This window comes from Cryptomeria japonica, chromosome 3 (genome assembly GCF_030272615.1).
Source record: "Cryptomeria japonica chromosome 3, Sugi_1.0, whole genome shotgun sequence".
In the NCBI taxonomy this organism is placed as follows: domain Eukaryota; kingdom Viridiplantae; phylum Streptophyta; class Pinopsida; order Cupressales; family Cupressaceae; genus Cryptomeria; species Cryptomeria japonica.
The window spans coordinates 439,448,661-439,737,018 of record NC_081407.1 but is presented as its reverse complement, the minus strand read 5'-3'; the positions used below and the strand labels follow the sequence as shown (position 1 = coordinate 439,737,018).

The 288,358-nt window shown below is 36.9% G+C and overlaps 1 protein-coding gene across 1 annotated transcript; it reads left to right on the top strand.

Annotated features, from left to right (window-relative positions):
- Positions 1-105,743: 105,743 nt before the first annotated feature.
- Positions 105,744-122,488, top strand: LOC131874233 (uncharacterized). The gene is made up of 2 exons (XM_059217513.1): positions 105,744-105,948; positions 122,232-122,488. The coding sequence occupies exons 1-2, from the start codon at positions 105,744-105,746 to the stop codon at positions 122,486-122,488; spliced, it is 462 nt and encodes a 153-aa protein (XP_059073496.1).
- The last annotated feature ends 165,870 nt before the right edge of the window (positions 122,489-288,358 follow it).

Genomic DNA, 288,358 nt, shown 5'->3' with positions numbered 1-288,358 from the left:
TGATAGGTGGCCCTTGTGTTCTTTAGTCCAAAGGGCATGACTTGATAGCAGAATATTCCCCATGGAGTGGTAAAAGTTGTTTTATGTTGATCTTCTTCTACAATTTTGATTTGGTTGTAGCCAAAGAATCCATCCATCAAAAGTGTTGGAGCTCAAAATTATAGGTTGCTAAACCTTAAAGGTATGCCAAGCCTTATGTTCAGGTTCAACATTCAATTTTGGCCAACTGATGGAATAAATTAATGTGATTGTAATTCCCTACTCTTCAGGCTTTGCTAAACCTAGGTGGGTGCACCTTCCAATTAAACAGATTTAATCTTCCTTTAGTCTTTCTTCTATCTCTATCTCAGAATGGCATGGACTTTTGGATTAGATTAATTTAACTTCTAACCCTACTCCTATCTCCTACTTGCATGAAACTGAAATTGAAAAGTATATGTAATGATTTGGTTGATCTTGAATTAAATTTTATATGTAATAGACCAATGCCTTCTTTTTTGGGGGGCTACAGAGTCACCCTCTTCCAGATCCTCACGTATAACTCTATGAGACAATTTTTAAACTCACCTCTTAGATGAATCTGTCAGCTAATCTAACCCTCAATACTATTTAATTATGTTGGCCACAACAACTAGTCCAATTGAATTTAAGTTTCCTTGAAAGACCAATTAGACAAGAAACATAAGGACAAGGAACTCAAAAATGATTCTTGTTTATCAAATTTGTATGACAACAAATAATTCTTTCATAAGAAGATTTAAGATAGCACTCATTTACATAAAATGAAAATCACATAGAACTGATCTCGAACAAAGATTTTCCACAACACAATTGAAAGGAAAATACTGATTGTATTACTTAAAATAATATTACATTTTATATTCTCTTTTATTTCCCCCCCCCCTCTAATTTTATCTTACATATATACATTACATTTTTAGGGTTATGACTCTTCACATGAGTCGATGCACATTTCCATTTAACAGATTAGAATATTTTTATTTTAATCCTCACACTTCATAATAATATTCCTCTTGTGTTGGTAATCTTCGTACTTATACCTTTACCAAAAATAAACCCTTAAGATGAAAACAGCTCCAATATTTGATACTTCTTTAATCACTCTAGTGAAAAATGTTACTTCTAAGTGAAATAATTAATACCTTCACTCACGGATAATCATATGCATATTCGATAAAATATTTTAATTGTTCACCTTTTGATTCTCATAAGATAATTTTCATTTGATGGAAAATAATTCTTCCTTTTGCATTTTGCCAATTAACTTATTATTTCCACCCTATTTTAACCCCTTGTGAAAAATCCCTTTTCTACAATCCTCTTCTTTTATTTTATGTGTAAGTATTTCACCTCTGAACAAAACATATTTTTCTCCTCAATTTTACTTGTGCATACATTATATTATACTTTGATTAAAAAACTTACTTTCCCATTTTGTCATAAAGTTATCTTGGTACAAAAATTTTGAATTCAATGGCTTTCCTTATTTCACTCTCTGTAGAAATAATACCCCTTGTATTTATGGATTTTGACTATTAAATGAAACAATTTACTTCCTACACATTTGTACCCTAATCCTTTTCATATTACACCAAGAAATACTATCATGTTCTTTTTCTCCAATTTTGGCTAAGATTCATTATATTGAGCCATCAAATAGTTTTATCAATTGTTTTTGATTAAGTAAAAACAGGTTTTAAGGGACCCGAAACCCAATTACATTCAAAATATATTCAAGAAGGAAACAAAACAAAACAGCTACAAAAGACCACTAGAAAAACCAGCAGCAGGGAAAAGGATAGAAAGAGGCCAACAAGAAATTGACCCCAAGCCCAACATTACAAGAAAATTAAAAACTCTTCATGGTTTCCTCAGCATTCTGCACCAAGAGCATCATTGCCTTGGCCGCTTCCCTCAAGTCGGTGTTTTCTTGAACAATCTGACTCTCTTTCATTTTCACATCCTTCTCAGCAGTAGTCTGCCTGGTTCTGCACCTAGGGGTCTGGTGGGTTAGGTTGGAAGTTGGAGCATCTTCTATAATTACTAGGTTCTTCTCCTAGTTTTTCTTTTCTAGATGATCCACCAGTGCATTCATATTCTAGGAGGAAACTTTAAGGACCTGGAGGCTATGGTTCATAAGGATTTTTAATGCTTTCTCATTACAGGCCATCTGGGTGTTGACGTTGTCTTTGTCCTCCTCCACCTGTTCTTTAATAGTTTTAATAACATCCTCCAAATGTTTCAGGTCACCTTTTATCAGATCTTTCTCTAGCCAGTCCTCCATCTCCATTTCCTCCTTCGCTTCACTATTTTCCGTCTCCTCGTTCTATTTCCTAGAGTCAGACATCTTAATTAGCTTATTGATCTTATCTTCCAGCTCCCTTTGCTTACCCTGCATGTTGGTGATGCTTTCAACAACCCACTTCTAAAAATTGAAGAATTCAAGGATTCAATTGTGGGCAGTGTCTAGGATGGTATCCACAAAGTCCTTTCTCTGTTCAGTCTCCTCAACATTAGGGTTGTCACCCTCCTTAGGATTCAGAGCCTCATTCTCACTTTCTGAGCCCTTAGGGTTGGAGTGAAGATTCTCAGAATTTCCCCCTTCCTCCCCTTCACCACGGTTCTCCTCCTTGTTAGGCTCCATTTTAGTATCAGTGTCCTTATCCTTTCCCTCTTCTTCATCACAATGCACATCCTTTTCTTCATGCTCTGTTTCAACCTTCCTTTTTTTATGTGTAGGGGTGTTGGGCTGATCCCCATTCGAATCAAAGTCTTTGCATTTCTCAGATATCTGAGCATTGATGATCAAAGGATCATCCTTGGTTGCCCTATCCTTATCCTTAATATGTTCATAAATAAGTAGAATGAGTCCTTGGTGTGCTAAAGGATAGGAGCTAAGCTTTTTGGCATGGTCGGCAAGGCTCTCGTTTAGAGAGGAGGCTAAATAGAAGGGCAAGGATATTTTAGCCCCACAGCAGAAATGGTTCAGGATAGTGAAATGATAGTTATAAATTTTTGTAAATCTACCATCCACAGTCAAATATTCCATTAAAGCCCTAAGAAATTTTTGCCAGAAAGGCTTTACCTATTAGGGGGTGTAGTAGGATATGTTGAACTTTTACCATTTCTTGTTGATAATTATCTCAAACATTATTGGCCCCTTTCATCTCCTGACATTTCATTTACATATATTCAGTCATGTACATATTAGTTCACCTGCACTATCAATGATTCACATTATGTACCATGGCATTTGTGACTGCAACATCTGACAAAAATGTGCTTATGTTTTGATAGAAGTTTATCCATATATCATATTTCAATGAAAATATTTTGCCTTCACCAGATATTCAATGTTATACCGATGAGTTTATTTGCCTTGTTCCCTAAATAGAGTTTTTTCACTTATTTTATTAGGGAAACTATATCCTTCAATGAGAGAATTTAAAATCATCCTGAGCATTGAAGTTACTCCGATGAAGGTTATGTAAGAACAAGCCCACCATATGGTTTTATCTAAAATATAATTTCTTCTTGAAAATGAATTGTCTTCATATTTCTTCTTTTCTTGTAAAGATACTAAATAATCGGTGGGGCCCCGCTCTTACCTCTTGTAGAACAATTAATCTTGACTCTTTAATAATCAAAAAATTTAGGAAGGCCCAAGCTTCCTTGAAATAATTATAATTTATTTCTAAAGATGCTCTCAATATTTTTGCCCCATTTCTTTCCATATTTATATTGGGAAGTAGTATCATAATGCAAATATACTTTTGCCAAGTGGTCATTAATTTGTTATTTAAATTACAATTATTGGACTTTAGAATTAAATTTAGATAATGACATACTAGAAACTGTATGCTGGGCTCTACCCTTATGGGAGCTGCATTTACCCCACATACAATTTAAACATATAATCCACTAATCAATATGAGTTTTAGTAATCTTGGTGAATTTAAATATTGATTTAAATTATCAACTTTAGAACATTCACCTTTGTAAGAGATTTAAAATCAAGTTCTGAAATGAAGTTGAGTCCCCCTGTGTTATTATTATAAATCTGACTCGCTATTTATGTCCTTCATTAATGAACTTGTAACAATAATAACCTCATCTGATGATCAAATAAACCATTCTTCTTGAGCCAATATCCATAAATTGGAAAAGCTTGGTGTCAACAAAGAAAACTCCAATAACTTTGTGAAAGCGCTCTCCCTGGTTAATCAAAAACTTGGTGATAGCATGTGTACAAAATATCAGAAAGTGGCTATTTGAAGGACTTTCAATTTTTTTCATTTTAGGAAACGCTAAATTTTACCAAAAATTTAGGGGTCCAACAGAAAGAATCTTATGCCCAGAAGTAAGGTCAACAATCATGTTATTAAGAAAAATAAAGGCAAGATAAAGGAGGAGAGGGTGATGGAGAATTTTCTATTGGAGGCTACCAGAAGTCAGGAGCAATGTTGGAAGTGGGTGGAGAAGGAAATTGGATCCCTAAAAGATGGGATTAAAGGAATTGTTGACACCTTCACGGAATCCGCTGGGCCCAACAAGCCTGAGATGATCATGAGTATGATCCAGAAAATTTCATAGGATGTGGAAACCATGAAGGTTAACCAAGAGCACAAAATTGAGAAGCTGGAAGAGGATGTGAGTGGAAATCAGTAGGCAGATGATGAACAATAGCACCGATGGCTTGGAAAATGTTAATTCCATGATGACTGATTATAGAACCAAGACCATCGCCAGTGACCCTCCCATGGGTGAAAAGTAGAAAAAGATTGCTTCGGAGGGTGGATATAGTGATGTTGTTGGGAAGATTAGTTTGGGTCTGTGTACTAGAACTAGAAGCTAGAGCCAGGACTAGGGAACCTCCAGATTCATCATGGAGGACTTGGAGAAGATTTATAGGAGTATTATTTAGAAAAACACTAAATTGATGCACTCTCTTAGTTGAGTGTGTGGTCCTATTTTTTGGTTCAACTTTTTTGTTTTTTGTTGTCAGTCTGTGTGGGGCTCATCCCCTGTTCTGCTTAGTTTTTTGGTCTTGTTGGCTGCTGGCCTTGGTCTATAATATTTTGGGTTTCAAGTCCCTGTAAAACCGATTTTTCTTTATCAAAAACAAACATGCTAATGTTTGGTAGGGGGAAATCATCCTTAGGACACACTTTGTTGAGGTCCTGAAGTCTATGTAATTATGTATGCCCCATTAGGATTTCCAATAGGTACAATATTGGGGACCCACTCTGGATAGTCAATGGGCCCGATGAACCCAACATCAAGCATCTTCTATAATTCTTATTTGATAAGCAAGGCAATCTCAGGGTGAATTTTCAAAGTTTCTATTTGATTGGTTTTGCATTTTGTCTGACAAAAAAGTTGTGTACTACGAGCTCTGGATCTAGGCCTGGCATGTCAATGTAAGAAAAATAAAAGTTGATTTGTGCCTCCTTGAGGCCTTGAGGAAGTTTACAGTATTATGCTTTTCCTGATCTATGAGGGTCTTAACAACAAGCACATTCTTTGGATTGTCTTTGGTACCCATGTTGATGGTGTCATTCTCTTCAATGAGGAGTGATGATCTTTTTGGTAGTGGAAAAAACATGGTAAGTAGGTCAAGTCCCTCATCTTCTAGTGCTTGATCTAGGTTTTTGCTAGAAGATACATCCTTTGTTTTTACTTTTTTGTGTGTTCGAGGGTGCCTCAAAGAGGTTTTCACCAGGGGACTTTTAATTTTTCTTTTTTATTTTCACTTTTGCGACTAAGAGAGTTGACCTGACTACCAAATTATGCCTTCTTATTTAGTTGGATTCCATTCACAATCATGTGATCTTCAAGGTCTTGCATGTTTAGCAATGCTAAGAGGGCATGATCATCAACATAGATACCAAGAGTTGGTGGCCCTTGTTGGTCCTATTCAATGAGTTTTGAGTATTCAAGCTGTAGGTCTGATGGGGTGAAGGAAGTGATAGGGGTGATGGTGTTTACGTAGGCATCGCCAAATAGGTCATCGTGGTATTCAAAAGGCACTTTATGGAATTCCTCTTCCTCAAAGTATTCAATGTTAGAGGGAGGGTCTATCAGAGCACCAATGATGGTGACCTTAGGCACTAGGGAGTAACCCAAGCCTCTATTGTATTTGTATGATGCTGGTGAGATGGGTGATTTTCTTCCTTCTTCCTTAGGTCCAAGACCATGTCCTTTATAACCCATCTTGTCCACTATAGCTGATGCCTTAGGATACATTTCTTTAGGAATGTCTATTTGTGCTTCATTTTCCTCTCTATAGAGTTAGGAGGTGACATCATGATTCTCTTCATCAAGTGGGCTCCACTACTGAAAGGTGGTCTTTTTACATTGCATGGTAGGTTTCCTTTTTGTCTCAATTTCCTTAGGCCTACCATAGGATTTTGGAGAAGGAGTGAGATGTCCCACATAAACTACATTTTGATGGGTATATTCTCCATAGTCCTTGTCAACTATGTTGAACTTGATCTTGGTTTGGGTGGAGGTGGATGCGACATTGGAATCATCTAATGGTGGTGGTGGAGTAGGTGTGTTGAGTGGACAATAGTAGGGATGTTTTCTTTCAAGGAGTTTGCAGTACTAAGAAGGTTGTGGACCAGCTATGATGGCGATTTGTCTACCATCATAAGTGAACTTTAGGCATTGATGATAGGTGGATGAAACAACTTGGATGGAATGGATCCATGGATGACTAAGGAGGATATTATAGGAGAGATCAAGGTCTAAGACTTGACAAGTAGTTTCCACCAGTGGAGGGCCCACTTGAAGAGGTAACGTGATAGTGCCTTTGGAGACCCTTTCTACATCATAATATTCTTTTATTGTGATTTTAATAGATGTATCAACCAAGTCTTTAGAGATAACTTGTTGTTTGATCAATTTATATGTACAAAGATTTAGTAAAAATCCACTGTATATAAGAACTCCATTTATTTTGTGTTTTTGTACAATGTCTTCGATATGGAGGGGTTTATTATGAGAAGGGTGAACGATGGAGAGTCTTTGGAGGTGAGGAATAGATGGTTCTAGGATGGAAGACTACCTATCAAGGCCTAGAATTGAGTGGCATTTATGTTGTTTAGAACATGAGATTCCAGGATGGCCTGTTCAAGGATCTCTTTTTGGATGGGTGAGTTATTGAGAAGCTCAAGGATGGAGATCTATATAGGTATCTTTCTAAGATTGTCAAGGATATTATAGCAGTTTGTAGATGATGTGGAAACTTGTGGAGGAGGAGGAGGAGCTCCTTGGATAGTTACTCTGCCTCGATGGGTGGTGACATTGCAATTGTTCTAAGGAGATGATGTAGAGGTTGAAGCACCCTAGATGACTATCTTAGGTCTTTTGGATGGTTGAGTGGGAGGGGCAGCCATAATGGTTATTTGAGGTTTGTGAGGAGTGGATGTGGGGTTAGCTCCTTGGATAGTGATGATGTTAACATGAGTATCAACAGGTTTAATGCAGCTTACCAAGGAGTAAAATTTAGTGATGTTATTGGTGTAATCATAATGGACCTCATGAGATAATGAGATTTTATCCTTACCATGCTTGGGGAAGGGGTCCTGATATATTTTAAGCTTTTCATTTGAATTTCTAGGCTTAGCATCTATAACCTCAACATCACCCTTGCCAATCAGGTCTTGGATATAATTCTTAAGTTTCATACACTTCCGTGTATCATGGCCCTGGACGTGATGGTATTCATAATATTTTTTCTTCTTGTACCATCTAGGTTTTGGTTGATTATCCTCATATGGATGGGTCATCAAGAAGACAATAGCACCAACTTTGGCAAGATTATGGAAGATGACCTCTATGGGTTCAACAAGTAGAGTGTACTCATGATGGGGTTGATTGTTGGGACAAGAGGATCAACCAGGGATGAAGATGTCGTTGCAATGTTTAGATTGGTTTTGTGAATCAAATTGGTTTTTGGGTGGATTAGTGGCGGTAGTAATCTTGGTCATGATATTCATAGTCTAGACACAATTCTCATCAGTGACCCCATTGTTGATAATATTCTTGTTCTTAGACCAAAACCTAGGCTTGTCATTTGATGAGGAGGACCCTGGGGAGTCTTTATGATAGGGCTTTAAGATACCTTGCTTTAGGAGGACTCTTTCTAATGATAGGCCCTTTTTAGTGACTTTCTCAAAGGTTTCATGACACTAATAGCTCAGATGGTGAGACATCTCAGGGATGAGGTTACATTGGAACTATGTGGGGGAAAAAGTGACACTAAGAGAACATGCCCTAATCTCACTTTCAATCACACACTTGTGGAATACAAAAGAGCCTAGAGGTATCACACAATTGGCTACTTCTTTTTTGTGGAAGAGAGAGCCACGGGCTACCTATTAGGATTTCTATTCCTTTGTTGCAAATGATAGATAGAATGATGCAAGTTCAACTATTAACCCTAAAGTGTAAGTATGAACTAGTAACTTTGAGCACAAGATTGTAGAATTGAGATTCAATGATGAACAATTGTAAGGATAAGAGGAGAAATGTAAATGTGTACCTTGAATGGATTTGATTTTGCAAGATCTGCTGCTGAAGCCGGAAGCCTGAAGTACTAAAGCTGCTACCTCTGAAACTGCCAAAATTCACTGAAATGGACAAGGACTAGGGCACCCAGTGCCCCTGTCCTAGTAGGACCAGGGCGCCCCACACCCCTGTCCTAGCTTTCTGGGTTGGAATTTGGTGTGAAGTTCTATCTTGGCCCGCTTCCGTCGGATCTACAACTTGCGGTGTCCTTCGAATTCAGAAATTTGCACTTATATCTGAAAAGGGTTGTAGGTGGCTATATAGGGTTTTGCCTTAGTCAAACCCCCGCTTTGGTGATTTCCACCTCCACGAATAGCCAAGTTGTATAGTAAAAGTTGTGTGTGCAGACCTTGTATGTATGCAAGATCCTAAAATGCAATTAAGCAAACTAGAGCAACCTAGAAAGTAAACCCTAATTGCTTGTAAATGATAATGTAAATGCTCCAAATCAAGATGCAAAGTGATCTAAAGCATGAATACAAATGATATAATGAGGCTTATGCAAAGACATGAAAACAACATGAAATCATACCCAACCCCAAGGGAGGGGTACAAGCCAATCTTCAGTCGGTGATCCCCTATTGCTCTTCAATGTCTTCAAAGCCCTAAATGGATGAATGAAATTGATGAATGGTTGATGGATGGATGTTGAATGTTGTTGAAGTCTTCAAAGATCTGCTCTTTCGCTGCATAGAAGGTCCCTGAAACCAAAATTCTGATCCTTTCAAATGAAGAAAGAGATCTCTTATATATGAAACCCTAGGTCTTAATTTCAACTTTTGGCCGACCTAGAGATTGAATCTCCCACCAATTTCTTGGGGTTAAGCTTTATTTTATGATTGGATTGCGCTCCTAAAATTTCGAGAAAAATGTCCGGGACCATGTGCACTCCGGGCGCCATGGTCCTGACAACTTTTCACCAAATTTTCAGGGCCATCGGATATGATGATTTTAGAGAGAATCCCGAAGTTACAGGTGATTTCGAGATGTTTTGACCCCCAAAATCAAGCCCCCAAGTTCAAAATAGGACCTAATTAGGGTTTTTGATTAAATGATGTATTGGAGGAATAAAATGAAAGGGGCACACTTTAATGAAAAGGGCCCAACTTTATGCTATGGGAGATGATGAAATAGGACCTTAGACCTAATTAATTTGATTAATTAAGTGCTAAAGGAGAAATGCAATGCAAAATGCAAAATGCGCCAAGGTAGGTGCTAAACTAGGTGTGAAATTGTACCACCCTAGCAAGTGCGTACAATTTATGACGCTACATTTAGCCCCCACTTTAGCTGTCATATGAACACTACGTGCATATGCAAGCTAAAGTACAAAAAAGTAAACATTATTTGAAAAAGGATATATCCATAAGTCTGTCGAACGAAGCCCCCAGCGGTATCTGCAGTACACAGTTAGGAATTGCACCCTACAAAACACACGTTAGATCACAAAATCATCTAATGCTTACTAAGGAAGGTGATGAAAATTCGAGGGTAGCTCTATGCCCCCCCTGTTTCGGCTTGCTAATTTTAGTGAGTTGAAACAGGGTATCATGTTTACCACTTCGAATTGTTAAAGAATATTGATGACAAATGCTCACAAGAAGATTTGATATGAGATCAAAAACTAATGGAGAATCATTTGGTAAGAAAGAGGACTAAATCTCAATTCCAACACAACAAAGAGTGTGAGGATTTGAGAGTTATCTAACACAAGATGAAGGATGCAAATGGAAACAAAATGCAAAGAGAAAGAAAGGAAGAAAGCATGAATACACACATTGGTGATCCATGAGAAGAATAGTGAGAGAGAAAACATGGACTTCTCACCCCTAGATCTTGTCTAGGTGATCCATGGGAAAAAGGACATGGAAAACTAGCCCCTAGAGTCTATCTAGGTGATCCATGTAAGGGAGGAGAGTGAGAAAGTCTAGCCTTATGCCACTAGTTCCACTCAACCTCGTGCATGTGTGTGTAAGGGAGGTTAGAAGCACCTCATAGGAGTCTATGCCCGAGTATGCTACAACCTGTATATGTATAGTACAAAAGTGTGACATCTCGCTCTAGTTCCGAGAATAATCACCTTGCATAAAAGAAAAATGGAGACATCTCGCTCTAAGAGTCTGTGCTCTGGTTCCGAGAATGACCCATTGCTCAAAAAGTGTAATGTTTATGTCATAAGCAAAGTAGAACAAGGATACCTACCTTCATCACAAAAGAAGATACCCCAAAAATGCAACAATGTCATAGATCCAAGCAAGAGAGTTTTGCACTCTTTAAGCAAGGATAAGATAGTTGAAAAGGGATATCTTGTAGTATGTGTAAAGGAGATCCTTAGAGGAAAAGAGATCTTTGTACAAAAGACACCTATCCCTGAGAGGAATTGTCTCAGACAAATATAACATCTTCTATAATAAGACAAATAAGAGAATGAGAATGCAATACTTCCTTCTTTTGTGAGGTGAAAGTGATTCTTAATGAAGGATGACACTCTTTTTAACCCAATTGGGAGAGTGAATTCATTATGGATTTATTTTACCAAGTGTGAAAGAGGTTGTAGTCAAGGACTTACACCTCTTGTAAGAGAGAATCCTTGAACAAACAACAACAAATGCATACAAGGAATAACATCAAGTAATAAAGTTCACACCATCCATGAAATAGGAAAAAGTGGATCCTTAGATAAAAATAAGGAAAGATCATTGCCTCCCAAGGATAAGGACAATGAGAAGGACTTACATTATCTTCTAGGGAGAGATTTAGACATAAGAAAAATGTACTACATACTCACATGAGTTCATGCAAGCAAGACATTAGTGTATGTAAAATTCTCCTCACAAGAAGTGGGTAGGATAAGAAAGAGAATACACATCTTCTCCCATATCGAGGAAAAGAGGATTCTAAAGAAAAGATGATCAATATTTCCACACTATTACCCCAAAGGGAAATTTTAACCAAAAAAAGAAGAGATATATGAAATCACTCTTGTCCCCATAGGAACAAGAGATAACATAGAAAATTAGGCTATTATGTTGCTTCAAAAATATGATTGCACTTGAAATTGTACCATCATGAATGACAATGAGCCCCCAGTAAATGAGCTAACAATGTCACATAATGATGAGCAACATAATAGCCATTAATGTTATTTAAAGACATGATAGACTGAATGAGGTATTTGAATATGACATGCTAAATGCTTGACTATAAGTGAGATCAAAAACATGTATAAAATGATAAAAATTGAAGAAGAAAAGCCACAAGAAATCTTAGAAGAGGGATGAGTGTAATTTATTAGAGCCTTATCCCTAGAGGAAAGGACTTTATGATGGATAGGAGATAAAGATTCATAAGTGGATTTAGAAATTTGAGGGGAGTCATAAAGAGATTTGTTTATCGCCAAGATTTCCTTATGAGGGGAATGAGAGTTGATAGAAGTAGAAGATGATTTAGTTGAAGTGAGATCATCATCACTACTAAATATAGCATTCACATTGAGAGATGGTCTTTTAGATGTTTTGGTGGGCTTAGAAAGATTATATCCAAGTCCAAATGAATATTCATGCATGTTATGTTCTAAAGGGACTTTAATTCCTTGTTCATTTGTGCCACAACCATTTCCACTATAGCCACTCTTAGCCAAAATGTGAAAACCACGACCATAACGATTAGCCATTTCAGAAAGAAAAGGTGGTTTTTCATAAGACAAAGAATCAAATTCTTCAGAATTAGAGGTGTGAGGAGAAGAAGTTTGAGAAGCGGCCACAAAATTATTGCTCATAGGTTCAGGTAAGATTGATTGATTTTTAGTTTCTTCCTTCCTTTTAAATTTAAGCTCTCTAGGAGGAACCCTATACTCACCTACAAAGGTGGGATTGAAATCAAGAGATACCCAATCATCTTCTACAAGAACCTTCTCAGGATCAAAAGCCTTTTCATGTGTAGATTCAAGTTGAGAAGAATCTTCTTCAGAAACTTCAGGCTCATCCAAAGAATTTTGATTATCAGAGGGTAATGATTCATCCATAGGTATCTTGTTTAACGAGTCATCACTAGAAGAGGAAGGCTTAGAAGAACTCCCTTTGGAAGTAGATGTTTGCAAACAAGTTTGAAAATTAGTATCACCTATCAAAGTATATGTCTTATTGTTATAAATAAATTTAACTTGTCTATGCAATGTAGAGGGGACAGCTTGCATACTGTGAATCCAAGGTCTCCCTAATAACAAGTTGTATGTTAGATTTCCTGACATAACATGGATAGGAGTAGGCAAAGTAACAGGTCCCACTATGATGGGTAAGGTGATAATACCTAATGAAGACTTAGCCACATTATCAAAGCCTTGAATGGGATGAGAGTCAGGCTCAATAAGGGATGTATCCACATTCATCTTATGCAATAGATTAATGCTACACACATTAAGGCCAGAACCATTATCTACCAGTGTTCATCTTATAGCAGTGTCATTTATGATAACCACAATCATCAAGGGATCATATTGATGTTGAATTTCACTAGTAGGCAACTCATCTTGAGTAAACACAATTTGAGCTTTAGGATTCATCACAGAGTTAACCAAAGACACTATATTACTAGATGTATTAGGTGGAGGAACATTCAAATCTTTCAAGGCATCTTGTAACATTCCATGATGAGTGGAAGAAGTTTGGATCAAATCCCAAAGGGATATCTTAGCAGGGGTAGCTTTAAGTTGTTCTATGAGATCATATTCCTTACCGAGAACTTGTGAAATACGAGGAGCTTGAGGAAGAATAGGTTGGGAAGGAGGAAGTGAAGTTGGGATAACTGGAGGAGGATTAGGTTGCCTATTGTTTCTTGTGTTATAGGTATGAGCAACCGCATTATAACTCTCTCTAGTTAGTTGCTTAGCATACTCATAAGGTCTCTTAGTAGAATAACCTCCTTGCACAGTAATAATAGGTTTCTTAGGAGTGTAAAAAGAATCATTAGCATAACCACCTTGAACCACTAAGATAGGCTTATTTAAAGGTTGAGAATTTGAGAAGGACAAGCACCTTGGATAGTGAAGAGAGGTTTGTTAGGTGTTTCATTCACATGTATCAAATTGATTGAGGATGGTTTAGAGGAATGAACAAAAATGTTGGAAGAATTGTTGATAGTCTTCTCTTGCACTAAAATCTTATCACGGATTAAATCCATTTTAGGAGAGAGACAAGGGGTAGGCATTGATATTCAAGTAGGAAGAGTAATACTAGGAAAGGTCATATCATCCTCTATCATCAAAGGATTTACATGGGGAATAAACTCTCTAGGAGAAGGATCAACATTACTTTCTAAAGTCTCACTTTTGAGAGGGAGATCTTTGAAAGAGATGTTAACCATCTTGCTTTGAACTAGGGTATCCTTATGAGTAAAACCAAGTTGAGGAGAGGGAGATGCTTTATTTTTAGAGGGAGAATGATTGAGATTCAAGGAAGGTGAGAAACTATCAAGGGAGTTTTCAATCTTGATTTCATCCCCTTTGGCTAGGGTTCTCTCATGGGGTAGAGAATAATCTACACTTCTCCTAATGGTTCATCCCAAATAGTGAGGTTGTTGAAAGGAATGTTTGAAGTATTGTCAATTTCGGGAGAGGGGATAACATTGTTTATTAATTTCTCATCCTTAGGAGGGACAACATCAATAGATGTGTTAAACTCATCCTCTTTCCTCAAAATATGTTCAGTATGATCTTTAGGGGAGAGAGAATTCAGGAAATTGCTTATTATTTCATCTTCTTTCTCTAAGGGATGCTTATGGGTAAGACAAACTTTAGGAGAAGGGTAAGAATTTATCATTAATTCATCATCTCTAGTGGGAATTTTGTTGGAAAAGGAAATGCCATCACTAGGAAATGTAGGGATAATGTCATCTTCTTGCACAAAAGGATCCTCATGAAGGGAGTATTTTTTAGGAGGAATATGAACATATTTCTCCAAAGATTCATGCTTAGGAAGGAGATCTTTGAAAGAAGTGTTCATAACCTCTTGTTGCACTAACATGCCCCCATTGGAAGGACCAACTTTAGGAGAAAATAAGTCAATGTCCATCAATACCTTTTCACTTAGAGAGGCATCATGTAGGGAAGGTGAAGTAACATTAAGACAGGTGTTTATGATATCATTCTCTTCCTCTAGGATAGCTAAATAGGAAGGGCACATTTTAGGACAATTGTCAAGATCACTCTTAAAGTCTTCATCCTTAGAGCATGGGAGAGTCTTGAAGGGATTGGTAGCAACTCTTTTAGGCACTAAAATGTTGTTATAGATGGGGGGAGGTTCTTTAGGAGAAGGAAAAATTGAAACAAGGGAAGCTAACCCATTATCACATCTATGAAATAAATGCATCATGACAACCATTTTCCTCTTTCAAATGATAACACATGCAAAATAGAAGGAAATGTTTAATTTTAACCAATGCAAGAACATAGAATGTAGATTTAGAAAATGAAATTTATGATTCAAATGAGTTCCTAAATCAGATTTGAAATTATTGATCCCAATTAAGCTATCCACAAGTTCAACAAAATTAGGGTTTTAGCAAAAATTTCCTCTAAATTTTTGAATCTTGCAAGAAATTAAAACTTGTAAATACAAATTTGAATTTGAAATAGCATAAACACTCACATTTGAAAACATAAATCAGAATTAGAGAAGATTGGAGTTCACGTCGGGTTCACCAAAATGTGTAGGGGAAAAAGTGACACTAAGCAAACATGCCCTAATCTCACTTTCAATCACACACTTGTGGAATACGAAAGAGCCTAGAGTTATCACACAATTGGCTACTTCTTTTTGTGGAAGAGAGAGCCATGGGCTACCTATTAGGATTTCTATTCCTTTGTTGCAAATGATAGAATGATGCAAGTTCAACTATTAACCCTGAAGTGTAAGTATGAACTAGTAACTTTGAGCACAAGATTGTAGAATTGAGATTTAATGATGAACAATTGTAAGGATAAGAGGAGAAATGTAAATGTGTACCTTTAATGGATTTGATTCTACAAGATCTGCTGCTGAAGTCGGAAGCCTGAAATACCGAAGCTGCTACCTCTGAAATTGCTAAAATTCACTAAAATGGACAAGGACCAGGGCGCCCAACGCCCCTATCCTGGCAGGACCTGGGTGCCCCACGCCCCTGTCCTAGCTTTCTGGGTTGGAATTCGGTGTGAAGTTCTGTCTCGGTCTGCTCCCGCCGGATCTGCAACTTGCGGCATCCTTCAAATTTGGAAATCTGCACTTATATCTGAAAAGGGTTGTAGGGTGGCTATTTAGGGTTTTGCCTTAGTCAAACCCCCGCTTTGGTGATTTACACCTCCACGAATAGCCAAGTTGTATTGTAAAAGTAGTGTGTGTGCAAACCTTGTGTGTGTGCAAGATCCTAAAATGCAAGTAAGCAAACTAGAGCAACCTAGAAAGTAAACCCTAATTGCTTGTAAATGATAATGTAAATGCTCCAAATCAAGATGCAAAGTGATCTAAAGCATGAATACAAATGATATAATGAGGCTTATGCCAAGACATGAAAACAACATGGAATCATACCCAACCCCAAGGGAGGGATACAAGCCAATCTTTAGTCGGTAATCCCCTATTGCTCTTGAATGTCTTCAAAGCCCTAAATGGATGAATGAAATTGATGAATGCTTGATGGATGGATGTTGAATGTTGTTGAAGTCTTCAAAGATCTTCTCTTTCGTTGCATAGAAGGCCCTTGAAACCAAAATTCTTGGATCCTTTCAAATGAAGAAAGAGAGCTCTTATATATGAAACCCTAGGTCTTAATTTCAACTTTTGGCCGACCTAGAGATTGAATCTCTCACCAATTTCTTGGGGTTAAGCTTTATTTTATGATTGGATCGTGCTCCTTAAATTTTGGGAAAAATGTCCGGGACCATGTGCACTCCGGGTGCCATGGTCCTGACAACTTTTCACCAAATTTTCAGGGCCATCGGATATGATGATTTTAGAGAGAATCCCGAAGTTACAGGTGATTTTGAGATGTTTTGACCCCAAAAATCAAGCCCCCAAGTTCAAAATAGGACCTAATTAGGGTTTTTGATTAAATGATGTATTGGAGGAGTAAAATGAAAGGGGCACACTTTAATGAAAAGGGCCCAACTGGAAGATGATGAAATAAGACCTTAGACCTAATTAATTTGATTAATTAAGTGCTAAAGGGGAAATGCAGTGCAAAATGCCAAATGCGCCAAGGCGGGTGCTAAACTAGGTGTGAAATTGTACCGCTTTAGCAAGTGCGCACAATTTACGATGCTACACATGGACAACCCAAATAGGTAAAAACCACAGTGAGATGAGACTCACAAGGATAGCTATCTTAGCTCTTCTGAAGTTCGCCCTGTTAGGAGGCAAGCATGTTAAAGATTTACAATGTCTTGTCAAGAACTAATTCCGGTTAGGAATCACCTGGTTAAGGGATTTACAAATATGCCTTGATGAAAAGCACAATACCCTATTAGGAGTAACCTCACTGGAGGATTTAAGAATACAAGCCAATGGACCACCTTGTTAGAGGATTTAATGAGTAACCAAGCTTGTTAGAGCTTACCCGGTTAAGGGATTTCACTTCTGTTATAATTGTTAGAAAACAACAGGTTTTATTGATCTGTCTAAGTAGCACTACATTTGCTTGATCAGATCCTCCTAAGATTCAATCTGCCTTTACTAAAAGTGTAGATCCATTCACTGGTTAGGCAACTACACACTCAACAGGTTTCTATCAATCTTGCCAACCATCTTTACAAACAACTTCATCGACCTTAAATACAAATCAATTAGGTCGGTAACACAACAAAAACCTAATTCTCATCATCGAGATTACAAACAAGTCGGTACAATCTTGACCATTAGAAATCATGACAATCTCTTCACATTCTTCAAGAAAATTCCAACTTCTCCACATCGGAATTTGTAACTCATCATGCGTTGTGCATTAGATGCAATCCACTTTTCTCCTTCCCTAGACAATAAACAAACGTGCCAAAACAATTTGAACTTATCCTCATACAATGATTACACATGTCTCCATCATTACTGTTTATCAGATAATAAACCAACAAAGTTGATCAGTTAGTGTTTAACAGCTGATAGGGTTTACCAGTTACATTACATAGAAAGGTTTAACCCTTTATACAGGTTTACCAGTTTACAACATCTTTCATAAAGCTCTTTTTACCGGTTACTAGCTAATATAAAAAACAACAATATCAATAATAACACGAATACCATTACTAGTTCAATTAACATCAATGATAACATATAATTAATGCAATCTCTATGCAAAATGTCAACAAACTAAAAATGGCAACAAAAACAATATAAAAAGTAGCAAATGAGGGAGAGGAAGGTAGAATGTGGGGGATATCATATAGAAATAAAAAGAATCAAGGTGGAAAAACATATAAGAAAAGTGCAAGAAGATAAGGAGGGGCTGATTAGAAAAGAAGAGAAGGTAATGAGGGAAGAGAAGACCAAGGTTGAACAAGAATGAAAGATAGCTGAAAAGAAAGCAAAGCAAGTAGAGTAAATAAACATGGGTACGATAGATGATCCTCTTGTTGGCAAGATACACTACATAGGTCATCCAGTGTTATCATTGATGGAAAGCGAAGTCAGATATCTCATCCGTAGTAATCAATTTTCCTATACTGGAAGTCACTATCAAGATTTGGTTAAGTTCAGTGAGTTAGAATAAAGCATCCCATAGAATGTCTGTGTAGGGGAAAAAGCGAGACTAGGACAATGTACCCTAATCCTAACTTTTGACACACATTGCGGAATACGAAAGAGCCTAGAGATATCGCACAGTTGGCTACTTCTTTTGGTGAAAGAGAGAGCCATGGGATATCTATTAGGATTTCTATTCCCTTGTTGAAATTGTAAAATCAAGTAATGCAAGTTCAAACCCTAATCCCAAAATGCAAGTATGAACTAATAACAAGATTGCAGAATTGAGACTAAACAATGAACAGCTGTAAATGTAAGGATAAAATGAGAATACAGTTATGTACCTGGAGTCGAAATCAGACTGAAAATGTTCGGGATGGGGGCGCGGGCGCCACTGTCCTAAAAACTGCACCGGAAACCACTGTTTTGCACCCTGAAACACTGTCTGGAAACTGTCGGAAAGCTGTCTGTCCGGAGGACCAGGGCGCCCAGCGCCTCTGTCCCAGGGACCAGGGTGCCCAGCGCCCCTGTCCTGGCAGGACCAGGGTGCCCAGCGCCCCTGTCCTGGTCTTCTGAGCTGCAATTTTACATAGGGTTTTGTCTCAGTCTCCTCTTTCCGGATCTGTGTCCTGCGGCGTCGTCCGAATCCCGAAACCTGCAATAATATTTGAAAAGGGGGAAGGGCGGCTATATAGGGTTTTGCCTTAGTCAAACCCCCGCTTTGGTGATTTCCACCTCCACGAATAGCCAAGTTGTTTTGTAAAATGTATTGTGTGTGCAGACCTAGTGTGTGTGCAAGGTCCAAAATGCAAGAAAGCAAACTAGAGCAACCTAGAAAGTAAACCCTAATTGCTTGTAAATGATAATGCAAATGCTCTAAATCAAGATGCAATGTGATCTAAAGCATGAATAAATGATATATCAAAGCTTATGTAAGGACATGAAAACAATATGAAATCATACCCAACCCTCAAGGGAGGAGTACAAGCCAATCTTCAGTCGGTAATCTCCTATTGTTCTTCAATGTCTTCCAAGCCCTAATTGGATGGATGAATGAATTTGATAGATGCTTGATAGAATGATGTTGAGTATTGTTGAAGTCTTCAAAGATCTGCTCTTTCGCTACATATGAAGTTCCTGGAAACAAAAATCCCATCCCTTCCAATGAGGAAAGAGAGCTTTTATGTATGAAACCCTAGGTCATAAATTCGTATTTTGGCCGACCTAGAGATTGAATATCCCGCCAATTTCTTGGGGTTAAGCTTTATTTTATGATTGGATCGTGCTCCCAAAATTTCGGGAAAAATGTCCGGGACCATGTTGCATGGGCGCCATGGTCCCGGCAACTTTTCACCAAATTTTCAGGGCCGTCGGATATGATGATTTTAGAGAGAATCCCGAAGTTACAGGTGATTTCGAGATGTTTAGACCCCGAAACCAAGCCCCCAAGTTTGAAATAGGACTTAATTAGGGTTTTTGATTAAGTGGTGTATTGGAAGAATAAAATGCGAAGGGCACGCTTTAGTGAAAGGGCCCAACTTTATGATGTAGAAAATGATGAAATAGGGCCTTAGACCTAATTAATTTGATTAATTAAGTGCTTAAGGAGAAATGCAATGCAGAATGCAAAATGCACTAAGGCGGGTGCTAAACTAGGTGCGAAATTGTACCACCCTAGCGAGTGCGTACAATTTACGATGCTACATTTAGCCCCCACTTTAGCGGTCATATGAGTACTACGTGCTTATGCAAGCTAAAGTACAGAAAAGTAAACATTATTTGAAAAAGGATATATCCATAAGTCGTCGGACGAAGCCCCTAGCGGTATCTGCAATACACAGTTAGGAACCGCACCCTACAAAACAAATGTTAGATCACAAAATCACCTAATGCTTACTAGGGAAAGTGATGAAATCTGTGAGTAGCTATATGCCCCCCCTTGTTTCGACTTGCTTATTTAGGGAGGTGAAACAGGGTAGCATGTTTACTTGCGACAAATTGTGTAATAGAGTGTTGATGAGGGGTGTTCACTAAATAGGCTTCATCAGAGCACTTTTTGGAACATCCCAAGAGTAGGAGAAGGAAAATACGATTCCAACGCAACAAACGGCTCGAAAATTGCATCTCCCAAACCCAAGTTATGATAAAATGAATGATAGGGGAAAAATTAGGGTTTCGAGAAGTAAGAATAGACAAACGAGAGTATATACTTCGAAAGTGACACTTGTATTCGTCACTTTGCCAATTTCAGGATACTATTCAGTGCAGTGGAGCCCACCTAATCATCATGCCTTCACGACGACCGGAGCATCCCACGAGGATCGAGATCCTGCGCCAGGCCGTGATCGATGACGAGCCACTAGACGAGGTGAGTTGACTGAACGTTTGACTTTTGATTTCTCGCATGTTTGACTTTTCCGTGATCGAATGCGGACCCTAAACGCCGATCGGGGCCCACCTAGGGTGCCATGGTCCCTGAGGGGTGCCCTGGTCCCCCCAGGGCGCCATGGTCCCTGACAGGGGCGCCATGGTCCCTGCAGGGCGCCATGGTCCCTGCAGGGCGCCATGGTCCCTGACAGGGCGCCATGGTCCCCTCAGGGTGCCATGGTCCCTGACAGGGCGCCATGGTCCCCAATTAGGGCCTGGTGAGGGGTTACAAGGCAAGCATTCAATGTTCAACAGTTTGCATTTGCGATTTCGATGATTGAGTACTGATTTTGGTCATGTTTTCGTTTTGCAGGGTCTCCCGTACATGAGAGAGCATACAGCGGGACACATCCTTCGCACTTTGCGAGACTAGATTCCACGGCTGACTCAGTCAGAGAGAGACACCCTATCGATAGTAGGATTGTGGTACATGATTCTTATGCCGGCCATTCAATTTCATCCTGCGATGTTGATGGCACTGATGGAGAGATGGGATCCTGACACCTGTACCTTTCACCTTCCGGTAGGAGAGTTGACGGTCACACTCGAGGATGTGTACCATATACTGCATCTTCCTATCAGAGGAGCGACAGTCACATATGCGACTGATCGGGTAGCAGAGGATCATCAGAGGGAGCAGATGTACTGCATAGGGAGAGTCATGCCGAGCGAGACGAGAGGTCATATCATGGTCAGCTGGCTCTTACATCCTACAGGAGAGATACCACTTCTGAGACGCCTCATGATAGCCATCATAGCACTAGCCATCTGCCCTAATGGGTGAGGGACACACATGCATGGGGGCCTCACATGGTGTATCAGAGGGATGGAGAGACATAGGAGAGTTTATGCATGGGGTCGGAGTATGCTTGCACATCTCTATCACGACCTTGAGGAGTATGTATTCGAACAGGGTTGTAGTTTGATGACATGCACACTTCTGCAGGTGTGGATCTTAGAGCACTTCACATGCACCAGGCCCGTCGGCTATCCACTGAGTATAGTGAGCGAGCGACCTAGGGTGTTCGCTTATCCACTGACCAGCGAGTGGAGATTTGGGGATTTGTTGTATTGGAGAGGGACTATTGACAGACTGACATCTGAGGTGATAGTGTGGAGACCTTACCTACTGATGCACAGATGGGATGGTATGGAGAGACAGTTAGCATGTTTACAGAGGAACCCCCTACTGCGAGGACGATAGGCACACATCATAGTCCCCTTCTACTTCGACCGAGTATGGAGGCAGTTCGGACTAGAGCAATGTGTTCCAGCCGATGTGCCCATCTATACTCGACACTCACGGGTCCTTCCCAGACCTAGAGCAGTAGCGAGACCTACGGTGGATGATATCGAGACGACAGACTTGGAGGGATCAGATCAGGATGTAGTCACTGACTATTCTGCAGAGCCTGGAGCACAGCGTAGATATGTTTCATGGTTCATGAGATCATATCCAGGTCCTATCTTTCCACCAGATCATCCGACAGGCTATCCAGGCCCATGGAGACATGGAGACCGAGACGAGGACGAGGGATCCAGGTCAGAGGAGTCAGATGAGGGAGAGGGTCATGAGGAGACGGGAGATCCTGATCCACCTACAGGCGATCAGCCTAGTGACGAGGAGGAGGAGGATGCAGATAGAGAGGAGGATGAGGAGGATGCAGGTGATGATGCGGATGAGGATGAGGATGATGAGGAGGACGATGAGGAGGATGATAGAGATGATGAGGAGGATGATAGAGATGATGAGGAGGAGTCGGATGCAGCTCCCCACCATTCAGGAGATGATACCATAGCTCTAGATCCACCTTTTATTCCCCAACAGGAGGAACAGGAGGCAATACGGAGACCTGTCACCAGTACCGTTCAGCCTACACCCATCGTGGATAGAGTATTCGAGCAAGGGGAGCCTAGCGGTTCCCAGTCACAGATGCTACCATATCATGATCCCTACTGGCGCGAGGGAGATCCAGGTATAGTAGGTTTATATTGATTTGATTAATGCTTCGATGATATAGAATGGTACTAACAAAGATCTATTCTACTGCCACAGCTAATGTGCAGGACTGGCGTTCCTTGATTCAGCAGGCAATGATAGACATCTCCATGATAGCACAGATTCCTAGTTCCTCACATATTACGTATAGGCCTCAGGGGAACGCGGGTCAGCATGAGGATTTGTTTTTCCCATTCCAATTATAGGTAGATATATGGAGGGAGAGAGAGAGAATCCTATCAGAGGATCTTCGTCAGGCACGGCAGAGAGAGGGAGTCCTATCGGAGGATCTCCATCAGGCGCGGTAGAGAGAGAGAATCCTATCAGAGGATCTCCATCAGGCGGGGCAGAGAGAGAGAGTCTTATCAGAGGACCTCCAGCAGGTGCGGCGAGATCTAGTAGCGGCCCAGACCGAGGCTACCACCTATCGTGCGATCCTCATGGATAGAGATCGTAGGAGTTCCTCTCGGAGTCACTCACGATCTGTATCGCGCTATACACCCATGGGTCCACCTCCACGGCCAGATCAGGAGGGAGCATCCAGTCGACACTCTCCAGCCACTAGCCCTAGGGATAGGAGATGATTGTATGATGTAAGAGAGAGATCACATTTTGGATATACAGTGACCTATGTTTGTATACGATCCACACATATATATGTATATATACATGCTTCTCGTTCTGTCTCAAATGTGTTATCTTTAATGCCTAAAACAATGTATATTTTATTTTGATTAAATCTAATATATTTGGTAAATGTACATGTATGTTCAGAATTTTAATTTCTATGTGATTGATTTCTCAATGCTCCATGATTAAATTGATACATGTGTGACTTAATTAAAATATTTAATCAAGTACGACATTGATGATAAGGAAGAAATATGCATTAAGTCTAAGAATCATATAACTAATGTGATTTAATTGTGAACTTAAACACAACATGATACGATTCTACTTAACACATAAAAACACTGTATAATATGCTAGCATTATAAAAATGTAAACCTTTTACAATGAATTCAAGACAAACTATAAAGTAAGAAGAAATGCTTGTCAGGAACGAAGCAATATAGATCAAACATCATAACATTTAATTCTATTTTGCTTTTAATTAAGAAACACTAACATATTATCCAATGTTGAAGAAGATAGATAAGAAGTGAAGAATTTAAGCATAATATCTACACAAGTGCATAGCATTGATAGGTTCTTTAAGAGGCGTACCGTCTACATCCGCTATTTTGTAAGCACCTGATCCATAATCCTCAATAACGATATATGGTCCAAGCCAATTAGGACTAAATTTTCCCTTTTCGGCCGGCAAGGCATTCACATTGCGCTGATTCTCATAAAGGACTAAATCACCTGCTGAGAAGGAACGTTGAATGACCTTATCATTATAGCTTCGCTGTAGAGTTTTGTGATACGCTTGAATATGCTCAAGAGCGTTTATACGCTGTTCATCAAGCATCTCAAGCTGTTGAAGTCGTTGTTCTCTATAGGAGTCATCATCTACTATACCTTTAAGAGAAACCCTAAGTGATGGAATTTCTAACTCTAAGGGCATAATAGCGTCAGCACCATAAACAAGATTATAAGGAGTAGTTCCCATAGCAATTCGTACACTCATTCGGTAGGCCCAAAGAGCGTAGATTAGCTGGTTACTCCAATCCTTACCATGCTTATTTACGGTTTTACGAAGAATTTGCTCAATTATCTTATTGGATGATTCGGCTTGACCATTTGACTGAGGGTAATACGGTGTAGAAAATCGATGTTTGATATGATACTTCTCGAGGAATTTCTTCACATCCTTGTTCTTAAACGATGTTCCATTATCTGAGATAATAGTGGAAGGTATCCCAAATCGAGAAATAATGTTTTCTAGAAGAAATTGACAAATCACTTCAGCAGTAGTAGAGCGAAGAGGAATAGCTTCTACCCACTTCGTAAAGTAATCTGTTGCAGTTATAATGAAGGTGTGTCCTTGAGATGAAGGAGGAGAGATTTTTCCAATAAGATCCAAACCCCATGCGGAGAAAGGCCAAGAAGCTACTTGAGAACGAAGTTCTTGGGCAGGAGCATGAATTAGATTATTGTGTTGTTGACATTGGTGACATTTCTTAACAAATGAGAAGGAATCCTTCTGCATAGTTTGCCAATAGTATCCCATACAAAGCAACCTATGAACCAGGGATTTGCCCCCAAAATGCCCCCCACAGGCACCCGAATGTGCCTCTTCAAGAGCAATAGGGATTTCCGACTTGTTAAGACAATGAAGAAGGAGACCATCATAACCCCTTCGATAAAGGACATTAGAAAGGATGATATACCTAGCAGACAACTTGCGGATTCTAGCCCTAGTGTTCCTATTAGCAGAATCAGGGAAGGTACCATCGGTCAAATATCTTACAATATGCGAGAACCATTCATCTGAGTCTACAAAGTCACAACATGTTACCAAGCTAGAATCATCTTCAATAGCTGGAGAAGTAAGATTGTGAATAACGAAGTTAAGATCGACCATAGGGTCCTCTAAAGATACTAACGAAGCCACACATGCCATCGCATCCGCATGTCAGTTATCTTTTCGAGGGACCGGTTCCATGGTATAAGAATCAAAATTTTGTAATAAAGATATAGAAAGGTCTTTATATTGTGATAATTTGTCTTGTTTTGCTTGATATATTCCTGTTACTTGTCTTATAATTAATTGCGAATCTCCATAGATATGTATGTGTTTTATATTAAGAGCTAGGGCTGCTTTTATTCCTGCTATAAGAGCCTCATACTCAACAATGTTATTGGTACACAGGAAATTTAGACGATATGATAAGGGAATAGGTTTCTTTGTAGGAGAAACCAAAACAACCCCTGCCCCCGATCCCGTACGACACTTAGAGCCATCAAAATATAACTCCCAAGTTTCATCTTTCTCTATAGAAAGAATGAAATCATCAGGAAAGGACTCAGGGTTAGGGAATGAAAAAGGTGAAGGAGCCTCAACTAAGTGATCAGTCAACGCTTGTCCTTTAATTGCTCTTTGTGAAACAAATTTAAGGTCAAATTCAGTTAACATCATAACCCACTTAGCGAGACGTCCTGATAAATCAGTTTTAGAGAAAAGATGCTTCAATGGATCAAACTTAACCATGACATGGACTTCTGAATTTAAAAGATAATGTCTCAATTTCTGAGTCGCAAACACCACGGCCAAGCATTGTCTTTCTATCACAAAATATCGGGTCTCATAATCGAGTAAGATACGACTTATGTAATAAACCGGACACTCCTTACCATCTTTATCATGTTGTGCTAACAATGCTGCGAGAGCATGAGAAGAAGCAGCTGTATACAGGATAAAGGGTTTAGAAAGTTCAGCAGGTTGAAGAATAGGAGGACTAGCCAAATACACTTTTAAATCTTCAAATGCTTGCAGACAATCCTCATTCCACTGAAAAGTGATATCCTTTTTAAGGAGTTGAGTAAAAGGAAAAGTACGATCCGCAAGCTGAGACACAAACCTACAAATAGCCTGAATCTTTCCTTGTAAGCTTTTAAGTTGAGATACATTTCGAGGAGGTGGCATGTTAACAATAGCATCTATTTTCTTAGTGTCCACCTCAATCCCACGATGCGAAACTATGAACCCTAATAGTTTTCCACTATCCACACCAAAAACACATTTTCGGGGATTCAAGCGCATGTGATATTTACAAATTCTCTCGAAGATTTGACGAAGGACTTTAACATGATCCATGCGAAGAAAGGATTTAGCCAAAATATCATCAACGTAATCCTCTAAAATCTTATGCATATAATCATGAAAGATAAGGGTCATCACTCGTTGATAAGTTGCACCGGCGTTTTTAAGTCCAAAAGGCATCATTATCCAACAAAACGTACCCCAAGGAGTAGTGAAAGTGGTTTTGTATTGATCTTGAGGGTTAATGAAAATTTGATTGTAGCCTGAAAAACCATCCATGAAGGATAAAAGGGCATGTCCTACCGTAGAATCAACTATCATATCAATGTTTGGAAGAGGGAAATCATCTTTTAAAGAAGCCTTATTTAGATCCCGAAAGTCGGTACACATTCTTATTTTGTTATCTGGTTTAGCCACAGTGACAATGTTTGAAATCCATGGGGAATAGTCAATAGGGCGGATAAATCCAGCCTCCAATAACTTTTCAATCTCAGCTTTAACAAGCAGAGCTATCTTAGGATTCATTTTTTGAATCTTTTGTTTCACGGGCTTAGCATCAGGTACTAAGACGATATTATGAGTAACAATCTTAGGATCTATACCAGGTATGTCAGAATATGCCCAAGCAAAAATCTCAGGGAATTCATGCAATAGTTCTTCATATTGTTTTTGTTTCTCTTCATCCAAACATTTTCCAATTTTAATGATTTTTTCTTTGTTGCAAGGATCCATCTTAACATCAAGGGTATCACTTATGAGGAGATTACTTTGTTGAGTAGTATCCTTTATCTGAGGGAATTCTTTCACGGTCTTATCATTATCAATCTCTTTTCCAAAATAAGCTTCAGTGTTCAAACAATAAGGGAGTCCCCTATTGTGATGATAACGAGGAAGAGTGTCATAGGCTCCCAAGAACTCAGCTAAAGCATCGTTGGTAGGGAAGATATCTAGAGCACAATCACCCGAAGAATCCTCATCAATATACTCAGGGTGTTGTATTGATAAAGATGTAGAGACGGCATTAACACTAATGCATGGTCTTTTAGAGGCTTTAGTACGTCTGCAGGGATTATAGCCAAGTCCAAAGGCATAATGTTGAAAATTAGTCTCTAGAGGAACTCTAATCCCTTGTTCATTAGCACCACAACCTTTTCCATGATACCCATGCTTAGCAAAAATGCAAAAACCACGACCATAGCGATCAGCCATTTCAGGAAAAGAAGGTGGTTTTTCATAAGATAAAGAATCAAACTCTTCATAGTTATAGATGTGAGAAGAGGAAGTTTGAGAAGCGGCCACAAAATTATTACTCATAGCTTCAGGCAGGGTTGATTGACTTTTAGCTTCTTCTTTCTTTTCAACTTTGTGATTTCCAGCTTCTTCCTTCTTTTCAATTTTAAGTTCTCTAGAAGGAATCGTATATTCACCCACAAAGGTAGGGTTAAAGTCAAGAGATCCCCAATCATCTTCTACAAGAACCTTCTCAGGATCAAAATCCTTTTTATGTGTAGTTTCAAGCCGAGAAGGATCTTCCTTAGGAATTCCAGATTCATCCCAAGGATTTTGATCATCGGAAAGCGAAGACTCATCGATTGGTTTCTTGTTTAAAGAGTCATCACTAGATGAGGATGGCATAGAAGAATCTCCTTTGGAATTAGATGTTTGTAGACAAGCTTGAAAATTAGTATCACCCATCAAGGTATATGTCTTATTGTTATAGATGAATTTAACTTGTCTATGCAATGTAGAGGGGACAGCTTGCATGCTGTGAATCCAAGGCCTCCCTAATAACAAATTATATGTTAAATTTCCCGGCATAACATGGATAGGAGTAGGCAAAGTAACAGGTCCCACTGTGAGAGGTAAGGTGATGATACCCAATGAAGTCTTAGCCACATTGTCAAAGCCACGAATAGAACGAGAGTCAGGCTCCATAAGAGATGTATCCACATTCATCTTATGCAATAGATTGATGCTACACACATTAAGGCCAAAGCCATTATCTACTAGTGTTCATCTTATAGCAGTGTCTTTCATGACAACCACAATCATCAAGGGATCATATTGTTGTTGGACTTCACTAGTAGGCAACTCATCTTGCGTAAACACAATTTGAGGTTTAGGATTCATCATAGAGTTAACAAAAGATGCTATATTACTAGATGTATTCGGTGGAGGAACATTCAAATCTTTCAAGGCATCTTGTAACATTCCATGATGAGCGGAAGAAGTTTGAATCAAATCCCAAAGGGATATCTTAGCAGGGGTAGCCTTAAGCTATTCTATGAGATCATATTCCTTACCCATAACTTGCGAAATACAGGGAGCTTGAGGAAGGATTGGTTGAGGATTAGGAAGCAAAACTGGAATAACAGGAGGAGGATTGGGTTGCTTATTATTTCTGGTATGATAAGTATGGGCAACCGCATGATAACTCTCTCTAGTTATTTGCTTAGCATAATTATAAGGACTTATAGGTTGTCTTCCTTGTACAGTAATGATTGGTTTATTCGGAGTACAAAAGGAATCATGATCATACCTCCCTTGGACAGTAAGGAGAGGAGTCTTAGGAATTTGAAAGGTGGGAGAAGGATAAGCACCTTGGACTTCAAAGAGAGGTTTGTTATATTCATTCAAATTTATCATGTTAACCAACTTAGAGGTCTTGTTTTTGTTTATAGGTTTCGACAAGGCCACAAAGTCATCAAGGGCATCATCCAACAAAGCATAATCATATCGGTTAAGAGGTTTGTCTTTTGATTCAAAAGGAGACATCTCCTCATAGAGGGGATTATTGAAAACAACCATGTTACTAGATTCAGGGGAAGAGTGGATAGGAATGTATCCTTGAGAGGAATCATTCGACTTATCTTTCTCATCACACCTAAATGGCATAGTAACAAGGTTTATGAGTTTTTGGTAAAATGAAGGTTTAGCATCCTTAGGGTTTAAAAACTCATCTAAAGCTTCATCTAATTCATCTTGGCTATACTCATAATAATCATCAAATGCATGAACATTTTGCAAATAAAAATCTGACATTTTGAAAAGATTGCATAAAATTTAAACACACAATGCAAAGAAACACAAGTTCTCTCTCTTTTTTTTTTTTTTTTTTTCTTTTTCTCTTTTAATGAAATGAAAACACACTAAATCTAAATCTAGATCTAACACATGCAATGCAAGAGGAAGCAATGATAGATTCACGTCGGGTTCACCAAAATGTGTAGGGGAAAAAGCGAGACTAGGACAATGTACCCTAATCCTAACTTTTGACACACATTGCGGAATACGAAAGAGCCTAGAGATATCACACGGTTGGCTACTTCTTTTGGTGAAAGAGAGAGACACGGGATATCTATTAGGATTTCTATTCCCTTGTTGAAATTGTAAAATCAAGTAATGCAAGTTCAAACCCTAATCCCAAAATGCAAGTATGAACTAATAACAAGATTGCAGAATTGAGACTAAACAATGAACAGCTGTAAATGTAAGGATAAAATAAGAATGCAGTTATGTACCTGGAGTCGAAATCAGACTGAAAATGTTCAGGACGGGGGCGCGGGCGCCACTGTCCTGAAAACTGCACCGGAAACCACTGTTTTGCACCCTGAAACACTGTCTGGAAACTGTCGGAAAGCTGTCTGTCCGGAGGACCAGGGCGCCCAGCGCCTCTGTCCCAAGGACCAGGGCGCCCAGCGCCCCTGTCCTGGCAGGACCAGGGCACCCAGCGCCCCTGTCCTGGTCTTCTGAGCTGCAATTTTACATAGGGTTCTGTCTCAGTCTCCTCTTTCCGGATCTGTGTCCTGCGGCGTCGTCCGAATCCCGAAACCTGCAATAATATTTGAAAAGGGGGAAGGGCGGCTATATAGGGTTTTGCCTTAGTCAAACCCCCGCTTTGGTGATTTCCACCTCCACGAATAGCCAAGTTGTTTTGTAAAATGTATTGTGTGTGCAGACCTAGTGTGTGTGCAAGGTCCAAAATGCAAGAAAGCAAACTAGAGCAACCTAGAAAGTAAACCCTAATTGCTTGTAAATGATAATGCAAATGCTCTAAATCAAGATGCAATGTGATCTAAAGCATGAATAAATGATATATCAAAGCTTATGTAAGGACATGAAAACAATATGAAATCATACCCAACCCTCAAGGGAGGAGTACAAGCCAATCTTCAGTCGGTAATCTCCTATTGTTCTTCAATGTCTTCCAAGCCCTAATTGGATGGATGAATGAATTTGATAGATGCTTGATAGAATGATGTTGAGTATTGTTGAAGTCTTCAAAGATCTGCTCTTTCACTACATATGAAGTTCCTGGAAACAAAAATCCCATCCCTTCCAATGAGGAAAGAGAGCTTTTATGTATGAAACCCTAGGTCATAAATTCATATTTTGGCCGACCTAGAGATTGAATATCCCGCCAATTTCTTGGGGTTAAGCTTTATTTTATGATTGGATCGTGCTCCCAAAATTTCGGGAAAAATGTTCGGGACCATGTTGCATGGGCGCCATGGTCGCGGCAACTTTTCACCAAATTTTCAGGGCCGTCGGATATGATGATTTTAGAGAGAATCCCAAAGTTACAGGTGATTTTGAGATGTTTAGACCCCGAAACCAAGCCCCCAAGTTCGAAATAGGACTTAATTAGGGTTTTTGATTAAGTGGTGTATTGGAAGAATAAAATGCGAAGGGCACGCTTTAGTGAAAGGGCCCAACTTTATGATGTAGATAATGATGAAATAGGGCCTTAGACCTAATTAATTTGATTAATTAAGTGCTTAAGGAGAAATGCAATGCAGAATGCAAAATGCACTAAGGCGGGTGCTAAACTAGGTGCGAAATTGTACCACCCTAGTGAGTGCGTACAATTTACGACGCTACAATGTCATATTTTGGTTGGCATTTCATTTGTGTTGAATATTTTGTGTTGCAGAGCTAGAGGAAGATAGTTAGATGTCTGGAGTACTATTTTCACAAAAGTTGAACCTGCTTGATGAACAACCTTGATCATCAACCTTGTGCAATGTGGAAACAACTTCCCAAGTGTTGGACTTGTAGAAGTGAGGTTGAGTCTCTGGAGAAGGCCCACTTCCTCTTCAATCTGATGCAAGTGTTGGACTAACCCAACATTGAAATATCTATTCTACTTGTCTGGTAGGGAAAAGGGTGAAAGAGGGGATGCTTGAAAGAAGGGAAATGAGATTCACACTATTACCAAATTTTTGTACATGCTAAACTTGGTGGCCTAATGAGGCCTTGCTTTCATTCATATTGAAAAGTGCCAAGCAAATCAACAAATATCAGGTCAAATCATTAGCAAGAAATCAGATATGCACTATTTTTAAAAAAAATTGTTTGCTTCATGTGCAGATACATGAAAAGTAAAATATAGCATGTGGGTTAAAATGTGGCTCCCACAATTGTTGAGCGCATCATGCTGATGGAGATGGGTGTTAAAAAAATAAATAGATCACAAAGATTTTCATGCTCCCTTGCACTTTCAAGAATGACGTGGCTTATCAAACCTTTGGGTAAATGCATTACTGTCGGGCGTAAAACCAACACAACTCTTTCTAAATCCTCCTTGCTATGTGATGAAATGGCATTTTGACAAGGCTCAAGCGTAGAACACATGCAATAGCAGGGGATGTGTAAAACCATTTTATCCCACATTTGTGGAGAAGATTATTAATATTTAAATACAAATCCCCACGCATATCAAGTGTCAAAGCTTTCGAGCTTTTGACAAGGAGCGGCTCAGCAATGCTGGGTCTCCCGCATGTGCATGCATCTCAAGGCATCCAAATTTTGTGATAGGTTGGCAAAGAGGAGGCTAATGGTCGGGCAGATCAGACGCATGTCACAAAGATCCAATGGGTGTTTCTATGTTGCAATGGTTAACTGATCGCCAAATATCATTGTGACTTGGCAACTGGTGAGGTGGTGGTCTAGTGGCTGGTGAGGTGGCGTGCCCAGGACCAAGCGATGGGGTTCGTGAGAAAGATGGGTCTGATGTTGCAGACATGGTAGGTCAGGTGGCACCAAGGTGGACTCTGAGGAAATCACAAGGTGTCACGTGGTGACATGCAACAGAAGAGGTGGAAGGTCCAACAGTGATGACGTGACAGAACAGGTGGCATGTCATCAAAATGAATGTCAAAAAAACCTTGGCCCCAATGGATATCTAAATGGTTTTGCTGAAGGCATCAGTTCCATTGACATAAGGTACATCGAAGAAAACCGAATTGGTCCTACCAATAAAATTAAGACATCGATGAAACTACAGGTTTGATGAGACATGTGAATGACTCGTCAAAGGAGTAGTTTGGCTGAAAGAATGATATCCAATAGGACCAAGCATAGTGGTAGGTCCAAGTGGTGACCAAGCGGATCTCATGAGTGAATCAAGGTGTGCCACATGGTGACATGTGGCAAAGGGGAGCAGATCAGCTGGGGTTAACGGTTGGGTAGATCAAGGAAGATCGAACGATGATGCGAGAGATCTAACAACGGTCGCTATACCATGATAGAAATAAGCTCACTAGTTATCCCCGTGACTTGGCGACAAAGCACATGCAGAAAAGTTGAGCGACTCAAGTGATAAGGATCAAGCAGTTTGAGGGAAGATCAATGGCTATCGCTATACCGCAAGATGAAGATGCTCGCTGGTTATCTCCCATGACATAGCAACTAGCGAGGTGGCAATTGAGGTGGCAATTGAGGTGGCTATCCAGGTGGGCTCAGAATGAATGAGGATGTACAACATGGTAGAGAGTAGATGAAGAACCAAGGCAAACCAAGTCCAGTGGTAGGTCTAAGTGGTGAGATAGGCAGATCTCATGAGCGAATCAATGGCTGACACGTGGTGACACTGTGGCATAAGAGAGAGCCGCTCAGAGAGGCTAAAGGTTGAGCATATCAAGAAAGATCAATGGTGATCAAGAAAGATCCAATGGCTATCACTAAGGTGCAATGATAAGTTACTTTCCTAGTTATCACCATGACTTGGTGACAAGGTGAGCCCTGAAAGAGGTGGGTCTGGTCTAAAGTCTTGAGGCTTTTAAGTGGAGCCCAGGTGGATCCATGGACAAATCAAGTTGTAACACATGGCAAGGGTCTATAAATGAGTGAATCAAAAGTGGGCCCACCTATCCCTTTTCCAATTAAATTTCAAAGTAGTTAAAAAGTGAAAAGGTTCTTGAAAATCTAGCAGCTATCGCTATACTGCAATGAAAAGGTGCCTGAAGGTTAATCCTTGCGACATAGTGACAAGCCATTAGTAGTCCCGATGGTTGAATGTTAATCTGTCATGTGCTAATGGTTAATGCAGGCGGTTAAATCAAATGGTCAGGTAACCAGTAGCATCCAGGTGAAATCAACGCAAAATGACAAAAAGTCATCAGTTTTAGAGAAGTTTTTCTTTCAGTTAGAGTCCTGATTTGGTGGAGAGATGACAACACATATTTTTTGGAGCCAAAATTCATTTTTGAATTTTGAAAAGTTTACTTGTATAGGGGACTTCTTGTCACTTATTTCTTGAGTTCTGGGGTTGGTACTTGTTTAGCAACAGAGATCCTTGCTCTTGTAACTCATTACTTATGAGTATTTTCAGATTTCTCATGAGTAATATTCAGATTTTTGTAAGCAGTTCTACAAATTTGGAATGCAGATAGCTCCTGATTCTGAATAAAGAAGTTGTTTTCCTTCTCATTATTCTTGGTTTTTCAACTGTTGTTTGTGAATTTCATGGTAAAATATTGTTTTTATCATTTTTTTTCATCAGATTCCTTCAAATTTGAATGCTAAGAATGTTATGTCATAGTACAGATCTATGTTAGTGTTTTTCATTTTTTTACCTCAAAACTGTGAGAACCTCATTGTTCTCCTTTTTCTATATGTCAAAAAGTCAGAGCCTTTCATAAGAATCACCTTTGCAGGCATAAGTAGCAGAGTTGTGAGATTGTATAGCTTCAATACTTGAGCATTTTTGTGAGTTTGTAAGCATTTTAGATCATTTAAGTCATTGGTGGATCATCTTTTTAGCAATAGTTTCAGTTTATGCATATTCTTCTATCCCTTTTCCAAGTCAATTTCAAGTTAGTATTAGGTGATCAAATAGGAAGCCAACCTATAATCTGAAGGTCTGCTCTCATAATAGGATACCCACAGCCTCAAAGTAGTCCAATGTGTCACTGGATTGCAAGAATTTAAAGCTTACATCAGGTGCAAATCCCAGTGACAATAGTTTTTGGCATGCTTGGTGAGACCGTTGGACTTTATAGTTCATAGAAGGCCACCATATGCTATCTTGGTCTATGCAGCAACAAATTATTTTTCACACCTAGCGACTCAAATCTTTGGTATTTTAGCAGTCCAAACTTCCTAGCTTATGAGAAAATGCCAGACTAGGCAAAGTGCAGCCTCAGTCAATCATACCCAGCTATCACCCCCAAAAAGGAGAGCTAGGGTAGTTAACAAAGTTCCAAATCTAGTAGTTGGTGTGCTGCTTGTTAATTCTAATTCTTACCCTGCTATTACAGCTTATACCAATCCACTATTTGTAAGTTCTTCCAATCAGAATACACCAAATACCACTAGTACTAATAGTGTTGCTTATTCTAACAACAATCTAGCTCATAATCAGCCCCTAAGGGTTCATCCATTTGTGCCTTTTAATCAGGTCAGTCCTTTAAAATTGGTTCAGCATGATGACATACCAGCTGTAGCACTTATGAGTTTGCCATTTTTCACTGGAGAGGATCAAACAACAACTATTGAACATATTAGAGATGTGGCTTCCTTGTGTGGAGTTAATCATATTGTTGCAGAAAATGTTGCTTTGATGCTTTTGGTAGCCTCTTTCAAAGGGAAAGCCCTTCAGTGGTTTAGGGGCTTGCCTGCAAACTCAATAGCTACATGGGATGAGCTAGGATAACTTTTAAATCAACATTTTGAAGACAAGTTAGATCATCTTTCATTGGTGGAGCAGCTCACTACCATCAAAAGAGCTCCACATGAGCATATGATGGATTTCAACTACCGGTTTCAAAGGACTTGGAATCAGATTCTAGCATTAGTAAAACCTTCTAATGATTATGCTTTTTTGTTTTACATAAAGGCTTTGAATAGTGATATTTCACTCATGATACAATCTATGGGGGGAAATACTTTACCGACAACATTCGATGTTGTTGTTAAGGCTGAGAATAATCTTATTCAAGTAGGGAAGATAGCACTTAGGCCTCCCATGCCAATTTTTGGTGATATACAACCCATTGTCCCTATAGTTCCACCTGTTATAGCTGTTGTACCTTCATTTCCAACATATAATGCTCAAGTTGTAGTTCAAGAGCATGTTGTCCCTAGTCATTTGTAGGAGATAATAATTATTAAGGAGCAAAATGCTAACCTATAGAAGATTGTGCAAAATTTTGGTAATGAGTTGGTTAATATCAAGAAAGCCAAAACACAAACACCTTACCAAATTCCTTTCCAAGCTCCCTACCAGGCCCTGTACCAGCCAAACTCTCAAGGTCAAAGAAGGAATTTTAACCAAAGGCCCTTTCAGTAGTATAATCCTAATACACTTAGTTCCTCAAGGGATATTGTTCTAGTCCAGAACAACTTGGTAGTTGACTATGAGTGGTGTTTTCCTTGCAACCAACCACATAACCAATCTACATGCTCCAATGGCATGTTAAATTAGGCATTGATGGTGCAAAACAGTGTTGTTGTTCCAAGAAATTAGTCTCAGGAAGTTAATGAACAATATTATACACCCATGGAATAAGGTAGTCTTGATGTTACTTTGATGAATTGGCAAGGTGAGGAGTTTTGTGGGGTTAATCAGCCTCAAAATCATTCATATATCCCTGTAGAAGCCAACACAAGATCCAAGGAAATGGTTGTCAACATGGGGCAGTAGACTGATAAGAATAATAATCAGCCTTTCTCAAGTACCCAAGCTCAAGCAAGGTCTTTCTCCACTCATAATACACAAATTCTTCAGAGATCACAACCTCTGGTGACCAAAGATCAGCCAAAAAGACAACTTCTGCTAGCACAAGTGCAAAAGGACATTGTTGTTACTAAGGGACAATAGAAGGTTAGTATGGCTGATTATAATATTTTGGATCAGTTGAAGAAAACTCATGTTAGCGTGTCAATGTGGGATTCACTAGCTCTACTTGGGCAAAAAGATTTGTTACATGGTGCTTTGTCTAACCTTTCCTTGACTTCCTAGCCATCTAATCAATAAGCTTCAAAGGTTGTTCTTACCAATAAGCCTCAATAGAAGAGTGAACAACATTCTCAGCAGTCCAAGGTAAATAAACCACCTCCCTTTTATGTCACTCTAATCATTGGCCAACACCTAGTGCATAACTGCATGATAGATTCAGGTGCAAGTAGCTCATTCATGCCCAAGAAGTTGGTTGACCAGTTAGGATTGACTTATGAGCCATTGAATAAGGGTGTAGTATAGTTAGATGGGACTTCTATAAATACTATAGGAGTCATTAAAAATTTGAGTCTAACACTCCATGCTTGCCCCAATTTTTCTATTCCGCAAGATGTATATGTGATAGACCTGCCACCCTACTTTCCAATTTGCTTATCAAGAGACTTTACAGCCAAATTAGGGGGTTATTTGTCATCTGACTGGTCACATATGTTTTTTAGGACTAGGTATGGAACTAAAGTTACTATAAAATCAGAATCTTTAGCTAATGATCACATAGAACACTATGTTCCTAGTGTTGTCAATGCCAATTTGACCATTCATGAGCAAGATGACCAACCCATTCTGCGTGATCCAAACACCCCTATTGATGACATTCCCGACATTATTTTGGATGAATGGGCAGCTGAGAATCTTGAGGAAGATCCTTTTAAAAATATGGATGAGGTTAACCTTGGAGTCTATATGTTTCATGAACAAGGTTCTGTTATCCCAAACTTGATGAAGGATGCTGGACAATAAGATAATCAACATCAAAATGAACTTTGGAAGCTCTATTTTGATGGGTCAAGAAGTAAGAATGGTGCTGGTGGTGGTTGCATGTTGATTTCCCCTATTGATGCTAAGTATTATGCAGCTTTCAGGTCTTCTTTTTGTTGCACCATTAATACAGCTGAGTATGAGGCCTTAATTCATGGTCTTCAATGGGCAAAGAAGAGAGGAATAAACTATTTGTAGGTTTATGGAGATAGTGAATTGGTTGTCAACCAAGTAAGAGGTCTCCATACCACTAAGAATGATCTTTTAAAGTCTTATAAACATAGGGTATGTGATCTTATTGAAGATTTCCAAGCTTTCAATCTGTTGTCTATTCCTAGAAATCTTAATAAGCATGTTGATAGACTTGCTACAATAGGAGCACAGTATGATATTCCAAGTGATAGAAGAAATATTAATAAACATCAATATGTAAAAGTTATTGTTAGGTCTTCCATTCCTAACAATGCCGATCATTGGCAAGCTTTTGATAGTGATCAATAGATTATTAACTTTTTGAGGGAAGAGGCAGAGTTTACAAATACCAACCAAGAGAAGCTTAAGCAACAATATGATGATCAGGTCATATAGCTGAAAAAAAACATGCTACCTAAGGGTTTGGTCACATTAAAGTCAATTTTCAATGAGGATGATCAAGTGAGAAAAGAAAAATCGAGCTTGCAGATCAAGGAGGAACATTATGAAAATGTTGAGATTTTGAAGGATAAGTTGTTAAAGCTTGGCAATGTGTGTACTTTAGAGGAAAGGCATGCATTTGTTTTACTATGCCAAGAGTTTAGTGGCATATTTGCTTGGCAATATTCTGATTTAAAAGTCTTTGACCCTAGTATTGCCCAACATACCACAGAGCTTGAGCCAAATGATAAACCTGTGAGGCAAAAACAGAGGCCTCTTAATCCAAAGCTTGAGCCCCTTATGGTCAAAGAACTTACTAAACTCATTGAGAGAAGAATCAATTTTCCTATTGAACACACCTCTTGGGTGTCAAATCTTGTCCCAGTTAGGAAAAAGAATGGTAAAATCAGACTTTGTGTTGATTTACAAGATCTCAATAGAGCCTCATTCAAGGATAGATATCCACTTCCCTCTATGGAGTAGATTTTGCAAGTTGTTGCAGGTTTTGAGAGATTCTCCTTGCTAGATGGCTTTGCAGGTTATAACCAAGTTTTAGTGAAGGAGGAAGATCAATTTAAGACATCATTTACAACTAAATGGGGCACTATGGCATATAAAAACATGCCATTTCATTTGTCAAATGCCGATGCCACTTTTCAACATGCTATGGATATGGCATTTCATGGTTTGATGTATAAATTTGTACTTGTTTATTTGGATAATATCACTGTTTATTCCATAAATTCAGTTGAACACCTAGCTCACCTAAAGAATTTTTTTGAGAGGTGTAGAGAGTATGGTATATCTCTTAACCCAAAGAAATGTGTGTTTTTAGTTCATGAGGGTAAGCTTTTGGGCTATGTGGTGTCAAAAGAAGGTATTACTATTGATTTGAAGAGGGTAAGTGCTAATCTTTCCTTACCTCTACCAGCACACAAGAAGGGCTTGCAAAGCTTCTTGGGTAGGATTAATTTTATTAGGAGGTTTATTCCAAATATTGCAAAATTATTAAAACCTCTAACTTCTATGTTGAAAAAGGATATTCCTTTCAGCTGGTCTAAGGATGGGAGGAGGAGTTTTGAGCTTATAAAAGAGGCACTTGCAATTGTTCCTACTTTGCTAAAACCATATTTCTCAAAAGACTTTATTTTGTATGCTTATGGCAGTATTGACAACATCTCAGCTATATTGGTTCAAGAAAATGAGCATGGTTTGGAGCACCCTTTGGCCTTTTTCAGTCAAGGCCTTAAGGATTATGAGGAGAAATATTATTTTATTGAAAAACATGTTCTTGTTGTTGTTAGGAGTTTGAAAAGGTTTAAGCATATGCTATCTAACAATAGGATTAAGTTGATGGTTTCTCACCCCTCAGTTAAAGAGTTTTTGATCAACAAAGACTTAAATGATAAGAGGGCTGGTTGGGTGACTAAGGTGATGAAATTTGATGTTGATATTAAGATCACCAAGCTAGTTAGAGGTAAGGGACTATGTGAGTAGCTTGCTGATCACACAAACAACACTGAAGAGGATGAGGAGAAGGTTGTTTTAGCCCTCCAAAATGAAGAACAAGTAGATGTTCTTGTTCCTCCTACTAGCTGGGTACAAGAAATGACTCATTTCTTGCTAACCAGTGAGTGTCCTCATGGGTTGAGTAAGTAAAAAAGAAGGTATTATAGACTTCAGTCCATTCCCTATGTACTCTTGAATAGTTTTCTATTTAGAAAGGATTTTCATGGTGTATTATTGAGGTGCATAGATGCTGACCAGGTTGATAAGGTATTGCATGAGTTTCATGAAAGATCAACAGGATGATACTTTTCAGCAAGAGCTACAACTCTAAAAGTTATGAAGAGAGGCTATTATTGGCCTAATTTGTTTAGAGATGCACATTCTTGGGTTAGAAATTGTAAAGAATGTGTCATGTTTGTAGGAAAAGAGAGGTTGGCAGCACTGCCATTGCAGCCCATTCAGGTAGAACAACCCTTTTTGAAGTGGGGTTTCGATTTCATTGGAGTCATAAATCCACCTTCAAGTGCTGGCCACAAGCGGGTGCTCACAGCCACTGATTATTTTACTACGTGGACTAAGGTTGTAGCACTAAAGGAATCAAACAAGATAGCTATTTTGAACTTTTATGATGAGTTGATAACTAGATTTGGTGTCCCTGAATCTATAGTTTCAGATAATGCTCTTGCTTTTGTAGGGATCCAAATATTTGATTGGGCAGTAAAGAATGGTGTTTATCTCAACACCTCATCTAACTATTACCCTCAGGGCAATGGACAAGCTGAGTCCACAAATAAGAATCTGTTGAGAATCATCAAAAGGACCATGGAAGGAAATCAGTGAGCTTGGCATACCAAGCTGAAATCAACCTTATGGGCTGCTAGAATCACACCAAAGAGGTCCATTGGAATGTATCCATACATGCTTTTGTATGGGAAGGAAGCAAGGTTGCCTATTTCACTTGAGTTTCCAGCCCTTGATCTATCTAACCAACTGGATATGATTGAAGAAGAGCCTATGATAGTAAGATTGGCTCAGCTGATTGAGCTAGAGCAAGTTAGAAATGGGGTAATGAGGCAAATTGAGCATCACCAAGATCAAATGAAAAAATCTTTTGATAAGAGGGCTTCTCCTAGAGTGTTCAAGGAAGGTGACCTTGTCTTGAAATGGGATGAATTCAAGAGAAGGCTAGACAAGCATACAAAGTTTGATACTTTTTGGAGTGGGCCTTATATAATTTCTGAGTGCAAGAAGCACAATGCCTTCTAGCTGTCTAAGTTGGATGGTCAAGTTGAACTAGTCCCAGTTAATGGGATTCACCTCAAGTATTTCATTTGAGGTATGCCTAAAATTTGTACATATTTTAGTTTTTCTAGAGGTAATAAGTGCTTTGCATAGTAGGTCAATTTGTAGTTTTGTTTTCCCTAAGTTCCTAGTGCACGGTTCTGAAGGAGTAATAAGAATGATACTGCTGCAATCCATCAAAGCTAAAGAAGAGAGGTGTCCATTATATGAAGCAAGGAGTATGTTTATCCCCTATCACACACAAAAGGCATCTCCCTCATATAGCAGTAATAAATTGTTGCAACAGAGTTTTTCAGAGTTCTTTTGTTGTTACCCTGTCTTATTTTATTGATTACAACCATATCATTCATGATAGCAAGCTGTTCCATCTTACTGTCACAAGCCACACTCCTATAAACAATGAAGTTGGATAGGTTTTGAGCAGTTTTCAAGGTTCCTACTATGTCAGTTGTGTTTTCAGTTTTCTACAAGTTTTAGTGACTCTGTGCCCAATAGATAAAGTTACATAGCTGGTCAAGATGTTTAGTAGGCAAACACTCTGCAGAGGTCGCCAAAAATGTTAACAAATTTTTGCACATGCTAAATTTGGTGACTTAATAAGGCCTTTCTTTCATTCATATTGAAAAGTGCCAAGCAAATCAACAAATATCAGGTCAAATCATCAGCAAGAAATCAAATATGCACTATTTTTTTAAAACTTGTTTGCTTCATGTGCAATATATAGGAAAAGTAAAATACAACATGTGGGTTAAAATGTGGCTCCCATGAGGGTTGAGCCCAACATGCTGATGGAGATGGGTGTTACAAAGATAAATAGATCACAAAGATTTTCATGCTCCATTGCACTTTCAAGAATGGTGTGGCTTATCAAACCTTCAGGTAAATTCATTATTGTCGGGTGTAAAACCAACACAACTCTTGCCAAATCCTCCCTGCTGCATGATGAAATGGCGTTTTGACAAGGCTCAGAAGTTTTCAAACAAAGGCTCAAGCATAGAACACATGCAATAGTAGGGGATGTGTAAAAATATTTGTCCCACATTTGTGGTGGAGAGGAGAGTTTTAATATTTAAATACAAAGCCTCATGCATATCAAGCGTCAAAGCTTTCAGGCTTTTGACAAGGAGCAGCTCAGTGTTGGTGGGTCCCTCGCATGCGTGCGCATCTCAAGGCATCCAAATTTTGTGATAGGCTGGCAAAGAGGAGGCTAAAGGTCAGGCAAATTGGATGCAAATCATAGAGATCCAATGGCTATCACTATGTCATGATGGTTAGCTACTCGCCATATATCATCACGACAACGACTGGTGAGGTGGTGGTCTAGTGGCTAGTGAGGTGGCGGGCCCAGGACCAAATGATGGGGCCCGTGAGAAATATGGGTTTGATGTTGCAGACATGGCAGGTCAGGTGGCACTAAGGTGGACTCTGAGGAAATCAAAAGGTGCCACGTGGTAACACACAGCAGAAGAGGTGGAAGGTCTAGCGGTGATGACGTGGCAGAACAGGTGGCATGTCATCAAAATGAATGTCGAACAAACCTTGGCCGTGATGGATATCTAAATGGTTTTGCCAAAGGAATTGATTCCATTGACATAAGGTACATCGAAGAAATCCAAATTGGTCCCACCGATAAAATTAAGGCATCGATGAAACTATAGGTTTGATGAGACATGTGAACGACTCACCGAAGGAGTAGTTTGGCCGAAAGAATGATATCCAATAGGACAAGGTCCACTTATAGGTCCAAGTGGTACCCAAGTGGATCTCATGAGTGAATTAGGGGGTGCCACATGGTGACACGTGACAGAGGGGAGCAGATTAGCCGGGGTTAACAGTCAGGCAGATCAAGGAAGATCAAAAAGTGATGCAAGAGATCTAACGACGGTCGCTATACCGCGATAGAAAGAAGCTCACCGGTTATCGCTGTGACTTGGTGACAAAGCACATGTGGAAAAGGTGAGCGGCTCAGGTGATCAGGATTGAGAAGTTTGAGGGAAGATCAATGACCATCACTATACCGCAAGATGATGATGCTCGTTGGTTATCTCCTATGACATAGCGACTGGCGAGGTGGCAGTTTAGGTGGCCATCCAGGTGGGCTTATATAAAATTTGGATGTGCCACGTGGTAGAGAGTAGATGAAAAACCAAGGTAGACCAAGTCCAATGGCAGGTCCAAGTGGCGAGACATGCAGATCTCATGAGCGAATCAATGGCTGACACGTGGTGACACCATGGCATAAGAGAGAGTTGCTCAGAGAGGCTAAAGGTCGAGCATATCAAGGACGATCAACGGTGATCAAGAAAGATCCGATGGCTATCACTAAGGAATAATGAGAAGCTGCATGCTGAGTTATCACCATGACTTGGCGACAAGGTGAGCCCTGGAAGAGGTGGGTCTGGTCTAAAGTCTTGAGGATTTTAAGTGGAGCCCAGGTGGATCCATGAAAAAATCAAGTTGTAACACATGGAAAGGGTCTACAGATGAGTGACTCAAAAGTGGGCACGTCTATCCTTTTTCCAAGTCAATTTCAAAGTAGTTAAAGAGCGAACAGGTTCCTGAAGATCTAGCAGCTATCACTATACTGCAATGAAAAGGTGCCTGAAGGTTAATCCTTGCGATATAGCGACAAACCATCAGCAGTCCTGATGGTTGAATGTTAATCTATCATGTGCTAACAGTTAATGCAGGTGGTTAAATAAAATGGTCAGGTAACTGGTAGCATCCCGGTGAACTCAACGCGAAATGATGAAAAGTCATCAGTTTTGGAGGAGTTTTTCTTTCAGTTAGAGTATTGATTTGGTGGAAAGATGACAACACATATTTTTGGGAGTCAAAATTCATTTTTGAATTTTGAAAAGTTTACTTGTATAAGGGACTTCTTGTTGCTTAGTTCTCAAGTTTTGGGGTTGGTACTTGTTCAGCAATAGAGATCCTTGCTCTTGTAACTCATTACTTATGAGTATTTTCAGATTTCTCATGAGTAATATTTAGATTTTTGTAAGCAGTTCTTCAAATTTGTAATGCAGATAGCTCCTGATTCTCAATAAAAAGTTGTTTTCCTTCTCATTATTCTTGGTTTTTCAACTGTTGTTTGTGAATTTTATGGTAAAATATTGTTTTTATCATTTTGTTTCATCAGATTCCTTCAAATTTGAATGCTAAGAATGTTATGTCATAGTGCAGGTCTATGTTAGTGTTTTTCGGTCTTTTGCATCAAAACTATGAGAACCTCATTCTTCTCCTTTTTGTATACATCTGAAAGTCAGAGCCTTTCATAAGAATCACTTTTGCAGGCATAAGTAGTAGAGTTGTGAGATTGTATAGCTTAAATACTTGAGCATTTTTGTGAGTTTGTAACCATTTTAGATCATTTCAATCATTGGTGGATCACCTTTTTAGCAATAGTTTCATTTTATGCATATCCTTCTATCCCTTTTCCAAGTCAATTTCAAGTTAGTATTAGGTGATCAAATAGGAAACTGACCTATAATTCAGAGGTCCGCTCTCATAATAGGATACCCATAGCCTCAGAGCAGTCCTATGTGTCACTAGATTGCAAGAATTTTAAGCTTGCATCGGGTGCAAATCCTAGTGACAACACACATCTAGATTTAAAGTTTGATCTTCCTATCTATAATTTCACAAGACATCAATGAAAATCAAAAGGAGCTACACTTAGCTCATAGATGAAGTTCTAAGAGGGATCAACATAGTCGTACATACTTAGAATACAGACTAGAATGCATCTCAATAAAGAGTTAAAAGATATTACACAAATTATCAAAACTGAAAGTAGGCAAGATAGTTAGCTTTATTAATGCAAAAGCAAGAAAACATTTATTGTTGTAGAGAAATAAGAATTTTGCAAGAGAAAAGAAAGAATATCCTAAGGAAATATACAAAAATTGCCTTTATAGTTGAGGCATATCTCAAAATTGAATCATAGTTGAAACCCTTCCTAGGGTTAGGTTACAATATATTCAAGAGGAAAAGAAGATCAGATCGATAAGCTAATCTGATTGCACAAGGATAGCTCTACAAGTGGTCATCATCCTAAAAGAGGCAAATGGTCTTCAAAAAACATTAAAGGGGCATGGGGTGGCATCTGAGATTAGCCTCAAGGTCACTTCTGGAGTAATGGTGAAAATCCCCGGTGCTTCTATGCAAAAAGGATTAGATATTGAGTACCGACTGAGCGAAAAATGTCCTTGACCATCGGGTCGACAAACATCCACCTGCAGAGCTTTAAAATTCTAACAGTCATTGTAGCTTGAACATCAATCATCAATCAAGAGATCTTGTGTGCAAATGGACACACAAGATCTTTCCACATAAGCGCTCAAAAACCTAATTAAAGATTAAGTTATGACCATTGGATTGGGATTAAGTGATCATCAACAGTGAAAAAAGGTTGGGCCCACTACATCTTACATTTTGTTGAGACTAGGCAATTTGGAAAGACCCCAAAAAAGAATCCTATAGCATGTAAAGTTAGGCTGAAAAGGCCTTTGCCACTCAGGGCCCACCACATCCATCACCTGCAAGCATCACTTATTGCCTTGAAAATTCATTGTGGGATGGTGGGGAGAACCTTTGTCTTCCTTGTTTTTTATATCCTACAGTCCCTTTGCTTCCTTGAAAACCATTATGAGATGGCGGGATGACTATCCGACCAACCCACAATTACCCCACAACACCCATGAATTGATCATTTTTGCCTTGCGAGATGGTGGGGAAGCTTGTCGCTCTTTGTTTCTCCTACCCCACAAGGTGCCATTAGGCACTCTGAAATGTCTGTGGGGTGGTGGGGAAGCCCCCCCACATTTCGCCAATACATCGCCTATCAGATAGACAAAATAACCCTCGCATCGCCCTAGAAATCTATGCTGAAAATAATACTGATAAGAAAATAATAATGCAGTAAAGAGAAACTACCTGAACGGATCCCTTACTAGTGCTGGTTAAAATAGAAGCTACCCGATTCACCTCCGAAAGGGTGATAATCTTTGTGCAAGAGAGATAGTAACTCTCCCAAGACACTTGCCATATCGTGCCCCCATTAGCATTTGGAGTCGGATAATACGGCGTTGAGAATCCATTGTGTGAGACTCAGTGGCCGTATTTTGATTAGCTATTGGGTGTATACCTAAGTCAGCAAGCAAAGGTTTTCATTCTCAACCAACTTCCTTAGGGTTTAGCTTGATTGAGAGTCATGTATCACATCATGTGTTTGCTATGTATTCATCCCTAAAATTGAAAAACCAGACACTTAAACTGGAAAACCAAGGTAAAACATCAAAATTCAGTGATCCAAACTCAAACAAGCAAACAATTTTTATCACTGTTCAAATACCCGTCGTACGAGTCAGGAGTCTCTATCGTATTGCTGGATCTTCTTTCGTACGAGTCAAGGTTGTATGTCATATGAAAAACTGATGTTCACATGAAGTCACTAGTCTGTCATTCTATTTTGTGTCTCTTGTCGTCCTAAGCTGAATCTTATGTCATACGAAACTCTACATTTGTTAGTCCAGAACTATGTCTTACATGCCTGTTTTAGACTTATCATTTCTGCCTGATCAATTTGCAGTAAGCATAAACACCTATTATCTGTCAATCTATGCTTAAATTGTCTGCTTGGTTTGCTTGGTCAAGTTATCACTCGTCAAAATCAGACTCTAGAAAACATAAACACCTCAAGATTTTCAAATTGTTCACCCCCATCAAGTTCAAGATCTAAACATCTCAAAGTGCATTAGGACCCTCTTTAGTAAACTGATCACTCGGACATAGTTTCTCATCAGGATCAATCATCCTTTATCATGAAACTGAAACGTTTGGTCAGGATAACCTTGTCCCACATCGTAGGATAGATCGTTCCTACTAGACTTGGTTCTTATCAATCATCATCATTGCACTCCTAAACCTAAGATCGAAAAACTTGCAAACCTTTAAGCACTTGAATCCTCTTTTAGTGTCATATCACTCTATGACCTTGAAATTGACTATTGATCACTTACCAAAACAACCTTTAAACAATCAAATCTTAGCACAATATCAAACACAATGCCCATTTTAACAAGAGAGCAGAGACATAAGATCACTAAAACATTTGAAATAGCTAAAGATCATATTGACATGACATACCAAAGCAAAACACAAGAAGAAGACATAACAAGCCAACATATCAGAGCAATCAAACAAGTTCAAGATCAGAATCCAACTATGTTAAAACCTTACAAGGATTCAAACACACCTCAAAAGAAAGGTGGCTCTTTTATGCACCTCTTACAGAGATCCCTAAAGGATTTGGCTAAAGAAGATCAAAATCATGCACCTATATCTAGCAATGATCCATCCATCCATAAGAAAATTAACTCTCCAGAGGCATCTATTCCTACACCTCCTGAAAGCTTGCAAGAACCTTCCATAGCATCCTTGTCAAACAATACATCCGAAGATGAAATTTCTCAAGTGATTGCCATCAAACCTATTTCAGAGGATCCTATTCAAAGCTCATCTCCCTCATATCCAAGCATTAATTCCTTGCAAAATCCTCATAGTGCTCCCTTGCAAATTGAAGTCCTCATTAATAGAATGCTTGTTAAACGTGTCCTAATAGATGGGGGAGCTAGCTTGAACATTTGCTCTACGAATCTTGTCCATGCTCTAGGCTATTCAGAAGATGCAGTTGATCCCAAGAAAAAGATAAAAATCAAAGCACATAATCAAGAAGAGCATTCATCTAAAGGAATGGTGATATTACCCATCACAGTGGGACCTTTGCAGAAGGACATACCATGCCAAGTTCTAGATGTGGACCTACCATACAATATACTCTTGGGGAGATCATGGATTCAAGACATACAGGCCATTACATCAACATGTAATCAATGCTTAAAGTTTCCATACAATGGACAAGACATACAGGTCATTGTTCTACATAACAAAGAGGTAGCAACTTCAAGCACACAATCAAAGGAACAATCATTTGAATCAATTTTGTTAAACATAGAAGAACAAATGCAGCTGAAAGATCAAGGAAACAGAGAATATTTGCTATCATGGAAAAACAAACAAGAGAAACTTCAAATTGAGAGGGATGAAGAAGAAGATATAGTAGTCGATGTAGTTCACACGTATGTAGAACAAATGTTAGGAACTAGCCTACTTGAATCAGAATCACATTCAACTAACATGGACTTAACCGAGGACGATCAGGATTTTCTTATGCGAGGCCATTCTGACGAGAGTACCGTTCTAGACATCGACATGCATACTGAAAGCTCTGACATCTCTATCATGACCCCTAATATCTTTGAAGCTATTGAAACTGAAGATCCTTTATCCTTAAGCTATCGTAAACCTATGGACTGGGAAAATGAAGGACACACTGCTATTGATACCTTACTTAATGACCATGCCATATCCTTATATCTTGATGAAATCAAACCTGCAACAACTTTCACCAGGGATTCCACTAACGTATCTTCAAGTCAAATGGATGTCAAATCTCCTAGTCGCAAAAGTGAAAATCAAGAAAACAATATCAGGTCTAATGTTGAAAACCATTTCTTGGCAACATTAGACCAGTAAAAAGTAAAAACAAAGGACACATCCAATGGTGAAAACCTCCTTGAGGCGCTAGAAGATGGGAGATTTGACACCTTACTTGAATGTTATCAAGAGAAGTTATCTATCATAGTAGCACCAACAAAGGCAACTATCATTGGCACAACTAATCTACATCTAGTAGTAGCAATCTCTCTATCAAAATTAGCAAGGCAAAAATATTTTGAACCATTCAAAAGATGGCAAGTCAATTTTACCTGGTCATATATAGATGTTCCAGGGTTCGATCCATATCTTACAATACATCATCCAAATATCAATCCAAGAGAAAGCATCAATAATGGAATACATCATGGATCAAGAGCAAGCATCAATAAAGGAACACAACATAAATCAGAAGCAGGCATTCTATTCATCAAAATGGCTGTAGAATGGAATATTAAGCAACTTCAAGTCTCGGCTTGTCATTAATCAAATCAATGATGACTATCAAATAAAAGATGACAAACTCATGCCTTACAAAAAGATGGTGGATGATATCAAGAAGTACTTTGTAGAAATAAATTTTGAACAGTTTCCCAAAAATGACAACAAAGCAGCAGCCGCCATGTCTACACTTGCTTCTCTATTGTAGACACAGGAAAATGAAGAGTGTTATAAATTCCTAGTTGAAGAGTTGTTTCATCCCGCCTATAATTGTCCTGATTCCCAAACCATCTATCAACTCATTGGACATGATTCCTCTCGCTATGGCCAAAATTACACATACTTGATAGATAACATCTTACCTCTTGACTTATGAAAAATCAAAAGAGAAATTTTATTTGCCAATCCTCCCATTATACTCTTGTTGCAGATACCCTATATAAATGAGGTCTAGATGGTACTCTCTTAAGATGTCTTGAACAAGAAGAATCTAAGAAGGCCTTACATGAAGTCCATAATGGCATTTGTGGCACTCATTCAAGTGGTCTTACCCTTTCAAAAAAACTCATACGCTTGGGCTACTATTGGCTGACTATGGAATGAGATTCTTTTAAAGTAGCAGGAACATGCAAATAATGTCAAATCCATGGGAACTTGATCCGTGCACCAGCACAAGAACTACATGCTTTAGCAACATCTTAGCCTTTTTGTCAATGGGGACTTGATCTAGTAGGAAAGATAAATCCTTCCTCATCTAATGGACATAAATTCATCCTAGTAGCTACTGAATATTTCACAAAATGGATTGAAGTTGTACCTCTCATCAACATCACAGGAAAACAAATTGCTGCATTTATCTTGAACTATATCATCTGTCGCTATGGAATACCAATGACCATTATCACTAATAATGGGTGACCATTCAAGAATCAAGATGTACAAGAGCTATGTGAGAAGTTCAAAATCCAACACAGATTCTCCACACCATATTATCCACAGGGAAATGGCCAGGTAGAAGCATCTAACAAAACTATCCTGAAAATTCTTAAAAAGACAGTGAATGATGCTGGGAAAGATTAGCATATTCAACTGAATCCTGCTCTATGGGCCTATCGCACCAGTATCCACACACCAACAAGTGCCACACCATTCTCTCTTGTATATGGATCAGAAGCCATATTGCCAATCGAAGTAGAGATACCCTCTCTTCATGTATCACTAAAAGGACTCATCCCAGATGAAGAACAAAGAGTATCTAGACTGCAAGAGTTAGAACTAATCCATGAACGTAGATAAAATGCCTTTGATCATCTAAAGGTATATCAAAAAGGAATGTGTTGGAGCTATAATCATAAGGTTAAACCAAGAATCTTTCAAGTGGGAGAACTAGTGCTAAAAGAAAATCCACGCAACCAGGCAGATCGAGAAAAAAAGGCAAATTTGAACCAAACTGGTTAGGTCCGTTTGTGGTCACAATAGTATTTGGATCAGGAGCATATTAGCTATCAACATAGGATGGAGATCAGCTCGAGGAACCTATCAATAGCATGCACCTGAAAAGGTTCTATGTCTGAAAAATCAGAAAAATCAAAAAATAGTGAAAAATCAAAAAAATCAAAAAACAATGAAAAATCAAAAATCAAAAATAGTGAAAAATCAGAAAGAAATAAAAAAATAGGGAAAAATCAGAAAAATCCTAAAAAGTGAAAAGCAAAAAATAAAAAATAAATCAAATATCAGAAAAAGTACAATAAAAATAGATGGTGAAAACCTGGCAAACAGGCGCTATCTGTCGGCTGGCTCTTCCATCTATTAGTTCATGCATTTTTCTGCTTGCATTCATTCTTCCATCAACATTGATCATCATGAAGCCTTTATACATACGCAAGCATCCCAGGTGGCTTCTTACCATGGTTTGGATCATTGGATATATCATAACGAATTTGTTTCTAGGCTTGGGGCAAAATCTTACACCTAGCTGGGGGCAAACTTTTGATCAATTTTGAGCTTAATCAAACAAGTAGACCAAACAGTTAGACAACTCTTATCAAGCAAAAACTGAGACACATCCAACATTGAACACAAGATCAGACTATCAACTATCAAGCTATCATGAAATCAATCTAAGCACATCACACACTTTTCAGTGGATAATATCTTTTTGAATGATTGATTGTAGCATGATTGTTCAACTTTTCTATATTGCCTTTCGCTATCATGATTTCTGAGTGACTTCGGGATGTCATTGACTAGAGGAACAAGGAAGAAACATGATATTTTTCTTGTCTACTGTCTAAAAATTAATCATGAATATGTGCAAATTTGTCTCGGGACATGATCATTAGAATATCATTGAAGACATTTCCAATTTGCATATTGAAATGATTAATACTGCCTGTTTTACGCAAACAACACTCAGGTCATCTTGGTTCAATTATACCTCGATGCTTGTGTTAACTTGCTATATCAAAATCTAGGAAAATAGTGCTCAGGTCATCATGGTTTAATTATACCATTGATGTTTGCACTCACTTCCCACATTTCAAAAGCTCAATGATGACAAAAATGCAAAATAATCCAGTGACTAGTTCGGTCATAGTTTTGCATTTCATTTGCATTTTAGCTTGCATTTCATTCTTGCATGGATCCCAAAATCTCCTTCTATCCAAGGCTAACTCTATCACAGGAATCATCAAAGTATCATCACAGGTGTATACATAATCAGAATGATGATTCATATCTCTCGAGATATTGTCAACTTAGCAAAAATCTTATGCTATCTCCCTCAAATGCATCAACATCAGCATATCCAAAAATTCCTGCAATTGATATCAACAAACTATTAGTTCTTTATCTAATCAACCTTATCAATTCTATCACATCTAATATAGGATGTATCCTTCCTGAAATCAGACGTGATCATCAATGTATTATATAGGATGAATCCTTCCTGAAACTAGACGTTATGATCATCCATGTCTTATACAGGATGAATCCTTCCTGAAACCAGACTAAATCAAATCAATCAAGACTTTTCAATCTTACCGATCTAGGCAATCAAGCTAATCAAAGAACTCACATTTTCATCAAACAAAAGTTGCAGAAATCAAGTCAAATCTATCGGGATATCAATCTCGCAAAAACTCCAAAGATCAATTATCTCAATTGATCTCCCGAGGGGGCATCATTATACCAAAATTTAGCAATCAAGAGCTGGAGCATCCTATCAAATCAATACCATCATCAAAATGAGATTATTCTTTGAATCAACGTGTCATCACACCTCGCTTCAAAGAGGGGCAAAATGTATACACCTAAAAATGGTCTAAAGATAATTAATTAAATAAGCAATTATTTAATTAATCTCTCCTCCCCAATTTAATTGAATTCACTAAGCAATTTGATTAAAAATCTCTTATTCATCTACTTATTAATAAATCTAAGGATTTATTAAATAGGTTCATTTCACCCCTTTAATTAATTAATTCAAATTAATTAATTCCCTCCACCAAAATCATTTCTTCCAACTCCTAATTAATTAAAACAATTCAAATTCATGAGTTGTTGAAACTGATTAGTCATTTTCCTAATATTTGAATTTCTAAATTCAAATTCTCCTAACTTCTACCACTCCTAAACCTAACCATTACTAAACCTAACCCATTCTACCTACCACCTTGTCCCCTTTCATCCAACATCTTCTAGAACCTTTGTGACACTTGTCACTAAGTGTTCCCTTTAATCCAACTCCCTTTGCCAACTTCCTCCAATTTAACCATTGATATCTTCAGATCAATCTCAACTGTTGATTCATGCCAACTCACCCCTAGCCTTGGGAAATCCTATAAATAGACCTCATTTTGGAGCAATAAGGGTCCCAATTTGATTTCATCGTTTGCATTGTTATTATAGGCATCTAGCTTATAGTTTATCATTCTTAGCAATGTTATCATGCTCAAATTAGCTTAAATCTTAGCTTAATCATGCTAGGATAATCAATCATTCATATAGCTTAATCATGCTATTCTTGCTAGATCATGCATTTTCAACATTCAAATCCTCCATCTAAGTGTAGTGAAGTCACTGGAATTGGCATACTAAGATTTGAGAGCAAAATTTATACTCACATTTACTAGGAGGCAATAAGTCGATTAGCTATGGTTTTGTCTTCCATTGTTTCAATTTTCTAACCATTGCTTGTAATGATTTATTGAGTGCATTGTGGTTGTAGGTACAGGTACACTTCATAGAGCACGACACCAAGTATCTAACAATTGGTATCAGAGCATAGTCCTCTATTTATAGAAGCCTAACAACTTGAGGAAGATTCTGAAACCGATACCAATGGAAAGTTTGAGATAACAATTGGAAGGAGCTCTTGAAGATTTTGATGTAGAAAAATTGAAGAATATCAAACTAGAAGATGAACTCAGATCTTCTCTCGAATTTATCAAAGCACTTCAAGATAACCTGGTTATAGAAAAGAATAAGAGAAAATAATTACATGTGCAACTACAAAACCAAGATGATGAAGAAAAGGAAACTCTCAGAGATATTCCAGAGAAACTGAGACAAGAAAATAGTAACATGAGAAATGAGATGCAAGATTTAACCATGAGACTATGTAAGGATATTGAAGATAGAAAGAAGAATGAAGAAGATTTCACTAGAAGACTTAATGAAAGATCAAATGAATCTCTAAGGATAAGTTATGAAAATGATATGCTTAAAACAAATTGGATTCACTTGCAACATGACAAAGAGGAACTTATGAGATAATTTAGTACTTTGGAAAGTGAGTTGGTCGCTACAAATGAATACAAAGACAAATTCAAAAAAAGTTCAGATAAGCTTGATGATATGCTGAAAAATCAAAAACTTGATGGAGAAATAGTTGGACTTGGATTTGAACATGGAGAAAGTTCTGAAACTACAAACAATCATGATCACAACAAACTAGTAAGGCAGCCTAATGCTTATAAATTCAATGGCAAATGTTTTAATTGCAACAAATTTGGTCATAGAGCAAATTAGTGCAGATTTAGGAATAATCAGAATACAAACTCACCCACTGGTCAATGTTCCAAATGCAATAAAAATGGTCATAACTCAGACAATTGTAGAATGAATGTAAAATGCTATGTTTATGGTAGATTTGAACATCTATCTAATCAATGCAGAACTCAAAATGGTCAAGGTTATGGAAAAGCTATTCAAAGAAACAATGTAACCTATTATGCATGTAACAAGATTGGGCATATTGCAAGATTTTGTAGAAGAAAGAATGTATCGAAAAATAACATAGGATCTAATGAAAAAGGCAAAGAAAAGGTGAATGAAATCAATCAAGAATTCACTAAACAATGGATTAGGAAGAGAGATCAGAGGAATGATGAATCTGTCTCTGCACTGACAAAACATGGTAATCCTACACCAATAGGAGATTCTTCATCTAACTAAGGAATAATCCTTAGGGGTAAGGAAACTAAATGAAGATCATGCATTTACCCTCAGTTGGTGGTAAGAAGTCACATTTCTTCTTTACCGGCACATATGTTGGAAATTCACTTCACCGATGAAGCATTTAATGCGGTTGTAAGTTAAAATTTTTGGTTATAAAGAACTTGAATTTCTCATTTCGACTTACCAAATCATTCAAGCATTCAAAGAGCGCAGGAGTTGAGCACCAACATTGAAGAAGCAAAGAAGCAAAGGTTTTTTCAGGGAATCCAAGGTTTTCACTTGCTTTCGACAATCAAAGGTATTTATCTTACGACATGGCTTCTTCATCTTCCATTCCTGAATTCATTGCAAACCCTACTATTGTGGAAAATGTCAAGTGTCCTAGACCAGTGTTCAAAATCACCCCTTAGATAGCTATAGAGAATGATATTACTATGCAGAAGCAAAGGAAGAAAATAGAAAAAATAATAAAAGATGCTTCAAAATTTGTTGAAGTTGTTAAGAAGGGCTTGTTGAAACTTGATCCCATGAAAGATGTTGCTGAACAAGAAAGAAAATCAGAACAACAATCGGTAGCACATATTTCTCCTATGGGTACCTCATCTGATTCTAACAATGATAAGGCTACTGAATTCAAAAGGGTGGATAGAAAGAAGAGAAAACCCTCACCGATACCTACTCCATCTCCAAAGAAATCTAGAAAACTCAGGAAGAAACAACAGGCTGTGAGAGAGCCCAGTGGTCAAAAGAAGAAAGTCACACCAAAGAAGCAACTGGAACAAAAGGAACTGGACACTGTTTCACTGACAGAGCTAATAAATGAAATAACTCAAGAAGGAAATCTTAGTAATGTTAATAAATTCTATCATTCTTTTAAGGATCTAGATAAGGATACTATTGAGGAAAGTATAATTTTGTATCTAGATATATAAAAGAAGGTTCTTATTGAGGTTGTAGATATTCTTCCTAATGAATTATACTTGAGACTTGAAGCAAAGAGAATGTCTATTATGGAGTTAGATAAGAAATTGAAGGTTGAGACACTAATAGCCATTCATCCTGTTAATTCTAAGCAAGAAATAGATGACTTAATATCTAAAGCTAACATGACTATTTTTGTGAGTGGTCACCGGCAAGTTAGTCTTATGACCGACAGAGTAAAAGAGATTGCAGATGAAACAACTGATAAATGGGATACACTCTTTGTTGAGAAGGAGAAAAGAGAAGAGAAAAATATACATAAAATTGATAAATCATTTACTAAAGTATATCAGAAAACTGATAAGGGCAAGAGTAAGGTTGGCAGTGTACCTGACATCACAGTTAAGGACAACTTATCACCACTAGCACATGACACCCCACCAGTAGTATTAGAGGCACCGATAGAAATGTAAAATGAGCCTAAAAAAGATATCAGAGAAAGTGAAAAAAGATATTGTTGATTCGGAGTTAGACATTCTATTCATAATGAATGTTGACACTCAAAACATCAATATTGTATTGGACAAGGAAACTGTAGAGGAGAAGAAGTTTGAAGCTATAAATGTTGAGAAACTTGAATCACCGGTCAAGACTATTGACACTTAGCAAAATATTGAGATACCTACAAGAACATAAAAGGAACAAGAACAGACACAATCAGAACTGATAGTAAATAAAAATGACAATAAGAATGAAAATAAGAAGGGGAAACTGGATAAAGAAGAGGTTAAGGTATCCGGAGAAGAGAAGAAAGTTATTGCAAAACCTAGAACTCCTCCTAGTACTTCTACTATGTATTATTAGATTCTATTAAGAAGATAACAAAATTCAATGCATTAGCATTTAAGGCTATTGATGATTCTTTACCAATTTTGCAGATGATTGCACTGACATGCAAGGTGGATCACATTGTTGGGTCTATAGGTAAATTGGACACATTGTCCAAATTCATTTCTTCTAACATTCAAACTGTAGATAAGATAAATGAGGAGACCATTAAGGAAAGATTTAATAAGGAGAAGGATTATTTCTTTGATAAAACAATAAAGGATTGTACATGACATATTGATTCATTGTTACCGGCATTGAGTTCCACCATTTTGGAATACAAGGAATTGTATAGGGAAGCATGCAAACCTTGCCACCTAACAAAAGATATTGATGAGAAAATAAAGAAAACACAGAAAGAAATTGATTGCATTGATGACAATATGATTGGTTCTTCAGAACTCACATCCATTTTGGATTAAGAGATGGCTACTTATGAAGAGAATATTGATAAACTGAAAAGAGAAAAATCAAGGTTGAAGATGAAAACCCAAGAGTTAAAGAACAAGCTTGGTCCTAGATTGGATAACTTTTTAATACACCAGAATGAGCTATCTAAGGCAACTATTCAAGGGGACAGATCACTGGAGCAACATATGCATTATCTCACCAGAATGATCCGACAAACAGAGACTATAATTTCTGACAATACAAAGTTCTTGCAAGGTCTTAACTTGGTTTTGGCAGACATTTTTCAGATTGTACATAACCGGCTACAAGTTTCTAGGTAAATTTTGAATTTTTGATACTTTTGACATCCTTTGTCATTGATGTCAAAGGGGGAGTTGTGTAATGAGAAAAATATACAAAAGGAGATTACTTGCTCAGGGGGAGCACTCTTAGTTTTTGGATTTCAAATTTTAAATATCAGTTTTGATTTTTCTCATGAGTGTTCCAATCAATGCCAAAGGGGGAGATTGTTGGCATTATACACTCAAATGAGAATGGTTGATGCTGTCATTGATGGCAATCAACTGGTAATAGGGTTCAAAGGTTATACCAACAACAGACCTCACCTACCGACACCGACAGTCACTTCAAGGTTTATTCGCACCGACATCTAGTTACATCGACAACAGATTATACCGGCAGTCCAAGACAACTTGGAAATAATATTATTTATGTGAAATGTATTGTAATGTAATATTATTTGTATGGCCAACATGATGTATTGTAAAGACTCATATATGTATGAGATCTTGTAGGTCATTTGTAATGTATGTAAGTATATGATAGGTAATGTAAGGAAGCGGTAATATGTGATAGGTTATGATAGTGAATAATTGTATATGCACTTTGATGTATTTATCTTGAGAGCGAATAAGAAGCAGAGCATAGAAAAGCAAGGTTTTGGTAGAAGTATCAAATAGAGCTTAAATCGGTACTGAATCCAGCATTGCAGATGCTATTTTAAGTAGTACATTGTTATTGGATTTAACAATCCAATTGTGTAGTCAATGAGACTCCATTTTTGTATTGAGCAGTGAGCTCTAGACAGTTGGCCTTCCTGCATGTGCAGGCACCTATTGTACTAAGCAATACTTATTCATATTGGCCAGTGAGTAAATATTATGGGTCATAATTCCCACCAAGTTTTTTCCCTTGCCGAGTTTCCTCGCCAAAAATATGTGTTATGGTGTGCATTGATGCTTATTATTTTGTTTCTCTTTATTGCATTATTATTTACTTACCAGTATATTAATTTGGGTTGTAAATATGGAAATAAGTTTAAATCTTTCATCCACCAGTTAGACACTGATTCACCACCCCCTCTCAGTGTCTTTAGGACAAACCAAGTATCTAACAATAGAGTATGAAAAATTTGTATATTGTGCTTAACCATGACTATACCCAGGCATTTTTAGATGTTGTTCAATAGTTCAAGTTCTCTTACAATCATTTGTAACTCATTTTAGGATAGTGAGTCTTCCTAGGGTTGTATACCTTGATATTTTAAGTAGTGAGCTCTAGGCAATGTGCCTGAATGCATGTGCATTCCCAACATAATATTTCTATACTCTTGCAAAGTATATTTATATTGTGGGTTCATCGCCACCGTGGTTTTTCCCTTAACCAAGTTTCCATGTATAAAAATCTTGGTGTTATGGTGTTGTGGATATTTACTTTGTGTTTGCATCTCTCTCTTATTAATTTGCATTAAGTTCTTGAAGGATCAATCTAATAAGGATACAAATTGCAGAACACTGATTCAACCCCCCCCACCACCCTTCTCAGTGTTCCTTGATTCCAACTCCTCTACCCCCTCAACACCCAGTTCTAATTGATATGATAAACCTCTTGTCCCCAACCTTTGTAGATGTAAAAAATATGCAAGTTGGGACTGCCCCAAGATACTCATACCACTTGCAACTAAATTTAGATGTGAACCAAGCACTATTTGTTTGTATAGAAAGTTTCCTACAAGCCCCTCTTGACCAACAAACTCCACCTACAAGTGGAATAGAGTGTGCTGCCCATGGATATGCGATACCTTTATTTCTTACCCGTATGGACAATTGATTAAGTTTGTGATGAATTTTTCATTTTGATTGATGTTGCAGCATATTTTGGGCATTTGTTGTACAAATCAGTTTAGATCTTTTTGGTTCATACATATTGATTTTGTGCTATCTGATATGATTATAAAATGTCATGTTGTTGTTGTTATATTTGGAAATTGATTTGTCTATGTTTTAGTCAGATATATTATTGTCAATGTTTTAGTCATATATATTATTGTTTATTGGTACTGGTATTACAAATTTTAAAAAATAGGAGATGGGGGTACTTGGAGACACCAATTTTTTTAATATAATTTAAGAATTTCTAAAATTTATCTTGATAGAGAACTTTGAAGACAAGAATACTGGTAAATTTTAACATTAACATTAAAATTGAACAAAAATTGAAATTAAAATTGCTTATACTGTTGGTGCCATAGCCAAAGTAAATGGTTTAGTTAAAGTAAACTAATATATGTGTTAAGCACACTCAATATTGTTAGCTAAATAGCAAAGGTGGTTTCTCTTTAGACCATTAGAATGACAAGAAATTAGTTGTACAACTATTTATTGTTAGAATATAAGATACAAGAGGAAAACTGAGAGGGGGGGGGGGGTGAATTAGTTTTCCACAAATTAAACACTTAATGTAGATTATAAACCATTTACCAGAGAAAAATATATAAACAACATAGTGAAAATTAAAGCATGAAAGCACATAGCACAAAACACCAATATGTTGACGTGGAAAACCTGGTAAAGGGAAAAACCATGATGGGAAACCATACCCACAATTAGTTAATACTTCTGCATCAATATGTGAAATAATTACGATGGGGATTGCACATGCAATCAGGCCAACCGCCTAGAGCACACTGCTCAACACAAAATGGGAAGTCTCATTGACTTACATAAACATCAAACTACAATCCAAAGAAAATGAACTGTGAAAATAACATCTCTTAATGCTTGATACAGTTTCGGTTAAGCATAGATGTCTTCCCTGCAATACCAAAACCTTCACAACCCTTCATTGAATGATATAACCTTATTCACACAATTACCTCTCTCAGGTAATGCATACATAACCTTTGATCTCTATCAATACACAAATTACATGAATAAGTCTCCTATAAATATAGATCATCAACCTTGATAACAAGGTCAGCTAAACCCTAAACCCATAAACCATAATTACAAAAATTACATCACATGATACCACCAGAGCAATATTATGATTTACATTACATAACATGGACCTACTTAAAATTCCCAAATAATTATATCCATCATAAATTCAGCTAAGACCTATATCAACACGTTTCACCAACCAGTAGAAACCCTCAGTGTAATAACACAGAATAACCAATCGGATCCAAATAGGACCACCAAATCATCATGCCATCCAATGCAATGTTGGCATTAGTGCAAGAGTATGATGACATGGTGATATTGTATGTTGTTATTGATGTCAATATGTTGAGAAGTGAACTGGTATATTGAAGTTAAGCAACTGGCAAAGAGAACTGATATGGTGGTGTAAACCAGTATATGTGCAATAAGTGAAGTGGTATGATTGTCTAAGTGAACCGGTATGATGTTGTTAACTGGAACTGGTATGTCAGAACGAGAACCGGTACATGGAATGTGGTAGGACTACCGATTGGTAGTCTTAGCTTCAAGATTTCTGATTGAAGTGTTCCAAACCCAATGACATTGTGTGATGAGTTAGCATTGTAATGAAGATCAGACCGTGTTGCCACGTCAGTCTCATGTAGGTGAAGGATCTTGCATGAAGAAGATTGATCCTATCTACCTCAGGAATGTGCAAAGTCTTTGCAAACAGTGTAGAACGCGTGATGGGTTATCACCTCCATGAAGTGGTGAAGAATGAATGATGGAGAATGTATTGACATCTGTTCAAGACCGTTGTATTCAAATGCAAAGTGCTCAATGGTCAAGGTTGAACTGATCAATTGCTTAACCTAAGTGTTTAGGGTTTAGGGTTTATGTTGCTGACCTATCTGTGTTCTATAAGGTCGATGTTGTGTTTCATGTTAAAGTTGTTGGCAAATGTTGTGTGTGTATCTAAGTGTAGAGATATGTGATTCTTGCCAGACCAGATAAGAGGATTGATACCTGCATAGTGTGTGTGCAGAAGGAAGGAACTAAAGAGGATCTGCATTGGCATTGAGTGCTATTACCAGATCATTGTAATACCTGTTGATCTTTAACTACTTCAACAATTGGAAAATCCCTTAACCGAGTAGCTTTAACTAGCTTGCTATAAATCCTTTAATAGGGTTACTCAAAGCCATTGAGTTCATAAAATCCTCTGACAAGGTAACCTCTAATAGGGTTTAACCCTTAACTAGGTGATCCCTAATAGGATCGGTTCCTAACAGAACCTGTTGTAATAGTCTTTAACAGGACTAGGCTTCTAATAGAGCAGACTTCAAAAGAGTTCAAATCAGCCTGTGGGTATTCATCCCCACCATGGTTTTTCCCAGTTGGGTTTCCACGTGAAAAATATGTGTGTCATATGTGATGTCTTTTTCATGTGATGCTTTGTTGTTTTTTTTTCAAGTGGTGAATCATGTTGATCTAGCAAGTTATTATATTTCTGATGATAGATTATCTATTTATGCACAAGGATAAAGTGGAAATGAGGGAGTAGGTTGTGTGGAAAGCTAAGAAGACTGACCGGTTCATGTCTTTCACAGTTGCACTATGTTTAACCAGTAGTAGTCTGGTTTGGACTAGTGTTAGGGATTTCCAGTAGTTTACAGTCTGCAATCAAACCGGTTCATGAGAAGTTTTTGTTTGTGCTTGTACTGATTCACCCCCCCTCTCGGTACCAGTTTGGTACTCAGTTTTCATCATTGAGTTATCAATTGGTATCAGAGCATCCTCCAGGTCCTCTGTGTTGTAAGCTTAACCACTTGAGGGAAAGATCCTATTGTAATGATGAAGAGGGAAGGTCCAAAGTTCAACAGAGATAACTTTAAAATATGGAAGGATAGAATGAAGATATACATCAGAAGCATGGGTGCTCAACATTGGAGCTGTGTTGAGAATGTTTATGTTATCCCTACCGGTACTCTCACCGATGACCAAAAGAGAGAGATTCAAGAGAATGGGAAAGTCATGTAAGCCCTAATCAGTAGCTTATCTGACATTGAGTTTATTGATGTCTAGGATTAAGACAATCCCAAAGAAGTATGGGATACTCTTGAGAATATCTATGGAGGTGATGAACATGTAAAACAAGCTAAGGAAGAAAGCCTTAGAGGGAAGTTTGAAGACATGTGGATGGTTAAAGGTGAGACCATTCAACAATATGGAATATAGATGAAACTGTTGTTGGAGATATCAAGAGTGTAGGTGGTAAAATGGAAGATTCCACTATTGCTAGCAAAGTTTTGAGATCCCTTTTACCGGTCTATGCAATAAGGGTTGCTGCTATTCAAGAGTTGAGATCAATAGACAAGACTAAGGTATCCCTAGACTCCATCATTACCAAATTAACATCCTATGAGCTAAATAGTTTTGATGGCAGTGTTCAGAAGACTGAATTAGCTTTTAGAGCATCTATTGCACCATCCAGAAAAGGAAAAGAAGCAAGCACCAACGGTGAACCAAGACAAAGAAGAGAAATGGATGATGAGGAGATTATGATGGAATTTGAAGCTCTTCTTGCCAAGAGACTTCCTAAGGGAATTGACAAATACAAAGGTAAGCTTCCTTTGAAATGATTTTCTTGTAGCCATATAGGACACATCGCTATAAACTATCCTAATGGTGATAGCAAGGACAAACTGGAAAGGTTCAAGAAATTCAAAGGAGGAAACCAAAGAAACTATTTTGTAGCAGTTGATGAAGGTGTCACAAATGAGGAATCAGAAGATGAAGAAAATGAAGATATTGTGTTTGTTGCAATCAAGGAGGATGTGTTAGACAAGAAGGCTCTTGTCTCTCGCTTTGATAATTCTAATGAGTTGGTTATTGATAGTGGTTGCTCTCACCATATGACTGGTGACTGAAGAAAGTTTATATCCCTGGAAGAGTATGATGGTGGTGTGGTTCATTTTGGTAATGATGCACCATGTATGGTCAAAGGCAGAGGGTCCATCTCTCTAAATGGAAAGAGCAGTGCTGACAATGTGTATTGGGTGGAAGGTCTCAGACACAATCTATTGAGTGTTGCCGAGCTGAATGATGGCGGACTCACTCTGGAATTCAAAAATGGAGTGTGCAAAATCAAAGGAAACAATGGTGAATTGATGTCCAATGATATGTAGACCAAAGGTAACTTATTTTAGCTGAATGCAAATATAAGTACATGTCTTATGGCTAAGTTTAATGATAGCTGGATATGGCATAGGAGACCTTGCCATGTAAAATTTGATAACATTGTGAACACTAGTAAGACCAAGGCAGTTAGAGGATTACCTGTACTGAGCATATCGGAAAATCCTTTGTGCAGAGAATGTCAACTAGGGAAAATGTCTTCCTCAACCTTCAAAGGTAAATCTTTCACTGCTAACAATTTACTTGATCTTGTGCATACTGATTTTTGTGGTCCTATGAAGACTAGGAGTGTGCAGGGAGATAGGTATTTTATGATTCTTATAGATGATTTCTCAAGAATGATGTGGGTCACATTCTTGAAGGACAAGTCTGAAGCCTTTGGAAAGTTCAAAGCCTTCAGAGCACTAGTAGAAAAGGAAAGTGGTAGAAGAATCAAATGCCTTAGAACTAATCAAGGAGGGGAATTCACTTCTGGTGAATTCAACAAATATTGTGAAGAGAATGGCATCAAGAGGCAATTTTCATCCCCTCGGACTCCACAGCAGAATGGCTTAGCAGATAGGAACAATCAGACTGTGGTTGAAGTGGCTAGAACTATGCTAATCCAAGGAAAAGTCACTGATACCTTTTGGAGAGAAGCGGTGAGCACTACAGTCTACACAATGAACCAGGTACTCATCAAGAAAGGTAAGGATAAGGCTCCTTATGAGTACTAGACCGGTAAGACACCATTGGTAAGCTACATTAGAGTGTTTGGTAGTAAATGTTACATCAAGAGGACTGAACATCAGATTAAGTTTGATGCTAAATGTGATGAGGGAATATTCCTAGGATATTCCACCAAGAGTAAAGCTCTCAAATGTTTCAACAATAGGACTCAGAGAATTTTTGAAAGAATCAATGTTAGGGTTGATGAAAACTCTGAGAAATTAGAGGAAACTGACAGAGAGCATGTAGAAGATGAACCAGTAGTAACCTTCTGGGAACCAGTTGCAAATTTGCCCAGTACCAGCAACTGTGCTCCTACACTGGTAGATGCTGATGAAGACGAGGATGATGAAGAAAAGCAAGAGGAAGCTGTTAAGAATATACCTAGGTATGTCAAACTCAATCATGATCCAAAGCAAATCATAGGAGACAAGGATGCAGGAATCCTTACAAGAAGAAAGGACAGAGAAAACTCATGTATGATCTCTGAATTTGAGCCTAAATCATTCAAAGAGGCACGTAAAGATGAAGATTGGATCAAGGCAATGGAAGAAGAACTTGATCAGATAGAAAATGATGGTACATGGTCCTTGGTACCTAGACTAGAGCATAAAAATGTCATTGGTACCAAATGGGTTTTCAGAAATAAGCTAAATGAAGATGGGACAGTGATAAGAAACAAAGCCAGACTGGTGTGTAAGGGGTATGCTCAAGAAGAAGGAGAAGACTATGAAGAAACCTTTTCTCCAGTAGCCGGATTGGAAGGAGTTTGTATGCTTCTTGTATATGTAGCTTTTAAAGGATTCAAGGTATACCAAATGGATGTAAAATCTACATTCCTAAATGGAATACTTGAAGAGGAGGTGTATATAGAGCAACCGGATGGGTTTTCCCTATCAGAAGACAATGACATGGTGTGTAGGCTACGTAAAGCCTTGTATGGACTAAAGCAGGCACCTAGAGCATGGTATGAACACTTGCACTCCCATCTTGTGAAGATTGGATTTGAAAGAACATGTGAAGATAGCAATATCTACTTAAAATCAGAAGGAGATTAGATTCTAATCTGTGAAGTATTTGTTGATGACATCATCTTTGGAGGAGATGACAAGATGAGTCATGATTTTGCCGATGAGATGAAGAAGGAATTTGAGATGTCACTCATAGGGGAGATTAAGTTCTTCATTGGACTATAGATTTAACAAATGAAAGATGGAATCTTTATTACTTAGTCCAAGTATGTCAAATAGGTGTTGAAGACCTTTGGCATGGAAGATAGTAAACTGGTTAGTACACCAATGGTGACCGGTTGTAAACTATCAAAAGAAGATGACTCAGCACTGGTAAATGAGAAGGAATACCGATCAATGATTGGTAAGTTGCATTATGTAGTGCATAGCAGACCGGACATTGCACATGCAGTGGGTATTATCACTCAGTTTTAACAAAGCCCAAGAGAATCCCACTTGGTAGCAGTCAAGCAGATTCTTAGATATCTGAAGGGAACTATTGACTATGGGTTATGGTATCCATACAATAATAATTTCAACCTAAAAGTGTTCATAGATACTTATTGGGCTAGTAATGTAGATGACTGGAAGAGCACAACCAGTGGTGCATTCTTTCTCGGTGGTAGACTAGTCTTATGGATGAGTAAAAAGCAAAGTTGTATCTCTCAGTCTACAGCAGAGGTGGAGTATGTTGTAGCTTTTATGAACTGCACCCAAACTATTTGGATGAAGCATGTATTGAATGGCTTCAAAGTTCCTGTATCTGAACCGGTAAGTATATTCTGTGACAATACAAGTGCAATTAACATTTCCAAGAATCTGATTTTACATGCTAAAACCAAGCACTTTGAACTCAAGTATCATTTCTTAAGGGAAAAGGTTCAGAACAAATAGGTTGTATTGGAACATGTTTCCAGTAAGGAGCAGTTAGCAGACATATTCACCAAGCCTCAACCAAAGGCTTCATTTACCTATTTAAGAGGTGAATTAGGGGTGCTACCCCTTCAAGAGGTGAACTAAAAGTATGTGCTCCACATCAGTCAGGTATTGTAGTGTCAATTTTTTTTTTCAAGATTGATGTGTTGAAGGATGCTACTCCTTAGGGGGAGCAACATAGTCAAATAGGGAAGCTTGTGTCTCCACTTTGGCATTGTTGTCAAAGGGGGAGAAGATGTGGAGTGGGGAAGATATCTGTAGCAATAGGGAGAAGATGTGATGCTGAGTGATATCTTTGTATATTGCCATCAATGCCAAAGGGGGAGATTGTTGGCAAATGTGCAAGATTATGATGACATGGTTATATTGTATATTGTCATTGATGTCAATATGCTGAGAAGTGAACCAGTATATTGAAGTTAAGCAATGGGAAAAGAGAACCAATATGGTGGTGTAAATTGGCATATGTGCAATAAGTGAAGCGGTATGCTTATCTAAGTGAATTAGTATGATGTTGTGAACCGGAACTGGTATGTCGAAATGAGAACTGGTACATCGAATGTGGTAGGACTACCAGTTGGTAGTCTTAGCTTCAGGGTTTCTGGTTGAAGTGTTCCAAGCCCGATGACATTGTGTGATGAGTTAGCATTGTAATGAAGATCAGATCATGTTGCCATGTCAGTCTCATGCACGTGAAGGATCTTGCATGAAGAAGATTGATCCTATCTACCTCGGGAATGTGCGAAGTCTTTGCAAACGGTGGAGAATGCGTGATGGGTTATCGCCTCCATGAAGCGGTGAAGAACGAATGATGGAGAATGTCTTGAGATCTATTCAAGATCATTGTATTCAAATGTAAAGTGCTCGATGGTCAGGATTGAACTGATCAATTGCTTAACCTAAGTGTTTAGGGTTTAGGGTTTATGCTGCTGACCTATCTGTGTTCTATAAGGTCGATGTTGTGTTTCATGTTAAAGTTGTTGGCAAATGTTGTGTGTGTATCTAAGTGCAGAGATACATGGTTCTTGCCAGACCAAATAAGAGGATTGATACCTGCATAGTGTGTGTGCAGAAGGAAGGAACTAAAGCAGATCTGCATTGGCATTGAGTGCTATTACTAGATCATTGTAATACTTGTTGATCTTTAACTACTTCAATAGTTGGAAAATCCCTTAACTGGGTACCTTTAACTAGCTTGCTATAAATTCTTTAACAGGGTGACTCAAAGCCATTGACTTCATAAAATCCTCTAACAAGGTAACCTCTAATAGGTTTTAACCCTTAACCAGGTATTCTAGCCATCCCTTAATTGGGTGATCCCTAATCGGTTCCTAACAGAACCTGTTGTAACAATCTTTAACTGGAATAGGCTTCTAACAGAGCGGACTTCAAAAGAGTTCAAATCAGCTTGTGGGTATTCATCCCCACCATGGTTTTTCCCAGTTGGGTTTCCACGTGAAAAATATGTGTGTCATATGTGATGTCTTTTTCATGTGATGCTTTTTTTTTTTTTTTCAAGTGGTGAATCATGTTGATCTAGCAAGTTATTATATTTTTGATGATAGATTATCTGTTTAAGCACAAGTAGAAAGTGGAAATGAGGGAGTAGGTTGTGTGGAAATCTAAGAAGACTGATTGGTTCATGTCTTTCATAGTTACACTGTGTTTAACCAGTAGTAGTCTGGTTTGGACCAGTGTTAGGGATTTCCAGTAGTTTATAGTCTGCAATCAAACTGGTTCATGAGAAGTTTTTCTTTGTGCCTGTACTGATTCACCCCCCCTCTTAGTACCAGTTTGGTACTCACTTTTCATCATTGAGTTATCATGCAAAGCCACCAAACAATTAGGACATGATCAAGAACACCTTCAACATATTAGGAAACATTTCTATAAGCCAGACCAAAATCACTTAACCAAATCATCGAATATCACCAACTAGTAAAGCCAACCGGTACACAGAATATCAACCGGTAATATAGAACATAAGTGATAGCTTCCAGAGCACCAAATCATGAACCAACTAAATGTGACAAGCATATAGCCATCCTGAATAACCATCCAATACCAAAACAACCAATCTGATCATACTGGATCAAAAACTCTGATAACCAGGTCCAACCGAGATAGCAGTAACCAACTAGAGTACAATGTTGACATCAATGACAACACATAAGAACCAACAAAATATCTCTCTCCCTAATTTTTTTTAATTTTCACATGAACACCTCTCCCCCTTTGACATCAATAACAAAGGGTTGCTACAAAACCAAACAGCTGACTACTCCCCCGAAGCAGCAACATCATCCCATCAACCTAGATAAGAAGATGTTTATGATAAGCTCATCAGGTTGATGTACACATGTATCTCTAAGTCTCTTTTGGAGGGGTGGTAACTGCCAAATGATCTTTGAGATATTCAAAAGTATTTTTAGGCAATGGTTTAGTTAGAATATCTGCAATCTGTTCCTTAGTAGGCTCATAAACCAATCTGACTTCCTTTGCTTCAACCTTTTCCTTCAAGAAATTATACCTTATAGAAATGTGTTTTGATTTGGAATGAAATAATGGATTCTTTGACATATCAATAACATGAGTATTATCATAGTGAATAACAATAGGCTCATCATAACTTACCCTTATATTCTTCAAGATTTTCTTCATCCATAAATCTGAGTACGGTTAGTTGCAGCGGCTACATATTTAGCTTTGACAATAGATAATGAAGTGCATGATTTTTCCTTGCTAAGCCATGAAACCAATTTATTCCCATGAAAGAATGCACCACCCATAGTGCTCTTCTAGTCATTAGCATCTAATGCCCAATCTAAGTCTATATAGGCACAAAATCTGAAATCATCATCCTTTGGATACCATAACCCATACTCTATTGTTCCTGCCAAATATCTAAATATTTCTTTAACAGACATATCATGACTTCCTCTCGGATTAGGCTAAAATCTAGAAGAAATGCAGACAACATTCATTATATCCGGTCTACTCTGAGTTAAGTACAACAATCCACCAATCATTAATTTGTATCTAGATGGGTTCACTCTTGAAGATTCATCTTCTTTAGACAATTTGCAAACCAATCTAGCCTTGTTCCTTACAACCTGACCTTCCTCATTTAATTTATTCCTGAAAACCCATTTAGTTCCAATAACAATTTTATCTTTAGGCCTAGGAACCAATTCCCATGTTTTATTCTTTTCTATCTGATTCAATTCTTCATCCATAACTCTCATCCAATTCTCATCTTTACTTGCTTCAATAAAAGATTTTGGTTCAATTTGAGAAATTAAACATACCTCTTCAACAACTAACCTTCTTCTTGTCATCACACATTTCCTCTTATCTCCAATGATCTGATCTTCAGAATGATTCAGCTTCACATACTTGGGAGTCTTTGAATTATGTTGACTTTCTGACTATTTATGCTCATCAACGGCCACTGTGGAATTTTTTGATGTTACCGGAGCAACTAGATCATAGCTCTAAACTTATTCTTGCACAACCAGTTTTGATCTGACAATCTCATCTTTCGGTCCATAGTCATATGATTTGATCTGATTATTACCTTGCTTATCCACTTTGACATTTATGCTTTCCGTTATCCTATTCAGTCTTCTGTTATAACATCTATATGCTTTTCTCTTAGTAGAATAACCCAAAAATATTCCTTCATCACATCCAAGATTAAATTTACCTAATGCATCATCTCTTTTGATATAGCATTTACTTCCAAAAATTCTAAAATATTTGATAGTAGGAGTATGTTCAGACCATTATTCATAAGGAGTCTTACTAGTATCACCTTTTATGTGTACTCTGTTGAAAGTGTATACCACATTATTGATAGCTTCTCTCCAATAGATATCAGACAATATGGCTTCCATCATAATTGACCTTGCAACATCTAAGATAGTTATGTTCTTTCTTTCCACTATTCCATTTTGCTGTGGAGTTATAGGTGTAGAAAATTGTCTTTTGATTCCATGCTTCTCACAAAATTTGTTGAACTCATTGGATGTAAATTCACCACCTTGATCTGATCTCAAAAATTTTATCTTCAATCCTATTTTTGTCTCAACCATAGCTTTGAAATTTTTTAATTTCTCAAGAGCTTCTATTTTTTCTTTCAAAAATGCAACCTACGTCATTCTAGAGTATCAATAAGCAACATAAAGTATCTATCACCTTGAAAAAATTTAGTACTTTTTGGTCTACACAGATTTGTATGAATAAGATCAAGAATTTTATTAGATTTATCATGTATGCTTCTGAAAGAAGTTCTAACTTGATTACCCATTTGACATTGTCTACATATCGTATTATGAGGCTTGATAATCTTGGGTAAATCTCTGATAGCCTATATTGAACTAATCTTCATTATGCAATCAAAATTCATGTGACACATCCTCTTATGTCATAGCCAAATTTTATCAATCTAAGAAATCAAGCATGTCTTCTCACCAGAGTTCAAATGAAAGATATTTTCTTTGGTCTGAGTTCCAGATGCAATTTCCAAACCATATCTATTGATAATCTTGCATTTTCCATCTTTAAATTGCAAATGAAATCCTCTATCCACTATCTGACCTACACTCAAAATATTATGCTTCATACCTTCAATATAATAAACATTATCAGTATTAGTCTTACCATCCAAGGATATTGTTCCTTTGTCTTTGATCCTACATGCCTTGTTGTCTCCAAATCTAACTAGTATGCCATCAAATTCTTGCAGAGTCAAGAATTTCCTCTTGTCACCAATCATATGATGTGAGCATCCACTGAATATAACCCATTCATCCTTTTCTTCAATTTTAGCAGCCAAGGATTTCTCCTTAGTATGATTTGTATAAATGACAGGTTCTGGAGAATCATCCTTAATAGCAATAAAGACCCAATCTTTATCGAAGCTTCCATTACCGGATCCACTCATAGGTTCATCATCATCATCATCATCATCATACTAAAATCATTATCACCAACATAGAAAGATGATTTATTCTTATTCCTTCTAAATATAGGTCTGCTTTGATATTCCAGATTAGGTTTACAATTCCTCATAAATCTTTCTTGATTCCTAGCTGCTCTTTCAGGACATCTAGAAGCAAAATGACCAATCTTATTGTATGAAAAACATTTAAAAGGAACTTTTCCTTCATACTTACTTCCAACCGGTCCTTTAGGGATTATTCTAGAAATTAGGGCTTCCAACTCTTCAAGTTCTCTATCTTCTCTCTCAATGTCTTACAATTCTTTAGCATATATATCCTTCCACTCTATCTTCTTATCAAAGGCAGATGCATTAAATGCAGTCTCAGTTTTAGTAGCATTCTGATCTCCAAGTTCTTCAAGTTCAAAATCCGTCAACTTCCCAAGGAATGCATCTCTAGTAATAGGGGTATTTGACATTGTCCAGAGTTTATTTATTGTAGTAGCCTTAATCTTGTAAGCCAAAGGTAGAACTCTTAGAATATTTGAAACAACTTCATCCTCATTAACAATTCCACCACAACATTTGATTCCCATTAAAATCTCATTCACTCTCTCCATGAAAGAACTTATCTTCTCATCTTCTTCCATCTTCAAAGTTTCGTATCTCACCCGACAACCTTCAAGTTTTGTAATCTTTACTGCTTGGTCACCTTCATAAAGAGTTTCAAGCTTCAACTAGATCTGCTTTGCATTTTCCATCTCTATGACATTCAACAACTTCTCATCTGATAGGGCACTTAACAAAGCTTCTTTCGCTCTAACATCATTATCAACATTCTTCTATTCATCAGCAGGTGCCGAAGTTCCATAATTATGATCATGAGGTGTATACCTTTTCTCTATTATCTCCCAAATTTCAGCTCCAAGACATCTCAAATTAATCTTCATTCACTCCTTCCATATTTTGTAATTTGTACCATCAAATCTGGGACTCTCCTTCCAACAGGGGCTAAATGTAGAAGTTGATGCCATCGGATCTCCTCAAGTGGTTAAGATTCTGCAGAGAGTACCTTGCTTTGATACCAATTCTTAGAATCTCAGATACCAGAGTAAAACTGAGAGGGGGGGGGGGGGTGAATTAGTTATCCACAAATTAAACACTTAATGCAGATCTTAAACCATTTACTAAAGCACAATATTGTAATGTCACCAAAATGTAATGGTGGGTGAAAAATGTGTGAATGAGAGATCAAGAGGAAAACTACCCTTTCCCTCCAAGGAGAGATGAGAGTGTCACTACAGATTTCCCTTCAAACACTTTTCACGCATTACATTGGAAGAGGGTGAGAAAATTAACTAGATTCAACCTCCAAAGAAGAAAATAGAATTTTGAATGAAATGGGAATGATAAGTTAGTCCCTTGTTCTATTTGGAATGGAAAGGAATTGATTGAATTATGTGTAGAGACTAAGTACAAAAGTGACAAAGAACTGGTAATAACTCAAGATCAGAGTGTGGGATGAAGTTGTGCACCTGGATCTAGCAGTAATATGTCAAGACGAAGCCGGCCTGCAAATTTGAGGAAAAGTTGCCTAGACTATGGCGGGAATGTACATAGTCCTCCAAAAAATCCGTGAATCGAAAAGAGTTTTTCCACCTCTGAAAATGGAGTCAAAATCTGAAAGTACAGCTATGCACCTACAACCTACACATAGAAAATGAAGAAGTTGAGGAAATACAACTTCAGAGATCACAAGAACACCTGCATGCAAATACTTGTCACAAGAGAAGAATGGAAGCACATAAAGCAAAAAAGCATAAATGCTCTGAAGAAGAAAATTATCATTCAGAAAGGGAATAAATTTAATTAACAAGTACAATACAATCCTTATAAAAGGATAATAGCAACCCTAAAGAAACCCTAAAAGGATAATGTGTATTTAATAATTAGAATAATTATTAAATACCTACAATATTTATTAAATGCCTAAGTTTAGCTTAAGCATAGAGTTTAATATACTAATAATTAAATAAATAATTATTAGCTAATACAAGATAACTCTAACACCCCCCCTTAAGATGAACTTAGGGAGTAGCTAAAAAACTAAATGCATGAAGCAAAAAATGCTACATGATGAAGGCAAATTTGGGTCCTAGCGACAAGGCCTAATGAGGTCCCAATCACAACCAAATCTCTATGAAATGGAGAAATAGAGAAAACCACGTGGGAAAAAAACTCTACTCCAAAAAGAGATGGAAAAGAAAGAACGCCACTGAAGCAGGAAATAGCTGCAAACACTGTCAAAGAGTAACTGTTGATCTAAAGAACCTCCATTGAAATAAAACATGATCAGGTAAAGAAGATTGTAATCTGCATGAGTGCCCTCAAATGACACTACTTGAATTAGATGGCAAACAAAGGCAAACAACTAAACTCGAAGATACAAATGGCATGAGACACCAAAGCCTGAAGAGCTGATCAATCGAACCAAGGAAGCATTAGAACCAATAGGAAAAACCTCCCCATAATGCTGAAAAGGGAGAGGGATAGGAACACTGAAAAGAACGACCAACAAGAACTGCATGATGACGAACCAGGAACATCGAGGGTGCAGAGAAAGTACATGGTGTTGTGGAAGGAACACTCACTTAACACACATCATGAGATGAATGTCATGGAAAGAACACTCACTAGAAAATGGTAGATGGTAAATGAGGTCCGGCTCGGAACCAGCTTTCCGACGCCTATTCGTTTTCAAAAGAATGACTCCGTATGCCCAAGATATGGCCAAAAGAAAAAAACCCCTCTTTTTAGGCATAAAAAGGGTAAAAAAATTATTTATTTATTTATTTTTGATGAAAATTTTCTGACGCATTTGCAAGTACATCCGTATGGATTTTTGTGCCTCGTAAAGTGTGCTAATGAAAAAATCATGGCCTAGATGCACTTGTAACCGAAATAGGTCGAATTATATATCGAAATGAATGGAAACACCCTTCAAAAGCCAACGGTGAAGTCTATTTTGGCCCAAGCTGCTCTAATTTTTTTTTATGATATTTTTTTGGTGAATTTTTTGAAATTTGTGCCAAAAAAGGCAAAACCAAAGAAAAAAATTTAGAACCCAAATTTGTCAAAATTTGACAAATTTTATATGGAAATGGGGGTTTTGGGGCATTCTGAGCTAAAAATGAGTTCCGTTTGAGCCCAAAATGATCAGAAACAAAACAACTACCACAGATCCAATAAAAAACTTTGAAAAAACTTGAAACCCTCCTCCAAAAAATCTTCTGAAAAATCAGGAACAAGTAGTAGTAGATGTAGGCTCTGATACCATGAAGAAGTTGAGGAAATACAACTTCAAAGATCCCAAGAACACCTGTATGCAAATACCTATCACAAGAGAAGAATGGAAGCACATAAAGCAAAAAAACATAAATGCTTTGAAGAAGAAAATCATCATTCAGAAGGGGAATCAATTTAATTAACAAGTATAATACAATCCTTATAAAAGGATAATAGCAACCCTAAAGAAACCCTAAAGGGATAATGTGTATTTAATAATTAGAATAATTATTAAATACCTACAATATTTATTAAATGCCTAAGTTTACCTTCAGCGTAGAGTTTAATAGGCTAATAATTAAATAAATAATTATTAGCTAATACAAGATAACTCTAACAAAAAAGAGAGGAAAAGGGGTGGGATTGGGGGTTTGCCTTCAGGTCAAACCCCAATTTTGGAATTAACCATGTAATGAAAAAAAGTACTTGCAAGTAAATATAACTGAAAGACTGTAATGTAAATCACCTCATAGATAGAATGTAGGTAGAAATACTTGTATGAAGTTGAATGTTGGAATGAATCTCCTCCTTAATGGTTGAATCCTTGACTTGAATGCAACACCTAGCCTTGAAGGGAGACTTTAGAATGCTAAATGCTAGAAAAGAATGCTTGAATGTGTGATCTCATGTATCTGTCTTATCACTTCACCCACTCTATGCAAATGAGAGGGCAAATACAACTTTTATACTTGTCAATTAGGGTTAATGAAACTGATTTTCATCACAAGTCGACATTGAGGAAGTTTTCCCTGTCACTGCACAACCTTCAATGCTAACTTAGGAAGGATCCTACCCCAAAATAGGGTAGGGATAGGGGTGCCACACCCCTATCCTAGGGGGGATAGGGGTGCCATGCCCCTATCCTACCCTTTTCTCCAAGGCAGAGTGCCGACAGGGTGGTGTAAAGGGCAAGGGAGAAGTAGTTTTTAGGGGTTGAGCAGTCTCCAATCTCCAATTAGGATAGGGGATTTGATTTCGCATGCGTGAGGACCCTAATGTGGTAAAAAATTTCTAGGGTCGCAATTTTATGACACTACATTTAGCCCCCAATTTAGCGGAAGTATGAGCGTACACCAATACTATTAGTAAAGTACAAGGAAACAAGATTGAAAGACTTTTACCATGTCAAGTAGGCAAGATGCGCCAAACCCCCAGTGGACTTAGGATCTTATGACTTCGATTGACAAAGTAAAAGGGAAGATCGAGAAGGTGAGAACCATGACTGCAAGTAGTAAAGTTCCCTTCACTATGATTCATGAAGGAAAGGATACCAAAGATTACAAAGCAAAATAAATTTCACTAAGTAATTCTAAGTATCAAGAAGGAAAATATGAGCGGAGTGTATGCCCCCACGTTAAAGTGATCACGCATGCCTTATCGGGAGCAATTTCTTTAAGGTAGGATACACACAAGAGAGAGAAAAGAGAGGGAGCACATTATCGCAAGGATTTAGCCCCCGATCAAGGAATAAACCCAAGGATAATGGACATAAAACACAAGGTAGTTTTGCTTTCCTCGGGGTCAGTATGTTGTATGATAACTTAGGTATATCATATATGTATGTGCATATAATAATCGTCATTCCCCCAAAAAAGAAAACTTCCTTGGAAGAAAGGGAAGAGAGGATGTCTTTTGAGTCAACATGAAAGAGACCAAGAAAATATGTCAATTCTTTGCATCGTCCCCAACTAGACATTAAGGGGATAATAGAAGAACAAGGATACACATAGAAGAATGGTCAAAAAAGAGAAGATCTATAGTGCTAATATTAATAGTCTAGCATGACATCTGCCTCCCAATATTGTTGATCACTATTTTAGGAAGGTGAGAAACATGCCAAAGGAGTGACATCAAGCACAACAAATGGATCTATCACAAGATCCAAATAAGGACCATGCTCATGTTGTAAGTCACTTTGTTCGATTCTAGGAGCTAGGATTAGGGTTTGTGAAAATTCAGTTGATGAATACTTGTCCACATTGACATATTCATACTCACTATTAGAAGCATTAGGAGTTATATTGCCATCATGAATAACATTTTCACCCATTTCTTCATCAAAGTTTAGAGAAAGAGGAGCAAGAACATGAATAGGAGTAAGTCCATTACATGTTTTGTGCAACTTATAATTTGGAGATGTAGGTTGAACATCTTGCTTAGGAGAAAAGGGAATCATGTCAACTGTTGGAGTCTTAGGAGCTTGAGTATTTTGAGGGACAACTTCACAAGCTCAAACACAACATCTTCGGCAGTGTTCTCTCACACAAAAATTTTGTTGAGTCTTAGTGGAAGGCTGAGAAGGAGGAGAAACACTTGAAAAAGTAGGAATGTTTCTCTCCTTGATAGTTGAAGGTTTAGGTTAAGGTTTTTTAGGTTGAAGAAGAGGAGAAGTAGGCCTCTTCTCCCAATAAGAGGAAGGAGGTGGAACTGTGCCATATAAAGGAGGAATGTTAGGTGTAGGAAGAAGACCAGGTCCATCATGAGGAGGAGGTACATGTCTAACCTTAGGAGGAATATTGTTGTTCTTCTTAGGAGAAGGTATAGTCACATCCATAGGAATAGATTGAGGATCTTCCTTAGGAGGGAGATTAGTTCTATCCATGAGGGGAAGAACCTCATCTTCAAATATGATAGGAATGTCAAGTGTTGGGGATCTAGGTTTACTTAAGGATAATATCATATCTTTCTTCCATTTGTGATAAGATTGAAAAAGAGCATCGCTCCTTGATGGAAGAGATTTAAATTGCTTAGGCCAAAAGAAATCAATAGGAACATCGGGGTTTCTTTCGGATGGATGAAATAAGCTATGGTTCATGGTTATGATTTCTCCATTGTGAGAAAATTTCAGACACTTGTGGTTTGGAGAAGCAATAGCCTTCATGGAAGATAGCCAAGGATAGCCCAACTTCACACGGAATTGGTCAGAAGAGGGAATGATAACAAAGTTAACATCCATATATTTAGTATGAACTTCAATAGGAAGAGTGATAGGGCCAATGGTAGGACAAGAGAATCCATCAAATAACTTCAGAACCACATTAGAAGCATCATATATTGGTTTATGCAATCGTAAAGTGAAAAGATACTCTTCAGTTATGATATTAACCATGCAAGAGGGATCAATAAGGGTACCATGGCAAGGTATATCCTTAACCTTCTTAACTATATATAAAGGGCCATCAGGTGCTCTAATAGTCTCACTAGGGTCAAATGTAATACAAGGATCCTTATGCATATCTTGTTTTTCTACCATATTTACCAAGTTCAGAGCCATAGAGGTGAATTCGTTAGAAGAGAAAGAAGTAGGCACAATCTCAATAATGTTAGAGGTATGAGAAGGTTTAAGATTTTGATTACGAGTAGGTATGGATTTATTCCCTAGTTCATTCACACTTGCCACAAATATATTGTTATTATCAATCAAATCTTGAGTCTTATTTTTCAATGCAAAACATTTCTTAGTATCATGACCAAGCCGATGATGAAATTGACAAAATGAGTTGTTATCAAAATAAGGGGATGCAAGTTTAGAAGGATCAAATGGTTTTATAGGAGGAAGTTTGATAACATGTCTTTGCAACAACTGAGACATAATACTATCTAAATATTCATTCAAAGGAGCAAATTGTCTTTCTCTTTGGAAAAAAATAGAAGTAGGAGGCATGCCTATTGTAGTATTCACATTGTGGTTGTTGATTGTATTATTGAACTTGATGAATCTTTTTGTTGGTTTGAACTTCACAAATGGTTGTTGAACACTCTCCCCCTTAGCACTTGGATCCATAGGAGTGGATTGGTCCATTTGACTCACAGCTAGTTGATAATTGTGGAGTGTTGTGCACAACTGCGGAAAGGAAGTAAACTTAGACAAAAGAAGGTTTTCTCTGATATCTTTTTGTAAATTAGAAATGATTTTTTTTTTAATATCATTATCTGGTATAGGAAAAGAAATTTGAGCACACAAATTCTTATATCTACCAATGAAATCAATCACTTTTTCTTTAACACCTTGTTTACAATGCATTAAATTAGTCAAAGTGATTTTAGGACCAATGTTGTTTTGAAATTGTTGGATGAAAGCATTTGCCAATTGTTGAAAGGAAGTGATAGGATAAGAAGGCAAAGAGAAATACCATTGTAAAGCCTTATCTCTTAGTGTTCTTGTAAACAATTTTGCAAGCAATCTTTGATCACCTTTTCCATTATAGGGTTGTAATTGAGGGACCTCAACATATTTAGGTGGCACAAATTTAACAATATCAAGAGAAAGTGGGCTCGCAATATCAAAGGTGGGCACACTAAACTTGGATTGACTCGTAGAAGCAATTTGTTGTTGTAAGGAAGACACACTTTGAGCAAGATTGTTAATTGTCACTTCGGTAGAAGAATTGATGTTAGACATAGTTGATTGAGAAGGTCTTGTGATGTTATTGAAAGAAGGCGTGGACTAAGAATAAGGTGGTGGGACATTATGATAAGTAGGCATATGTGATGATTGGGTAGGAAAAGGGACACTTAAAGGAGAAACAAAGTTGTTGAAGGAATTTCCCCCTTGTGTCACATTGATTGGTTGAGGGATAACATAAATACTTATGGAAGACATAGGTAAATATGGAGGATTAAATGAAGAAGAGGGATTGCCTCCATGACTAATTGTTGCAGGAATGACATTTTAAGTTGATGTAGTCATGATGTTGGAGGTAAAAATAGGAATACTAGTCATAAGAGTATTCAAAGGAATTGAAGGATTGACTTGTGTTGAAGGTTGTGAATAACCTAGGGTTTTGACACAACTTTTGATAGGCATGACATTAGAATCAACAATATGTGCAATGCCACGCAATATATCAATTCCATTCTTATCACTTTGAATCATGCATATGAGACCTTCAATTAATGGAAGAGTTTCACTATTAGGGTATTCTTGGGACATCCATTATTAAAAGTTATCAAATTGATTATCCAATGTGGAAAGTTGATCTATAGAGACCCTAGTTAAAGCTTCTTCTTCATCATGGGATTCATCAATGGGGTGAATAGGCACAAGATTAGGATGGGAAGAATTAGCATGATCCTCATTAAAGAAGTCACCCAAATTAGGCTCCATTTCCTTGGTAATTAAAACTTGGGAGGCCTTAATTCTAATGCTTTGTCTAACAAGGATAGTGTAGGTAGGACTAATAGTGGTGAAACTCATGCACTAGAGGGAAAATTTGAATTTTGAATTTTCGAACAAAGCTTACAAAATTGATTAATGCAGAATTTAAGAAAATATTGATTAAACAATTTGAACTTTGTTGGAAGAAGATGATTACACAATTTCCAAAAATTAAAGGAAATCAGAATTTTAAAATTAGGGCCAAGGGAATACCACTTAATTTTAAAATCAGAAATTTTAAAATCAAGCCAGACTATAATGAACCTCTTAATTTAAAATTTTTTCTTGAAATTTAAAATGTTGAATTTTAAAGGTATTTTCGATTCTAGAGGGATCAAAAATTGACAAAATCAGCCAATCTTCTTGATTTAGGCTATTAAATACAGTCATAACAGTCTCCCAAAATTTTAGGAAAAAAGCTGAGGATCGTGGCGGTAGTGCACATGGTCCGACCAACTTTTTTTGAAATTTTCAACAATGAATATTACGATGATTTCAAAGCTAACCACAAAAAATCGGCAAATTTTACGATTTCTAGATGGGTGAGATTAAGGTTCAAATGTAAAAATAGGACCCTATTAGGGTTTTGAAGAAAAAGAGGAATTGAATTGCAAATTTGAAAAATGTCAAACCTAATGGATAGGGGCACCTTTGAAAATGTTTGGAAATCTGAATTGGAATGAAATTGATTGAAATTTGCACAAAATCCAATTAAATTTGAAAAATAGGGTTTTATGACCTAACCACTTAATTTTGAAATTTGAATTTTGGGATAAAGGAGGGAAATTGAAAATTTTAATTGTAGGAATGAAAACAAATCTGAGAACAATCAGAAATTTGAAAATTAAATGAAAATCTAATTTTTGCACAAGTTCAAGATGATTTTTGAAAAATTAGGGTTTTAACAAGTAACCGCTTAATTTTGTAAATTTGATTTGCAAATTGAACAAGACAATGAGGAAATTGAATTTGAAAATCAAAACAATTTTCAGATCTAAGATAACCACAAGCAATTTTTACAAATCATAGGTTCAATTTTAATTTTAAAAACTAGGGTTTTTAATGATTTAAGCACCAAGTTTGTAGAAATTTGAAACTTGCAAATGAAAAATATGCAATTTTGTTCAAAGGAAAGCATGCAAGACATCGGGCTCACCAAAATGTAATATCACCAAAACGTAATGGTGGGTGAAAAATGTGTGAATGACAGATCGAGAGGAAAGCTACCCTTTCCCTCCAAGGAGAGATGAGAGTTTCACTACAGATTTCCCTTCAAACACTTTTCACGCATTACATTAGAAGAGGGGGGGGGGAAATTCACTAGATTCAACCTCCAAAGAAGAAGATAGAATTATGAATAAAATGGGAATGATAAGCTAGTCCCCTCTTCTATTTGGAATGGAAAGGAATTGATTGAATTATGTAGTGACTAAGTGCAAAAGTGGCAAAGAACTGGTAATAACATAAGATCAGAGTGTGGGATGAAGTTGTGCACCTGGATCTGGCAGTAATATGTCGTGACAAAGCCACCCTGTGAATTTGAGGAAAATTTTCCCTGATCGTGGTGAGAATGTACAAGGTCCTCCAAAAAATCTACAAAATGAAAAGGGTTTTTTCGCCTCTACAAATGGAGTCCAAATATGAAAGTACAGTTGTGCACTTGCAACCTACACACAAAAAAGAGAGGAACTGGGGTTGGGATTGGGGGTTTGCCTTCAGGTCAAACCCAAGTTTTGGAATTAACCAAGTAATGAAAGAAAGTACTTGCAAGTAAATGTAACTGAAAGACTGTAATGTAAATCACCTCAAGGGAGGTTGTAGATAGAATGTAGGTAGAAATGCTTGTATGTAGTTGAATGTTGGAATGAATCTCCTCCTCAATGGTTGAATCCTTGACTTGAATGCAACACCTAGCCTTGAAGGGAGACTTGAGAATGCTCAATGCTGGAAAAGAATACTTGAATTATCTTGAATGCTTGAATGTGTGATCTCATGTATCTATCTTATCGCTTCACCCACTTTATGCAAATGAGAGGGAAAATGCAAGTTTTATACTTGTCAATTAAGGTTAATGAAACTGATTTTCATCACAAGCCGACATTGGGGAAGTTTTCCCGCTCACTGCACAACCTTCAATGTAGACTTAGGAAGGGTCCTGCCCCAAAATAGGGCAGGGACAGGGGTGCCACATCCCTGTCCTACCCTTTTATCCAAGGTAGAGTGAAGACAAGGTGGTGCGAAGGGCAAGGGAGAAGCAATATTCAGGGGTTGAGCAGTTTCTGGTCTCCGATCACGCTAGGGGATTCGATTTTGTATGCATGAGGACCCTAATGTGGTCAAAAATTGATAGGGCTGCAATTTTATGACACTAAAAATATAAACAACATAGTGAAAGATAAAGCATGAAAGTACATTAAGTTAAGTTAATATTATTACATATTGAATAGAGAGCTCTTCAACCAAGGCACACAAATGGTCCTTGGCTGCAGGTTGACTCTCTACCTGGGGGCTCCCAGACCTAGTGGGAGGCCCCCGCATTAAACTTTATTCGTGCCTCCATTAATGAAGAAGAAAACTGGCGGTGAAGGGATTAATACCCACAAACCCTCTGCTAATGGCACAAAATCATTTAGCAAAGCTGTTCAAGGGCATCGCATGACCATCCCGGATGAAGCAAGGTTCGAACCAGAGACAAACTAGGATACAGTAGCAAATCTCGAAGAAGGTGAGGTTGCCTAGGCCCCGAGAGTCATCATTAGACCTAATTCCTCTATGACTGAATGTATTTCTAAAGAAATTTCTAGGTTTAGGGATTTTGCAATTTTTTTAGCAACCCTTGATGTAGATAAAATGCCATCTAGACAATATCTTAATAAATGGTTTCATGATACTTGGTCTGTTAAGCTTGGAATTCAGTTTTCATTCTACAAAATGTTACAAAAAGGTTTATTTTTTATTTCTTTAATGATAAAGAGATCCAAAAGAAGGTTATTGAAAAACAATTTTGGAGTATAGGCAATGCCTATTTTAGGGCCATCCCCTGGACTCCACTTGCTTGTAATGAAGGAATAATGGCACTCTCCAACCCTAAATAGGTAGTTATTAAAAATGTCCCCCCATTTTTGTGGAATTGTATTGCTAAAATCACGGAGTCGCTTGGAAAGGTTATTAAAATTGATTCCTCAGCCTCTCTGCTACCTCACATGGATGTGAGGGTTCTAATTGCATTCAACCCTGGAGTAATCCTCCCCTCGGGTATTGGCATCTGTATAGAAAACCAACTCTTCTCGTGTCCCTTAGAATACTTATGAGGGATAAATGCATGTCATAGATGTAGAAGAAGTGGCCATTATTTGAAAAAATACCCTCTGATGGTGAAGAAATATGGTACCTCCCTCAAGAAGACTTCCAACAGAAACCGCCCTCACTCAGAGTGAGAAGAAACAAAATAGACTATTCCTATTCCCTCTGCTTCCCCACCCCTTGACCCCTCCCCCTAACCTAGGGTTGTTGAAACTCTCCCCTCATCTGATCCTTCTCGCCCCCTATCTCAACCCCAAACCCTCCCTTGCACATCCACTTCACCTCCCTCAACTGTAGAAGCTATTCTCAAATATTAGTTGGCATTAAAAGAAGCTAATCAGACTATTAGGGAACCTGATGTTCTAGAAATAGATAAGAGCAAAATCTCCATTCCTACTGGTGAACCTAGGAAGCAAAATGCTCAGCAAATTATCCTTGAAAAGCTGAAGATGGCGGCAGATCATAGAAAACAACTTGAACTAGCATTAAGTAATCAAAAAATGGAAATTGAGTCATGTACCATACCCTTCCTCCAAGAGTTGATCGGAGGGGAAGATGGTGGGACCCATGTTGTCACCAGTGCTACCGAGAAGGTTAGTCACTCCCTTTATGGACCTAAAATTAATATGAATGGCCCCACAAAGGATATGAGCACCCCTCATATGGAAAATATTATAGAGGAGACTAAGACAGGAGGTGACATAGAATCCAGTAATCAGATTAAAATAACCTCTGATAACACTGATGGGGAGGTGGAGCCCACCACTTCTCCTTCAGACCAACCCCTCGAGAAAGGGCATGGTACTGAACCTGGGGTACAGTCAGCTATAACAGTGAATAACGATATTGTGAAGGGAAATTCTTTCTCCCCTGATCCTAAAACCTTTGAGGTTGGAGCCAATGATGGGGGAGAAGACCTAACTGGTAATAAAACAAAAAAAAGAAGAAGGAAAAGATCTCCTAAAGTTGGTAAAGATAATTCAGCCAGGAAAGAATCCTTAGGACCTAATCAACTCTCTGAACTGAGGAAAAAAAGAGGGAGACCACTATCAACTGTGGCCTTTGATGCCAGCCACCTCTCTAAATCTGAGGAATGACCCAAATGTTTTGAAGGGTTTAAAGCCCTTGGGGACAATTCTTAAACAACCCCTCAATGATGAAAACCATCTCATGGAACATCAGGGGATTAGAGGCCCCTGACAGAAAATATGTGATCAAAAGATTTCTAAGTATGCACAAGGAAATTGATTGCCTTATGCTCCAAGAACTAAAATCAGTAGGATTTTCTCTAGAAATTGGGCTAAAATCCATATGGAGGGAAGCCACCCCTTTCTTTACCAAACACCCTAAGGGTAAGGGTGGAGCTGCAATATTACTAAGTCCTAAATGGAAGAACAAGATTCTCAAATGGGGACAATCCCCCTGTGATAGGGCAATATGGGTTATAATAAAGAATGATATTAAGACATTTGGTCTCTGATCAATATATGCTTCTAATGACTACCAAGAAAGGGGGGAGATGTGGGAATGGATTGCAAAACTAGAAGACATCCCCTGGCTCTTAGGAGGTGATTTTAATATGGTACTCAATGCACAAGATAAACAAGGGGGGAACAAGGTGGAATGGAAAGGAGCGGAGAGGATTCACTGGGAGAGGATGGTCAACAAGTTGAGGTTGATTGACCCAATAGCAGGTAAAAAAAGAGAACACAACTCAATATGGTACACCTGGTGTAACCACCAACAATACAATAATAGAGTGTACTATAGGCTAGATAGATTTTACTTCAACAGGGACTATTTTGAAATTATCAAGAATGAGGAGGGGGTTCAGTATGATGTCATACCATATACACTATCTGATCACCACCCCATTATGATTGGGCTGAAGATAACTAATAGTAAAATAGCCCTAGCCAGCCCTAACTTGAATTTTAGAATGAACACTAGCTTTCTAAAAGATGGTGATCTCAAGTGTGCAATATACCTGGTTAGAATGTACAACAAATGTGGAAACAACAAGCTATCAAATATTGAAAGGTGGAACCAAAATATTGAAACCTGGAACTCACTTTGTTAGGTGGTAGGTAAAAAGAAAGCTAAGGACACCAGAGAAACTGAGATGCAATTGCATAATGCATTACAAGTGGTAGAATCAGAACTGCAAGGGGATTTGGAACGTGCAACACTCACTTGTCAACTCATTAGGGCCAAAAATGACCTTAGAAGGCTACAAAACCAAAAAATTAAAGGTTGGAGAGCAAGAGCTAAGCTCAACTGGTTAGATGCTGGGGATCAAGGATCCAAGTTTTTCTTCCAAATGCTCAAAATGAAACAAGCAAGAGAGAATATAGATTCCATATGGGAAGACAATAAAAATCTCTCTGAACCAAAGGAAATTCTAGAATGTTTTGCCTAGTACTACAAACAATTATTTTTTGCAGAACCAGTTAGGAAGGAATAGGACAATGCAAGGAAATTAATCATGTCCTTAGTCCCCAAACTCCTTGACAATGAGGATAGCAAGATTCTTGAAGCTGCAATTTCCAAGAAAGAAATCAAAGAAGCTATAGAGGCCCTCAGTAATGACAAGTCCCCTAGACCCGATGGATTCCCAGTAGAATTTTACAAGGAAAATGTTGAATGGATTGTGGATGATCTCCATGAGATATACTCAGAGGCTATTCACAAGGGATCCCTGGGAGAAAATATAAAGCAAGGTATGATCAAACTCATCCCCAAAGAGGGTGATAAAACCCTTGTTAAAAACTGGAGACCCATTACACTGTTAAATGTATCATATAAGATATTAGCAAAGTTGATAACAAGCAGATTGGAAAATATTCTACCAAAGATCATTAGTACTACACAAACAGGGTTTGTCAAAGGTTGCTATATATTAGAGAACTTAATCACATGTTGGGAGTCACTCCATTGGACTAAAGAAACAGGTCAGAATGGGGCAATGCTACTCATTGACTTTGAGAAAGCCTATGACATAATAGAATGGGAATATATTATTCAGATGCTTCAGACTCTAGGATTCCCCTCTGGGTTCTGTAAATTGGTCAAAACACTATTATGTGATGCCAATGCCTCAGTTGAAGTAAATGGAATAAGATCCCCCAAATTTGCACTGTCCAGGTCAATAGGCAAGGTTGTCCCCTTGCTCCTGCCTTATTTGTCATAGTTGTTGATGCAATGGCCCATTTAATCAAAGACTCCTCTATCACTCCTCCTATCAGGGGCATATCCTTACCTAATAAAAAGGAAATATGTAATGTCCAATTTGCTAATGATACTGCAATGCTAATTAAACTTGATGAAGAGAACCTTACTGCTCTGCTAGAAAATATAAATGTTTTTTGCCTAGCCTCTGGAAGTAAGATTTCTATGCACAAATCTAACCTACTTGGCTGGGATGACAGACCCCTAGACTGGCTCACAAAATTCTCCCTCAATTGGTTGGGTCCTTCCCATATGGTGAAATATCTAGGTATCCCCTTCTCTGTTCTTCCAAACCTAAAGGAAATGTGGGAATGGGTAAGGAATAAGATAGAGAAGAAACTCTCCAAATGGAATAGGAACTATTTATCTCTGGCTGGAAGATTTCAGGTTTGTCAAAAGATCTTGGCATCATATAACATCTATTTCTCTGCTACCTGGCTCTTCAAGAATTATTAGTTTAACCATATCCAAGAGCAGATAAGGGAATTCCTTTGGTCTAATGGGAAAGGCATCAGGAAGTAGCATGCAGTGAAATGGGAATGGTGTACTATGCATAAATTGTATGGTGGGATGGGACTAAAAGATCTTATAACTCAAGGGATAGCCCTCGCTTCCAAATGGAATCTCAAAGCCATAGATGGTGAGGAGCCATGGAAAGTCCTAATAAGAAACAATATATCATCCTCAATTCCAAAAAAGGATAAGAAGTGGAAAGGCCTCCCCATGATCGACCTTCTTCTTGGACAGATGGATATAGCCCCAGCTGGATCAGGGGTCTACAAATCCCCATGGAAAGCCTAGGAACAGGTGAAAAATTTGGTGCAATTCAATCTGAAGGAATGTAAACAGGGATAGTTCACTAGTGATAGATCTATCTGGTAGAATCTAATTTATCATGGAAAACCATTGGCAGCCCTTCAAGGTTGCTCTGCTCTTAAATGGAACAATATGGGAATTAGGCACTTTGAACAGATTCTGGAGAATGGCCAACTAAGAAAATGGGGGGATTTGCAACTTGCCTTCGCTATTCCAGTATCCCAAAGTAGAACCTATAACATGCTTAGGTCTGCCTTATCCAATGCTCTTCCCCAACCGCACCTTTCTCATTCCATCTTCTCCTCCTCTACAATTAGCTGGGTTGATGGAACACCTCTTTCCTCTCTAAAATCCAAAAACATTTATGCATCACTCACTGAGGCAGATACCATTTTTCTTCACCTAAATAATTGTTGGGAGCTAAACTGGGAACTTGGGGTATGGAAAGATAGATTAGGTAGATTTTGGATGACTCCAAATGAACCAAAAAAATAGTTCTTTGGCTAGAGACTGCTATTAAATAAACTCCCTCTTAAGGATAATGAAGGCAACCACCTAAACTGCAAAAGTTGTAGAACTCCTCAAACTGTGAAACATATCTTTTTTTACTATCATTTTGCAAAGGAGATCTAGAACTTGTTTGGTCTAAATCTGGATGCTAATTGTGATGAAATCATTAATGTTGTTTTAGGTTACATTAAGGGCTGTAGGAAAACTGAAAATATCTTCTGGTCTTGTTTATCTTTAGAAGTTCTTTGGCTCATTTGAAATACCGTAATGATGATGTCTTTAATAACAACACCAGGCACCTCACTGAGTCTCTTAGGAGACTCATTTTTCATACTGTCTCATTGCAGGTCACTGTGGTCATGAAGTTAGACTCAGAAAAGTTTGACAAGTGGATCAAGGAAGGAGCTACAACTTTCTACATTAGAGAGCTATCCCACGGCTTCACATGGGAGAGAGATGAACCAAGAAAGGCGACATTTGAGCAAGCACTCATGGCCTTCATGAGATAGATTGATCGCAGACACCTACATATGGAAATTTCTTGGGAGGAAGCTGACCAGATTCACCAGAGCACCTCACACCCTCATAGGTAGGACATTCTTGATGGCCGTATGGAAGTATGACAAGATGGAGAGATGGATTGGGTGGCTTGGATCCCACCAGTGGGAGTCAACTCTTCTCCACACTTTGAAATTTCTTTCATATAGGCTATTACTACTTTTTAGTTTATCTATTCTATTCATATAATATGATGTAATTGTGGTTATCATCTCCCGATATGTGGTGATATTCATAGAATATTATTATTTTTTATGACTGCACCTTCCTATGGTGCCTTGATGTGGTTATACCCAGATAGTTATGGTGATTTGTAATGACTTTTTGATATATAATCCAAAAAAGAATGAAATTACATAACACACAACACCAATATTTTGACATGGAAAACCTGATAAAGGGAAAAACCATGGTGGGAAACCCTACCCATAGTCAGATAATACTTCTGCAACACTATGTGAAATAATTACAATGGGGATTGCACTTGCAATCGGACCAATCACCTAGAGTGCACTAATCAACACAAAAAGGGAAGTCTCACTGACTTACATAAACATCAGACTACAATCCAGAGAAAATGAACTGTGAAAATAACATCTCCTAATTCTTGATACAGTTTTGGTTAAGCACAGATGTCTTCCTTGCAATACCAAAACCTTCACAACCCTTCGCTAAAAGATATAACCTTGTTCGCACAATTACCTCTCTCAGATAATATAGACATAACCTTCGATCACTATCAATATACAAATTACATGAATAAGTTGCCTATAAATACAGATCATCAACCTTGATAACAAGGTCAACTAAACCTTAAACCCATAAACCATAATTAAAAATATTACATCAAACGATACCACCAGACCAATATTATGATTTACATTACATAGAATGGACCTAATTCAAATTCCCAAATAATTATATCTGCCAAAAATTCAGCTAAGACCTATATCAACATATTTCACCAATCGGTAGAAACTTTCAATGTAATAATACATAATAACCAACCAGATCCAAATAGGACCACCAAATCATTATGCCAGCCAATGCAAAGCCACCAAACAATTAGGACATGATCAAGAACACCTTCAGCATGTTAGGAACCATTTCTATAAGTAAGACCAAAATCACTTAACCAAATCATCGAATATTGCCAACCGACAAAGCCAACCGGTACAAAGAAATATCAACCGGTAATCTAGAACATAAGTGATAGATTTGGGAACACCAAATCATGAACCAACTGAATGTGACAAGCATATAACTATCTTGAATAACCATCCAAAACCGAAATAACTAATCTGATCATACCAGATCAGAAACACTGATAACCAGGTCCAACTGGGATAGCAGTAACCAACCGAGATAGCAGTAACCAACTAAGATAGAACAATATCCAACCGGAGCACATTGTTGACATCAATGACAATAGATAAGCAAATTCAGAATATTTCCAACATCTATGTGGACATCTCAAAAAGTCTACATTGTCAGTAGATCCAATCACTTAAACTATGTATGGATTTTTGTCTTCATAGGATATAATTTTCTTATTACTTATTTCCCTATGACTTTGATTTATTGCAAGCTTATTTTATTTTTTGCTTTCCTAATTTTACCTTATACTACATTTTTGCCTAATTTTTTTTCTAGAGACATTAATTTCTCATTAGGAGACGACAAAAGACAGTAGGGGATGGCAACTAGAATCATCCTATGCATAAAGAAGTTTATTAAGACATCTTCGGTATCGAAGATACATCTCCATCTCTAAGATGTGTCTCCAGGGGTAGTAGAAGGGTCTCCTAGCAACTATGGTTTATTGTTTTCATAGTTTATTTTCTATGTTTCAATTATATATGTGTGTGTAAATACACATACACATACACATACACATACACATACACATACACATACACATACACATACACATACACATACACGTACACATACACCTACACATACACATACACATACACACACACATACACATACACATACACATACACATACACATACACATACACATACACATACACATACACATACACATACACATACACATACACATACACATACACATACACATACACATACACATACACATACATTTATAATAGTAGATCACAAACATATATACATTTGAGTAAACAAGAGAACAAACATATATACATTTTAGTATATGTAATAACCCACCAAGGAACCCTAGAGGATACGAGAAATTCACACAAGAAATGCATGGAAATATTTTTTTAGAAGTAATAAAGTGTCATCATACATAACAATACAAGTATAACACTCACCTCAAGGTATCATTAATATTGTCGATAATTGATAATGCACAAGCGAAAGACTAAACACTAAAAAATCTAAATGATCAAGGGTAAAGGTCTCCCAAACATTAGGAAAAGGTATAAGAGGTGTTTAGGATCACATAAGACCATTCCAAAAGTTACCAAGTTTGATATGTCAAACAAGACAAACTGTAAGGTCCTAGGTGTCATAGATAGGCTCTGATGAAACCCTTAAATAAAAAAGATACCCTTGACACTATTTGAACTCACTCAAAACCTACTTAAGGCCCCTCAGAGGGTTCCTTGACATCACTACCATTTCAACGCATCCAAAACTAGGTCAAACTAACCTCTCTAGCCCCTAGAATCATGTGTGGACTGAATGAGAAAGTACGAGATCCTATACAACAACTAAGTGTCCCCACTAAACACTAGCACACTAGAAGGACACTAGTGAAATGTGTTGGTGTCCTCTTCTTGGGAAGGTGTTCAAGGGACACACTAGTGTCCTCCAAACTGGTGAATCTACACTAAAGTCCCTAAGACGCGTGTTTGTCCAAAACCAGTGAGCTTCCTGAATGGATTATTCAAAGCCCTAGAAATAATAAAAACTCCTAATGGAGTTAGGATTAACATCCAATCCTTGAGTTGAGAGAAGTGGGAAAATAGGTGAGAAAATGGGTCAAGTCTTGAGACATTGGGTCACCAGATGACTCCTACAAGACAAGGGAGAGTCCAGTAGGACTCACTTCACTGCAACCTGACCCAATTCACCCAGAACTATCACAAAGGGAAACTTAGGTGTCCAACAAAATTAAAACCCACAATTGGACCCTAAGTAACACACACTAGGTAGTTCTGATTAAGATCAAATTGGCTGCCAAGAGCTTAATCCAACAAGGGCTTGGTCAACATCTCATGACCACACTAGGAGATGATTATATCAATCTTTGATAAAATAGGAACCACATCTACATTCATTTTAAGATCCAAACCAAGTGTTCCTTTGATAATATCATATAAATCATCAAATGAAAAGCATACAAGATTATGCTTGGTGGCCGGTACCAACACTAGACTATATAAAGATAAATCAATTCCTTACAATAATACAATTACATCCATTTGGACAAGGGTAATCTAATATAAAAATCATACATGATTAGAATTCATACATTCAAATACATAGCTTACAATTGCAAGAAATGAGAGTAGGAGAAGAAAAAGAGTTGAGGATGGGGATGGAACTCTTCAATCGCACACGATCCAAGTCCTCTAGTTCCCAATGATGGTTGACAATTCTACCCACCCATGTAGAACCCATCAATTCAATCCCCATTATGGTCATGGAGATAGTCACACAACCCAAATAGTCACACACTCAAGCAAGGGAGACAAACATGCTCACATAAGAGTAAACATGGAGTAACACTCAACATGAACATGCAATCAACCAAGAACATAATGCCAAATCAATATATATACAAAAATAGGCATGACCTCCAAACAAACCATATGTAACATAAGCATGAAAGTACTCAACAAGGAGTATCAATACCAAAAACATCAAGAATAATCCAATCTCAAAAACCAATCACCAAAGAGATCACAAGGCCAACAAGCCATCAAATATGGATACCTCTAGAATCCTTAATAAGCACAATCACATGGAAGGCAAATCCTCTTCTAGGTTCTACTCATAACTATAGGGCTAGGTACATAGTAAACAAGAGGGGGGAGTGTCAGCACATAGCTCAAAGGTTTGACTCATACATAATCAAGTAGTCATCTCATATGAACAAGGAGACTCAATCATGCTAGATCAATGCCCCATAGATGGCTAGGCCTTCCCAACTAATCTGTAGTCTCAATGAGCACTCAAGGCCATTATAGGGGCATCTAATTATCTTGGTTGATTTAATTAATGTGTCTTGAAATTTTACTTGATTACACAATGTCCAACGAGTTACCCTAGCTGTCCCTTTGTACTCTGGCCAGAGATTGGACACTACTCCCATCATTGGTCCTATTACCTTTCCTAGGCTCAAGTAAATCAAAATATTAAACTCATAACAAAATGTCAATATTTAAGACCATATACTACCACAATCGAGCCCAAGAACTACAAAAGCCGTCAAATAATCACAATATGAATTGACATATCAATGTGCATCCAAAGCATACTTGATTGGCCCTAAATTCCAAGAGAACGGATCCAAATAGATCCAACAATTAAATTTGCATATATAATATTATAACTCCACATAATAATGTCATATTAAAAACACTAGTTTCACATTTCAATCAAATGCTCAAAAACAATAAACTAGTAATGGATGCCATCCACCTTTGATGGACCTCCAAAAAGCTCATATTTTTAAAATTTTCCAATTTAAAATTCAGGAAAACCCAAGGTGAACAACAACTCATTCATGCAATAAAATCTAAAATCTGGGAATCCAATAAAAAATTCTAGCAAATTTTCCTTTTCTAAAACTATGTTTTCAATTTTGAAAAATCAACAGATTAATTTCTTGACCAAAATTCCAAATTGAAATTGGAAGAAGCTTCTAAATCCAATTACTAACTAGTAGAAACAAGAATAAGATAATTTCATTGAGAATCGAGAGATAAATTTTAGAAACATATCTTCAAGTTGATAAAACTTTAAAATTGAAAAGAAAGCCAAATTCACCAGGAGAGCTCACAAAAAAATAGGTAGCATAAAGAGTTCACCCTCATGAATCCAAAGAGATTCTACCCACAAAATTTCTCCAAACCAATCCCTCACAATCAAAATTCCAAAAATCCCATTGAAGGGTTGGAGAGCTCTGAATTTTAAAATAAAATGAAGTCCCAAAAATGAACTTAAAAAATACAATATAAACCCACTTTGGAGCAAAAATATAAAAAATATTAAAATTTAAATTGGATAAATCAATCGAATTACTCCCAAAATACCCCAAAATAATAAAATAATTCAATCCACATTAATATGAATATATATAAGCCACATTTCACAATTAGGTATTAAATTGCCACTATATTTTTTATAAATCATTTAATATATACACTAAACAACAACAATTCACATATGACTCACTATGCACAAATTGTCTTCACTGGTCATTCACAATAATGCATTGGGGTAACCGAACATTACCAAGTTGGTAATCAGAGGTATAAATAAATAAAATTAAGGAAAATATGCCAAATTAGGAACTATGGCTATGACTGGGTAACATTAATGGCCAGTGTGGTATCTCATATAACCACCATCAAGGATATGAGCACGCTTATACTTGTGGAGCTAGGTGGAGTTGATGCTCTGTACCTACACCAACCGAAGCATACAAACACCTATGCATACATATACATATACATATAATTGAAAACATCAAATTAACATTCCCCAATCGAGGTCATATAATAACATTGTTAGTAACATGATATCTCATCAAATCCATATAGCATCATCAAATGAATATACTACTAAGCATTTGATATCTTAAAAGAAATACAATAAATAAAACATGATTTATTACTTTTAAATCAACAAACTAGATTAAAATCACTTGTTTGATTCCAACATTGATCAAATCAATATTAAAATTAAAACATAATAGATATGATAACAACTTTCAACAAATCTAGTATCCAAATAGATATGCAGTAACCAATAACACCATGGTCCTCACAACTAGAGACAAGAAGAAAGAACACATCCCAATGAAAAAGTATAATCATCATCATCATGAAGCAATCCCGAACATCACTAGTCCAACACAAATTATACAAAACATATATCCAATCAAAGCATAATCTAGGCACTCAAGGCCTTACACTAAAATCAAATGCAGCATCCAAAATAATATGATAGCACCTTAGAAAGGTTAAAACCCATAAGCATATGGCACAATCACTGACTCATAGCTAAATCCACACCAAGGAGAAGAAATAGAGAAGAGTAACCAGAGGGGCATTACATCCTCCCCTCATAGGGATAGGTTTATTCCCGAAAGCCTACAATGAAGAACAAGGCACCTTCGATGTAAAATATGACAATCACATCAAGCATACAAAAACAACCCTTCGACTCATAAGTAGGTCTAGGCTACATCAGATAACTCTCTTACCATCATCAAAGCAATCAAGAATTGGACCTACTATTTGGTCCACAAGAGCATAACACCTCACTAACTTTGACAAATAAGCTGCCACATGGTGCTAGGAACTCTATCTAGCCACCTGCTCAAATAGAAACCACACAAAACGTTATAGTCCTAAAAATGACTTTACAGAAAATTGATGTCCCTATCAAATTTTAGTCATTTTGAATTAATGATACTCTCTATTCTTACCCTCAAGGTTTAGGGTTTTGGGTTTATGTGTTTCCGGGTAAGTCTCTTGTTAAAAACCCAAAGCCTGTCATGTTTCTTCATTACCTTTTTTCACTTAAACGTGATGGTATTTTTCATTGTCAAGGGGACTTGGTCTTTTTTTCTAGGCGTTATTTCCTATGGTTAGGCCCCCTTTTATTTCTTAGCGATTTTTATTTTCCTTAAGTCCGACTAAAATATACTGGCTAATGTCTCTATGATTAACGATCAAACAACTAAACGTTCCATAATTCTGCACGCGCATCAAATGGATGACGGTGTTTTAACTCAAACAAGAAGATACATGAAGGATAGTGGTCAATGTAAGTGGTTGTTGCAACTAGTTTGTAAAGAGTGAATAGATTTGACAGCCTTCGCAGTCCCGCGAAGGAAGATACATGTCGAGATGATGTCGCATGTCGCATGTCCTAGGAAGACCAGGAAGGTGCAAAGGTGGGGCCACTAACATAATAGAGCTAGAAGATGACTAGATGATGTGCGATCAGACTTTTGTGGAACCACTTTTCCACAGGAAATGTTCAATATCATATTGACTGATGATGATCGCGTGATGTGCCATGCTAGACAAGATCTACAGTGGAGACAAAACATGTTTCAAAATAGAGGTGATTAAGACTGTTTGTCATCACTTGCACAAGAAAATAAAGGAAAAAGGAAATGAGCTTGTTGGTGTAAGATGAACTAAGACAAGTTGAGACATGTGGACGTCGACTAGTTTTCAAAAGACCCATTCTAAAGGCTATTCTATAGGTTGAAGAGAATTGACAAGCACTGCTGACAATTTTAGGGAGCCATTTCAGCAAGTTCCATCGCCATGACAATTAGATATTGAGATTTTCTAGAGGCATAAAGGGATAAGGATGATTTTTGACTTGGCAATGAAGTGATCATGGATCTGTCAACAAGATCATAGGTTGTGTACTATTAGGGATTCTCACAAAAGGGTAATAATCAAGAAACTGTCTTCGAGAAAACTTCAAAAGGATAAGGACTCCATATCCAAAAAAGAAATTTTGAAACAAAAATTGTGTAGTTAGGAAAATAATGTGATCAGAATAAAATCGTTCACATAATATGAGCTCTGTTAGAGGGCAGCAGATTGACAGTTTGAATCTGATGGTGTCCTAGATCTGAAGGATATGATATTTTAAGTCCATTTGATGGCATGATGAGTAGAAAGCATTGAAGTGATGATTTTTCATGCATGAGCACTGCCAAGTAAAATAGTTTTGATTATAAATACAACTAAGTGGTGTTCTCAGTTGGTAGAAAGAACATAAATCTTATTATCTTCTAGGAAGGTTTTGAGATGATGAGAATTATTTTTGAGCAATATCGTGCAAGGAGTTACAGTGAGCTCTGTGATATCAGATGGAATTTCTTCTTGAGTGAGTATGCTTATAGTCAGTGGAGCCTTGAAAGTTGGGAGGATAGTCAGTGGAGGATTGAAATCCATTTTTCATTAGAACAAGCCCTGCATGACACATCCTCTGCATCTCCTCTGCCACTGGTTGGTAGAGGGTTATAGGAAGGGTCTCATGGAGGAATGGGAGCAAAACAAGTTTGGGGAGGAGGAAGCAACCAGTCATCTTTGAGATGGCATGGAAGATGCAATGCCTTCCCTTCACTTTATGTTCCTTTGGGAGTCTTTTTTCCCACTTTCTTTGATCCTGGGCATGAAGGTTGGAGCTCCTCCTATAGTTTAGGGATGACTTCACTTCTTGTTGGGATCTAAATCCTCTATTGGAAGGGAAATGTTCTGTAGAGCATCAAGGTGCATCTCACAGTCCATCTGGAAGAATCGAGGGTGATAGTGGCACAATTCAAAAGGTTTTGTTTCTACCAAAATGCAGTTAGGAATTTTGGCTCTACCTCATCATGAAGTGCTGGTATGGACTTTCTTTTGGAGATTGTAAAAAATCACAAGCAATCTTGTAGGCTTGTGATAGGTGTCTCTTCTGGCCCGAAGCTTTTTTGCACCCTTGTGTCTATAAAAGGGAATTCAAGGCCATGAGATGGGGTCGAGAAATTTGGTCACAAATCTTGGGTCCAAATCCTTGGTCATGTACATTGAGTCTAGGTGAAATGAGTAGGCTGTAAAAGTCATTTACAAAGAAAATAAAATGGGCCTTGTGTCATGTTTTATGCAGGTTCTTGAAGGAGTTATATGTAAGATGATTTGTAATAGAAAATAGCTTTTAAATGAATGAAAACATATTTCAAATCCATTTCTCTAGCATGTAACTCTGTTATGTTTTGAATGAGTAGAATCAAGGGTTTTCTCATTCATTGCGTTTTTATGCTGTATGTATTTTTTGTCTTTTGCTTTGACCTAAGGGGTTAACTAAATGCTTAAACAAAATTTTAGACTGACAAGGCTTATACATGGATTCAGATAAGCATTTTGGGTTGGGATATACAGATGAGAGATATTGTAAGGTAGTATTATATTGGATCTTTAGCTATTAGACAAAAGTTATGTTATATTTTCATCTTATGTATTACAATTTTAGTCACCCAATGGATAAGACACTGGTCATGGCTTGTAGATGTCTCCAATGATAGTTTTTTACTCATAACTCATCGACAACTCTCTGTAAACTGTGAATATCAGAACATCTTTTCATTTTTGTGTATGTTGTTACTTGTCGAAAATATCTTATGCTCTAAAAAAATTTGAGGATCACTGAGAGCTGACCATTCTATAGCATTCTCCCTCTTTGTCGAGCCTTCCTAAGAATGAGATCTTCTTCTTTGTTTTAATATCATTTGCAAAGTGTGGTGCGAATATTTGTAGGTGCATGAAGGGATCACCCTCCCAGTTTTTGCAGAGCCAAAAGTGTAGAAGGATTAGCATAATCCTTATCATATGTTGGTCTAAGTCCCTAAGTATTCTAAATGGTTGGAGTTGGCTTCTCCATGCATGATTTGAGGGCTTGACTTGGTTTCTACTTTTGCTATAGTGTAAACCCCATTATGGGGAACCAACAAAGCCAACCAACTCTACCTCCTCTCAAGGCAACCAAACATGAAACCATGCCCTCAATGATCTCTCCCTATACAAAGGCACAAAAATCAAAGCATTTCCTCTCAAAATATGGGAATAAAATATCATCCTACAAGACAACAAAACACCATCATGCTCATCTAGAGCTCACTTAAATCTAGAGGAACCTCACTTACTCCACCATATTCTTGCAAAAGTTAGTATTCCTTACAATATCAGCTTCTCAACAAAAACTAAGACTAGAAAAAGGTACTCGGAGGCATGAACGCGAAGAAATTTACCTCATAACTAGGAGTACCCACAATTAGAGGCACAACAACCCCACCCACTACAAGAAAGGCCACATGACTACCACTAACCATAAGGTATAGGAGTAAGGAAAGATTTATCTATTTCCAAATACTTGACTATAGCCAAGACAAGGTTTACTCAACCTGATCTAGGTTATGATTTCACAACCAATTATGTAATATTTAACCTCTCACTAGGGTAAACACCCCATGCTCACAACTCCAACTAAGCTCAGCATGGCCAAACCCACTTATCAGGACCACATCCTCTTCCATCCTTAGGATAGGAATGACATAACCACTAAGGAGCACTCCTCCAACTCACACCAACTTCCAATATGGAGTCTAGAAAAAGACATACATATAAATATGCTTATTATCATAACGCATAAAAGTTCTATCAAAGGGCACTACGTGTCCCTACACAATGTTAACCATACATGTAGTCAGGGAATTCACATTTGAAGTGTCACATAGAGTACCCATAACCAACATCATAACAAGATCAATGGTGCAATGCACACCCATACAATCACACCAAGGGCGTTAAGCATAATGCAATCCATGATCACACAAGAGAAATAGGCATCTTAGGTGGATTAAATCACACCATGTCATCTACTAACAATAGGATCAAACAAGAAGAATACACATGATTCTACTACTATCAATACAAGCTTGTGCCAAAATGCAATAAGCATAATGAGATAATCCTACTACATTTAGTTCATAGTCCCATCACATGGAAATACTTACCATAAGAATATTACAACATCAAATACACATCTCATTAGAATCTAACATAAGCATTAATTTTTAATTAGTATCACCTAAAACATGTACTTAACATTCATTGAGGACAAAATTTGCTGATCATCATGATCTTCACTAATGCAATATTATTAAATTTCATGTTTGTTCATTCACATAGTTCTAACCAATTTCATATACCAGAGAATTTGAATTGCATTCCATTATAAAAACATATTTTAATTCATTTATTGAACTACACTTCTAACTGAACAACAATCACATGTGGTACATTCTCCACGATGTCCTCCCTTATACATTCTATTAGAGGTTCATAATGAACATGATAGAAGACAACACTTAACACACAAACATGACCAACAAAATCAAAAATTTAGAATAGTCACCATGCAATTTGAAAAGAGAAAACCCTAGTGGGGGAAAGCATCAATTCAACATTAAATTGAAGAAGTGTACACAATTTCAACAATAAACTAAATGACAAGTGCAACAAAATAGATAGATATAAGAGTACAGTGATCAATTACAGACATAATAAAGTTTAAAAATATCAATGCTAGCTGAAGCAACACAAGAGACAACTTGCCAAAACTATTATAAGTCATAAATCACAAACAAAATTCACATAACTAAGTGGCCGATAACAACCACATATGAGGGAGTAATAATTGCACAACACCCAAGGATACAATATCTAGGATGCATTAGAGAATGTACACCAGACACATCAGACAATCGAGTAATTCTATAAATTTTTAAACAACTTTTATGCAACAATATATGCAATCATGATTTCTACTCACTTGTAGTCATTTTGTAATTTTAATGCAATTTACTTCCTTTCTTAAGCAAGAAGAATTATGCAACCATTTTGTTGGTTCCCAAATCAACATATCCTAAATCATAGAGAAATATCCACTAACTCATAAACAAAGCTAAGATTGGATTTGACCAACGAACAAGATTCAACACAAAGGCTGCAAGTTTCTTCTCTTCAGGGTCTACAGGACCTAGGTGGGTATCCCTATTGCAATGTTATACAACATTTTGGCTTTATATAAACAAACATTGAATTGTATAGAAGATGCTTTCAATGAGAATATATCAAGGAAAGTATGATGAACTACAAATTCTGGTTTGAACCTTAGCTTCTATCACTCTTGCTTGCATTGAAAGTTGGCTCTAATCTATTCTACTCCTAATGCAGAAAAACTAAAAACTGAAACATAAAAGGTGAAATAAGAATGTGTGAATGATCTAAAAACCTAAAATGATATGACTAGTGCCTTTTCAAATGGAATACAGATTCAAGCAACACTCCTAATGACAAACAATATCATATTAGCATTAAGATCCAATAATAAACATTCAAGACTTGCTTAAAATGCTCAAATTGAGAATGCATCCACAACTTCCTCACAATATCTCTCACACAAATCATACAATATTCAAGACATAATTTAATTCATTTTACTTGAAATGAAACCTATCAGGGAATACACATTCTCCATTAGAGAAGACAAATTGAAGATGTCATTAACATTACAACTCATACAACACAATACAAGAGATATGAGCAAGAAAAAATGAATGTTCTCAATATTGATTTTTAGAATAAAATTGATACATTCATGAAAGATTTTTATGCTCACTAAACTTGTGAAAGGCTAACTATCATCATATTGCTTTACAACTTTCCTAGTACATACTAATCAAAATTTTGGAATCCTTCTTGGCCTTGAATTCCCTTTTATAACACAAGGGAGAAAAACACGCTTCAGCCCAAGAAGACACTTATCAAAATTACATTGCATTACAATTCGCCCTAAGGCCTTTTTTCCTTATTACTCTGCATGTAATCTTCTTTGCTACGTTAATACAAGCAGCTGAGAGGTCATCATCCTGGGATCTTTGGACTGCAGGTCTGCAAAAACTACCTTTTCACTGGTACTTTAACGTCTACTCTTGTCAGGATCTAAAGTACATCTTGGTGTCTGGTAGTAGGTATCTTGGAGAATGGTCCTTGGAAATTGAGTTCTTCTAACCATTCTCCCAAAATAGATAACTTGCATACAAATTTTAGGAATGACAAAAATGGAATGACTGAGACTAGTCTTCCCCTTCAGGTTGCTCTTCATCCAAAGAATAGTACTTTATGTGCAACACTTCTATCTCATCAACTGGCCAAGAAAAATCCCTTAAGCCTTGTAACTTACTCATTGCTTCTTTTGTCTTGTGGGCTGGCATAGTTGCAAATTCCAAAGTAAATCTATGGTACTTCAGGTCAGCCTCCATGACTTTATCAATGATATTATAATATGATTCACTTTGAGCTGGATCAGTAGCTAAGGAAGTCAAAACTATACTTATGGTGTCTTGGAAGTCCCGCTTTCACTCTTCTAAACTTTTGATTTTCCTATCACCTGCCAAAATTGTGGGGACATCCTACTTTTTTAATCCTTGGAGAGAATCAATCATTTTAATCAATGCCTTCTTTTCATCCTCAATGTTGGGCAATTCCTTAATCAATAAATTATAATTCTTCCAAGTCACCCCTACAATTTGTGGTGGAGAGGCTACATTTTTTACCCCCATCATGACCTCTCTTTATTAATTTGCCACCTTTGATAGCCCAAGTCTTCAACTTTGCAATATTTGTGAAACATTTACCCACGCGGGATAGTGGGATCCTCATACTTTGTTGTCATTTGGTATCCCGCGAGGTCCTCAAGGTATCCTTTACCTTGGTGCGGGATAGCGAGAATTAGTATTCCCTTGTTGCCTTAGCATCCTGCAATATCCTTCATCTACCACTACACACCTTGTGGGATAGTGGGGACTCAATGTTTCCTTTTGTTTCTCCATCTCGCAGTGCTCCCTTTTTACTCCCAAGATACCCTCGAGATGGCGGGGAAAGAAAAATGCTCTATCCCACAACCCCACACCACATTCTTTGGATGCCTCTTAGTCCCACAGGAAACTCTTTCTAAGGGGTCCAAGCTTCCCCTGTTGTCCTACAACGCACAACTCCTCTGCTTTCTTCTTTATTTGCCTTCACATTCTTACCCCCTCCTCCTGCGGGATAACAAGGTAGCATTTCTTTATTTGAATAAGTCATCCTGGGAATTCTTTAGTTCATTATTTTTGTCATCATAGGATGATGGGGTTAACATTTTACTAGTTCCCACTATCCTGCAGTGACACTTTCCTCATTTGCGACTCCTCATGGGGAAGCGGGGCATTACTTCCCTCAATCCAGCTACCCCACAACACATGTTGGCTTGATGATGATGTTTTGGTGTAAAGAGTTGATTGGTGACTTGTTTTATGTTGTTATTGATGGCAACTATGCTTTTATAGTCACATATTTCTTGTAACCCAACCGGTAAAGCTTAAACCAGTAGAGAAGATAGTTTAATAGTGAGCCATAAAATAGGTCCTCAACCGATTAATAGGAACATAGTTGCATTCAAGCAACTGATACATGTGATAGATGTAGAGTTGGATGATGCGGTTTTATAGGAGTGATGGAGATAATTATTTGGTGTTATATTCATAACCACATTAGTAGATTCAATAGGATGATTGAGATTTGATGTACATAGCAAGCTATCTGGAAGAACACTTAACCGGTAGTGATAAAGTCACTAAGGTTGGTAAACCGATACAATTTTGTTTTATTTTTTGGTTTGTTATGTCGGTGGCTGACACAAGTTCAATGTATAATATAAGTTTGTCTAGATTCATTGAACCTAGGAAATTGTTCCAAGGTTATGTGTCGGCTAAGTTGATGTCTATAAAAAGGGTGATGAGTTATGAGATAAGTATGAATGCTTGTATGAGATCGAAGGCGAATATTGAGATTCTGATTGTGCAGTGATTAGTGAAGCTCTGTATTGATGTGTTGTTAAAGTTTTGGAGGAACTTAAGAAGATCTTATCAGACACATAAGTGTTATATTAAGATCATTAAACTGTTGTTATCATAATAGTTACAGTAGCAAAATCTCTTAACCAGGTAGGTCTTGACAAGCCTTAATATGTAAATCCCCTGAAAAGGTAGCTCAACATCTAAGTTTAAATCCTCTTGCAAGGTTTCTCCTAATAGGGCAAAGCTCCTTACAGGGCTCATCATAGAAAATCCCTTCACCGGATGACTCCTAACAAGGTCTGCTCCTAACTGTGCATATTTGTAAGACCTTAACTGGTCAAAGATTTCTATTCTATAGATAGTGAATCTCATGGATACTAACTCCCACCGCGGTTTTTCCCTTTTGGTTTTCCACATATAAATCATTGTGTTATGGTTGGCACGTTTTATGTAGTGTTTTCTTATGTAATTATTTTCCTTGCATGCTTATTGATTTTAAAGTTGTTAAGAGGTGTAATCAGATTCTTAAGGTTTTTGCTTGCACTGATTCACCCCTCTCATAGTGCCTTATAAGTTTATCAGTTGGTATTAGAGCCAAACTTCCTTGAGGCTTAACCGCTTGGGAAGGATCCCTAAGGTAGAGATGGGGGAAGGAATGAGCTATAGAGAGATGTCTAATAAACTTGCAGAAACTAAGGAAGCCCTAGAAATATTGAGAGGCAAGTATAAATCTTCTCTTGCTAAGAGAAAGCTAACTGAACAACTATTTGAGGTTATTGAGAGAAGTTCTTCTGATGAAGAAAATATAGATGCATTGGTTGATGAAGTGGAGAAACTGAATGATGAGAAAGCTAACTTGAGGAGAGAAATAGAAGCCCTGACCATCATAATGAGTCAAGAACTTGAAACAAGGAGGTCAACAAAAGACAAGATCAAAGAGAAAGAACATGAGATCTTTAAGTTGAATTAGGAAGTTGGTACCTTGTATGCTCATTGGCATGAGGAAAAAGAAGAAAAAGAAGAAATAAAGGTAGAACTGGATATGGTAACGTCTCTTAGAGTGAATCTTATGAAAAGGAATGAAGACCTTACAAAGGAACTTGTTGATGCCAATGAAAAAATTGCTAAGTTTAACAAAAGTTCTACCATGCTTGATGAATAGATTCAATAACAAAGGATGAAAGGTGACACAACTAGATTGGGTTATACTACATTTGAGAAAGGTGAGTCTTTTAGTACAAAGGACAACATGGAAGAAGGTAAATCTGCACCTAAAATTCAGAAACCTGCTAGTAAGAAACCTTATAAACCTAAATGTTTCAATTGTCATAAGCTAGAACATACTGCTAATGTTTGTAAAAGAAGATCTAAAGTTACTAAAGGTTATAGAACTAATACATATCAAGGATATAAGCCTAGAAATTTTAATGGATATTGTTACACTTGCAACATGCATGGGTATAGAGCTATTAAGTGTAGGTATGGAGTAAATATTCTGGCACCTCACATGAGTTAGAGGTCTAGTGGTGGTTGGTAAAGAACCTTTAATGTCCGGAGAAGTCCTAATTGGGAGAGACCCTATGCTAACCATTCTAGCCCCTATGAGATGGAAAAGAGGATGAATGTGGTTTGCACAATCTATAATAACTACACTCATGTAGATATGAACTGCAGAAGAAGTACTAGTAAAGGAAATGTTGGACCTTGGAGAGCATCTGATATGACTTGTTATCATTGTCATCAACCGGGACATATTGCAAAGTTTTGTAGAGAAAAGGTGAATCAACCGATAAATCAATTTGATGACCAAAAAGGGAAGATGAAAATTGATGTGGAGGAGACCAAAGCTGAAAGGAACAAAATTTGGAAAAATAAGGATGATGAGAAACCATATGAAGATCCTTATTCTTAACCTAGTGTGGAGAACCCTTCACCAGAAAACTAAGTTGTTAAAAAAATTAGGGGGAGCTTAATGTTAGATCCATTTTAGAACACCTTGAAGGACCATGAGGGAAGTTAAATCTACATACTTTGATGTGTTATTATATTGAGAAGTGATTTTATGATCAAACTAGTAGGTTTGACGTGTTATGAGAACTAGTAATATGTTAAAAGATGTTTTAGGGTTTTACAGGTAATAGCATTTAATGTGGTAGATAATGGGCAAATAAAAAGAACCTTGTGAATGCCATTTGTCACTTTGCATTCTTGTGAGCACTTGGAGAGCAAGAAGAGAAGAGAAAAGTTTGTGTTTGTAGCATCTAACTAGATTGACAAAGATTTGAGGAGATTTGAAGTGATCCACGATTGGTAATCGGCGAGAGAACATTGTCGGTGTCGAAACCCTAGTTGTGAAAGCAATAAAAGGTATTTATCAGGAAAATCCTATTTTTTGTATCTAAAGTTTGAATGTTTGAGAATGGATACCCCACATCTAGTAGATGTTACAGACATACCTCGTCCTAAATTTAAAAGGCACCTGTTTAAGTCTGTTGAAACTGATCCTGCTGTAGCCCTATTCGGAGTTCCCTATGGAGTGTTACATGTCTAAGATGTTATATCCTTTTATCATTGCAAATTGGAGGATCTTGGTATGTTTTTGATCTTTGACTAATATAAATTGTGTGTGATAAGGACATAGTGGTGAAGGAACAATTTAAGAAGGTTACCGAGAAAGGTTTTCACCATGCACTAAACTCCATTGATGATTTTGATGGTGAACATGTCAGATATTTTCTTAGAAGGATTCACAACCAATTTATGTGGCTCAACAGACCATATAATATTACAAAAGAAGCTATTCATGCAGTCATCAGACTTTGTGCCACCAATGAGGTTCCAGTATTGAGGTCAGTTCCTAAGAATGATGTTGAAAGGATGAATAATTCAAGATGGGATGGAAGAGCAATGACAGTGAATAATATTAATGATCTAGTAGTTAAATATGCTTCAATGGTTATTGGTTACTAGATATATCATTCTATCAAGATGAACAACATCCCTGTTGCAGCCATTCATACCGCATATTGGATGATAAAGGAAGATGTTCATTATGATTTTTTTGAGGCATTGCAAAGTCAACTGATGCTGAATATTGAGTCCATCAAGAAGGATAAGAGATTGAAGTTTAAATTTGGACAGTTGATCATTGGTTTATTTTTCTACTTTCAGAACTATTTTCCTGGTATTGGTGATGTTCAGTGGTCTAAGGACACAATGACACTATTATAGATGAAGAACAACATTAGAATGTTGGGTAATGATTTTGATAAGATTGCATGGTGATATTTTAAATATTTTAAGAAGAATATGTATGATAGACAAAGATTACTGGAGAGTATTGTTCAGAGATATAAGGACACAATTTGTTTCATGGTTGATATAGATAATTGTATGATGGAGGAAGTTGATCCCAAGACAACTTGGGTGATGCCTATGGGCTAAGAAGTCAAGGCAGATCTTTTGGTGGCATATGTAGACCACTTGTTAAGTCAACCGGTAGATACAACTGCAGAAAGATTTGGTAGCTACAAGGAGAAATCTCTACAGGTTCACTTTGAATTAAATAAACAAGAGCAAGACATGCAACACAATAGGAAGGTGCATCAAGTGCCCCAATTGGTACCTCCACCGATATGAAAACAAGAAGTGAAGAGGCAAAGATTAAGAAAGAGAAACCTGTTGAAGCAAAGAAGGAGAAGCCTTCCAAGATACAATTCAAGAGAAAAGGAAAAATCATTGAGCCCCCTACACCTAAAGCACTGGTAAATACAAGGAAAAGGAAAAAGGAACAAGAAAAGAAATCAGTAGCTACTGATGAAGAAGAAATAGAATCAAAAGGTGAGAAGAAAGCCTTAAGATCTAGTGGTAAGAGATAAAAGGATGTTGGAACTTCCACTGTCAAGACTGTAAAGAAACCGATAACGAAACTTACATATTTTGAAAAGCTAATTATGGATGTTAAGGAGCATGGTTTATTAACTTCTGTGAAGAAACTTTATGATAGTTTTGGTGAGGATGAACAAAGACTGATAGAGGATGCAATATTTTTCATGATAATAGATATTGCAGAGCCCTAATTGAATTGTAAGGGCTAATTTCAAATTATGCATATAATAAGATTGATGCAAGATGGTAGGCTGCTATGAAATAAGACAGATAATGTATTGAATTCATTCTTAAAAATATACAACCTGAAGCTATAAGAGAGGAGATAGATGAAATTCTTACAAAGGTAAAATCATCTTTCAAATCTAAGAAATGGTTGACAAGAATATTAAGTGGTGAGACCCAATAAGTTCATATGGAAACTGAGCTGATATTGAAGAAATGACTGGGTTTGATTCCTAATAAGGAAGAGCAACTAGAGAAGTTTGAGATATGAGATATTATGGACAATGTTGATATCGGTGATTTTACACCTGATGAGATTTTTATGGGAGACTAGTCGGTAGATGATCAACCGGTCAATACACAGACATAGACAGTTGTCATTACTAATGATGACATCAATACTAACAATGTTGATGCATCTGATAGTGTAAATGTGTAGGTTGATGATGTGCAAATGTCTAAACAAAAACAAGGATAGGAAGAGAAGAAATATGGAGAAGACAAGACCTCTGAAGAGCCACTGGTATATACACAGACTGTTCCACCACTGGTAAATGACAGTGAAAAGAATAAGGAAGAAGAAAATACATAAGAAATGAAAGAGGATAGATCTAAAGATAAGAAAGAGGAAGAAGAGAAGGAAACAAAGAAATCTAAACCTAAAGTGACACCTCTATCCTTTACTTCTAAAAAGAAAATAGATGATGATGAGGACGATAATGAATTAAGCATACAGGGACCCATTAATTTTTGGCATTATGTGAACTAGTATGAGGACATAATGACATTGTATGTTGTCATTGATGTCAATATGATGAAGAACCAATATAACACTGTGAACCAACATTTGTGCCAAAATGAAGCGGTGTGCTTGTTCATGATTAACCGACATATAGTTATGGGAACCGACATATGGAAGTATTGTATGACTACCAGTTGGTAGTCTCAACTTTAGGGTTTCTGGTTGATGTGCTTCAAGCCTGTGTGGCTCAATCGATGATATTGTTTGATGAGTTAGCATTGTAAAGAAGAACAAATCATGTTGCCATGCAAGCCTGTGTGTGTGAAGGATCTTGCATGAGGGAGATTGTTCCTATCTACCTTGGGAATGTGCGAAGTCTATAAAATGATGATAATATGTGATGGGTTATCAGCTGCCATAAAATCGGTGGAAATGGATGATGGAGAATGTCTTGAGTGTGGATCAAGATCTGCTGCATTTAATACAGTGTGCTCAATGGTCAGGATTGAACCGTTTGAATTCCTTAAACTAATAGGTTTAGGGTTTAGGGTTTATGCTACTGACCTATCTATTTTCCTATAAGTTTGATGTTGTGTCTCTTTCTGAGGTTGTTGGCACAAGTTGTGTGTGTGTGTCCAAGAGAAGGGATACTGTATTCTTGCTAGACCAAAAGTAGAGAAGTGATACCTATAGAGTGTAAGTGCATAAGGTGAAGAGGAGCCTAAGCAGATCTACATTGGCATTGAGTGCTACTACCAGATCATTGTAATACCTATTGATCTCTAACCACCTCAACAGCTGGAAAATCCCTTAACAGGGTAGCCTTAACTGGCTTGCTGAAAATCCTTTAACAAGGTAACTCAGAGCTACTGAGTTTGGAATCCTTTAGCTATTGAGTTCTTGAAATCCTCTAACAAGGTTTAACCCTTAACTAGGTATTGTAGCCATCCCTTAACCAGGTGATCTCTAACAGGATTGGTTCCTAGCAAAACCTTTTGTAATGTCTCTAACCGGACAAAGCTCCTAACAGAGTGGACTTCTAAAGAATTCAAAAATAGCTTGTGGGTATTCATCCCCACCGTGGTTTTTCCCAGTTGGGTTTCCACATGAAAAATATGTGTGTCATGTGTGATGCTTTTATCTTGTGTTGCTTTGCTATTGTCTGTCAAGCATATGATTGTTCTGTGTTTTATGCCTGCCAATAAAACATGTTGAACTAGCTGTTATTATGATCTGATGATAGATTACCTGTTTATGCATAAGGGTGAAAAGGTAGTGTAGTCTCGAGTTGAGTGAAAAGCTAAGTGAGTAACCGGTTAATGCTTGTCTTAGACATTCTTAGCTTTACCGGTTGCACTCTGTTTCAAACCGGTGTCACTATCTGCCAGTATTTGAAGTGTCTGTTGTCAAACCAGTTTTGGACTATATTTTTGTCTGTACTGATTCACCCCCGCCCCTCTCAGTACCAGTTTGGTACTATTCATTCATCATTAAGTTATCAATTGGTATCAGAGCATTCTCCAGGTCCTCTATGCTATAAGCTTAACCACTTGAGGTAAAGATCACAGTCTAATGATTAAGAGGGAAGGTCCAAAGTTTAACAGAGAAAATTTTAGTATATAGAAAGACAGAATGAAGATATTCATCAAAAGCATGGGTGCTCAACACTGGAGCTATGTTGAGACTTTCTATGTTGCTCCTATCAATACCCTTATCGATGACCAAAAGAGAGAGATGCAGGAGAATGGGCAAGTCATGGAAGCCCTAATCAGTAGTTTATCTGACATTGAGTTTATTGATGTTCAGGATAAGGTAAATCCTAAAGAGCTATGGGACACTCTTGAAAATATCTATGGCAATGATGAGCATGTAAAACAGGCCAAGGAAGAAAGCCTTAGAGGGAAGTTTGAAGATATGTGGATGGTTGAAGGTGAGACCATTCAACAGTATGGAATAAGGATCAAAACCATTGTTGGAGATATCAAGAGTGTAGGTGGTAAAATAGAAGATGCCACTGTTGTAAAAAAAGTCTTGAGATCCCTATTGCCGGTCTATGCAATAAGGGTTGCTCCTATTCAGGAGCTGAGATCAATAGACAAGACTAAGGTATCCTTAGACTCCATCATAGCAAAGTTGACAGCCTATGAGCTAAATAGTTTTGATGGCAGTGTTCAAAAGACTGAATCAACTTTTAAAGCTTCTGCTATATCATCTAGAAAAGGAAAAGAAGCTAGCACTAGTGGTGAACCAAGACAGAGTAGAGAAATGGATGATGAGGAGATTTTGATGGCATTTGAAGCTCTCCTTGCTAGGAAACTTCCTAAAGGAACTGGCAAATACAAAGGTAAACTAGCTTTGAAATGCTTTTCTTGCAACTAGAGAGGACATATTGCTGTAAATTATCCTAATGGCGACAACAACGACAAACCGGAAAGGTTCAAGAAATTCAAAGGAGGAAACCAAAGAAACTATTTTGTGGCAGTTGATGAAGGTGTCATAGATGAAGAATCAGAGGATGAAGAAAATGAAGATATTGTGTTTGTTGCTGTCAAGGAAGATGTGTCAGACAAGAAGGCTCTTGTCTCCCGGTTTGATAATTCTAATGAGTGGATCATTGACAGTGGCTTTTCTCACCATATGATTGGTGACCAGTGCAAGTTTCTATCCTTGGAGGAGTATGATGGTGGTGTGGTTTTCTTTGGCAATGATGCACCATGCATGGTCAAAGGCAGAGGGTCCATCTCTCTAAATGGAAAGAGTAGTGCTGACAATGTGTATTGGGTTGATGGTCTCAGACACAACCTTCTGAGTGTTGCCTAGCTGAATGACAATGGCCTCACTCTGAAATTCAAGAGTAAAATTTGCAGAATCAAAGGAAAGAATGGTGAATTGGTGGCCACCGGTATGTAGACCAAAGGTAACCTATTTCCTTTGAATGCAAATATAAGTACATGTCTTATGGCAAAATTTGATGATAGCTAGATATGGCATAGGAGACTCTGCCATGTAAACTTTGATAACATTGTGAAAGCTAGTAAGATCAAGGCAGTTAGAAGATTGTCGGTGCTAAGAAAACAAGATAATACCTTATGTAGAGAGTGTCAATTGGGGAAAATTTCTTCCTCAACCTTTATAGGTAAATCTTTCATTGCTGACAACTTGCTTGATCTTGTGCATACTAATTTGTGTGGTCCCATGAAAACTAGAAGTGTGCAGGGTAATAGGTACTTCATGATTCTCACTGATGACTGCTCAAGAATGATGTGGGTCACATTCTTGAAAGACAAGTCTGAAGCCTTTGTAAAGTTCAAAGCTTTCAGAACTTTAGTGGAGAAGGAAAGCAGTAAAAGGATCAAGTGCTTGAGAACTGATCAAGGAGGGGAATTCACTTCCGGTGAATTCAACAAGTACTATGAAGAACATGGCATCAAGAGGCAATTGTCTGCTCCCAGACTCCACAATAGAATGGCCTAGCAGAAAGGAATAACCGGACTATGGTTGAAGTAGCTAGAACCATGTTGATTCAAGGAAAGGTAGCTCACACCTTTTGGAGAGAAGCAGTGAGCACTGCAGTCTACACAATGAACTGGGTACTCATCAATAAAGGTAAGGAGAAAACTCCTTATGAGTATTGGACTGGTAAGACACCCATGGTTAGCTACTTTAGAGTGTTTGGTAGCAAATGTTACATCAAGAGGAGTGAACACCAGAGAAAATTTGATGCGAAATGTGATGAGGGAAATTTCCTTGGATATTCCACCAAGAGCAAAGCTCTCAAGTGTTTCAACAATAAGACTTAGAGAATTACGGAAAGCATCAATGTAAGAGTTAATGAAACCTCTGAGAAAACTGAGGAAACTGGTAGTGAGCAAGTGGTAAATGAACTGTTTGCAACCTTCTGGGAACCAGTTGTCAGTCAACCAAGTACCAGTAACAGTGTTCCTACACTGGAAAATGTAGATGCTGATACTGATGGAGATGAGGATGAAGAAGAAAAGCAAGAGGAATCCATCAAGACCATTCCTTGGTATGTCAAGCTGAATAATGATCCTAATCAGATCATAGGAGATAAGGATGCAGGAATCCTTACAAGAAGAAAGGTCAGAGAAAAATCATGTATGATCTTTGAATTTGAGCCTAAATAATTTAAAGAGGCACATAAAGATGAAGACTGGATCAAGGCAATGGAAGAAGAACTTGACCAGATAGAGAAAAATGGTACATGGTCTTTGGTACCCAGACCAGAGCATAAAAATGTCATTGGTACCAAATGGGTCTTCAGAAATAAGCTAAATGAGAATGGCACAATATTTAGAAACAAAGCCAGATTGGTATGCAAAGGATATGCTCAAGAAGAAGGAGAAGACTATGGAGAAACCTTTGCTTCTATAGCTAGATTGGAAGGAGTTCGTATGCTTCTTGCATATGCAGCTTTTAAAAGCTTCAAAGTATATAAAATGGATGTAAAATCCATGTTCCTAAATGGTGTACTTGAAGAGGAGGTGTATATAGAGCAACCAGATGGGTTTTCCCTATCTGAAGATAGTGACATGGTATGTAGGCTACATAAAGCCTTATATGGGCTAAAGCAAGCACCTAGAGCATGGTATGAATGCCTACATTCCCATCTTGTGAAGATTGGATTTGAGAGAACAAGTGAAGATAGAAATATCTACTTGAAGTTTGAAGGAGATTAGATCCTGATCTGTGAGGTATTTGTTGATGACATTATCTTTGGTGGAGATGACAAGATGAGTCATGAATTTGCAGATGACATGAAGAAAGAGTTTGAGATGTCACTCATAGGGGAGATTAAGTTCTTCATTGGACTGCAGATCCAGCAGATGAAGGATGGAATATTTATCACTCAGTCCAAGTATGTCAAAGAGGTGTTGAAGACCTTTGGCATGGAAGATAGCAAACCAATTGGTACATCGATGGTGTTTGGTTGTAAACTATCCAAAGAGGATGACTCTACATTGGTTGATGAGAAGGAATGCAGATCAATGATTGGTAAGTTGCATTATGTAGTACATAGTAGAAAGGATATTGCACATGCAGTTGGCATTATTGCAAGATTCCAGAAAAGTCCAAGAGAATCCCACTTGGTTGCAGTAAAGCGGATTCTTAGGTATCTGAAAGTAACTATTGACTATGGGTTATGGTATCCATACAATAATGATTTTAACCTGAAAGTGTTCATAGATGCTGATTGGGTTGGTAATGTAGATGATCGGAAGAGCACAATCGATGGTGCATTCTTCCTTGGTGGTAGACTAGTCTCATGGATGAGTAAAAAGCAGAGTTGTATCTCTCAGTCTACAATGGAAGAAGAGTATGTTGCAGCTTTCATGAACTACAAACAGACAATTTGGATGAAGCATGTATCGAATGGCTTCAAAGTTCCTGTATCTGAACTGGTAAGTATATTTTGTGACAACACTAGTGCAATTAATATCTCCAAGAATCCGGTTTTACATTCTAGAACCAAGTACTTTGAGCTTAAGTATCATTTCTTGAGGGAAAAGGTTCAGAACAAAGAGATTGCACTGGAGCATGTTTCCAGTAAGGAGCAGTTAGCAGACATATTTACCAAGCCTCTCCCAAAGAATACATTCATATACTTAAGAGGTGAAATAGGGGTACTGCCCCTTCAGGAGGTGAACTAAAAGCATATGCTCCACATCAGTCAGGTATTGCACAGTCAAATTTATTTTGAAATGATGTGTTGAAGGATGCTACTCCTTAGGGGGAGCAGCATAATGGAACAGGGTAGCTTGTGCCTCCACTTTGGCATTGTTGTCAAAGAGGGAGATGATGTGAAGCGGAGAGATATCTTTGTATATTGCCATCAATGCCAAAGGGGGAGATTGTTGGCATTATGTGAACCGGTATGAGGACATAATGACATTGTATGTTGTCATTGATGTCAATATGATGAAGAACCGGAATAACACTGTGTAAAGCGGAAAATTGCGATCAAACCCTAGTTGCTCTCCCCTCTTCCAACTCCAAGGAGAGAGAAGGGAGGTTCACTAGGGTTGATGGTTTTCACTTAGGGGAGAGCCTATACATTCAAAAGAGGGGTTGAAACCCACAAGATCCAATCCCACACAATGCAAGATTGGATGCTAAATGTGTTTCAAGGGTTATGACAGCAAGGCTACCCTCTTTTGTAAAGAATGTGCATAGAAGAATTAAGCTAGGAATGCATAGAAAGTGACAAAGATTCGCTTATAAACTGAGATAGGGATACAGTATGAAGCTGCGGACCTGGAATTAGCAGTAAAATGTCGATACGGCACTGTCCTGCAAATTTGAGCAAAAGTTGTCAGGACGATGGCGCCCGAGCGCCACGGTCCTCCGAAAAATCCGCGAAACGAAGGGGGATCTGTTCATCTCTGCACAAGGATTCCAGATCTTCAATTTCAGCCGCGTACCTGCAACCTACACACAAAAAATTGAAGACGATTGGGGGGTTAGGGATTAGAGGTTTGCCTTTAGGTCAAACCCCAGTTTTGGAATTAACCAAGAAATGAGCAATGCTGTAAATGTAAATGTCTGTAATGTAAAACAAGTACTAATACCTTGTTGTAAGGATGTTTGTATCCTTATGTGCGAAGGTATAGATGTTGTATGTTGTATGTTGTAGTAGTATGTCATATGTAGCATGTAGTATGTGATCTCCTCTTCAATGGTTGAATCCTTGTCTTGAATGCAACACTTAGCCTTGAATGGAGACTTGAAATGATCAATTGCTTGAAGGAATGCTTGAATGCTTGAATGCTTGAGTATAGTTTCCATGCTTTTGCACATATGACCTTCTTACCCAAATGGGAGAGGAAAATGTAGTTTATATACTTGTCATTTAGGGCTGATAGACTGATTTTCCCGACCTTAGGCCGACCAGGAAAGATAATTTTCCAATTTGCAAACATAAAGACCCAAAATCCAAAGGAGACCGGGCCCAAAATAGGACCCAGGGACCAGGGCGCTGGGTGCCCTGGTCCTTCTGGTCCCACCTCCCGGGACAGCAGGGTGCAAGGAGGTTCAAGCCAGGGTGCAAGAAAATGCAGTTTTCAGTGTCATAATCAGGTTTCGGATCTCCATTCAGGTTGCATGTTGCGTCGCCATCGTGAAGACCGAAATGCAGTCGAAATTGCAAGTGTCGCAATTTTAGGACGCTACATTTAGCCCCCACTTTAGCGGGAGTATAGGCGTATGCTCATACTTCCGGTAAAGTACAAGGAAACAACATTGAAAGACTTTCACCATGTCAAGGAGGCAAGATACACCAAGCCCCCAGTGGACTAAGGATCTTACGACTTCGATTGACAAAGTAAAAGGGAAGATCACGAGGGAGAACCATGACTATCAGTAGTAAGGTTCCCTCACTATGAGTCATGCAAGAAAGATATCAAAAATTTTCAAGGCAAAGCTAAATTTGTCAAGAAATTTTCAAGTATCTTGAAAAGATATGAACGGGATGTATGCCCCCCTACATTAAAGCGATCGCACACGCCTCACCGGGGGTGATTTCTTTAAGGTAGTGATACATATAAGAAAATGAGAAGGGAAAGGAGCACGTTATCACAAGGATTTAGCCCCCAAGTGTGAGATGAGCCCAAGGATAATAGACATAAAACACAAAGCACAAGGTGACTTCACTTTCCTCGGGGTCAGTATGCTGTATGATAATTCATGTATATATATCATATGTATGTATGCATAATTGTTCTTCATTCCCCAATCAAGGAAGGTCACCTAGAAGAAGGGAACACATGTGTCTTTTGAGTCAACATGAGAGAGATCGAGAGATCTCAATGCTTTGCATCGTCCTCAAGTAGACAACACTAAGGACAACAAATAGAAGAATGAGAATAACATATAGAAGAAGTAACAAAAGAGAGGAGGAGAGAATCTGCTATGCTAATGTAACTAGTCTAGCATGTCATCTACCCCCCGATCTTGCTGATCAATGTTTTGGGAAGGCAGGGAACACACTAGAGGAGGAACATCCAACACAGCAGATGGAGCTATCACAAGATCCAAACAAGGGCTATGTTCATATCCCAAGCCGTGGTGTTCTTGTCTAGGAGCTAGGATAAGTGCTTTAGAAAATTCATTAGATAAATGGTTATCAATATCAACAAGTTCATATTCACTATCAGAAGCAAGAGAAGTAACATTTTCATCATGAATAACATTTTCATCTATAGCATCATCAAGATTTATAAAAATAGGATCTTTAATTCGCACAGGATCAAGACCATCATGCATCTTATGTTTTGGAGATTTTGGAGAAAATGGAATAATGCTTGTTGAAGGTGTTTTTGGAGATTGCAAAGTTTGAGAAGCAGCTGCCTGAGCTCTAAGATGACGCTTTCGTCGGTGTTCGCATGCAGAATGATTTCATCTAGTCTTAGTAGGAAGTTGAGAAGATTGAGGAGGAGGAATGTTCTCATCCTTATCACTTGGGTGTTTAGGTTGTGGTCTCTTAGGCTGGATAATAGGAGAAGAAGAAGGTCTCTTCTCTCTATAAAAAGAAGGAGGAGGGACTGCTCCATATAAGGGAGGAATATTCGGTTTAGGAAGGAGACCAAGTCCATCATGACGAGGAGGTATAGGTCTACTTTTAGGAAGTTTATTAGATATAGACATAGTCACATCCATAGGGATGGGTTGGGAATCTTCTTGAGGAAAGACATTAGTTTTATCTTTCAAAGGAAGAACTTCCTTCTCAAGAATGATAGGAATGTCAAGTTTGGGTGTTCTAGGTTCACTTAGAGATAGGATCATATCTGTTTTCCACTTTTGATAAGATTTAAAAAGATGATCACTTCGCGGAGGAAGAGATTGGAATTGTTTAGGCCAAAAGTAATCAATAGGAACGCTAGAAGTTCTTTCTGCTGGTTTAAAGAGACTATGATTGACAGTAACAACTTCACCATTATGGGGAAATTTCAAACACTTATGAATAGGAGAAGCAATAGCTTTCATGGAAGATAGCCAAGGATAGCCAAGCTTCACACGAAATTGTTCGGAAGATGGAATAATAGCAAAGTTCACATCAAGGGATTTGTTATGGACCTCAATAGGAAATGTAATAGAACCAATTGCAGGAGAAGAAAATGCATCAAATAGTTTCACAATCACATCTGTTTTGTCATATATCACTTGATTCAATTGCAAAGTAAAAAGAAATTCTTCAGTAATAACATTAACCATGCACGAAGGATCAATAAGCACTCCACGGCAAGGTGTATTCTTGACTTTTGCAACTATGTATAAAGGACCATCAGGTGCCCTAATGGTTTCACTGGAATCAAATGTGATGGAAGGTTCTTTAAGGTTTTCTTGCTGCTCTACAAAGTTAATCACATTCGAAGTCATAGACACAAGACCATCAGATGAGAGAGAGGAATCATTAGCCTCAATTGCATTAGAGGTATGAGAAGGTAATGGATCAGTGAAAATTTGAAGATTTTGGTTAGGAGGAGCTACAGATGTGTTGCCTTTATCATTCACTCCAGAAACAGAGATAGTATTATTATCAATCAAATCTTGAATTTTCCCCTTTGGAGCAAAACATTTTTTCAATATCATGCCCAGGCTGTCGATGAAATTGACAAAAAGCTTTGTTATCAAAATAAGGTGAAGTAATCTTTGCAGGATCAATTTGTCTTATAGGAGGAAGAGTAAGCACATTTTGTTCCAATAACTTATTCATAATACTATGCAATGATTCATTGAAAGGAGTATACTTTCTTTCTTTCTTGAAAAATTTAGAAATAGGAGGCACACCTGATGCTGCATTCACATTGTTGTTGATGATGTTTTCATTGAATTTGATGGAATCTCTGTTTGGTTTAAACTTCCCAAATGGTTGTTGGCTGCTATCACCCTTATCACTCGGAGCCATAGGATGTGATTGTTCCATTTGACTCACAGTCAGTTGATAATTGTGAAGAGTTGCACACAACTGTTGGAAAGAAGTAAACTCAGAAAATAGAAGTTTGTCTCGAATATCTTTTTGTAAATTAGAAATAAAGATTCTTTGAATATCATTGTCAGGCACTGGAAAAGAAATTTGAGCATACAAATGCTTATATCTACCAATGAAATCAGTCACTTTTTCTTTAACACCTTGTTTATAATGCATTAAATCAATCAAAGTAACTTTAGGACTTATATTGTTTTGAAATTGTTGAATGAAAGCATTTGCAAGTTGTTCGAAAGAATTAATAGAATAAGAAGGCAACGAGCAATACCATTGTAGGGCTTTGTCTCTTAATGTTCTAGTAAACAATTTTGCAAGCAACCTTTGGTCATAAGCAAAATCGGTACAAATTGTTTGAAAAGTCTTAACATGTGTTAGAGGATCACCTTTACCATTATAAAGCTCCAAATGCAGAATTTCAACATGTTTAGGAGGAATAGCTCGAACAATGTCAAGAGAAAGTGGGCTCGCAACATCAAATGTGGGCACACTAAACTTAGATTGATTCATAGAGGCAATTTGTTGCTGTAAAGAAGAGACAGTTTGTGCAAGATTGTTAATGGTCGCTTCAGTCGAAGAGTTCATATTAGATGTGTTAGATTGTGATGGAGGTGTTATGTTATTGAAAGAAGGTAAAGAGTAAGGTGGTGGGACTCTATGATAATTAGTCATAGGAGATGATTGGATAGGAGGAACACTACAAGGAGGAATGGAAAACGAATTACCCCCTTGTGTCATGTTCATTTGTGGTGATATAATAGGAACACTCATTGAAGGAATGAATGAAGAAGTCGGATTGAATGAAGGAAGAGGGTTAATTGAAGAGGAAGGATTGCCCCCATGACTGGTGATCACAGGAGGAATGTCTTGTGTAGAAGTAGCCATTATGTTTGATGTAAAGGTAGGTATGCTAGCAATAGAAGTCATCAAAGGAATAGAATGATTGACTTGAGTAGGAGGTTGTGTATAACCCAAACTTTCAGCACAACTCTTCATAGGCATCACATTCGAATCCACAATGTGTGCAATACCATGCAAAATATCAATTCCATTCTTATCACTTTGAAGCATACGTTTTAGACCCTCAATTAAAGGAAGAGCTTGACTATCGGGGTATTCTTGAGACATCCATTGTCGAAAATCGTCAAATTGGTTATCCAATTTTGAAAGTTGTTCTTCAGAAACCTCATGGAGAGCTTCTTCATCATTAGGAGGATTAGAGGAATTACCCATGTCCTCGTTAAAAAGGCTATTCAAATTAGGTTCCATCTCCTCAGTAGTTAAACCTCGGAAAGACTTAATTCTACGGCTTCGTCTAACGGGAATAGTGTAAGTAGGGCTTATTGTTGTAAAACTCATGCACTAGAAAGAGAGAGAAAATTTTGAATTCAGAGGTAGCAATTTTCAGTAAAATCAGCCAATCTTCGAGATTTAAGCTGTTAAATGCAATCACAACAATCTCCCGAAATTTCGGAAAAAATGTCCGGGACCATGGCGCTCGGAGTGCAACACGGTCCTTGCAACTTTTTTTGAAATTTGCAGGGATGAAAGGTATGATGATTTTAGAGCTAATTTAAAAAAATTGAGTGATTTTACGATCTGTAGATAGGCCAAATTAAAGTTGTAATCTCAAAATTGAACCCTACCCAGATTGTCGAAAAATGCAAAAATTTGAATTTTGAAAAAGAGAGGGAAACTGAAATTTTGAATTTTATGATTTTAGAGGGAATGTCAAGAGCAATGCAAATTTTGAAATTTAAAAATTGACTCAATTTCACGCAAAATTCAATTTTGAAAGCGGAAATTAAAGTTGTTGTAATTAAGCACTTAATTTCAAAAGTCACAAATTGCAAGAATTTGAATAAAGCACTAAAATTTCGAATGAATGCAAACACACTTTTCAGATTTAGGACAGTAAGAACACAATTTTGACACAAAATTTTAGTTTTAATGATTTTTGAATGATTAGAAGCGTTAATCCAAGCAATCCCTAGACCAACTTTGACTTTAATTTTGAAGGTGTTAAAATTGATAAAATCAGCCAAAATTCTAGATTTTAGCGGAAAAATACAGTAAGATCTAGCTCCCGAAATTTCGGAAAAAATGTCGGGGACGATGGCGCTCGGAGTGCACACGGTCCTCGCAACTTTTTTCCAAATTTTCAGGGATGAAAGATATTGTGATTTTATTGTGGAATCCAAAGTTACAGTTGATTTGGAGATGTTTTGATCGGTCAAATTGTCGGACAAAGGTTGAATCAAGAGGGTTTTAAAAATTAGGGTTTTGACACTTAACCACTTAATTTTCAAAATTAAAGCATAGATATGAATTGATAATTTGTAATAGAAGGGTAGATCTGAAACAAGCATTAACATTTAGACATTTCACAAGCTTAATTACTAAAAAGAAAATTTAGGGATTTTATGCAATCACCTCTAAAATTTTGCAAAAGATCAAACATGGAAATGTAATCAAAGAATCAAATTTCAGATCTAATCATGAATAATCAGAAAGGATGTTCACGTCGGGTTCACCAAAATGTAAAGCGGAAAATCATGATCGAACCCTAGTTGCTCTCCCCTCTTCCAACTCCAAGGAGAGAGAAGGGAGGTTCACTAGGGTTGATGGTTTTCACTTAGGGGAGAGACTTTACATTCAAAAGAGGGGTTGAAACCCACAAGATCCAATCCCACACAATGCAAGATTGGATGCTAAATGTGTTTCAAGGGTTATGACAGCAAGGCTACCCTCTTTTGTAAAGAATGTGCATAGAAGAATTAAGCTAGGAATGCATAGAAAGTGACAAAGATTCGCTTATAAACTGAGATAGGGATACAGTATGAAGCTGCGGACCTGGAATTAGCAGTAAAATGTCGATACGGCGCTGTCCTGCAAATTTGAGCAAAAGTTGTTGGGACGATGGCGCCCGAGTGCCATGGTCCTCCGAAAAATCTGCGAAACGAAGGGGGATCTGTTCGTCTCTGCACAAGGATTCCAGATCTTCAATTTCAGCCGCGTACCTGCAACCTACGCACAGAAAATTGAAGATGATTGGGGGGTTAGGGATTAGGGGTTTGCCTTTAGGTCAAACCCTAGTTTTGGAATTAACCAAGAAATGAGCAATGCTGTAAATGTAAATGTCTGTAATGTAAAACAAGTACTAATACCTTGTTGTAAGGATGTTTGTATCCTTATGTGCGAAGGTATAGATGTTGTATGTTGTATGTTGTAGTAGTATGTCGTATGTAGCATGTAGTATGTGATCTCCTCTTCAATGGTTGAATCCTTGTCTTGAATGCAACACTTAGCCTTGAATGGAGACTTGAAATGATCAATTGCTTGAAGGAATGCTTGAATGCTTGAGTATAGTTTCCACGCTTTTGCACATATGACCTTCTTACCCAAATGGGAGAGGACAATGTAGTTTATATACTTGTCATTTAGGGCTGATAGACTGATTTTCCCGACCTTAGGCCGACCAGGAAAGATAATTTTCCAATTTGCAAACATAAAGACCCGAAGTCCAAAGGAGACCGGGCCCAAAATAGGACCCAGGGACCAGGGCACTGGGCGCCATGGTCCTGGGGGACCAGGGCGCTAGACACCCTAGTCCTGAAGGACCAGGGCGCTGGGCACTCTGGTCCCACCTCTCGGGACAGCAGGGTGCAAGGAGGTTCAGGCCAGGGTGCAAGAAAATGCAGTTTTCAGTGTCATAATTAGGTTTCAGGATCTCCATTTAGGTTGCGTGTTGCGTCACCATCGTGAAGACCGAAATGCAGTCGAAATTGCAAGTGTCCCAATTTTAGGACACTGCACACTGTGAACCGGCATTTGTGCCAAAGTGAAGCGGTGTGCTTGTTCATGATGAACCAGCATATAGTTATGGGAACCGACATATGGAAGTATTGTATGACTATTGGTTGGTAGTCTCAACTTTAGGGTTTTCAGTTAATGTGCTTCAAGCCTATGTGGCTCAATTGATGATATTGTGTGATGAGTTAGCATTGTAAAGAAGAACAGATCATGTTGCCACGCAATCCTATGTGCGTGAAGGATCTTGCATGAGGGAGATTATTCCTATCTACCTTAGGAATGTGCGAAGTCTGTAAAATGGTAATAATATGTGATGGGTTATCAGCCGCCATAAAATCGGTGGAAATGGACGATGTAGAATATCTTGAGTGTGGATCAAGATCTGCTACATTTAATGCAGTGTTCTCAATGGTCAGGATTGAACCATTTGAATTCCTTAACCTAATAGGTTTAGGGTTTAGGGTTTATACGACCAACCTATCTATTTTCCTATAAAGTTGATGTTGTGTCTCTTTCTGAGGTTGTTGGCAAAACTTGTGTGTTTGTATCCAAGAGAAGGGATACGTTATTCTTGCCAGAACAAAAGGAGAGAAGTTATACCTACAAAGTGTAAGTGCAGAAGGTGAAGAGGAGCCTAAGCGGATCTGCATTGGCATTGAGTGCTATTACCAGATCATTGTAATACCTGTTGATCTCTAACCACCTCAACAAATGGAAAATCCCTTAATAGGGTAGCCTTAACTGGCTTGCTGAAAATCCTTTAACAAGGTAACTCAGAGCTACTAAGTTTGGAATCCTTTAGCTATTAAGTTCTTGAAATCCTCTAACAAGGCAACCTTTAACAGGGTTTAACCCTTAATCGGGTATTGTAGCCATCCCTTAACTGGGTGATCTCTAATAGGATTGGTTCCTAGCAGAACCTTTTGTAATGTCTCTAATTGGACAAGGCTCCTAATAGAGTGGATTTCTAAAGATTTCAAAAATAGCTTGTGGGTATTCATCCCCACTGTGGTTTTTCCCAGTTGGGTTTCCACATGAAAAATATGCGTGTCATGTGTGATGCTTTTATCTTGTGATGCTTTGCTATTGTCTATCAAGCATATGATGGTTCTGTGTTTTATGCCTGTCAATAAAACATGTTGAACTAGTTGTTATTATGATCTGATGATAGATTACCTATTTATGCATAAGGGTGAAATGGTAGTATAGTCTCGAGGTTAGTGAAAAGCTAAGTGAGTAACCAATTAATGCTTGTCTCAGACATTCTTAGCTTTACCAGTTGCACTCTATTTCAAACTAGTGTCACTGTCTACCAGTCATTTCAAGTGTCTACTGTTAAACCGATTTTGGACTGTATTTTTGTTTGTACTGATTCACCCCCCCCTCTTAGTACCGGTTTGGTACTATTTGTTCATCATTAAGTTATCATTAATATGGATATACTGTGTTCTACAGAATCAATGGAGATTGCCACTACAATGCAATCTAGAGAAAAGAAGAAGAGAATGAAGGAACAACAAAAAGAAGCCGAGACAATCAAACATGCAGTTGAAATTTTGTCAAGATTATTACCAAAGACTGATATAGAGAGTTTTGCTAAATTGATTGATAAGCTAGGTCAATTGGTTAATGAACTTTGTAAACAGATGAAAACATTTGAGGATGCGGAATATGTTTATGTAGAAAAGGAGTATAAGAAGCAAAGAACATAGTAGTTAATGAAAGATATTGATCGAGCTAAAATTGCTTTGACTGTTAATAAGGACCACATGATGGAAGCATTGGAGACTGGCGGTAAGATCCTTTCTACTGCAGAAATTTTTTCTTTATTTTGTGATGATTTGGTAAAGAAGAAGAAGGAGTCAAAAAAAGAACTTGAAGTTCTAAGTGATTCATTTAAGCCTCTGAATGATTCCGCAATATACTATGGATGGTTGGTTGTTGAACTTCAACATAAGTTGAAAGCTTATGAATTTGAACAGGTAAAGAGAATAACATCATTGTAGGAACTACAAACACAGTTGATACCGAAAGTTGAAATCTTGCAAAGAGGGTATAAAGAGTTAGAAGCTATTCTTGCTACCCCGAAGATGAGTACTATAGATTCCATGGAGGACTTTGCTAGGTAGATTAGGACACATGTGGAGATAACTGAAATTATTTTGGAGACCTGGCATAATGATCTATAGGAGATGAAATCTCATTTTAGTGATTATTTTTCTAAAATTGCATTGTCAAAACATTTTGAACTCCTATATCTATATATGTTATGTAATTTTGATGCAATTTTGATGTAATTGTATTTATCTTTTCATGTATTTACTTTCCTTTGTCATTGTTGTCAAAGGGGGAGTAGTTGTTGAAAAGAGAGTCAAAATTTTGATGTAATGGGGAGTAGTAGTATGAGTCTTGTAATGGTTTAAAGTTTTGTAATAGCATGTAATTACTATGGGGGAGTATGTGTCATGAATAGAGTCAATTTTTGTATTGCACACATAGACAATTTTTTTCGTAAGTGTTGCCATTAATGCCAAATGGGGAGATTGTTGGCTTGATGATGATGTTTTGGTGTAAAGAGTTGACTGGTGACTTATTTTATATTGTCATTGATGACAACTATGATTTTATAGTCACATATGTCTTGTAATCCAATTGGTAGAGAAGACAGTTTAACAGTGAACCGACAAATAGGTCCTCAATTGGTTAACAGGAACATAGTTTCATTCAAGCAACTGATACAAGTGATTGATGAAGAGTTGGATGATGTGGTTTTACAGGAGTGATGAAGAAACATATTTGGTGCTATATTCATAACCGGATTAGTAGATTCAACATGATGATTTGGATTTGATGTACAAAGAAGGCTATCTGGAAGAACACTTAACCGGTAGTGATAAAGTCACTAAGATTGGTAAACCGGTACAGTTTTGTTTTATATTTTGGTTTGTTATGTCGGTGGCTAACACAAGCTCGGCTTGTAATGTAATTTTGTCTAGATTCATTGAACCTAGGAAATTGTTCCAAGGTTATGAGCTGAGTAAGTTGATGTCTATTAAAAGAGTGATGAGTTATGAGATAAGTATGAATGCATATATGAAATCAAAGGCGAATATTAAGATTTTGATTGTGTGGTGATTAGTGAAGCTCTGTATTGATGCATTGTCGAAGTTTTGGAACAACTAAAGTGGATCTTATCAAAAAAAGAAGTGTTATATAAATATTATTAAACTATTGTTATCCTAACAGTTACAACAACAAAATCTCTTAGCTATGTAGGTCTTGACAGGCCTTAATCTGTAAATCCCCTGACAGGGTAGCTCAACATCTAAGTTTAAATCCTCTTGCGAGGTTGGTCCTAACATGGCTCATCATAGAAAATCCCTTCACAGGGTCTGCTCCTAACTGGACATATTTGTAAGACCTTAATTGGTCAAAGATTTCTATTCTATAGATAGTGAATCTTGTGGGTACTAACTCCCATCATGGTTTTTCCCTTTTGGGTTTCCATGTATAAATCATTGTGTTATGGTTGGCATGTTTTATTTAGTGTTTTCTTATGTGATTATTTTCCTTGCATGCCTATTGATTTTAAAGTTGTTAAGAGGTGTAATCAGATTCTTAAGGTTTTTGCTTGCACTGATTCACCCCCCCTCTCAGTGCCTTATAAGTTTATCAACACATTCTTTTTCCCATTTGATGACCCGCAGGGTGCACATTTTTGCCTTTGAAGCACATCCCGCTATCCCATGACCTTCAAAAGATGATAATTTATGACTTGTGGGATAGAATCCAAGGGCTTGCATACACATCCTTCTATCTCACACTGACCTAGGACATAAAGAAGACTTAAGTGAAAAAATTAGCATGTGATAACCTTTATCCTGAGCTCTAGCATTCCAAAGCAACACCAAATTATTGATTTCAAATTTTCTTTCTGATGCTTTCTTATCAAACATGTACTTCCTTTTTTGTTGCAGCTTTAGGTTCCTCCTATGAGCATCATTTTTGACCTCATCAAGTTCTGTAAATTGCTCCATCCTCTCCTCCATTGGCTCTGGAATATCCCATTCATGCTCCTAAATAAACTTATATACTGGCAAGAAGTTGTTCATGGGCAGTCTGACCTGTGCACCATATACCAACTCAAATGGAGATCTTCCTGTAGCCCTCTTAATAGTGATTCTATTAGCCCATAGTGTAGTATTTAACTTTGAATCCTAGGCCTTTTTATTCTTTTCCAGAGTCCCCTTGATGATCTTTAATAGACTCTTATTGCTAGATTTAGCTTGCCCATTTTCTTGTGGGTATATGAGAATGAATAGGAGATACTGATACCATAAGTACTACATAAATCAATAAACTCCTTATATTTGAAGCACATTGCATTGTCCAATATTAATTTAACTGGAACTCCGAACCTGGTGATTATGTTACTTATCAAAAAATCAACTACAACTTTACTAGTTCCCTGCCTAGTGGGAATAGCTTCCACCCATTTTGTAAAATATTTTGTGGCTACTAGAATCCATTTATGTCCCCCACTATATCTCTTATCCATCTCCCCAATAAAAACTATACCCCATTGATCTAAAGGAGCTTCAACATGCATAGGTCTGAGAGGCAGAGCTCCTGAATACTTCAAATTACCTGAGAACTTTTGGCAAGGTTCCCATTTTTTGACAAACTCATGAGCATCCTTGAATAATGCAGGCCAAAAATACCCAACCCTTAACACTTTATGAGAAGTAGTTCTTGTTGTATAATTCCCCCCACATATTCCTGTGTGCATGTCTTTAAGCTTTACCTGAGACTGATGCTTATCTAAGCATAACAATAATAGACCATCTATGTTTCTGTAGTATAAATCTCTAGAAATAAAAACATACCTTTGGGAATGTAGTTTCAAAGTCCTTTTTTGAGTGTAAGTGAGTTCATCAAGACACTTTGCATGCTTTAGAAAATAAAAAATGTTGGTATACCAAGGGGTATGTTGTAGGCTACATACGTTGTCTTCTGTGGTAGACAAAACATTAATCTGAGTAGCATCCAAATTTTCTTTTGCCATCATCTTTTCTAAACCCTTGTTGTAGACCAACTTAGTAATCTGAATATCAATATTAAATTCTTGGATTTTGTTGATCCATCTACATCTTCTACGTATTGTCTCTATCTAGACAAATATATCTTTTACTGTTGCATTAGGAACATAAGCTATGACATGGGCGCCCACAAGGTATGGTCTGAAATTTTGCACAACCTTGAATAAAGCATAGGCTTTCTTTTCCATGATTTCATACTTGAGTTCTACTTCTTGGAGGGATTTACTGTAGAAATAGATAGGTTGTTCATACCCCTCATGTTTCTTTTGTAACATAACAACAACTACAGTGTGAAATGAAGAAAAAGAAAAAAACACGAAAAGGCTTGCTGAAATTTGGCATCTTTAAACAAGGAGCTTGTATGATGGCCCTCTTGATAGCCACAAAATACTCTAAAGCTTCACTTGTCCAGTCTATTACAACTCCTTTCTTTAGCATCTTGGAAATAGGTTTTACTATTTCAGCAAAGTTAGATATAAACCTATGAACAAAGTTTATTTGAGCAAAGAAAGATTGGATGGCCTTCACAGTTTTAGGGATGGGTATACTGTCAAATGGCAGCCACTCTCTCAAGATATATTCTTACTCCATCCTTGGACACAATATGTCCTAACAGCTTTCCCTTTGTCACAAAAAAGTGACACTTTTTAGGATTAAGAGAAATTCCATATTCTAGTGCCCTGATGAATACCTTTTCTAAGTGCAAGAAAAGCTCTTTTACGTTCTTGGAGAATGCTGTTAGATAATCTTGATAAAAAACCATAATGATTTCTATCAAATCTGAAAAATCTACATCCATAGCTCTCTAAAAAGCTACTCCAGCATTAGTGAGTCCAAAAGGCATTCTGACATAAACATAGGTCCCCCACGGAGTGGTGAAGGCAATCTTGTAATGTTCAGATTCCTTAACCTTCACTTGGTTGTATCCTAAAAATCCATCCATCATGGACAATAGCTCATAGCCTGTAACCTTTTGTAACATTTCTTCCATGTTTGGGAGGGGATAATTATCCTTCAATGATGACACATTGAGATTTCTAAAATCCACACACAATCTTACATCACCATTTTTCTTTCTTACTGGGACAAGGTTTGAAACTCATGATGAATGACTTATAGGTTTGATAATACCGCCATCTTTGAGCTTCATCAACTCCTCTTGCATCTTGGGTTTGAGCACTGGATTGATTGATCTTTGCTTCTATATAAAAGGCTTAGCAGCTGGATTGAAAGGAATCTCATGATGGAACAAGTCTTCTCTGTAAGCCTTTAGGTCACCATATGACCATGCAAAAACCTGCTTGTATTTTCTAAGTAAAGTAATCAGCATGGATCTGATATTTGGTTTGATGTTTCTACCAATGTAGACTTTTCTAGGAGATGAATTAGTTCCTAAGTTAATCTCCTTAAGGTCCTCTTTGTTCATAGGGGACTTCTTTATTGTTTGACTATCTTGACTGTCAAACACTCTTTCTAGAGCCACCAATCATTTTGGGATTTTATTCATCTTTAGCTGCACTATTTCATTCCCAAAAATGGTGTCCTTTCCATTTATAGTTTCCACAAAATCAGTAAAGTCTATTTCTTTATTGTCATACTCATCTATTTAATGCAAAAACCTCAACAAGTCATCATCATCATTAAAGACTTGCAAGTTGCAGATATTATTAGGTATGGTAGACCTGGTCTTTACCTTTGAAATTTTAGCCAAGTTGATATCATGACTCTTCAAAGAAACATTTGCCAAGAAGTCTGCCATAATGTTCTTTGACCTCTCTATCCATCTGATGTTGAAGGCATCAAAAAATTCTAATGAATCCCACATAGCTGATCTGTACTGCTTCAATCTATCATTCTTGGAGGAATAAACTAATCTAATCTGAGATACAATCAACTCTGAGTCCCCCCATATTGACAACTTCTTTATCCCATTCTTAGTGGCAAGATTTAAACCTAATACTAGTGCTTCATATTTTGCCACATTGTTAGTGCACTCAAAAAGCAACTGGAAAGAATATTTGAATTTCCTTCCACTAGGTGCAATAAAAACTACTTCAACACCTGATCCTTCCTTGCTACAAGCTCCATAAAAATACACGTGCCACAAATCTTCTTTACTATTTTTAATTTCAGCTATGACTAGGTCTAAAAGTTTTGGGGACAGTTGACTGGGTTCCACTTTGAAACTTCCCCTATCCAAGTCACAAAACATCACCATATTATTTAGGTCAGCTTTCTCAATAGTAGTATAAAATCTAGGTTCTATTTCTAACCTGACATCTTGTCCATTAACATGGATTGTAGCATATGACAAATCTAGCTGAACATTTCCCCCAACCATAGTTATCCATTGATGTGATAAAAGCATACCATAGTTTGGTGGGACATCTACAACCATTACATCCACCCTGTAAGAAGCTTCTGGGAAGCTCTCTATTTTGACTTCTAAACTCTTTAGGATACCTATCATAGGTATGGAACTATTTTCCATGGCATAACATCTCCCATAGTTACAATCAACATTTAACCCAAGTTCCCTCATGACCCCCACATGCATGATATTAATAGCAGCCCCAGAATCAATTATACAATTTTTTACATGCCCACCATTGATTAACAAAGTCATATAAAAGGGATCTACTTGGGAAGGGATTTTGGTGATAGTATCTCCAACGTACACTTCAGGGATTTGCATTGTTACATGTTGTTCTTCTTGTGTACAATCACTTTCACCTTCTAAGACAACAATGTTGTGCAGAGCACCTTGAGGAACACTAGGGACTCCATTTATCAAAGTTAAAGCATTATTCCTATGTTATGGAATTTTTATCGTTTCTAACAAAGGAACATAAATTTTTATCTAAGACAATGACTGCATCATGTCAAAAGAAGGAGTAGCAAAAGAACCTAGATTAAACTCCTTTTGATTCATTGTCTTTGATTGCTTCTACTTGTCAACTACCTCTTCTTTTGGGGAAATTTCAACTGCAACTTCCTTCTCAGTCTTTTTGAATTTCGTCCTCCCTTTTGGCACATATTGTTGGGCAAGAGTGGTCTTTTCCACCTTGTTCTTTTCTTCTATGCATGGTGGAGGAGTCTATTGCTTAGGTTCTAGATACTTGTCTTTTATGAACATTCCACTGGGTTTTCCTTGGTTGGGCAAAGCACTCGTCAACCTCAAATTGTACCCACTCTTAATTTGGGTGACAACAACCATAGTGATTCTTTTGATTTCTTCTTCAAAAGGTCTCCTTAGATTGATGCTTTCAGATTGATAATTAGAAGCATTAACCCTATAATCTTGCTTATTTTCTTCATCAGAAAACACTTTCTGATGATGTCTACTACTCCATAGTCACTGAACATCCACATCTATTTTTGCTTCATTTTCTTTATAGGTTGAGCACTCAGACTCATTATCAGCTTGAAAATAAATCATATTTACCATGTGATCAGTGAATCTATCTTCCATGCAGCTAGCATAGACATCTTCATCTTCTTCCATGGATTTTGCTACTGCACATTGGGTTTGTGTATGTGGCAAATTGCATGAAATACACCATGGGTTATCTTATACAAGATGAGCATTTGGTATTTTCAATGGGTCTAGTGTTTATTTGTTTATAGGCCTCTAATTTCCAACTACAGGTCGTCCATCTTTCCAATTTGGATTGTAGGGCATATCATGTAGCTTAGGTCTATCATGCCTTTGAAAACTATGTTTTTCATGAGATGTACCCTTCTCATTTCTAGCCACTTTGTAGCTCAAATCTTTTAAAGCACTCATAACCTTGTCCAACTTATCCTCCTCTTTGGGCATCTTGTTGTGATGTCCTTTGGGATTCTACAAAAATGAGAACCTCATCTCTTCTTGATGTTTTTCCTAAGGCTTTCTCATTATTTTTTATGGCTTGAGAAATTTTAAAAGTAGCTCCCAAATTTGGGGGGTTATTTGACCTCAGCTCATACCTTATTTTAGGATCAAAAGCATCAAAATAGAATACTAAGAGGAATTTTTTTGTATTTTTTATAAACTTGTTATTGAAACATACAACATCCTCATTCTGATTCTTTTTTATGCTTGGTATCTCATGCAAAGAAAACTTGGGATTTGAATGATCACCATACTGATCTCTAAACATTGTTTTGAAGCCTTGAAATGAATTGATTGACAAATCAGACAAACTCTTGTACCATTCTCTAGCATCATAAGTCAGAGACTGGATGAACATTTTCATGAAAACATCTTCACTTTCTACTTCAAAATTGTTCATTACATTTTGGAATGTTCTAAGGTGATCTTCTCCCAAAATTGCATTGTTTCCTAAGAACTTAGGTAATGCATCCAGGTTAACTCATTACTTATTGGGTTTGGGAAACCTATGATTTTAGTGAAATCTATCTTTCTATACCTATCCAATTGCATTGGTCTCCTAGCAAACTGATTGTGCATTTGTTGTTGGTGTATATTTTCCTTATTCGGGATCTAATGTTTCTGATGGTACTATTGTTGTTTTTGTTGATACAAAGATGTTTGATTTTGTTGTTGGTGTGGCCCTGCCATTTGTTGTTGATATTGTAAAAATTGCAAATATTGTTGGTAGGCATTATTTCCTCCCATTTGGTTATTATGTTGATATATTTGTGGTCGAGGATAATGTGGGAAAAAAGGATATTGAGGAGGTGGTGGACAAAACATTTGACCTAACATGTTGCATTGACTTTGTGCACCATAATGATGTTGCTGAGCTCCATGGTATTGATTAGTACTTGTCTAACCAATGTTTCTATTTTGGACATTAGCAAGAGGTACACTTGTGCTTGCAGAAACAAGTGATAGACTTGGTATTCTAGTTGTTCATGAGTGAGACACTAGCACAATACTGGCAACAATACTTGAAACACTTGCTTGGGTATTAGTTTGGATAGTAGTTGTTGCTCATATTGAATAACACTTACAATAGGGTTCTGAACAACAGTACTTGCAACAACAGGGGCTGAGACTCCAGTGGTACATATGGTGGAAGGTAGACGTACATAAATGATTAAAGGGCAATTGGTCATGCTAGGCACATTTGGTATTTGACTTGACATCCCTTGGAAAGGGATTTGAGTGGAATTTTGAATGACCATATTTAGTACTTCATGTACCCTCATGTGCTTTTCTATTCTCACTTGTTCCAATTGTTTCTGCAACTCTTCTGCTGATCCTTTAGTTGCATTTCCTGAGGTAGAACATATATTAGATTCAGTGAACTGGGTTTGGAAAATATTTTAGGTTGCAAGGAAGCTCATTGACATAGGGGTGGCTGTAGTGAATTTTGAACCAAAGTTATTTTGTGCATTAGCCAACTGGTCAACATACCTAGCTTCATATTCTCTTTGTAACCTAACCCTTTCAAAATCTACATACAACTTGTCACAAGCTACTTGGGCTTGAACCAGATCCTCATAGTAAGGATGTTTTGGGTTCCTATCCATATTTAAGAAAGTGCAACTAATAATAAGATTCTCTCTTGAAAGGGAATAGTCACTGCTAGTGTCTTCTACCTTATAAGAAGATCTATAAGTATCACTGTGGTAGTTTTCTGAAACACCCTTCCCTTTTAAATCAATATGCAACTGATTCTGCTCCTCTATCCTAACAACAAGTATTAAGGCTAACACTAACTGATTCTTGAGAGGAAACTGTTTGAGGAATACCTTTATCCTTGACAGTCCACCTTTTGTTGGTTGTAGACTTATTGCCTTTTCCTTTTATTTGATTGATTTCTTTATCTAAACTGAGCTCAGTGTTTGATGTATTACGCCTTACAATGCGTTCACTCCTCCTTGTAGCATTGTTTGTAACCTTTTACTGCTCATGTGAGCCTTTTAAGCTATGAACTAGCTTCTGGCTTGTCAGAGTCACCACCCAAGATGGGAATATTTGCTTGTTTCTTTAGTAACTCTGGACTTTGGACAAGGACTACTGGGAGTAAAATATTCTTTGACACAATCTTGACTTTGCTTCCCCAAAAGAGTTGCCAATCTATTGGTTCCCAAATCAACAAATCCTAAATCATACAAAAATAACCATTGACTCATAAACATATGTAGGATTGGGTTTGGCCAACGAACAAGATTTAACACAAAGGCTGCAATCTTTTTCTCTTCAGGCTCTGCGGGACCTAGGTGGGTATCCCTATTGCAATGTTATACAACATTTTGGCTTTATATAAATAAACATTGCATTGTATAGAAGATGCTTTCATTGAAAATATACCAAGGAAATTATGATGAACTACAAATTTTTGCTTGAACCTTAGCTTCTATCACTCTTGCTTGCATTGAAAGTTGTCTCTAATCTATTATACTCTTAATGCATAAAAAACTAAAAACTGAAATATAAAAGGTGAAATAAGAATGTGTGAATGATCTCGAAACCTAAAATGATATGACCAGTGCCTTTTCAAAAGGAATATAGAGTCAAATAACAGTCCTAATGACAAACAGTATCATAGTATCAACATTAAGATCCAATACTAAACATTCAAGACGTGTAACATTCAAGACATGTGTAAAATGCTCAGATTGAGAATGCATCCACAACTTTCTCACAATCTCTCTCACATAAATGCTGCAGTATTCAAGACAAAATTTAATTCATATTGCTTGAAATGAAACCTATCAAGGAATACACATTCTCCATTAGAGAAGACAAGTTGAACATGTCATTAACTTTACAACTCATACAACGCAATATAAGAGATATGAGCAAGAAAAAATTAATGTTCTCTATATTGATTTTCAAAATAAAATCGATACATTCATGATAGATTACTATGAATACTAAACCTACGAAAGATTAATTGTCATTATATTGCTTTACAACTTTCCTAGTACATACTAATCAAAATTTTGGAATCCTTCTTCTTGGCCCTGAATTTCATTTTATAACACAAGGGAGCAAAACAAGCTTGATGCCAAAATGACACTTGTCAAAATTACATTGCATTACAATTCGCCCTAAGGCCTTTTGTACTTGTTACTCTGCATGCAATCTTCTTTGCTACATTAATACAAGTGGCTGAGAGGTCGTCATGCTAGGATATTTAGACTGTAGGTTTGCAAAAATTGCCTTTTTACTAGTACTTTAATGTCTACTCTTGTCAGGATCTGAAGTACATCTTGGTGTCTGGTAGCAGGTATCTTGGAGAATGGTCCTTGGCGATTGAGTACTTCTAATCATTATCCTAAAATAGATAACTTGCACAAAACTTTCAAGAATGACAAAAATGGAATGACTAAGACTAGTCTTCCCCTTCAGTCTGCTCTTCCTCCAAAGAACAATACTTTCTATGTAGCACTTCTATCTCATCAAATGGCCAATAAAAAGACCTTAAGCCTTGTAACTTACTCATTGCTTCTTTTGTCTTGTGGGCTAGCATAGTTGCAACTTCCAAATTAAATCTATGGTACATCAGGTCAGCCTCCATGATTTTATCAATGATATTATTATGATTCACTTTGAGCTAGATCAGTAGCCAAGGAAGTCAAAACTGTATTTATGGTGTCTTCGAAGCCTCGCTTCCACTCTTCTAAACTTTTGATTTTCCCATTGCCTACCAAAATTGTTGGGATATCCCACTTTTTTAATCCCTGGAGAGAATGAATCATTTTAATCAATGCCTTCTTTTCATCCTCAATGTTGGGAAATTCCTTAATCAATAAGTTGTAATTCTTCCAAGTCACGCCTACAATTTGGGGTGGAGAGGCTACATTTTTTACCGCTAGAGTGACCTCTTTTTATTAATCCGCCACCTTTGATAGCCCATCTTCAACTTTGCAATATTTGTGAAAAATTTACCCACGCAAAATAGCAGGATCCTCATACTTTGTTGTCATTTGGTATCATATGAGGTCCTCAAGGTATCCTTTACCTTGGTGTGGGATAGCAGGAATTTCTATTCCCTTATTGCCTTAGTATCCTATAATATCCTTCGTCTACCACTACACACCTTGCGGGATAGGAGGGCTTCAATGTTTCCTTTTGTTTCTCCATCCCTTAATTATCTCTTTCTACTCCCAAGATACCTGTGGGATGGCGGGGAAAGAAAAATTCTCTACCCCACAACCCTGCACCACATTCTTTGGATGCCTCTTAGTCTCATGGGAAACTATTTATAAGGGGTCCAAGATTCCCTCACTGTCCTACAACACACAACTCCTCCACTTTCTTCTCTATTTTCCTTCTTATTCTTACCCCCCCGTGGGATAGTCAGGTAGCATTTCTTTGTTCGGATAAGTCATCTTGCAAAGTCTTTAGTTCATTGTTTTTGTCATCACAGGATATTGAGGTTACCATTTTACTAGTTCCCACTATTCCATGGTAACAATTCCCTCATTTGTGACTCCTCTTGGGGAAGTAGGGCATTACTTTCCTCAATCCTGCTAACCTATAACACATTTATTTGCCCATTTGATGACCGGCGGGGTGCACACTTTCACCTTTGAAGCACATCCCACTATCCCGCAACCTTCTGAAGTTGACAATTTATGACTTGTGGGATAACGACCAAGGGTTTTCATATGCATCCCACTATCCCACACTGAACTAGGACACAAAGAAGACTTAGTGAAAAAATTAGCACATGGTAACCTTTTATGGGTAAAGTGGTCATGCAAGCGGCCTCTCTAGGGGATTTTAAGACTTAAGTTACGGAGATTTTTTGCAGCACTTAGGAATATAACAAAAAATTAAAAGAACCGCCATGATCAGTAACTTCTAACGTGTGAGGCCGGTAAATAGATGATGAAGAACCCATATGATTATGACTTAAAACATGGACACCGACGAACGTAGGTCAACTGCAAAATATAACATAAGCCAGGAGAACAAAGAGGATAATTTTGATAGGCATCTAACCCCTTTTGAAAACCCTAAACCTAAGTTTTAACACACAAGTAGGGCACAAATAAAACCAATTTTTAATGTTTCCAAAACATTTCTTAATGCAAGCAACATATGCAAAGTTACATAACACCATGACCATAGGAAAATACATAAATGCATGGCCAAACTTCACTTACAAAGTCACACCCAGGAGGGAGTTACAATCACAGGGATTCATTACATCTGATCTAACCTATGCACATATTCACAATACAAGGCCACACCAGATTATGTTATGGTTACAAAATAAGGGTACTTAATTGAAATACACTATAAGGGTCACAATGAACATATGATCATTGTCACGAGGTCTAATGAGGATATGCACAATCACATAACACAAGATTACTTTGCACCTTACATATACAAGGGTGACTAACAATTTATCACATGAGGATTTCCCTCATAAGGGTATGCATATACTCACAACACAATTCACTATCACACAAGGGTACATTGAGATTTACATACTCACAAATACAACTCAACATGAGCACACTGCTTGAACAATACTAGGCATCATAAAGCACTTTACACTAAAAAAATGGGTAGCTCACTAAAGCTATTAAGGTCCTCACAAGGATAGGGCCAACAATGCCAATTTCCCTTTTGAGCACCCTATGATGTACTCATACAAGGGAAAATCAACACAATAGGATACTAGGGTCACAATGCAAGATGTGCATAATGCAGATGAACCAACGATCTTTGTAATGCCACAAGGCTATGGAGCCACATAAATTCTCATACAATTGTGATAAATAACGAAAATTGAAGACATGTGTTCTTAACCCAATTGATCTACCATGATGGTCTATAGATTTTTCCACTTATGATCATTTGTTTTATTTATGAAATGATACATTGTTACCAAAACTATTATGTAATGTTCTTTAAAGCAATCACAACAATATCAACATACCACTTTCATTAATCATCCCAATTCCTTTCACATGTACAATAATGCATCATTATGAACATGCTGAATAAAACACACAATGCAAGCATTACTTCTATCTCTATCACATCCAAATGCAACATTATACAATGAGGATCACAATCTCAATCAAGAGTCAATCATAAGCATCTCAATCAAGGTCAATCAAAGAAAAAATCATGTCATCCTACTAGGATTAAAAAAAAAAGGTCACTCAAGAGCCTCTAACATCCATGAAAGAAAAAATCAATCATCTAGGAGACTATCACACAAAACGGAATTCCTTAATACAAAAGAGGGTCAAATCAACCCTAGAAAACAAACAATCATCATATATCATGCTAAGATAAATGAGACAACTCATCGACCATCACCGACAATATCCACACACACAAATAACTCAAAGTATAAACGAGAGCTCACTCTCACAAAACAATGCACCAAACAACTGACCCTTAGCTCACTCAAGGGCCCTAGCTTAGGGGTATCCATCCATCCTTGGTAGGTGCATACAATCTAGTATTTACTCTTCCTCCACCACATGTTACTTGGTTTGGTTTTCCCTAAACTCTTCAACATGCCACCCAAGGCACCCAAGCAACAAGCTAACAACTAACTCACAAAGCAACACTTGCACAATTGCACACCAACAAAATCATCTTAATGGGAAACAACGTAACCAAAGATCCCAATGTTGCAACAAACTTTGATACCAAAAGTATTGCCCCACCAAGGAAGCTTATATGATAAGATAAATTCACACAACAAATTTATGGATTTTTTTTGAATTAATAAATTGTCATCATGCATAACTATACAGCTATAACACTCACCTCAAGGTATCATTAATACTATCGATAACTAACAATGCACAAGCAGAAAAATAAACACTAAAAAATACAAATGATCAAGCAAAAAGGTCTACCAAACATTAGAAAAAGGCCTAAGAAGTGTTTAGGATCACACAAGACCATTCATGAAGTTATGAAGTTTAATTCATCAAACATGACAAATCACATCGTTCTAGGTGTCACGGATGGGCTCTGATTAAACCTTGAAAGAAAGAAGACACCCCAGCACCACTTAAACTCAATCAAAACATACTCAAGACCCATGAAAGGTTCCCTGCATCACTACCTTTTCAATGCATTTGAAGTTGGGTGAAATTGACCTCTCTAGCCCTCAGAATGATCTCCACACCGAATTAGAAAATATGCTCTCCCAAACAACAACTAAGTATCCCCACTGGACACTAGCATGCTAGAAGGACACTAGTGTGGCATACTGGTGTCCTCTTCCTACACAGGTGCTTGAGGGCCATGCTAGTGTCCTTAGAACTGGTGAACCCGCATTGACATCTTAAGACACATATTTATCCAAAACTAGTGAGCTTCATGGATGGACTGTTTGAATCCCTAGACACAATATACCCCTTGATGGAGTCAGAATTGACATCCAATAATTTAATTGAGAGAATTGGGCAAAAAGGTGAGAAAATTGGTCAAGTCTTGAGACACCGGATCACCAGATGACTCCTACAAGACAAGGTGGTGTCCATGTGGACTCACTTCACCACCACCCAACCCAATTCAATCAAAAATAGCACAAAGAAACACTTAGGTGTCAAAAAACAACTAAAATCTACAATTTTACCCCAAGTAACACACACCAGGTGGTTCTAGTTAATCCCAGATTGGCTCTTGAAAGCTCAATCCAACAAGGGCTTGGTCAACATCTCATGAACACACTAGAAGAAAACTAAATCAATCTTTGATACAATAGGAACCACATATACATTAATTTTAAGCTCCAAACTAAGTGTTCCTATGATAACATCATATAAATCATGAAATGAAAAGTATACAAGATTATGTTTGGTGGTTAGTACCAACACCAAACCACATAAAGATACATACATTCCTTACAATATAATACAATTACATCCATTTCCACAAGGAGAGTTCAATATAAAAATCAAACATGATTGCAATTCTTATATCCAAATACATAGTTTCCAATTGCAAGAAATTAGAGCAAGACAGGAACAAGCGTTGAGCAAGGGGAAGGAACTCTTCAACCACGTATGAGAAAAGTCCTCTAGTCCCAAATGGTGGTTGGAAACACCACTTGACCATGTGGAATCCATAGGTTCCAACTCCACTATGCTCATGGAGATAGTCACAGGGCCCAAACAATCACACACTCAAGTAAGGGAGACAAATAGGCTCACACAAGTGAAAAAATGGAGTAACACTCAACATGAACATACAATCAACCATGAACATAATTCCACATCAATATATAAACCAAAAGAGAGGCATGGCCTAAAAACAAACCATAAATACAACACAAGCATGAAAGTAATAAAAAAGGATTATCAACATCAAAATCATCAAGAATAATCCAATCTTACAAACCATTTACCAAAGAGATCACAAGGACACCAAGCCATCAAATATGGATACCTAAAAAATCCCGAATAAGAACAATCACATGGAAGGAAATCCTCTTCTAGGTTCTACTCATAACTACATGGCTAGATACATAGGGAACAAGAGCAAGGAGTGTCATCACATAGCTCGAAGGGACAACTCACATAGAATCAAGTTGTCCTCTCATACGAAGGAGGAGACTCAATCATGCTAGATCAATGCCCTGTGGATGACTAGACCTTTTCAACTTATCCTTAGTCTCAATAAGCACTCAAGGCCATGAGAGGGGCATTTATTTATATATTTTTAGTTTATAATGTATCATTAGTTTTCACTTGATTACAAAGTGTCCAATGAGTTACTCTGGTGGTCCCTTTGTAACTCAGCCCCCTTTGGATACCACTCCCATCATTGGTCATATTACCTACCTTAGGCTCAAGTAAATAAAATAATGAATCTCATAAAAAAATGCCAATATGCAAGACCATATATTACCACAATTGAGTGCAACAACTCCAAAATCCATCAAATAATCATAATATGCATTGACATATCAACATGCATCCTCGATTGGCCTTAAATGCCAAGAGAACGGATCCGAATTGATCCAACAGTTAAATTTACATATATAATACTATATCTCCACCTAATAATATCATATTAAAAACACCAAATCCACATTTTAATCAAAGGCCCATAATTACCAAAAACTAGTTATGGAAGCCATCCACCATTGGTTCATAGTTTTGATTAAGTGAAAAAAAGGATTTTGAAAGGAACCCGAACCTTTTACAAATCAAGAGAGCAAAAGAGATAGAAAGAACCGTACCTGATCACTCCAATAACAAAAACTGATCCCATCCGAACAAAAAGGGATCTCAACACACATAACATGAAGAACCACAAAAAGACAACACAAAGATAGATACCGAGACCGAGACTGAGACAACTAGATATTTTTGATGATATCTTTTGCATGGACCACCATTTGCTTCATGTTGTTCACAGAGGTCTTTAAATCATCTGGCTCTCGACCATTGGTTCATAGTTGAACAACAACTCGGTTATTCAATAGATTCTAAAATTTGGGCATCCAATAAAAAATGGACAACATTTCTCTTTGTAAAACTATGTTTTCAATTTTTAAAACACAATGAATTCATTTCTTAACTAAAATTCCAAATTCAAATTGGAGGAAGTCTCTAAATCCAATTTCTAACTAATAAAAACAAGAATCACATAATTTCATTGAGAATCTAGAGAGAAATTCAAGAAACATACCTTCAAGTTGATAAAACTATGAAATTGAAAAGAACAGCAAATTCACCAAGAGAGCTCATGAAAATCGGGTAGCATAAATAGTTTTCCCTCATGAATCTAAAGAGCTTCTACATACCAAATTTCTCCAAACCAATCCCTCATAATCAAAATTCCAAAAATCTCATTGAAGGGTTTTGAGACCTCCTAATTTTTAAATAAAATTAAGTCCCAAAAATGAACTTCAAAAATACAATATAAACCCACTTTGGAGAAAAAATATAAAAAGATAAAAATTCAAATTGGACAAATAAGTCTAATTACTCTAAAAATACCCAAAATAACAAAATCATTCAATTCACATTAAAAAAAACACATATAAGCCACAACAATTAAATATTAAATTGTCACTATATTATTTAAATATCATTTAATATATGTACTAAACAATGATTATTCACATATGACTAACTATGCACAAACAATCTTTATTGGTCATTCACAATAATGCATTGGGGTAATCGAACATTACCAAATGGGTAACTAGAGGTACAAATAAATAAAATTAAGGAAAATCGTCTAAATTAGGAACGATGGCTATGGCTAGGTAACACTAATGGCTAGGTAACACTAATGGCTAGTGTGCTATCTCCTATAACCATCATTGGGGATATGAGCACACTCAGACCTATGAAGCTAGGTGGAGTTGATACTCTGTATGTGCACCAGCCAAAACATGCAAACACATGTGCATATGCATATATATATGTGTGTGTATATACATACATACATACATACACACACACACACATATATATATATGTATGTATGTATATATGTATATACATATATACATATATATGTATATATACATATGTATGTATATATATATGTGTGTGTGTGTGTATGTATATGTATGTATATGTATGTATATGTATATATGTAGATATATGTATGTATATGTATGTGTATGTATATGTATGTATATGTATATATATACATATACATACATATACATACACATACATATACATACATATATATACATATATACATATACATACATATACATACATATACATATACATACATATACATATACATATATGTATATGTATACATGTATACATATACATATACATATACATATACATATACATACACACATACATACATATATGTGTGTGTGTGTGTGTGTGTGTGTGTACACACACACACACACATATATGTATATATGTATATGTATATGTATATGTATCGGTATACATATACATATACACACATATACATATACATATATATACATATATACATATATATACATATATACATATATGTGTGTGTGTGTGTTGTATATACATATATATATATATGCATATATGTGTATGTGTGTATATGTATATGTATACCGATACATATACATATACATATATGTGTGTGTGTGTGTATACACACACACACATGTATATATGTATATGTATATGTATTGGTATACATATACATATACACACATATACATATACATATATATACATATATACATATATGTGTGTGTGTGTGTGTGTATAATTGAAAGCATCATTAACATTCCTCGATTGGGATCACATAATAACATTGTTAGTAACATGACATGTCATCAAATCCATATAGCATCATCAAACACATATATTGCTAAGCACTTAATCTCTTAAAACAAATACAATAACATAGAATAAGATTTATTACTTTTAAATCAACCAACTAGATTAACATCACTTGTTTCATTCCAACATTGACCACATCAACATTAATATTAAAACATCATAGATATGATAACAACCTCCAAAAAATCCAATATTCAAATAGATATGTAGTAACCAATAACATCATGGTCCTCAAAACCAAGCACAAGAAGAAATCACACATCCCAATGCAGAAACATAATCATCATCATCATCATCATCATTAATCCAACAAACTGCCTACTCCCCCTGAGGGCTAATCATCAATATTCCTTTTGCATCATCTAATAGGACAACCAAATAAACAACACATATTACTACTAACATCTACAAAATTACTCGAATCATCCTCTCTTCCTACTTCATTCAAGAACTATTTGATTTCACCATCTCTTTAAACATAATTGGAATAATAAGCTTTCCAAGGAGAAGTCACAAAACTTAGGGGGAAGAGATATATGCAATGAATAAATATCCTTGACTCTATGCTTTCTATTCAATTCTTGGAAGACACTTCTGCACTAGGTAGAATCTCATATCCATTTACTATCTCATCTACAAAATAATTCATTTCCTTTACCTTCTTTTCCTATTCCAAATCAATCTTCTTTTGCAAAGAAGAAGGCTTGAAATTTTTTCCTCTTTAAAATCTAGCAACATGTCCTAGTTTTTTGCAATTATAACAAGTGATACTATGTTGTAGAGCATAAATACATCTTCCCACATTAGATCTATAATTTGCAACAGGCTATGACAAAACTTTTTGCATGTGTAACATGATCCATTGAAAGAATAGGAGGTCATAATATTGTTATTACCCATGCAATTAGTCCTCATTCTACTTTTGTAGTCATTAGCCTTGTGATCAAACTTAGTACAAACATAGAATTGACCATGGTATACCATAGAGCTCTACCTAAATTCATGCCCATCTTTCTTTTAAATTCAAGTCTTATGACCATATTTGTTACAAAAATATTAGTTACCATTGAAAGAATGAAAATACCTAGTTGGACCAGTCTGTGTAAGATTTGGCTATGAAGGTGGCCCCCCAAGATCTAGACACCTAATAGAAAGAACAACAATAGGAGATGAATAACATGACAAGAATAAAATATATTCTTATCAATGATACAATACAATGGATCCAAATAGAATCAAGTATAATGAATGTATATAGGAGGCCACTTGGTTAAATAGGCTAAGGTGGAAACATAGGAATTCATAATACTATGACAAGTGTCATAATATTATGACATGATAATCAAAATGAAAACCTATTATTCCACCTAAAGTGGAAAAGTGATGTGTGATAACACCACAAAAAGTGGATAACCCACATAAGGTGGAAAAGTGAACCCATGAAAAGGGGATGTGATAATGTGATAAAACCAATAAAGGTGGAGACACCATATAAAGTGGACTGATAACATGATAACAACATCTAAAGTGGTGATTCTCCTTAAATATCCTTTGTGGTCCCTAAGTAAGATTAAATCACATGTAATTAGGAGCAAGGTGAGGAAAACCTAAGGTAAAATACTTTAATTCCACCACCACCACCCTTAAGTGCAACTTAGGGAGAGTTTACACAAAAAGATAACAATACAAGATGGGTCTTGACTACTAGGCCATGTTAGGTACCCATGTACAAATACAATGCAAACTCACAAATGGAGAAAAGGAGAAAACCTAGTTGGACAAAAATATTCCCCAAAAGAGAGATGAAAATACAAAAGAACTCTCAAGAAGAATGAGAAGGATAAAATCCTATGTGAGAAAAAGACCCCCCATAAGAAAGAACAAAAGAGACCAAGTATCACCCCCCTCAATGTAGAATATGCACCAATGGTAGATGCTCCAATTTGGATGCTGAAGATGATCCACAATTGTTGAAGAACATTCCTCCCCTTAGGATGAAACAAAATCAAAGTTATATGTATGACGTCTCCCCAATCCTAAAAGGAATATGTAGGAAGAAATATAAAAAATGTATGGAGTCTCTAAAAGATTCTCAATCATCTCCATGTGAATGTTGAAAGTTGTTCCCTCCAAATCAGGTGTACTAGGCCACATTGCTGAAAAAGAAAATCCAGGATCTAGTGAAGATGAATGAAGAATAAAATCCAAAGACTCAAATGTCTCCTCCAAATAAAAAGAGACCTCTGAATGTTGTACATAAGTATCCAAAATCACATCAAACTCAAAAAAATGATCATGTAGAGAATGAACAAGAGGGTCAGAGTGCCCTAACAACAAATGAAGAAGGATCATCTCCATAGAAGAGAAGATGTATGTCATGAATTATGTGTTGGAGATTGTTGGAGTTTGTTGATATCATGAGCTTGTATTATTGTCATTGATGTTTTATCCAGATTAATGTTGTTTTGGATATGCTTTTGGTTATTGCAAAATTCTATTTTATGTTGCAATTAATCTTTTTGGTGTTGGTCATGTCAACTTGTATTCAGGGTGGTCCGAAATGTTTTTGGTTCCCTTTAGATATGTTGCTAATTGTATTACGGTTTAGCTGATCATATTATTTTGGTTTGGTTATGTGTTGGAAGATGCTTTGAGATGTTAATTTGGGTCTCACAATTGTGTGTGGACATATGCATGGAGTACATTGCATCAGAAGAGGATATGTGGCTGTCTGGTTATTATTTCTACATGTTAAGTTTTGTAATGCCTTTGAAGTATGTGCTAGTGTGTGCACATTGTTGGATTAATCGTGGAAGGATGTATTGTGATATGTTTTGGTTCCCTCTTTCTCCTAAAGTGGACCAATTTAAGTATTTTAGGTCCAAGTGGCTTATTTTGTGTAATATTTGCTTATTCTATCTTGGCCAACCTTTAATTAGGATTTCAATGTTGTATCTCATATTTAAGATATGCAGATGGATGAATTATGAATGGATGAGAAGTGAATTGTGTGAGAAGTGCATGCAAATGATTTGCAAGGATATTTGAGTTTGTGGTGATGCGAAAGTCAGTTTGAGAAGAGCTTTTAAGGTGATATATGCAAGACCGTGTGTTGTGAGAATGAAGAATATGTTTTCCATGATGTTGGTCACTTGATCCACATGTTCAAGGAAAATTTCATGTTTAGGACAATTCTTCTCAATTTTAATTAAGATATTTTATTTGTTGCTAATTAATAGTATGTTCTTCAGAAACAGTTTGTATCTTGTCCTAAAGAAGTAACCTTCAGTTGAGCAAGTTCTCTTTGTATCTTTCCTAAGGTTGTGCACCTTAGTTATACAAGTTCTTTAGGTCTTGGTGCTCCTTGGCAATAAGCCTAAAACATTATAAACATTGTTATTCATATTGAGAGTTAGATTCTCACCATGGTTTTTCCCTGTTTGGGTTTTCCACATAAATCTAGTGTTCATGTGTTGATGGTTGATTCTTGTTAATGTGTTAATGTTAAGTAAGTTAAAGTTATTTATTAATAATTGATTTTTAAGTTCCAGGTTGATTCACCCTCCCTCTTAATCTTGTCGGGTGTTCAACAATTGGTATTAGATAAAGGTTCCTATTTGGAAATCTTAACTGCTAGAGGTAGATTTAGAGATGGCGCAAGAAATTCATATTAAAGCATCAACATTTGATGGTATAATGTGGTAAAAAATTAGAGTTTCACCCAATGATGAAGTAAAACCATTGAGTTTTACTTAAGGGCCAACTACATTAGGAAAAGAGGAATTTGATGGATCTAACCTTAATAGATATAGATTCTTATTATATTCTAAGGGTTTTAGATGTGCCTCTTCTTTCCCTTTAATTTGAATTGATTTGTCATCAGATAGAGCCACAATCCTGGATCTAAGCAATATATGTGTGTTTGGATAGGTACCCCAAAGATCATCCTGAATTGTCATGACCGAAATGCCCGTTGCTCTGGTCCTCTAAAATTTTCACCATCCAAAAGGGAATCTATTTGTCTCAGTGAATAATGTTGATACCAATAATTTCCATTCCATACTTGCTTCTACACATAGTAGAGATGGGAAATTTGTTAGCAACAAGGGGTTTGCCTTAGGTCAAACCCCGATTTTGGAATTAACTGTGAAATAGAAATGAAATGTAAATGAATTTTTGTAATGGAAATGATTTCTTTTAGAAGGAAATGCTAAAAAATGGTTGAAACACCAATGATATAGCTTTTTATGAAGTTTTATTTGTCTTCACAAGGAATCAGGGTTTCATGTAGTCTTCATAAAGCATAGAACATGAATGTCATCTCCAATTCTTGAATCTTGACCTTACTTCTACCCCAATGCTTGAAAGAAGACTGATTGCTTTCTCACTTGAATTTGAATGCTTGATTGCTTGATGGATGTGATAGGTGATTAATTTTTTTGGATCTCATGAAAATGAGAGGGGTAACCTCTTGTTATACTTGCTAGTCAAATAATAACTTAATTTTTTGACATGAGCCGACATAGGATCGTGATTCCCACTCATTTCAAATGACCATTAAGAGGCTCCAAAATGGGCCTTGATTGTATTTTGGTCCTTGAGGACTAGGGCACTAGCGCTCTGGTCTTAACCAATGAAGGACACATAAAATTGGGGGAGGAAGTGTGTATCTTGAAAAAATTAAGTTTGATGCATGGTGTGAGAAAAATCAAGGCTCCAGTCAGCCCTTGGGAGATGAATGCCAAGGTGAGGTCCCAAATCAAGATAAAATTATAAGTGAGTACAATTTAGGATGCCACATTTAGCCCCACTTTAGTTAGAGTATGAGACTAAGCATACTCTTTGAAAAGTACAAAGGTTTACATTGAAAACTTTCATCAAGGCATCAAAGAGACAAGAAACACTAAGCCCCTAGTGGACTTTACGATCTTACTACTTAAATATTAATATAAAAGGGACATCATAAGACAAAGAGAAAGAATCATGACTACTCACCTAGTAAAGTTTGCTTACTATGAGTCATGAAAAAGAAAAATGCCAAAATTACAAAGGAAAAGGCTTAGTTTTTAAAGTAACTTGAGTATCGAGATATGTGATGGTGTGTGCATAAAGTGAAACATTGTGAAAAAATAAGGAGGTGGAAGAGCTTGTAGAAGTTATGGGGACCCTAGAGAAGAAGCTAGAGGAAAGAAGGCAGAGACTAGAAAAAATGGAGGGAGAACCAACCCAAAGTGATTCAGGGGAAAATGAAGTAGCCTCCAAGCTTCGTGCACCTAAGAAGGAGAAAGACTTAGAAGTAGAGAACATACTTATTGTTGCTCTGAATGCAGAAACAGGTGAAAGAATGGCAGATCATGTTTCTTTTGTATCTGATGATCAATTCATTAAGTCTAAGGAATTCAAATCATTCCTGTACCACTTCAAGGGTAAGAAATTAAGGGAAGAAGTGACAAATGTTACCCCTGAGAATGAAGCAGGTTTGATGAAAAGGTTGAAGAAAGACATTGACATAGAATTTGAGACTATGACCCCACAAAAGGGCAATCAATTACTAGTAGAGGCAGGAATAATTGTGTTTCCAAGATGGGACCTGAGTGCTTCGTTTATTTTTTATTATTTGTTACATTCAGATAATAAGGATATGAAATTGAATATCCAAGGAGTGCAAGATTTTTTTATTAGATCAAGATATGATCCAAATGAGGAAGAAATGTTATTGTGGGCCTTATATCCTCCTAATAAAAGGCCAAAAATCATTGATGTAGATAAAGCTTTTGGTCACATGATGACCTTGAAGGTTGGAGAAGTAGATTCTATGTTCACAGCTAACATGGGTATTAATATTTCAAAATTCAATAAGGCCCAAATGAAACATGAGATAGCAGAGAAGAATAAGTATAAGGCTTTATATGAAGAGACCCTTAAGAGGAGTGGGCACCCAGTTCCCCAAATTACAGATTCAAGAGGCCAATGGAAGAAAAAAATTGAAAAGCTATCTTATGAACACAATAAGTTGAAAAAAGAGATGAGAAGCATTAGGGCCGATACCGCTTGTGTGTTGCTAAGTAGGAGATATGACAATATGGAGAAATAATTGAATGAATTATGAGATGAATATCAGAGGAACATGGACAATATGGTTTCGCACACAAGAATTTGAGATAGACTCGACATGTTGCTACAGGATGCATCGACCAGAGATAAAATAAAGAAGAAGGTGCATGGTCTGCTTGTTACACATGAGGAAATTACAAAGGAATTGAAGTCTGAATTTGATGAATGCCAATAGATTGTTCAACATGGGGTTCCCAGTCTGGTAGATGATGCAGATGTGATCAAAGACAAAACCGTATGGATCTGAGTGCAAGTCTATGCTTAGTGCAACCCAAGCCATCATCAGAGCAGATGTCCTTGACATGAACGACACGGCCAATCAGTTGGAGAATTTGTATGTGTTTGAGAATGTAGCCAAGGATGTGATCCTCAATGCTACAACATACAAGGATCTAGGCTATTTGCGGCATATAAGAAAATGTGGACGACGGTTGGATCAAAAGTCTTAGTGTTGTGTTTTAGTTTGTGCAATGTAATTGATATCTTAGTTAGGCTTTTTAATTACTATTCAGTTAGTTGTTAAGATAATGAAAGGGTGTGTCCTTTCATTCATGTCTTTCAACATATGTATTTTTATTGATTCTTTTTGTATCAAAAGGGGTCAAATTTTTTTTGGGGAGAGTCATAAGAACAACATAATGCTGCAAGGATTGAATATCATTTTGTATTAGAGAAGTCTATTGGAAGAAGAAGTATCATTTTTGGCAAGCAATATGTAATGAAGTATTTACAAGTGCATCTTATGTATGCAATTATTTCTTGAAGATTAATACACAAGGTTCACTATCTCTTTTTCCAAATATTGTGTACACTTTTGTGTTGATGAGTTATCTTTGTCCTCTTGATAAATCTATTTATAGATTTGCTATGATTTGAATCACATGCTATTGCATTAAGTGAAAGATTGAGTTCTTATTATTTGTGTAACACATTCTGAACCTTCATAGTTGATGAGAAATTGTCTCTTGAGTTGATAATGATGAATACTAAGAGGGGGGGGGGGGTGAATTAGTATGCCAAAAATCTCTGCACTTAAACACTTTGCAAGACTAATAGTAAACCGGTAAAACAATTTAACAAACAAACTGGTTAACACACATGCAAACCAAATAGCTAATAATGCATTCACCCAGAGAAGAAAAAACACCATAACACAAGAGATTTTGACATGGAAACCCAAATGGGAAAAACCACGGTGAGATGGAACTCACAAGTAACTATCTGCAAAATAGGAACCAGACCGGTTAAGGTCTTACAATGTTCTTTACCAGAACAGATCCTGTTAGGAATCTCAATCTCTGTTAGGAGATAAGTCTGATTAAAGACTACCTTGATAGAGGATTTGAGATCGACAAATGTGAACCACCTTGTTAGAAGATTTACAAAAGGCTTTTGGGCCTACCCGGTTAAGGGCTACAAACTTGTCAAAGATATGAGTAATCAACAAGTGTTTGATCTAGCTAGTAGCACAGATTACTCGGTTAGATCCTTGATAGCTCATTCCTAATGCACTCTAGCATTACTTCAGTCTTCTACACATTCATATTCTCTCCAACTCCTCAACCACCTTAAACCCTAGCAACAACATAAACTTTTGCTACAACCACAACAACCTAAAACCCTAGACATGATGTCCTTATAAAGGAATCTGATTTCATGTCGATCCAATAGGATTACATAACAATTTCCTAGGTTCAATGAACCTGGACATACTTGGTACCACGACACAAAAAGCACCGTTAAGGTGTCGACACCGTCAAACAATCAGTGGATGGTAACTCATCACAAAATTCCGGTTGGTAACCCATCACAAAGTATTACCGGTTCATATAAAATGTCGGTTGCCGGTTTGACAAAAATGAAGACTGGTAAAAATGTGTTATGCCGATTTAATCCCTTGTACCGCTTGGGATCCACAAACCGCTTGGGGTCAACATGCTGCTTCAGACTAAGAAACACATTCTACAAAACACCAATAGTCTAAATACTGTAATACAACATACCGGTTGGAACAAATACTAGTTGTGTTCTAACTCATACATATAAAGGGGATCTCAATGCAAGTGTGTGTCCATCAATGACAATCACAACATAAACATAAAAAAATGCCAACAATCTCCCCCTTTTGCATTGATGGCAACACTTAGGAAAATAAAGTTTTGACATCTAAGTGTTTTACAATAAAATCATGCCATTAGCAAAATTTCTCCCCCTAAGCATATACACTATCCCTTTAACAATACAATGTATAAGACTTTTGCATATAGAGCATAAACATTGAGATATTCAGAGCATATATCAAAATTTTGATTACCAGATACTTCTCCCAAATAGAATTCTTCTCCCCCTTTGTCAACAATGACAAAGTATAGCTGAACAACCCTATTTTCATTTGATATTAAAATAATAAAAGTTTATGACAATAAGGAATAATACTTGTCAAAAATAGATTTAAAGTCTTGCAAGAATTGTTTCATCAACAAAGACCAGGACTCAAGTAGGGAGGTGGCTACTTCTTTTTCTATCTGCATCTGGGAGACCTGTTCTTCCATGGCATCAGTTGTGCTCATCTCCTATGTAACTGTTAAGGCATCCAGGTTCAAATAGCACTTCTGAAGAATTTGCAATCGTGGGAGTAGAACCAATTGTAGCTCCTACAAATCTCTAGACCAGGTGTTGATCTCTTGCTCCATTTTTGTTGACTGGATGTGAAACTGGTGAAGGGTTTGCCCATAAGTTGTACAGGAATCATAAGGTGGCTTGAATGTGCTCATGTAGGATTGCAAGTCTGTTTGAAGCTTTTTCTTCTGAGCTATCATATCATCATAGAATAGATGGGGTTGGCAGATCTTGCTGAGTAGTAGATTTCCCTCATCTAGAGCATCCCTTATATCCTTTTGTTCTTTCTTCAGTTCAGACCAGAGCTCATTCAACTTCTTCACCAAAGCTATGTTAAGAGCTTTTTGATGCTCCTTCTTGACATTTGCCTCTACTGCCTCTTCTAGGCTCTGCACCTGATCATCCACTACTGTGCATAGGAGCTTAAGTTTAGCTAGTGATGAATCAATGTTGGGAAGATTTGTACTGGGTATCAAACCGGTAAGTGTCGACAACCGCTTGAATTACATCCTGCTCCTTCTTCCTTCAAATAATTTCAAGGTGCTCTTGAGAAACCTTGATGCTCTGCATTAGCTCCGTTTCACTTGCAGACTGGATATCGATAGGACTGGTGAGACCAGCTAGTTTGGCTTGACTCCTAGTTGCCTTCAGAGTCTCAATCTGGGTGCTCTTTTCCACTTCTCCTGCCTTATCCTCTTCCACTTTCTTCTTCTCCGCTTCTCTCCTCTTCTCGGCTTCCTTCTTCCTTTTCTCTACTTCCTTCCTCTTCTCCTCTTCCTTGTCTTCCTCTTCTTTCTTTTTCTTTTCATCTTCTTACTTCTTTTTCTCTTCTTCATCCTTCTTCTTCTTCTCTTCTTCATCCTTTTTCTTCTCCTCTTCTTCATCCTTTTTCCTCTGCTCGGCCTATTCCTTTGCCGCTTCTTGTCTGTCCTCAACTTTCTTATTAACCTATTTAGTCTATTTCTCATGTCTTGTTGCCTCAGATGGTGTTTCCTAAGTAACATCTTCTATGTCCAAGGTATCAACATCAATAGTGTCGATCGGTTCATTAACCAGGTTTCCTTCATCATCAAATGCTTCATCCGGTTTTGTTATAATCAGTTCTTTCTTAGCTTGTAGGTTGGCTTCAGCCACTCGATGCATCTTCAGAGCTTGTAGAGAACAAGTGTGTGTATCCTTGAGCACTTCCTTAGCCTTCCCTTCCAGTAACAGGAGTCTTCTTCTTCTCATGAAGAAAAGACCTTTGTATTTGTTCATTACATCAAACAGTTCTGAATTTGATACATTAAGAAAATGTTCAGCAAAAACTTTTTCTCTCATTTCCTATTCCTGCTCTATGGAAATGCACCATTTATTGTCTAAGGACTTATACAAAGAATCCGGTGTTTCAGATCTAATTTCTGAAGGTGACCGGTCATTAACTCATAAATACTGAATTATTTTCTTTTCAACCGCTTCCCTTTCATCATCATTAAAGTCATCAAAATACTTAATTAAATCATGTAGCAATTTTCTCCTAATATTTTTTATTGTTCTTTAACAATGTGTCAAAGGTTTTTAGGAGGAGATATCAATATTTACTGGTGCAGATGATGTCGGTTCATTCTTTGTCTTCTTTCTTGTCTATCTCGCCTTCTTGGGCTACTCCTCGGACACAGTTTCCTCTGAGTCTAGTGTATTTCTTTTTGTCTTCCTTTTCCTTTTGAAGACTTTAGCTAGTGCTGCTTCCAGTTTCTTCTTGGCTGGTGACCGCTTGGTCACTTTTGGAATTGCAGTAGTAACCGGTGCTGATGCTGCAGGCACTACCTTTGCCTTCTTCACTGTAGGTTCTTTTCCTTTCTTTGTAGAGGGTTCCTCAACTGGTGTAACCCTTTCCAGATAGGTTCCAGTCCTCTTTTCCTTAGGATCAAGAGGTGAGGCAATAAGGGTAGAGGCATACCCTTCTAGCATATCGTACATCACCTCATAGCCCATTGGCTCCACTTCTTCCTGTCTGGGCTCAACAGCCTCCATTATGCATTTATCCACTTGGATGGTGAAATAGATATCATCTTCATATTTCTTGATGATGTCACCTGATATCCTCATTCTTTGGCTCATTTTCTGTCTGAACTCATCAAAATACTTGTTCAGAACATTAGGGTAACCAGTTCCAATTGCTTGAATTCTTTCCTTGATTTGCTTGGTCACCAGTTGGTCAGCAAACCACTGGACATCTCCTACTCCTGGAAAGTAGCCTTGGAAATAGAAGAACAACCCAACCAGTAGTTGTCCAAACTTGAACCTTTGTGCATTATCTTGTTTGATCAACTTCAGATTCAACAAGAGTTGTCTCTGCATACCGGTGCACAAGTCAAATGATGCATCCTCCTTTATCATCCAGTAAGCGACATTTACTGCTGCAGTAGATACAGAGTTAATTCTGCTGGTAGAGAATGTCTGATAGCCTATCACCATACAGGCATACTTAACCAGATCATCCTTGATAGAATTGACTGTCATGCCTCATGAGTCGCTCACTGAACTGGTGAGCTTGGACATTTCAGTTTTTCTTACCGTTCTTAGGGTTGGCACTTCCCCTGTGTTGTAGAATCTGGTGACTGCATGATATCATGTGTTCTCTCCAGGTACATCTTGTCACCATGGACTTAGCTCAGAATGATCCTTATATGATCCTCTGTGAAATCCTCTAGGAAGTAAATAGCATTGTGGAGCTTCTTCTTCTCCAAAATATTATACTCTGGTTTGATCTTCTTATCCTTTCCACAAAATAAACCTAACTGGGAGTAGATAGCTGGAGACCCTAGGTCTTCAATCTTGTAATCTATGTAGTCAAAAATTCCCTCTTCTACTATCACACCAGCCAGAACTTGTGATAGGGCATTATACTTAGACTTTCATTGAATAAAACTTGCAGACTCGACAAATGCACTAGAACTAGTATGAGATGCGGAAGCCATGATAGAAATTTTAAGAACTCGAGAAATACCTTCTGAAACATGTGAATTTAGGGCTTGTAGATTCTCCTTCACTTCACACTCTGTCGGTTGCTGAATGACCTCTTTGAGTTCTCCACTTGACCATTTGCAGTTTGAATTTGAATCTCCTTCACGATTTCTCAATTTCTCAAAATCTTAGCTCAAATTGCCTTTTCATCGCTCTGCTCTTTGAAAAACTTTTCTTCACTCAAAAACTGATAGTGAGAAATGATTTGAAAAATGCTTTTAAACATATTCCTCACCTACCATCATTAATTCTCCTCCATTAGGGCATAAACCCTAATTTGCCTTTTTACCATTTCTGGTCTTCTACCAAACGACAAGTATCACATACCGGTTAAGGTCTTTTACTGGTGTAAACCGGGGGTTCGAAACATTTCACCGTTTTCTCCCCCTAAGCTTTTTCTGAAGCTTAGTTTGTCAGTTCTATGATTTCCACACTAGGTCTAGAAACCAGTTCCTCTTGTAACACCGCTAGTTTCTTCTTCTAATTTTTGTTCATGTTTGCTTGAATAGTGTTAACATTAATGTTTCCTTCCGGAGTGACCAGTATATCATTAGATATGTTCTTTCTTGATCTATAGAATTTGGCAATGTGACCCGGTTTGTTGCAGTGATAGCAAACCAATCCAGGTGCTCTCCAAGGTCCATTGCTCATGTTTCCATTCTTCCTTCTGCATGTTGCAGTAGTATGACCATGGCCATGATAGACCATATAGTTTTCTCTCCATCTGGTTGCCACTTGATAGCCACCGCTTCTTTGCTGATGATTGAAATCATTAAACCGGTTGTGATTCCGGTTCACAAAAGGTTCAGGACCAGCTCCTTGGGTCCTCTGAGGATATCTATCAATGTTGTTCATAACTAACCTGCATTCAAATGCTCTATGCCCATACTTGTTGCATGCATAATAGTTACCATTGAATCTATAGGATCTAGGCTTATCATTTAGGAAATAAGGAATATTGTTGTAAGCCTTACTCCTACACACATTTGCAGTATGTCCTTCTTGAAGACAGTTGAAGCAAATAGGTTTAAACTTTTGCTTACCTTTATCCTTTGATGTCAGTTGTTTCTTTGACATTCCAGCATTTTTACCAGAGGTCTCACCTTCCTCATGACCGGAATAACCAAGTTCATTGGTATTCTTGACTAGTTTGGGAGATTCAAGCTTCTTCTCTAGCTTGACAGTATTCTTGTTGAACTTAGCAAGTATTTCCTTTGACTCACAGAGTTCTTTGGAAATAGCAACATTTTTTTCCAATAGGTTTTCATTCTCAGAGATGGCAATGTTCAGTTCTCCTTGCATGTCTTCCTTTTCCACTTTGCTCGCATGGAGTTGAGCAGTTAGGGCACTCATCTCTTGTTTTAGCTTGGAGATCTCATGGTCTCTTTCTTTCCCCATATCTTCAGCTTTCCTCTAGTTCTCAAGCTCTTGACACATCCAGATAGTCAGTCCTTCCAACTCCTTTCTCAAGTTGGAGTTTGATTCATTCAACTTATTTACTTCTGCAATTAGGGCTTCCATGTCTGCTTCATCTGAAGAACTATTTTCAGATAGCTCCATCAACTTTTCAGCAAGTTCTCTCCTTTTTGCTTGAGATGCCTTGTATTTGACCATAAGATCATCATAGGTTTTCTCAGACTAAGTGAGCCGATGTGTAATTTCCCTCATAGAGTATTCCACCATATCTCTTTCCAAGTGGTTAAATGATAGGGAAGGAAAGTGATGGGTGGTTGTTAGGTGATTAGTATGTTTGCTTGGCAAAAGTTCATTACTATTTTCAAGGTGTAAACACCAAGGCTAGAGTGCAAATAGATCAAAGGTAGTCTAACAACTCACCTTGCTCCACCTCCCTATGTCAAACTCTTCTTGGCTACTCAAAAGCTCCAACTCCCTAGTTTGATGACATCCTTCCAAGGGCTCCAAAACCATCTTATGAAGACAAACTCACCAAATAGGTTGAATTCATGTTAGATTGACCTATTTCAACTTGTTTTGTTGGATTTCATGCTTTACAACCTTCACTTGCTTACCCGATTTGACAAAAACTTGGTTTTAGGCCTAAAATGGGCTACTAGGCAATTAGCCCTCCATTAGGAGTTTTGTGCTTGCCCTGTTCAACAGATGGACTTCCAAAACAAAAGCTTTACATTTTTGGATACCCTTTTGGGAATACTTGAAGATTCATAAAGTTTCAAGGTCTCTTAGGCCTTCTCCATGACTGTCCCAAAAATGGGTGAAAAAGAAGGGTTTTGAAGGGTTTTGATGGTGAAAAACCAAGATCCAAACTATAAACCTCCAATATTGACAAGAGACCTTAGTTCCACCCTACTACTAACTATTTAGGCCACAAATAATAAGATTTACACTTCAAAGTTTGAAAAACAAGTTTTTACAAAAAGTTGCTTATAAGGAAAATGCAACATTTTACAACTTTTCCAATATTGCCCCTTTCAAACACATCATTTGCAAACAAAACCAATTACATTCAACATGTGAACATGTCTACCATCTAGAAGAAAAGAAGAGTCATGTTAGCCCTGCATACAAGCATTAGGCAATTACAAAATGGAATTAATTCACTGTCAAGTTGACTGTTGCTGCCCTTTGTCTTTCACTGTTTTTTTGTAGTTCATTGTGACCTGCACTTTCACTATTAGAACTCCTCACAAAAAGTCTGTTTAGTGCTCCTTAACAAGGCTCAATCTTTTTTGACTTATTGTCCTTCATACCTGTCATTTGGAAGGAGAAGAATACATGTATAACTTCAAGGAAAAAGTAAAAACTCAGTCCTAATTGACTGTGACAGCAAGTTTGCATTTCAAGTCTTGCCTCAAAGATCATTGATTGATCTTGGAAACTTCAAACCCTTAGTTAACATCAAGAACACTCCTTTTTCTTGTTCACAAGAAATTAGAAGGAGGTATAACAACCTTACAAGCTCCAATGCATGATGGAGAGTAGGCTAATGCAAGAAAATTGACTCTAAAACAATGACTCACTATTTTTTACATTATTTTCACAAAGTAAACTTGCAAACAATCTCCTCATGGCTTAGAAAGCCTCTTTTCCTTGGCATACAAACTTCTTCATCAAGGAAAGTCTGTTCAACTTTTAAATGCACTTGCTATAGTAAAGCAAAGCATTAAATTCCTTCAAGACCCTAGCCAAATGGCACACTTGCCTAGGGCTTAATGGCCACAAAAATTCCGTACACCTGCATTCTTGAAAACAAAACATGTATTTACATATTCTACAAGTTGACCAACTAGTTCTTGGGAAGCCATGAGCATTTTAGGACTCCAAGAAACCAAGTTGGTCAAGCATCCTTGCCAATTCCTAGACAAGGCAGTGAAACTGTCAAATCAAACTAATTTTGCCACAAACTCAAAACTTGATAAAATCAAATGCCACCAAAGGGAAAAGTTTAAGAAAACATATTAGAAACTAAAAATGCAAGAACAGCATGGCCAAGTACAGCTGGTGTATGGACTATTGTTCACATGGAGCCAAAAACTAGAGAAAAACCCAAAAAACTAGAGAAAAACCCAAAAAACTAGTGTAAGTTTGCAAAATGCTTCTTAACTTTGAATGATCAACCCTTCCAATAGTTAAAATAGGAGATTAAATACCTCTCCAAGTTGGTTAACATCTTGTACAAATAGGTACATGTCCAAGGGCACTTAATTTTGACATTTTGATGCCTAAATGACAACTTTTGGTGCCTATAAAATGCAAGATTGGCCTCCAAAACTAACCCTCACCTAAAACTACTTCTCATACCTTAAACCCAAGCATAAAACATTTCTAAAACCTTTTCAAAAAAAAAACCACAAAAAAAACTCATTTTTCCATCATTTTGCCAGGCAACACCAAACTGGCAACTTTGAGCAAAAAGATGAAAATAAGAAACCAAAACCCCATAATGAGTTCAAAACTCATCAAAACAACCTAGAACAAATTCAAAAACATCCTAAACCACTTTCCAACTTAAAACAACAAAAATCAAACTTGAGATGAAAATGAAGCTGAGAATGAAGCTAGGTGCTCCTGCACCATTAAACTTATAGAAAGCTAGGATCTGATACCAATTGATGAATACTAAGAGGGGGGGTGAATTAGTATGCCAAAAATATTTGCACTTAAACACTTTGCAAGACTAATAGTAAACCGGTAAAACAGTTTAGCAGACAAACTGGTTAACACACATGCAAACCAAATAGCTAATAATGCATTCACCCACAGAAGCAAAAACACCATAACACAAGAGATTTTGACATGGAAACCCAAATGGGAAAAACCACGGTGAGATGGAACTCACAAGTAACTATCTACAGAATAGGAACTAGACCGGTTAAGGTCAGATCGGTTAAGGTCTTACAATGCTCTTTACTAGAATAGATCCTGTTAGGAATCTCAATCTTTATTAGGAGATAAGTCCGATTAAAGACTACCTTGCTAGAGGATTTGAGATCCACAGATGTGAACCACCTTGTTAGAGGATTTACAAAAGGCTTTTGGGCCTACCGAGTTAAGGGCTACAGACTTGTCAAAGATGTGAGTAATCAACAAGTGTTTGATCTAGCTAGTAGCACAGACTGCTCGGTTAGATCCTTGATAGCTCATTCCTAATGCACTCCAGCATTACTTCAGTCTTCTACACATTCATATTCTCTCCAACTCCTCAACCACCTTAAATGCTAGCAATGACATAAACTTTTGCTACAACCACATCAACAACCTAAAACCCTAGACATGAAGTCCTTATAAAGGAATCTGATTTCATGTCGGTCCAATAGGATTACATAACAATTTCCTAGGTTCAATGAACCTAGACATACTTGGTACCACGACACAAAAAGCACCGTTAAGGTGTCAGCACTGTCAAACAATCGGTGGATGGTAACTCATCACAAAATTTCGGTTGGTAACTCACCATGGAGTATTACTGGTTCATATAAAATGCCGGTTGCTAGTTTGACAAAAATGAAGACTGGTAAAAATTGATAGTTTTGATACTTAATGTTAAGTACAGATGCCAAGCTAATAAGATGAGTTTTTGTGGTTTAATAGGTTTTGAGATAAGTAGCTCTATTTTTTTCAACAATAGTTTCAGTGGTCTACATGATATTTTGATCGAGTTGTGTGATCTGGTATTATTTCCATTTTTTGCAATTGTATTTTTTTGTTGTCACTACCAAAGAAAAACCAAAAAGTAAAGGGGGTTGTTGAAAAAGAAACCAATAATGAATGGCTTATCTAGATAAAAGTGTATCATTCCTGATTATTGTGGCATGATCATGACCATATATTGCAGTGTTGGCTATTGTGGTAGCTAATTATCTCATAGTCAGAGTTAAACCCTCATTATTCCTAACCATGAAGTTGCCTTGCCAAAATTTGACAGTCACATAATTACGTAGATTAAAACATATTTTCTAACAGATAAACTTACTATTAAAAACATTAGTAATTAGATCTACCAACTAAGCCATAGAGCATTTAAAAACTTGATAATGCAATATATATAGAACATAGACATTGTATTCAGAGCCAAAACACATAGTCTTCACATATCAGAGGAATTTAAGATATTCTTCCACTGAGACATTAAAAACTCTTTCCTGCATAAATATTGTTTCCTGCATATTGAAACTTCCATTGTACCAATCTTTTGAAAAAATCATGACATCTTCACCAGAACACGCACCAATGTCAAAACACTCAACGCAACACATAAATACTCTTTCACACATAAGACAGGTTGACATCAGTGATAACATAAGATAGGTTATCTTCAATGACAACACAACACAACAACTCAAGTTTCCAAAAAGGATATCATGATCTTTCGTAGTAAGTGGATTATGAATGATATTTGGAAATAAACTTTTCTCTTGATATGGAAGGGGAATAAAAAGTATAAAAGGATCATCATGAGATTTTAGGGACGTGGGATCTTCATAAAAAATTGGATGGAATGGGAAAGCTTGTTTGATATTGTTGATAAGTTTGTTGGAATGTGATGAATACTAAGAGGGGGTGGGGGGGGGGGGAATTAATATACCAAAAAATACTGAACTTAAACACTTAAACAGTTTAGCAGTAAACCGGTATAACAGTTTTACTAACAAATCGGTTAACACAAATGCAAACCAAACAACAAATAAGGCATTCACCCACAGAAGCACAATCACCATAACACAATAGATTTTGATGTGGAAACCCAAATGGGAAAAACCACGGTGAGATGAAACTCACAAGTAACTATCTGTAGAATAGTAACAAGACCAGTTAAGGTCATACAATGTTCTTTACCAGAATAGATCCTGTTAGGAATCTCGATCTTTGTTAGGAGATAAGTCTGATTAAAGACTACCTTGTGAGAAGATTTCAGATCCATAGTTGTGAACCACCTTGTTAGAGGATTTACAAAGGCTTTGTTAGGCCTACCTGATTAAGGGTTACTGACTTGTCGAAGATGTGAGTAATCAACAAGTGAGTGATCTAAATACTAGCACACTATGCTTGGTTAGATCCTTGATAGCTCATTGTTAATGCATTTCAGCATTACTTCAGTCTTCAATATCTTCACACTCTATTTTTTCACACAGACCTAATCTTCTTCTATGATCACAAATGCAGAAACTTCATCAACCACACAAAACCCTAACTCTTACTAAAACCCTAGACATGATGTCCTTATAAAGGAATCTGATTTCATGTCGATCCAATATGATTACATTGCAAGTTCCTAGGTTCAGTGCATTTGGACACATTTGGTAAACATAGCACAGAATCACCACAAAAGTGTCAGTGGATGATAACTCATCACAAAAATAATACCAGTTGGTAACTCATCATAGGGTAATACCAGTTCGTTCATTTACCTATTACTGATTCACATATTTTACCGATTGTCGGTTTGCCAAAATGAAGACTGGGAAAAATGATAACAACTGCTTTGTTTCTTCATACCGCTTTGGGATCCTCAAACCGCTTGAGGTCTTCATACCGCTTGGGATTGGTAAACACTTTCTACAAAACATCGATAGTCTAAAGACTACATGATACCAATTGGAACAAATACTGGTTGAGCATAACTCATACATACAAAAAGTGATCTCAAACCAAGTGTGTGTCCATCAATGACAATCACAACAACATCATCAAAAATGCTAATAGAATGATGTTTCGTCATTGATGTCAACATATTCTTCTATGTAGTCCAGTGTTGCAGTCAGATTAAATGAGTTGTTTTGGTTAGTGTGTTACATATGAGTTGTTGTGGTTTAATGGGTTTTGAGATAAGTATCTCTAGTTGATTCAACAATAGTTTCACTGGTTTGCATGATATTTTGATCGAGTTGTGTGATTTGGTATTATTTCCATTTTTTGCAGTTGTATTTTGTTGTTGTCACTACCAAAGAAAAACCAAAAAGTAAAGGGGGTTGTTGGAAAAGAAACCAATAATGGATGTCTTATCTAGACAAAAGTGTATCATTCTTGATTGTTGTGGCATGATCATGACCATACATTGCAGTGTCGACTGTTGTGGTAGCTAATTATATTATTTTCAGAGTTAAACCCTCATTATTCCTAACCATGAAGTTGCATTGCCAAAATTTGGCAGTCACATAATTACATAGATTAAAACAACTTTTCTGATAGATAACCTTACTATCAAAAACATCAGTAATTAGCTCTACCTACTAAGCCATAAAGCATCTAAAAACTTGATAATGCAATATGTTGGGACTCATAAAAATTTGAGTATTTTGAGAGGCCCATTCATGAAAATTTGAGTATTTTGAGAGGCCCATTTCAAAATTTTGCATCTGCACTTTCAAATGACCACTTAGTGAATCGACCTGAGAGGCCTATTCTGGGGCATGTAAAATGGAGCCAACTCATTATCAAGGGGTAAGGCTTGGGAAATATGTCCTACACCTTTCATTTAGCCTATGCAGTGTTCTACAACTTTTATATTTCAGTTTAGATCAGCTTATCAAGTACCCATTTCAAGGGGTGAACAGAAAGTTGCTTTATGCACAAATTTAGATTTTACCAACTGGCCTACTTTGAGGCCTTGCATTTCATGACCAGTTGATTGTTGTGGTAAAAGGAGCATACCTCTGAATTTTATGCATATAGGTGAGTCCACATGCCAAATTTAAAGTCCCCATGAATCCATTTGCTCAGTTTAGCAAGCTCAATCCATTTGTAGTTTGTATTGTTTGCATAAGTCCCTATTCCAACGGCTAGTCAAAGCCTCACTTTGCACATGTGTAAAAGTTTCCCCAGTGAATGTCATGTTAGGATGTTTATTTTGGGCTATTTTTGGTATGAGGGACAAGCTATGTTTCCAGTTTGATGCTCCTGCCAATCCGTTTGATCAATTTTCCGAGATGGTTTCTTGAGCCATTTTTTTAGTGTTCTGCACTTTCATTGTTGCCTCTGTTAAAGTTGCCATTTTCATGAGCTTTCCATTTGCACCCTATCATCTTCCTGGTCAAACTGAACATTCCATGGTCTTCCTTATACTTCAAAGTATCTATGCCCCAGATTTGGGGATCTACGGAGACCATTTGATATTTTTAATGCATGCACTTTGAGGTCCCTGCACATTGATTTTATCAGGTTCAAGTGCTGACAGAGCCAAATGGTCATCTTTGTGCATTAATATTTCTTCACTTGGGATTCATCTTGAGAAATGGTTTGGTAGAGTGAATGCCCATGTACACGCCTATCAGTTTGTGAAGTCCAAGAAGGTGTTCTGACCAGTTTTAAATTTGAACCTAAATGTGAAAATGTGGCACAATTGCCAGTGAGTTGCAAAACTCAGTTCAGTGATCATAAATTTGTGTTGATCAACTCTAGAGGTATGTTCAAGGTGCTTGAGGCATTTCAAGTGTTAGTTGAATGAAAATGAATTTTTTTTTTAGCCGGACAGACTTTGGGGCCCGACTTGACAGGAGGACTCATAAGCATCAATACTATTCACAAGATTTGAATGAAGCTAAGGGAAGAAGCTGAAATGAGAAATGGCATGTGACTAAGGCAATGAAACTTTGATGCAAATTCAGATTGGTAGATGTAAAGCTAGCTCAACACACCCCCTGCCAGCATCTTCCCTTGCTACATGGTATTAAGGGTAAAACATTAAATTTTCTACAGATGCAATGTACCCAGGCAAAGCACTCAGCTCATCCTAGGGCATTAAAGGTTTTATAAACTTCCAAGAAAAGGCAAAATGGTAGGTGTAAATCAGCCCCATAAACCTTGCAAGCATCCTCCCTGTGCATGAAGAGGAATGTAAAAAGGCTCAGAAACTTTCAGCACATGCATCTAGCAAGTTTAATGTCAATGCTCCTGTGTGGTGCATGGCGTGGGAAGCAATAAAAACTTAAGGCAAATGCATTCGAAGATGTAAACAAAATTCCATAAACAATTGCCAGTTTCCTCTTTGCGTGGTTAACTGAGGAAAGGTTTTAAAAAGGGTTTCAGGCAAATGCAAATGACAAGAATATGTGTAAACATTTATCCCACATTGGTGGTGAGCAGGAAAGTTTATATATTTAAAAGAAATGTTACACACTATCATAGTGTCAAAGCTTAAGGGATTTTGATAGGAGGCTTCTCAGCGACTCAGTGGACTCCATGCACGCACATGCATCTGGAGGCAACCAAATTTTGCAGTGGAAAGACAAAATAACCAATGAGCAAGTTAGGTAGATCAACGGTGATCGCAGATGATCTAATGATGGTCGCTAGGTCACGATGGGAAGCTGATCGTTAGAGTATCCATCGCGACTAGGTCCAGTAGAAGGTCTGGCCTAAAGTGACATGGTGGTTAAGGTGGTGTCTAGTTGGATCCAAAGGTGAACCAGAGGCTGACACGTGGTGGGCCCGACAAAGGGTTGAGTGACAAAGACCAATTCAAGACCTCGCGACTTAAACCAGTGTCCAGCTCGCTTGCATAAAATGCTAACACCCAAAAGACTAGAGACGTTGCGAGTGAGCAGATCTGTAGATGATCCAACGGTGGTCGCTAGGTCGTGATGAGAAACTGCTAGTTAGCATATCCCTCGTGACCTCGCAACAAAGAAGAGCTCCATACCGACGGTGAGTCTAGGCCGTGCTAAGGTGGCAGGACAGGGACCCCAAAACCAATCAGGGGGTGCCAAGTGGCAAAGCCTAGAAGGAGGAAATAGGCAAAAAATTAAAATTAATCATATAGTCCTAGCTATAGTGGAAAATTCAAAAATTTAAATGACTATTGTGCATCTGAGAGATTAATGGTTGAGGGATTTATTGTTTGCCCGATATATAAGTATTATATATCATTGGAAAGCTTTCAAAATGGGGAATCTATTTCTATAGTCAAGTGTAACCCATGGAAAGTATTTTTAGGGAAGTTACCTCAGGACCTCAGATTAGATTTTTCAGTCAGAGAGATTGGATGTTTTGCAGGCCAAGTTGTGTGAATCAGTTAATGCTAAAAGTTAGGGTGGTTGTCATTGTGAGAGAATGAAATCTGATTTTGTCCTCCCTGCCTTCTTATTCATGGGTTTTTTCATTTTGTAGAGGTTCCATATTTTTGTGAGCAAGGCTCCATAATCTCGGTTTCCAATTCTAAGCTTTTTGCCAACTTTGTCCAATGAATGTTCCTTTTCAAGCAATAGAGTATCTTCTTGTTGTAGGTGTTTTCTGTTGTAGGTCACATATATGTAAGGCATATATATAGTTTATTGGATTGTCTCTAGGCCTTTTCTTATTTTCAATGAATCCAGTCTTCAAGGGAGTTTGGGTGTTCTTAGGTACTCTTCAAGGAAAAGTTTAAATTCTATGAATAATCATTTTGGATTCAGGATAATGTCTGGATATGTATGATCCTCCATTTGAGTTTAGAATGTATTAATGTCAGGCATTGATACAGGGATATCTTTCTTAATAAATTGGATTTGCAATAGAGGTTTTCATTTTCAGTTTGATGTATGACTCCATTCCCTTGGATAAGGCACTAGTCTTGTAGATTCTGGGGATTCTTAGAGATTTTAAAATATCAAGTATCCATTTGCTTTTATGTTTGTAGTTTTAGATGTTCCACCTATCTCATGCTCCAATCTTGTTGAGATGTCAATGCAGATTTAGCCCATCTGCAGCAACCTCCTTGTTGTTGAGCCTTATGAGATCTATCTACTTTTGTTGATGCCATATGTCTCTAACTGGTTGTATTCTATACATCAAAGGGTGTCCCCCCCTGGGTCTTGCAAAACCTAAAGTGTAGGAGGATCATTAGGATCCTATGTTAATGTTGTCCAATCCTTGAAGCTTTTGATTGATTGAGGTTGGCTATTTCATAGATAGATTGCAGGTAAACTTGGGTGTCTTTTTTGAGACCAACAAAATGACGACTTTGATAGGGAGAATGATGTAAATTTTTTGTCTAATTAAAGCCAGTTAGTCCAGCCATGTCCATTTGAGGAAAGAGTCATTAAAGTGTTGTAAATCTAAGAGTATTTTCAGATCTGTAGTTATTTGCCTAGTAGTGTTGTGTGCCAAGTGTTGAAAATTTGTTATCCTTTTATCTTTGTGTAAGTCAACATGTGTTCATGTTCTATAAATGATTTTATAAATTCTCAAAGCAGTCAGTGACAACTCTGAAAGATCTCTGCACTAGTGTGCATTATTGTAATAAATGTAAAAGATTTGGTGAACTTACAACAAAGATTTAGTAGGTGCTTAGGGTTTTAAGATTGAAGATCCCAGAAATTTATTGAAGATATTTTCCTCCATGAAGGAGGTGGTGAATCTATATAAAGATCAGTGTACAATGTTAGAATATCTGAGAAAGATCTCACTAAATATTAGAGCAGGAGCAGCAAATTTTACTAGGTATTTCTCAAAGTATTTATGAGACAATTCATGTTCCTTATAAGGTTAAAAAGTCACCATAGAAGGAAAATAAATTTGCAGTTTACATACTTCATGTTTTGAAATAAATTTCAGTTAAGTGATGGGAGAAGTATGTGGTTGTGAAAATTATGACTGCATGAGTTTTGAAAGGAGTTTGTGAAACAGTAAGATGCATTGTCATCGTAATGGTTCAATAGATGTTTCAAATTTGAAGGATCTAGATGTGGTTCCTAGATCTAAAATTTATTTGTCAAATTTGAAAGACATTGATAGAGAGATTGAAATATGTTTTCAAAAGATCCAAGAAAAATTCATCTTGTTTTTAAGAAGGAAAGTAGGGAAGAGAAAGGAAAAGTCATCATATGTCTTTTATGAAAGATTTAGTGTTGCATTAAATGAGCTTCCAGCTGATGCTAGACCCCATGAGTCTGTTTGGATTGAGTTATTCTTAGAGCTTGATGAGCCCGACTCAATTAATTAGTTTACAACCATGAGAGAAGAAAGTATTCCATGTATTAAAGAATGGATAGATGAGATTGAAAGGATTAAATCTGAAAATGTACACAAGATTGAGTATAGTGATGGACATGAATCCATGAGTGGATATATCTCTTATGATGCTGAAGATGACTCTCATTCTCAGCATGATAGTGCAGATATGTATTCAGAGCAAGAATAAAATTATGAGAACATAAGTTGTTGTTCAAATAATCATGAGCCTATTGAGGTTTCAGATTTGAATAATATAGATGACCTTGATATCAACCTCAATCCACAAAGTGTTTGCAACCAAGGTAATGAAACTATGTTGCAACATATAGCAACACTTTATGATCAGCATAATAAAGGTAATGATGTAGATGCAAGTTGTTGTAATGACAAAATAAATCTGCACAAAGACATGAGCACTACAGATTTAATGCATGCATCAGATTGGGACAATCTTTACAGCACATAAGATAAAGTCAAGGAAAATGAAAATGAAGGACAAGGTTCACTAAGTAGTGAACAAATCTCAGAACTCTTAGTTGTTGATCTTAAAAGGTATGCATCCACAAATGTCTTCAATCTCTCATCCCTAATCGGTATATGTTTTGATACTGATGATGTTTTTGAGGGTGTGAAGTATGATACATGTGTTGCCGATTCTTTCCCTACATTTGATTTCAAAAGAATCCAAGATGAAAATTCATATACAGTTGATAGATGTGATAATGTGGATTCATATGTTGATATGAACTCAGAATTTGATATGCATTGTGTGAATTTTTCTATTAAAAAGAATGACATATCTGAAGTAATTTTCCCAGATTTGCAAGTGGTACATAAACCATTCATAAGTGATGATACATTTTTAGTCATGCAAAGTTCTGATAGAAATTGTGATCAGCAAGATCAAGTGCAGTCATTTTACTTAGAAATGTTTCTTTCTAGTTTGCAAGACAAGGTTGTAGATGAATGTTTTATTCTTGTGCAAACTAGTGATCAAGATATGCTTGATGTTCCTAGCTTTCAGAGGGAGTTGGGTTACTTTTCTTTTCAGCTGGGAAATGATTGTAAGCACTATGACAATTTTGTGTCATTTGATGATCAACATTTTGAAGTGGGTTTTCTTTTTCAAAGATTGAATGACCACGAACATGTTGATTACCTTTAATGTGATGAGTTGATGAAAAGTTGTAGCATTTGTGATCAGGCAAATGTAAATGAAACTTCGAGCTTACCTTCAGTTTATGGAAATGAGAATCATGTGTTTGATAGAGGTAAGCATTGCTTTTAGTTTTGATGGCTCAGGCCCATTTTGTAAATAAATCTATATTGTACAGTCACTTTGCTTTCAGTTGTGTGGTTTTGAATAAGGAGCCCTTGTTTTTGAGAAGAAGAGAAGTGATATGTTTTTTGGGTGGTCTGCTCTACCAAAGATTCTAGATTCTTGTGTTGATCTTGCAATCAACCATCCCCAGTCAGAGCCACTATTAGGACTCATAAAAATTTGAGTATTTTGAGAGGCCCATTTCAAAATTTTGCATCTACACTTTCAAATGACCACTTAGTGAATCAACTTGAGAGGCCTATTTTGGGGCATGTAAAATGGAGCCAGCTGATTATCAAGGGGAAAGGCTTGGGAAATGTGTCCTACACCTTTTATTTAGCCTATGTAGTATTCTAAAACTTTTAGATTTTAGTTTAGATCATTTTATCAAGTACCCATTTCAAAGGGTGGACACAATGTTGCTCTATGACAAATTCAGATTTTACCAAGTGGCCTACTTTGAGGCCCTCCTTTTCATGACCAGTTGATTGTTGTGGTAAAAGGAGTATACCTTTAAATTTTATGCATATAGGTGAGTCCACATGCCAAATTTGAAGTCCCTATGAATCCATTTTCTCAGTTTGGCAAGCTCAATCCATTTGCAGTTTGTATTGTTTGCATAAGTCCCTGTTCCAACAGCTAGTCAGAACCTCACTTTGCACATGTGTAAAATTTACCTTGGTGAATGCCATGTTAGGATGTTTATTCCAGGCTATTTCTGGTATTAGGGACAAGCTATGTTTCCAGTTTGAAGCTCCTGCCAATCCGTTTGATCAGTTTTCCGAGATGGTTTCTTGAGCCATTTTTTCAGTGTTCTGCACTTTCATTGTTGCCTCTGTTAAAGTTGCCATTTTCATGAGCTCACCATTTTCACCCTATCAGCTTCCCAATCAAACTAAACATTCCATGGTCTTCCTTTTACTTCAAAGTATCTATGCCCCAGATTTGGGGATCTACAGAGACCATTTGATATTTTTAATGTGTGCACTTTGAGGTCCTTCTACATTGATTTTATCAGGTTCAAGTGCTGACAGAGCCAAATGGTCATCTTTGTGCATTAATATTTCTTCACCCAGGATTTGTCTTGAGAAATGGTTTGGCAGAGTGAATTCCCATATATCAGAGTACACGCATATCAATTTGTGAAGTCCAAGAAGGTGTTCTGACTACTTTTAAAATTGCATCTTTAGGTTTAAATGTAAAAATATGGCACAGTTGCCAGTGTGTTGCAAAACTCAATTCATTGATCAGAAAATTGTGCCAATCAACTCCAAAGGTATGTTCAAGGTGCCTGAGGCATTTCAAGGGTCCATTGAATGAAAACGAGTTTTTTTTTAGCCAGACCCACTTTGGGGCCCAACTTGACAGGAGGACTCATAAGAACCAATACTATTCACAAGATTTCAATGAAGCTAAGGGAATAATCTGAAATGAGAAATGGCATGTGACTAAGACAATGAAACTTTGATGCGAATTCAGATTGGCAGATGTAGAGCCAGTTCAACACACCCCCTGCCAACATCTTCCCCTCCTACGTGGTATTAAGGGTAAAACATTAAATTTTCTGCAGGTGCAATGTACCCAGGCAAAGCACCCAGCTCCTCCCATGGCATTAAAAGTTTTATAAACTTACAAGAAAAGGAAAAATGGCAGGTGTAAATCAGCTCCATAAACCTTGCAAGCATCCTCTCCGTGCATGAAGAGGATTGTGAAAAGGCTCAGAAACTTTCAGCATATGCAACTGACAAGTTTAATGTCAATGCTCCTATGTGGTGCGTGGCATGGGAAGTAGTAAAAACTTAAGGCAAATGCATTGGAAGATGTAAACCAAATTCCATAAAATCTTACCAGTTTCCTCTTTGTGTGGTTAACTAAGGAAAGGTTTTAAAAAGGGTTTTAGGCAAATGCAAATGATAGGAATATGTGTAAACATTTATCCCACATTGGTGGTGAGCGGGAAAGTTTATATATTTAAAAGCAATGTTACACACTATCATAGTGTCAAAGCTTAAGGGATTTTGACATGAGGCTTCTCAATGACCTGGTGGACCCCATGCATGCACATGCATTCTGAGGCAACCAATTTTTGTAGCAGAAACACAAAATAACCAATGAGCAAGTTAGGCAGATCAATGGTGATCGCAGATGATCCAACGGTGGTCGCTAGGTCACGATGGAAAGCTGCTTGTTAGAGTATCCATCATGACTAGGTGACAAGGTGAGCCTAGGTCCAGTAGAAGGTTCAGCCTAAAGTGACATGGTGGTTAAGGTAGCGCCTAGTTGGATCCAAAGGTTAACCAAAGGCTGACACGTGGCGGGCCCGACAGAGGGGGTGAGCGGCAAAGACCAATTTGAGACCTCGCGACTTAAACCTAGTCTCCAGCTCGCTAGCATAAAATGCTAACACCCAAAAGAATAGAGACCTTGCGAGTGAGCACATTTGCAGATGATCCAATGGTGGTCGCTAGGTCGCGATGAGAAACTGCTAGCTGGCATATCCCTCGCGACCCCGCGACAAAGAAGAGCTCCATTCCGGTGGTGAGTCCAAGTCCTGCTAAGGTGGGAGGACAAGGACCCTAGAGCCAATCAGGGGTGCCATGTGGTGGAGCACAAAAGGAGGAAAAAAGAAAAAAATTAAAATTAATCATATAGTCCCAGCTATAGTGGAAAATTCAAAAATTTAAATGACTGTTGTGCATCCAAGAGATTAATGGTTGAGGGTTTTATTTTTTGCCCGATATGTAAGTATTATATATCATTGGAAAGCTTTTGGAATGGGGAATCTATTTTTGTAGTCAAGTGTAACCCAGGGTATGTATTTATGGGGTATTTACCTAAGGATCTCAGATTGGAATTTTCAGTTTGAGAGATTGGATGTTCTACAGGCCAAGTTGTGTGAATCAGTTAATACTGAAAGACAGGGTGGTTATCGTTGTCAGATAATGAAATCTAATTTTGTCCTCCCTGCCTTCTTATTCATGGTTTTTCTCATTTTGTAGAGGTTCCATATTTTTGTGAGCAAGGCTCCATAATCTCGGTTTCCAATTCTGAGCTTTTTGCCAAATTTGTACAGTGAATGTTCCTTTTCAAGAAATAGAGTATCATCTTGTTGTAGATGTTTTCTATTGCAGGTCACATATATGTAAGGCATACATACAATTTATTGGATTGTCTCTAGGCCTTTTCTTATTTTCAATGAATCTAGTCTTCAAGGGAGTTTGGGTTTGTCCTCTCAAAGTGATAGTGTAATGGGTTTTCTTAGGTACTCTTCAAGGAAGAGTTTAAATTCTATGAATAATCATTTTGGATTTTGGATAATGTCTAGATATGTATGATCCTCCATTTGAGTTTAGAATGTATTAATGTCACACATTGATACAGGGATATCTTTCTTAGTAAATTGGATTTGCAATAGAGGTTTTCATTTTTAGTTTGATGTATGACTCCATGCCCTTGGATAAGGCACTGGTCTTGCAAATTTTGGGGATTCTCAGAGATTTTAAAATATCAAGTATCCATTTGCTTTTGTGTTTGTATTTTTAGATGTTCCACCTATCTCATGCTCCAATCTTGTTGAGATATCAATGTAGATTTAGCCCATCTACAATAACCTCCTTGTTGTTGAGCCTTGCGAGATCTATCTACTTTTGTTGATGTTAAATGTCTCTAACTGGTTGTATTCTATGCATCAAAGGGTGTCCTCCCTAGGTCTTGCAGAACCCGAAGTGTAGGAGGATCATTAGGATCCTATGTTAATGTTGTCTAAGCCCTGAATCTTTTCATTGATTGAGATTGGTTATTTCATAGATAGATTGCAGGTAAACTTGGGTTTCTTTTTTGAGACCAACACAATATACATAGAACATAGACATTGTATTCAGAACCATAACACATAGTCTTCACATATCAGAGGAATTCAAGACATTTTTCCACTGAGACATTAAAAACTCTTTCCTGCATAAATATTGTTTCCCTTAATATTGAAACTTCCATTGTACCAATCTTTTGAAAAAACCACAACATCTTCACCAGAACACGCACCAATACCAAAACACTCAACACAACACATAAATACTCTTTCCCACACAAGACAGGTTGACATCAATGATAACATAATATAGGTTAACATCAATGACAACACAACACAACAACTCAAGTTTCCAAAAAGGATATCATGATCTTTCATAGGAAGTGGATTATGAATGAGATTTGGAAAGAAACTTTTCTCTTGATATGGAAGGGGATCATCTTGGATGGAATAAAAAAGTATAAAAGGATCATCATGAGATTTTAGGGAGGTGTGATCTTCATAAAAAAATGGATGGGATGGGAAAGCTTGTTGGATATTGTTGAGAAGTTTGCTGGAATGATGTTTCATCATTGATGTCAACGTATTCTTCTATGTATTCCAGTGTTGTATTTAGATTAAATGAGTTGTTTTGGTTAGTTTGTTATAGATGAGTTGTTGTGGTTTAATGGGTTTTGAGATAAGTATCTTTAGTTGATTCAACAATAGTTTCAGTGGTCTTTATGATATTTTGATTGAGTTGTGTGATCCAGTATTATGGTTGTTATTTAGTTGTTCGTGTTATTTAGTATTCTGGTTTGTACTTTGCATTGCTCCAAAATTGATATATCTTGGTTTGAAGATTTGTTTAAGTGTTTGGGATGTTCAGGTGTGTCCTCAATTAAGATGGTTTGTGATTTGGAAGTCCGGAAGTGAATCTTTCAGTTTGATAGACAATTGAGTTGATGTTCTTAAGATTTAGTATAATGATGATAAAGATTCTAATAAGTGGTGATGTTGTGGTTGTTTCTGTGGTGATTCACATTGCTTGTGGATGTTTCTAGATTGTGTTTTATCCATGTTGTTGGTCCATATTGACCATTGTGCATGGTATTGATCATTTTCTTGATCCGATGGTGTTCTTCATGTTATGTGACATTTATGGTGATTGTAGCTTGTTGCGAATGATCGAGGCATAATTCTTAGAGGTGTTTCTTGGTTGTGGTGGTGATTTAGGTCTAGAAGATGTCTTAGCCGACATTGTTTTGTTTTACATGTATTGTTGTAGTGTGTGAGGTTATTATTTTGTAATTTGTGTTGAGGGTTTAGTCAACCTTGAAATATAGGTTGATGAATTGTATAAATACATGTATACTCATTTGAGAGATATATATGCACATGCGAATATTGTTTTGATCTTTCAGTGGTAGAGGAGAAAAATGAAGAAGTGCTAAAGAGTGTGTAGAAGTGTGAAGAGAAGAGTTTGTATATGTGTTCTTAACCAAATCTATAATCAGGCATTGGGAGATGTTATTTCATCAGTTCATGTAATCCAGATTGTTGTCTGAATCTTGTAAGGCAGTGAGCCTTCCTCAAGGTTGTAGCCCTTCTTGTATTTGAGTAGTGATCTCTAGGAAGTGTGCCTGAATGCATGTGCATTCCCCATTGTAATATTTCATTTAATCCTAACAAGGTATTATCTCATTGTGGGTATAAAGATCCCACCATGATTTTTCCCTTAACCAGGTTTTCCACGTCAAAAATCTTGGGTTTATGTGTGTTATTAACGTGGTGTTGATTTATGCTTTCATTGGTAATAATCAGGTCCAAGTTTGTGTTTAAGTTAAGTAAAGTTTATGTGCAAACTGATTCACCCCCCACCCTCTCAGTTTGCTGCATTGTTGCCTACAAAGCTTTGGGATCTTGATCTTGATTCATTTTACGTCTTGTTTCTTCACACTTTAGATTATCATCTTGACATGGGGTATGGGTTTGGATATGCATGGGGGATTCTTGGATGGATTTCATGTTTTGGCATGATAGGCATATGCTTTGAATATGACTCTCTAGAGTGGGTTTTATTGGACATGGAGTGCATGGTGGCATTGGTTCTAAGACTTTTGACTCATGGGAGGGATTGGTATCATGAAAAGGAATAGCTCGGATTTTTATATTGGATAGCCCCTGGGGGTACGTTCGAAAGGTATCATCATTGGGTTCACTATTTGATGAAAATGGTGGGGACTGTTGTTGGAAATCCTCAAGAGATGAAGGAATGGTGGGAGAAATGGAGGCTAATTGTGGGCCTAAATCTTCATGGGAGGTAGATATATCATTGGTGTAACTATTGTGGGTTGATTCATTGCTAGACATAGGTATATGATTTTGATCATGCTTGAAAAATGTATCTTGACACATACCTAATTCCTCATTAGGTGAATTATTTAGAATTTCTTCAATAGTAATGTCACCTTGATCAATAAGGCCCTGAATGAGATTTTTCAGTTTGTGGTAATTGCTAGTCTTGTGCCCCATGTTCCTATGGTATCTACAAAATTTATTATTATTACACCATGATGGTTTAATTCTAGGTTCAAAAGGTCCACCCTCATGAAATGTAAGTAGCTTGGATGCGATAAAAATTTTCAATACAAATTCTATAGGCTCACTCAAAGGTGTAATTTTTTTTTGTGATTGAAATAAAGGTTTTGATGCTATCCTTTGCGTGTTGACTTGGTTGTTTGAAGTGCTAGATGTACATGTCAATTTTTGGTTGGGTAGAATATTGGTTTTGTTGTTATATGGAGCCTAATCAGACTCGGAGGTTAAATTTTCCCTACTTCTATCGGCATAGTTTCCCCCCATATTTTTGGACAAGGGTTTGGGGGTAGCACCCCCAAGATGGGGTCAAGGAGCAGCGCCCATTGTGGGGTCCAGGGGTAGTGATATTGAGTTGCAAGGGATTTGCTAGTTGTAATCGATTTTGATTTACTGGATAATATTATTGGACTCTCTATTTTGGTGGATGTAGCTTGAGTTTGGGTGAACCATGTTAAAATTATCTCCTCTCTATTATTATTTCTATGTTTTTTATTCTTGAGTTTAATATTTATCTGCATATAATTCATATTTTCTATATGCAATTCCTAACAATGGTATCAGAGCTAGTTGTGTTTGATTATCGTCTGCAGGAAGATCTCATAGTTGAGTGGGAGTCTCATGGTTAAGTGGGAGCAATGGCGGATGGGGGTAAATTGAAGGTAGAAAAATTCAATCTGAAAAACTATCAGTTGTGGAGATGCAGAAGGAGGATTATCTATCTCTAAAGGATTTATGGAGGTCATTGGAAGGAACAACCAAGAAAGGCACAATGAGTGATGAGGATTGGAATATTATGGATAGAAAGGAATTGGGAACCATTCAGCTGTGCCTGGCACCGTTTGTAGCATTCAATATAATAAAAGAAACAATGACTATAGAACTGATGTCGGCACTGGCTAAATTGTATGAAAAATCCTCATCCTCAAATAAGGTATTTCTCATTAAGCGTCTATTTAATTTGAAAATAATTGAAGGTGGATCTATGATAGATCATTTAAATGAGTTTAATACGATTACCAGTTAGTTGTCTCCTCTAAAGGCAAATTTTGATGAAGAAGTTAGGGCTCTCTTGATATTATCTTCTTTTCCTGAAAGATGGAATGGTTTGGTAATGGTAGTTAGTAACTTTGTTCCTGGTTAAAATACCTTAAAATTTGATGATGATGTTGGTGTTCTTGTGAGTGATGAAGTTTGTAGGAAAATCTCAGGTGGATCCACATCAGGTAGTGTTTTGAATGCAAAAAGTAGGGTAGACCAAAGGAGAGAGGAAAAGGTTATGGAGGTCGTGGGAAGTCACATGAGGAAATTCAAAGAACAAGATATCCCAAATATTGTTGGTACTATAGGAAACCAAGTCATGTGAAGAAAGATTGTTGGTCTTGAAAGAATAAAGAAGGAGACAAACAAGAGGGTAATAAGGAGGCAAATGTGATAAGTAATAATTCTGAAGAAGATGTTTTGATACTTTCCCTAGATAATGCTGATGATTCATGGGTTTTAGATTTAGGGGCTTCATTTCATGCTATGCCCCATAGAAGTTATTTTCTTGATTATGTCCAAGGGGATTTTGGGTTGGTTTATTTGGGAGATAATGAACCCTGTCAGATTGTTGGAAAGAGAAGAATTAAGATTAAGTTGTAGAATGGGAATCATTGGCTACTACAAGAGGTAAGGCACGTTCCAAGGATGAGTAGGAGTTTAATTTTAGTCGGGTAGCTAGGTGATGAAGATTGCATAGTTACTTTTAATGATAAAAATTGAAAGGTTTCAAAGGGTGCCTTGATAGTAGAAAAAGGTGTGAAAGTAGGCACCTTATATCTTTGTACAAGTCATACTATTCCTTCTACTTTAGTTTTTGCAGAGAAAATCCAAACACATTCAGGAACAATTGTTGCGGGTTCACAGGAAGAAACTAAAACAGTTGTTGCAGGTTCTAAGACAACACTATGGCACAACAGACTTGGGCATATGAGTGAAAAAGGTATGAAGGTACTTCATTCTAAAAAATTTTTACCAGGTCTAAAATGCATTAATATGGATTTTTGTGAAATTTGTGTGTATGGAAAACAAAAGAGAGATAGTGGTCGCACGGATGGGAAGCAAAAGAAAGATGAAAAGTTGGAGCTTGTACTGCATACAGATGTATGGGGACCAACTCAAGTATCTTCTCTCGGTGGCTCTTGGTATTATGTTACATTCATAGATGATGCAACTAGGAAGGTTTGGATTTATTTCCTTAGATAGAAATCTGATGTCAATGAAATATTTAAGAAATGGAGAAGCTTGGTTGAGAATGAGACGGGTAAAAGACTAAAATGTTTTAGGTCTGATAATGGTGGTGAGTATTGCAACAAATAATTTGAGGATTATTGTTCCTTTAATGTAATTCATAGTTAGAAAATGGTTCCAAGGACTCCACAAGAAAATAGAGTGGTTGAGCGCATGAATAGGACAATAATGGAGCATGCAAGGAGCATGAGATTTTATGTTGGGCTACCTTTAAATATGTGGGCAAAGGCTATCAATACTGTTGTATATTAAATTAATAGCGGTCCTTTAGCTCTTTTGGGCTGTGGTATTCCAGAGGAAGAATGGACAGGTAAGAAGGTGAGTTAATCTTTTCTCAAAACCTTTGGATGTGAAACATTTGCACATGTAGATTCTGAAAACAAAACCGAGCTTAATGCAAAATCAAAAAAAATGTATTTTTTCGTGGATATGGCATTGATGAATTTGGTTATAGGCTTTGTGATGTTGAAAATCTGAAAATTGTGAGAAGTGGGGATGTTGTATTCAATGAGAAGGTGTTGTACAAAGATCAGTTGTAGTATCTTGAGAAGAAAGAAAAGGATTTTGTTGTGCTGGTTGATATTCCAGATAGTGATGTTCCAGTGGTTCCTCATGCTCCAAAACAACAACTAGAAATACCACAAACTCTAGTGAATGTTAGACGGTCAGCAAGGCTAAGTAGACCCCCTAAGAGGTTCTCTCCCTCTTTGTTTTCTACTATTTTTTTAACAGATGTTGGTGAACCAGAAGGATATGATGAAGCTATGTAGGTGGATACAAAGATTTAGTGGGAGCTTGCCATGAAAGAATAAATGGACTCCTTGCACAAAAATCAGACTTGGAAATTATGTAAGTTGCCTGCAAGTAAAAAGGCTTTACAAAACAAATGTGTTTATAGGCTGAAAGAGGAAGATGGAGGTTAGCATAGATTTAAATCTAGGCTAGTTGTTAAAGGATTTGCACAGAAAAAGGGCATTGATTTTGCTGAGATATTTTCTCCAGTTGTTAAGATGACTTCTATTCATACTGTTTTAAGTATTGTGGCTACTGAAGATTTGCATTTGGAATAGCTAGATGTGAAAAATTCCTTTCTCCATGGTGATTTGGAGGAGGAGATATATATGGAACAACCCCAAGGATTTGAGTTCAAAGGTAAGGAGAAATTGGTTTGTAGATTGCAGAAGAGTTTATATGGCTTGAAACAAGTACCTCGACAATGGTACTTGAAATTCAATAGTTTTATGACTGAACAAGGCTACAATAGGTGTAATCCTAACCATTGTGTTTATTTTAAGAAGTTGGACAATGATAACTACATTATTTTGTGTTTCTATGTTGATGACATGCTTGTAACAGGGTCTACTATGGATCACATTAAAGAGTTAAAACAACATTTAGAAAAAGCATTTGCTATGAAGGATTTGGGGGCAGAAAAACAAATCCTTGGTATGAAAATTTGCAGAGTTAGGTAGAACAAACAATTGACTCTATCTCAGGCTAATTAGTTGAAAAGGTGTTGCAGAGATTCCATATGGAGAATGCAAAAGTTGTCAGCACACCTTTGCCTACTCATTTTAAACTGGCTAAGGAGATGTGTCCAAAGACGCAAGAGGAGAAAGAAAAATGTCCAAGGTACCATATGCTTCAGTTGTAGGAAGTCTAATGTATGCCATGGTATGCACGAGACTAGATATTTCACATGTTGTTGGAGTCGTAAGTAGGTATATGAGTAATCCTAGATTCGAGCATTGGAATGTAGTAAATGGGTTCTCAAGTATTTGAGAGGTACATCCAATAAACATTTATGTTTTGGGGGCTCTAATATTGATTTAATAAGTTATGTAAACTCAGATTTGCCAAGGGATATTGATACTAGACGAAGTACTACAGTTTTTATCTTTACTGTCGGTGGGACAACGGTGAGTTGGCTCTCGAGGTTGCAAAAGGTAGTTTCTTTATCCACCATAGAGGTAGAGTATGCAGTTGCAACAAAGGCAAGACAAGAGATGATATGGCTGCAATATTTCATGGAAGAATTGGACAAAAGACAGGCTAACAATGATTTGTTTACAGATAGCTAGAGTGACATCCCTCTTGCAAATAATTTTGCCTTGCATTCAAAGACAAAACACATATAGTTGAGGTATCACTTCATTCGGTTAGTGTTAGATGATGGATAATTAAGGCTGGAAACATATACATATAGATGAAAATCTAGCAAATATGTTTACAAAGGAAGTGACAAGGGAGAAGTTGAGCTCCTCTTCAGCTTCAGTTGGTCTTCAATACTGAAAATAATAGAATAGAATAGTAGAGTCCAGAGTGTTTTCTTCCAATGGGATCTACGGGGTCAGTGGTGTTATGATTAGTCTCCAAGTGGGAAATGATATGTTGTGGAGTCTGATTAATCTCCAAGTTGAAGATTGTTGTTGTATGGAGCCTAATTAGACTCAAAGATTAAATTTTCCCTACTTCTATCGGTGCAATTTCCCCCCATATTTTTTGATTGGGGGTAGCACCCCCAAGATGGGGCCAAGGGGTAGTGCCCCTTGCGAGGTCCAATGGCAGTGCCCCTGACACACTTCCTATCGCGATACAGGGTGGGATCGAGGGGCAGTGCCTCATGAGGCCAAAAAAGACAATATTTAATAAAGGCGTCAAGTGTTATTTTTCTATTGGCTAACATGTTGTAACCCTAATTTTGTAACCGACATAAGTCTTGATAGAAAGGTTAAGGGTTAGGGTTTTCCATAGAGAATTTTGTAGCATTTTGCAGCGGTATTGAGTTGCAAGGGGATTGCTGGTTGTAATCAGTTTTGATTTACTGGATAATAATATTGGACTCTCTGTTTGATGGATGTATCCTGAGTTTGGGTGAAACACATTAAAATTGTCTCCTCTCTGTTATTATTTTTGTGTTTTTCATTTCTGTATTTAATATTTATCTGCATATAATTGATATTTTTTGCATGCAATTCCTAACAACTTTGGGGAATGTAGTCTGGATATGCGACTTGAGGGTTTTTCCTAGATGCTTCAACTTCCATAACCATTTTTTCATGTCACTCCATGAAGTCTAGATCTGGGATGTATGCATCTATGGAGGAGGTGTTTTTGTTGTAATGTGAAGGTTTTGGCTCTAGTAATTTTCATTTCTTCAAATTTTTATTTCAATATCCTTAGTTTTTGTTCTAATATCTCTGTTTGTGATGGTGGAGGAGGGATAAATTCTTCACCTTCCCTACGAAATGCATAAGGCTAATCCATGATGCTAGTTTGATTTTTTTGGGTTTTTAAATTTTTTTCACTTTTTAATTTTCATGATTTTTTTTAGATTTTTCATTAAATATGAAAACACACAAGAAATAAATGTAAAAGAGGGTAAGTGCACAAAGATGGGGGACCAAAAAAAGGTCTTAAGATGCCACTTTTTTTTTTCAAATCAACAGAGTTTGAACTTTGACAAGAAATTGAAGATAGGTACACTCAAAATTTATAAGAACAAAAGTTGAAGTGCTTTTAATATACTTTCTAAACTACTAATTTGTTTTAAAAATGGTAGAAATTAAGGGTTTCAAAATGGGGCACCACATATATTGGTCCTATTTTTATCAAAAAAACATAACATAGAACCAAAGGTGGTGCCCCTAAAATGTTAACTTTTTAAAGAATTTTGTAAATCACTCCAGTGAGAAATTAGCTAAAACATTGAAGTTTATACTAGATTTTTCAGCTAATTTTTTAATGAATATATTAATTTTTACAAATTTTCGAAGTGGACACATCCTGAAAAATAGAAATTTGAGTGTGCTCCCCCAAAAAATTTGTGAAAATTAATCAAAAAACAATATTTTTTAAAAATTGTGTAGAATGGATTCTTGTTTCTAAAAAAGTAATTTGTTTCTAAAAAAGTAATTTGTTTCAAAATTCAATAAACAAGTAAAATCTATGCCCAAAATATGATATGTTGGTTCTTGACAAAAAATAGACACACTAACAAAAGAAATTAGAGATGAAGACCTTAACATAATCAAAATTTGAAAAGAATTAAATGGCTAGATTGTTGAGAGAGATCTTAATGATTGTATGGTGTTTATTTTTGTTTACTTTGAAACACATACAAACCTAATAGAGAACACAAACAAAAATGTTAGAAAATTTTCAATTTTTTTTGAAAAACATGTATCATGCTTGAGAAGGACATCCAATCCTTTAGGTTGGATGCCCAAGAAAAATCCATGCCGAAGGCTTGGTGTTTTTTAAGGTAGATAGTTTGGCACATGCTAAATATGATGCATGCCAAATTTGGTGTGCACCAAATGTAAAAAAATGCAAATTATGCATTTGGCATGTGACAAATAAGGTGCATGCAAAATGCTCTATATAAAAAAAAATTCACAATCCCTCCTCTCTCTCTCACACACACATAATTTACCTCCCTCCCAATCCCTCTCTCTCTCTCTTCCTTCCTCTCTCTCTCTCTCTCTAACTCACACACACACATATTCTCCCTCCCTCCCCTTCTTCTTCTCCCTCTATATCTCCCCACATACACTCTCTCTCTCTTAAATACACACAAACACATCTTCTCCCCCCCTTCCCTTCTTATCCCTCTCTATCTCCCTATTCTTCATCTATCTCTCTCACACACACATGCCCACATCTTCTCCCTCCCTCCCCTCCTTCTTCCTCACTACCTCTCCATTATTCCTCTATCTCTCTCTCTCTCTCTCTCACACACACACATCTTCTCCCTCCCTCCCCCTCTCTCTCTCTCTCCCCCTCCTGTTCTTCCTCTCCCCTCTCTATCTCCCCATCCCTCTTACCCCTCTCTCTCTCTCACACACATCATCTCCCTCCCTCCCTCTCTTCCTCCCCCTCTATATTTCTCCATACCTCCTTAACCCTCTCTCTCTCTCTCTCTCTCTCACTCTCTCTCTCTCTCTCTCACACACACACACACACACCATATCTCTCCCTCCCATTCTTATTCTCTCTCTTTGTCTTACACACACACAAACCATCTCTCTCCACCCCCTTCTTCTTCTACCTCTCTCTCTCTCTCTCACACATATTATCCCTCCCTCCCATCCTTATTCTAACTATATATCTCTACATTATTCCTCTCACTCTCTCTCTCTCTCTCTCTCTCTCTCTCTCTCTCTCTCTCTCACACACACATCTCTCTCTCTCTCTCTCTCACACACACACACACACACACACACACACACACACACACACACACACACACAATCTCCCTCCTTCCCCTTCTTCCTCTCCTTATCTTCCTCCCCTTCCCTTCCTATCTATCTTTATCTATCTCCCCATCCATCCTTACCCCTATCTCTCTTACCCATACACACACACACCATCTTCCTCCATCCCCTTATTCCTCTCCCTCTATTCATCCCCCTCCCTTCCTTCCTTCTATATCTCCCCATCCCTCATTGCCCCTCTCTCTCACACACACAAGAACACACACACACATATCATCTCCCTCCATCCCCTTCTTCTTCTCCCTCTCTATCTCTCTCACATACACACATGCACACACATCATCTCCCTCCCTCCCTTTCTTCCTCTCCATCTCTTCATCTAACTCCCTTCCTCTTCCTCTCTATATCCCCATCCCTCCTTACCCTCTCTCTCTCTCTCTCTCTCTCTCTCTCTCACACACACACACACACACACACACACACACACATCTTCTCCCTCCCTCCCATCCTTCTTCCTCTCTATCTATCCATTATTCCTCTCTTTCCCTATATATCTCTCTCTCACACACACGCACATTTTCCCACTCCCTCTCTTCCTTATTCTCTCTCTCTATCTCTCCATTTTTCCTTCTCCCTTTCTCTCTCTCTCTCTCTCTCTCTCTCTCTCTCTCTCTCTCTCTCTCTCTCTCTCTCTATCTCTCTCTCTCTCTCTCTCACACACACACACACACACACACACATCTCTCTCCCTCACTCTCCTTCTTCTCCCTCTCTATCTCCCCATTATATATATATATATATATATATATATCACACACACACACATCATCTCCCTTTGTCCCTCCTCTCTATTCCTCTCCCTCTCTTCCTCCCCTTCCCTTACTCTCCCTCTCTATCTCCCCATCCCTCATTACCCCTCTCTCTCTCACACATACAAATATTCTCCCTCTCCATCTCCCCATGTTATATCTCTCTCTCTCACACACATAGTCTCCCTCTCTCTCTCTCTCTCTCTCTCTCTCTCTCTCTCATCCTCTCTCTCTCTCTCCTCTCTCTCTCTCTCTCTCTCTCTCTCCCTCCCTCTCCCTCTCTCTCCCTCTCCCCTCTCCCTCTCCCTCTCCGCTCTCTCGTCCCCTCTCTCTCTCTCTCTCTCTCTCTCTCTCTCTCTCTCTCTCTCTCTCTCTCTCTCTCCCTCCTTCCCTCTCTCTCTCTCTCCCTCCTTCCATCTCTCTCCCTCTCTCTCTCTCTCTCTCTCTCTCTCTGTCTCTCCCTCTTCCTCTATCTCTCTCTCTCTCTCTCTCTCTCTCTCTCTCTCTCTCTCTCTCTCTCTCTCTCTCTCCCCCCCCCCTCTCTCTCTCCCTCTCCCTCCTTCCCTCTCTCCCTCTCTCTACCTTCCCTCCCCCCTCTTCTCTCCCTCTCTCCCTCCCTCTACCTCTCCCTTCCCCCCATGTTCTCTCCCTCTCTCCCTCTCCCCCTCTCCTCTCCCTCTCTCTCCCCTCTCCCCTTCCCTCCCCCCGCTTCTCTCTTCCCAATGTTAATAGAGATAGTTTGACACTCACCAAATTGAATGCACATGAAAAATAGTAAAAAGGAACATTGGACCCATGACTCAAGCCCACATTCCTTGCTTATATCCATAATTTACTCTGATCGCGACAAAGAATTGCCTTTTTATGCTATTGACTTATCATAGAAGCATATTTAGCATATCCCATCACCATTTTGTAGAATATGAATATCCAAGCAACCGAGAGTGGGGATGAATTAGTTGATAAAAAAATTATCAATTTTAACTTTAATGAACAAATTCAAAATATTGAGAAGAATTAAGAAGTGCATACAAAAGTCAAATCAAATACAAGAGACACTAGAATTTGCGTGGAAAACAAAAGAAGGGAAAAACCACAGAGAATGATAATTCTCAATATATGAACATCAATTAAGGTGATTTATACAATAGGTGGCTCACTACCAATGTGCTCACTACAAGTGGGCTCATTGCCAAATAAGGAAAGGCTCATTAACAATTATAGATGGGCTCATTGCCCTGAGAGGCCCACTGTTGAAGAAGAAAGAAAGACAAAAAGAGTCCACCACAAGTAAAATACAGTCTATATTATCAGATCTCCTTTCGATAAATATTTTACGCAATCACTAGATTCTTTCAATCTCATATGTCTTCAACACAAAAAGCCATATTGTTGCCATATGTGTTGAGCATGATGACATGATGATTTTGTATGTTGTTATTGATGTCAATATGCTGAAGTATGAACCGGTATATTGAAGAAAGAAAACTGGCAAGAGAACCGATATGATGATGTGAACCAGTATATGTGAAAAGGTGAAGCGGTATACTTGTTCCAAGTGAACCGGTATGTTGGTATGAGAACTGGTATATGGAAGTTTTGTATCGGGGTTTCATTTGGCATGACTACCAATTGGTAGTCTCAACTTCAGGGTTTCCAATTGATGTATTCCAAGCTTGTGTGACTCAACCGATGATAGCTTGTGATGAGTTAGCATTATAATGAAGATCAGATAGTGTTACCATATCAGCCTTGTGTGCGTGAAGGATTTCCTTGAAGATCTTGCATGGAGATTGATCTTATCTACCTTAGGAATGCGCGAAGTCTCTATAAATGGTGGAGAATGTGTGATGGGTTATGAGCTTCCTAAAGCAGCAAAGAATGAATGTTGGAGAACGTCTTGAGATCTATTCAAGACTGTTGTATTCAATGTAGTATGAATAATGGTTAGGATTGAACCGATTGAAATGTAAAACCTAAATGTTTAGGGTTTAGGGTTTATGCTACCAACCTATCTGTTTCCTATAAGGTCGATGATGTTTTTCATTTTGAAGTTGTTGGCAAATGTTATGTGTGTATCCCAGTGAGTGATACTAGATTCTTGCCAGACTGGAGAAGTGTGTTGATACCTGCAAAGTGTGATTGTAGAAGAAAAGGAGCTAAAGTGGATCTTCCCTAGCATTGAGTGTTGTTTTCAGATCAGTGTATTACCTGTTGACTTCTAACCATTCCAGCAGTTGGAAAATCCCTTAACCGGGTAGCTTTAACAGGATTTTGTGTAAATCCTTTAACAGGGTGACTCAATTCAATGAGTTCTTCAAATCCTCTTGCGAGGTAATCTTTAATAGGCTTCTAACCTTTAACCAGGTGATCCCTAGTAGGATCGGTTCCTAGAAGAACCAATTGTAATAGTATTTAACCAAACTAGGCTCCTAACAGAGCGGACTTCAAAAGAGTTCAAAGAGAAGCTTGTGGGTATTCATCCCCACCATGGTTTTTCTCAGTTGGGTTTCCACGTGAAAAAAATCAGTGTGTCATATGTGATGGTTTAGTGTTTTATGTCAAACTAGTAAAATATGTTGAACTAGCAGTCATTATATTTTTTATGATAGATTACTTGTTTATGCATAAGGTTGAAGTGGAAATGAGGTATTAGATTGTATGGAAAGCTAAGGGTTACTGGTTTATGTCTTTCACATTCTCACTGTGTTTTACCGGTAGTAATCTGATTTAGACCAGTGTTATTGCTTGTTAGTCAAGTGTAGTGTTTGCAATCAAACCAATTTAGGGAAAGTGTTTTTGTCTGTACTGATTCACCCCCCCCCCTCACAGTACTGGTTCAGTACTAACTTTTCATCATTTATTGATCAATTGGTATCAGATTATCCTCTAGGTCCTCTGTGTTGTAAGCTTAACCACTTAAGGAAAAGATCCTACTCTAATGACGAAGAGGGAAGGTCCAAAGTTCAACAGAGATAACTTTAAAATATGGAAGGATAGAATGAAAATATACATCAAAATCATGGGTGCTCAACACTGGAGCTATGTTGAGAATGCTTACACTATCCCTACCAGTACTCTCACCGATGACCAAAAAAGAGAGGTTCAGGAGAATGGGCAAGTCATGGAATCCCTAATCAGTAGTTTATCTGACATTGAGTTTATTGATGTTCAGGATAAAGATAATCCCAAAGAAGTATGGGATGCTCTTGAGAATATCTATGGTGGTGATGAGCATATGAAACAAGATAAGGAAGAAAGCATTAGGGGAAAGTTTGAAGACATGTAGATGGTTGAAGGAGAGACCATTCAACAATATGGAATAAGAATCAAAACTGTTGTTGGAGACATCAAGAGTGCAAGAGGTAAAATAGATGATTCCACTATTGTTAGCAAAGTCTTGAGATCCTTATTACCGGTCTATGCAATAAGGGTTGCTACTATTCAGGAGTTGAGGTCTATAGACAAGACAAAGGTATCCCTAGACTCCATCATTACAAAGTTGACCATATATAAGATAAATAATTATGATGGCTGTATTCAGAAGACTGAATCAACCTTTAGAGCATTTGCTGCACCATCTAGAAAGGGAAAAAAAGCAAGTACCAGTTGTGAACCAAGACAAAGCAGAGAAATGGATGATGAGGAGATCCTAATGGAATTTGAAGCTCTTCTTGCCAATAGACTTCCTAAGGGAACTGGTAAATACAGAGGTAAGCTCCCCTTGAAATGATTTTCTTGCAATAGGATAGGACACATTGTTGTAAACTGTCCTAATGGTGATAATAAGGACAAACTGGAGAAGTTTAGGAAGTTCAAAGGAGGAAACAGGAGAAACTATTTTGTAGCAATTGATGAAGGTGTCATTGATGAGGAATGAGAAGATGAAGAAAGTGAAGACATTGTGTTTATAGCAGTTAAGGAAGATGTGTCAGACAAGAAGGCTCTTGTCTCTCGCTTTGATAATTCCAATGAGTGGATTATTACCAGTGGTTGTTCTCACCACATGACTAGTGACCGGAGTAAGTTTCTGTCTCTTGAAGAGTATGATGGTGGTGTGGTCCGATTTGGTAATGATGCACCATGTATGGTAAAAGGTAGAGGGTCCATCTCTCTGAATGGAAAAACTAGTGCTGATAATGTGTATTGGGTAGAAGGTCTCAAACACAACCTATTGAGTGTTGCCTAGCTAAATGACAATGGACTCACTCTGGAATTCAGAGATGGAGTGTGTAAAATAAAAGGTAAGAGTGGTGAACTAATGGCCACTAGTATGCAGACCAAAGGTAACCTATTTCAATTGAATGCAAATATCAATACATGTCTAATGGCTAAGTTTGATGATAGCTAGATATGGCATAGGAGACTCTGCCATGTAAACTTTGACAATATTGTGAAGGCCAGTAAGATCAAGGTAGTTAGAGGATTTCCTGTGCTGAGCAAATTAGAGAATCCTTTTTGCAAAGAGTGTCAACTGGGGAAAATGTCTTCCTCAACCTTCAAAGGTAAATCTTTCACTGCAGCCAATTTACTTGATCTTGTGCATACTGATTTGTGTGGTCCTATGAAAACTAGGAGTGTGCAGGGAGATAGGTATTTTATGATTCTTACTGATGATTGCTCAAGAATGATGTGGGTCACATTCTTGAAGGACAAGTCTGAAGCCTTTGGAAAGTTCAAAGCCTTTCGAGCACTAGTTGAAAAAGAAAGTAGTAAGAGGATTAAGTGCCTAAGAACTAGTCAAGGAGGAGAATTCACTTCCAGTGAATTCAACAAGTATTGTGAAGAGAAAGGTATCAAGAGGCAACTGTCTACCCCTAGACTCCACAACAAAATGGCCTAGTAGAGAGAAACAACTGGACTGTAGTTGAAGCAGCCAGAACAATGCTGATCCCAAGGAAAATTTGCTCACACCTTTTGGAGAGAAGCGGTGAGCATTGCAGTCTACACAATGAATTGGGTACTCATCAAAAAGGATAAGGATAAAACACCTTATGAGTATTGGACTGGTAAGACTCCTATAGTAAGCTACTTTAGAGTGTTTGGTAGCAAATTTTATATCAAGAGGAGTGAACATCAGACCAAGTTTGATGCAAAATGTGATGAGGGAATATTCCTAGGGTATTCCATAAAGAGCAAAGCTCTCAAATGTTTCAACAATAGGACTAAGAGAATTGTTGAAAGAATAAATATTAGAGTTGATGAAACCTTTGAGAAACCTGAGGAAACTAGTAGCGAGCAAGTGGTAGATGAACCAATAGTAACCTTCTGGGAACCGGTTGCAAAACAACCTAGTACCAGTAACTGTGCTCCTACATTGGTAGATACTGGTGTTGATGAAGATGAGGATGAAGAAGAAAAGCAAGAGGAAACAACCAAGATCATTCCTAGGTATGTAAAGCTGAATCATGATCCAAAGTAGATCATAGGAGATAAGGATGCAGGAATTCTTACAAGAAGAAAGGTCAGAGAAAACTCTTGCATGATCTCTGAATTTGAGCCTAAAACATTCAAGGAGGCACATAAAGATGAAGACTGGATCAAGGCAATGGAAGAGGAACTTGACCAGATAGAAAATAATGGTACATGGTCTTTGGTACCCAGACCTGAGCATAAAAATGTCATAGGCACCAAATGGGTTTTTAGAAATAAGCTGAATGAAGATGGCTCAGTGGTTAGAAACAAAGCTAGACTAGTGTGTAAGGGATACACTCAAGAAGAAGGAGGATACTATAGAGAAACCTTTGCTCCATTAGCCAGATTGGAGGGAGTTTGTATGCTTCTTGCATATGTAGCTTTCAAGGGATTCAAAGTATAACAAATGGATGTAAAATCTGCATTCCTAAATGGAATACTAGAAGAGGAAGTGTATATAGAGCAACCAGATGGGTTTTCCCTATCAAAAGACAGTGACATGGTGTGTAGGCATGGAAGACAGCAAACCAGTTGGTACATTGATGGTGACCGGTTGTAAATTATCAAAAGAGGTGACTCAGTGTTGGTAAATGAGAAGGAATACCGATCAATGATTGGTAAATTGCACTATGTAGTATATAGCATACCAGACATTGCACATGCAGTGGGCATTACTGTATGGTTCCAGAAAATCCCAAGAGAATCCTACTTGGTAGCAGTCAAGTGGATTCTTAGATATCTGAAGGGAACTATTGACTATGGATTATGGTATCCATATAGTAATTATTTCAACCTGAAAGTGTTTACAGATGCTAATTGGGCTGGTAATGTGGATGACCGGAAGAGCACAATCGATGGTGCATTCTTTCTTGGTGGTAGACTAGTCTCATGGATGAGTAAGAAGCAGAGTATGCTGTAGCATTTATAAACTGCACCTAGACAATTTGGATGAAGCATGTATTAAATGGCTTCAAAGTTCCTATATCTGAACCAGTAAGTATATTTTGTGACAACACAAGTGCAAATAACATCTCCAAGAATCCGGTTTTACATGCTAGAGCCAAGCACTTCAAACTCAAGTATCATTTCTTGAGGGAGAAGGTTTAGAACAAAGAAGTTATATTGGAACATGTTTCCAGTAAGGAGTAGTTAGCAGACATATTCACCAAGCCTCTACCGAAGGCTACCTTTACCTATTTGAGAGGTGAATTAGGGGTGCTGCCCCTTCAAGAGGTGAACTAAAGGTGTGTGCTCCATATCAGTCAGGTCTTACATTGATATATCTTTTTCAGGATTGTGTGTTGAAGGATGCTACTCCTTAGGGGGAGCAGCATAGTGGAACATAGATGTGTATGCCTCCACTTTGGCATTGTTGTCAAAGGGGAAGAAGATGTGATGTGGAGAAGATATCTGCAGTATTGGGGAGAAGATGTGAAGCAAAGAGATATCTTTGTATATTGCCATCAATACCAAAGGGGGAGATTGTTAGCATATGTGTTGAGCATGAAGACATGATGATATTGTATGTTGTCATTGATGTCAATATGCTGAAGTATGAACCGGTATATTGAAGAAAGCAAACTGGCAAGAGAACCGGTATATGTGAAAAGGTGAAGCGGTATACTTGTTCAAGGTGAACCAGTATGTTGGTGTGAGAACTGGTATATGGAAGTTTTGTATCGATGTTTCATTTGGCATGACTACGGGTTGGTAGTCTCAACTTCAGGGTTTTCGGTTGATGCATTCCAAGCCTATGTGACTCAACCGATGACATCTTGTGATGAGTTAGCATTATAATGAAGATCAGATAGTGTTGCCACATTAGCCTTGTGCGCATGAAGGATTTCCTTGAGGATCTTGCATGGAGATTGATCTTATCTACCTGGAGAATGCATGAAGTCTCTGTAAATGGTGGAGAACGTGTGATGGGTTATCAGCTTCCTGAAGCGACAAAGAATGAACATTGGAGAACGTCTTGAGATTTGTTCAAGACTATTGTATTCAATACAGTATGATTAACGATCAGGATTGAACTGATTGAAATGAAAACCAAAATGTTTACGGTTTAGTGTTTATGATACTGACCTATCTATTTCCTATAAGGTTGATGATGTTTTTCATTTTGAAGTTGTTGGCAAATGTTATGTGTGTATCCCAGTGAGTGATACTTGATTCTTGCCAGATTAGAGAAGTGTGTTGATACCTGCAGAGTGTGATTGCAGAATAAAAGGAGCTAAAGTGGATCTGCCCTGGCATTGAGTGCTATTATCATATCAGTGTATTACCTGTTGACTTCTAACCATTTCAGCAGTTGGAAAATCCCTTAACCATGTAGCTTTAATAGGCTTTTGTGTAAATCCTTTAACAAGGTGACTCAATTCAATGAGTTCTTCAAATCCTCTTGCGAGGTAACCTTTAACAGGGTTCTAACCTTTAACCGGGTATTTTGCCATCCCTTAATCGGGTGATCCCTAGCAGAACCTATTGTAATAGTCTTTAACCGGACTAGGCTCCTAACAGAGCAGACTTCAAAAGAGTTCAAAGAGAATCTTGTGGGTATTCATTCCCACTGTGGTTTTCCCAGTTGGGTTTCCACGTGAAAAAAAATCAGTGTGTCATGTGTGATGCCTTTTATGTGATGGTTTAGTGTTTTATGTCAAACTGGTAAAATATGTTGAACTAGTAGTCATTATATTTTTGATGATAGATTACTTGTTTATGCATAAGGGTGAAGTGGAAATGAGGTATTAGATTGTATGGAAAGCTAAGGGTTACTGGTTTATGTCTTTCACATTCTCACTATGTTTAACCAGTAGTAATCTGATTTAGACCGGTGTTATTGCTTGCCAGTCAAGTGTAGTGTTTGTAGTCAAACCGGTTCAGGGAAAGTGTTTTTGTCTGTACTGATTCACCCCCCCCTGTTAGTACCAGTTTGGTACTAATTGTTCATCATTTATTCATCACATATATGAAAGCATCAAATCAAATTCCTTATATATACTATCTTTGGAAATTATAATTCTCAATGTCAGCTAAGAAAGAGATCAAAATAGGTCTCCACTAAACATTCCACCGGTGGTAAGGAATGAAAAGTGAACCATATCTTACCACTCCTCCTCGAATGAATCAATATGCTACACCCAATACCAAAGCCAAACCAAAAACATATCTGCATGTTATATCCTCAATATCTGGTCTAAGGCCTCGAGCTTTGGATCACGTCGGACCCAAAGATTGTTTCCATTTGCATGAAGATTGCATTAATGAAATGTTATGTTTTCTTTGATGTCAATTGAATCGATAATGGTATTTATAATATTGCTGATATTCTTGTTGTTATTGATATTATCTTCTAACCAATAGGAAGAGATTTGAGAAAGATGTTGTAAACTGGTATACAAGTTTGTGAGTTGAACCAGTAAACCGGTGTATAAGGTTAAACACTTTCTATGCAATGTAACCGATAAACCCTACCAATTATTTTTGTTAAACCCTAACTGATCTAGTTTGTTGGTTTAAGATCTAATGATGAGTGGTAATGATGGTGACACATGTGATCATTGTATGAGGATAAGTTTACATTGTTTTGGTGCATTTTTTTGATTGTCTAGGGAATGAGCAAAGTGGATTGCATCTAATGCAAAGCATGTGATGAGTTACAAAGTCCGATGAAGTGGTGATCATGGAGCGGCTGAAATTTTCTTGAAGAATGTGTATAGATTGCTATGTAAATCTAACGATCACACTTGAATTGATTTGTTTGTAATCTCTATGAGAGAATTAGGTTTTTGTTGTGTTACCAACCTAATTGATTTGTATTTAAGGTTGATGAAGTTATTTGTAAAGTTGTTAGCAAAGTTGGCTGAAATCAGTTGAGTGTGTGGTTCCCTAATCGGAGAATGGATCTGTAGTTTGAGTAAAGGTAGATCGAAGCTTAAAAGGATCTGATCAAGAAAATGTAGTGCTATTCAGACAGATCAAGAAAACCTGTTGTTTTCTAACAATTACAACAGAATTGAAATCCCCTAACTGGGTAAGCTTTAACAAGCTTCGTTACTTCTTAAATCCTTTACAAGGTGGTCCATTAGCTTGGATTCTCAATACCTCTATCGAGGTTACTCCTAATAGGGTATTTTCTTTTTATCAAGGCATTTTGTAAATCCCTTAACCGGGTGATTCCAAACAGGATCAGTTCTCAATAGGACTTATTGTAAAAGCTTTAATAGGCTTGGCTCCTAATAGGGCAAACTTCAGAAGAGTTCAAATAGCTATCTTGTGAGTCTCATCTCACCGTGGTTTTTACCTATTTGGGTTTTCCATGTATAAACATTTGTGTCATGTGGTGAATGTTTTTGTGGCTATGATCTTATTTGTTGATTTGATTAACTTCTGATAAGGCATGATAACTAAAAGCATTGAGAGATGCAATATGTTGATATATGATTAAGCATTTTTATGTTTACAAGGTTGAATGTTGTTTACTATTAAGTTGTTATAACAGTTAATCGATTGATGTTGAGTATTCTTATGAGTATTGATCTTGAGAGTAATATTCTATTGATAAGTTTACTTTGTGAGTTTGAGTTTGAGTTTCGGAAGTTTGTATCAGTTTTTCAGTTTACTGATTCACCCCCCCCCCCCCCCCCTCTCAATAATCTATGAGATACTTATTCTTTCATCATACCATCAATTGGTATTAGAGCATCTCAAGTCCTCTTAAATCTAAAAGCCTAACAACTTGAGGAAAAGATCTTGTAGATAATGATGAAGAAGGAAGGTCTAAAGTTCAACAAAGATAACTATAGGATATGGAGCGATAGAATGAAGATTTACATTAAGATTCTGGGAAGTTAGTATTGGGATCATGTAGAAACTCAGTATGTTACACCTACTGGAACTCTGATTGATGCTCAGAAGAAAGAACAATAAGAAAATCATCAAGCATTGGAGGCTATTATCAGGTCCCTATCTGATGCTGAACATGTAGATGTTCATGGTCTTGAAACTACATATGAAGTATGGAAAAAACTTGAAGAGATTTATAGCGGTGATGAACATGTTAAGATTGCTAAAGAGGAGAGCCTAAGAGAAAATTTTGATGATATGAGAATGTCTGAAGGTGAGAACATCCAACAGTAAGGTCAAAGGATAAAAAAGATAGTTGGTGATATAAAAAGCACAGGAGTGAAAGTGGAAGATGCCACAATGATTAGTAAGGTACTAAGACCCCTGCTACTGGTCTATGCTATCCGAGTTGCAGCTATTTAGGAGTTGAAGTCCATTGACAAAACTAAGGTAACTTTTGACTTTATCATTGGAAAACTTACTGCTTTTGAATTAAAAGTCTATGATGGTAGTGTACAAAAATCAGAATCTGCATTTAGAGCTTCTATCTCTAACCCATCTGTGAGAAAAAGTAGAGATACTTGTCATGGTTATGAATCTAAATCCAGCAGAGATAGTGATGATGAATATGGCCTAGTGGAACTTGAAGTATTGTTGGCAAAATGACTACCTAGAGACATTGGGAAATACAAAGGTAAACTACCTTTAAAATTTTTGCATGCAACAAGATTGGTCATATAGAAGCTAACTGTTCTAATGGTGAAAATGAATACAAGAGAGACAAATTCAAGAAGTATTAGGGAAAAGGAAAGCGAGATTGTCTTATAGTGGTTGACAGTGGTATTATTGATGAAGAATATAATGATGATGCTAGTGAAGATATTGTGTTTGTAGCTATTAAGGAAGAGATATCAGATCAGAAGGCACTAGTGTCTAGGATGGATAACTCTGATGATTGGATCATTGATATTGGTTGTTCACATCATATGATCGGTCATCGAAGCAAATTTATTTCCTTGAAGGAATTTGATGGCGGTGTTGCCAGATTTGGCAATGACTCACCCTATATGGTTAAAGGTAAGGGAGTTATTTCTCTTAATGGGAAGAGCAGTGACGACGATGTCTATTGGGTTGAAGGTCTAAAGCACAATCTTCTAAGTGTGGCACAACTTAATGACAAAGGATACCCACTAGAGTGTAGAAATGGTATGTACAAAATCTTTGACAACAAAGGTGAATTGGTTGCAACTGGGAAACAAACCAGAGCTAATCTATTTCATCTTAATCCTAAAGTTAGCAACTGTTTGATTGCAAATATAGATGATAGTTGGCTTTGGCATAGGAGATTTTGTCATATAAACTTTGATAACATTGTTAAAGTGAGAAAGTCCAAGACAATAAGAGGTATGCCTTAGCTAGACAAACCAGTTATTGCTCTTTGCAAAGAATGTCAATTAGGAAAGATGACTTCTTCAACTTTCAAGAGAAAGTCCTTCTCAGTAGAGAACTTGTTAGATTTAGTTCATATAGATCTATGTGGACCAATAAGAACAAGAAGCATTCAAGGATATAGATATTTCATGATCTTCACTGATGATTGTTCAAGGATGATGTGGGTCACATTTTTGAAGGATAAGAACAAAGCTTTTGGTAAGTTCAAGGCATTCAGGGCCTTAGCTGAGAAGAGAGTGGCAAAAAGATAAAATGTCTAAGAACAGATCAAGGCGGTGAATTTACTTTTGAGGAATTCACTAAGTACTGTGATGAGAACGGTATCAAGCGACAACTTTTTGCACCAAGGACACCACAACAGAATGGTATAGTAGAGAGGAACAATCAGTCAGTGGTTGAAGCTTCTAGGGACAATGCTGATACAAGAAGGTGTAGTGAAAACATTTTGGAAAGAAGTTGTAAGTACAACTATCTACACAATGACTAAGTTCTGGTGAAAAGAGGGTAAGGACAAGACCTCTTATGAATATTGGTATGGATGCTATTTAAGATATTTGGTAGCAAATGTTTTATTAAAAGAGGTGATTGCATTAGCAAGTTTGAAGCTAAGAGTGATGAAGGCATATTTCTTGGCTATTCCACCAAGAGTAAGGCCTATAAATGCTTCAACAAGTGGACACAATGAATTGTTGAGATGCTGATGTTCAAGTAGATAAATGGTCCTGAAGTCTCAAAAGGAACCAGTTTAGAGAAAAAGGATGAAGAGCCTTGCATTTTGCTTTTGGAACCTGAAACTATTAAATCATAAACCGGTAAAGAAAATTTTGATGTACTTGTTCAACCGGAACAAATAAATTCAGAAGAAGATGATAATGAAGAAGCTGAACCTGAAGAGAATGATCATGTTATTCCTAGGTATTGTGAGACTAAACCATAGTCCTGAGCAGATTATTGGGGATAAGGATGTTGGTGTACTAACTAGAAGGAGAATAAGAGAGAACTCTTGCATGATCTCCACCATTGAACCAGGAAGTGCTAAGGAGGCATTTGGTGATGATCATTGGGATAAAGTTATGGAGGAGGAATTGGATCAAATTGAGAAGAATAACACTTGGATCCTGGTACCCTGGCCAGTAAACAAGAATGTTATAGGTACTAAATGGGTATTCATAAACAAGTTAAATGAAGATGGTGTTGTAGTTCATAACAAGGCAAGATTAGTCTGCAAGGGTTATGCTCAAGAAGAAGGAGAAGATTATGGCAAAACTTTTGCACCAGCAGAAATACTGGAAGGTGTCAGAACCTTACTTGCATTTGTAGCCCATAAGAAGTTCAAGGTATATCAGATGGATGTTAAGTCCTGCATTTTTGAATGGGATATTGGAAGAAAAGGTATACATAGAGAAACCAGATGGTTATGCATTGACAGATGAGAAAGACATGGCATGCAGATTGCATAAAGATTTGTATGGATTAAAGCAGGCACCCAGAGCATGGTATGAATGACTTCATGGGTGTGTGCATAGAGATGGTGGTCAGAAAAGTGGACACCACTCAAAAAAACTTGGAAAAATAGGCAGCGCGTATACAATTTTAAAATTTCAAATTCCCACGTACGCGCTTAGGTTTGTTCTTCCCAAGCCTAGAAAAAGTAGTGTGTATGAGCTGCTTTTAGGAAAATGAGTGTGTATGCGCTACACCTAGGAAAATGAGCATGTACGCACTGCTTATAGGAAAATGAGTGCATACGCGCTAATAATCCAAATAAAACCACGTACGCCCGGTGCTTGGTAAAAAAAGTTTAAAAAAAAAAACTGGGTCTCATTTACACATAAATCACATTTTTAACTTCGTTTTTTCCCCATTTTCTCACCTAAACCGCGAACGGGGTGCTAAATTTGTCCTCCAAGCTATGGATCAAGGTTATTTTTTGTTTATTTTTGTCTTTCTTTCTGGTTTATGCAATTTGTTTTACATTTGAATTTAATTTCATTAATTTTGATTAGGTTTTTTCATTTTTTGTTTCAAATCCAGAACAAGAACAACCAAATGCACCTCCTGAAAACCCACAAGAACAACCAAATACACCTCCTGAAAACACACAAGAACAATCCCCCAATTCCTCCTTTTGACCATACAGCCGAAACACAGGAAGATTTAATTAATCAGTTAGGACAAAATACGTCTAAAATCAATAGACTGATTGTAAAATTGAAAACTTCTGAACTTGACCATCATCAATCCCTCGCCACTAGCCTAGAAACATTAGCTAGTGGTGCCATAGATGTTTCCACATAAATTACTAAATGGGGAAGCTTTAGGGATAGGAGTCATCAATTCTATGCCAATGGGCTATCATATGATGGAGTGAAAAACAAAAATATTTCTAAACAAAAAATATGTGCCCTTTTTGTTGATCCCAAAACTGGTTTGTCATTACCTCTTAATAATAATCTTTTTTGGCAGAGGTGGTGGATGGCCTTTGATGATCCACCTTGTAATAATTATGAGGCGCCATTATATTTTTTGAGAAAAATATATTGTGAGTTTGTGCTCAATGTAAAGGTGGTGGCTCTACCCAAGATAGACCTGGAGCCCGTAGGCGATTAGCCATGGAGAGTCACCGCCCCCTAGCACCCAAACCCAAGGTGCATCAGGCTGTCCCATTAGAGCTGAAAGAGTCGATGGAGCTACAGACTCTTCAGGCAGCCACAACATTGACTAGTGCCATCATCCAGCATGGGACGTCATTAGCACACCCTATTGTATTGGATGATGAGCCGTTAGAGGGCGAAAGAGAGCCCATTGAGCATATGTGTGTCAGTTGCTAGGGGATATACTTGGGGATAGATCATACAGTTAGTGTAGATGGATACTCATATCATCTGTGCATGATTTGTGGTTGTAGATGTTAGGCTCACATAGTTGAGGATGTCACATTGACAGATGAGTTAATGGATATGGTGTTTGCCCATGAGCCACAGACACAGGTGTTGATTTGAATTCATAACATTTTATTTATCAGTCACTTTAAATTTGTAATTACATAAATGAATTTTCATTTATACACCAATTTAAATTGAGACAAATAATATGCATTTCAGGATGCAGCAGCGGTATCCCATACACCTCCCCTAGTTACCATAGCTGCAACTTCGATGCCTGAGGTATAAATTTTGTAACATGTTAAAATAGAATAGTACACCTTGAATTAAAAAAAATACAAGATATACTAACTATCTTTAATGCTTGGTCCAATTTCTAGTTTGTAGGTGTTGACAAGGGACGAAATGTCCTAGATTGATGACATCATGCTCGCAGCGATCGATTTTGGCCTACAAGGCTATACGGTATCATATTTTGTACAACTCTTTTTATGTATTGTTTTGATGGAATATGCAAGTCATTTCATTTTAGATTTTTAAAATTATGTTTAATTTATTATCTGTACTAATATCTCATGTTAATTTTGTGTTTTTAGGGTACCCCCTCTGTGTCTAGGGCTCGTCCTAAGAAAAAGAATTCCTCGAAGATGCCAAAACATGTGAAGAAGGTAATTGAACACATTTTTAGTTGTACAATTGTTTGAAAATTTTGAAATCAAGTATTAGTTGGGGTTTGTAGATTTATTAGTGTTTTTTGTCTATTTTACATGTACAGCAGCCATTGAGCTTTGTGGATATGTTGAATACACCTGATTCGCCTGTGGATCAAGAGAGGGCGGAGGTATGTATCTCTACTTTATTTTCTTGATTTTATGATTGTATGCACGCGTACATGTGAACTTGTGATATATTATAATCTTACAATTTTTTCATACACATTATATCCATACCTATTTCATCAATGGCGAACCCTCCTCCTTGCACTGGAGAAGCATCTCAAGATCCGGTACACTTTTGTTTGATATGTAAAATTAATTGTTTTCAACCTTCAATACTTATCATTATATTAATTGTATTTAATATTTGTACATTTTTTGTATACATAATAATGACAGTTTCTACATTAATGGTGGGCCATCCTCAGTCCATTGGAGAAGCATCGTAGGCACAAGTACGTCATTGTTCTCTATATTATAGATTTTAAGTGTTTTTGATATATTTATGTTAGTACATTGTATTAATTGTACATTTAATCTACAATAGACTCCTTTGCAGTACGGCCATAACGTGGATCCATTTAAGTATGTCTTCAAGAAAACTCCTAAGAGTGACAAGGAGAGGAGAGTGAAGACATTAGCTCCTAGATCAACTGATGAGGTAATCTACATTTCAATGACAAAGGAATTAAAGTTAAATGCATAGTTATGTTGTTAATTGTGAACTATTTTCTACAAAAGAATTATAACTTGGCTTTTGAATTGTGGTTTTTGCAGCCATGTACAGAGCCACGTACTGCGCCGAAGAGGCTTGGTTTTGATGATCCACCACAAGTTTAGGATCATATAGTGTTAGTTCTGGTCATAGAAAGACCAATACATGTAGATATATTCTACATTTTTATTGTATATCGATTTGGACATGGCATATGCCACATTTTTGTGATACTTGTATTGACTTGGCAGACATGCCTTTATATATATATATATATATATATATATATATATATATATATATATATATATATATATATATATATATATATATATATATATATATATATATATATATATATATATTGATATTCAATCCAATAAATGTGTAATGAGTTCATTATTTTGTATCCGTTGTATTTTGTGGTTGTCCTTTTATAAATTTAAATGAATATTTGCATATGTAATCAACAATATGAATATAAACAACAAAAATATATGATATAAAGCATTGCAATCATGGAATATGATTTGATAAAATTTCTAAAATGTTGAATTAACCCTCAAAATTCCTTGTATTCAGTTCATTATTGTGTATTCAATGTATTGGTGGCTGCCTTTTATAAATTTAAATGAATATTTTCATATGTAATTAACAATATGAATATAAACAAGAAAAATCGATAATATGAATATAAAACAACAATATGTTTGGTGTGGATAGCACCCTCACGCTTGCAATGGTTAAATTATGTTCGTCGTGTGCACGAACCGACATTGTAAGCGTGTTCGTGTGGGCAACTTTATGCTAGGAATGGCCCTGTCGTGCATCCCAAAGCACCAGAATGTCGAGAGTCATACCCTACCGGTGCAATCTCTCAAGTGCCCTGAGTCTAAAAAATTGTCAAAATTTCACAGACTATTTTTTCCAATCCACGACACATACTGTCCATCTGTTTGATCCCGTGGGGTCGCGTGAGGCTCCTCTACAATGGCTTATCTTAGTTTTTGATGAATCGAAGCCATTTTCAATTAGTAGCATTTTTTTGCTTGCTCAAAAACTGTTAGTTGCTTGCAAGGAAAAGTTGCAAGAATGGCTAGAATTGATTATGTTCATCGTGTGCACAAACCGACATTGTGAGCGTGTCTGGGTGGGCAGGGTTTACGCTAGGCATGTCCTTGTCATGCATCCCAAAGCACCAGAACCTTGAGAGTCATACCCTACTGGTGTGATACCTTCTTCTCCCATTGTTCTTATGTCACGCAATTTCTTCATACTATATCTTTGTCTTTCCTTTTGAGGCCTCTCGTTGTTCCATCGTTCCTCGCTTGTTCTTTCCCATGGTTGATATCGGTTTGACCTAAATAGAATCATATTACATATATATGTAAAGAAAAGTTCAAAAATAAATAAATAACCATAAATATGCATCTTATCACTATTTTTTGGAACCAAACTATTAAAACAATCACAATTCAATCATTTGAAATCATGCAAAAATAAAAAAACTAATAAAAACAAGAATTCAATCATTTAAAATCATGCAAAAACAAAAAAATCACTTACTTTTATGTATACAATAGTGATAGAAGTGCAGACACAGTTCCAGTGGGGCCTTCAATGACCTCAAAAACTTCTTTTGAGGTCATTGAGGCTCTTGGGCAACTAAACCTATGTCTATAAACTGCATATGCACTACATTAATAACCGCGTATGTGGTGTTAGACCATAAAATGTTGACAAGCCCAACGGTATTCTTTTTTCCCATTCTCGGATGATAAGTAGCGCGTATGCGCTACTAATCCTAAAAAATGTTATTGTAGGGTAACGAATAATGGGAATAGTACCCCGTACGTGCTTATGAGTAATAAGTACCACGTACGCACTACTAAGCCTTTAAAAAGTTATGGCAGGGTAGGGAACTAATAGTTTTAGTACCTCGTACACACTCTTGAGAGAGGTAGAGGGAGGGAGAGAGAGAGAGAGAGAGAGAGAGAAGAGAGAGAGAGAGAGAGAGAGAGAGAAGGGGGGGTGGGAGAGAAGAAGGGGTATGGAGGAAGGGAGAGGGAGAGATGGAGAGAAGAAGGGGGGAAGGGGAGAGAGGAGAGGGAGAGAGAGAGGGAGAGAGGAAGGAGGTGGAAGGAGAGAGAGAGAGAGAGAGAGAGGGGGGGTGGGAGAGGAAGAGAGGGAAGGAGGGAGAGGGAGAGAGAGGGAGAGAGGGAGATAAGAGGGGGGAAGGGAAGTTAGAGAGAGGGAGGAGAGAGGTAGAGGGAGAGGGGGAGGGGGAGAGGGGGAGGGGGAGAGAGAGAGAGATGAGAGAGAGAGAGAGAGGAGAGAGAGAGAGAGAGAGATGAGAGAGAGGAGAGAAGAGAGAGAGAGAGAGAAGAGGGTATGGAGGAAGGGAGAGGGAGAGAAGAGGGGGGAAGGGAGAGAGAGGAGAGGGAGAGAGAGAGAGAGGGAGAGGAGGGAAGGAGAGGAGAGAGAGAGAGAGAGAGAGAGGAGAGAGAGAGAGAGAGAGGAGAAGAGAGAGAGAAGAGGGGGTGGGAGAGGGAGAGAGGGAAGGAGGGAGAGGAGAGAGAGGGAGAGAGGGAGAGAAGAGGGGGGAAGGGAGGAGAGGGAGGGAGAGGGGGAGAGGGAGAGAGAGGGAGAGGAGGAGGGAGAGAGAGAGGGAGAGGGAAGGGAGAGAGAGGGAGAGAGAGGGATGAGGGAGGGAAGGTAGAGAGAGGGAGAGAGGTAGAGGGAGGGAGAGGGAGAGAGAAGAGGGGGGTGGGAGAGAAGAAGGGGTATGGAGGAAGGGAGGAGGGAGAGAGAGAGAGAGAGAGAGAGAGAGAGATGAGAGAGAGAGAGAGAGAGAGAGAGAGGATGAGAGAGAGAGGAGAGAGAGAGAGAGTAGGGGGGAGGGAAAGAGGAGGGATCTTAAGGGGTCCACAGGATACCATCTGACCTCTTAGGAAACAATACGACCTCTAATGACACCTAAGGGGTCATATGGTGGGCTAATAAAATGATATATTAAATTTTAAAGTTATGAATAGAACATCATACAACGAGACTCCAAGTGAAAAAACAACGAGGCTTCACTAAAAATCAAGTGTAAGAGTTGGCCTAACCCTAAGAGTACTGCCTAAGTTCTAAAACATATGATGTTATTAAATTTGCAAGGTATATAAGACTGATCTCGATTGTGACTATAGGAATTACACACTTGATTTCTTTCATGGGTATGTACCGTTCCAAGCTGTTTGACAAGTGATGATCATCATATACTACCACTACCATGCATAAAAAAAATTTAATTTCTTTAGGTGATAGGCATTGTGTAACAACATGGGAACTCTTGCATACCCACCACTATCATTCTACAGGACATCATCTATGTTACTTTCCCTCTTTCTCTTCCTACCTATTGTTTTCCTTCTGAAAAACATATCGCAGGTACTCTGTCTCATCATGTTGCTTTGTTGACACTATTTTCCACATCTGCTCTACTCATTAAAAACACATTCAAGAAGAATATTGCTACAGGTTTCCTTGTTTGTCACAGTAATACACCCATGGTTCAATTTCAAACCCTATTCCTCCTATTCAATATACACACAAAAAATCCATTAGTAAATATTTTTAGGAGAAGATACATGATAAAAATCAAAGAGGAAGTTGCACACAAGAAATAAATTCACTTACTTCTATAGAAGTGCAGACACAGTTGCAGTGGGGTATGGAGGGAGAGAAGAAGAGAAAGAGGGATGGGGTATGGAGGAAGGGAGGAAGGGAGAGAGAGAGAGAGAGAGAGAGAGAGAGAGAGAGGGAGAGAGAGGAGAGAGAGAGAGAGAGAGAGAGAGGACCTTGTATGCATTTGAGAGGGAGAGATGATACACTTACATGTGTATATATATGTTTAATATATTATATATATACATATATTATATGTATATAAACATATTATATATACAATGTCATATTATACACATATTATATATTACATATATTATATGTATATACACATATTATACATAGAATATCATATTATACAATAGCCCATACACGTTGTTTATAGTAAAGGTAGCGCATACACACTGTTTATAAGGAAACAAGTGTGTACATGCTGCTTACACTATAATTACCCTGTATGCACTTTTTAAACCATAAGTACCTCGTATGTGCTTTTGACTGTTTAGGCTTGGAAATAGGTCTGGATGACAAAGCTACAGATTGGAAGTTTGATTTCCCTCCATTTCTCTCATTTTCACGTGTTTTATTTTATCAACTTGGTTTATTGACTTTGTCATCATCAGGTTTACACTTCATAAAGTGGATATTTCTAAAATTGCCACCATATTTTCACCCATCTTCTAAGCTTTCTAACCATATAATTTGTTTCAATTTGAAAAATAATAACATATTATTATTGATTTTCTTTTACTAGTGTCTCCATAGTTCTCACAGACATAGGTGCACCATTTTTTGAATAACTTTTGATATACTTATCCAAATTTAAAAAACTTTATATATTATTGTAGTGCACTTGATTCTTTACAATTTCAAAAAAAAAATTGTATTTTTCAATTTGTTTAGTGCTACTTATGCTTCACGCATGAACAGGTACTGAATTTTTAGGATGTGCTCGATTGGAAAAATCATAAAAAAACAAAATACTCAACAAAAAATTACAAAAAAATACACATCTTCTAGTTCTCACTCTTAACTATCTTTATGCCAAAGTATTTGTCAAAATACTAAATCTAACGATGACTTTTTTGATGCACACATCAGACACTATGTTATGTTTTTCAGAAAAAAACAAGGTCATTTTTTCTTTCACGAAGGATTTGACCCCCCTTAATCTTATCCAATTTTGAAAATGTTTAGTAGTTTGGAAACTAGATTCAGAGTACTACAATATTTGTTTTTTGATTATCTTCATATCTTGAGTGGATGACTTTCAAATTTTGCCTCCAAGTTCAAGTTCACCTGATTTCCGAAAAAAAGTGTCCACTTATACCCCCCTTTTTGACCACCATCTTTGTGCACTTACCCTCATACACATGTGATGAAGATAGGATTTGCAATAACTAGTGATGATAGTAATATTTATCTCAAGTTTAAAGGAGATGAAATACTGGTCAGTGAAGTATTTGTTGATGATATTATTTTTGGAGGTAATGATGTCATGAGCAATAGTTTTGCAGATGAAATGAAAAATGAGTTTGAAATGTCTTTAGTAGGGCAAATAAAAATTTTCATAGGCTTGCAGATACAACAAATGAAGAATGGTATTTTCATTACACAATCTTAGTATGTGAAAGAGGTTTTGAATTATTTTGGCATGAGTGACTGTAAACCAGTTGGAACACCAATGGTTACAGGTTCTAAGTTATCCAAGGAAGATGAATCTAAGTCTTTTGATGAAAAGGAATACAGGTCAATGATTGGTAAATTACACTATGTTGCTCATAGCAGACTGGATATTGCCCATGCGGTTGGTATAGTTGCAAGATTCTAGAAGAATCCAAAGGAGACACATCTGATAGCAACCAAGAGAATTTTTAGGTATCTGAAAGGTGATGAATACTAAGAGGGGGGGTGAATTAGTATACCAAAAAATACTATAAACAAACTTTTACACAATTTAGCAGATAACCGGTACAATAGATTCACTAATAAACCGGTTAAGATAAATGCACACCAAATAGCAAACAAAGCATTCACCCACAAGAGCACAATCACCATAACACAAGATATTTGACATGGAAACCCAAATGGGAAAAACCACAGTGAGCATAAACTCACAAGTAACTATCTGTAGAATAGAAACTAGACTGATTAAGGTTAGACCGGTTAAGGTCATACAATGTTCTTCACTAGAACAGATCCTGTTAGGAATCTAGATCTCTGTTAGGAGATAAGTCCTGTTAAAGACTACATTGTTAAAGGATTTTAGATCCATAGTTGTGAACCAACTTGTTAGAGGATTTACAAAGGCTTTGTTGGGCCTACCCGATTAAGGGTTTCACACTTGTCGAAGATATTAGTAATCAACAAGTGAATGATCTAGATAATAGCACAATATGCTTAGTTAGATCCTTGACAACTCATTGTTAATGCATTTCAACATTACTTTAGTCTTCAATATCTCCACACTTTGTCTCTTCACATGGACCTAATCTTCTCTACGATGATCGCACATAAACTTTTCTATTCTATCTCTCATACATCACACATCTCACATGCAAACCCTAGACATGATGTCCTTATAAAGGAAACTGATTTCATGTCGGTCTAATAGAATTATACTACAAGTTCCTAGGTACAGTGCATATGGACACATTTGGTAACACGACACAAAATCACTGCCAAAGTGTCAGTGGATGATAACTCACCATACATAACAGTAATACCAGTTGGTAACTCATCACAGAGTAATACAATATATCAATTACCGGTTGTCAAAAATGAAGACTGGTAGATCATAGTGTTTCGATCAAAAGATAACTATGGCTTTGTTCCTTCATACCACTTGAGCTCCTCGAACCGCTTGGGATTCTCATACCGTTTGGGGTCTTCATACCGCTTGTGACTGGTAAACCATTTTCTGCAAAACACCGATAGTCTAAAGACTATACATTTAATAATACACAATACCGGTTGGAACAATTACCGGTTGAGCATAACTCATACATCAAGAAAGTGTGTGTCTATCAATGACAATCAAAACATCATCAAAATTCCAACAATCTCCCCCTTTGGCATTCATGGCAACACTTAGGAAAATTTTGACATCTAAGTTTTTTTACAACAAAAATAGTTTAATCAAAATTACTCCCCCTAAGCATATACACTACTCCCCAAACTGGTAACATGAAAGTACATGAAATGGTAACATTCACCAAAATTTTAATGTACACTACTCCCCCTTTGCCAATAATTACAAAGTAATGTAAAGTAACCCCTTTTTGCATATATAATAAAATTGAGTAGATGTTCATGACAATAAGGAATGAAATTTCTCAAAAACAGATTTGAAGTCCTGCATAAAAGTTTTCATGGCCAATGTCCATGACTCAAGTAATGAGGTAGCAACCTCACTTTCAGTCTTCATCTGGAATACCAGTTCTTCCATTGCATCAATGGTACTCATCTCTTGAGTTACCGTGATAGCTTCCAGGTTGAGAAAACATTTCTGAAGAATCTGCAGTCTTGGCAATAGAAGCAGTTGAAGCTCCTGCAAATCTTTAGACCGGTTGCTGATCTCTAAGTCCATCTTGGCAGTCTGATGTTGATAATGATGAGAGGTTTGTCCAAAGGTAGTGAATGAATCATATGGAATCTTGAAATTGCTAATATATTCCTGTAACTCTGATTGGAGTTTATCTTTCTGTTTAAGCACATCTTCATAAAATAGATGGGGTTGGCAGATTTTACTCAAAAGTAATTTACCCTCACCCATAGAAACATTGATATCTTTCTATTGCTTTAGTAGTTGTGTCCTCAGTTCATTCATTTGCTTGACTAAGGGAACATTGAGTGCCACTTCATGGTTCTTCTTTGCAGTTGCTTCACCAACATCTTCCAAGCATTGTACCTGGTCCTCCACTATAGTACAAAAAATTTTGAGCTTGGATAGAGAGGAATCGGTACTGGGGAGGTTAGTATCGGGAATCAGACTAGTAAGGGTGTCAACTGCAATTTGTATGACAACCTATTCTTTCTTCCTTCATAATTCTTCTAGTCTCTCCTGTGCAAGTTTCATGCTTTGCAGTAGTTCAGACTCATCTTGGGATTGAGTCAGACTTGCAAGAGTTAGATCAATAGGACTAGTGGTATCAACCTGTTTGGTTTGATCACCAGTTGCCTTAGGAGTCTGCCCTCCTTCTTCGGTTTGGATCTCTACATGTTTCCTCTTCTCTGCTTCCTTCTCCTCTTCTGCTCTTTTCATATCCTCTTCTTTCTTCTTTTGCTCCTCTTCTTGTTTCTTCTTCAGTTCTTCCTTCTTCTTGTCCTCTTCCTGCTTTTTCTTCTCTTCCTCCTTCCTTGCTTCTTCCTTCCTCTTGTCTTCTTCTTTCTTCTTCTCTTCTTCTTTTCTCTTCTCTTCTTCTTTCTTCTTCTCTTCTTCTTTTCTCTTCTCTTCTTCTCTCTTCTTCTCTTCTTCTTTTCTCTTATCTTCTTCTCTCTTCTTCTCTTCCTCTTTTCTCTTGTCTTCCTCTTGTGCTTTCTCTGCTTTCTCTTTGTCCTATTTCTCTTTTTTAGCTTTTTCCTTGTCCTATTTCTCTTTCTCTTTCTCTTTGTCAAGAGTGACATCCTCATTATCTAATGCATCAACATCAATAGGTTGTTCTATCACTCTTTCACCTTGACTGTCAAACACCTCATCCAGTTGTCCTGAGGATAGGTCAAGTTCTTGTTCAGCCTTCCTAGCGGCTTCAGATACTTGATGTATTTTGATAGCAGCTTTCACATGTATATGTATGTCCTTTTCCACTTTAGAAGCTTTACCTTCTAGTATCCTGAGTCTTCTCCTTCTCATGAAGAAGATGCCTTTGTTCTTATCCATTATTTCAAATAATTCAGAATTTGAAGCATCAGGAAAGTACTGTGCAAAAATTTTCTCCCCGATCTCCTATTCTCTTTCAATGGCAATGCGCCATTAATTATCTAAAGAATTATACAAAGAATCTAGTGTAACTGATCTAATCTAAGATGGCAACTGATAATTAATACATAAGTATTTAAGGATTTCCTATTCTACCTCTTCTTTCTCATTATCATTAAAATCATCAAAATATTCTTTTAAATCATCAAGCACTTTCCTCCTAATGTTCTTAATTGTCCTTTGACAATGTGTCATTTGCTTATAAGAGGAAATGTCTATATTTACCAGTGCTGAAGTTGTAGGTACATTACCGGTAGACTTCACCTTCTTGCTTGATTGCCTTGTCTTCTTTGTTTTAATCTCCGATTCAGTGTCCTCTGACTCCAGTGAGTGGGTCTTGGATTTCCGCTTCCTCTCAAATACCTTTGCTGGAATGATCTCAGGCTTCTTCTTAGCTGGTGACCGCTTGGTCACTTTCGGACTGGCAAAGGTAACCGGTGTGGATATTGATGGCACTACTTTGCCCTTTTTCTATTTTGGTTCTTCAACCGGTGTGACCCTCTCCAAGTAGGTACCAGTTCTCTTTTTCTTTATATCCAATGGTGAGGCAAGTAGGGTAGAGGCATACCCGATCAATAGGTCATTCACCACTTCATACCCCATAGGTCCAACTACTTTCTTTCTCGACTCTACCGCTTCCATTATGCAATTATCTATCATTATTGTGAAGTAGATGTCGTCTTCATACATCTTCACAATATCTCGAGATATCCTTATTCTCTGGCTCATCTTTTGTTTGAATTCATCAAAATACTTATTAAGAGCCTCAGGATATCCAATTCCTACTGCTTGTAGACTTTACTTTATTTGTCTGGAAACCGGTAGGTCAACAGACCATTGAACATCACCTACTCCAGGGAAATAGCCTTGAAAGTAGAAGAATAAACTGACCAGAAGTTGTCCAAACTTGAATCTCAGAGAATTGTCTTGTTTGATGGACTTCAGATTCAACAACAATTGCTTCTGTAGATAGGTACATAGGTCAAATGTAGTGTCTTCCTTGATCATTCTGTAAGCAGCATTCACTGCAACAGTAGGGACAGAATTCATTCTGCTAGCATAAAATATCCAGTAACCAATCACCATTCAAGCATATTTCACTAGATCCTCTTTAATGGTGTTGACGATCATTGCCTATTCATCACTCACAGAATAGTGAGCTTTGTCATTTTAGTTTTGGTGACCTTCTGTAGAGCTGGTACCTCTCCAATTTTGCAGAAACTGGTGATGGCATAAATTGCTTCTGGTGTGATGTCATGAGTCCGCTCAAGATACATCTTGTCACCATGCACTCTGCTAAGGATGATGTGAATATGTTCTTCTGTGAACTCTTCTAGAAAATATATCACATTGTGCAGTTTCATCTTTTCAAGGATACTATACTCAGGGTTGATCTTCTTGTCATCCCCACAGAACAAACTTAGATAGAAATGAATCACTAGGGATCCTAGGTCTTCCAATTTACAGTCTATATACCCTGAAATGTTTTCCTCGACAATAACTCTGGCAGGAATTTTAGATAGGGCATTGTATTTCATTTTCTTTTGAAGAAAATTAGGTGAATCTATAGGTGCACTAGAACTAGAGTGTGATGCAGAAGCCATGATCAAATGATAAGTAGGAATTTTGGAAAATACCTTCACAAACTGGAATTTAGGTTTTCCAATGTCGAGCACAAAACACCACTTTAGTTGCAAGTTCACCACTTCGAGTTCTTCACTGATTGCTTGAAGATGGTTGCAAGATTTCGCACAAGATTTCATCAACTGCTAGACAAATCGCTCTGGTCGCTCTGCTCTTGAAAAATTCTTCTTTTGAGAACAAATAAATGAAAATGACGATGAAAACCATTTTAAACAAACTCTCACCAACCATAATAAATGCATCACTGTTAGGGCACAAACCCTAATTTTTCCTTTTACTGCTTCAATTCTTCTATCAACTGATAGGTAACATATACTGGTTAAGGTCTTTACCGATATAAACTAGGGGTTCAAAATATTTCACCGATATGTTCCCCCTATGCTTTTCTGAAGCTCAATTTATCAGTTTAGAGACTTCCACACTAGGTACAGAAACTGGTTCATCTTGTGACTCTTCTTCTAATTTCTTTTTCCAAGTTTTATTCATTTCTATTTGAACAGTTTCAACATCAATCTTCCCTTCTAGAGTGATCGGTATATCATTTGATAGGTTCTTTCTCAGTCTGTAGGTTCTGGCAGTGTGTCCTGGTTTGTTGCAATGATAACATACCATTCCAAGTGTTCTCCATGGTCCATTATTCATACTACTATTCTTTCTTCTGCATGTTGCAATAGTGTGACCACTACCATGACAGATCAAACAAGTTTCTCTCCAACTAGTAGCTACTTGATAACCACCTGACCGATGGTCATAGGTATTGTACCAGTTGGGATTCAGGTTCACAGAAGGTTTCGAGATAACTCCTTGAGTCCTTGGAGGATATCTCCCAGTGTTGTGCAAAACAGACCTGCATTCAAATGCTCTATGCCCAAACTTGTTGCATGCATAATAGTTTCCATTGAATCTATTGGATCTAGGCATATTGTTTTGAAAATAAGGAAAATTGTTGTAGGCCTTGCTTCTACACACATTGGTTGTATGTCCTTCTTTGAGACAATTAAAGCAAATAGGTTTAAATTTTTTCTTACCTTAATCCTTGGATGTCGGTTTCTTCTTTGATGTTTTAGCTTTTGTTCTAGAGGTCTCACCTTCCTCATACCCAGAGAAACCAAGTCTAGTGGTATTCTTTACTGGCTTTGCCGATTCTAGCTTTTGCTCTAGCTTAGCCGTAGTCTTATTGAATTTGGCAAGTATCTCCTTTGACTTAGTAAGTTCCTTGGAAATAGTAGCATTGGATTCCATCAAGGTTGCATTCTTAGAAATAGCCATGTTTTTTTCACCTTGCATATCTTCTTTTTCCACCTTACTGTCTTGGAGATGAGCGGTAAGGGTACTGATTTCTTGCTTCAGCTTGGAGATCTCATGATCTTTGTCTTTTACTAGATCTTCAGCTTTCCTTCTATTCTCAAGATCTTGACACATTCTGATAGTCAGTCCTTCCAAATCCTTTCATGGATTGGCTTTAGATTCATTCATTTTTTCAACTTCTTCAACTAGGGCATCCATGTCAGCTTCATCAGAAGAGCTATTTTCAGTAAGTTCCATCAGTTTTTTCAGCATGCTCTCTTCTTTTGGCCAGAGAGGCTTTATACTTGACTTTGAGTTCATCATAGGCTCTCTCAATCTAAGTGAGATGATGAGTAAGTTCCCTCACACTGTATTCCCCCATATCTCCTTCCAAGTGGTTAGACTTAGAAAAAGGTTGGCTCTAATACCAATTGATGAATACTAAGAGGGGAGGGTGAATTAGTATACCAAAAAATACTATAAACAAACTTTTAAATAGTTTAGCAGATAACCGGTACAACAAATTCATTAATAAACTGGTTAAGATAAATGCAAACCAAATAGCAAACAAAGCATTCACCCACAAGAGCACAATCACCATATCACAAGATATTTGATGTGGAAACCCAAATGGGAAAAACCACGGTGAGCAAAAACTCACAAGTAACTATCTATAGAATAGAAACTAGACTGGTTAAGGTCAAACCGGTTAAGGTCATACAATGTTCTTCACTAGAACAGATCCTGTTAGGAATCTAGATCTCTATTAGGAGATAAGTCCTATTAAAGACTACCTTGATAAAGGATTTCAAATCCACAGTTGTGAACCACCTTGTTTGAGGATTTACAAAAGCTTTGCTAGGCCTACCTAGTTAAGGGTTTCAGACTTGTCGAAGATATTAGTAATCAATAAGTGAATGATCTAGACAATAGCACAGTATGCTTAGTTAGATCCTTGACAACTCATTGTTAATGCATTTCAGCATTACTTCAGTCTTCAATATCTCCACACTTTGTCTCTTCACACAGACCTAATCTTCTCTACGATGATTGCACATAACCTTTTCTATTCTATCTCTCATACATCACACATCTCACATGCAAACCCTAGACATGATGTCCTTATAAAGGAAACTGATTTCATGTCGGTCCAATAAAATTAGACTACAAGTTCCTAGGTATAGTGTATATGGACACATTTGGTAACATGGCACAAAATCACCACCAAAGTGTCAGTGTATGATAACTCATCACACATTACAGTAATATCGGTTGGTAACTCATCATAGAGTAATACCAGTTGGTAACTCATCACAGAGTAATATCGGTTAATACAATATACCAATTACTGGTTGTCAAAAATGAAGACTGGTAGATTGTAGTGTTCCGATCAAAAGCTAACTACCGCTATGTCCTTCATACCACTTGAGCTCCTTGGACCACTTGGGATTCTCGTACCGCTTGGGGTCTTCATACTGCTTGTGACCGGTAAACCATTTTCTACAAAACATCGATAGTCTAAAGTCTATACATTCAATAATACACAATACCGGTTGAGCATAACTCATACATCAAGAAAGTGTGTGTCCATCAATGACAATCAAAACATCATCAAAATGCCAACAAAAGGTACTGTTGACTATGGATAATGGTATCCATATGGAGGAAACTTTGATTTGAAGGCATACATAAATGTTGATTGGGTACGAAATGTTGATGACCAATAAAGAACTACTGGTGGAGTATTCTTTCTAGGAGGAAGCCTTATTTCATAGAGTAGTAAGAAGCAGAGTTGTACTTCACAATCTACTGCTGAAGCTGAGTATGTTGCAGCTTATATGAATTGCACACAGGCTATTTGGATGAGGCACATTTTAGAAGGTTTTAAGATGAAGATCTCATAACCTATAAATATTTTATGTGATAATACAAGTGCTATAAATATTTCTAAGAATCTTGTTTTGCATGCTCACACCAAGCACATTGAATTGATGTATCACTTTTTGAGGGGAAAAGTTCAAAGTAAAGATGTTATCTTAGAGCATGTTTCTACCAAGGAGCAACTTGCAGATGTCTTTACCAAACCTCTGCCTAAGACCACTTTTGAGTGTCTTAGAAGACAATTAGGGGTTGTCCTTCTTCATGAATTTAGTTGAGCATGATGTTTATTGCATCAATCCCTAAATCACTTGCAAAATCTTAGAAGGATTGATGAAGAAGTGGATGTATTCCACAAAGGGAGAACAAGTTGTAGTATGTTGTTGATGCACAGTGAAAATTTGCAATTACATGTTTTACTTTCAATTTGGCATTGTTGTCAAAGGGGGAGAAGAATTATGTGATTAGGAGAAGAATTATGTGACTGGCAAAGGGAAACCAGTGACAGGTTGAGACATACAAAGCATGGTGAATACTTGGTAATGTAAACCAGGATTCCTATTCACCAATCACAACAGCTATTTGTATTGCCATCAATACCAAAGGGGGAGATTTTTGGCATTTGCATGAAGATTGCATTAATGATATGTTATGTTGTCATTGATGTCAATTGAACTGGTAATGGTATTTATGATATTGCTAATATTTTTGTTGTTATTGATATTGTCTTGTAACCGGTAGGAAGATCTTTGAGGAAGATGTTGTAAACCGGTATATAAGTTTGCGAGTTAAACTAGTAAACTGGTGTATAAGGTTAAACCCTTTCCATGCAATGTAACTGGTAAACCCTACCTGTTGTTTTTGTTAAACCCTAACCGATCAAGTTTGTTGGTTTAAGATCTAATGATGAGTGGTAATGATGGTGACACGTGTGATCATTGTATGAGGATAAGTTTAGATTGTTTTGGCGTGTTTGTTTGATTGTCTAGGGAATGAGCAAAGTGGATTGTGTTGGCATTCTACACTCTAATGAGAATAGTTGATGTTGTCATTGATGGAAACCAACTGGTAACCAATCGGAAATAGGTTTCTACACATACACTGACATCACAGGCATCATACACTGATAGGCACCGATAACGGCATGCATATTCACTTGCATCCAAATTACACTAGAAATGAAGTATACCGGCACTCAGGCCGACATGCGATAAAGTTTTTCTTATAGGAATTGTATTGTAAATAAAATTAATTATCTATAAGCCGACTTGGTGTATTGTAATAGACTCATATATGTATGAGATCTCATAGATCATTTTTGTAATGTAATGGATAGGAATGAATAGAAATGGAATTGTAAGGAAGAAGGACGGAATATTATTGTTGGATAGCAAAAGGTTTTTGGTTAAGGTATATGACAGAGCTTAAACCGGTAATGAACCAGGCATTAGAGATGCTATTTTTGAGTAGTACATTGTATTGGATTTAATTATCCATATTGTATTTAGTGAGACTCTTTTAAGCAGTGCACTCCAGGAAGGTTGGCCTTCGTGCATGTGCAGGACCCTATTGTAAGTAGTATTTATTCATATTGGCCAGTGAGTAAATATTGTGGGTCAGAAATCCCACTGAGGATTTTCCCACATCGGGTTTCCTCATTAAAATGTTCTGTGTTATGGTGTGCATTTATGATGTCTCTATTATTTCTCTTTACTGCATTATTTCTTGTTTACCGGTACATTGTTTTGGGTTGTAAAGATATAAATAAGTTTAAAGTTTCCACTAACTGGTTAGACACTGATTCACCCCCACTTCTCAGTGTCTTTGCAACTATCATTAAATCTAACAGATTGCATCTAGTGCAAAGCACGTGATGAGTTACAAAGTCCGACGAAGCAGCGATCCTAGAGCGGCTGGAAATTTCTTGAAGAATGTGTATAGATTGCTATGCAAATACAATGGTCACACTTGAACTGATTTGTTTGTAATCTCTATGAGAGAATTAGGTTTTTGTTGTGTTATCGACCTAATTGATTTGTATTTAAGGTTGATGAAGTTGTTTGTAAATTTGTTGGAAAAGTTGGCTGAAATCAGTTGAGTGTATGGTTGCCTAACTGGAGAATGGATCTGTAGATTGAGTAAAGGAAGATTGAAGCTTAAAAGGATCTAATCAAGCAAATGTAGTGCTATTCAGATAGATCAAGAAAACCTATTGTTTTCTAACAATTATAGCAGAATTGAAATATCCTAACCGAGTAAGCTCTAACAAGCTTGGTTACTTCTTAAATCCTCTAACAAGGTGGTCCATTAGCTTGGATTCTAAAATCCTCTACGGAGGTTACTCCTAACAGGGTATTTTCTTTTTATCAAGCCATTTTGTAAACCCCTTAACCAGGTGATTCCTAACAAGATTAGTTCTTAACAGGCTTGGCTCCTAATAGGGCAAACTTCAAAAGAGTTCAGATAGCTATCTTGTGATACTCATCTCACCATGTTTTTCACCTATTTGGGTTTTCCACGTATAAATATTTGTGTCATGTGGTGAATGTTTTTGTGGTTATGATATTATTTGTTGATTTTATTACCTTTTGATAAGGCATGATAACTAGAAGCATTTAGAGATGGAATATGTTGATATATGTGTTAGGTCCTGGAGACAACTGAGAGGGGGGGGTGAATTAGTTGTCCAACAAATTCAAACCAAGAACAACTTAACCAACTTAATGCTTAATACCGGTAAACTAGTCTAATATATGGTGGACAACTTTAACAATTAATTGCAATACTAGTAAGGATTAATGTATGAAACAAAAAGACAAAGTCATCCACAACACATAACACCAATATTGGTACATGGAAATCTTTTAAGGGGAAAAACCACAATGGGAAACCTTACCCACAATCAGATGATACTATTGTAGATAGTAAGTGTATACAAATGGGGTCTACACATGCAGAAAGGCCAAGTGCCTAGAGCTCACTGCTCAATCACAAAATAGGAGTCACACTGACTACAATTGGATGTTAAATCCAATAAGAATGTAATGCTCAAAATAGCATCTTCATATGCTGGATTCAGTACTGGTGTAGTTCTGATTGTCTTCAAAAAAAACCCTCCTTCAACCTTCAAATGATGTCTGCGTGTATAGCTCTGCTTATTCTCGCATATACCTTCACACAATCCTTTTTCGCATTCCACATTTGATCTTACAAATAAGATCTTACATTTATACCATAACCTAAGACCAATTTTAGTAGGTCGGCTCTAAAGGATAATACAATAAAATTAATTTACAAATCAATTAATACCCGATGCAATAACTGATTCACCATATCGGCTTAATGCATTTACAACAATAATAAGTCATCTTCATAGCGTGCCATGTTGATCTGGAAAAGATAAACCTGTCGGTGTAACTTGGACCTATTTGCCGGTAACAACAAATATGCAAATACGAATATACCAATAAAAAACACTCCAAGACAAGGTGTCCACATGATGTCTTCAACATAACCAAGTGTTTTCCATATCCTTCCAAGTGTCAGTGATCATTATACCCTATCGATGTACTAGATACCGGTGACTGTGCATAAGTCACTTGCTTGCTGGTGAATGTTGCTGATTCTCCAAAGTGCCAGAGTTGATAAGTGTTTAGTAGGTGTTGACATCAATGACAAAACCATACCAAAATGCCAAAAATCTCCCCCTTTGGCATTGATGGCAACACAAGATGGAAAAACCATCAAAGTGCCAAAATAGAAATGCCAAATACCAAAAACCAACAATCTCCCAAAAAGAGATCATAACCAGAAATCAAAATACAGATACAGAGAGTAATAATCTCTCCCAAATAACAATCTCTCCCCCTGGGAGAAACATGTGTTTTCCTTGTGTTTTTCCATACCAATCTCTCCCCCTTTGACATCAAATGCCAAATTTATTACCAAGCCAAGTTCATATACAAAATACCAATCAATTATACCAACTACTCCCTCTGAGAAGTAGCTTCCTCATCAAAGCCAGAGTAAAAGCTTTCTCTGTTAATTCTGTCGGTTGATGACAAACATCAACTTCCTAAGTCTCTACCGGTGGGGGTATGACCCCAAGCTGGTCTCTGAGATATTCAAAAGTCTCCTTAGGCAGAGGTTTAGTGAAGATATCTACAATATACTCTTTAGTATTCACATAAACCAGTTTTATCTCTTTTGCTTCAACATTTTCCCTTAGAAAATTCAGTTTGATAGAAACATGTTTGGTTTTAGAATGTAATACCAGATTCTTAGATATATCAATTGCTGTAATGTTATCACAATAGATAGTAATAGGTTCCTTGCATTTTACCTTTATGTCTTTCAACATTTGCTTAAGCCATAGTACCTGTGTACAGTTAGTTGCTGCTGCAACATATTCTGATTCTACTGTTGATAAAGATGTACAACTTTGTTTCTTACTCAACCAAGAAACTAGTCTACTTCCAAGAAAGAATGCACCGCTGGTGGTGCTTTTTCTATCATCCATATCTCTTGCCCAATTTGCATTTGTGTATGCACATAATTCAAAGTTTTCATTTCTAGGATACCATAATCCAAGATTTATAGTGCCTTGTAAGTACCGAAAAATCATTTTTATTGATTCATGATTTTCTCTAGGATTACTCTAAAATCTTGAAACAATACATACTGCATTCATAATATCAAGTCTAGTTTGTGTCAAATATAGTAAACCTCCTATCATAGATTTGTATCTAGTTGGATTAACAGGTGTAGATTCATCCCTTAGTGATAGTTTGTCATTTGTAGTCATAGGTGTGCTTACCGGTTTAGAGTTCTCCATCCCAAATTTCTTTAGTAACTCCTTTAAGTACTTGGATTGACTCAAGAATATACCTTTATTAGTCTATGAAATCTGCAATCCTAAAACAAATTTTATTTCTCCAATCATGGACATTTCAAATTCTTGCTGCATTTTAATAGAAAATTCTTTACATAATCCATATTCTCCTCCAAAGATTATATCATCAACAAAAACTTCTATAACCAAGATGTCATCATTAGTCACTTTATAATATAAGTTGTCGTTAGCATTACCTTTAGAAAAACCAATCTTCAAAAGATACTTATCCAATCTTGCATACCAAGCTCTTGGAGCTTGTTTCAATCCATACAAAGCTTTTCTTAACCTACAAACCATATCTTTGTTATCTATAAAAGAAAATCCATCAGGTTGTTCAATGTAAACTTTTTCTTCAAGATCTCCATTCAAAAATGCACATTTAATATCTATTTGATATACTTTGTAGTTCTTATGTGTTGCAAAAGCCAAAAATAATCTAACTACCTTAATTCTAGCTACCGGTGCAAAGGTTTCATTGTAATCAATTCCTTCTTTCTAAGAATATCCCTTACGCAATAGTCTTGCTTTATTTCTAATAACCTTACCATCTTCATTAAGTTTGTTTCTGAATACCCATTTGATTCCAATTACATTTTTATCTTTAGGCCGGGGAACTTATGTTCAAGTGTTATTCTTCTCAATTTGTTCTAATTCTTTTTCCATAGCTATAATCCAATATTTATCTTCACATGCCTCATCAATAGATGATGGTTCAGTTTGAGAAATAAGACATACCTCTTCATTTTCCAATCTTCCTCTTGTCATAACTCCTTTATACTTGTTTCCAATTATTTGATCTTCAGAATGATCCAGTCTTAAATATTGGGGTGTCTTTGTTTGTTGTTGTTCCTCTAAATTATTCATCAATCTTTACATTTGTACTCTCAACAATTTTCTGCAATCTTTTGTTAAAACATCTATATGTCTTGCTCTTAGATGAATAACCAAGAAATATTCCTTCATCACTTCTAGGATCAAATTTTCCAATATAATCATCTCTTCTGATATAGCATTTACTTCTAAAAATTCTAAAATATTTAAGAGTAGGAGTAATACCAAACCATAGTTCATGAGGGGTCTTACCAGTTTCACCTTTGATGTGAACTTTGTTGAATGTATAGACTGTTGTACCTACTGCCTCTCTCCAATATACATGTGGTAGGTTTGCTTCTGATAACATACTTCTTGCTGCATCCAACATAGTTCTATTTTTTCTTTCAACAACTCCATTCTACTGTGGTGTCCGAGGTGCTAATAGTTGTCTTCTGATTCTATTTAATTCACAGAATGTATTGAATTCCTTAGATGTAAATTCTCCTCCTTGATCTGAATTTAGACATTTGATTTTCTTACCAGTTTCATTTTCTACCATAGCTTTGAACAGTTTGAACTTTCCAAGTGCTTCTGATTTTTCTCTGAGAAAAGTAACCCAACACATTCTAGAATAGTCATCAATGATTAGCATGAAATATCTATCACCTTGTAAGCTTTTAGTTCTAGCCGGACCACATAAATCAGTATGAATTAAATCAAGAGCATTATTGGATCTTTTTGGAATACTTTTGAAACTACCTCTAACTTGTTTTCCAAATTGACATTCCTTATATACTGTATTGTGAGAATGACAATTTTAGGTAAATCTCTAACTGCCTTTGTAGTACTTATTTTCACCATGCAATCAAAGTTTACATGACAGAGTCTATTATGCCATAGCCAACTTTCATCAATATGTGCAATTAAGCATGTCTTTTCACTGTTATTCAAATGAAAGATATTACCTCTAGTCTGATTACCGATTGCAATTTCCAAACCAGTTCTATTCATGATTTTGCATTTTCTATTTTTAAATTGTAACTGAAATCCTTTCTCAACTAATTGACCAACACTCAAAAGATTATGTTTTAAACCTTCAACGTAGTAGACATTCTTAGTATTATTCTTACCATCAAGAGATATTGTACCCTTACCTTTGATCAAATAAGCTTTATCATCTCCAAATCTTACTAAGCCTCCATTGTATTCTTGAAAGTTCAAGAATTTACCTTTATCTCCTATCATATGATGTGAGCATCCTGAATCAATGATCCACTCATCCTTTACTTCAACTTTAGCTACCAAGGCTTGTTCTACCAATTGAGCAGTAGGTGTCGATTGATCTTTTGTTATAGCAACAAAAACCCATCCATTGTCTGTCGAATCCTCATCAAAATCATCAGTCACTCCTTCATCAGCAATGTAACAAGATTTGTCTTTATTCTTCTTAAATCTGTATCTTTGATATTTAGGGTTAGGCTTGTATGTTCTTCTAGCTTCTTCTCCTAGTCGAGCATGTCTATTGGGGCATCTTGAAGCCATATGACCAATCTTATTGCAGTTAAAGCATTTAAAGGGTGCTTTACCTTCATACTTACTTCCAACTGGACCTTTAGGCATTTTCCTTGCAAATAGTGTAGTACCCCTACTTCTTTGAACTCATTAGACTCATATTTTATTATTGGTTGTTTTCAGTGGATACATTACCATGATATATTATTCAGATTTGTATGACATTATGCTTTATCTGGAGATGAGATGTATAATTTATTTGTCGTATTTCAGTATTTGTGATTTATGGCATTTTATGGATTATTGCTTTGTACTGACATTTTACTTTATCTATGCAATGTGTAATTATATGTTGTGTGTTTGCGAGTGTATTGGATGCAAGGGGACGATTTTCCTTCACTCATTTTGGTGAGACAGGGAACGTCGCAATTCTCCTTCATTGGTGTGTATGTCGTGTTTTCTATATTGTATATATATGCATGTGTGGTTCGGTGATGCAGATTATTGCAGGTACAAGTACCGGGTAGGTACGGGGTATCATCTCCACTTGGCTTCACAAGTCTGAGCATGCCTTATATTTTCCAATGGAAGTGGAAGAGATAGTAGTTGACCCTATTTTACTCAGTTACACTCGTATGAGTGTCGTCAGTTGGTCATCTTGTTAGTTTGTTCGGTCTTCGTATTTTGTCGTTTGATCTTTTTATGAGTATTTGCTTGAGTTTTGTTTAATTTGAGTGTTTTAGTGGATTTAAATAATGAATTAATTAAGTTTATAGATTTATCTCATAGTTGTATTATTTATGCATTGAGATTATAAATTTAGTTAATTAAAAGAAATTATTAAATTAAGTTGCAAGCTGCATGATATTAGAAATATATTTTTATTTAAATGAAAAAATAAATTAGATTAATTGTATTTATTATTTTCTAAAGTTATAATTAAATAAATGAATAAAAGGATTAATTAGAATTAAAATATTGTTTTAATTCTTTATTTAGAAAATTAATCAATGTGCATGAGAAAAGAAAAGAAAGAATAATGTTTTTTAATTATTGCATGTTAGCTTATCTTTTGTGATAAATTTAGAAAATAAAATAAAAATTACTATTAATCTAAATTTAGGTTTCTTATGGAAAAACTATTGAACCTAGAATTTTATTTTAAATAGGGGTATAGGTTTGTAATTTAGTTACACAGGAACAGGTCAAGAATTTTAGGTGAAGAAATTTATTGGAAGTTTATTGAAAGGATTAGGGCTCTTCTACAGATATCTTCCAGGAAAGCTATACTAGGTTGGATGATTTCTTAGTTGTGTGTTTTTAGTAAATATTTCTATTTTTCTCTGCTTGATGTGTGTGTAAAATAATTGTCAAATCCAAAACCTTCTTCTAGTGAATTCAAGTTTTTGTTTTAGAATTCATGCCTGGTGTGTATTTCTAGTTTGTGGAAAGGATTTAATTTGGACAAAATTAGGAAAAATTATTATGGAGAAAAAAAAATAGTCAAGATCCTCATGATTGCGTGAAAAATTGCAAAAGTTGAGATAGTATTTACTAGAGAAATTATTCTCTTGTTTAATTTGTTCTGATAGTCTTTTAAATAATGGCGTCTCTGTGAAATTATATGATTACTTTAGAAATAAATTTAATTAAGAATTAAATTTATTGGATTATCTGAAATTTAAAAAAAAATATATATTTAGAATAAAATTCTTTGAAATGAATTTTATTGATATGGGGAAATTTATGTTTTTGCTGTCAAAAATTTTTAGTAAATGGGGAATTTATTTTTAATGTTTAAAAAAAAAAAATATTAAAAAAAAATGGGGAGGCTATGCCTCTACCCATGCAACAACTACCTTAGGTAGTGGTTGCTGCCATAAGGCAGCAGCACTACCCAAGGGTAGCGACTGTTGCCTTAGGGCAGCAACGCTACCCAAGGGTAGTGTTGGCAGCCATATGGTGGTAATGCTACCTTTGGGTAGTTGGTTTGTTATTATTTTTTTTTTAATTTTTTTTTTAAAGTTTAATTTAATTTTAATTTTTTACATTTTATTTATTATTTTATTTTGTTATTTAATTTAAAGTTTTTTGTTATATGAATAAAGAATTTAGAATTTAGTAATTTTAGAAAAAAAACTTATAATTTTTAATTCGATATTCATATTGGAAATACAATAGGTGATTAATTCATATGTGAATTTATTTAACTTTATTGGACAAATGACAAGTTTGATTTCTATGTATTATATAGTTGTAAATTCTTGTTATCTGGAAATTCTTAAATTGCATGTTATTTATGCTTTTGGCTATTTTTAAGGAAAGATTGCTTGTAATAGGATCTTGTGTATATTGTGTTCTTAGTCAAGCTTAATTTCATTGCAATTTTGGTTGATTTGTCATTGTGTCTTATGTCATTATTTCTTCTTGGTCAGGTGTTGTTGTAAAACCTTATTGATGTGAGCCATTGTGTGTGTTTGTCCAAATGGTCAATCTTGGGTTAGTGATTATGTATCCTTCACCTGTGCTTTGTCAGGATTGTTTATGGTTCTCTGTTTCACCATAGAGTTCTCATAGAGAGAGACATTTCATGTTAGTGTCCTATGAGAGAGAGTGGCTTTCAAGCGGGGGCCGTGCTCGAAGTGGATGATAGGATAACTCATCGAAAGTTAGTTAAAAAGTGATAACATAATAATATATTGGGGGGGAGTGATATAAATATTAATTAAGATAAGTGTACCTCGTGCATAAGTGAGCTCTTGTACAGGGCTCATAATGTTATGAGAAGGCATGGAATAGCAAACTTACTACCTTGTCTTCATGAAAGGATTGGTAGGGTCCGTATGAGACTTAGTTGGAACTGGAGGCTCGAGAGAGGTTACGAGGAGAAACCCAGGATGGGGGCCGGGACCTATGGAAGTTGTACCATGGTAACCATCAAGCTATGCAATGACACTCTCTTCTTAGAGTCACTTATGTTTTGTGAGTTGAGTTACATGGATGTTTGCGGAGTCTTGTAGTCCTTTCGTACTTGTCTTACTTTGCTTGCTTGAGGGTTTTCTACTATCTCCTAGCACGGTGGGGTGGTTCCATTTTGGGATCACATGGTTGGGTGGTAGTGCCACTTCCCATCGAATGTTCTAGATTGTATCTTTAGGTGAGGAAAGGCTTCGCTGGTGTTTCTTGGTTCGTGGTTCATGTACCATCTCTTGTTCAAGATCATTGTTCAGTTGAGACCTTATGGTCATTGTATCGGACTTTTATGTAACCTTGATATTGTAACCTTATAATCGGTGGCATTTTTGGAAGCCATGTATTTGTGAAGATTGTAATATTATGTATTGAAATGAATGTTATTTGATCTTATTCTTAAATGGTTTGTGGAAATTGGACACATTGGATTACTTTTATTTCTTTATTATGAAATTTGGATGTATGTGTAGTTTTAAACTTAAGCATTCAATTTATCTAATTAAATGGATTAACTGTGGTGTTAATATAATCTATGAATTAATATTCATTGGTAACCCTTAGGAAATCATATGTTAGACTTTCGTTGTGTTATTAAACGTGCAATGGTTTTAGTTAGTGCACTTAGTCTTTAACAAAAAAAAATTATTTCACCCTTTAGTTGCCTACTTGTGTTGTTTTCCTCTAGGGTTCCTCGCGGGGCATTACATTTGGTATCAGAGTCCAAGTTTCAACACTGGGTACTCTAGGTTTGTAGTGTGCCTTTCAGTTGACCAACTTGCTTGGGTCATAATGTTTGTATCTCTCTTGTCTTATCCTTTATATAGATCTGAACCGTTTTCTCTTTTATGGTACCAAGTCAAGGCTAGGAAAGCTAGAGGAGGTGGTCATATGGGTGGTCGCAAAGGAGGCAGAGGTGGAGGACGGGGCCGTAGTTCTGACCATCACAGTCCTTCACCACCACCCACTCATGTGAGTGTTGAGCTGGAATAGTCAGTTCATCAGGAGTAGGAACAATTTGTTCATTAGAACTCTCAGCATGTAGGAGAACATGTTCCTAAAAGAAAGAGCTGAGACAGATGTTTCAGGAGGTTTTGGCTAGGTTAGGCCAAAGGCCTGAGTTTGAACAACCTATTCATTCAAAAGTTGAGGAGCTGCTTCAACAGGTTCCAGAGGAGAGAGAGAGAGAGAGAGATCACCAAGGAGAGGGGAGATTCCAGCTGTCTGAGATCCACCTTCCTTGGGTCACATAAAGGACTTGATGAGGTCCAATCCTCCTTACTTTGATGGTATGGGTACTGGTCTTGAGGTAGAAACCTGGCTCATCGGTTTGGACCGGTGTTTCTCTATGTTTCCATATAGTAGAAACACCAAGGAGAGATGTGCTATTATGCGTCTCAATAAATTTGCTTCAATCTGGTGGAGATTAGAGGAGGAGAAGATCGGTGTATGCATTAACACCATTACATGGGAACTATTTCTGGAGAGATTCAGGGCACGATTTCTCTCACCCCAGTGGAGGCAGACTTGAGCAGATGAGTTTTATGCCTTGTGTCAGTATGGGATGATAGTAGACCAGTATGAGCATAGGTTCTATGAGCTCAAACAATACGGAATCGGTAATGATGAAGCTATGCTTGTCCAACATTTCCTGAGAGGTTTGAACGACTGTATCAGTGGAAGTGTGAGGGTATTCGAGCCAGCTTCAATGGAGATAGCTGTGGCGAAGGCCAGATTAGTTGAGTTGAACCTTAGTCATGCACTTGGTGGTCAAATAGGTGTGCAGATAGGAAGTGCACCTAACAGTGGAAATAAAGCTTAGGGAAATCAGTCCCAGTCAGCTGCACCATTTAGAACTCCTCAAGAACCCGCTAAGAGTGGGCAACAACAACAAAAATAGTCAAAACCAAAATAGTTCCAGGGCCAACAAGGTGGCAATTCTTAGTATAGGAAGGGCAGGAACCGGCAGAGGGGTAAACAAGGCCCTACAGGGTAGGCCTCATAGAGTGCATCTCACGCCCCTAGCTAGGGAAGCTTCCAGCAATCTAGTGGACTGACAGGTAATAGAGGAGCTTGCTTCTCATGTGGGCAGTTTGGTCACAAAGCTATGTAGTGAACTCAAAATTTCCACAAAATTGGTAGTCAGAGACCAACAGCATCTGAACCTATAGTGGGAGATGCAAGGAGATCCCATAAAGTATTTGTAGTGGTAGATGACCGCCAAGCTGATCATCAGGGTATAGTCATTGAGGCAGTAGGTATGTTGCATGGAACCCCTATCTCTGTACTTTTTGATTCTGGTGCTTCAGAGTCTTTTATTTCTTCATCCATTGTGGAGCGATGCAGACTTACATCTTCTAAGCAGGCGGATAGGTGGCAAGTAGAGTTGGCTACAGGTGTTCGTGTTTCTGTAGATGTCTTTATTCCCAGTTGTGAGTTGAAATTAGGAACCATAGTTACTTCAGTTGACCTTCATGTTATTCCTTTGGGCTCTTATGGAGTTGTATTGGGGATGGATTGGCTATCGTCTCACAATTCTTGTGTAGATTGTCACAAGAAGACAGTGGAGTGTTTAGATGACTTGGTAAAAGAAGTGGAGATTGTTGGAGTATAGAGGCCGATATCCCTGCGTATGATCTCTGCTATGCAACTTAAGTGGTGTATGCGTAGAGGATGTCATCTTTTTGCAATTTCTCTTGAGGAATTGGATGAGTTAGAGAGTCGAGAAATCACTCTCGATAGTCATCCTATTCTTAGAGAGTATGCGGATGTGTTTCCATTGGATATTCCTGGTATGTCTCCAAAGTGAGACATAGACTTTCATGTCGACTTGGTTCCTGGTGCAGAACCTATTTCGAGAGCTCCATATCGGATGACTACTCAGGAGTTGAGTGAATTGAAATTGCAGATAGAAGAATTATTGGCCAAGGGATTCATTCATCCTAGTGTTTCCCCTTGGGGTGCACCTATTATCTTTGTTAAGAAGAAAGATGGTTCTCTTTGGTTATGCATTGATTACCGATAGCTGAATAAGGTAACCATCTGGAATAAGTATCCATTGCCTCATATAGATGACCTTTTTGATCAGGTTAAGGGAGCCAAGGTGTTCTCTAAGATTGATTTGAAGTCTGGATACCATTAGTTATGCATTCAAGATGCAAACATTCATAAGACAGCATTTCATACTCGTTATGGTCACTATGAGTTCACAGTGGTGCCGTTCGGGTTGGCAAACACACCTTCAGTTTTCATGAGCTTATTGAATGGGGTTTTTCACACCTACCTTGATTGTTTCATCATTGTATTCTTGGATGACATTCTAATTTATTCTAGATCTATGGAGGAGCATGAGGGTCACTTACGTTAGGTACTCCAATGCTTAAGGGAAAATCAACTCTATGCCAATTTAGCAAAGTGTGACTTCTCCCAGACTGAGGTGAACTATCTTGGTCATGTGGTTTTGGGAGAAGGTATATCTATGGATCCTTCAAAGATCCAAGCCATTGTTGATTGGCTAGCACCGACCAACATTTCAGAGGTTAGGAGTTTTATGGGTTTGGCCGGATATTACCGTCGCTTTGTTGAATGATTTTCCTGGATAGGACACCCGATTACTTCTCTTTAGAGAAAAGGGAAGAAGTTTGTTTGGTCAGAATAGTGTGAAGCAACTTTTAAGACCTTGAAGGAACTCCTTGTCAGTGCTCCGATTTTGGCAGTTCCTGATCCATCTAGAGATTTTATGGTATGCACAGATGCCTCTTTGGAAGGTATAGGTGCAGTACTTATGCAGGATGGACATGTGGTTGCTTATGAGTCTCACAAAATCAAGAACCACGAGTTGAACTATCGAGATCATGATTTAGAGTTGGCAGCTGTAGTTCATGCTTTGGTTAGATGGTGGCATTTCCTGTTAGGGCATCGGTTTGAGTTGCATAGTGATCACCGCAGTTTACAGTATATATTCACACAACCAAACTTGAATGCTCGACAACAAAGATGGATGGAATTCTTCTACGAATATGATTTTGAGGTATGTTATACTTAGGGGAAAGAGAACGTAGTAGTAGATGCTTTGAGTCATAGGCGGCATGAAGTTTCAGCATTATCCCTTGGAGTAGACTTGAGAGAGAGAATTCTTGGAGTTCTTCCTCAGGATACGTGGTATCAGGATGTTAGAGCTGAGTTAGAGTATGGAAGGCCTTTAGAGGGTAGATTTTCTGGGTATAACCTTGAGGCAGATGGACTTCTTCATCACCATGGACAGATCTATGTACCTCCTTTGGAGGGTCTTCGTGTTTTGATCATGACTGAGGCCCATCATGCACATTATTCGGCACATCCAGGTGTCAAGAAGATGCACGTAGATCTTAGACAAATTTATCATTGGGCGGGTATGAACAAGACATTGCTGATTTTGTGTCAAAGTGTCTAGAATGTCAGCGAGTGAAGGTAGAGCATCAGCACCCAACAGGGCTTTTACAGCCTAATCTAGTACCGGATTGGAAATGGGATTTAATTTCCATGGATTTCATTGTTGGTTTGCCTATCTCTTCATGTCATCATGATGCCATCATGGTCATAGTTGACAGATTGACTAAGGTTGCTCATTTTGTTCCTATTCGAGCTTCCTATATGGCAGCAGCGGTGGCACAAATCTTCTTAGAAGAAGTAGTGAGATTGCATGGAATTTCGAGGCAGATCATATCTGATAGATATCCTATCTTTACTTTAGCATTGTGGACCTCACTTCAGCATGCTTTGGGGACTCAATTGAATTTTAGTTTATCTTATCATCCAGAGACAGATGGTCAGACAGAGAGAGTGAATCAGGTATTAGAGGACATGCTTCGCATGTATGTGATGGACCAATAGTCACACTGGGAGGACTATATATATCTAGTGGAGTTTGCTTATAACAATGGATATCATAGCTCCATAGGTATGTCCCCCTTTCAGGCATTGTATGGTCATCCTTGCTGCACTCCTCTGAGTTGGGATTAGCTAGAGGATAGGGTACTTATAGGACCGGATATTCTTCAGGAGATGGAGTAGCAAGTAGATCAGATCCATGAGCATTTAGTAGTAGCACAGGATAGACAGAAGAAGTATGCAGATGCTCATAGGGTAGATCATCAGTTTTCTTTTGGCGATCGTGTGTTCTTGAGAGTGCATCTGCAGAAGAGTCTGATTCGTTATGGAAAGGGTTCTAAGTTGGCACCTCAGTTTGTTGGACCTTTTGAGATCCTTGAGAGGATAGAACTTGTTGCCTACTATCTTGCCTTTCCACTGAGTCTATCCCACATCCACGATGTCTTTCATGTTTTAGCTCTTTGACCTTATCATCCCGATGTGACACATGTTCTTGATTGGAACTCTTTGCAGGTTGAAGACAGGAAGCTTTCCATGGAGCCCGTATGCATTCTTCAGCGTCAGGATTTGATCCTCAGGGGTCGTACCATCAACTAGGTAAGGGTCCTATGGGACCCAAATGATGAGACCTCAGTGACTTGGGAGGATGCAGCGAAGATGAGAGAACTGTATTCTTATTTATTTTGGGCTTCCAGGAGTAAGCCTAGTTTACTTGTTTGAACTCATTAGACTTATATTTTATTATTGGTTGTTTTCACTGGATACATTACCATGATATATTATTCAGATTTGTATGACATTATGCTTTATCTGGAGATGAGATGTATAATTTATTTGCAATATTTCAGTATTTGTGATTTATGGCATTTTATGGATTATTGCTATATACTGATATTTTACTTTATCTATGCAATGTGTAATTATATGTTGTGTGTTTGCGAGTGTATTAGATGCAAGGGGACGATTTTCCTTCACTCATTTCGGTGAGATAGGGAACATCGCGATTCTCCTTCATTGGTGTGTATGTCATGTTTTCTATATTGTATATATATGCATGTGTGGTTCAGTGATGCAGATTATTGCAGGTACAAGTACCGGGTAGGTACGGGGTATCGTCTCTACCTAGCTTCACAGGTCTGAGCGTGCCTTATATTTTCCTATGGAAGTGGAGGAGATAGTAGTTGACCCTATTTTACTTAGTTACACTCATATGAGTGTTGTCAGTTGGTCGTCTTGTTAGTTTTTTCAGCCTTCGTATTTGCTTGAGTTTTGTTTAATTTGAGTGTTTTAGTGGATTTAAATAATTAATTAAGTTTATAGATTTATCTCATAGTTGTATTATTTATGCACTGAGATTATAAATTTAATTAATTAAAAGAAATTATCAAATTAAGTTGCAAGTTGCATGATATTAGAAATATATTTTTATTTAACTGGAAAAATAAATTAGATTAATTGTATTTATTATTTTCTAAAGTTATAATTAAATAAATGAATAAAAGGATTAATTAGAATTAAAATATTGTTTTAATTCTTTATTTAGAAAATTAATTAATGTGCATGAGAAAGGAAAAGAAAAAATAATGTTTTTTAATTATTGCATGTTAGCTTATCTTTTGTGATAAATTTAGAAAATAAAATAAAAATTACTATTATTCTAAATTTAGGTTTCTTATGAAAAAGCTATTGAACCTAGAATTTTAGTTTAAATAGGGGTATAGGTCTTTATTTTAGTTACACAGGAACAGGTCAAGAATTTTAGGTGAAGAAATTTATTGGAAGTTTATTGAAAGGATTAGGGCTCTTCTATAGATATCTTCCAGGAAAGCTATACCAGGTTGGATGATTTCTTAGTTGTGTGTTTTTACTAAATATTTCTATTTTTCTCTGCTTGATGTGTGTGTAAAATAATTGTCAAATCCAAAACCCTCTTCTAGTGAATTCAAGTTTTTGTTTTAGAATTCATGCCTGGTGTGTATTTCTAGTTTGTGGAAAGGATTTAATTTGGACAAAATTAGGAAAAATTATTATGGAGAAAAAAAATAGTCAAGATCCTCATGATTGCGTGAAAAATTGCAAAAGTTGAGAGAAATAGTATTTAGTAGAGAAATTATTCTCTCTTGTTTAATTTGTTCTGATAGTATTTTAAATAATGGCGTCTCTGTGAAATTATATGATTACTTTAGAAATAAATTTAATTAAGAATTAAATTTATTGGATTATCTGAAATTAAAAAATATATATATATTTAGAATAAAATTCTATGAAATGAATTTTATTGATATGGGGAAATTTATGTTTTTGCTGTCAGAAATTTTTAGTAAATGGGGAATTTATTTTAAATGTTTTAAAAAAAATAATATTAAAAAAAAATGGGGAGGCTATGCCTCTACCCACGCAGCAACTACCTTAGGTAGTGGCTGCTGGCATAAGGCAGCAACGCTACCCAAGGGTGGCGATCGTTGCCTTAGGGCAGCAATGCTACCCAAAGGTAGTGGCTACTGCCATAGGGTAGCAGCGCTACCCAAGGGTAGCGTTGGCTGCCATATGGTGGCACCGCTACCTTTGGGTAGTTGGCTTGTTATTATTTTATTTTATTTAAAAAAAAATTAATTTAATTTTAATTTTTACATTTTATTTATTATTTTATTTTGTTATTTAGTTTTTAAAAAATAATAATTAAATAATTATAATGTGTTATATATATATATATATTTGTTTTATTTTTTTATTATCAATTTAAAGATTTTTGTTATATGAATAAAGAATTTAGAATTTAGTAATTTTAGAAAAAATAACTTATAATTTTAAATTCGATATTCATATTGGAAATACAATAGGACATTAATTCATATGTGAATTTATTTAACTTTATTAGACAAATGACAAGTTTGATTTGTATGTATTATATAGTTGCAAATTCTTGTTATCTAGAAATTCTTAAATTGCATGTTATTTATGTTTTTGGCTGTTTTTAGGGAAAGATTGCTTGTAATAGGATCTTGTGTATATTGTGTTCTCAGTCAAGCTTAATTTCATTGCAATTTTGGTTGATTTTTCATTCTGTTGTATGTTATTATTTCTCCTTGGTCAGGTGTTGTTGTAAAACCTTATTGATGTGAGCCATTGTATGTGTTTGTCCAAATGGTCAATCTTGGGTTAGTGATTATGTATCCTTCACTTGTGCTTTGTCAGGATTGTTTATGGTTGTCTGTTTCGCCATAGAGTTCTCATAGAAAGAGACATTTCATGTTAGTGTCCTATGAGAGAGAGTGGCTTTCGAGCAGGGGCTCTGCCCGAAGTGGATGACTGGATAACCCGTCGAAAGTTAGTTAAAAAGTGATAACATAATAATATATTGGGGGGGAGTGAGATAAATATTAATTAAGATAAGTGTACCTCGTGCATAGGTGAGTGCTTGTACAGGGCTCATAATGTTATGAGAAGGCCTGGAATGGCAAACTTACCACCTTTTCTTCACAAAAGGATTGGTAGGGTTCGCATGAGACTTAGTTGGAACCGAAGGCTTGGGAGAAACCCAAGATGGGGGCTAGGACCTATGGAGGCTGTACCATGGTAACCATCAAGCTATGTGATGACACTCTCTTCTTAGAGTCACTTGTGTTTTGTGATTTGAGTTACATGGATGTTTGCAAAGTCTTGTAGTCCTTTCGTACTTGTCTTACTTTGCTTTCTTGAGGGTTTTCTACTATCTCCTAGCACGGTGGGGTGGTTCCATTTTGGGATCACATGGTCGGGTGGTAGTGCCACTTCCCATCAGATGTTCTGGATTGTATCTTCAGGTGAGGAAAGGCTTCACTGGTGTTTCTTGGTTCGTGGTTCATGTACCAACTCTTGTTCGAGATCATTGTTTAGTTGAGACCTTGTGGTCATTGTATCAAACTTTTATGTAACCTTGATATTGTAACCTTATAATCGGTGGCATTTTTGGAAGCCATGTATTTGTGAAGATTGTAATATTATGTTAGTGAAATGAATGTTATTTCATCTTATGCTTAAATGGTTTGTGGAAATTGGATACATTGGATTACTTTTATTTCTTTATTATGAAATTTGGATGTATGTGTAGTTTTAAACTTAAGCATTCAATTTATCTAATTAAATGGATTAACTGTGGTGTTAATATAATCTATGAATTAATCTTCATTGGTAACCCTTAGGAAATCATATGTTAGACTTTTGTTGTGTTATTAAACATGCAATGGTTTTAGTTAGTGCACTTAGTCTTTAACAAACAAAAAAATTATTTCACCCTTTAGTTGCCTAGTTGTGTTGTTTTCCTTTAGGGTTCCTGGCGGGGCATTACAAATAGTGCTTCAAGTTCTTCAAGTTCTCTTGTATAAAAGGCTTTCCAATCAGATTTGTCAAATGATGGAGCAAATGATGTTGATTCTTTAAAGGCCAAATCTGTCTTTATAGTAGCAACAGGACCAAATTCTTCAATTTCAAAAGCTGAAAGTTTCCCAATCAATGTATCCCTAGTAACTGATGTATTAGGCATTGTTCTTAACTCATTTATAGTATTGACTTTCATTTTATATGCCGGTGGCAATCCTCTTAAAACTTTTAAAACAATTTCATCCTCACTTAAGGTTCCTCCACAACATTTAATACCCAAAACAATCTCATTTATTCTTTCCATAAAAGAAGAAATCCTTTCATCTTCTTCCATTTTCAGATGTTCATACCTGACCTAGAAGTTTTCAAGCTTTGCAATTTTGATGTGGAATCTCCTTCATTCATTGTTTCCAAATGATCCCAAATAGCTTTAGCAGTAGACCTATCTGATAGTCCCATGATTTGCTGATCAAATAATGCACTCAAAAGTGCTTCTCTTGCTTTGCAATCATTTTCTTCATCTTTAGTCAAGTTAGGTGGATTGTGTTGAGTTTGAGTAGGAGTAGTATAACCATTCTTTATAACATCCCAGATGTCCTTTCCAATGCAATTTAGATGTGTCTCCATTCTGATCTGCCATATGCCATAGTTGGTTCCATCAAGTTTAGGACTATCCTTCCTAAAATAGTTAGTAGATATTGGATCTCCTCAAGTTGTTAAACTTCTGCAAAAGAGGACTAAGCTTTGATACCAATTGTTAGGTCCCTAAGAGAACTAAGAGGGGGGGGGGGGGTGAATCAGTTGTCCAAAAAATTCAAACCAAAAACAACTTAACCAACTTAACGCTTAATACCAGTAAACCAGTCTAATATACCGATGGACAGTTTTAACAGTTAATTGCAATATCGGTAAGGATTAATGCATGAAACAAAAAGACAAAGTCATCCACAACACATAACACTAATATTTGTACATGGAAACCCTGTAAGGGGAAAAACCACAGTGGGAAACCTTACCCACAATCAGATGATACTACTACAGATAGTAAGTGTATACAAATGGGGTCTGTACATGCAAAAAGGCCAAGCACCTAGAGCTCACTGCTCAATCACAAAATAGGAGTCACATTGACTAAAATTGGATGGTTAAATCCAATAAGAATGTATTGCTCAAAATAGCATCTTCATATGCTCGATTTAGTACTAGTGTAGTTCTGATTGTCTTCACAAAAACCCTCCTTCAACCTTCAAATGATGTCTGCATGTATAGCTCTACTTATTCTCGCATATACCTTCACACAATCCTTTTTCACATTCCACATTTGATCTTACAAATAAGATCTTACATTTATACCATACCCTAAGACCAATTTTAGTAGGTTAGCTCTAAAGGATAATACAATAAAACTAATTTACAAATCAATTAATACCCAATGCAATAACCGATTCACCATGTCGGCTTAATGCATTTACAACAATAATAAGTCATCTTCATAGCATGCCATGCTGATCTGGAAAAGATAAACCTTTCGGTGTAACTTGGACCTATTTGCCAGTAACAACAAATATGCAAATACGAATATACCAATAAACAAAACTCCAAGACAAAGTGTCCACATGATGTCTTCAACATAACCAAGTGTTTTCCATATCCTTCCAAGTGTCGGTGATCATTATATCCTATCGGTGTACTAGATACCAGTGACTGTGCACAAGTCACTTGCTTGTCAGTGAATGTTGTTGATTCTCGAAAGTGCCAGAGTTGATAAGTGTTTAGTAGGTGTTGACATCAATGACAAAACCTTAGCAAAATACCAACAATATGATTAAGCATTTTGATGTTTACAAGGTTGAATTTTGTTTACTGTTAAGTTGTTATAACAGTTAACCGATTGATGTTGACTATTCTTATGAGTATTGATCTTGACAGTAATATTCTATTGATAAGTTTACTTTGTAAGTTTGAGTTTGAGTTTGGGAAGTTTGTATCAATTTTTTAGTTTACTGATTCACCCCCCCCCTCTCAGTAATCTACCAGATACTTATTCTTTTATCATACCATCAAAGATAATATAGAAAAAAATCTACCAAGATACCAAATGCATTTGGTGAAACTGGGAAACTATCACCTACATGATATGCCTAAACTGAACACTCCTACTACATCATACTACATCTAGACTTAATCCGGACCTAAGGATTTGACATCAATGACAACACATAACCAATTCTAACAATCTCCCCCTTTGTCATTGATGGCAACATCCATTGACAATAATCAACAAAAGATCACCATTGAGTGCACAACCATCTCTCTCGTCTTTCTCTCCCCTTTTGGCAGTAATGACAAAGGTGCTCAAAACTCCCTTTAAGAAACTCACTCCTTATTCCCTTGAGAGTAAGCACATCAACATCAGTCTAGGAAAGAATGTGCATGCTGCTCACTGGACCAATGCACATTAGTTGAAACTGGTAGGGGGTAATACTTCTAACTTTTGTTGGAGATACTCAGAAGTATCTTTGCATAACACCTTTGTGAAAATATCTGCAATCTACTCTTTTGTGGGCTCATACTCAAGTCTGATCTCATTATCTATAACTTTCTCCCTCAAGAAGTTGTACCTAATAAGTATATGCTTTGTATTGGAATGCTATATCGGATTCTTGAAAATGTTTATTATACTAATATTATCACACATGATTGGGATAGGGTCATCAAACTTCACACCAATGTCCTTCAAAGTCTAATTCATCCATAAAGTCTGAGTGCAATAGGAAGATACCACAATGTACTCTACTTCTACCATAGATAAGGACACAAAATATTTCTTTTTTCTTGACCAAGCAGCTTACTGGGAGCTAAGAAAGAATGCTCCTCCACTTGTGCTTTTTGTATCATCAACACTTCCAACTCAGTCTGCATCTGTGTAAGTTGTGAGATTAAAATATGAATTATTGGGATACCATAGACCAAACTCTTTTGTACCTTTAAGATATCTTAAAATCCTTTTCACTGCCACAACATGTGATTCATTAAGTTCTTGCTAAAACGTTACTACCAAACTGTAAAGCGGAAAATCGCGATCGAACCCTAGTTGCTCTCCCCTCTTCCAACTCCAAGGAGAGAGAAGGGAGATTCACTAGGGTTGATGGTTTTCACTTAGGGGAGAGACTTTACATTCAAAAGAGGGGTTGAAACCCACAAGATCCAATCCCACGCAATGCAAGATTGGATGCTAAATGAGTTTCAAGGGTTATGACAGCAAGGCTACCCTCTTTTGTAAAGAATGTGCATAGAAGAATTAAGCTAGGAATGCATAGAAAGTGAGAAAGATTCACTTATAAACTAAGATAGGAATACAGTATGAAGTTGCGGACCTGGAATTAGCAGTAAAATGTCGATACGGTGCTGTCCTGCAAATTTGAGCGAAAGTTGTCGGGACGATGGCGCCCGAGCGCCACGGTCCTCCGAAAAATCCGTGAAACAAAGGGGGATCTATTCATCTCTGCACAAGGATTCCAGATCTTCAATTTCAACCGCGTACCTGCAACCTACACACAGAAAAGTGAAGATGATTGGGGGGTTAGGGATTAGGGGTTTGCCTTTAGGTCAAACCCCGATTTTGGAATTAACCAAGAAATGAGCAATGTTGTAAATGTAAATGTCTGTAATGTAAAACAAGTACTAATACCTTGTTGTAAGGATGTTTGTATCCTTATGTGCGAAGGTATAGATGTTGTATGTTGTATGTTGTAGTAGTATGTTGTAAGTGATCTCCTCTTCAATGGTTGAATCCTTGTCTTGAATGCAACACTTAGCCTTGAATGGAGACTTAGAAGGAATGCTTGAATGTTTGAATGCTTGAGTATAGTTTCCATGCTCTTTCCATCATATATCGAATGAAAGAGAAAAATGTAGTTTATATACTTGTCATTTAGGGCTGATAGACTGATTTTCCCGACCTTAGGCCAACCAGGAAATGATAATTTCCAAATTGCAAATAGAAAGACCCGAGACCCCTTAGGAGACCGGGCCCAAAATAGGACCCAGGGACCAGGGCGCTGGGTGCTCTGGTCCCACCTCCTGGGACAGCAGGGTGCAAGGAGGTTCAGGCCAGGGTGCTTGAAAAATGTAGTTTTTAGTGTCATAATCAGGTTTCGGGGTCTCCATTCAGGTTGCGTATTGCGTCGCCATCGTGAAGACCAAAATGCAGTCGAAATTGCAAGTGTCACAATTTTAGGATGCTACATTTAGCCCCCACTTTAGCAGGAGTATGTATGCTCATACTTCTGGTAAAGTACAAGGAACAATCATTGAAAGACTTTTACCACGTCAAGAAGGCAAGACACACCAAGCCCCCAGTGGACTAAGGATCTTACGACTTCGATTGACAAAGTAAAAGGGAAGATCACAAGGGAGAACCATGACTATCAGTAGTAAGGTTCCCTCACTATGAGTCATGCAAGAAAGATATCAAAAATTTTCAAGGCAAAGCTAAATTTGCCAAGAAATTCTCAAGTATCTTGAAAAGATATGAACGGGATGTATGCCCCCCTACGTTAAAGCGATTGCACACGCCTCACCGAGGGTGATTGCTTTAAGGTAGTGATACATATAAGAATGAGAAAGGAAAGGAGCACGTTATCACAAGGATTTAGCCCCCAAATGTGAGATAAGCCCAAGGATAATAGACACAAAGCACAAGGTGACTTCGCTTTCCTCGGGGTCAGTATGCTGTATGATAATTCATGTATATATATCATATGTATGTATGCATAATTGTTCTTCATTCCCCAATCAAGGAAGGTCACCTAGAAGAAGGGAACACGTGTCTTTTGAGTCAACATGAGAGAGATCGGGAGATCTCAATGCTTTGCATCGTCCTCAAGTAGACAACACTAAGGACAACAAATAGAAGAATGAGAATAACATATAGAAGAAGTAACACAAGAGAGGAGGAGAGAATCTGCTATGCTAATGTAACTAGTCTAGCACGTCATCTACCCCCCGATCTTGCTGATCAATGTTTCGGGAAGGCAGGGAACACGCTAGAGGAGGAACATCCAACACACCAGATGGAGCTATCACAAGATCCAAACAAGGGCTATGTTCATGTTCCAAGTCACGTTGTTCTTGTCTAGGAGCTAGGATAAGTGCTTTAGAAAATTCGTTGGATAAATGGTTATCAATATCAACAAGTTCATATTCACTATCAGAAGCAAGAGAAGTAACATTTTCATCATGAATAACATTTTAATCTATATCATCATCAAGATTTATAAAAATAGGATCTTTAACTCGCACAGGATCAAGACCATCATGCATCTTATGTTTAGGAGATTTAGGCTCAATTTCCGGCTAAGGAGAAAATGGAATAATGCTTGTTGAAGGTGTTTTTGGAGATTGTGAAGTTTGAGCTCTAAGACGACGCTTTCGTCGGCGTTCACGTGCAGAATGATTTCGTCTAGTCTTAGTAGGAAGTGAAGAAGATTGAGGAGGAGGAATGTTCTCATCCCTATCACTTGGGTGTTTAGGTTGTGGTCTCTTAGGCTAGATAATAGGAGAAGAAGAAGGTCTCTTCTCTCTATAAAAAGAAGGAGGAGGAACTACTCCATATAAAGGAGGAATTTTTGGTTTAGAAAGAAGACCAAGTCCATCATGACGAGGAGGTATAGGTCTACTTTTAGGAAGTTTATTAGATATAGACATAGTCACATCCATAGGGATGGGTTGGGAATCTTCTTGAGGAAAGACATTAGTTTTATCTTTCAAAGGAAGAACTTCCTTCTCAAGAATGATAGGAATGTCAAGTTTAGGTGTTCTAGGTTCACTTAAAGATAGGATCATATCTGTTTTCCACTTTTGATAAGATTTGAAAAGATGATCACTTCACGGAGGAAGGGATTGGAATTGTTTAGGCCAAAAGTAATCAAGAGGAACACTAGAGGTTCTTTCAGCTGGTTTAAAGAGACTATGATTGACAGTAACAACTTCACCATTATGGGGAAATTTCAAACACTTATGAATAGGAGAAGCAATAGCTTTCATGGAAGATAGCCAAGGATAGCCAAGCTTCACACAAAATTGTTCGAAAGATGGAATAATAGCAAAGTTCACATCAAGGGATTTGTTATGGACCTCAATAGGCAATGTAATAGAACCAATTGCAGGAGAAGAAAATGCATCAAATAGTTTCACAATCACATCTGTTTTGTCATAGATCACTTGATTCAATTGCAAAGTAAAAAGAAATTCTTTAGTAATAACATTAACCATGCACGAAGGATCAATAAGCACTCCACGGCAAGGTGTATTCTTGACTTTTGCAACTATGTATAAAGGACCATCAGGTGCCCTAATAGTTTCACTAGAATCAAATGTGATGGAAGGTTCTTTAGGGTTTTTTTGCTGCTCTACGAAGTTAATCACATTCGGAGCCATAGACACAAGACCATCAGATGAAAAAGAGGAATCATTAGTCTCAATCGTATTAGAGGTATGAGAAGGTAATGGATCAGTGAAAATCTAAAGATTTTGATTAGGAGGAGCTACAGATGTATTGCCTTTATCATTCACTCCAGAAACAAAAATAGTATTATTATCAATCAAATCTTGAATTTTACCCTTTAAAGAAAAACATTTTTCAGTATCATGCCCAGGCTGACGATGAAATTGACAAAAGGCTTTGTTATCAAAATAAGGTGAAGTAATCTTTGCAGGATCAATTTGCCTTATAGGAGGAAGAGTAAGCACATTTTGTTCCAATAACTTATTCATAATACTATGCAATGATTCATTCAAAGGAGTATACTTTCTTTCTTTCTTGAAAAATTTAGAAATAGGAGGCACACCTGATGCTGCATTCACATTGTTGTTGATGATGTTTTCATTGAATTTGATGGAATCTCTGTTCGGTTTAAACTTCCCAAATGGTTGTTGACTGGTATCACCCTTATCACTCGGAGCCATAGGATGTGATTGTTCCATTTGACTCACAGTCAGTTGATAATTGTGAAGAGTGGCACACAACTGTTGGAAAGAAGTAAACTCAGAAAATAGAAGTTTGTCTCGAATATCTTTTTGTAAATTAGAAATAAAGATTCTTTGAATATCATTGTCAGGCACTGGAAAAGAAATTTGAGCATACAAATGCTTATATCTACCAATGAAATCAGTCACTTTTTCTTTAACACCTTGTTTACAATGCATTAAATCAATCAAAGTATCTTTAGGACTTATATTGTTTTGAAATTGTTGAATGAAAGCATTTGCAAGTTGTTCGAAAGAAGTAATAGAATAAGAAGGCAATGAGCAATACCATTGTAGGGTTTTGTCTCTTAATGTTCTAGTAAATAGTTTTGCAAGCAACCTTGGGTCATAAGCAAAATCAGTACAAATTGTTTGAAAAGTCTTAACATGTGTTAGAGGATCACCCTTACCATTATAAAGCTCCAAATGTGGAATTTCAACATGTTTAGGGGGAATAGCTCGAACAATGTCAAGAGAAAGTTTGCTCGCAACATCAAATGTGGGCACACTAAACTTAGATTGATTCATAGAGGCAATTTGTTGTTGTAAAGAAGAGACAATTTGTGCAAGATTGTTAATGGTCGCTTCAGTCGAAGAGTTCATATTAGATGTGTTAGATTGAGATGGAGGTGTTATGTTATTGAAAGAAGGTAAAGAGTAAGGTGGTGGGACTCTATGATAGTCAATTATAGGGGATGATTGGACAAGAGGAACACTACAAGGAGGAATGGAATGGTTAAATGAATTGCCCCCTTGCGTCATGTTCATTGGTGGAGATGTAATAGGAACACTCATTGAAGGAATGAATGAAGAAGTCGGATTGAATGAAGGAAGAGGGTGGATTGAATGAAGGAAGAAGAAGGATTGCCCCCATGACTAGTGATCACAGGAGGAATGTCTTGTGTAGAAGTAGCCATTATGTTTGATGTAAAGGTAGGTATGCTAGCAATAGAAGTTGTCAAAGGAATAGAATGATTGACTTGTGTAGGAGGTTGTGTATAACCTAAAGATTTGGCACAACTCTTTATAGGCATCACATTCGAGTTCACAATGTGTGAAATATCACACAAAATATCAATTCCATTCTTATCACTTTGAAGCATACGTTTTAGACCCTCAATTAAAGGAAGAGCTTGACTATCAGGGTATTCATGAGACATCCATTGTCGAAAATCGTCAAATTGGTTATCCAATTTTGAAATTTGTTCTTCAGAAACCTCATGAAGAGCTTCTTCATCATTAGGAGGATTAGAAGAATTACCCATGTCCTTGTTAAAAAGGCTATTCAAATTAGGTTCCATCTCCTCGGTAACTAAACCTCGGAAAGACTTAATTCTACGGCTTCGTCTAATGGGAATAGTGTAAGTAGGACTTATTGTTGTAAAACTCATGCACTAGAGAGGGAGAGAAAATTTTGATTTTAGAGGTAGCAATTTTCAGTAAAATCAGCCAATCTTCCAGATTTAAGCTGTTAAATACAATCAGGACAATCTCCCGAAATTTCAGAAAAAATGTCAGGGACCGTGGCGCTTCGGAGTGCACACGGTCCCGGCAACTTTTTTCAAAATTTGCAAGGATGAAAGTTATGATGATTTTAGAGCTAATCTGAAAAAATTGAGTGGTTTTACGATCTGTAGATAGGCCAAATTAAAGTTGCAATCTTGAAATTGAACCCTACCAAGATTGTCGAAAAATGCAAAAATTTGAATTTTGAAAAAGAAAGGGAAACTGAAATTTTGAATTTTATGATTTTAGAGGGAATGTCAAGAGCAATGCAAATTTTGAAATTTAAAAATTGACTCAATTTCACGCAAAATTCAATTTTGAAAGCGGAAATCAAAGTTGTTGTAATTAAGCACTTAATTTCAAAAGTCACAAATTCTAAGAATTTGAATAAAGCACTGAAATTTTTAATGAATGCAAACACACTTTTCAGATTTAGGACAGTAAGAACACAATTTTGACACAAAATTTCAATTTCAATGATTTTTGAATGATTAGAAGTGTTAATCCAAGCAATCCCTAGACCAACTTTGACTGTAATTTTGAAAGTGTTATAATTGATAAAATCAGCCAAAATTTTGGATTTTAGCAGGAAAATACAGTAAGATCTAGCTCTTGAAATTTCGGAAAAAATGTCGGGGACGATGGCGCTCGGAGTGCACACAGTCCTCGCAACTTTTTTCCAAATTTTCAGGGATGAAAGATATTGTGATTTTATTGCGGAATCCAAAGTTACAGCTGATTTGGAGATGTTTTGATCAGTGAAATTGTCGGATAAAGGTTGAATCAAGAGGGTTTCAAAAATTAGGGTTTTGACACTTAACCACTTAATTTTCAAAATTAAAGCATAGATATGAATTGATAATTTGTAATAGAAGGATAGATCTGAAACAAGCATTAACATTTAAACATTTCACAAGCTTAATTACTAAAAAGAAATTTTAGGGTTTTTATGCAATCACCTCTAAAATTTTGCAAAAGATCAAACATGGAAATGTAATCAATTTTTTCAGATCTAAGCATGAAAAATCAGAAAGGATGTTCACGTCAGGTTCACCAAAATGTAAAGCAAAAAATCGCGATCGAACCCTAGTTGCTCTCCCCTCTTCCAACTCCAAGGAGAGAGAAGGGAGATTCACTAGGGTTGATGGTTTTCACTTAGGGGAGAGACTTTACATTCAAAAGAGGGGTTGAAACCCACAAGATCCAATCCCACGCAATGCAAGATTGGATGCTAAATGAGTTTCAAGGGTTATGACAGCAAGGCTACCCTCTTTTGTAAAGAATGTGCATAGAAGAATTAAGCTAGGAATGCATAGAAAGTGAGAAAGTTTCGCTTATAAACTGAGATAGGAATACAGTATGAAGCTGCGGACCTGGAATTAGCAGTAAAATGTCGATACGGTGTTGTCCTGCAAATTTGAGCGAAAGTTGCCGGGACAATGGCGCCCGAGTGCCACGGTCCTCCGAAAAATCCGTGAAACGAAGGGGGATCTGTTCGTCTCTACACAAGGATTCCAGATCTTCAATTTCAACCGCGTACCTACAACCTACACACAGAAAAGTGAAGACGATTGGGGGGTTAGGGATTAGGGGTTTGCCTTTAGGTCAAACCCCAGTTTTGGAATTAACCAAGAAATGAGCAATGCTGTAAATGTAAATGTTTGTAATGTAAAACAAATACTAATACCTTGTTGTAAGGATGTTTGTATCCTTATGTGCGAAGGTATAGATGTTGTAGTAGTATGTTGTAAGTGATCTCCTCTTCAATGGTTGAATCCTTGTCTTGAATGCAACACTTAGCCTTGAATGGAAACTTAGAAGGAATGCTTGAATGCTTGAATGCTTGAGTATAGTTTCCACGCTCTTTCCATCATATATCGAATGAAAGAGAAAAATGTAGTTTATATACTTGTCATTTAGGGCTGATAGACTGATTTTCCCGACCTTAGGCCGACCAGGAAATGATAATTTCCAAATTGCAAACAAAAAGACCCGAGACCCCTTAGGAGACCGGGCCCAAAATAGGACCCAAGGACCAGGGCGCTGGGCGCCATGGTCCTGGGGACCAGGGCGCTGGGCGCTCTGGTCCCACCTCCCGGGACAGCAGGGTGCAAGGAGGTTCAGGCCAGGGTGCTTGAAAAATGCAGTTTTTAGTGTCATAATCAGGTTTCGGGGTCTCCATTCAGGTTGCGTATTGCGTCGCCATCGTGAAGACCGAAATGCAGTCGAAATTGCAAGTGTCACAATTTTAGGACGCTACACAAACATACTGCATACATGATATTCGGTCTCATAATAGTCAAATATGATAGTCCTCCAATCATTGACCTATACCAACTTGCATCTACCTTAGGAGATTTATCTTCCTTAGTTAACTTACATTCAGTAGTCATAGGTGTACATATTGGTTTGGAGTTCTCCAACCCAAACTTCTTCAACAATTCTTTGACATACTTAGACTAAGAAATGAAAATTCTTTTATCACTCTGATTAAATTGCAATCCAAGGAAAAAATTCATCTCACTGATCATGGACAGTTCAAATTCTTCCTGCATTGTAATAGCAAATATTTTGCACACACCATTTCCTCCAAAGATTATTTCATCAACATATACTACCACAACCATAAGTTTACCTAATTTTCTCTTGAAGTATAAGTTACTATCCGTTGAACCCTTCTAAAATCCTTGATTAGTTAGGTACTTGTCTAATCTCCCATACCAAGCTCTAGGAGCTTGTTTCTACCCATACAAATCCTTCTCCAATATGCAAACGATGTTCGGATCATCCTTCAACTTGAATCCTTCCAGATGTTCAATGTAAACTTCTTTTAACTCTCCATTCAAAAATTATGATTTCACATCCATCTGATAAACCTTGAAATCCTTGAATGTTGCAAATGCCAGAAACATCCAGATTGCCTCCATTCTTGCAACTGAGACATAGGTTTCATCAAAGTCAATACCTTCAATCTAAGTGTATCCTTTGCAAACTAACCTTGCCTTATTCCTCACAACCTTTCCATCTTCATCTAGCTTGTTCCAGAATACCCATTTAGTATCGATTACATTCTTGTATTTTGGTCTACTGACTAATTCCCATGTATGGTTTTTCTCAATCTTCCCTAATTCCTTTTTCATTGCCTTCATCCAATTCTAATCTTTGCAGGCTTCCTCAACTGCCTTTGGCTCAGTTTCAGATATCAAACATAACAAAACTTGTTCTTGTGCTACTTTGCTTCTTGTGATAACACCCTTACTCTTGTCTCCAATGATCTAATCTTTTGAGCAATCCTTCTTGACATACCTAGGAGTCTTGGATGCAAATGCCAGAGCATCTTGGTCATTCTTTTATTTATTCCTGGTTTCTTCCTTCCTTTCCTTTTCTCTAAATTTATCTCATTCATATCCTACTACTATTTCTGATTCCTTTGAGGTGTTCTCATCAAATTTTATACTTGCACTTTGTTGGTATTTTGGATATGTTGATATGGTTTTGGCATTGATGTCAACACTTGTCAACACTTGAGAACTCTTGGAGATCTTTGGTTATGTTCACTAGCATGTTTAGTGACATGCACAGTCACCGGTATCTGGTTCACCAGTAGGATTATATTGTTCACTGGCACTGAGGATGATCTATTATCATCTGGATATTACTTGGTTATGTTGAAGACATCATTTGGACACTTGGTCTTGGTAATTTTTTCATTGTTCGAATCGCGTTTGCATATTTGTTGTTACCGGCCAGGATATGCACCGACAAGCTTATCTATTCCAGATCAGCACAACATGTTATGAAGATGATTTATTATTATTGCAAATGCATTTATCTGACATCATTTATCACATATTGATTCATGTGTAATTGATTTTATTGTAATATCTTAGTGAGCTGACCTACTCATTTGGCCTTAGGTTATGGTATAAATGTAAGATCTCATTTATGAGATTAATAGAAGTGTGTGAAAAAAGATTGTAATAAGGTATATGTGAATATAAGCAGAGCTATACATGCAGACATCATTCAAGATTGAAGGAAAGTTTGAAGAAGGCAAATCAGAGCTTAATCGGTACTGAATCCAACATATGAAGATGCTATTTTGAGTAGTCCATTATCATTGGATTTAACCATCCAATTGTAGTTAGTGTGACTCCCATTTTGTGATTGAACAGTGAGCTCTTGGCAGTTGGCCTTTCTTCATCTGCAGACTGCATATTGTACACACATACTATATGCAGTAGTATCATCTGATTGTGGGTAAGTTTTTCCACCGTAGTTTTTCCCCTTACCGGGTTTCCACGTACAAATAATTGTGTTATGTATTGTCTATGCTATTTTTCTTTTTGTTTCATGCATTAAATGTTACCGGTACTGCAATTAACTGTTAAACTGTCTACCGGAATTAAAGTTTGGTTAAGTTAGTTTTATTATATATATTTATTAGACAACTGATTCACCCCCCCCCCCCCCCCTCTCAGTTTCCTCTAGGACCTAACAATTGGTATCAAAGCCTAGTTCTCTTTTTGTGGAAGTTTAACAGCTTGAGGAGATCTAATGTCTACTAACTATTTCAGGAAGGTTAGTCTGAAGCTTGATGGAACCAACTGTGGCATATGGAAGATCAGAATGGAGAAACATATGAATTGCATTGGGAAAGACATATGGGATGTTACAAAGAATGGTTATATTGTTCCTACTCAAGGTCAACCTAATCCACCAACCTTGGCTAAAGATGAGGAAAATGATTGCAAAGCACGAGAAGCACTTTTGAGCGCATTGTCAGACCAGTAAATCATGGGATTATTAGATAGATCTACTGCTAAAGCTATTTGGGATAAATTGGAGACACTGAATGAAGGTGATACCACAGTCAAAATTGCAAAATTGGAATGCTTCAGGGTCAGGTATGAAAATTTGAAAATGGAAGAAGATGAAAGGATTTCTGCTTTTATGGAAAGAGTAAATGAAATCATTTTGGGTATACAATATTGTGGAGGAACCTTAAGTGAAGATGAAATTGTTTCTAAAGTCTTAAGAGCATTGCCACTGGCATATAAAATGAAAATTACTACTATAAATGAATTGAGAACAATGGCTAATGCATCCGTATCTAGAGACACTTTGGTTGGAAAACTTTCAGCTTTTGAACTTGAGGAATTTGGTCCTATTGCTACTATTAAGACAAATTTAGCTTTCAAAGCATCATCATCATCATCATCTGAAAAATCTGATTGGAAATCCTTTTATGCAAGAGAACTTGAAGAAATTAGAAAGGAGAATGAAGAACTGGAAGAGCTTGAAGCACTATTTGCAAGGAAAATGCCTAAAGGTCCAGTTGGAAGTAAGTATGAAGGTAAAGCACCATTTAAATGTTTTAACTATAATAAGATTGGTCATATGGCTTTTAGGTGTCTTGATAGACATGCAAGATTGAAAGAAGAAGCTAAAAGGATATACAAGCCTAACCCTAAATATCAAAGGTAAATATTTAAGAAGAACAAAGACAAATCATGTTACTATGTTGATGAAGGAGTTACTGATGATTCTGATGAGGAACTGATAGACAATGGATGATATTTTGTTACTATAACAGAAGATCAACTGGCACCTACTATTCAACCAGTAGAGCAGGCCCTGGTAGCTAAAATTGAAGATAAAGATGAATGGATTTTTTATTCCGGATGTTCACATCATATGACTAATGATAAGAGTAAATTCTTAACCTTTCAGGAATACAATGGAGGTCTAGTAAGATTTGGAGATGACAAAGCTTGTTTGATCAGAGGAAAAGGCACTATATCTTTTGATGGTAAGCATAATACTGATAGTGTTTACTTTGTTGAAGGTCTGAAGCATAATATTTTGAGTGTTGGTCAATTAGTTGAAAAGGGGTTTCAATTACAATTCAAGAATGGTAAATGCAAAATCATGACTAGAACTGGCTTGGAAATTTCAACTGGTAATCAGACTAGAAGTAATATCTTTCATTTGAATAAAAATGAGAAGACATGCTTGATTGCAAATATTGATGGAAGTTGGTTATGGCATAAGAGACTGTGTCATGTAAATTTTGATTGCATTGTGAAAATCAGTACAACTAAGGCAGTAAGAGATTTACCTAAGATTGTTAAACCTCACAATTCGGTATGTAAGGAATGTCAATTTGGAAAGCAAGTTAGAACTTCTTTTAAGAGTATACCATAAAAATCCAATAATGTTCTTGACTTAATTCATATTGATTTATGTGGTCCAGCAAGAACTAGAAGATTACAAGGAGATAGATATTTTATGATAATCATTGATGACTACTCTAGAATGTGTTGAGTTACTTTTCTCATGGAGAAATCGGAAGCTTTTGGGAAGTTCAAACTATTCAAGGTGATAGTAGAGAATGAAACCGGTAAGAAAATCAAATGCTTGAGATCAGATCAAGGAGGTGAATTCACATCTAAGAAATTTAATACATTCTGTGAAGTGAATGGAATTAAAAGATAGTTATCAGCACCTCAGACACCCCAACAAAATGGAGTTGTGGAAAGGAAGAACATAACTATTTTGGATGTAGCTAGAAGCATGATATCAGAAGAAAATCTACCTCATGTGTATTGGAGAGAAGCAGTCAATACAACAATTTATACATTCAACAATGTTCACATCAAAGGTGATAAAACCCCTCATGAACTATGGTTTGGTAATACTCCTACTCTTAAATATTTCAGAATATTTGGAAGTAAATGCTATATTAGAAGAGATGAGTATATTGGCAAATTTGATCCTAGAAGTGATGAAGGAATATTTCTTGGTTATTCATCTAAGAGCAAGGCATATAGATGTTTTAATAAGAGATTGCAGAAATCATTGAAAGTGCAAATGTGAAGATTGATGAACAGTTTAGAAGGTCTATAGACTTTGAACTGATAGTTGATATAATCACAAATGAACCTACTATGAACACACCAGTACAGAATGTTGATCCAGTCACACTGACATCATCTGAGAATTCCATAGTGACTGAAGAACAGCAGCAAGTAAAAACACCCTGGTATGTAAGATTGAATCACTCTGAAAATTAGATAATTGGGAACAAATATCAAGGAGTTATGACTAGACGAAGACTGGCAAATGAAGAGGTATGTCTTATTTCTCAAATTGAACTAACAACTATTAATGAGGCATTTGAAGATAAATATTGGATTAAATCTATGGAAGATGAATTGGAACAAATTGAAAAGAATAACACATGGACATTAGTTCCCCGGCCTAAAGACAAAAATGTAATTGGATCTAAATGGGTATTCAGAAATAAACTTGTTGAAGATAGTAAGGTAATCAGAAATAAAGAAAGATTAGTGTGTAAGGGATATTCACAAAAAGAAGGAATTGATTATAATGAAACCTTTGCACTGGTAGCTAGAATTGAGGTAGTCAGATTATTCTTAGCTTTTGCAGCACATAAGAACTATAAAGTATATCAAATGGATGTTAAATGTGCATTTCTGAATGGTGATCTAGAAGAAGAAGTTTACATTGAACAACCTGATGGATTTTCTTTGACAGATGACAAAGATATGGTTTGCAGGTTAACGAAAGCTTTAAATGGATTGAAGCAAGATCCTAGAGCTTGGTATGCTAGATTGGACAAATATCTTTTGAAGATTAGTTTTACTAAAGTTAATGCTGACAAAAATCTCTATAACAAAGTAACTAATGATGACATCTTGGTTATTGAAGTTTTTGTTAATGATATAATCTTTGGAGGCAAAGATGGATTGTGTAAAGACTTTTCTAATAAGATGCAGGAAGAATTTGAAATGTCTATGACTGGAGAGATAAAATTCTTTTTAGGATTGCTGATTTCACAGACTGATAAAGGTATATTCATAAATCAATCAAAGTACTTGAAGGAATTACTAAAGAAATTTGGCATGGAAAACTCTAAACCGGTAAGCACACCTATGACTACAACTGATAAATTATCTTTGAAGGATGAATCAACACCTGTTAATTCGACTAGGTACAAGTCTATGATAGGAGGTTTATTGTATTTGACACAAACAAGACCTGATATTATGAATGTAGTATGTATTGTTTCAAGATTTCAGAGTAATCCTAAAGAAAATCATGAATCAGCAGTGAAAAGGATTTTTCGGTATCTACAAGGAACTACAAATCTTGGTTTATTGTATCCCAGAGATGAAAAATTTGATTTATGTGCATACACAGATGCAAATTGGGTAGGAGATGTAGATGACAGGAAAAGCACCACCGACGGAGCATTTTTTCTTGGTAGCAGATTAATCTCTTAGCTGAGCAAGAAATAGAGTTGTACATCTTTATCAACAATAGAATCAGAATATGTTGCAGCAACAACTAATTATACATAGGTATTATGGATTAAGCAAAAGTTGAAGGACATAAAGGTAAAATTCAAAGAACCTATAATCATTTACTATGATAATATGACAACAATTGATATATCAAAGAATCCAGTATTTCACTCAAAAACTAAACATGTTTCTATCAAATTCAATTTTCTAAAAGAAACTGTTGAAGCAAAAGAACTAAAATTGGTTTATGTGAATACTAAAGAGCAGATTGCAGATATCTTTACTAAACCTTTGCCTAAGGAAACTTTTGAATATCTAAGAGAGCAGCTTGGAGTTATACCCTCACCGGTAGAAACTTAGACAGTTGGAGCATGGCATCAGACTGATAGACTTAACAAAGAAATCTTTTTTTTGGCTTTGATGAGGAGAGCTACTTCTCAGGGAGAGTAGTTGGATAAATTGATAAGTTGGTATTTTGTGATAATTTCTTTGAACTGGTTGTATTTGGTTTTATTGCCTTGGCATTTGATGTCAAAGGGGGAGAGATTTCTATGGAAAAACACATTATCTTTATCTATGGAAAAACACATTATCTAATACACTTTCAATAATCTTGTTCAGCCTTTCATTAAAATATCGATATGCCTGACTCTTTGTTGAGTAACCCAAGAATATTCCTTCATCTGTTCTAATGTCAAACTTTCCAAGATTTTCTTCATCTCTCCTAATATAACACTTTCTTCCAAAAACTTTGAAATATTTTACTATCGAAGTTCTACCATACCATAATTCATAAGATGTCTTACCATACTTCCTTCAGTATAGAACTCTGTTGAGTTTGAATGATGTTGTGTGAATTTCTTCTTTCTAATAGACTTCAAGTAACTCTTCCCTTTTTATCAAGGTTATAGCTGCTTCCTGTATAGTCTAGTTCATTCATTATACTACACCATTCTGTTGAGGTGTCCAAGAAGTTGATAGCTGTCTTTTGATGCCATGCTTTTCACAAAATTCATTGAACTCATTCGAGATGAATTCTCTTCCTCTATCACACCTTAAACACTTGATTTTCCTACCAACTTCATTCTCAACTTTTTCCTTGAATATCTTGAACTTTTCTAATTCTTTAGATTTTTCTCTAAGAAATGCAGCCCAAGTCATTCTAGAATAATCATCAATTAGTAACATAAAATACCTCTCACCTTGTAGGCTTCTTGTCCAAGTCAGATCACAGAGGTTTGTGTGAACAAAATCTAATAATCAAGTGGATGAGTAATCCTTTCATCTGAATGTTCTTCTAGTCTGCTTTCCTATTTGACATTTGTTGTAGATGTTCTTTTCCATTTTAGACAATCTAGGAAAATCTCTTACTACACTCTTTGAGCTAATCTATACCAAATTACCAAAGTTGATATGATACATCCTCCAGTTCCATAGACAACTGTCATCGATTTGTGATAACAAGAAATGCTTTGTAGCTCCTTCCAATTGGTACATATTTCCATTTGTCCTCCTTCCAAATGCAATAATGGTTCTAGAATCCTTTCTAATCTCACATCCATTATCCTGAAAGACAACATTGTATCCATTTTTGCACATCTATCCAACACCTAAGAGATTATGATGAAAACCCTTTACATAATAAATATTTTTAGTGATATGCTTTCCATCAAAGGTAATTGAGCCAATACCAACAATTTGTGATGTCTAGTCATCACCAAATATAGCAAAACCTCCATCATACTTTTCAAGTTTTATGAATTTTCTTTCATGACCAGTCATATGATTTGAGCATCTACTATCAATCAACCATTCATTCTTATCTCTTCTAGCATCAAATGCATTAGCCACAGTTTTAGAGATATCATATTGATAGCTCTGAAAATTGATTGCATAAAATTTTCAATTTTTGAGCTCAAAACATTGATTTTCAGGTTTTACCTGTATCCTCTGTGAACGATCCAAGGTCTAGGGTTTAGGGTTTATCAAAAATTCTTACATTTTGTGAAGAAAACCCTAGAAATGATATTTTTTTTGTTACTTTTTTCCCACTTAAAGCCGAGGGTACCCTTTCCATGAGAGGGGCCATCTTATTCCCTAACCAAAATGTTGATCAATCGGTTCATCAAATAATAATCTCCCTAAGTCAAGCGCATAACATTCCTACTACCAATCCCCTTTTAAAATATTTATGCTCGCACTTGTATTTTCCTAAGTCCAAAAGGTCCTAAATATTTTGACTGTTTGTTAAAGATAGGATGGATCCAACAGGTAGCGCTTCCTTGAGATAAAAGGTGCGAGGATTTTAATGACCGTGACATAATGAGATTGTGTCGCGTGTTATCGGTGAAAAACAACAAGGTTAGCAGTGTAACCGGTCGAAAGAATTGTGTTACCAATTCTTAGGCAGTAAAGGTTGATCTACTAAAAGTCCCATCAATTTGCACATGCTTAGAATGAACGAAGATGTTTTATCCTGAGGTAAAAGGTGCTCGATTTTTAAATCCTGGAAGAGTTGATGGGCAGTATGCAGAGTGGTAAAGATTGAACATATCAGACGACCCTCATATTCCCATGATGGAAGTTGCAGGGAGATTACAGAATGTCCAAAGCTGATCAGGAAGGATTATAGAGAGTTTGTTGGCAAAGCTTGGTCAAAAGATTATATGGCACTATTCAGTCAGGGTTTTGTGCTTCCACAGATACAGATGGAAAGTCAAATTGCTTAGTTGGCAAGAAATGACCGTTAGATTTGCCAAGTTGGATGAGATCTGCAGCTGAGTTTCAAATGAGAAGTTTGGAGGGATTTTGGAGGCACTGGTCGTAGCTCATGGGAAGAGTCAGAATGAATGGGATTCAGACTTGTCGATTCAAGATTGATTTGATAGTCAAAGATGATAGTTCAGAGATGTGAAAGGATTTGGATAAGTTTCCAATTCAAGTGTGATGAATCACAAGTTCTTTGATGAATTCAAAGATTTGCTTGTTGATGGAGATCCTAAGGTAGGAGACTATACACTAAAAAAAGAAATAAGATCAGAATAAAATCATTCGCATCAAATGAACCTTGACAGAAGAATACAGTAGATGTGATATGCATGAATTGTAGTGTCCATACCTGGTAGAGTAAATTGAGAACACCAAAGTGATGATGTTTTAAGAATAGGCACTACTTGATGAATTATTTTCCAACTATAAATACAACAAGGTGGTGATCAAATTGGTGGAGTATGAAGCCTTTTCATTTTCTAAGTGCAATTTTTCTTTCTATAGAAGAAATGATGTTTGAGCAAGCTTGTAAATGGAGTTGAAATATACTCTATGATACCGGATGGATTTTTTCTCTCATGCGTGAGTATGTCTATTACCATAGGGGATTTAAAAGTGGGGAGGATTTCCAAAGGGGGCGTGAAAGCATTTTCTTATGAAGAAAGGTCATACATGGCATAGCCTCTGTGTCTACTCTGTCTCTAGGTGGTAGAGGGTTCTAAGAAAGAGCCCGTAGAGGAATGAAAAAGGAACATGTCTAGGTAGGGAGCGGCAGCAATCCATCCATGTAGTTGCATGGAAGTTGTGACCCCTCCCCAACATATTATGTTTTCCCTCTAACTCCCCCTCCCACTGCCTCTGATCCTAGGCAAGAAGGTTGAGTTCCTCCTCCAGCTTGAGGGGCAACTTTACCTCTTATCGAGATCATGTTTCCCTTTCTAAGGAAGGGAAATTCTCTATTGGATAAAAATGCAACATCTCACACTCCATCTGAAGGATAATGGTATGGCTCAAATAGTTTTTCTCCTACCAATTTTTGGTTAGAGAATGATGATTCACAAGTGCCAGTGCATGGATATATGAACATTTTGAAATGGAATTGTATACAGCCTTAAGGGATAATTATCAAAGAATGAATCTGTTGTTGACAAGTGTCTCATGGCCCGAAGCTTGTCACTCCCTTGTTTTCTATAAAAGGGAATTCAAGGCCATTAGTTAGGATCCAAATTTTTTGAGAAAGATCTTTGTAAAATAGATGTTTTCTACAGGGTTAGGTCCAAACGTAGTTCTAGAGAGTCGTAGAAAATAACAGGGACTGTAATGTTATTTTGCAGAGCAAAAAAGTAATAGAACAGTTGCAGGTTCCCCTTTTTCAAGTGGGTCATTCTATATTTGAATTTGTTGGCTACCATCTGATAAAGGATAGCTTATCATATTAATGCAAATATATTTTCCTAATCTTTAGTCTCCTGTATGCGATTTCATTTTTTCTTAAGCAAATGGGATCAAGGGTTTTGTTTGTTTATTGCATTGTTATGATGTATGTATTCTTCCATTCAATGCATTAGTCCAAGGGGTTAATTAAAACGCTTGAATGAGATTACAGAGGAAATAAGGCTTTCCATAGGATTTGATAAGAAGTTCAGATAAAGGATTATAAGTAGAGTAATATTGTAAGGCAATATTGTTTTAGGCTAGACCATCTATTAGATGAAATTTTATCATATTTTCAGTAACACTTTTCATAGACTCTATAACCCAAATGAATAAGGCACTGGTATTCGCTAGCAAATCTCATTAGGTTTTTAGTTTTCGATTTTATCTTCTTTATGATCTCTCAGAATGAATTTTAAAAATATCAGAACAATCTTTTCCTAAGATTTATGTATTTTTTGAAAGTTGTCTCCCCTTTCTCATACTCCAGCTTAAGGTTGAGGATCATTGAAGGATTTGATGTAATGCCTGCCAAAATACCCAAGAGAAATATAGCTAAATATACACTAATTAATTTTTTTTTAAACAATACAACACGTAACATCACTTAAGCAATGTAACGAGCACACAACAACATTTAAGTTTTATAAACATAGAATAATTCACTCAAGCTATTCAAATAATTACGCAAGTGGAATACAATAATCATTTCTACTAACTCCTTAGGGTATCTCAATGCCACTACTTAATCTACCTACATAAGAAATAAGCATTTACTTTCTTCTAGGTCAATACCTCATAATCTTAATCATTCTATACACATAGGTGCAACATAGAAATACCTAACAGTCATGATATGCAACCTACTTAATCTTTCATTTAATATGAGATTCTATCTTTCAATACACAGCTTCTTCCCTTTTTCTCTTAGGTTCATTTTATACACCAAGTCCAAATGTTCCTACCACCATTAACCAACCTTCGACTATTAACATCACCATTCACATACCATGATTAATCCTTATATTATATTAACACAATTTCCATTTACGATTAACTTCCACATAATCATTTATGATTTTATGCTCCTAGCATACTTATTTCTCCATCATGATTCCTAAAGTACATAAGACAGTAATCACAAAGTCTTTCTAACATTTAATCCATATCCCATTTAATTCTCATAAAATATCTTACACTATATCAATTAACCAACAATCATCTTATTATAGATTACATAACTACTCGAATTCATCTCAACACAAACTAGGATACAATATCCTAATTCTATAACAACTAATAGCACCCACCAAAATGGAGATATAATCTTAAACCATAACACATGATACATTCTAATCCTTTCCTAGAAAACAAGTATTCATTTTAATGACTATCCATACACTTATTAGTAATTTCCATTAATAAGATTAGTAATTCATTCATTAAGAATATCCATACAATATTTTCATAAGGAACACTCAACTGCATCCCAAGCATTATAAGATTTTAATTCAATCATTAGATCACTATCTATGAAGTATGATACTATAATTTCAAATTCTTTAATCACAACTCATAAACATTTCCTAAGATATCTTCCAATATTACTCGTACTCATACATCCTACCAAGACATAACATATCTCATATTTTTAGTAACACTTTTCATAGACTCTATAACCCGAATGAATAAGGCACTGGTATTCGCTAGCAAATCTCATTAGGTTTTCAGTTTCTAGTTTTATCTTCTTTATGATCTCTCAGAATGAATTTTAAAAATATCAGAACAATCTTTTCCTAAGATTTATGTATTTTTTGAAAGTTGTCTCACCCTTTCTCATACTCCAGCTTAAGGTTGAGGATCATTGAAGGATTTGATGTAATGCCCACCAAAATACCCCCAAGAAATATAGCTAAATATACACTAATTAATTTTCTTTTAAACAATACAACACATAACATCACTTAAGAAATGTAGTGAACGCAAAATAATATTTAAGTGTTATAAACATAGAATAATTCACTCAAGCTATTCAAACAATTATGCAAGCGGAATACAATAATCATTTCTACTAAATCCCTAGGGTATCTCAACACCACTATTTAATCTACCTACATAAGAAATAAGCATTTACTTTCTTCCAAGTCAATACCTCATAATCTTAATCATTATATACACATAGGTGCAACATAGCAATACCTAACACTCATGATATGCAACCTACTCAATCTTTCATTTAATATGATATTCTATTTTTCAATGCATAGCTTCTTCCCTTTTTCCCTTAGGTTCATTTTATACACCAAGTCCAAATGTTCCTACTACCATTAACCAACCTTCGACTATTAACATCACCATTCACATACCATGATTAATCCCTATATTATATTAACACAATTTCCATTTATGATTAACTTCCACATAATCATTTATGATTTTATGCTCCTAGCATACTTATTACTCCATCATGATTTATAAAGTACATAAGACAATAATCACAAAGTCTTTCTAAACATTTAATCCATATCCCATTTAATTCTCATAAAATCTCTTACACTATATCAATTAACCAACAATCATCTTATTATAGATTACATAACTACTCGAATTCATCTCAACACAAACTAGGATACAATATCCTAATTCTATAACAACTAATAGCATCCACCAAAATGGAGATATAATCTTAAACCATAACACATGATACATTCTAATCCTTTCCTAGAAAACAAGTATTCATTTTAATGTCTATCCATACACTTATTAGTAATTTCCATTAATAAGATTAGTAATTCATTCATTAATAATATCCATACAATATTTTCATAAGGAACACTCAACTGCATCCCAAGAATTATAAGATTTTAATTCAATCATTAGATCACTATCTATGAAGTATGATACTATAATTTCAAATTCTTTAATCACAACTCATAAACATTTCCTAAGATATCTTCCAATATTACTCGTACTCATACATCCTACCAAGACATAACATATCTTCTACTTAAATCATTAGTTGAAGACATCATTTCAAGACTAATACCATTATCATAACATTTACACCATTTCCTTTTAACATGGCTCATAAAGAATACAAATTGCATCTTTTAATTCCAAACCATATTACTTATCCACATCTCATGCATCCATTTCATTTAATATAAATGTGTTACAATACAACTCAAGGTCCATCATTACAATCATAAACTATAACCAAAAGTTATCACTATAACTAGAACAACATAACCATTTCTCATAAGCATGACTTCTTTTACAACCATAACATAATAATTTCATTACATAAATCACATCATCATTTACATTCTTGCTGTAATTATTATCCATGAACTATTTGAAGAAGCATCCTCATCCACGCAAGAAGAATCCAAAGATAGGAACATCCCAATGGTTTAAAAGAACCAACCACCCGACCATGTGGAAAGAAACGAACCACCCCCTGTGCTAGGAGATGACACAAGGTCCCAACACACACTGTACATCTAGGCTGACACTTAAACCCAAAGAGACTAACCAATATAAGGACACTCAAGCAAGAACCAATCACAAGATAGCACAAATAGAAAACTCCTAGAGGTGCACAAATCAACATGACATCAATACATCTTAAGCAAAGGACACATGTAGGAGCTGAGTGTCATCACATGCTATCCTCCCCCATAATATTTCCAATACATAACTCTTCACGGCATAACCTCGATAGACATGTGGAGCCATTTCTACCCATGAGAGAATCAAGGGAGATTTGACTTACCATCTTCTCGGTCTTCTCATGCTTATCCTATAACATCCTCCCTGGGAATCAGCCATGAGGCTCAAACTATTCATTATCTTTCTTAAATGAGATCTAATTACCCATTTCAATTAATTCATTATTAATGTTATCACTTGTTTACAAATCATAGAAAACTCCAATGCACCTTGGTGGTCTAGAATTCATGCATCCTTACAAGGAACCTCATGCAAGCCTATCTCTCATGACCTTGGTCATCAGAAGGAAGCCCACTCCTAACATGGCCCAACAATAAATCATGTCTCTAAATAAAATTCTAAGAAAAGATCCATAACTTCATCATGTAGCCCAACAACACATAAAACATACAAGGAAAACCATAGCTAAAGAGTGCAAGGGCCTGAAATTCATTATAATGCAAAATGAGCCTCAAAGTGGAAATCCATATCATATAAAAAATATTCCATCAATAAAACATATCAAATTTTGTTGTCTTCAAAAAAATATCATCTTGTTCTCTCCACAACAATACTATCTTGTTGTCTCCATAGCAATAAAATCTTGTTGTCTCCACAATAATACTATTTTTCCATTGCAACATCTCAATATAAGAAAAGACTCAAATCTTCAACAATAAATAAGTCAAGAATGTTGCAGCATAGAAAACATAAAATTGCATCAAATTGATAAATAACAGTAGTTGGAAAATGTCTACAAAAACCCCAAAAAGCCTCTGGAATGAAACCAAACTCAAAAATCCAAATTTGACTGGAAAAATAGTAAAATCACCAAAGACAGGAAGAACAACACTTTTGCATTACAGGCTAGCGCCCGTGTTTAATAGTTTAGCGCATGTGCAGTCAAAGACAGCACAACACAAATATACTGAAGGACAACACAAATGAAATGAAGGACAACGCAAATGAAACAAAGGACAACACAAATACATGAAAGGGAAGCACAAATGAATGAAAAAACAATGCAAATGCAACAAAAGACAGTGCATATGCAGGGGCAATGCTTTTGCACAAAAGAGACGGGAAAACAAAGAACTTTCGACAGAGATTGAAAATTAAACTTGAAACATAAGGCTTCGAAAAATATATACATAGAGTTGCCCAGAACTAACAAGTAAGAAGAAATAAATAGAATAAAGTTTAATTAAATATAGAGGGAGAAATTCCAAAACATATCCACAGCTGGGAGACCCAGAACTCACCCATAGAGACTTCTTTTGACTTTGAAATTCACAGGTAACTGTACCAACAATAGATACAACCAATACTACACCAAACAAAACACCAATTACATGATCCAAGCAATGATACAGGATCTCACTACAAGCAGCCATGAACCCAGACTTTTCAATATCATGAACAACAACATACAAAAGACTAAATATTTCTCCAATACAACTATACAAACACCCATATAATATAAAGTTTTCTCCACCATATATAACCTAAAAACTACAATAAAACAAATATTTCATCCCTAGCTCTCGGAAGACATTTTCAGACATGGAGCATACAAAGAGAAATTTTAAAGCTGAAAATAAATAAAAGACAAGGAACCCAACCTGCACCCTGAGTGATGGATGAGAGTTGAGGTAGAGCTCCATCCAAATCCAAAGCCAAACCAAGAAATTCCAGCAACAATCCAAAGCCAAAACCCAAAGGAAATCTTACAGAGAATAATTTGCAAAGAAGAAGCCTGTTGGTATTTTGGAATGGTTTTGTCATTGATGTCAACACCTACTAAAACACCAGCACTTTGGAGATCCAACAACATTCACCGACAAGCAAGTAACTATTGCACAGTTACTGGTATATGGTTCACCGACAAGAAATAATGATCACCAGCACTTGGAATGGCATGAAAGACACATGATTATGTCAAAGACATCATTTGGACATCTTGTCCTGGAGTTGTGTTCATTGGTATATTCACAGTTGCATATTTGTTGTTACCGGCAAATATGTCTAGGGTTACATCGGCAGGTTTATCTTTTCCAGATCAACATGGCACGCTATGGAGATGATTAATTATTGTTGTAAATGCATTAAGCCGACATGTTCAATCAGTTATTGCATCGAATATTATATTGTTTGAAAAATGCTTTTATTGTAATATCTTGTAGAGTCGACCTACTAAAATTGGTCTTAGGTTATGGTATAAACGTAAGATCTTATTTGTAAGATCGAATGTGGAATGCGAAAAAGGATTGTGTGAAGGTAAATGCGAGTTTAAGAAGAACTATACATGAAGACATCATTCGAAGGTGAAGCTAGGTTTTTATGGAAGCATATCAGCATTACACTGGTACTGAATCCAGCATATGAAGATCATATTTTGTGCAGTACATTATTATTGGATTTAACCATCCAACTGTAGTCACTGTGACTCCTATTTTGTGATTGAGCAGTGAGCTCTAGGTTGTTGGCCTTTCTGCATGTGCAGACCCCATTTATGTACACTTAGTATCTACAGTAGTATCATCTGATTGTGGGTAAGGTTTCCCACCGTGGTTTTCCCCTTACAAGGTTTCCACATACAAATATTTGTGTTATGTGTTGTGGATGACTTTGTGTTTATGTTTCATACATTAATCTTTACCGGTATAGAAATCAACTATTAAAACTGTCTACCAACATACTTAACTGGTTTACCGGTATTAAGCATTAAGTTGGTTAAGTTGTTTTTGGTTTGAATTTATTTGACAACTGATTCACCCCCACCCCCTCTCAGTTGTCTCCAGGACTTAACAATTGGTATCAAAGTTTAGTCCTCTTTTGCAGAAGTTTAACAACTCGAGGAGATCCAATGTCTACTAACTATTTCAGGAAGGACAGTCCCAAACTTGATGGAACCAACTATGGCATATGGAAGATCAGAATGGAGACACATCTAAATTGCATTGGAAAGGACATCTGGTAAGTTACAAAGAATGGTTATACTACTGCTATACCTGGTCAGCCCAGTCCAGCTAACTTGACAAAAGATGAGGAAAATGATTGCAAAGCAAGAGAAGCACTTTTGAGCGCATTATCAGATCAACAAATCATGGGACTATCAGATAGGTCTACTACTAAAGCTATTTGGGATCATTTGGAAACACTTAATGAAGGAGATTCCAGAGTCAAAATTGCAAAACTTGAAAGCTTCCGAGTCAAGTATGAACATCTGAAAATGGAAGAAGATGAAAGGATTTTTTCTTTTATGGAAAGAGTAAAAGAAATTGTTTTGGGTATTAAATATTGTGGAGGAACGTTAAGTGAGGATGAAATTGTTTCAAAATTTTTAAGAGGATTGCCACCGGCATACAAAATGAAGGTTACTGCTATAAATGACTTGAGAACAATGCCTAATACATCAGTTACTAGGGACACATTGATTGGGAAACTTTCAGCTTTTGAAATTGAAGAATTTGGTCTTGTTGCTACTATTAAGATAGATTTAGCCTTTAAAGAATCAACATCATCTGCTCCATCATTTGACAAACTGATTGGAAAGCCTTTTATGCAAGAGAACTTGAAGAAAGTAGGAAATAAAATGAAGAACTTGAAGAACTTGAAGCACTATTTGCAAGGAAAATGCCTAAAGGTCCAGTTGGAAGTAAGTATGAAGGTAAAACACCCTTTAAATGTTTTAACTGCAATAAGATTGGTCATATGGCTTTGAGATGTCATGATAGACATGCTAGACTAAGAGAAGAAGCTAGAAGAACATACAAGCCTAATCCTAAATATCAGAGATACAGATTTAAGAAGAATAAAGACAAATCTTGTTACATTGCTGATGAAGATGTGACTATTGATTCTGATGAGGATTAGACAGACAATGGATGGGTTTCTATTTCTATAACAGAAGATCAATCGGCACCTACTGCTCAACTGGTAGAACAATACCTAGCAGCTAAAGTTGAAGTAAAGGATGAATGGATCATTGACTCAAGATGCTCACATCATATGACATGAGACAAAGGTAAATTCTTGAACTTTCAAGAATACAATGGAGGCTTAGTAAGATTTGGAGATGACAAAGCTTGTTCAATCAAAGGTAAGGGTACAATATCTCTTGACGGTAAGCATAACACTAACAATGTCCACTATGTTGAAGGATTAAAGCATAATTTTTTGAGTGTTGGTCAATTAGTTGAGAAAGGATTTCAGTTACAATTTAAGAATGGAAAATGCAAAATCATGAATAGAACTGGTTTAGAAATTGCAACTGGTAATCAGACTAGAGGTAATATCTTTCATTTGAATAACAATGAAAAGACATGCTTAATTGCACATATAGGTGAAAGTTGGTTATGGCATAAGAGACTCTGTCATGTAAACTTTGACTACATGGTAACGATCAGTACTATTAAGGCAGTTAGAGATTTACCTAAAATTGTCAAACCTCAAAATACAATATGTAAGGAATGTCAATTTGGAAAACAAGTTAGAGCTAGTTTCAAAAGTATTCCAAAAAAATCAAATAATGCTCTTGATTTGATTCACATTGATTTATGTGGTCCAGCTAGAACTAAAAGCTTACAAGGTGATAGATATTTCATGCTAATTATTGATGACTATTCTAGAATGTGTTGGGTTACTTTTCTTAGAGAAAAATCAGAAGCACGTGGAAAGTTCAAACTGTTCAAAGCAATGGTTGAAAATGAAATCGATAAGAAAATCAAATGTTTAAGATCAGATCAAGGAGGTGAATTTACATCTAGGGATTTTAATACATTCTATGAAGTGAATGGAATCAGAAGACAGCTATCAGCACCTCAGACACCACAGTAGAATGGAGTTGTTGAAAGGAAAACAGAACTATCTTGGATGCAGCAAGAAGTATGTTATTAGAAGAAAATTTACCACATGTGTATTGGAGAGAAGCAATCAATACAATGGTCTATACATTCAACAAAGTTCACATCAAAGGTGAAACCGGTAAGACCCCTCATGAACTATGGTTTGGTAATACTCCAACTCTTAAGTATTTCAGAATTTTTGGAAGCAAATGCTATATCAGAAGAGATGAGTATATTGGAAAATTTGATCCTAGAAGTGATGAAGGAATATTTCTTGGTTATTCATCTAAGAGCAAGGAATATAGATGTTTCAATAAGAGATTGCAGAAAATTGTTGAGAGTACAAATGTAAAGATTGATGAACAATTCAGAGGAACTTCATGGTATATAGACTCTGAAATGGCAATAGAAATTGTGACAAATGAACCTACACTAAATCCATCAGTACAAAATGAAGATCCAGTTACCTCGGTACCATCTGAGCATTCCATAGTAATTGAAGAACAACAACAAACAAAGAAACCCTAGTATGTAAGATTGAATCATTTTGAAGATAAGATAATTGGAAACAAATTTAAAGGAGTTATGACAAGAGGAAGATTGGAAAATGAAGAGGTATGTCTTATTTATCAAATTGAACCATCATCTGTTAATGAGGCATGTGAAGATAAATTTTGGATTAAAGCTATGGAAGAAGAATTAGAAAAAACTGAGAAAAATAACACTTGGACATTAGTTCCCCGGCCTAAAGATAAAAATGTAATTGGAACCAAATGGGTATTCAGAAACAAACTTAATGAAGATGGTAAGCTTGTCAGAAAAAAACAAGACTAGTGTGTAAGGGATATTCTCAGAAAGAAGGAGTTGATTACAATGAAACCTTTGCACTGGTAGCTAGAATTGAGGCAGTCATATTATTCTTGGCTTTTGCAGCACACAAGAACTACAAAGTTTATCAAATGGATATTAAATGTGCATTTTTGAATGGAGATCTTGAAGAGGAAGTCTATATTGAACAACCTGATGGATTTTATTTGATAGATGACAATGATATGGTATGCAAGTTAAGAAAAGCTCTGTGTGGACTAAAACAAGCCCCAAGAGCTTGGTATGCAACATTGGATAAGTATCTTTTAAAGATTGGTTTTACTAAAGGAAATGCAGATAGCAATTTATATTAAAAAATAACTAATGATGACATCTTGATTATAGAAGTACTTCTTGATGATATAATCTTTGGAGGAGAAGATGGTTTATGTAAAGAATTTTCTATTAAAATGCAACAAGAATTTGAAATATCTATGATTGGTGAAATAAAATTCTTTTTAGGATTGCAGATTTCACAGACTTACAAAGGAATATTCTTGAGTCAATCCAAATACCTAAAAGAGTTACTAAAAAAATTTGGGATGGAGAGCTCTAAACCAGTAAGCACACCTATGACAACAAATGACAAATTATCACAAAGAGATGAATCTACACCTGTTAATCCAACTAGATACAAATCCATGATAGGAGGTTTACTATACTTGACATAAACCAGACTTGATATTATGAATGTAGTATGTATTGTTTCAAAATTTCAAAGTAATCCTAGAGAAAATCATGAATCAGTAGTAAAAAGGATTTTTCGGTACTTACAAGGCACTATAAATCTTGGATTATGGTATCCTAGAGATGAAAAATTTGATTTATGTGCATACACAGATGCAAATTGGGCAGGAGATGTGGATGATAGGAAAAGCACCACTAGCAGAGCATTATTTCTTGGAAACAGACTAGTTTCTTGGCTGAGTAAGAAATAGAGTTGTACATCTTTATCAACAGCAGAATCGGAATATGTTGCAGCAGCAACCAACTGTACATAGGTACTATGGCTTAAGCAAATGTTGAAAGACATAAAGGTAAAATGCAAGGAACCTATTACTATATATTGTGATAACACTGCAGCAATTGATATATCTAAGAATCCAGTACTACATTCTAAAAAAAAACATGTTTCAATCAAATTGAATTCTCTAAGGGAAAAAGTTGAAGAAAAGGAGATAAAACTGGTTTATGTGAATACTAAAGAGCAGATTGTAGATATTTTCACAAAATATTTGCCCAAGGAGACTTTTGAATATCTCAGAGATTAGCTTGGAGTCATACCACCACCAATAGAGACTTAGGAAGTTGATGATTGTCATCAACAGATAGAATTAACAGAGAAATCTTTTACTCCTGTCTTTGATGAGGAAGCTACTTCTTAGGGGGGGTAGTTGGTATATTGAATTGATTGGTATTTTGTATATCAAATCAGTTTTATTATAACTTTGGCATTTGATGTCAAAGGGGGAGAGAGATATATGGAAAAACACATGTTCTTTTGAGGAGAGATTGGTATGAAAAGCTTTGGAAAACACATGTTGCTCCGAGAGGGAGAGATTGTTACTTAGGAGAGATTATTACTTTCTAGTTATGATCTTTTTAGGGATTGTTGGTTTTTGATACTTGGCATTTCTATTTTGGCACTTTGATGGTTTTTCCATCTTGTGTTGCCATCAATGCCAAAGGGGGAGATTGTTGGTAGTTTGGATAGGTGTTGTCTGTTTTGGCACTTTGATGGTTTTTCCATCTTGTGTTGCCATCAATGCCAAAGGGGGAGATTGTTGGTATTTTGGATTGGTTTTGTCATTGATGTCAACACCTACTAAAACACTAGCACTTTGGAGATCCAGCAACATTCACCGACAAGCAAGTAACTATTGCACAGTTACTGGTATATGGTTCACGGGAAAGATATAATGATCATCAACAATTGGAATGGCATGGAAGACACATGATTATGTCCAAGAAATCATTTGGACATCTTGTCCTAGAGTTGTGTTCATTGGTATATTCACAGTTGCATATTTGTTGTTATCAGCAAATAGGTCTAGGGTTACACCGGAAGGTTTATCTTTTCCAGATTAGCATGAAATTCTATGGAGATGATTAATTATTGTTGTAAATGCATTAAGCCGACATGTTCAATCGGTTATTGCATCAGATATTATATTGTTTGAAGAAAAAATTTATTGTAATATCTTGTAGAGCTGACCTACTAAAATTGGTCTTAGGTTATGGTATAAATGTAAGATCTTATTTGTAAGATCGAACGTGGAATGCGAAAAAGGATTATGTGAAGGTATATGCAAGTTTAAGCAGAACTATACATGAAGACATCATTTGAAGGTGAAGCTAGGTTTTTGTGGAAGCATATCAGCATTACACTGGTACTGATTCCAGCATATGAAGATGCTATTTTGTGTTGTACATTATTATTGGATTTAACGATCCAACTATAGTCAGTGTGACTCCCATTTTGTGATTGAGCAGTGAGCTCTAGGTTGTTGGCCTTTCTGCATGTGGAGACCCCATTTATGTACACTTAGTATTGATAACTCAATGATGAACGAATAGTACCAAACCAGTACTGAAAGGAGGGGGTGAATCAGTACAAACAAAAATACAGTCCAAAACTGGTTTGACAGCAAATACTCCAAATGACTGGCAAGTAGTGATACTAGTTGAAACAGAGTGCAACCGGTAAGACCCAGAATAACTAAAACAAACATAAACCAATCACTCACTAAGATTTCCTCTTAGCTCAATACTATAGTACCATTACACCCTCATGCATGAACAGGTAAACTATCATCAGATCTTCACAATAGTTAGTTCAATATATTTTATAGACAGGCATGAAACACAGAACCATCATATGCTTAATAGGTAACAACAAAGCATCACAAGATAAAAGCATCACACATGACACACATATTTTTCACGTGGAAACCCAACTAGGAAAAACCACAGTGGGGATGAATACCCACAAGCTACTTTTTGAACTCTTTAGAAGTCTGCTCTGTTAGGAGCCTTGTCTGGTTAAAGACATTACAATAGGTTCTGCTAGGAACCAATCCTACTAGGGATCACCCAATTAAGGGATGGCTACAATACCTAGTTAAGGGTTAAACCCGATTAGAGTTACCTTGTTAGAGGATTTCAAGAACTCAATAGCTAAAGGATCTCCAGAGCTCTATAGCTTCCCAAAACTTAATAACTTCAAGTTACCCTATTAAGGGATTTGAATCAAGCTGATTAAAGCTACCCTGTTAAGGGATTTGTATCAAGCCGGTTAAGGCTACCTAGTTAAGGGATTTCACAACTGTTGAAGTGGTTAAAGATCAATAGGAACTACAATGATCTGGTAATAGTACTCAATGCTAATGTAGATCCGTTTTGGCTCCTCTTCACCTTTTGTACATTCACTTTGCAGATATCTCTTCTCTCCTTTGGTTTGGCAATAATCACATATCACTTCCCTTGGATACACACACACAACTTTTGCCAACAACCTTGGAAAGAAACACAACATCGACCTTATAGGAAACAGACAAGTTGGTAGCAAAAACCCTAAACACTAAACCTGTTAGGTTAAGAAATTCAAGCGGTTCAATCCTGACCGTTGAATCATACTGCATTAAATGCAACAATCTTGAATCGATCTCAAGAAATTCTCCATCGTCCATTATCCACCAATTTCATGGTGGCTGATAACCCATCACACGTTATCACCATTTGACAAACTTCGCACATTCCCAAGGTAGATAGGAATAGTCTTCTTCATGCAAGATCCTTCACATGCATAGGGCTTACGTGGCAACATGACCTATTCTCCATTATACTGCTAACTCATCACACAAAGATCACCGATTGAGTCACACAGGCTTGAGGTACTCCAACTTGAAATCCTGAAGTGGAAACTACCTACCAACCGGTAGCCATACAATGCTTCCATGTGTCAGTTCCCATAACTACATGCCGGTTCACCTTGAGCAAATACACCGCTTCACTTTGGCATATATATACTAGTTCACACATATGTCGGTTCTCTCTTCTCACATATCACATATGCCGGTTCACTTCATATCACATATTGACATCAATGACAACATACAATATCATTATGTCCTTATACCGGTTCACATAATGCCAACAATCTCCCCCTTTGGCATTGATGGCAATATACAAAGATATCTCTCCGCTTCACATCTTCTCCCCCATTTTCTGCAGATATCTTTTCTGCTTCACTCCTTCTCCCCCTTTGACAACAATGTCAAAGTGGAGGCACAAGCATCCCTGTTCCATTATGTTGCTCCCCCTGAGGAGTAGCATCCTTCAACACATCAATCAACAAAAAATTTGACTATGCAATACCTGACTGATGTGGAACAAATACTTTTAGTTCACCTCCTGAAGGGGCAGTACCCCCAATTCACCTCTTAAATACACAAATGTAGTCTTTGGGAGAGGCTTGGTGACTATGTCTGCTAATTGCTCGTTACTGGAAACATGTTCCAGTGCAATCTCTTTATTCTGAACCTTTTCCCTCAAGAAATGATACTTAAGCTCAAAATGCTTGGTTCTATAATGTAAAACCAGATTCTTTGAGATATTGATAGCACTTGTTTTATCATAGAATATACTTACCGGTTCAGATACAGGGATTTTGAAGCCATTTAAAACATGCTTCATCCAGATTGTCTGAGTGCAGTTCATGAAAACTGCAACATACTCTGCTTCCGCTGTAGACTGAGATATACAACTCTTCTTTTTACTCATCCATGAGACCAGTCTACCACCAAGGAAGAATGCACCACCGGTTGTGCTTTTTTGGTCATCCACATTACCTGCCCAATCAACATCTCTGAATACTTTCAGAATGAAATCATTGTTGTATGGGTACCACAATCCATAGTCAATTGTTCCCTTCAGATACCTAAGAATCCTCTTGACTGCGACCAAGTAGGATTCTCTTGGACTTTTCTGGAACCTTGCAGTAATGTCGACTGCATGTGCAATATCCGGTCTGCTATGCACTACATAATGCAACTTACCAATCATTGAACGGTATTCCTTCTCATCAACCAGTGCGGAATCATCCTCTTTTATCAATTTGCAACCGATCACCATTGGTGTACCAACTGGTTTGCTATCTTCCATGCCAAAGGTCTTCAACACCTCTTTGACATATTTGGACTGAGTGATAAAGATTCCATCTTTCATCTGCTAGATCTGTAGTCCAATGAAGAACTTAATCTCCCCTATGAGTGACATCTCAAACTCTTTCTTCATCTCATCAGCAAACTCATGACTCATCTTGTCATCTCCACCAAAGATAATGTCATCAACAAAAACCTCACAGATCAGGATCTGATCTCCTTTAGACTTCAAGTAGATATTGCTATCTTCACTTGTTCTCTCAAATCCAATCTTCACAAGATGGGAATGTAGGCACTCATACCATGCCCTAGGTGCTTGCTTTAGACCATATAAGGCTTTATGTAGCCTACACACCATATCACTATCTTCAGATAGGAAAAACCCATCTAGTTGCTCTATATACACCTCCTCTTCAAGTACACCATTTAGGAATGCAAATTTTACATCCATTTGATATACTTTGAACCCTTTAAAAGCTACATATGCAAGAAGCATACGAACTCCTTCCAATTTAGCTACAGGAGAAAAGGTTTCTCCATAGTCTTCTCCTTCTTCTTGAGCATATCCTTTGCACACCAATCTGGCTTTATTCCTAATCACTGTGCTATCCTCATTCAGCTTGTTTTTGAACACCCATTTGGTGCCAATGACATTTTTATGCTCTGGTCTGGGTACCAAGGACCATGTACCATTTTTCTCTATCTGGTCAAGTTCCTCCTCCATTGCCTTGATCCAGTCTCAATCTTTATGAGCCTCTTTGAATGATTTAGGCTCAAATTCAAAGATCATACATGAGTTTTCTCTGACCTTTCTTCTTGTAAGGATTCCTACATCCTTATCTCCTATGATCTTCTTAGGATCATGATTCAACTTGACATACCAAGGAATGGTCTTGATTGGTTCTTCTTTCTTTTCCTTTTCATCCTCATCTTCATCAGTATCAGCATTCACTGGTTTAGGAACACTGTTACTGGGACTTGGTTGACTGACAACTGGTTCCCAGAAGGTTGCAACCGGTTCATTTACAGCTTGCTCACTACCGATTTCCTTAGTTTTCTCAGAGGATTCATCAACTCTTACTTTGACACTTTCCATAATTCTCTGAGTCCTATTGTTGTAACACTTGAGAGCTTTACTCTTGGTGGAATATCCTAGGAATATTCCCTCATTGCATTTAGCTTAAAATTTACCCTAATGTTCACTCCTAAAGATGTAACATTTGCTACCAAATACCCTAAAGTAGCTGACCACAGGTGTCATACCGGTCCAATACTCATAAGGAGTTTTGTCCTTACCTTTCTTGATGAGTACCTAGTTCATAGTGTAGACTGCAGTGCTCACCACTTCTCTCCAAAAGGTGTGAGCTACCTTTCCTTGAATCAACATGGTTCTAGCTACTTCAACCACAATCTGGTTATTCCTCTCTGCTAGGCCATTCTGCTATGGAGTCTGGGGGGCAAACAGTTGCCTTTTGATGCCAAATTCTTCATAGTACTTGTTGAATTCACTGGAAGTGAATTCCCCTCCTTGATCAGTTCTGAGACACTTGATCATTTTACCACTTTCCTTCTCCACTAATGCTCTGAAAGCTTTGAATTTCATAAAAGCTTCAGACTTGTCTTTCAATAATGTGACCCACATCATTCTTGAGCAGTCATCAATGAGAATCATGAAGTACCTATCACCCTGCACACTTCTAGTTTTCATAGGACCACACAAATCAGTATGCACAAGATCAAGCAAGTTGTCAGCAGTGAAAGATTTACCTTTAAAGGTTGAGGAAGACATTTTCCCCAATTGACACTCTCTGCACAAAGTATTATCTAGTTTGCTTAGCACCGACAACCCTCTAACTGCCTTGATCTTACTAGCCTTCACAATGTTATCAAAGTTTACATGGCAGAGTCTCCTATGCCATATCCAGCTATCATCAAGCTGAGCCATAAGACATGTACTTATATTTGCATTTAGATGAAATAGGTTACCTTTGGTCTGCATGTCGGTGGCCACCAATTCACCATCTTTTCCTTTGATTTTGCAAACTCCATTCTTGAATTCCAGAGTTAGGCCACTGTCATTTAGCTAGGCAACACTTAGAAGGTTGTGTCTGAGACCATCAACCTAGTACACATTGTCAGCACTGCTCTTTCCATTCAAAGAGATGGACCCTCTACCTTTGACCATGCACGGTGCATCATTGCCAAAGCAAACCACACCACCATCATACTCCTCCAAGGATAGAAACTTGCTCTGGTCACCTGTCATATGGTGAGAACAACCACTATCAATGATCCACTCATTGGAATTATCAAACTGAGAGGCCACATCTTCCTTTACAACAAAAAACACAATGTCTTCATTCTCTTCATCTTCTGATTCCTCATCTATGACACCTTCATCAACTGCCACAAAACAGTTTCTCTGGTTTCCTCCTTGACTTTCTTGAACCTTTATGGTTTGTCCTTGTTATCACCATTAGGACAGTTTATAGCAATATGTCCTATCTGGTTACAAGAAAAGCATTTCAAAGGTAGCTTACCTTTGTATTTACCAGTTCCTTTAGGAAGCTTCCTGGCAAGGAGAGCTTCAAATGCCATCAGAATCTCCTCATCATTCATTTCTCTGCTCTGACTAGGTTCACCACTAGTGCTAGCTTCTTTTCCTTTTCTGGATGGTAAAGTAGAGGCTTTAAATGCTGATTCAGTCTTTTGAACACTACCATCATAACTATTTAGCTCATAGGTTGTCAGTTTGGCTATGATGGAGTCCAAGGATACCTTAGTCTTGTCTATTGATCTCAGCTCCTAAATAGCAGCAACCCTTATTGCATAGACCGGCAACAGGGATCTCAGGATTTTACTTACCATAGTGGAATCTTCTATTTTACCACCTGCACTCTTGATTTCTCCAACAACCATTTTGATTCTTATTCCATACTACTGAATGGTCTTACCTTCAACCATCTGCATATCTTCAAACTTCCCTCTCAAGCTTTCTTCCTTAGCTTGTTTTACATGTTCATCACCACCATAGATATTTTAAAGAGCATCCCATACCTCTTTGGGATTTACCTTGTCCTGAACATCAATAAACTCAATGTCAGATAGACTACTAATGAGGGCTTCCATGACCTACCCATTTTCTTGTATCTCTCTCTTTTGGTCATCGGTGAGAATACCGGTAGGGACAACATAGACATTCTCAACATAACTCCTGTGTTGAGTACCCATGCTTCTGATGAATATCTTCATCCTATCTTTCCATATACCAAAATTTTCCCTATTAAAATTTGGACCTTCCCTCTTCATCATTTGACTGGGATCTTTACCTCAAGCGGTGAAGCTTACAACAAAGAGGACCTATAGTACTCTGATACCAATTGATAACTCAATAATGAATGAATAGTACCAAACCAGTACTGAGAGGGGGGGGTGAATTAGTACAAACAAAAATATAGTCCAAAATTGGTTTGACAGCAAATACTCCAAATGACTAGCAAGCAGTGATACTAGTTGAAACAGAGTGCAACCGGTAAGACCCAGAATAACTAAAACAATCATAAACTGGTCACTCACTAAGCTTTCCTCTTAGCTCAATACTATAGTACCATTACACCCTCATGCATGAACAGGTAAACTATCATCAGATCTTCACAATAGTTAGTTCAATATGTTTTATAGACAGGCATAAAACACAGAACCATCATATGCTTAACAGGTAATAACAAAGCATCACAAGATAAAAGCATCACACATGACACACATATTTTTCACGTGGAAACCCAACTGGGAAAAACCACGATGGGGATGAATACCCACAAGCTGCTTTTTGAACTCTTTAGAAGTCTGCTCTGTTAGGAGCCTTGTCTGGTTAAAGACATTACAATAGGTTCTGCTAGGAACCGATCCTGTTAGGGATCACCCAGTTAAGGGATGGCTACAATACCTGGTTAATGGTTAAACCCAGTTAGGGTTACCTTGTTAGAGGATTTCAAGAACTCAATAGCTAAAGGATCTCCAGAGCTCTATAGCTTCCCAGAACTCAATAACTTCGAGTTACCCTGTTAAGGGATTTGAATCAAGCTAGTTAAAGCTACCCTATTAAGGGATTTGTATCAAGCCAGTTAAGGCTACCCTTTAAGGGATTTCACAACTGTTGAAGTGGTTAAAGATCAACAGGAATTAGAATGATTTGGTAACAACACTCAATGCTAATGCAGATCCATTTTGGATCCTCTTCACCTTCTGCACATTCACTTTGCAGGTATCTCTTCTATTCCTTTAGTCTGGCAAGCATCATGTATCACTTCCCTTGGATACACACACACAACTTTTGCCAACAACCTTGGAAAGAAACACAACATCGACCTTATAGGAAACAGACAGGTTGGTAGCAAAAACCCTAAACCTTAAACCTATTAGGTTAAGCAATTCAAGCGATTCAATCCTGACTGTTGAATCATACTGCATTAAATGCAACAATCTTGAATTAATCTCAAGATATTCTCCGTCATCCATTATCCACCGATTTCATGGTGGCTAATAACCCATCACGCGTTATCACCATTTGACAAACTTCGCACATTCCCGAGGTAGATAGGAATAGTCTTCTTCATGCAAGATCCTTCATGCGCACAAAGCTTACATGGCAACACAACCTGTTCTTTGTTATACTGCTAACTCATCACACAAAGATCACCGATTGAGTCACATAGGCTTGAGGTACTCCAACCAGAAATCCTAAAGTGGAAAATACCTACCAACCGGTAGCCATACAATGCTTCCATGTGCCAGTTCCCATAACTAAATTTCGGTTCACCTTGAGAAAATACACTGCTTCACTTTGGCATATATATACCGGTTCACACATATGTCAATTCTCTCTTCTCACATATCACATATGCCGGTTCACTTCATATCACATATTGACATCAATGACAACATACAATATCATTATGTCCTTATATCGGTTCACATAATGCCAACAAGTATCTGTAGTAGTATCATCTGATTGTGGGTAGGTTTCCCACCATGGTTTTTCCCCTTATAGGGTTTCCATGTACAAATATTGGTGTTATGTATTGTGGATGACTTTGTGTTTTTGTTTCATGCATTAATCTTTACTGGTATAGCAATTAACTGTTAAAACTGTCTATCGACATACTTAACTGGTTTATCGGTATTAAGTATTAAGTTGGTTAAGTTGTTTTTGGTTTGAATTTATTTGACAACTGATTCACCCCCCCCCTCTCAGTTGTCTCTAGGACCTTACAAAGCCAACCCCAAAAACTTCACAGGAAAGAAAATAAAAAGACAAACATTAACCAAAAACCCTAGCCTCAATCTTGACCAATCAAAATATTCCAATCTATAATAAATTTTATCAACCTAACCATATAATATAATTTTACCTCCTTTTTAATTTCAACCAATAAAAGAAGAGGGTAGGTAAGATAAATATAAATCATGCTTTTACAATTGGGTGGGAATGTTTTATTATTTTATTATAAAGGGAATTTATACAACCCACTTAATATAAGAGTCTAATAATAAAACATGAGCCACAATTATATAAATCAAATGGGGGAATTAAATTAAATAATCCAAAGGCTCATAAATGAATTAAAGAACCAAATAAACATTAAATACCAAATAGATATTAAACCATAGGTGATTAAATAAATAAATAAACAATTAAATACCATTAAAAAGTCAAATTATAAATAAATACAAAATCACAACATAAGCTAAACAATAAATATTAAATCATCATTAAAATAAATAAATATTTTAAATATCAAATAATTAAATACGCAAAAGGCAATGATCCAATAAATTAAATTAAATATTAGATAACCAAATAATCAAATCGCTATTAATCAAAATAATTAAAATAAATATTATTAACTATTTAATCTCGCATCAATAATCAATCAGCCTCAACACAATAGGATTAACCAACCAATACTAACATACTCACAGCACAGAAGAGATCAAGCTTACTAACTGACATGGCGACTTGCACCAAGACATTGATGACTCACAGTGAACAACTTAGACCTAGAATATGTGAGGGGAACCTGTGTCAACTCTAAAACACATACCATTGGGATTTAAAGACACACTCAAACCTGTGGAGCTAGGTGGAATCGGTGTCTGGTACCTGCAAATCCTGCATCCACAAAGCAACGATACAACATATGCATATATATATTATAACAGACAAGGGTTAGAGAATCGCAATGACACATCCCACTCACAATGAGTGATGTGGAATTGTCTCTATCCCGAAGATGGTCATACAACAATCAAACACACCATAAGATCAACTCATCATAGATAATCATAAATATGGTCGGTACATAAAAATATCATCAAGTGCATGATTAGTATAATTCATGATTATAGTAAGGCATGTAAAATCCATCAGCACTTATGCTCATCAAATCACATGATCAATATAGTATTTCAATAGTGAATCATATAATAAGTATACAGTGTCTGATAAATCACACGATCAATAATGATAGTATCAACATCATATAAATCATTTGAAATAGCCTATGCCCAATAATGTCTATCACGCATGAATTAAAAGTCAACTCTAGTCAAAACAAGTCAAGTAAAGTGTGGACCCTACATTTGCCATCCTTGAGCATTCTCCCTTTCTATTGGGTCAGATTATGAGATAATCTACTTTGTTTCAGTAAGTTCCTGAGCAGGATATCTTACTTAAGGGATCACCCTCCCTGGTTCTGTAGAGCCTAAAGCGCAAAAGGACTTTATGTCCTTGTTATTGTTGGTCCAAGCCTAACAGATATTGATAGTTGGAGGTGGCTCTTCATAGATATTTGGAGGAAATCAGCTTGGTCTCTTCCCTGTAAGTAGTGTAAACCCATCGTCCGTTTTAGGAACCAACACATACTTAGGAACATCCTTTTCTACCAAAAACAAACAATCACCCTCCTCATAATCCAATTCATCATTTGAAATGCCAACATCATCTTTAACATAATATACCTTCTTATTGAACTTCTCCTTATCTTCCTTAAACTTTTGTCTATTTCCCTTTTGTGGATATCTAGTTGCAATATGACCAATATTACAACATCTATAACATTTAAAGGGTAACATACCTTTGTATTTGCCAGTGCCTTTCTTTAATTTCCTTACAAATTTTTCTTCTACCTTATCCAGACTTTCCTCATCATCCAAACTATCTTCAGATGCTTTGAATGAAATCTCTAACTTATCTTTGTCCTTTTTAAATTTTCTTAATTCAAATGCAGTTAGGGTATCAAATAGTTGCTCTTTGGTCAACTTCTTTGGATCATAAGTTTCTTCAATTGTAGAGATCTTGTCACTATAGCTTACTGGTAGAGTCATTAGAATCTTGTCAGACACATCTTCATCACTCAAAGTGCCTTCAAGATCTCTAATCTCATTCACAATGGTATCAACCTTCTCAAAGTAGCTCACAATATCCTCTCCTTCCATCCTCAGGTTTTCATATCTTCTCTTAGCAGTTAATCTCTTTGTTAGCTTGACTCCCTCATTCCCTTCATAGATGTCTTTTAACTTCTACTAGACTTTATTTAAGTGGTATTCAAAGAGATAACCTTGGTTAGTTCAGTTTTAGATAATGCACTAAATATAGCATGCCTTTATTTTTCATTCTCTTCATAATCTTGAATCTCATCTGGAGTATTAAGTCCATTTGTCAGAAGAACATGCTTAGTCTCTACTACCTTCCAATTATTGTAACCCAAAGAAACCAAGTAACCTCTCATCTTCACTTTCCAAAACTATAATCAAATCCTTCAAAGATAGGAATGTATAACTTGTGTGCCATTGGATTAGGATCCACCTTAAATGGTTAAGCTCTATACCAAGGAACCATGACTCTAATACCAATTGTTGAATATGAATATCCAGGAAATAGAGAAGGAGGGGTGAATCAGTTGACAACAAATTTATCAATTTTAACTTTAATGCATAGATCTGGAATATTGAGCAGAATTAAGAAGTGCATGCAAAAGCTAGGTCAAACACAAGAGACCAAAATTTACATGGAAAACCCACGAAGGGAAAAACCATGAAGAATGCTAATTCTCAATATATGAACACTAGTTAAGGTGATTTTTACAATGGGTGGCTCACTGCCAATGTGCTCACTACAGGTGGGCTCACTATCTTGAAAGGCTCATTGCCAAATAAGGAAAGGTTCACTGCCAATTACAGATGGGCTCACTGCCAAAGAAGAAAGAAAGACAAAAATAATCCACCACAAGTAAAACATAGTCTATACTGTTGGATCTCCTTCCAGTAAATATTTCATGCAATCACTAGATTTCTTCAATCTCGCATGTCTGCAACACAAAAAGCCATATATGAAAACATAAAATCAAACTCCTATATATACTCTCTAGAAATTATAAATATCAATGTTAGCTAAGACAGAGATCAAAATAGGTTTCCACTAAACATTTCAGTGGTGGTAAGGAATGAAAAGTGAACCATATCATATCGCTCCTCCTCAAATGAATCAATACACTACATCCAATACCAAAGACAAACCTAAAACATTTCTGCACATTATATCCTCAATATCTAGTCTAAGGCCTCGAGCTCCAGATCACATCAGACCCAAAGATAATACAAATAAACATCTATCGAGATACCAAATGCATCCAATGAAACTGGGAAACCATCAATTGCATGATATGCCTAAAGTAAACACTCATGCCACATCATACCACATCCAAACTTAATCTGGACCTAAGGATTTGACATCAATGACAACACATGAATAAATGCTAACACATCACCACCTTTTTGTTGGTGAGACAACGTAGAAGACAAAAATTTGAAGTTTTTTGAGTGATTTTTATTATATGAGGTAATTTTCTCATGTTTTTATAACTAAAATGTTTATTATGAATTTTTTTTTGGTTATTTCATAATATACAATAACTACATCAATAAAATAATAATCCAATTAGTGTATATGTCAATAAGACCACCTTCATCACATCTTTCCAGTTATGTCATAACTTTAGCAATCTTGGTAGTCATAACTTAATTTCATATATTGTTATTTGTTTATCAGTTTTCTATAAGCTTGTTTCCATTGACATGATGATAAATCCAAATTTTAACTTCCACAATAAAAAGAAACAAGCAAAACTTGGTTTGAAACATAATCTGAAATTAAAAACAAAAAATAGCTTAGCATAAAGAAATGTATGCACCATCCATTAACTCAAAATTAGAATGATGATAAATGCATGGTAATAAGTACTAAAAAATGGAATCAGTATTATATTCAACATCCTTTTCAATTCAATATTAGCTTCCCTTTTCATCGTTAGAGTTTAGTATCTTTATTGTTAGGACTTTCCCAATGAAGTTATGAGTGTCCTACATTCATCACAACTACCCAAAATTTATTAGGACTATCCTAACTTCATTAGGATTGTCATAACTTATGATGGAAGTCCTAATGAATGTGGGACAATAATAAATTAATGTATGTTGTCTTAACTTCAATATGGAAGTCATAATGAATGTAGGATAGTCATAAATTCATTGGGACTACCCTTCCTACTCGTCTATCTCTCTCTATTTATAAACTAATTGAATTGTCTTATTTGTGCATGTACATTTATAAATCACCATTATATTGAGGAAAATATGACAAAAGATATCATGGGAAGAGCATGAAGCTAAGAATGCAAAGAAAAGAGACAATATGAGGCAACTTTGTGAATGAAGGAAATTGAGCACCATAGAAGAAGACATGCCAATTCAAGAAGAACGTGAAACCTCACAACAATATAAGAGAGATATGGAATTGGAAAAAAAAAGAGAATGAATGTAAAACCACTATACAAAGAGACAATTGATGTCCAAGGTTGAGAGCACATCATTTAGCACATCTCAAGTTGAAGGAACACCATCTCTCACATATCAAGTTCAAGGCATTCCATCTCTCACATCTCAAGTTGAAGGAACACTATCTCTCACATCTCAAGTTGAAGGCACATCATATCTCACATATCAAGTTGAAGGCACACCATCTCTCACATTTCAAGTTGGAGGCACACCATCTCTTACATCTCAAGTTGAAGGCAGACCATCTCTCACATTTAAAGTTGAAGGAACACCTTCTACAACATGTCACATTTCAAGTACATCTCAATTTCAAAATAAGTCATAATTTGTATCTCCAGTTGAAGGTATACCATTTATCCCTAATGTTGTTAAAATTCCAAATATTGAGGCAACTCAAACTTTGAGAGAACCTCCTAGAGTTTTGCATAGAAAGCCTAAGTATTTGGTTGATATTGATACTAATACTTTGCAACCAATGATTGATAAGATTCCAAAGTATACTTGTCAAAGATATGCTAACCAAATTTAAAGATTGTATTTTTAGAAGTTAAATGAGACTAAAAGATATCAACTATTTGTTGAAATGATGAGAAATATGAAATTTAGGCCCATCATGAAGATTCTTGGGCTAAGAGCATCAGATGATTCAAGTGAGAAATCAATTGCAAAGAATTTAATGAGTTCCTATGAGAGTTGTTGGTTTTACATCACACACGAAAGATAACAATATCACATGATGTGTCCTCACATCAACAATAGTAAGCACTTAAACCAAGAAATCTTGGCTCATTATAAAGACAAGTAAAGAAATGAAAATAAATAGAAAATATCTAATGAGAGTCAAGGGAAGGTGTGAAAGAGTTGAGGATCCAAATGTCAAAGAATTATGGGCATTCTCTTGTAGACTATCATGAAAAGATAAAGCAATGGTTGAAGCCTTGAGATCCTCAATTGAAGAATTTTGGAAGAATAACACAAGGGTCTCTCCTAATCAAAGAGATGTTGTAAGGAGGATAATTGGTAGTCAAATTTGTGGTCCACATCTGAAGTGTTTTTTGGATATGACTCAAACACAATTTTTTGACAAGTTTATAGAAATGTATCCTTATATTAAAAAATGTCAAAGTTTTTTGAAATGGTAGCCTTTTTATGTCAAAATAAATCACATACACAACTTTTTTGTAGAGTACATATTGAATTTTCTAATCATTATGATTTTTATCAACTTATATGTGTAGATTTGCATACTAATAAAATTTTGCAAAAACCTAACATAAAGGCTCCACCTAGATCTTCAAGGGGTTTCATATCTACCATTTTATGTGAAAGAGTTGATGGTCAACAATTTCACAATAAAGTATGCTTGGATGGCACATGTGTTCATTGCGATGACTTGTAAAATTTGCCAATGTGTGAACATATGGAGATTACACATGTTACTGGGAATGAACTAGTGGAATTTGGAAAATATAAGACAATGACCTATAGTCTAAAAGATAGTAAAGAAACAAAAAGGTGTGAATTTGTCATTGAAAAGATTCCATTGTATTAGTTTATGGGCATTTTTTCATGAGAATATATTTTATGAGTATGCAAGGCATACCCATAGAGCTCAATGGTTGGACTTGCAATTAAAGCTATGCAAGGACACATTTACACTTGATACCATCATTTCATTTGTTTTATTTGCAAAAAACTCCACACTAAAGCCATAGGATGAGGTGCAATCCTAGTATTACAACTCCACTCAAGTTGCTATATTTGTGCATATAACATTCATTCATGCTAGTAATAGTATAGATGATAACAAAAATATATTGAGGGAGTATCATTTCTATATCAATCATGATCACACACATTCTATAGAATTTGTGTAAGGTTTCTTTCATATGTTCTACTATAATTTGACTAGTAGGGGTATTTCATTCCATCGGCATATCACATGGTCAGATGATTGTGCTGATGAATAATAAATACCCTAACTGGTACTGAGAGGGGGTGGGGGGGGGGGGTTAATCAGTACATACAAAAACTTCTCTGCAACTTATCAAGTTAAAACAATGCTAACCTGTTGTCTTCATTACTGAACTTAATCATGGAAATACCAATTAAAAACAGTAAGACTTCAGCCAACATAAACCTGTAAAACTGAATACTTCAAATATCATTCAATACTTGATAACTACTTCACCCATAAACATATGCATGTGTTGTATCAACAATACCATGCCCATTAGCTCTGCATGCATAATCAATTAAACAAAGAATGCTTAATCATCACATGAAAAATGCACAACTCATGACACACAGATTTTTCACATGGAAACCCAAATGGGAAAAACCACGGTGGGGATGAATACCCACAAGCTTGTTTTGAACTCTTTTGAAGCTCACTCTGTTAGGAACCTAGTCCGGTTAAAGACTTTACAATAAGGTTCTTCTGCAAACCGATCTTGTTAAAGATCGCCCAGTTAAGGGATGGCTATATACACTGTTAAAGGTTGAAACCCTATTAAAGGTTACCATGCTAGAGAATTTAAATAACTCAATGAACTTGAGTCACCTGGTTAGAGGATTTACAATAAGCCTGTTAAAGCTACCCAACAAAGGGATTTTCCTTCTATTGAAATGGTTAGAAGACAACAGGTAAAACTCTGATCTGATAACAACACTATATGCTAAAGTAGATCCTTTTCAGTTCCTCTACTCTGCAATCACACTCTGCAGTTTTCACTCACTAGTCTGGCAAGTATCTCATCACTTGGATACATACACAACTTTTGCCAACAACTTACAATAACAAACATCATCGACCTTATAGACAAGAATTAGGTCGGTAACACAAACCCTAAACCCTAAGCATCTTAGGTTTATAATTACAAGTAGTCCAATCCTGACTGTCCAAACACTTTTCATAGAATGAAACAATCTCAAACAAATCAAAAGTCATTTTGCATCATCCATTCTTCACCGCACATAGAAATCAATAACCCATCATGCTTTCTTCTCATACCGCTAAGAAGAATGTTCATTCCCGAGGTAGACATTTAATGCAGTCAATCTTCTCATGCACAAAATTGACATGGCATCTTGATCTCATCCTTATTTCTTAGCTAACTCATCACAGAATATCACCGGTTCCATCACACAAACTAGATTGCCAAACCAGAAACCATAGAGCTAAGACTACCAACCGATAATCACACTTAGTGAAACCCTTGATATTGGTTCACTACATCTCTTCATACCGGTTCTCCAACTTGATCATGAATAACAACTTCTTCCCAATCTTCATACCGGTTGACCTGTACTTATTGACATCAATGACATATATTATCATCATATGCCAACAATCTCTGCCTTTGGCATTGATGTCAATACTTAGTGTAGCATTGCAATTATATACATCATAGACCAGTGCATCTAAAATAACTTCATCAGATATCTTCTCCCCTATCATATATCTTCTCCCCCTTTGACAACAATGCCAAAGTGGAGGCATAAGCTTCCATAATCCACTATGTTGCTCCCCCTATGGAGTAGCATCCTTCAACACATCAATCCTAAAAGATTTGTCACTGTAATAGCTAACTGATGTGGAGCACACATCTTTAGTTTACTTCATGAAGGGGAAAAACCCCTAATTCACCTCTCAAATAGGTAAATGTAGTCTTCGGTAAGGGCTTAGTGAATATGTCTACTAGCTGCTCCTTACTAGAAACATGTTGTAATACGACCTCTCTATTTTGAACCTTCTCTCTCAAGAAATGATACTTGAGCTCAATGTGCTTAGTTCTAGCATGCAATACCAGATTCTTTGAAATATTGATTGCACTAGTATTGTCACAAAATATACTCACTGGTTTAGATATAGGTACTTTGAAGCCATCCAATACATGCTTCGTCCAGATTACTTGAGTGTAGTTCATAAATACTATCACATATTCTGCTTCAGCTGTAGACTAAGAAATATAGCTCTGCTTTTTACTTATCCAGGAGACTAGTCTTCCACCAAGAAAGAACGTTCCACCGGTTGTGCTCTTTTGGTCGTCCACATTACCTACCCAATCTACATCGGTAAACACTTTGAAATTAAAATCACCATTGTATGGATACCACAATCCATAGTCAACAGTCCCTTTCAGGTATCTAAGAATCCTCTTGACTGCTACCAAGTGGGATTCTCTTGGACTTTTCTGAAAACGAGCTACTATGCCCACTACATGAGCAATATCTAGTCTATTATGCACCACATAGTGCAGCTTACTGATCATTGAACGATATTCCTTCTCATTCACCAACGCTGAATCATCTTCCTTAGTCAGTTTATAGCTGGTCACCATCAGTGTACCAACCGGTTTGCTCTCCTCCATGCCAAAGGTCTTCAATACCTCTCTGACATACTTGGACTGGGTAATAAAGATACCCTCTTTCATTTGCTAAATCTATAAACCAATGAAGAAATTTATCTCTCCAATCAGAGACATCTCAAACTCTTTCTTCATTTCATCTACAAAAGAATAACTCATTTTATCATCTCCTCCAAAGATTATGTCATCTACAAATACTTCATAGATCAAAATCTGATCACCTTCATATTTCAGGTATATGTTAATGTCCTCACTTGTTCTCTGAAATCCTATTTTCACAAGATGAGAATGTAACCTTTCATACCATGCCCTTGGTGCTTGTTTCAATCCACACAAGGCCTTGTGTAATCTACACACCATGTTACTATCTTCTGATAATGAAAACCCATTCGGTTTCTCAATATACACTTCTTCTTCTAGGATTCCATTCAAGAATGCAGACTTCACATACATCTAGTATACCTTAAATCCCTTGAATGCTGAAAATGCAAGTAGCATTCAGACACCTTCCAGTCTAGCCATAGGAGAAAAGTTTTCTCTGTAGTCTTATCCCTCTTCCTAAGCATTACCCTTGCATAAAAGTCTTACCTTGTTCCTCACAACTGTGCGTTCTTCATTTAGCTTATTCCTAAAGACCCATTTGGTACCCATGACATTCTTGTGTTCTGGTCTGGGTACCAAGGACCATGTTGCATTCTTTTCTATCTGGTCTAGCTCCTCTTCCATTTCCTTACTCTAGTCTTCATCTGTAAGTGCTTCTTTGGAAATCTTGGGCTCCAATTCAGAAATCATGCAAGAGTTTTCTTTCACCTTTCTTCTTGTGAGTATCCCTGCATCTTTATCTCCCATGATATTCTTCGGATCATGATGTAGTTTCACATATCTAGGAATGACTCTAGCTGGTTCTTCTTTCTTCTCCTCTTCTTCTTCACTTCTTCTTCTACAACTTCTACTAGTACAGAAACACTGAGGTCTTTACTTGTTTCTTTCTTAACCCGTTCCCAGAAGGCTATACCCAGTTCATCTTCCACTTTCTCGCTGGAGGTTTCCTCGGGCTCCTCAAGGGATTCATCAACCCTGACATTGATACTCTCAACAATTTTTTGAGTCCTATTATTTGTAGCATTTGAGAGTTTTTCTCTTAGTGGAATATCCTAGAAATATTCCTTCATCACATTTAGCATCAAACTTGCTCAGATGCTCACCTCTCTTGATGTAACACTTACTACCAAATACTTTAAAATAACTCATAGTGGGAGTCTTTCTAGTCCAATACTCATAAGGGGTTTTATTTTTACCTTTCTTGATGAGTACCCGGTTCATAGTATAGACTACAGTGCTCACTCTTCTCTCCAAAAAGTGTGAGCAACCTTTCCTTGGATCAACATTGTTTTGGCCGCTTCAACTATAGTCTTGTTATTCCTTTCTGCTATGCCATTCTATTGTGGTGTCCTTGGGGTAGACAAATGCCTCTTGATACCACTATCTTCATAGTACTTGTTGAATTCATCAGAAGTGAATTCACCTCCTTGATCAGTTCTTAGGCATTTTATCTTTTAACCATTTTCCTTCTCTACTAATGTTCTGAAGGCTTTGAATTTTCCAAATGCCTCAAACTTGTCTTTCAAGAATGTGACCCACATCATTCTTGAGCAGTCATCAGTAAGAATCATGAAATACCTATCTCCCTGAATACTTCTAGTTTTCATAGGACCACACAAATCGGTATGCACAAGACCAAGTAAGTTTTCTGCTGAAAAAGACTTGCCTTTGAAAGTTGAGGAAGACATCTTCCCAAGTTGACATTCTCTACATAAAGCATTCTCCAGTTTGTTCAGCAAAGGCAATTCTCTTACTGCCTTGATCTTACTAGCCTTTACAATATTATAAAAGTTCATATGACAAAGTCTCCTATGCCATATCCAACTGTCATCAAATTTTGCCATCAGACACTTATGAATCTTGGCATTCAGCTGAAACAAGTTACCTCTTGTCTACTTACCAGTGGCAATAAATTCACCACTCTTTCCAATTATACTGCAGATTCCACCTTTGAACTCTAGAATGAGTCCTTTATCATTTAGCTGAGCAACACTCAACATGTTATTCTTAAGACCTTCTACCCAATAGACATCATCCACACCACTCTTTCCATTCAGTGAAATGGATCCTTTTCCTTTTACCAAGCATGGTGCATCATTGCCAAATCTAACACCTCCATCATAATCTTCTAGAGATAGAAACTTTCCCCGATCACTAGTCATGTGGTGAGAACAACCACTATCAATAATCCACTCATTAGAGTTGTCAATTCAAGAGACAAGTGATTTCTTGTTAGACACTTCTTCCTTTATAGCTACAAACACTATGTCCTCATTCTCTTCATCCTTAGATTCTTCATCAGTAACCCCTTCATCCACTGCAACAAGACAATTTCTTCTATTTCCTCCTTTATACTTTCTAAACCTCCCTGGTTTATCCTTATTATCATTGTTAGGACAGTTAACAACTATATGTCCTATCTTATTGCGGGAAAAACATTTTAAAGGAGGCTTACCTCTGTATTTTCCAGTGCCTTTAGGAAGTCTCTTGGCAAGAAGAGCTTCAAACTCCATCAGAATTTCTTCATCATCCATACCTCTACTTTGCATGGATTCATAATTGGTACTTACTTCTTTTCCTTTTCTGGTTGGTGCAACAGATGCTCTAAAAGCTTACTCATTCTTCTGAACACTACCATCATAGCTATTCAACTCATATGCAATCAATTTTGCAATGATAGAGTCTAAGGATACCTTGGTTTTGTCAATAGAGCTTATTTCCTGAATAGAAGCAACTTTGATTGCATAGACCGATAACAATGTTCTCAAAACTTTACTGACAATGGTGGCATCTTCAATTGTTCCACCAGTGCTCTTGATATCTCTAACAACAGTCTTGATCCTTATGCCATATTGTTGAATGGTCTCACCTTCAACCATCCTCATGTCTTCAAATTTTCCTCTAAGGCTCTCTTCCTTAGCTTGCTTGACATGCTTATCACCACCATAAATAGTTTCCAGTGTGTCCCATATATCCTTAGGAGTGTCCTTATCTTATACATCAATGAACTCAATATCGGACAAACTGCTAATAAGGGCTTCCATAACTTGCCCATTTTCTCAAATCTCTCTTTTTTGATCATTGGTTAAAGTGCCAATGGGGATTACATAGACATTCTCAACATAGCTCTAGTGCTGAGCACCCAAACTCTTGATATAGATCTTCATTATGTCCTTCCATATTTTGAAGTTATCTCTATTGAACTTAGGACCTTCCCTCTTCATCATTAAGGCAAGATCTTTTACCTCAAGCAGTTAAGCTTATATCACTAGGGACCTGGAGTTGCTCTGATACCAATTGATGAATAATGATGAACAACAAATACCCTAGCTGGTACTGAGAGGGGGGGGTGAGTGAATCAGTACATACAAAAACTTCTCTGCAACTTATCAAGTTAAAACAATGCTAACTTGTTGTCTTCATTACTGAACTTAACCATAGCAATACCAGTTAAACACAGTAAGACTTCAGACAACATAAACCTGTAAAACTGAATGCTTCAAATATCATTCAATACTTGATAACTACTTCACCCATAAACATATGCATGTGGTGTATCAGCAATACCATACCCATTAGCTCTATATGTATAATCACTTAAACAAAGAATGCTTAATCATCACATGAAAAGTGCACAACTCATGACACATAGATTTTTCACCTGGAAACCCAAATGGGAAAAACCACGGTGGGGATGAATACCCACAAGCTTGTTTTGAACTCTTTTGAAGCTCGCTCTGTTAGGAGCCTAGTCTGGTTAAAGACTTTACAATAAGGTTATGCTAGAAACCGATCATGTTAAAGATCACCTGGTTAAGGGATGGCTATATACCCTGTGAAAGGTTGAAACCCTGTTAAAGGTTACCTTGCTAGAGGATTTAAAGAACTCAATGAACTTGAGTCACTTGGTTAGAGGATTTACAATAATCCTGTTAAAGCTACCTGACAAAGGGATTTTCCTTCTTTTGAAATGGTTAGAAGACAATAGGTAAAACTCTAATCTAATAACAACACTATATGCGAAGGCAGATCCTTTTTAGTTCCTCTACTCTGCAATCACACTCTGCAGTTTTCACTCACTGGTCTGGCAAGTATCTCATCACTCGGATACATACACAACTTTTTCCAATAATTTACAATAACAAACATCATCAACCTTATAGACAAGAATTAGGTTGGTAACACAAACCCTAAACCCTAAGCATCTTAGGTTTACAATTACAAGTGGTCCAATCCTGACCATCCAAACAATTTTCATAGAATGAAACAATCTCAAACAGATCACAAGTCATTCTGCACCATCCATTCTTCACCGCACATAGAAATCAGTAACCCATCACGCTTTCTTCTCATACCACTAAGAAGAATTTTCATTCCCAAGGTAGACATTTAATGCAGTCAATCTTCTCATGCAAGATCCTCAAGGAAATCCTTCACGTGCATAAAACTAACGTGGCATCTTGATCTTATCCTTATTTCTTATCTAACTCATCACAAAATATCACCAGTTGCATCGCACAAGCTAGATTGCCAAACTGGAAACCCTAGAGCTAAGACTACCAACCGGTAGTCACACTCAGTGAAACCCTTGACACTGGTTCACTACATCTCTTCATACCAGTTCTCCAACTTGATCATCAATAACAACTTCTCCCAATCTTCATATCGGTTGACCTATACTTATTGACATCAATGACAACATATATTATCATCATATGCCAACATGTGTATCATAATTCAAGAACTCTGAGATACTTTATTGGTTGAGTAGAATACATAATATTAGTGGTGTTAAACCTATGTGGAATTTTTGTGAGCTTAGGAATGGAAAGCGGAAGTGTGATGGTGCAAGAGCATGTATGAAAAGAGCCTTAGCATGAGAAGAGTTAAAGTAAAAAGATAAAGAAAAGTTGATAGATGCGAAAGCTATTGTCAAGTTGTGTAATGCTACAATTGATCTAGGTAATCAAGGTGAGTCTAGAGTGTGTAGATTTTTCTGGCTGATAGATCATACTAACAATGCAAAATACAAGGATTGTTGTACATTAATAGGATCAAGTGAGCTACACTATTTTAGAAGCTCTAATGTAGGTTCAAAGAGTATACATATGTGACATATGGTGTGCTTTTGTTTGTCATCTGTAGATGAATCATAGAATGCTTGTGTGAGTTGAAGGAGTGGGTCAATGAATGTTGTACAAGAACTTTGAGCCCACTTGAGACATATCAACTTCTGATAGCATTGCAACTCACACAGATGGAAGCATCAGTTGACTTTGATCATGTGTCAAATCTAGTGCAACTAGGTAAGTTATCCACATACATATTTAATCAAATTCAATTTTATATCTTATTTGATCAATAAATTCATGTACATGATTGCACATATCATTGTAGGGCATGTTTATGCAGTTGTTGTAGTTGGAGACAATGAATAAGGAATATATTATTATCTATGTCATTGTCTAGAGGCAAAATAGAAATTGGATGGCCCTTTGTGGTAGATGGAGAAAATATTGAATACCTTATAGGATCAATGGTTTTTACAGGTACATGGCTTAGGAGGTACAAAGTGAAGAAGTCTATCTTGTGGTTATTTGAGGACTTTGAGACACATATAAAGATTCTTCATTATTCAAACCTTATAGTGGCATCAAATGTTAACTTGATCAAATATGGGGATAGACCACTGAATAGCAACTTATGGAAGGTTAGTGAGTCTGACTATGAGGCAATCCTTGACATGATAAAGAGTATAGATGATCCATATGGTTCATTTAATTAAATGTAAATGCAAATTTTTTTTGTAATATCAAGCTTATTTGGATATATGTTGATGCAGCCATAACCGGTTAAACCCTCAAGGAGAATCAAGCAGCTTATGCAGCAAGAGTAACACAATGAAAGAAGCAACAAAACATAACAAGATTGCATAAATAGATCATATTATTTCTTTACAAATTTTGGCAACCATCCGGTTATCATCATATAATCATTAAAGAGCATCTGGTAGTTAACTGGTTACATACAAGCCTCAAGCCAGATACAATCCAATCGAGACTCTAAGAATCAACCAGATCACAAAATGCGAATCCCAATCCTTATTCTCAATTCTACTTCCTCTGCCCCCACAATTATTAAATAATATCATATTTATACCCACCGAAACATATCTGGGTCAGCCTCATAAGATTACATTTACCAATGTAGGAAAATGAAATGTGTAACTAGGTTGACCCTAAGAATTAAAGAAATATTTCCAGAAAATAACAACCAAGAGGTGTGGTTCAGTAGGAAGGTCAGCCACATGCCAAAGAACATCGAACAAAACCCAAAATAGATCCACACACCAAGAATCATGTCGATGATGAAGAAAAACCAACCTTTAAGCACAAGAACTATCCCAAAACCTAGAAACAGTCAACCAGAAGTGATAACTGGCTGAAAAAGAACCCAAATGAACTAAAACTATGGAATTAAGCACATGAACCAACCTGGAAACCAAAAAAATAAGATCTACCATGAAAATCAAGCAACTACCGGTACCAACCAGTAAGAACACAAAAAACTGCACAATGAACTAAACAAGAACAAAATTGAAAGGAAATATTTTTGGTTGATGCAAAGATTGCTCATTGACCAGGGATGCTCCTGCATAAGACACCCCAGGTAGAAAGAATATGTTCAATGAGAGGCAACTCATGAAAATATAAAAGAATTTGGGATAAAGACCCCATCCTCAATTCTGATCCAAACATCTTCCTTATCTGCCAACCTTTGCTTTAGCTCATCCGGTGCCTCAATTGTCTTCTTTAACCCTTGACTCTCTTTGTTTCTCTTCCTTTGCTTCAGAATTGCACATTATCTATGTTAATTGCTCTCTTTCCTTTGCAACTTTGATTTGTTTCTGCCACAAGACTTCATCTGGTTTGTCACCATAATCTCTCTGACATTCGGTTCTATCTGTCCATCAGGTTCATCTATTATATCCTTCTACAAACTCATGTCACCCTCCAGTATAACCTCTGCAACCAATTCTATCAGATATTTCTTCAATTCACCTTCTGGTATAACCTCTGCCATCGATTTCTTAGTACTGCAAATTTTCTCAAGACTTGGATTATTCACCTCCTTCTCTTTCTCCTTCAAAGAAATCAATGTGAACTTTTGCCCATCCTTCTCAATAGTGACTAGGTTTCTTCTATAGTCATAAATAGCTCCTCTATCAAACTGCCAAGGTCTTCCCAACAAGATATGACAAGCACTTGATAGTTCTAATACTTAATGTAAGTACAGATCCAATAGCCAACAAGATGAGGGGGGGGGGTGAATCATACAAACTTAATCATCCATAAAAACATCAGATTCAACCTCGGTAACATATATGTCAGTCATATATCCAAAACTTTCAAACATGCAAACTCAAAAGAATATGAACAATATAAACCTCATAACACCAAATTTAACGTGGAAACCTGAATAGGGAAAAACCACTATGGGATTTCAGACCCACTAAGAAATATACTCTTCTAGAGTATGCTCTGTTAAAAGAAAATCCTGTTAAAGATTACATACACATTGCTAGATGTGACCCAGTTAAGGGATTTCCCTCATATCTATTAGGATCTTCACTTTGTTAGAAGTGACCTTGTTAAAGGATTTCAAACACTCAATCAGAATGTCACCTTGCTAGAGGATTTACATACAAGACTGTTAAGTCCACTCGGTTAAGAGATTTTCTGTCACTTTCACAAAATAGCAGTAATACAAATCTATCTGCAACTTCACATCTAAAATGCTAAAGTAGATTCTTATTTTTTCAATACAATCTAGACATAGAACTAATCTTGTCTATCTATTGGGCTTCTATACTCTATTATTCTAACGGGTCTTCAAGCTTCTATGCTCGGTAACCACTATGTAGCATCCCTGTGCATACACTTGCCCGCATACATTGTTTATCAATAGTTTCCTATTTATAAACAATTAGGTAACCGCTTAATCTCCTTGATCACATTTCCCATGATCAATCATAGCCATCAGATCTTCAATCTTGTCTAGGTTCAATGCATCTTTCAATCTAAAAATGTTTTACCCTGCCTTGGAACTTGCATAATAGTCTTGGAACTTGTGCCAGGGTATTGCAGTTCAATCTGAGCTGTAGATCTTCATGCCAACTTTATA

Excerpts from the sequence above, each read along its gene's own strand:
- LOC131874233 (XM_059217513.1), top strand. The coding sequence starts at position 105,744 with ATGAAAACAAGAAGTGAAGAGGCAAAGATTAAGAAAGAGAAACCTGTT. Across the intron at positions 105,949-122,231 it reads AGAAGAAATAGAATCAAAAG|AATCAATGGAGATTGCCACT; the intron begins GTGAGAAGAAAG and ends TGTGTTCTACAG.